The sequence below is a fragment of the Ranitomeya variabilis genome, chromosome 3 (assembly GCF_051348905.1).
Source record: "Ranitomeya variabilis isolate aRanVar5 chromosome 3, aRanVar5.hap1, whole genome shotgun sequence".
Classification (NCBI taxonomy): Eukaryota; Metazoa; Chordata; class Amphibia; order Anura; family Dendrobatidae; genus Ranitomeya; species Ranitomeya variabilis.
This window is the reverse complement of record NC_135234.1, coordinates 41,481,438-41,769,795: the sequence shown is the minus strand read 5'-3', so window position 1 is coordinate 41,769,795 and position 288,358 is coordinate 41,481,438. Positions and strand designations below refer to the sequence as shown.

The following is a 288,358-nucleotide window of genomic DNA, read 5'->3' as shown; positions in this document are numbered from 1 at the left end:
TTTGTCCCCACAGTCCCCAGACTAGTTGGCCCACTAAGCATTTTAGCACGCCCCATCACTGCATCTGCACAATTAAAAAGACTACAGATAACTGGTCTTACAGAAGAACACATGAATAAGATGGTGGATGACTAAATAAACAATGCTGTACAATTTGAATTAAATTTTTCCTTTGATAATGCAAATACATTTTCAGATATTTTTTGGTCCAAATTAACAAAAGATTAACAAGAAGTTATGTAAGGCTGAGCCATGAAATCCATTGCCTCCAATTATCTCCTATTGCTGTAATGGTAATATGGGAAATGGAATGGTAACATTGATTGTTATCTCTCTCTCGCTCTCTTTCTCTGCCAGCTGGCCTTGGCCAAAACAGGCAAGGTTACTGCTGGCCATTTACTACATTGACATTACAGTGAGGGGAGAGTGATTGGAGATCTCTGCAACGTAAAGGTCATGTCAAATGACTTGAAGTTTACAATTTCATCTGCTGTAGATGCTTTGATGATCTAGTGTCCTTTATAATACTGAGAGTGAAGAAAAAACCCTACAAACCCTTACAGTATACCACAATAGTTTTTGGTAGAAGGCATTATGTAATCAGTGCTCCCAAAATCCATTAAAATACGAACATCCCCAGAGACATTAAAAATTTGACGCATTTCTGGAGAAACAGACCTTAATCATAGTATAGTAATCATAGTATTTCTACTTTTAAATTATCTGGATATTTGATTACTACTATGTCCAGAACATCTCAATTATGAAATATTTCTCTAAATACGGTAAGTTGCAAAATTGGAGATACCTTCAAGAGTAGAGCGGTATGACTGGTGCCCCTGCATGCAAGGACACTGGCTTAATCAGAGCACTGATCCCACATCAAGGTTCCCCAGCGTGCTCCTGCATCCTGTTGTGGTGTGTACCTCAGTTCCTGGAGTGTGCTCCCCTGCTCTTAAAGGGGCATCACGTGCATATTGCTAAATGCCCTCAGTCTGTGGCTGAGAGGCATTTAGCATAATGTGGACAGCTGCTGGATGCCAACCAATTGCTTGGAGTCATCCTGGATAAAAGATTCCCTCTCTCTTAGGGAGTCGCCAAGCAACAAATTTAGTCATTAGGTAGTAAGGTGTTCTACCAGTGAGGTCCCTTGGTCCCGGTGCAGCCACTGTCCTGAACCCAAATCCCTGGTCCTAATGCTGCCAGTGCCTGAACGTTGCCCCCTGGTCCTGATGTGGCAGCCCTGTTTCTAAAGTTCCATGGTCCTGGTGAGACAGTGCCTAAACATTGTCCCCTTGTCTTGGTGCACCAGTCCTGTTCCCGAAGTCCCCTGGTCCTGGTGCAGCTAGCGCCTGAATGTTGTCTCCTGTTCCCGATGCAATCCAATCAGTCCTATTCCTGAAGTCACCTGTTTCAGTGCGGCAAGTGCCTGAATTTTGTTCTGTGGTCCTGGTGTTGCCAATTCTGAGTCTGAAGTCCCCTGATCCCAGTGCAGCCAGTGTCCGGTTCTCGAAGTCTGCCGGTCCATGTGTAGCCAGTCCCTGACCCACTGTCCTAGACCAGTGTGTCTGAACATAGACCTAGTCCATGTCAGTAAACCTGACCCCTGTAGTGAGCAGATGCAGTACCGAGATCTGCCTGGGAGTGGTACCTGATGGTTACCTGCAGCCCAGTCTGTCTACACCATCAGAAGCTCCAGCGAACACCACTTAGCTATGCCCCTTCCTGGGCATGCCCAGCCCAGTTGCACACTCGTTCCTCAAATTCACTTTGTCACCGTTGGTTGTAACAAAGAGCATTTTTTGGACAAATGTCATCTTAACTAGAGCTCTGCTCCATCTTCTTTATATAGGACAACTATATAATTTACAATCAATATGGTAGTAGACCGAGAACAACTGGGACTGCTCAAGTCCACAGCCATGTTGTCATTTCTATAACTGCAGTGCTTACTTCTCAAGGTAAGGGTAATAGTCCTTCTCATACAGTACAGACCAAAAGTTTGGACACACCTTCTCATTTAAAGATTTTTCTGTATTTTCATGACTATGAAAATTGTACATTCACACTGAAGACAATGAATTAACACATGTGGAATTGTATACTTAACAAAAAAGTGTGAAACAACTGAAATTGCTACCACAGTATCTTGCAGCGGCATGCTATTCCATCCGGTTTGCGTTTAGTTGGACCGTCATTTATTTTTCAACAGGAAAATGACCCCAAACACACCTCCAGGCTGTGTAAGGGCTATTTGACCAAGAAGGGGAGTGATGGGGTGCTACGCCAGATGACCTGGCCTCCACAGTCACCAGACCTGAACCCAATCGAGATGGTTTGGGGTGAGCTGGACAGCAGAGTGAAGGCAAAAGGGCCAACAAGTGCTAAGCATCTCTGGGAACTCCTTCAAGATTGTTGGAAGACCATTCCCGGTGACTTCCTCTTGAAGCTCATCAAGAGAATGCCAAGAGTGTGCAAAGCAGTCATCAAAGCAAAAGGTGGCTACTTTGAAGAACCTATAATAGAAGACATATTTTCAGTTGTTTCACACTTTTTTGTTAAGTATATAATTCCACATGTGTTAATTCATAGTTTTGATGCCTTCAGTGTGAATGTACAATTTTCATAGTCATGAAAATACAGAAAAATCTTTAAATGAGAAGGTGTGTCCAAACGTTTGGTCTGTATTGTACATGTACCTTGTAGGAAGGTCAAAGCATTATATTTTGGTGGTTAAGACAAAGTTTTCACAATATTTCCTTGTTCTACTCTGCAGGGGCCTTACTGATTACTCAACCATGGCAGACTGGCCAGAGACAGTACTTTCTCCAGATAGCTGGAGGAGAGCAGGAGTTTATAGACCTTTCTCGACCCTTTGCCCATGGACACTTTAAAATTCTTGGCAAATAAGCAGAAAGGTGGTTAGTAGGTTAATTTTGTACACACCTACCTAACCACCCTTGGGCTGAACATCCAAAAGAAATATTAAGAAAGCAGAATAAGTTGGATGGTGAATAGGGTGATTTTTTTTTTGTGATGGCTGTAGTTGATGTTGGATGACATCTTGGTCAAGGAAATGTGCTAAAGCAATCTCCAAGAATATTTTTGCTATTTTGGCTATTAATAAAATGTAGTTGAGCTCCACCTTGACAGTTTATCTGCCGTTTAAAGAATTCTTAAATTATCTACATTCACACTGCCCGAATCTGGGTGCTTAAAGTGTGACTTGTGCATCGAGCTTCTCAGTGATGCTTAAGATGGCCTATTTTTTCTGCCTTTCATTCTGTTCCTGCTTTATAGCCTTAGAGTTGTGAATAATGGACGGACTGAACATACTTCTATTATTAACCTAATTTTACGCTATATTTGAACACTGCTACTCTAAAATCAGTATAGAAAATGAAAAATTGGCTGAAAAAGTTGAATAGAAATAAGTCCTAATTTTTCATTCTGCCTCGCTACGGTTTCTTGTGTATCTACAGTCAAACAGACATGGCTCTGGAATGCTCTTTTTTATTTAGTCATTGGAAGACTAATTTACTCCTTAATTCACATCACTTTGTGTCTATTGTTCATTAATCACTCTTTTGTTAGGTAATGAATTCTGACTTCCCGCCGTTAAATGAATGTGTTCTTCTTCAATCCGAGCGTGCCGTTCATTCATTATTTGCTGCTCTCCTTCATTACTAGGGCCATTGCAAATTCCTAATCAGTTCACTTAATTTTGTCTCCGTTTCTACTACTATAAATAAATAATTATCTCAATGATCAAGATTTAATACAGTTAAAAAAAAATGAATAAAATTAATGAAGCTTTGCCTTCTGCCTGTTATGTTTTATTACATTAAAATTGGGGAAAATAAATTTAAACTTGTTGATAAAAATGTCTATTTCTCTAAATAATATGAATCACTTATTATTTTTCAACTTAACAAGACATGAAATTAAATTAATTTACCTAAATAACAATATTGGATTATTTTTTTCAATGGCTTCACCATGCTAACAACATGGGCATTTGAATGGAAATGATTAATGGAAGGGGCTAGAAATAAGAATGAAGAAAATGCTTCATTGTTTGAGAGTGCAAAAAACGATAGAACAATAATATTATTACAAAATCTTTTTAGATTGTGGAATTTTTAGCTGCTGTACTAAAAGTCCTTCACTTGGGAGGAAATGAACTTTATTCTTTTTTGGGGCCGCCGGCTATCAGTCATATTAGTGTGCCGGTGGGGCTACAGTCGTCATGCACATCCCTGTGATCAGCATTTGTAAGCACACCCAGGCATTTTGCCTGATAGCTCGCTCTGCACTGATGCACTGAACCATAAGTTGTCAATTAAAGTGACAAAGCATGCTTACATCTATATGACTGAAAGCCGGTGGCTAATGGGAGGAATAAACTTAATTTTCTCCAAGGAGCTGCACTTTTAGCACTTTCTTAATGCTACTAGCCAGCAGATTATTCCCATATCTGCAGATTAACAATGTTATCCAACGTGAGAAGTTTCCTATAGGCATAAAATCTACATTTTGAAATACTTGTTGCTCTCTACAAAACGATCAATTGTTTCTTAATATTCCTCATTTTAGGTCCGCACTTATTCTAGTCTTGTTCATAAGGATTACTGGCCGGAAGCATAGGAAAATATTTGGTCTCATGATGATCACTGCACTGTAGCAAGGGCTTCTTTCACCAAGAGGAAAAAGTTTGCGGCCTTTGCCAATATCCTCACTGGCACCCCTCCCCAGTATTGCCATTGACATAAAAACAGTTTTAAGAAACTTAAAAAAGTAATTAACATACTTATAGTTTTATAGAAAAGGTTTCAGCACATGTCAAATTACATATTTTGTTAAAAAGAAGCTAACAAAACTTTTCCAGGGTGCAAATTCAAGTATTACACATCTTTGAAAACTTTGGTTTGCATACAGTTACCGTAATTAATTTTTTTGTGGTGGATAAAAAGAAACATAACATTTGCCATCTTTAAAGCAAATATTTGTCAAATAGTTAAGGAAAACCGTAAGTTTTCATTCCTCCACCTCTCTGTACAATGACTATGTGCTGTCTTATACAAGTGCTTCTCACTAAATTAGAATATCATCAAAAAGTTAATTTATTTCAGTTATTCAATATAAAAAGTGAAACTCATATATTATATAGAGTCATTGCAAACAAAGAGTTTTATTTCATATGTTTATTTCTGTTAATGTTGATTATTATGGTTTACAGCAAACGAAAACCCAATAGTCATTATCTCAGTAAATTAGAATAATTAACAAAAAACACATGCAAAGGCTTCCTAAGGTCCCTTAGTCTGTTTCAGCAGGCTCCACATTCAAGGGGAAGACTGCTGACTTGACAGATGTCCAGAAGGCAGTCATTGACACACTCCACACGGAGGGTAAGCCACAGAAGGTCATTGCTAAAGAAGCTGGCTGTTCACAGAGTGCTGTATCCAAGAATATTAATGGAAAGTTGAATGGAAGGAAAAATTACTGTAGAATAAGGTGCACAAGCAACCAGATAACCGCATCCTTGAAAGGATTGTTAAGAAAAGGCCACTCAAAAATTTGAGGGAGATTCACAAGGAGTGGACTGCTGCTGGAGTCATTGCTTCAAGAGCGACCACACACAGAGGTATCTAGGACATGGGCTACAAGTGTCGCATTCCTTGTGTGAAGCCTCTCGTGACCAATAAACAATGCCAGAAGCATCTTATCTGGGCCAAGGAGAAAAAGAACTGGACTGTTGCTCAGTGGTCCAAGGTGTTGTTTTCAGATTAAAGTAAATTTAGCATTTCATTTGGAAATCAAGGTCCCAGAGTCTGGAGGAAGAGTGGAGAGGCCACAATCCAAGCTGCTGGAGGTCTAGTGTGAAGTTTCCACAATCAGTGATAGTTTGGGGAGCCATGTCATCTGCTGGTGTAGGTCCACTGTGTTTTATCAAGACCAAAGTCAGCGCAGCCGTCTACAAGGAAATTTTAGAGCACTTCATGCTTCCCTTTGCCAACAAGCTTTTTGGAGATGGAAATTTAATTCTCCAGCAGAACTTGGCACCTGTCCTCACTGCCAAAATTACCAATACCTGGTTTAAAAACAACAGTATCACTGGGCATGATTGGCAGCAAACTTGCCTGACCTTAACCCATAGAGATTCTATGTGGTATTGTCAAGAGGAAGATGAGAGACACAAGACCCAACAATGCAGATGAGCTAAAAGCGGCTATTAAAGCAACCTGGGCTTCCATAACCCCTCAGCAGTGCCACAAGCTGATCCCCTCCATGCCACGCCGCATTGATGCAGTAATTGATGCAAAAGGAGCCCCGACCAAATATTGAGTGCACTTACTGAACATACATTTCAGTAGGCCAACATTTCAGATTTTAAAATAATTTTTCAATCTGGTGTTATAAAGTATTCTAATTTACTGAGATAATGACTTTTGAGTTTTCATTGGCTGTAAGCCATAATCATCAACATTAACAGAAATAAACACTTGAAATAGATCACTCTGTTTGTAATGACTCAATATAATATATGAGTTTCACTTTTTGTATTAAAGAACTGAAATAAATGAACTTTTTGATGATATTCTAATTTAGTGAGAAGCACTTACAGCTGTCATGTTTAAATATTTGACAGGCTTTTCTTTCATTTATTACTTACAGAAAATTAGAATAAAAACTATGTGCCAAGTGGTATGTGTACAGTGGCATCAGGTAGGACATGGTCAAGCATGCACCAAGCAATGCTCTCGCAATATGTACTCTGCTTTTCCCATCAGATACTGAAAAACCATAGCCACATTCAAGTACATCATACTCAATTATTCAATCCAAGCTAATGGCAAAAACTAAGATGGTCAATCTAAATAATTCAATTTAATTTAGCATCTATCCATGTGTGAAAGGTGATTTATTAGCAGGATTAGCAGTTTATAGAGTTTTTAAGACCTGTGGTTGACCATGGCTCCCTTTGGTCCATACCACAGAATACCAGTCAAAAAAATGTTTTATATTTAAAGAATGATTCATTTTTGTTAAATATGTTGCTCACTAGACAATTAATTTCCTCCTCAATAGGCTGTTGCAGTGTGCTGCTGCTATGTCTTAAGGTATTATCTGAAATGTTGGGAAATGGTTGGGCACAATAGGTATCTTCCTAGGTTCCAATATGTATCTTTAGTCCAATATGTATCTTTAGTCCAGCCACTTAAATAGAGCATAATTACTTACGGTAATTAGTAAAAACATGTTACAAATGAACATCATAAAAATGAGGTGCAGATCCTGCACATTTTGAGTGACTTATCTGCACTTAATCATGGTATAAATATTCACCCATCCTCCCAGGTTGACATTGAAGTGGTGAAGCCCAAATAAATGTTCTGATTTTCATTTATTTCTCCAAGAAATTGGATATACCAAGTGAATTCCTTTTAGTGGCCACTTCTCCTTAGTGTTTTATGGAGGGTGCACTTTGCTGAATGATTGTCCATCTCATGGTCTCTCTCTTATCCATTCAGTTGAGTATGACTCTTGGTCATTCTATCGATCATCGCTCACCAGGTAGTTCTATCCCGCTTTGATTCTTTCAGTTTGCCAAGGGTCATCCTATTCTTCTTCTGCCAAGCATGATGTCTTTGTCCAGTGGCTGACTCTGCATAATGTCACCAAAAAAAGCTAATTTTTGTTTGGTTATCTTAGCTTCCAGTGACAGATTTGGCTTGACTTGGTCCAAGTTGGTGATCCTCAATGTCATTACCATTGGTTGGTCAGTCAGTCGTGGTTTTAATGCTTTCAAATGACAGTGTGAACCTGCAGCTGTGATCGGAGGTAAAAAGTTCACTTCCGGTCACTGGTGTCGGCTGATGGGACTACTGCTCCCATCATCCAACGCCTGCTGCCACTAATAACCGCAGTGTAATAATTATAGGGGATAACTCAGGAGACTCTTTGCGTGGAACAAGACAAATACAGGACACAGTCTTATAAGTGGTAAAGTCTATATTATCACACGGTGATTCAAACAGGTGCAGAGAGAAACTCAAGTTCACAACACTTGGTGTAAATATTAAACGCAGCTTAACAGTCTATAGGAAACTTCACAGGAGAATGCAATCAAGCAGAAAGTCTATGAAGCACAGTTATTCTTGAGGAAACTTGACAAGAATAAGTCCTTGTCTTAGTCCAAACACAGATAGATATGCTTATAAGGTAGTTCAAATAATATCTTAGCTCAACCAGGGAGGCCTGGTTAATAGTCTCAGGTTTTTGCAGAGCAGCAACAGCTTACATGTCCAGCAAATGCAGATGGAAGTAAACACGAGCAGCAGATGAAGGAGGATTACTGGAAACTGGTGTATGCAGCAGGAACTCAGAGCAGAGTAGCAGGATCACCACACAGGTTCACAGGAGCAGGTATACACTGTGTTCCAAATTATTATGCAAATAACATTTCCTCATATTTTCTCTAAATTACCTATCTGAATTGCAGTCATTGTTATTTTCCAGTCATCTACTATTCTAGTATAATTGCAATGTTTTGGAAAAAACTGCCAATGAAAACAGTATCTTTAAAAAAAAAAATAAACACTCAAAATGCATGTTCCAAATTATTATACACAGCAGAGTTTTCAACCTTTTTTTTTATTTTGAACAAAAAAATGGTCAATTGTGAAGTTATAAGCATTATCAGCTTATTACAAAATGAAATCAAACAGTTTTCAAGTGAAAACTTTATTCTAGGTGATGTTACATTTGCACATAGGACCCCTTGTTGGAAAGAAGCTTCTGAACTCTCTCGTCCATTGAATTTGTCAGTTTTTGGATGGTTTCTCCTTCAGTTGTTTTGCATGTGGACAGAATACCCTCCCAGAGCTGTTGTTTAGATGTGAACTGCCTCCCGCCATCATAGACACTCCTTTTGATGATGCTCCAGAGGTTCTCAATGGGGTTGAGGCCAGGGGAAGATGGTGGCCACACCATAAGTTTGTCCTCTTTTATGCCCATAGCAGCCAGAGATGCAGATGTGTTTTTGCAGCATGAGACGGTGCATTATCATGCATGAAAATGATCTTGCTGCGGAAAGCACGATTCTTCCTCTTGAACCATGGCAGGAAGTGTTGTTTTAGAAACTCCACATAGATTATGGAGTTCATCTTTACCCTTCAGGGATCATAAAGGGGCTGACAATCTCTCTCCCCATGATTCCAGCCCAAAACATTACTCCACCTCCTCCTTGTTCGCGCCTTAGCCGTGTTTTCATTGGGTGTCCATCCTCCACTCCATCCATCTGGACCATCGAGCGTTGCACGGCACTCATCGGTGAACAAAACAGTTTGGAAGTCAGTCTTCATGTATTGTTTGGCCCACTGGAGCCGTTTCTGCTTGTTGCAGTGGATAGAGGTGGTTGACAGGATGGCTTACGCACAGCTGCAAACCTCTGAAGGGCCCTGCATCTTGTTGTTCTGGGGACGTTGGAGGCACCTGCAGCTTCAAAAACTTGTCTGCTGCTGTGACCAGGCATTTTTGCAGCTGCTCTTTTAACCTTATGCAATTGCCTGTTGGAAAGAGTCCTCAATTTTTCCTTATCAGCACGCACACGTGTGTGCTGGGAATCAGCTACATACTTCTTGATTGTGCGATGATCACGATGAAGTGTCTTGGCAATGTTGATTGTAGTCATACCTTGACCTAAATACTCCACAATTTGTTGCTTCTCAGCAGCCGACACATCCTTTTTCTTTCCCATTTTGGCAAAAAATGTAGGCTGCTTAATAATGTGGAACAGCCTTCTTAAGTAGTCTTGCCTTTATTTGGACACACCTGCCAAACTAATTTGCAATTGCTTTCAGTGATATAAAGAGCCCTGACACACATCACCATCAATGAGTTTAAATGACAAACAAAAAAATTCTATCCTTATCACTCCTAAACTCTATGTGCATAATAATTTGGAACACAGTGTATAGCCAGGGAGTCACCAGAGTCAGGAGCTGGATGCAAAGCAGAATACTCTAGCACAGACTGAAGGCTGGGGTGGAGTTTTATAGCAGGAAGACACAGTGCACATGAGACCAAAGACGCCATCTTGGAAAAGGGCAGTAACGCACAAAAGGTAATAAAAAGTGTTCAGAGTCCTGACACGCAGGAGCAGGCAGTCGCTGATGGAAGTATTCATCAGCCGGTGCCTGCACACTAAATAAATAATTTAAAAGAAAAACGGCATGGTTCCCCTGTATTTTTGATAACCAGCCAAGCAAAACTCACAGCTGGGGGCTGCAACCCTCAGCTATCAGCTTTAGCAAAGCTGGTTATCAAGAATAGACGGGTCCCCTTACCACCTAACCAAGGGTGTTGTTTAGTAAAATGAAAATATGTTATCAGGTCATGTATCTAATGTACGGTATTTGTCTGGAAATTGTATCGGACTGTGTTAATGGCATGTCATATGCTTTAATAAAAAATACATGATTTAAAAAAAGAATAGACAGGTCCCCACACCTTATTTTTTCAGTATTTAAATATTTAAAAAACGACATGTGGTCTTTTATGCCCAGACATGGATTATGGTGTTGGACAGAACGATGGACAGGTGAGGAGTACGTTTTTTTTTTATTTTTGTTTTATTACATGACATATTGGCTTTAATGAAACGGGATTAAGTGATTATAACTGTTTGTTATTTCTAAATAAAAAATGAAAAGTGTGATTTGTTTTTATTTCAAATAAGAGACTTTATACTTGCTGCATATTTATTTTCCATACAACTACTGTATAGTATTGGATAGGTGTGTTATAGACACCTCTTTGATACTAAGTCATGGGCTTGATGTCACCGGACAATACAAAGGTGACATTAACCCCATAAATATTACCTCACTTGCCATTACTAAATGGCAAGAGGGAAGAGCCAGACAAAGTGCCAGAAAGATGTGCTTTTTCTTGGCGGCTGCAGGCTGCTATTTTTAGGCTGGGGGGCAATGTTCATGACCTCTTAGCAAAGCCATTTTTTTTTCTTTTATTTATAGTGCAGGCTGTGACTGATCAATACTCCCATCAACCGCACCTGTTCTCGCTGTTATTAGCAGAAGCAGGCATAGACTGATGGGAGCAGTAGTCCCATCAGCCAACGCCAGTGACTGAAAGTAAATTATTTACCTCAACTCACAGCTGTAGGCTCATGGTCATTTGACAGCCTGGGACCCGTGACTCTCTGACCGGTAGTAATGATTTTACCGCAGATCAGAAGCAGTGTTTGCTGCATTGTTGTGCACATGACCGAGAAAGAAACTCCTGCTGTTTAGAGGACTGAACACAAACAGTGACACGGTGTTGTTGCCCGAACAGTAGGTATTCAGTACGGATGCCGAACGTTACTGTTCGGGTTCACCCATCTCTACCAATGAGCTTTAAATACAATCTGACAAATACTTTGGGTCCTCCAGAGGAAAAAAGTTATTTGTTCCCCTGTTTGATAGATGTGAACAAGTAGACTTCTTTACATTCTCAGAGTTCCCAACTCGGATATGTTCTCACATAAAAAGATATTCATCCCTTCCACTTACAGCACATGATATAAATTAGAAATCAGCCAATCATTATGTTTTTGGAGTGTGGAAAGGATAAAAAGTACCAAGAGTAAAATCACTGCAAACATGTGGAGAACATACAACTTCCATGCCAGTGTTGCCTGTGGCTAGATAAGAACCTAGGACTCAAATGCTGCATAGGAACAGTAATAACCAGTGAGTCTACATGCATTAAATGTAATAGGTACTGTATGGTCTACCTGACATTCCCTTTTAGAAAATTCCTTATGGATAATAATCAGTGTAATATGAGATTTTGACATGAGGCGTAGGTCGAGCGAAGTAATACCTTTCAGTGGCATCTTGCTCAAACTGAAGCGTTCATTGTTTGCTTGTCGGCGAAAGGGATTTGTAAAGTTGACATGTTCTGTAATTGTACCAGAAAGTATTAATAGTTTCTCTAATCCTCTATGAATTGATTCCAGTCATAGTGCATGTATCTTAAGAAGTCAAAGCATCGCTTTGCCTCCCATTTTTATCTCTTAACAGAAAGAATATGTTGCACAGAGCATATTACTAAGAATTGAACGAAAATATTAAGAATTCTGTTCATCTTCCAAGTTTTTCAGTAAATCTGTCATCGTTGCACTCGTAAACTGACAGTAGAAAAATACATTGTACTGGATGATCTCATGCTGCAATCGGACTGTGCTATAAAGTTCACTTTTATTCACATCATAACAACCAGGAGAAATAGGCATAACAAAGCTATTTGTCATACGCCTCAACCGGGAGACATAAATAAGAACGGGAGCAGCTAAAGTGCCAAATTTTACAAATTAAGATTTCGTTGCCGAGATGATGGAAAAATCTGTTCTGCTTTTTTGTTAAACTTAAAGGAAGAGTTTTCCTTTTACTATAAAGTTATACATTTTGTTTTTAAAGTGATATTCAAATGATGTGGAAGAACTGAACTTTAATAACTCATTGTTTGGCTGAGCATGCTGCAATGATCCTTAAAGAGTACAGCCAAAGAATTAAATAATATATAATAATACCACTAGCCTCCTGGCCAAGTCCATTGCTCGCTCTACTCCATATGGTCCTCATGAGTCACCACCTCTTCTTAACACCCCCTGTACTGAAAACATGGACATTTTCATGCTAGGTCAGGACTTCTGGCCGGGAACAAACCTAGGACGTCTCTGCGTATGCTCAAAGTTGTTACATCAGGACATGCAATGCACACTCTCGTCAAGACCTTACGACAGGCACTTTATGCCACGAATTAAAGCCACAAATTGACCCAGAACATCTCTGTGCATGCGCATTGTAAGATCATGGCAGTGTTGTCATGTCAGGATGTGCACTGCAATCTTATAACATCCACTTTAGACTTGAACTTTTGGCCTCGACTAGGCCCGGTATTTCAACGCAAGGAGGTGGTAACAAGAAATGTACAGACAGTGAGCTGCGGAGGAGAGCAGTGAGGAGAGTATTGGACTTTTTTTTATACACCTTACTGTTATTATGTTCTAAGGAACCCAGAACATAAGGGACATTCAATTTATGGAGAATAAATTAGTGGCAAATCAAATTCTCATTGAAATCTGGCTGATTTGGTGAATTTGAATTTTCGTCAGATCCGTTCATTTCTACTAGATACTGAGATATTCATTCATTCAGTCAATGTGTTTTTATTTTCTATTTTGTTACTATTTTCCGCATATAATTATGGTGGCAGCCATCTTGTTTTTCACTGCTGCTTATTCTGTTTACAGATATTCTGAAATTTGCTTTACAGATGTCACGTGGCTATACAAAGATCTCATCTAGAAAAGGATTGACCTCTATAAGCAGAAAGGGGATGAGATCTTCACATAATCTGAATAATGGATCCTTCATTATCTGTATATGAGGGTTACATTTTACGCTAATCCTGTCTGTGATGATAACGAGATGATTGATGAAAAGCGATCTTTAAAGGAAAGGTGTGCCAGTCCGAGACTTAGGGTACCGTCACACAGTGAAATTTCCATCGCTACGACGGTACGATTCGTGACGTTCTAGCGATATCGTTACGATATCGCAGTGTCTGACACGCAGCAGCGATCAGGGATCCTGCTGAGAATCGTACGTCGTAGCACATCGTTTGGAACTTTCTTTCGTCGCTTGATCACCCGCTGACATCGCTGGATCGTTGTGTGTGACAGCGATCCAGCGATGTGTTCGCTTGTAACCAGGGTAAACATCGGGTAACTAAGCGCAGGGCCGCGCTTAGTAACCCGATGTTTACCCTGGTTACAAGCGTAAACGTAAAAAAAACAAACAGTACATACTTACATTCCGGTGTCAGTCCTCCGGCGTCTCAGCTTCTCTGCACTGTGTGAGCGCCTGCCGGCCGGAAAGCGAGCACAGCGGTGACGCGGTGACGTCACCGCTCTGCTTTCCGGCTATGGCGCTTACACAGTGGAGAGAAGCAGAACGCCGGGGACAGACACCGGAATGTGAGTATGTACTGTTTGTTTTTTTTACATTTACGCTGGTAACCAGGGTAAACATCGGGTTACTAAGCGCGGCCCTGTGCTTAGTAACCCGATGTTTACCCTGGTTACCCGGGGACTTCGGCATTGCTCCAGCGCCGTGATTGCAAAGTGTGACCGCAGTCTACGATGCTGGAGCGATATTCATACGACGCTGCGACGTCACAAATCGTGCCGTCGCAGCGATGGAAATTTCACTGTGTGACGGTACCTTTATTGGTCAGTCTCAGTCTACGGTCACAAGAGCCATCAAAGAGAATCGGATTGATTATGCAGATCACATTTTGATCAACCTGTGATAGGAGTGCGATCTAAGTGTGAGCACAGTGTGATCCGATTCTCTTGGATGAGGAGACAATTGGGAAAAAAAATTCTCAAAAATTCTCACTTCACTCAAATGTCATCCAAGTACAGTCCAATGGTTTCCGCAGGCTTATTGACTTGCATGGCCTAGTGCTGTCGTATCAAACTTGGGCACAAAGCGATTTTTTTCTAGGACTGGCTCTGTCCATGGAAAAAAAATCGGACATGTGCACACCCCCAAGCATATCATTGGTCCGAGTGCAAGCCGATGCTTTGACGTATCTCACATGGACTGATAATATGGTCGTCTGCATGAGCCCTAAAAATGGGAGATTTCATATTTCTGTTTTATTTTTTAAGTGTCATGAAAATTAATCCATTTGTGAAATTCCAAACTAATTTGATTAGAATCAATTTACTCATCCTTAGAGCGTTGTATTTTTCTCCCCAATATTAATGTGATTTTTAGGAGTTAAGCTTGTAATAATATACTGTATGCATTTCATTGGATTTTACTTGTCCATTGATGGCTGTTGTTAGCAATATAAATGTCAAGAGACAAAGATGCAGTAAGTGCACTGAATATGGATTATTGCTTGATGAGTGTGCTGGGGGGCTTTGTTGCTCTATCATTTATATCTGGAAGGGGCTCTTTAAGTATTGAGATCCATAGATAGCACAGCCAAAAGGTCAGCCATGCTTGACAGACACCAAGATCTAGGACTTCATTATACATGTACTTTACAAGACGTTTTTAGACAATGTCTCTCTTTGTTGAATGATCTCTTGAAGATAATTATGAGAGATAGAGATTACAGGCTCTTAGGAGACATCAGTCAGCATCAGCATAAGTACACTTCCACATGAATTCATATGAATGCATTGACATTAGCGCTCCTTCACCGCCGCGCCATCAATCTGTGCATTTCTCTACGTTATCACGAGTATCTGATTCTATTTATCACTTTAAAATATATAACACAATGCACGTCCGTAATAACTAACAGGAAAAAAATCTTACAACATATTGATATTTATAAGATATCAATTTATGGAGTTTTCCCATTATTTGATCTTCTTCACATAAAGTGCTTCTCTAGCTAAGGACAACTTGTTTCCATAGAAAAGTCTCTTAAAGGGAATCTGTCACCTCAAATTGATGGGCTATGTAAATTCCCTGTGTCTGGTCCGATGGGCGGGAAGGATGGGGTGGAGGAAAGAAGACGAAAGAAGACGAAACACCGCCCATCGGACCAGACACAGGACATTTACATAGCCTGCCAATTTGAGGTGACAGATTCCCTTTAAAGGGAATCTATAACCAGGCTTTGGCTTCCTCACTGGAAAGCAGCTAACATAGGGGCAAAGACCCAGATTCCAGATATTTGTCACTTACTGGGCTGCTTGCTATAGTTTTGTTAAAATCCTTGTTTTCTCTGCTGCGGATTGACCAGTTCTTTGACTACTAAGCCCTGTAAACCCCCCGCGTGCATCACTGATTGGCTACTTTCTGTGTACATTGTGCATAGGCAGAAAGCTGCCAATCACTGGAGGAGGTGAGGTTATACAGAGCTCATGAATATGGAGGACTACACGGCAGTAGGTTAAATAATCCTCTAGTGATGATATACTACTGATAAAATAGTGATTTAATCAAAACTACAGAAATCAGCCCAGTAATGGGGACAGTGATGATGATGTCTGTAATGCCCTGTGGAACTAATGGCGCTATATAAATGAGTAAAAATAAATAAATATACAAGTTAGGGAGGAGGAGGGGGATGCAGCTGCAGTATCCTTTCTTCACATTCTATAGGTAGGTCCCTGCTGTGAGATGCTGTGAGAGGAGAATGAGAGCAGCAAGAGAAGGCGTTTGATGAGTTAATTACCTTTACAACATGAGTATGCAAAGAACGAGAAAACGAACATTTGCACAAAGCTTCAGAAAGAAGGAATAAAATGAATAAACATGTCACATATTTCTGGCTGTGCTACATGTAATAAACAGCTACAGCTTTATAAAGAATCACCGCTTTTGGCAATGATGGATATAAAATAGCAGGGGCATCTGGCAAATACTTTCTCATGTCAGTGTAAGAATATATTTTACATAAATCCATATGTATGATACCGACAAGTTAACGAGCTCATTCCTGAACATTTATGACATCTCTATTATAGTAATTGAAAGGAAGCAAAATTTCATCTTTCGGACCAGAACATGGTTGTTTTGTGCTCAGCTGCCACCAACTAACAAGATGAATCGTTTTACAGCGACAGATGATTTATTGTTCCTTCTGAAAACTTTAAAATCACAAACAACCGAACAGAATCGAAAGTGTCTCTCCGGATGCAAAGTTTTATTAAAATCGGTTCATGGAAGAGTGAACTAAAATGAAGCATAGAGAGACAATAATTTGTACACGTCTGGGGTAATTATGTGAGATTGCTTCTCCTTCCTGTTAATGAAATTGGCATTTTAGGTTTTGCATGTGCTTTCAGACTGTGATTAGTATGCCGACAGCCAAGTGCAGCTCAAGTGTGTGAGGGTTGTGTGCAGAATTATTTCCCTGGGATTGGAGATATGGTTTCCAAGAAAACTTTAAAAGGATATTCCAGGGAAGCAATTTTATGCCTTGTCCATCTGACAAGGAATTACAGGAATTACATTCATAGCTCTGTTAATAATCTTAAATTAGATGCATGTCAAAGATGCCCAAGCTGTTGCCTAGGTTGGTCTTTGCTTCCTATATTTCAGGTTTTGGAAGTAGCAAAGTTCTATTAAAAATTAGGGTATGTTTCCATGGTCTGGATTCCCTGCGCTTTGGACGCAGGAGATACCCCGCTCCGCCCAAAGCGCCACCCCCTGTTGTACGCATGGTGATTCCAGATGTGTTTCAAGGATGAATGCTGACAGGGGTATTAACGTAATCAAATGGGGGTCTTTACTGTATTCACTACAAAACACATAGTCCATAGCGATGGTATCACAGTCTTTCATACAAGCTTGAAATTGTAGGTAGCAAGAGAGATGGTCGCCGTCCCCTTTAAGATGGAATCTTCCCTGTTAATGGCTAAAAATAAAGTGATCGGCTGACTGCCGGTTATATACCAGGTTACTATCCTAATTCACACAGTCCTTCAGTTATATTACTACTGAGGATGGGCCTACACAGTTTGGTTCACTGTGGAAAATAGTGTTCACTGCTTACGATTAAGTCCTGATACTGTTCCCTGTCGCAGGGCGTACAGTAGAAGATGCAGTAGAACATAGGCACTCACGCTGGCGGAACCATTAAAGATGTGGAGTGTAGCAGTAGAGCCCTTGTACAGCTCTATCTCTTCTGTTTCTATGTAGATTGAAATTTAAGATGCCCTCCTGGTGTAGGCTGTGGCAGTTTCCTGACTGATTGAAGATTAATGGAAGCGGGACCTAGGATGCAGACAGAGTAGCCTAGGAAGTAGACCTCTCCTCACGTCGCTCAGGCTGGTTTCCTTCTTCACTCCTCACAGGAACGAGAGGAACTCTTCCCCAATTCCTTCCTCAGCAGCTTCTAGAGGCTTCTGCAAGAAACTGGGCTGAGAGAGTGTCATGTGACCTGTAATGAATGGAATCAGAGGAACAGGTGGTGAAATTCACATTTGTTTTTTATTGATATTTCTGTGGGACCTCAGGACCATGGTCTAGGGGGCTCCGAAGGGGGCGTGGCTATGTGAGCCCCAGGCACCCATGGTAAGTCCACTCAAACAGGGTCAGAATGGAATGCCTGGGGGACACGGGTGATACCTCCAGTCAGACCCCGGACATGTGGCAGTTGTCCCAGCGGGACAGTAGCAGGGTTAACAGATGTCATGGAGCAGACCGGCAGGTTCCAGGTGTACGGGTAGGAGCTGGCACAGGTGGCACTGGCATTGTCCAGAGGTATGAATGGCAGAATGGTGGAACATGAAGGAACTGGCATAGACAGAACGAACGTCGTCCACTGAGCAGAGCTGACAGAGCCTTACAGGTGCCGTAAAGCCTTGAGAAAGCCATGCTGTAAAGCGGCGAAACATACATCGGGGTGCGTCCAGTTGCGCATTACGGCACCGGTAAGGTTAACCCTTTTTCTTTCTGTCTAATACCTATGTTATAACTTTGTACCTACATTGTGGCATGTGAGACGGACCTATTATGAACTGTGGACATTATCATGCATTAACCATTGGGAGAGAACTTGTGTTGTCCTCCCCCTAGAGGTCTTGTGGGGATATGTTTGGACACACTATTGGATAGTGTTATTTACCTCATATATTTTTGGTCCTTTTTGTATGTTGCTCATTTGTGTCCTTTACCATTATATATATATATATATATATATATATATATATATATATATATATATTTATTTTTTTTAAATTGTCTGTCAATATACATGTGATTGTATTAATAAAGATTTGTCATAAGTTTTTCTACCATAAAACTCCTATGTTTCTCCTTTGTTAGTATATTGTAATGGAGTGGTATACAGGTAGTTAGGTGACATGGCGCTTGGCTTACTGATTAATATGAGTCTGGGTATTTTTGTATTAGTCATTCAACCTGTGTGGAGGTAGTCTCTCTGCTTCCTTTTTCCCGAAGACATCAGCGAAGGCTCATTAAGAGGAAGGTAAACCCGGCAGGGCAGTTGGCTGGACAGGAAGGGGAACAGGTTGAACAGGGATGATAGACCGGTCTGAGCAGGAGTCCCCCCAGTGCAGAACCTCTCCTGTCTTCCAATTTAAGACTTGTTCACGCATCCATAGCCAGGGTAGACCTAAAAGCAAGGGGTGAGATAAGCCAGGCAACACATAAAGATGGATTCTTTACGAATGCGTTAGACCTACCCGAAGTTACACTGGCACAGTCTGGAACCGGACGGGCTCGGTCAGGGTTTGCCATCCACAGATGTCACCTGCAATGGATCTGGAAGACGCTGGTCTGGTATCTGGTAACGGTCCACGACCACCTGCTGAATAAGATTTCTGGTGGCTCCAGAGTCCAGGTGACAGAGTTCTGAAAATTTTACCGTGCCGAAGGACACGGAGACCATTGTTTGCAGAGATGGAGAGAGATGTTTCTTACCTAGGGTAGCCTCTCCTATAGATCCTAGGCACTAGAGTTTTCCAACTTCTTTGGGCAGGAGCTGATCAGATGCTCAGGACTGCCCCAGTAGAAACAGCTCCCCTCCAGGCAACGAGCCTCCTGGAGGCAGTTGGCCAAGCTTACTTGATTCACTTCCATAGCCTCAGGAGAGGAGGACGAAGTCAGAGAGGCCACAGGTTTTGGTGAGCTAGAAACCTGGCGGTAGAGTCTCTTATCACGTTTCCTTGGAACTTTCCTGAAACATTAGGCCTATTCAGGTTGCCAGGGAAATCAGGTCATCCAGAGTTGTAGGCACGTCCCATCACACCAGCTCATCGTTTACTCTTCCCGAAAGACCTTCCCAGAAGGCAGCCACCAAGGCCTCGTTGTTCCAGGATAACTCAGACGAAAGGGTACGGAACCGAACAGCATAAAGAGCCACTGTAAGAGCCTCCTGGCGTAGCCAAAGAAGAGCTGAAGCTGTCGATGTGGAATGACCGGGTTCATCAAAGGTCCCGCGGAATGCTTCTAGAAAAGACTGGAGATTAATAACCAGAGGATCCCCTCTCTCCTGCAGCGGATTCAGCCAGGCGAGGGCCTCTCCAGCAACATGAGACATAATGATGCCCACCCTGGCCTGATCAGAAGCAAACATATGCCCCAGGAGTTCAAAGTGCAGCGTGCACTGATTAAGGAACCACCGACACTGAACGGGGTCACCATGGAAGCGGGCTGGGGCCGCCAGGCGAGGACCTTTACTTGCCATGCAACTGGATACATGGATGCCAATAGCAGAGACGGGTTCAGTTGAGGATATCAGGAAATCCATACGAGTAGACAAGTTGCACAGATAGGTCATGATCTTGTCCTGTTGAGCCCTCAGACAGGTAACCTCTTGACATAGCTTCATGGCCGGAGGTACCTGGGATCCAGCGAGTTCCATGGCCGATGCTATCTGTACCGAATGGAAGTGGAGGCACAGGTGGTGACGTTCACATTTGTTTTTTATTGATATTTCTGGGGAACCTATGGACCACGGTCCGGGGGACTCCAAAGGGGGCGGGACTACATGAGCACCCATGGTAAGTCCACTCGAACAGGGTCAGAATGGAATGTCTGGGGGACACGGGTGCTACCGTCAGTTAGACCACGGAGACGTGCAGCTGTCCCAGCATGACAGACAGAGTAGCAGAGTTAACAGATGTCATGGAGTTGACCGGCGGGTTCCAAGTGTATGGGAAGGAGCTGGCACAGGTGGTACTGGCGTTGTCCAGAGGTATGAATGGCAGAATGGTGGAACGTGATGGAACTGGCATAGACAGAACGAACGTCATCCAAGATAGCTGGGTAACAGATAGCTGACAGTCTGTGGAGACAAACAGTGTAAGTGGAGCACTGGCAGAAAACTTCAGAAGCTTAAGCACATATTAGTGGAAACCAGAAGCTAGCAACAGAGGATACCTGTTGCTCTGGCACCCTCCTTATGGCAGAAGGGCTAGAAATAGTAATCACTAATATGCCATTAGTCAGAAGCACTTTTGAAAAATGCGCACTGTCTCTTTAAGAGACTGGGAGCGCGTGCGTGACCTAAGCACTCTACCCGGGAACCTGCTGGCCATGCGCCAGGAAGCAGGGGAAAGAGAGGAAGCAGAGGCTGCAGCAGGACGGCGTGGGGCTGGCACAGAGCTGGAGTTCCGTCGGGGACCCCGCAAAGGTATGGGACTGGGACCGGGCGTAACATGACCAAACTCTTGCATCTTTACACTTTGTACAGTAGATGGCAGTATTGGACAATTTATTGAATAAACCACATAACAGGACATAGGTTTTTGGTAACCACCTGACAACTATATTTTGCAACAGAGAGGAGGCGTACTGGGACACTACAAAGTTTTTCTAATAGGTTCACTTGAGGGGGGATTCTACTCTTCTAGCAATTGGGGGCTGTGTATATGGAGTCCATAAACTGTTTCTGGAAATTCTGCGCTCCAGGAGGCAAATAGCGCTCCATTCCTCCGAGTGTTTCTGTATGGCTAAGTAAGGCTATACAGCCACATATGGAGCATTACCATGTTCAGTAGATATTGTGGAATAAGTTTTGGTGCCTTTTTTACCCACTTCTTGTGTGAAAATGTAAAATCTGGGGCTAAAACAAAATTTTGTTGGTAAAAATGCAGTTATTTTGTGTTCACTGCCTATATGGCATAAAATTCAGTGACACACCCATGGTGTCATTATGGGGTCACTTATGGGGGTTCTGCTGTTCTTGCACCTCATGGGCTCTCGCAGTGGGTCATGGCACTCAGGAAAAAATGGAACTCAGTTTGTTGTAAAAAAAAATCCTGTTAGCCCTTAGAAAAATTAAAATCTTGGGGCTAAAACAACATTTTAGTCGTGAAAATGTAATTTATTCTTTCTGGTATAAAACTCTGTGAGGCACATGTGGTGTCAATATGTTAACTGCACTACTAGATGAATTCATTGGGGAGTGTAGTTTGTAAAAGAGTTCACATATAGGGGATTACTGTTCTAGCACATCAGGGGCTCTGCCAATGTGACATGGCACCCTCAAACCATTCCAGCAAAATCTGTACTCCAATATAGCGCCTCTTCCATTCTGAGCTTTGCATTGTGCCTCAAAAGTAGTATTCCCCCATATATGGGGTATTGGCATACTCAGGAGTATTTGCACAACAAAATATATATAATGAAATGTCTCCTGTTACCCTAATGAAAATGCAAAATTTGGGGCTAAAATAACATTTTTGTGAGGAAAATGTGATTATTTTCACAGCTCAACGTTATAAAGTTCTGTGAAGCACATGGGGGTTCAAGGTGCTCACCATACATCTATATACATTCCTTGAGGGATCTAGTTTCCAAAATGGGGTCACTTGTGGGGTGTTTCCACTGTTTAGGCACATCAGGGGCTCTCCAAATGGGACATGATGTCCCCTAATGATTCCTGGAAATTTTACATTCAAAAAGTCAAATGGCTCTTCTCTTCCATGCCCTGCCATGCATCCAAACAGTAGTTTTCTCCCTCATATTGGGCATTGGCATACTCAGGAGAAATTGCACAACAAATTCTATGGTGCAATTTCTCCTGTTACCCTTTTAGGAAAATGCAATATTTTGTGCTAAAAACATATTTGTTGGGAAAATTAGATTTTTTAATTTTTATGGCTCAACATTATAAACTTCTCTGAAGTACCTGAGAGTTCAGTGTGCTCACCACACATCGAGATCAGTTCCCTGAGGGGTCTAGTTTTTAAAATGGTGTCACTTGTGGGAGATTTTCATTGTTTAGGCACACCAGAAGCTCTACGAACACGACATGGCATCAACCAATTGTTCCAGCAAATTTTGCATTCAAAAAGTCAAATTGCGCTCCTTCCCTTCTGAGCTGTGCAGTGCACCCAAAGAGTGGTTTTCTCCCTCGTATGGGGTATCGGCATGCTCAGGAGAAATTACTCTTACCCTTATAAAAAATAAAAATAAAAAATTGGATCTGAAGTAATTTTTTAATGTTTTAATGTTAAATGTTCCTTTTTTTACACATTCCAAAATTTCCTGTGAAGCACCTGAGGGGTTAATAAACTTCTTGAAAGTGGTTTTGAGCATCTTGAAGGGTGCAGTTTTTTGAATGGTGTCACTTTTTTGTATCTTCTAGCATATAGACCCCTCAAAGTGACTTCAAATGTGATGAGGTCCTTAAAAAAATGGTGTTGTAAAAATGAGAAATCTCTGGTCAACTTTTAAGTTTAACCCTTATAACTTCCTAACAAAATCTGAATCTGAATATCAATATCTGAGATTTACCGGGATCCATTGAAGCTTTCCAGAGTTACTACCTCAAAAAGGGACAATGGTCAGAATTGTAAAAATTGACCTGGTCATTAAAGTGCAAACCACTCTCTGGGGTAAAGGGATTAAAAACTCAAGCGTTTCAGTGAAAAATTTCCCTGGCTGTAATCATGATGCTAAGATCTGATTCATGCTGCCTGTGGTTTGAGCAGCATGAATCCCTGACTGGTTCCCTTTCATAGTTAGAGCTTGTCAATACATTAAACTAAAACCAAACAAATGAGATGGTGCCTATGTTGCTATAAGTACAAAGGACAGGTGCACTTTCACACCGTGACCATCGAATAGACAAAACCTAAGATAAGGTGTTTGCTATCTACCTATGACTGTGACTGTATACGTAGTGTAGAAAAGCTGCAGAGACACCATCGCGTGTTTCTCAACACAAGCAATGAATAGCCAGGTCTTTCACCGGGAAGGAACAACCACGGGAAGGGCAGCATCCAATAAAGGAAAACCACCTATGCCAAAACATGGTATCCATCCACAGACAGCTGTTTTGGGTTTTTTCCCCTCATCAGTGTGGAGTAGGAAACTGGCTATTAGGAGTAGTGCCTAGTGAAAAGACTATAAACATGAAGATGAATAACCTCGGGGAGATCAAAACATCCAACACCGCGGAGACACCATTGCGTGTTTCTCAACGCAGTGATCCAGAACACTGCCCCCATCCCTTATGGGAAATATGCAAATGCATGTAGAAAAGCCGCGGAGACACCATCACGTGTTTCTCAATGCAGGCAATGAATAGCCAGGTCTTTCACCGGGAAGGAACAACCACGGGAATGGCAGCATCCAATAAAGGAAAACTACCTATGCCAAAACATGGTATCCATCCACAGACAGCTGTTTCGGGGTATTTGCCCCTCATCAGTGTGGAGTAGGAAACTGGCTATTAGGAGCAGTGCATTGAGAAACACGTGATGGTGTCTCCGCGGCTTTTCTACATGCATTTGCATATTTCCCATAAGGGATGGGGGCAGTGTTCTGGATCACTGCATTGAGAAACACGTGATGGTGTCTCCGCGGTGTTGGATGTTTTGATCTCCCCGTGGTCATTCATCTTCATGTTTATTGTATATGTAGTGTGGCGACCCTGTTGTTTCAGTTGCCACAGAGGTACTGCACCTCAGCCAGAGGTGTGGTGCTCCAATTTCAGGTAAGGAGGGGGGCACTACCCAGAACCCAAACACTTGCATCCAACACCAGAACTCTCAGGTGCAGGGAGGGACTAGGTGGAGGGTGTGGGTGGAGAGAGTAGAGTTGTCATAGAAAAAAGAGGGAGGAGTTCGTTAGGGAGTTAGACAGTTGGAGCTGGGGACTTGAGCAGCGAGGAGCTCATCCCAGCACCTGAGGACAGAGAGAGAAGGGGTCCTAGGGGCACGGGTAGTGAGCAATCCACCCATGGGGCCCATATCCACACCGACTGTAGTTGGGTAGAGGGACCAGGTCGCAGTGTCTTAACCTCATCTTCTGGTCCGTGTGTGGACAGTGCCTGAACCAGCTTCCCTGGTCCTTGTATGGCCAGTATCTGAACGTGTACTCATAATATCCAGACTGCTAAATCCAGTCTCCGAATCCAGTCCTGTATGTGAATCCTTGTCAGTATCTGTCATGCCTGAGGAATAGTCTGAACGGAGCTCGAGTCTGTGTCAGTGAACCTGACTCTTGGGGTTAACATCTGCAGTACCATGGACTGCCTAGGAGTGGTACCTGGCAGCTAGCTGCAGCTTAAGGCTGACTCCACCATCAGGAGCTCAGTGAACACCAGGTAGGCGCTTAGCTATGCCCCTCCCAAGGTAAGCCTGGCTCTGTGGCACAGTGGGTTCCACGAACCACATTTGCCACGTGCAGGCTTAACAATATTTTAGTTCGCTATTGATTCTCAGTTGCAAAGAGGAGACTAGCTACTATTGTCTCCCATACACAGCACAGCAAACAGAGAGGAATTCCTGCGCTTCATTCCTTTTTAGCAGGCAGACAGAATCAGCTGCAGTATGGAAGAAATTTCTAATTACTAAACTATCAGGATGAGAATGCATCCTGGGGTAAGGTAAAGGATGAGCACAATTATTTATGTCTCCTTCTGCTTGTTTCCTCTCCCTGCTCCTCACTCCTTCTCCCCCAATCTCCTTAGAGCATAATGACTAGGTAACCATGCCGTCTGTCTTATCTGAGCAAGACAAATGTGAACTTTTTTTTAAGAGTGGATGACAAGTTTAGGATGCAGGGGAAGAATAAGAAGTGTCAGATAAATCCTGGAAAAGGGTGATCTCTCCGAAAAGATGTATTACAAAGTTTCTGTACTATTGATTTACACAAAGTTTATTTTCTGAAAGTACAGTTCCCTTTTAATGAATTTACTGGCCACAAATATCCACTTAAAATTATAGGTGAACATGACTACTAGAAGATTATTTATTTGATTACTGTGCATTATTTTATTATGGGGTAATGTTCATTAAAGGTTTAGTTCTATTTTAACCACTAAGAGCTTACACAACAATAACTCCGTCAAGGAACCAACAACAGGAGGCTGAGCAATCTCCTATTCACATGTATGGGTGTTATATAAGCAGCAGAGGCGTAATTAGGTGCAGGGGTTTCTGTCACACCAAGCCCTGGATATCAAGGGGGTCCCAAAATGCTCTTTGGCTCATATGATAATACAAATAAAATAAAGACCTGTGGTAGTTGGGACTTTTTTGGATACTTTGGTCCCCATCTACTTCTAGTTATGGCACTGATATGCAGCATAGCTTAGCCAGTCTTGATTGTTTCCATAGCCCCTACCTGTGATTGGTGCCATAAAAGACTCAGTTGGTAGTAACCCTATACTAAAAAAGTGATCATTTGTAGAGTTAGTGAAGAATCTTAGGGTACTATTGACATGTAATCCTAGTTAAAGTATAGCTAAACTGTGACTATAGACATAGCTATAACTATTGTGGTACAGAGGTTTCAATCACACTACTACCATTAAGGCCAACAGGGCCCAATTCCCTTAAATCATGGTTCCAAAGCTGACAGTCTCCAAACAAACATATGCTTTAGCAGACACCATGCCTGTCTGTGTTTACAGCTTTCTACATTGCTTTTCTGTGCAGCTGCAATGGTCATTATGAGGTCTATAGTCCCCAGTGTTAAAAAGCAATATAAAAAAGTGGAAACTAAGTTTTTTTCATGGTCAAAGACTACAAATAAAGACTGTGTAGTGTGATGCATTCATATGTTATTCTCTTCCATCTGCCCCCTCTTTTAGTATCAGTAGGTTAGAAAGACGACGGTGCACAAGACAGTAGGATCAGGCTACATAAGGTTTATAAAGGAGATGTAGACACAAAACAACAAGATATTTTTCATCTCCTTTATCAAAGCTTCCTTGACTTTAAAAAAGTGAGGAAATTCCATTCAACACATAAATCCAACACGCACCTTGTTAGTAATCTGGTACCGTAATGTCCATTATTTATGGAGGAAACAACATTTACAAGAACCTGACAACATCCACAAGGGTTTTGGTAAACAGATCTCTTCCATGTAGTCGAATGGAATTAACAACATATTTTTTCAAGGTTTATCACATCCATAACCTCATTTTGGAAGCTTAAAAGCTAAATTTCCTGCAGCAATTAATGTCAGGCTGGGACGGGTGGTATGTAAACATTTTTACAGTCCTGACAAACATGAGCTTTCCTCTGATGGAGCCGTAATCCACACACAGCTGTCATATTGTAAGTTGCCAAATTACCTGACTAAAGTTTTCAAGTTTAGAGTATTAATCCTGGCTAGGTCAATGAGCATATCATGTGTGATACAGCAGCCAGGAGTAGCTTGTGGTCTCATTGGTGTTGGTGGCATTTTTATGGAAATGGGTCACATGTTACCGCTTCGTACATAAGCCAAGGGACTTACAGAAGTTTACTGTCTGTTCTGCTTCAGTTTGTGCTTTTTAGCAGAGACAGGAAAATTATCGCACATGAGTTTGGATCGCTCTGCGCTACTGTTTGATGGAAACTTTTATTATATCAGATGATGCCTTTACACAGAAACTTTGTGCCTGTGGTTGTCATAACTTGGGCAAGCAGGAACACATAACAAGTTGCCATGCAACTTAGATAGCTATCGGCCGAACACTAGTTCAACTGTGAACTATCCCTACCAAGTGTCTCGCCCGCAGGTGGTGCTCATGGTTCGTGGACCCAATGTGCCACAGGGCCGGACCTGCCGAGAAGGGGCGTAGCTAAGCCAAGCTCCTGATGGTGGAGACAGAATGATCTGCAGGTAGCCATCAGGTACCACTCCTAGGCAGGCGCTGGGACTGCAGCAGTTCTAGAGCTGGCTGCATCAGGACCAGGGTTCGGGTATAGCTAACGCAGATGCAAATAGAGGAATAGAATGCCGCCGAAGCGGGAACAGGAACACGGGCAAACTTTACTCGACTAACAGAAACATGGGATAAACTTTATAATACACAGTTTTACACACCAAACCATCTAATTTAAAAATAGGTGTTGCTCAGGCACCTCCTAATTTGGGCAGGTGCCTTATATACAAGATGCCTCTCAGCTATTGGCTGGGAGACACCTTGCAGATGCACACATTAACTATATGCCTCCCAACTGTTAGCTGGGTGCAATTTACCATGTGTGCGCGGGAGCCCGAGCACTAGACACGCCACCGGAGCACTGTGCGGTGTGCATGGGGAAGGAGGAGGGAGCATGCGAGGAAGGTGAGTAAACCAAAGTCCTTGCATGGTGGGAGGAGGGGAACAATGCGGAGGCGCCGGCAGATGTAACACCAAGCTCAGGATATAAAGATATAAGAAACCTCCTAACCTGTGAGAATAAAAGGATAGACCATATTGAAATCCAACATGCCTGACCCTTCATTCCTCCAAAACGAGGGCACCCTTACATACTATATAGTTGACAAGCCTTCCTGGAATCATCCACTTTGGCCAACATTCATTTAATGCCTATGGCTAGTTTAAGGCTATGGTAAAATTAATATTATTTGTGCAAAGTAAAGTCAGTTAGAGATAAAAGATTAGAAGTAAATGAGCTGAATCCCCTTCAAGAGTCATATCTAGACTGATCTTCATCTGGGACACATAATCAGGTTGGTTTATTTTCCCGGTTTGTAAAAACTAAATAGCTTGGTCAAAAGTATCTTGAAAATGTGGTGTCTATACCTGTCTTAGGTCATGTACCATTTCTGTGCGTCTTGTTCTTTCCCTCCAACGTTCCCTGCCAGAAGATTAAACCAAGAGACTGTCGTAGCACACTGACAACAGTAGAGGAGCAACAGGACTTTGGTTGATAAGTATGTGTTATAACCCACAGTGACCCATAACGAATACTGCCATCTCAGTATATGCTATGTCTCCCTTGCCTCCTGCTTGTGATATGTTTATTTCTGTTACCTTTTGCAAGCAGAAGGCAGGGGAGACAGGCAGACTGCATTTATATATAAACACTTAAGAGTGCACACATTGCATGTAAAATCTAATTCATGAGTCAATGTAGTGCTATATGTTTGTAGAAAATCATTGTATAGGCTTGCCTACTAAAACACTGCTCTTTAAGCTTTATTGCTAAATTAATGAGTTGATAAAGGTGATATCTTTTGCTACATTAAGAGAAAAAACAGAGGTAAAGGGAGGATGGAGCTTGGCGGAAAGAGAAAACACTGGAGGTTTCCAGGAAAGACTGCTCTCAAGTCTATATACAAGAGCATTCACTACACTGCTAGTCACACTGGGATTATATGGTGCTGCTGTCTATAATAAGAGAATTTGAATACATGTACACAACTGAATTAGAATGAAGCCAATAACCCTGCTAAACTAATGCAGGAGCTTTACTTTATGCAAAGGCTGGGCTCCCATGGCTTTCACATGCTGCGCTACTGCCGACCTGAAGCCACCAATAAATGCATGACTTTGCAAAACTATTTCACTTTTGTTTCCCGCAAGTGGGGATATACAGTATGTCTGTGCTGCCAAATGAGATTGTGCAGCATGTGAACACAACCTAAACATTTTGTAGTTTGCAGTTTATGTGCTTAATGAGCTTTACAAATTACCTCAATTTCATGGTAGAAGAGTTAAGCCACCTCATTCAATGAATTCCCTACAAATGTCATTATACTAGTTCTGTATGGCTTAGTATAAATATCATCTACATGTGCTTACATGGTTTATTGATTAAGGCTCTTTTATTCCTGATAATACTATTTTATATGCTTCATTGTAAGATTAAAGGACTGGGATACATTATATATGTTCACTCTTTCTTGGTTTGCGGTTTTGTTTTCATTAGGTATCGAAGACCTGTCTCTGTAGGGAGCCTTATGTGCAGCAAAAAGCTTAGCTTTCTTCTTTTCTGTGTACATGGCAGTTACAAAATGACTAACGGAATAAATTCTCAGTTCCTGAAAAATACTGCCAGGACACCAACATATAGTATTTTACTCAAATGACAGTGCCATTCACTGCTAAAATATTACTTAAGGTCCCATACACATTAGTAAAAACATGGCCCAAACACTGATATTGGCAGGTCTGGCTAGCTATTTAAAATTTTTTGGAAACTCACGTCTTTTACCTGACAAATGATGTCAAGTGAGAAACGGAGAGGGTTCAATGAATATTAATGCTTGACCCTTTTGTGCTCGCTAGAGATACACCACTTCCAGAGGGGTCTGACATGTCACTCGTCTAAATGAAAGCACATCTACCCTTGACCAAAACGAGAGTGCATCCATATCGGTTAGCCCGGGGACACACAAATGTACAGTTTCTCATCCGAGAGAATAGGGTCAATTATTCAATTCACACACTGATCAACTCTAATCAGTTTGATAATAGTGTGATCAGATTCTGTTGGATAAGGAGAAGATGGAGAAAAAAATGTCTCCTTCTTCTCCATTGTGTCAGTCGGTGGAAACTGGACTGCTATCAAATGTCATCTGAATATCAGATCAAACTCAGGCATGCTGGCATCTTTTCCCTGGACTTGCTCAGTCTGGTGGAAAAATGCACATCCCAATAGAATAACATGGGGACGGGTTATTATCCGATTATTATGGTCATAACCATGAGTCCTCAGTATTCTGAGGGCAGTATGTGCCAAGATCAGATGATGAATTGGTACCTGATCTAAAATTTGCTTTGTGGCCAATAGGAGTCTAGTTACATCACTGATTGGAGGCATTGTTCAATTCCTAATCCCTACATCTCCACTGCAGGAGAAAATAAACTTAGCATATGGAGAGGGCCTTAACGAGCACAGCTAAAGTGTAGACCCAGACATGACACCGTTTATAGGGGTAGGCAATTGGAAAAGGGGAGGTGGGTTGGAGGAGGACCTGTAGGGTAGTTAGGATCACATGGAAAGTTTTGCAATGCCCTGATGGATACAATGTTCTGGATGTGTGTTGAGGACTGACAACGCCATTTAAGAGCGAGGAGAAGTCAAGAAAGCTTACATTTCTGTGGAACACAGGATCTGATAACAGCCCCACCACTCACCCTTATGTTTGTTAAAACCTGTTCGGTGGAGTGTGAGTTCTTTTTTGTTAATTCCTGTCACTGCAGTTAACAGTCAGGAAATCAGTTATGGCCTTGACTGAGGTGGAGTTCAATCAGAGGTATGGTTACTTATATTATGTGTTGTGGTTTCCTGTTCCTGCTGGGATGGTTCCTGAAGAACTGGTTGAAAGGGAGCACCCTAATAATTTTATCAGCTCCCCCAAATCAGTGCGGTGTGACTACGGTATTTGAAACTGGGTGTTGCCGGTTGGGGTCATTCACAATCTCTTCAATTGACAGTGATACAGTTTTTTCAGTAAATTGTACCATGAATATGTAATAATGGCTGCTGTGGCCACATATTTCCATCATCACCCAGTGTGGTGTCTTAATTTATACAGCCAGAGTCATCGGCACTACCCTAGTCATGCCCAATGAAATCCTGTTTTCTGGGTCCTCCAGAGAAAGAGACCCTATTTGTAGCTGCACATTAGTTTAGTCTATAGATGAGAGTGCAGAATGTGGAACCCAATCATTTAACTCAGAATTTCACAATAGGATGAAAAGAGGCTTTTTTTTAGTGAAAAGACCCCTTCAATCTACTTAAAAGCAGCTCCTCAACTGCTGATTTTGCAGGCTGTTTCTTCCTGGAGGACATTTGAGATGATAACTTGATTTTTTCAATGTTTGGGAGCGTTGGGTGATTTAACTGACGTTTCATTGTTCGACAGGACTTACAGTAAAGTGACACTTAGGCTATTGCTTTATGATAAATAACCCTTGATGAATTATTCATGGTCCTGAAACCGGAGAACTGAAGTATTACCTCTACTGATTGTCATGCCCATTGTGTCTGTGACTGCAGCAAAAGCAGCTTTCAAGTCATATTAAAAAAGCAAATGAAGAGCTGGAGGGAAGATGATGATTCGTACTTTAGTAGGAAAATAATGAGGGCCACATTAAACAGGTGAGATCCAGCAGACCGACAAAACCTGCAAATATGCACATTATTTGCAATAATAGAGGAGCAGTGTTGCCACTGACAGCAAAAGCTGACAAAATTTCACATTTATTTTTGCATCAAAACACCATCATAATGTAAACCTCTCGCACAGTGCCATTATGTGTGAATGTTACCGTCTAAGAAAAACAAACCCATTTTTTCCTCAGCTTTCATCATAGATGCATCTTGTTTTTCTCATCTGTTTTTTTCACTGAAGCAGGTAGACTTTCTCTTAGCAAAGGATCAGTTATGATGAATGGATGAAATTCCAACTGGAACTCTGAAGTACGAAGTCCGTCTTTCATGTTTCATCCATTCTATATGGATCTCCATAGATTTAAGAAGGTGAGTATGAGTCACAAAACAGTAGAGAAAAGGACCTGCTCTGAGTCTCATCTGCTCTGAGTCTCATGGACCGGAGGCATGAGTCCATTTTTACAACTGATGTGCATGTAACTCCTGCAGTGGGAGTTATGTGAACAGAGACTACTGTTGATAGTATTAAACAAATATTCATGCTTCTTTTGCAGCACTGGCATGGACTTCAACTCCCAGCAGACTTTGATTCTCTTTACATCCTGGAAGAGAAAGACTAGCAGAGCTGACACTGGAGAGCAGAGAACAGAGGCACAGAGTGAGGGCTGACAGCCCAGCAGCTCAGTGTGTGAGGGAAGATCTTCCTGCAGGCCAGTCAGGAGATGTCCACCACTGCTTGATCTAGCACAGAGAAAGGAACCGGTCCTTGTGTCCAAGGCATCTGGACTCTGCAGCCCCAAGCTGGATCCCTGTGTGACCCCAGACCTGCTACATCAAAGAGTGAGTAGCTACTGCTGAGAGTTGTCCTTCCTCTGTTGAGGACTTTATAACATAACTACCTGCAAAGAATGTATTGTCCTGTTTTGTGGTTCCATGTGCAAGGATGTTATAAGAGGACCATCTAGAAAGGGGATTTTGATTTTAATTTATTAAGTGCACCAATGGTCCCTGAAAGCGCGCCAACATCAGTGGCAACGGGCCCCAATGTTGGGCTGTATTGCTTGCGCTACTGCAGTCATTTGTGGGTTAAGTGTGATTAGTTAGGAGTGTGTTTTCTGTAACTTAAATGGAAAGCGTCATCCTTAACTATGGCGAGCAGCATATGTAGAATTGGGAAACTTATGGTGCGATAGATGTAGTGTTGTACCCTTCAGGGATTGCTTCACACTAACAAAATATCCAGGCCTGCTTCAAAGCACATCCTTTACCTTTAAGAGTGTCACATATCTGCTGTGTAATATCATTTATTTGTTGTTCCTTGCTATACCCCCCTGCATTTTACACCTTTTAACCCCTGTACAATAAACCTGTTGGGTTGTTTTAATCAAATCTCTTTTGAGTGTGTATTGAGTATAGACAGTTTTCCTTAGTTGACTCCTGGCAGAAGAGGAAGACCCTTCTAGATTCCCCTTCAGCTTCCATCAAGCTTTGGGTGGAGGTCACTGAACAATACTGAGGCGAGAACAACTCGTCACCCTGCCAACGAAGGTGACTTAAAATGGTGTTACATGTATATGGCTCAATTTAACTCTATAGGTAAAAAAGTGGACAGCACTAGGATATGTCACATGAATTTGTGAATGAAGCCTGAGAGAATCAAAGGCCCATAAAAGAGCTTTCCACCAAGTCCACAGTGGACTCCATTTTTGACCAGATCAATTATTGAGCACTGTCTAAAAAAATAACTACTTACAGTGAAACCACACAAAATCACCCTCTTATTCAGGCCTGCTTTCCTGTAAAATATTTTCAATTTTACCAAATACTAAGTATACTGTCCACCTTCTTTGAGAAGACCATCAAATAGAATCCTACTTTTCCATGCAATTTTACTTGGTTGTCTCAAAGAAGTTTCACAGCATAGATTAGGTCCTCTGGGGTCTCAATTGCTGAAAATAACTCCACATCAAATTAAATCGATTAGTGGGGTAATCATCAGAAATTCAGCACCTAATTGTACTAATTTTGGACTTAAGTTTGTGGCTGATTTTTAGCAGAGAGTTCCGAAGGCTTCCTTGGACCACCAGCCTTTTCCTCTGCGTGGAGAGCCCGCCAGGGCCATGGGGTACTTGGACCTGGTCCGACGGTTCTTCAGGGGTTGCCATGGCAGCAGTGACCCGGTCCATGACCCTGGGCATCCAATCAAATTGAAATGAAGGGGAATAAAGTTTATAGGGGATCAGTTCGTGATGCCATCCGTGGTGTTTGGCAATAAGGAAATGGCCGACGCTGCGGTTCAGATCCACTGGGGCAATTGGTGATGCAGCAGAGATGTTACAGCTCTACACGGGTAGAGCTGGGCCCCAGGGCAGTTAAAGTGTTAAAGTCAATGATGGGCTGTTGTAGTCCAGTGCAGGTGATGCAGTAATAATTCTAAGGACACAGCAGGGTGCAGTTTTCACACTTTACTCACAATCGGATGGTTACAGTCTCCAGCCAGGTGCTGTGTCCTCTGGGTCTGTTGTCCAGCCAGCTCTCAGGTAATTTGTGCGCACTTTTCCAAGACTCCCTTTTCTTGTGTACCTTTCCTGGCCGTCTCTTTGCTAGCTTCGCCCTCCTGCCCTGCGCCTCACACACAGTGTCCCAAGCCAGCAGCCTCGGGTCCTGTCAGGCGACTTTCTCCTGGTCCCCTCAACCCTATATGTCTGCCTTTTCAGCAAATGTGTGTGGATTTGGCTGTGGTACATACAGATACCATAGCCTTTGGTTTGCTAGCTGAGTCTTGCAGTTCCTCCACTAGTCTGGGGCCGGTCCCCCACTGTGACCTGGTCCTTCCACCTGACTATGGTCATCATGAATTTGGGTGCCACGGGTGGATTCCTCACTACCCTGGCCCCATGACCCCTTCTCTCTCTCAGGAGCTCCTCTCTTCACCTCTGCTCCAATCAACTCCTCCCCACCAACTGACAATTTTCCCTCCAACTGTCACATCACCCCCCCACCAGAGCTGTGGCCCCTCCCCCCTAGCCTACAGCAATGTAGTGTTCGATTCACATGTGCGAGTCCCGGGTAGTGCCCCCTCCTTACCCGAGAGCGGAGTACCACACCTCTGGCTGAGGTGCAGTACCTCTGTGGCTACTGTACCCTTAGGGGCATCACATGTGTCAGACTGCATCAATGATATTTTTCCTCGCGAAGCTTTGCTACAGGAAGCTGCAGATGTTGTTTTTAAATTCAGACATTTTTCTCCTATCCATGGATTTTGTTTCAGGTAATCTACTGTAAAATTTGCAAAATATGGATTAGGTTGTGGATATTCACTTCTCTACTGAATGTTGTAGAGAAAACTAGAAAGATGGTCTTCAGCAAAAATTCTCACTGGCAATCAATATGTCCAACACTAGGTCTCCCTAAAAGTTGTATCAGCCTCTGAAACTGTTCTGTTTCCCTTCCATTTCTTGTTTCAAAATTCACCAAAAATTAGGAACCTCGGTGTTGCAAAGGCACTAAAGACTTGCATACACGTTAGACTAAAGTCAACTGGATCTGCCAAGTTTGGTAAGATTGTCCGACAACTTAATGTGAATGGGGACTTCCTGACTCTCCTACCACAAATGACAAATGGAGAGATGAAACTAAGGTACAGAACTTCAGCAGCTGATACTTATGGTCTCCCTGTAGATAGGTCGCTGCCAGTGGACATCTCATAGAGAACACAAGAGCACTCAACGGACCATAGTTTGGCCGACAGCAATCTAATGTGTATAGGGGCATTGATAAATCTGTTGAACAAAGTCTAAAGAACGTCTCATTATTTATTCTTAAACTCCTCACAAGAATGGACATTTTCCGTTGCAGTCCCAATACCACTACTCTTGAAATAGTCACCAGTGAAACAGGAATTGCAGACAGCGAGTGATAGCGCACTGCTAGGGAACCGAGAGGTGAGTCAGAACACTTACCGTACATCCATTTACATGAATCTGTCAACAGGATTTCACACCCCAAACTTTTTATTTGAACATGTTGCTCTTTCGAAGACTAGTCCAGCAATATCTTTAGGGTATGTGCACACGTAGTTTGGAGCTCTGCGGATTTGTGAGCAGCGGATTTGAGAAATCCGCAGGTAAAAGGCACTGCATTTTATCTGCGGATTTACAGCGGATTTTACGCAGATTTTGTGCGGATTCCACCTGCTGTTTTACACCTGTGGATTCCTGTAATGGAGCAGGTGTAAACCGCTGCAGAATCCGCACAAAGAATTGACATGCTGCAGAATGTAACCCGCAGCAATTCCACGCATTTTTTTCCGCAGCATGGGCACTGCGGATTGCGTTTTCCATAGGTTTACATTGTACTGTAAACGCATGGAAAGCTGCTGCGGACCCGCAGCTGCAGATCCGCTGCGGATCCGCAGCAAAATCCGTAATGTGTTCACAGCCTAACATTTGTCCATTACTGCACTTGAATTGATATTCAAATGTCTATGGTAAATCTAAAAGTCTCTGTCGCTCCAGCTCAGCACCGCCTCCTACTACTTGACTGATTGCCATTATGCTGTGTGACTTCAGGCTAAGGCAAAGGAGCCATCAGTCAAGTAGTAGGAGGCAGCACTTAGTGAGGGATAGAGCTGGAGTGACAGAGGCTTCAGATTTACCATATCCAATTACATATCAAATCAAATACTGACTTTTCAGTAACAAATGAATGGACTGGCTACATGCACATGTAAATATTTAAGGGGTGGGGAGAAGATCCTGCTGACTGATTTCCTTCAAAGCCTGGAAAAGCAGCAAATGTCAGAGGTTTAATGGCTAATAACACCTAAAACTAAAAAAAAAAAAATAGGGCATTACAAAATCATTCACAGAGTTAACGGGATGCCCTACAGAATTCATTATAGTTTGTAACAAGTTTTGCAATTTCACCACCATACATAGTTTGAAAATAATAAGTACATGTCCATCTTGCAAAACCTTTTCAGACCTAATTACATAATCTAGAAATGAGCTAATTAGATTTTATCTAATTTTGCTTAAAGGGTAAAAGTAATTTCTTTCTCACTCGATAAAGGTGGCAAAATAATTTCCGAAGACCTGTTTTACATAATTCTCCCTATACTTTCTCTAATCCATTGGTCATTTTATAAATGTTTAAACCTTCTTTTTTTATATAAAATCTATTATTGCTTTTTACCAAAACTTCCTTTAGTGATAAGAATTTTCAAGCTTAGCCAACTGTTAGTGTAAAGAACTCTTTCCTATGCTGATGATACATTCTTCTCTCTTCTTCATGTACATTGTAAATGATTTTCCATAGTTTGTCGCACAATGCTTGAAATTAAATCTGTAAGTTATATACAGAATATTAGTTTATTTATTGACTCCCGACTTCAGTTTTACATAATCAATAAAATTTGTGCAATTTTCAATTTTCAATGTTACACTGTGCAGTACTGTGTGGACATATATACAGTATGTGATCAATCATCATTGAAGTTTTCATTTGCAACTATTGTCACGTTATCCCAAGTTTATGCTCCTGGGATTTGATTTATTCATTTTTCTTACTAAATATTTGACTATTCCATTACTAGACGAACGAGATAGAAACATGAATTGCTTATCTATATTTATAAAGCTCACAATTACATTTGCTAATTCATTATTGATATATCTTCCAATGCATACAAGCTGTGGTCAAAGAGCAGTTAATAAACTGTAGTCCTGGAGGCATTGACGCTCTCACCCTGTTTGTTTCTGATAGAGTTTCAAGAGGTTCTTAAATGGCAAAACTATAAATAGTTTTCAGATTATCAAACTGTTCTTCACGTCTCATTCTTCCAGGAATTTTCTCGCTAAGACTTTTTTTTTCCAATATCAGAAGAAAGAATTCTAAAGGTACCAATTACAGTGTCTGTAAAGTAGGATTCAGAGAAAATTTCTGTCCTGAAAGATGAAGCCATAATCAGATCTATTTTGAAATATCTATCGACGTTTCAGTCGTCATTCAATTCCGCGTTCTTCATACCCGCTTTACGAGGCTACTCATCGTCCTTTGCCACTGCAGAGCAATAACGTTCATTTTCAATTGCAGCTGTGATTGAGTTTTTATAGGGCCAATGGTCAGGAATATTGATGCTTAAAGTGGTTGTAAAGGACATTAACATTGATTGCCTTAGAGGGTGCAACACCAGCACCCCCGCTGACCAGCTGTTCAGTGTCAGTGGCGGCCAGAATAGAACTGCACACAGCTCAGTCGACTGTATAGTGACTGCAGCACATGTAACACCCCAGGTAACCGGTTGTTACAGTGGCATTGCTTTCCTCACGGGGAGAGTGATGTCATGATTGGAAGCTAGGAAGAATCCCTTTAACAGATATTGAGCACATACAACACCGTTCTCACTCCAGGCCAGAAGGGGGAGCGCTACACCCTACTTCAGGGGAGCTGCTTTCTCTGGTCGGGAGGAGGAGTCAGTTGCTAGGCAGTTGCTAGGCAGTTGGAGAGAGGCAGTTGGTGAGAGGAGAGCGAGGAGTCAGGCAGGAAAGCTGGGGCCGTGCAGATGAGTGATTCTGCAGCTCCTGGGAAGAAAAGAGAAAGCAGAGCAACTTGTAAAGAGACTGAGGAGGAGATGAAGCAAAGGAGAGTGAAGAGCTGGAGAGAGAAGCTGCAAGTGGGCTTCCTCCATGCTGAGCGCAGATACCGGTAGCCAGAAGACCGTGGTTGTGCAGTACTATACAAAGATCCAAACAAAAAAAGAGTTGAACTGCACCCTATAATCATAAAGTCTCCAAGGACATAAGGGCGCACGTCAGAACCAGAGGGTCCATCCCCGAAAAAATTCCATATCCAAAAAGGTCAAAGAGACAGCACCACAACGAATAGTGAAAAAAATAGCTTACATTTTATTCTGCCTCCTGCGGCGACGTTTAAGTCAGAAGACCTTTATCAAGCATTGATGCTTGATAAAGGTCTTCTGACCGAAACGTCGCTGCAGGAGGCAGAATAAAATGTAAGCTATTTTTTTCACTATCCGTTGTGGCGCTGTCTCTTTGACCTTTTTGTGCAGTACTAGACATCTCACAGCAGAAACCAGTGTACAGCTGGATTGCAAGTAACCTGTCCACCATAAACACCTGAAGACACAGTAACGCATAGAGCCCGGATCGTGATAGAGACCCTTTAAAAAGGCTCGAGTTACCTGTCGTCTGAGTAGTGTCCTACCTAAAGGGGGACAGAGAGAGAAAACGTGAGGACCTTGTGTGAGGCCTAAGGCAGCAAGGGACTACACCACAGCACTAGAGGGAAGGCTTCCAACCCCACCTGGTTAGGGGGATTCCTGAGTCGCTTCCAAGCCGGCCAGACCACACCAGCATCCGTGATCCGGTACCCTGGACTGTGGCTGCCTTAATCCAAGTAAAGAGGTAAAGAGACTGCAACCCTGTGTCGTCCGTTTCTTACTACACCACCTACCACCTGTCCCTACTACACCGGGAGCAATGGGGACCAAGCTTCACCTGTGGGAAGCCATACCATCCCTGCTGTCATAACGTCACCCCTGAAGACCCCTTTAAGCAGCGTCGGTAATCCCTGACCAAATACCACAGGTGGCGTCACAAACATTTATTGTTTCACAAACCCCTTTAAAGACTTTCCCTTTAACATGGGTGCCCAGGGCCCACGGACCAGGTGACCGCCACCATGATACATCCCTTTAACGACCGGACCCGGTGCCGAGTACCATCGACACAGCTGTGCAGCTCCATAACTGAGCCGTTGCTGACACCAGATTGGGGGAGGTGCCAGGTGTCGCACCCCCACCGATCAGACATTGATAACCCATCCTAGAAATAAGCCATTAATGTTAAAGTCACGGACAACCCCAATAATATATACTAATTTATGCTAAATATATTAGTTGGCAATTTTTCGGAACCAATAATGAAGGTAAACCAGATCTATCTAGTAGTAATGGTCAGATGCTTGCTTTACTGAGAGCACCTTAACTAGCGGAAATGTAATCTGTACCTTTGCAGCCCTACAGGGTCTAGTGAGAAGAAGGGTTTCCTAGCTCAGGAAATCAATATCCTTCTTGCCAGCCCTCCTAACTACACAAGTAGCTTTATGCAAGTAAACATAGAAGAAGAATTGAAAGTACCACTCCATATTTCAAGAGAATAGAGCAGGTAAGTGTAAGAAGCTCTGTGTCATTCGGTCCAATAGTCTGGACAGTCTTGTAGCCCAATAGAGGTGGGTTATGTACTAAATACAGGGGGTCAGTTTTGAGATTCGAGACACCTACTTATTATGCACAGTCCAGATTGATAACAGTGGGTCACATATCTGTTACCTACAGTATTTTGTTGACCATTAAAGGGAACCTTTCACAAGGTTTACCAGATATAAAGTATGGCCTCCGCCTCTTTTACAACATTTTAATATGCTGCATGCTGGTCCCCAAACTCCTCTGTAGATCCCATTAAAGACTTTTTATTATACTCACAGATGGCGTGGTCCGGCCCGATTTGCGTTTCTGGTCTTGATCCGGTATCTTCTCTCTTCCTACAATCACCCTCATACTTCCCTGCTTCATGTAGCTGATGTGTCTTACATCATCCACACAGTGTCCCCCAATTGTGCTTTTGCACACATGTACTTCTCTCTGCGCTATTGAGTACAGAGCCAAGTACTGTAGTGCGCTTGCTCTGGGAAAGACCAAAGAGCACCAATGACCAAGGAGTAAAGCCGGCGCATGCGGATTTCAGAAGTTTATTTTGCCCTCAGCATGGTAGAGATAACTGCGCCTGCGCGGGAGACAACTGCGCCTGTGCAGGAGACCGATTGGAGGACACTGCGTGAATGTCATGGGGTGCGTGATCCACATAAAGTAAGCAGCAGCATGGTAATTTTAGCAACAGAGGAGGTGAAGGATCAAGAGCAAAGACCCCCATCAGAATGGACTGTGCCCTCTGTGGGTATAAGAATTTTTTTTTTTTTCAGAGGCAATTGGTAACTTACTACTGCATGCTACTATGCTGTAAAAAAAGGCAATAATGGTGATGGCCGTATTTCATATTGGGAAATACTGATGACAGGTTCCCTTTAAACCAGTGTTTCTCAAACTCCAGTCCTCACGGACCCCACGGGTCATGTTTTCAGGATTTCCTTAGTACTGCGCAAGTAGTGGAAGTATCATCCAGGCATCAGGAATTGTCTCACCTGTGCAACACTACGGAAATCCTGAAAACATGACCTGTGGGGTCCGTGAGGACTGGAGTTTGGGAAACACTGCTTTAAACTAATGTTGGCTGATTTCGGCACAACTGACCGACCATCTAGGTGTTCAGTAAAAATGAGCTAATTACAGTGTGCAATGCCGGTCCGCTGTCCAGATCGGTGCTCTGTGTCTGTGGACAGGATCCGCACAAAGCTCCTGAGTTTCCTGGCACAGTGTTTGATTCGCTAGCCTGTCATGACATCATCGGTGTGTCACGTGGCACTCAGGTGACATCCCGCCAGCCCAGCTAATCATAAGCCAACCTTAAGATCCTGAAGGATGAAGGAATTTGTCCAGCTCCGGTCCATGACCAGAAAGCACCAACCTTGACTGTGGACCACTTTTGCACAAAGCGATCCGCTCATCTTTAGCCAAAAACATGTTCCATTCTTTCTTTTGGGAATACAAGCATTGATAGCAGACTAAGTATGCATGTGTATGAGACAATCAGGAGGAATAGGTCTTGCTCAACAGATTTTAACCAATAACTACTGAAATTACAATGACATTAATACATCCATTGCCTTTATAGTTATAACTGGTATCTATATGCAATAGTTTATACATCCCATTCTACAGTACTCTACCCATCTAGATCTACAAAGCTGGAAGAAACATGGTTCCCAACCAAAGTAGTATATACTATAGCTACTGAAGGACAGGAAAAGGTTAAGGTTTCGTAAGTCTCTTCATTTTCAAGATTTTCCACTGTCTTCTGCAGTGATAAAAGTGAAATGTACATGTCTTCCTCTCATTCGGAATAATGAGGCATAGCAGAAGTAATAGGATTGGATTAGAAATAGTAATAAAAGATAAGCTGCCCAGTGCCTTGGCTGACTGATAAGTATAATGATAGATCTCTGAGTCATTCCCATACAGTTGGATTATTGCTCTAGGTTAGTGATAATTGGATTGATGTTGACTCTGAGGGCTGTGAGAGGTGATTACTTTTGTTTCTCTGAAAGATCAGTATATGCTGTCTTGTCCTTTAACACTGTCCTTTAATATTCCAAAACTTACGGAGGCCACAGTCGGGAAAATGCTAAACTTAGAAACAATTGCTGGGGCTGATATTTTTGACATGTCCTCTGGTTTTGGGCTTGTTGTAACATCGTATTTATAAAAGATTAGTGATGGTATAGAACGTTGTTGGCAAATATACATTTTTTAGGATGTAAGTGACATTCATAGAATATAGTTAGTAAACCAAATGTATACAGTTGTGTATATAGATAAAAACACGTACGTAGTGTTGAGCATTCCAATACCGCAAGTATCGGGTATCGGCCGATACTTGCGGTATCGGAATTCCGATACCGAGATCCGATACTTGCCGCATATCGGATACCGGAATCGGAAGTTCCCAGGATTCAAACTGCAGGAATTCAGCCAATGAGGAATGATTCCAAGTGTGGGCACATCCTGTTCAGCATGGTGGGCATGTAACTACTGGCAAGGCTGTGATTGGCTGCTGAAATGATGTCATGATGCACTATAAAAAACGCTGCCGCCCTTTCAGGCTCACTCTGCTGTGAATTCAGTTAGTGACAGGACGATGTGTTCTGACTGAGGGCCAGTTGAGATAGCGATTTGCTTCTTTGTGCTTTTCCCAGGCTAATTTAGCAACCGCTGTGTGTTCACCTTGCTTTTGCGTTGCAGCGCTGTTTTCACAGCGATCTGCAAGGTCTCTGTGTGTGTGTGAGTGCAGCGCACTCTCTAGTCTGTGTACAGCCATAGCTGGTTGTATTCAGGTCAGGGTGGTTCACTGCCTCATACTGTTCTATCCTTTCCATTGTCCTTTTTTGCAAGTAGTGCAGGCTGCTGCACATTTTTTTCAAATAATTCTTATTAGTGACTTTCCACCCGTATCCAGCTAAATTGTGGGAAAACACTACATAGGATAACGTAGAGGAGGTTTTTGGGGCCTTGCAGCGCCGATTACGGCTGTCTGCACGGTCTCCGTGTGAGTACAGCTCGCTCTGTAGTCTGTGTGCAGCCACAGCCGGTTGTATCCAGCTCAGGGTGGTTCACTGACTCATACAGTTCTATCCATTCCATTGTCCTTTTTTGCAAATAGTGCAGCCCGCTGCACATTTTTTCAAATAATTCCTATTAGTGGCTTTCCACCCGTATCCAGCTAAATTGTGGAAAAACACTACATAGGATAACGTAGAGGAGGTTTTTGGGGCCTTGCAGCGCCGTTTACGGCTGTCTGCACGGTCTCCGTGTGAGTGCAGCTCTCCCTGTTGTCCGTTCAGCCCCCAAAAAATAAATAAATAATAAAGTTCATCAAACACACCACTTTACAGTTGGGTAGGCCACATTAGCTCATATTAAAGTCTAGTCCACACTTTAGAAAATTAGTGTTTCTTATACCTGTTAGGAGCTGTTCAGGAATAAGCACACTAAGCCGTTAGTACTTTTCTGCTTATCTTTATCAGTCAACCAAGATGAAGAAGGCAGGGATTAAGGCACGTGGGCGTGGGCACGGAGCAGGGAGAGGACGTGGGGATTCTGTGCCTGCTGCGGGCACCGGTGACTCATCATCACCCAGTTTAAGCAGGGAACAGTCCTTCATGCGCAGCTTTGTCGGAGAGCGCCGTACACCGCTGCTGCGTGAAGACCAAATTGAAGCCGTTGTCAGATGGATGGCAGCTAACGCATCGACTTCAATTAGTGCCACATCCTCTCAGACACAGAGCACTGGAGAGCACCCATGTGTCTCTTCACCACCTGCCAAATTGCCCAGGCAGACAGAGATCCCAGGACAGGAGCCGTCTCTATTTCTGTTCTCTGAATCTCTTGGCTTGGAAACAGGGGGCCAGCCAAGCAGCATTGGAGAAATGGAAGAAGAGGCAGTGTGCAGTGATGCCCAACAGCTTTTTCTCTCTGAGTCTGAAGAGGCGGGTGGGCCAGTGCCTCCGGTCACCACACCGCAGAACGCATCCGCTGATGACACTCAGGTGCCACTTTCTGGTGCGTGCTGTGCTGCTGAGACTACCCAGGAGGAGCAGTTGGTGGCAGAGGGTAGTGTAGATGATGAGGTCCTTGACCCATCATGGCCTGAGGGACAGAAAGGTGGTGGGAGCAGCTCTGAGGAAGAGATTCCCCAAACGGGCCAAAGGGGGAGAGGGAGGGGGAAGACTGCGGATCCTGTAGCCTCCACTTTGGCACCCGTTAGGAGCATGACTCTTCCAAAAGCCAAAAAGGGCGCTCCCAAGACTTGCAGTGCCTGGTCCTTTTTTGACACAGTTGCAGATGACATTTGCTATGTCAAATGCAAGGTGTGTCATCACAAAGTCAAAAGAGGGAGAAATGTCAGCAACCTCAATACCTCCAACATGTGGAAACATGTGCGGACCAGGCACGTGGTGGAGTTACAGAAACACACTGAAGAGCTAGGCCAACCAACAGCGGCAGCTACCACTGCTTCAGCTCGTGTTGCCTCTTCCTCCAGCTCACACACAGCTGGTTCGGCTTCCTCCCAGGATCGCTATGGAAGAACCTCTGGCACTGTTGTCCAGAGACCCACTGTAATTCCACCCGCAGCACCACGTTCCTAGTCATCCTCACACTCCCAGCCCAGTCTACAGCCATCGGTAGTACAGGCATGGGAGAAAAGGGGGCCTTTCTCGGCAAACCACCCACGAGCACAGGCTCTGACTGCAGGCATTGCCAAACTTCTGTCACTGGAAATGCTGTCATTCAGGCTGGTGGAGACTGACAGCTTCCGAGACTTGATGTCATTGGCAGTCCCACAGTACAATGTGCCCAGCCGCTTTTATTTCAGCAGTAGTGTTGAGCATTCCGATACCGCAAGTATCGGGTATGGGCCGATACTTGTGGTATCGGAATTCCGATACCGAGATCCAATACTTTTGTGGTATCAGGAATCGGAATCGGAAGTTCCCAGTGTATGGTTCCCAGGGTCTGAAGGAGAGGAAACTCTCCTTCAGGCCCTGGGATCCATATCCATGTAAAAAAATAAAGAATTAAAATAAAAAATAGGGATATACTCACCCTCTGACGCGCCCTGGTAGTAACCGGCAGCCTGCTTTGCTTAAAATGAGTGCGTTCAGCACCTTCCATGACGTCACGGCTTCTGATTGGTCGCGTGCCGCTCATGTGACTGCCACGCGACCAATCATAAGCCGCGACGTCATTCTCAGGCCCTAAACTCCTCATTCTAGGAATTTAGGACCTAGAATGACGTCGCGGCTTGTGATTGGTCGCGTGGCGGTCACATGAGCGGCACGCGACCAATCAGAAGCCGTGACGTCATTGAAGGTGCTGAATGCGCTCATTTTAAGCAAAGCAGGCTGCCGGTTAACAGCGGTAAGGTGCAGGGGCCTCCGGACGGGTGAGTATATCAATATTTTTTATTTTAATTCTTTATTTTACACATAAATATGGATCCCAGGGCCTGAAGGAGAGTTTCCTCTCCTTCAGACCCTGGGAACCATCAGGATACCTTCCGATACTTGGTGTCCCATTGACTTGTATTGGTATCGGGTATCTGTATCGGCGATATCCGATACTTTTCGGGTAGCGGCCGATACTATCCGATACCGATACTTTCAAGTATCGGACGGTATCGCTCAACACTATTCAGCAGGCAAGCCGTCCCTGCCCTGCACAAGCATGTGGAGGGACACATAAAACGCGCTACTGAATGCCGTCAGTAGCAAGGTCCACCTCACCACCGATGCGTGGACCAGTCAACATGGACAGGGGCGATACCTTTCCCTCACTGCCCATTGGGTTAATGTTGTTGAGCCGGGTACAGATCGTGTCCTGCCCACTCCAAGGATTGCAGGAATCCAGTCTGTACGCATTGACTCCTCCTCTTTCACAAGTTCCTCAGAATCATCGCTGCAGGAGCCGTCACAGTCCACCTCCACATGGACCCATGAACGTTTACCTGTTACGACCGACATGAGCACAGCCGTGGCCAAACATCAACAGGCCGTCTTGAAATTAATTTCTTTGGGGAATCGAAGCCACACAGCGCAGGAGCTCTGGAATGCCATCAAGCAGGAGAGCGATGTGTGGTTTGTGGCAGCGAATCTCCAGCCAGGCATGGTAGTGTGTGATAATGGCCGAAATCTGGTGGCAGCTCTGGGCCTCGGCAACCTCACTCACATCCCATGTCTGGCACATGTGCTCAACTTGGTCGTGCAGAGTTTTTTGAGGGACTATCCGGATCTTGATGCACTGCTGCACAAGGTCCACCTAGAGTGTGCTCACTTGCGGCGTTCCAGCACGGCAAAATCGCGCATTGCGGCTCTGCAGCGCCGATTCCGCCTTCCGGAACATCGCATCATATGTGACCTACCTACCAGGTGGAATTCCACGTTACATATGTTGGAGCAGTTGTGTGAGCAGCAGCAAGCAGTAATGGAGTACCAGCTGCATCAGGCGCAAAGAAGTCGCACTCTGCGCCGTTCAGACTTCACAACCACAGAGTGGGCCACTATGAAGGACGTCTGCCAGGTTTTGCGTCCCTTCGATTATTCCACGCGGATGGCGAGTGCAGATGATGCACTAGTCAGCATGACTGTCCCCTTTATCTGCCTGCTTGAAAAATCACTGCAAGCGCTAAGGGATGATGTTGTGGAAGAGGTGGAGGATGAGGATTCACCATTTCCATCATCTTCTGGACAGTCAGCGCCACGTGGTTCCTCACAAACGCGTAGGCAGGGGACACTTTGTGAGGAGGATGAGGAGGAGTCAATGGAGGAGGAAGACATCCATCCAGAGGAGGGAGTTACACAATTGTCCAGTACTCAGTGTGTACAGCGAGGGTGGGGTGATGATGAGCGGGCAGAGATCACGCCTCCAGCAGGGGACAGCGTTTCTTGGCCAGTTGGCAGTCTGCAGCACATGGTGGATTACATGCTGCAGTGCCTGAGAAACGACCGCCGCATCGCCCACATTCTCAACATGTCTGATTATTGGGTGTTCACCCTCCTCGATCCTCGCTACCGGGACAATGTAGAAAGCCTCATCACACCGTTGAACCGGGAGCGAAAAATGCGGGAGTACCAAGACACACTGGTGAATTCCATCATCTTCTCCATTCCAACTGAGAGAAGTGCTGCTAGTGCATTACAAAGCAGCTCAGTGCGTCCAGGCAGTGGAGGAGGCGCTGCACAAAGAGGGAGCAGAAGCAGTGCCTCTGCCCAAGGCAAGACCAGTATGGCCCAACTGTGGCACAGTTTTTTGTGACCGCCACAAAAGTCTACACCATCACAAACGGCTCCAGTCAGCAGGAGGCAACGGTTCCGTCAGATGGTGACAGACTACATGTCTTGCCCTCTTGCTGTACTCCCAGACGGCTCTTCCCCTTTCAAGTTTTGGGTCTCTAAGCCGGATACATGGCCAGAGCTAAGCCAGTATGCATTGGAGGTGCTGGCTTGCCCTGCGGCTAGTGTATTATCGGAACGCGTCTTTAGTGCTGCAGGTGGTGTACTAACTGACCGTCGCATGCGACTATCCTCCGATAACGTTGACCGGCTTACTTTCCTGAAAATGAACCAGGCCTGGATCTCGCAGGAATTTGCCACTCCTCTTCCTGATTACATAATTGGGTGACTGTCTACAGTATCCAGGTCTCCTGTTGTGTTCATCTTTCTACCACCTGATCTGTAATTCCTGGGCTCCAACACCGCCAGTTGAGGCTCAGAAGTGCCGTCTGCACAGTCTAAACATACGACCCAGTGTTATTGGGTGTCAGTAACGTCAGCTGATCCCCAGCTGTGTAGCCGGCAATGTGTCCTGCGACCGCCATGCTGACACAACAACTGAAATGTAAGGGAACCTGTCCCCCCCCAGGTGTTTGTTAGTGAAATAGCCACCTTGTGCAGCAGTAATGCTGCACAAGGAAAAGGTAACTCTTTTTGTTTAGCTCCTTGCACACGCAGAACTTAACACGTTTAAAGTGTGTCCACTGATACCGTAAAACCATCGCAGAGGTGGGACTTCCCTTTGTAATGTGACGCAGCACACCCGTCATTCCTACCCCCTTTGGCGACGTGCGCCGCCCCCTCCGTGTTGTTTAATTCTGTCCCGGAGCCAGCGCTGTTATGTTATCCCTTGGCCAGGCACACTTTGCAGTGCCCGTCTTCTGACATCATTTGGTGTCAGGCTGGCTGCACCTGTGCAGCCATGCTGGACGAGATCCCGCCTCGCAGTGTCTTCTGATTTAATCACACTGCGGGCCTGGGATCCATAGGCATGCGCAGTGCATATCTTCACCTCCACCTCTCACTCATCTCCCTCCACCTTCTTCAGACTGTGCACCATCAGCTGATCCCTAATAGCATGCCACGGCCGTGACACCGCACAGTCTGAAGAAGCCGGAGGGAGGGGAGTGAGAGGCGAGGATATGCACTGCACATGGCCACGGATCCCAGGCCCGCGGTGGGATTACATTAGACGACACTGTGAGGCGGGATCTCGGCCAGCGCGGCCGCACAGGCGCAGCCAGCCTGACACAAAATGATGTCAGAAGATGGGCATCGCAAAGTGCGCCTGGCCAAGGGATAACATAACAGCACAGGCTCCGAGACGGAATCAAGCAATGCTGAGGAGGCGGCACATGGCACCAAGGGGGTAGGAATGACGGCTGGGCTGCGTCACATTACAAAGGAAAGTCCCACCTCCGGGATGGTTTAACGGTATCAGTGGACACACTTTAAGTGTTTAGTTCTGTGTTTGCAAGGAGCTTAATGAAAAGAGCCACCTTTTCCTTTGGCATCCTTTGTGATGCAAAAGCTGGCTCTTTCAGCTACAAACGCCTTTTGGGGTGGGGGTTAAAGGTTCCCTTTCGACTTGCTCCAATCAGGCTTCGGCCTAAACAGTGTTCCTCTGCACCTCCTGCTGTCCCTGGGCTCCAACACCGCTAGTTGGTGCCTGGAAGTGCTGTCCGCACAGTCAACATTCGCTCCTCTGTTATTGGGGTTCAGTAACGTCAGCTGCTCCCCTGCTGTGTGTGCTGCAATACCTCCTACCTGCTCCTCCTGCTGTCCCTTGGCTCTAACACCGCTAGTTGGTGCCTGGAAGTGCTGTCCGCACAGTCAACAGTCGCTCCTCTGTTATTGGGGTTCAGTAACGTCAGCTGCTCCCCTGCTGTGTGTGCTGCAATACCTCCTATCTGCTCCTCCTGCTGTCCCTGGGCTCCAACACCACTAGTTGGTGCCTGGAAGTGCTGGATGCACAGTTAACACTTGCTGCCGTGTTATTGGGGTTCAGTAACGTCAGCTGCTCCCCTGCTGTGTGTGCTGCAATACCTCCTATCTGCTCCTCCTGCTGTCCCTGGGCTCCAACACCGCTAGTTGGTGCCTGGAAGTGCTGTCCGCACAGTCAACATTCGCTCCTCTGTTATTGGGGTTCAGTAACGTCAGCTGCTCCCCTGCTGTGTGTGCTGCAATACCTCCTACCTGCTCCTCCTGCTGTCCCTGGGCTCTAACACCGCTAGTTGGTGCCTGGAAGTGCTGTCCGCACAGTCAACAGTCGCTCCTCTGTTATTGGGGTTCAGTAACGTCAGCTGCTCCCCTGCTGTGTGTGCTGCAATACCTCCTATCTGCTCCTCCTGCTGTCCCTGGGCTCCAACACCGCTAGTTGGTGCCTGGAAGTGCTGGATGCACAGTTAACACTTGCTGCCGTGTTATTGGGGTTCAGTAACGTCAGCTGCTCCCCTGCTGTGTGTGCTGCAATACCTCCTATCTGCTCCTCCTGCTGTCCCTGGGCTCCAACACCGCTAGTTGGTGCCTGGAAGTGCTGTCCGCACAGTCAACAGTCGCTCCTCTGTTATTGGGGTTCAGTAACGTCAGCTGCTCCCCTGCTGTGTGTGCTGCAATACCTCCTATCTGCTCCTCCTGCTGTCCCTGGGCTCTAACACCGCTAGTTGGTGCCTGGAAGTGCTGTCCGCACAGTCAACAGTCGCTCCTCTGTTATTGGGGTTCAGTAACGTCAGCTGCTCCCCTGCTGTGTGTGCTGCAATACCTACTATATGCTCCTCCTGCTGACCCTGGGCTCTAACACCGCTAGTTGGCACCCGGAAGTGCTAGCTGCACAGAGGAAAACACCAGCCAATGTGTCAGTGGGGTTCAGCAACGCCAGCTGTTCCCCTGCTGTGTAGCCGGCATCGTGTCCTGCAAACGCCATGCAGACACAAGAACTGAAATTGAAGGGAACCTGCCCCCCCAGGCGTTGGCATGTATAACAGCCACCTTGTACAGCAGTAATGCTGCATTTGTACAAGGTGGCTCATTAAGTTACTCTCCTTGCACACGCCGAACACAACACGTCTAAAATGTGTCTCCTGAGACCATTAAACCGTCCCTGAGGTGTGACTTTCCTTTGTAATGACACGCTGCACCCCCCTTGGTAGCGCTGCCCATCTTCTGAAATCATTGTTTGGCTGGCTGCGCCTCTGCGGCCGCCCTGCCCGAAACAACGCCCCTCGGTGTCTAATTTCTTTAGACTGCGAGGGTGTGATTGATGGGCATGACCAGTGCCTATCTTCGCCTGGCACTTATCTCCTTCCGCCTTCTTCACACTGTGCAGCCTCATGGCCGTGGCATGCCATAAGGGATCAGCTGGCGCCGCACAGTCTGAAGCAGGTGTAAGGACCCGAGTGAGAGGCGAACATATGTACTGCGCAAGGCCATAAATCCCAGCCCTGCAGTGTGAAACAATGTAAAGACACTGCTGGGCTGGGATTCATGGGCATCGCGAACCGCACCAGCCGACATCAAATGATGTCAGAAGACGGACAGCGCATGGCCAAGGGATAACGCAACAGCACAGACTCCTGTACAGCAAAATGTGATGCTCAGGAGGCCGCGCCAAGCACCAAGGTGGTATTTTTGCCAGCTGTGCTGCGTCTCATTAAGAAGGGAACTCCCTCCTCCAAGACAGTTTTGACTGTATAAGGGCCTAATTGTGGTACGTGTTTCATTCAGCGTGTGCAAGGAACAAAATTAAAAGAGCAACCTTTGACTTGGGCAGCATTACTGCTGCCCAAGGTGTGGCTCTTCTAGTTTGTAACACCTGAGGGGGGGTTAAAGGTTACCTTTAAAATTGGTTCAATTAGGCTTCGGCCTACACTCTGCTCCCTCTCCTCCTGCTGTCCCTGGGCTCTAACACTGCCAGTTGGTGCCCGGAAGTGCTGGCTGCACAGAGCAAAACACCCGCCAATGTGTCAGTGGGGTTCAGCACCGCCAGCTGTTCCCCTGCTGTGTAGCCGGCAACGTGTCCTGCAAAAGCCACGCAGACACAAAGCTGCCGCCAGTGCAGGCTTCGGCCTACACTCTGCTCCCTCTCCTCCTGCTGACCCTGGGCTCTAACACTGCCAGTTGGTGCCCGGAAGTGCTGGCTGCACAGAGCAAAACACCCGCCAATGTGTCAGTGGGGTTCAGCACCGCCAGCTGTTCCCCTGCTGTGTAGCCGGCAACGTGTCCTGCAAAAGCCACGCAGACACAAAGCTGCCGCCAGTGCAGGCTTCGGCCTACACTCTGCTCCCTCTCCTCCTGCTGACCCTGGGCTCTAACACTGCCAGTTGGTGCCCGGAAGTGCTGGCTGCACCGAGCAAAACACCCGCCAATGTGTCAGTGGGGTTCAGCACCGCCAGCTGTTCCCCTGCTGTGTAGCTGGCAACGTGTCCTGCAAAAGCCACGCAGACACAAGAACTGAAATTGAAGGGAACCTGTCCCCCCCAGGCATGTGTATGTATTACAGCCACCTTGTACAGCAGTCATGCTGCATTTGTGCAAGGTGGCTCATAAACTTATTCTCCTTGCACACGTGGAACTGAACACGTCTAAAATGTGTCCCCTGAGACCATTAAAACGTCCCTCAGGTGTGACTTTCCTTTGTAATGACACGCAGCAAGTCCGTTGGTAGCGCTGCCCGTCTTCTCACATCATTGTTTGGCTGGCTGCACCTCTGCGGCCGCCCTGCCCGACACAACGCCCCTCGGTGTCTTATTTATTTTGACTGCGAGGGTGTGATTGACGGGCATGAGCAGTGCATATCTTCGCCTGTCACTCATCTCCTTCCACCTTCTTCAGACTGTACGGCTTCATGGCCGTGGCATGCGATAAGGGATCAGCTGACGCCGCACAGTCTGTAGCACATGTAAGGACACGAGTGAGAGGCGATCATATTGACTGCGCAAGGCCATGAATCCCAGCCCCTCAGTGCGAATTAATGAAAAGATACTGCGGGGCTGGGATTCATGGGCATCGCGAACCGCACCAGCCGACATGAAATGATGTCACAAGACGGGCAGCACTAACAGCGCATGGCCAAGGGATAACACAACAGCGCAGACTCCTGTACAGCTAATAACGACGCTCAGGAGACTGCGCCCAGCACCAAGGTGGGATTTTGGACAGCTGTGCTGCGTCTCATTAAGAAGGAAAGTCACGCCTCCAAGACAGTTTGACTATATAAGGGGCTAAATGTTATACGTGTTTCATTAAGCGTCTGCAAGAATCAAAAATTAAAGAGCAACCTTTCACTTGTGCAGCATTACAGCTGCACAAGGTGTGGCTCTTCCAGTTTGTAACACCTGAGGGGGGGTTAAAGGTTACCTTTAAAATTGGTTCAATTAGGCTACGGCCTACACTCTGCTCCCTCTCCTCCTGCTGTCCCTGGGCTCTAACACTGCCAGTTGGTGCCCAGAAGTGCTGGCTGCACAGAGCAAAACACCCGCCACTCTGTCAGTGGGATTCAGCACCGCCAGCTGTTCCCCTGCTGTGTAGCCGGCATCGTGTCCTGCAAACGCCACGCAGACACAACAGACCTCCAAATGCCTCCAGTGCAGGCTTCGGCCTACACTCTGCTCCCCCTGCTGACCCTTTGCTCCAACACCACTAGTTGGGGCTCTAGGAAGACAAGCTTGAATAGGTCCCCATCCTGGTTCCAGTACCGTCAGCTGGTTCCGGGTAGAGCCTTTGGCTTAGGTGCCTCCTTCTGGGTATCCGAGTTCCACCAACGTCAGGTGGTCCTTGGTAGTGCTTTCAGGCACGGGTACCTCCTGCTTAGTAACCGGGTTCCAGTAACGTCAGCTGGTCCTCGGTAGTTCCATTGGCTCTTGGACCTTCGGCTACCCATCCGGGTTCCAGTACCGTCAGCTGGTTCTCGGCAGTGTCTTTTGCTCTTGTACCTTCTGCTCCCCATCCTGGTTCCAGTACCGTCAGCTGGTTCCGGGCAGAGCCTTTGGCTTAGGTGCCTCCCTCTGGGTATCCGAGTTCCACCAACGTCAGGTGGTCCTTGGTAGTGCTTTCAGGCACGGGTACCTCCTGCTTAGTAACCGGGTTCCAGTAACGTCAGCTGGTCCTCGGTAGTTCCATTGGCTCTTTGACCTTCGGCTACCCATCCGGGTTCCAGTACCGTCAGCTGGTTCTCGGCAGTGTCTTTTGCTCTTGTACCTTCTGCTCCCCATCCTGGTTCCAGTACCGTCAGCTGGTTCCGGGCAGAGCCTTTGGCTTAGGAGCCTCCTTCTGGGTATCCGAGTTCCACCAATGTCAGGTGGTCCTTGGTAGTGCTTTCAGGCACGGGTACCTCCTGCTTAGTAACCGGGTTCCAGTAACGTCAGCTGGTCCTCGGTAGTTCCATTGGCTCTTGGACCTTCGGGTAGCCATCCGAGTTCCAGTTCCATCAGCTGTTTCTCGGCATTTTCTCAGCCTTCTTGTACCTTCTGCTACATTTCCAAGTTCAAGACCCTAAAGACGATGACCCGGAAGACCACCCCTAAGATGACGACGACACCAGAGACGATAACCACTGAGATGACGACGACCCTGGAGCCGACGACGACATGGGAGACCGAGAAGCAGAAGAACAAGAGGCTGCAGAACAAAGAGCAGAAGAACATTAAGCATAACACTAAATATCAGACCAAAAGATATTATCTAAATTATAAGCAGAAGAAGACTAAGCAGTGTATGGGGGTGAGTCCGTTCCTCCTCGTGGTGCCCCTGGATAAAGCCTGATGCTGCAGGCCAAACTGAACGCGGACAAATGTAACTCTTTTGTGACAGGCAGAACGGAAGGTGTAATCTTCAAACTTTTATAGATAACAACTACGGGAATGCCTGTCACAAATAAGAATATGATGAAGAACTTGAATATGAAGAAGAATAATAGTTAAATAAAAATAATATGAACAATGTAACAAAAAACAATTATAGGTAGAAGATGAAGAAGAAGATGAATAGGGTGAAGAAGAAGTTGATGTCAAAGATGCTGATGATGATGAAGAAGAAAGTGTGGGAGAAGTAAAAAAGAGGGTGAAGGGCGTGGAAGTAGTGAAACATCAATATCTGACAAAATAAAAAAATCGTAAGGTAGTCAATATCTTTGTATCTCCGAACGTCTTAAAAAAAAAAAAATTCCTGCTATTTTATTTGATTGGGCTAAACCTCTATGCCTTTAATGTCTCCGCCACCTCCCCCAATACATCCTACATTATTCTTAGTTGTTTTCCTTCATGTAGAATGAACCTACAAGGAAAGAAAGGGTTTATTTAAATTCCGATATTTTCGTCCCATTGACTTGCATTGGTATCGGGTATCGGTATCGGCGAGATCCGATATTTTGCCGGTATCGGCCGATACTTTCCGATACCGATACTTTCCGATATCGGAAGGTATCGCTCAACACTACACGTACGTCAAAATTGAAATACATTCATTGATTTTCACCAGAACATGGACCAGGAATGTGCGTGAATGATGAAGGATTGGTCTTAAAACCGGAAGGAAACAGAGAGATTGGTCTTAAAGGGAACCTGTCACCAGGTTTTTCCTATATAAAGTAAGGCCAGCACCTGGAACCTGTTATATACTGCATTATAGAATGCTGTATACAGTATAAGTCCAGAATGTGCCCGACTTAGCACAAAAAAGAGCTGTTATTATTCTCACCGCGGTCTGTTCCGATGGGCGTCTCTGGTCTTGATCAGGCGCCTACTCTCGTCTTATGGTCGCCGTTCTCCTTCTTGCTTCATTTGGATGATGGATCCTACGTCATCCACTCAGTGTTCTCCATCACAGTTGCTCAGTTGCACTTCTCTCTGCCCTGTTGAGAGCAAAGCACTATAGTGTGCTTGCGCCGGGAAAGGATAAAGAGTGCCAATGAACCGGAAGTAAAGTTGGCACAAGCAGTACTTTTTTCTGCCCTCGGCAGGACTGAGATAATTACGCCTGCGCAGAAGAGACATTGGTGACACTGTGTGGATGACGTAGGATGCATCATCCACATGAAGAAAGCAGGAGCACCATGATTATAGGATGAGAGGAGGAACCGGATTAAGACTAAAGCCCCTTATTGAAATAGACAGCGTTGTCTCTGGTCTTGACCCAACACCTTTTTTCTTCTTGCAATCAACGTTCTTCTTCTTCCTTCATGTGGATAATTTGTCCAACGTCATCCACACAGTGTTCTCCATCATGCTCCTGTGAGCGAGCACTTTCTAAGCCCTGCCAAGGGCAGACCAAAGCACTATAGTGCGCTTGCGCCGGGAAAGGATAAAGAGTGCCAATGAACCGGAAGTAAAGTTGGCCCAAGCAGTACTTTGTTCTGCCCTCGGCAGGACTGAGATAATTACGCCTGCGCAGAAGAGACATTGGTGACACTGTGTGGATGACGTAGGATGCATCATCCACACGAAGCAAGAAGGAGGATAGCGATCACAAGAAGAGAGAAAGCGCCGGATCAAGACCGGAGACACCCATCAGCCCGGGCAGGGCAATAGATGAGTATAATAAAATATATAATATAAGCTCTTTTTCATGTTATGCAGTGAGGACTTATAGACAGAATTCTAGAATGCTGTATCAGATGGCTTCCAGGTACGGGCTATACTTTATATGGGGAAAATCTGGTGATAGATTCCTTTTAAAACTTTGTTTTTCCATATTGATCCAGTATTAGGCAGAAAGGTACAAGACAAATCTGCTCTTAGAGGAAAACATTTTTTTGCTGACCACATGATTCTGATCAGACTGGATCAACATTCAACCAACAATTTTGTAATTTCATTTATGTTCCTATATTATTTTTTTTTTATCAACCCATCTCATTATCAATAGGTAAAGGTCGAACATACTCTGGCTAGGTGGATTGTTCAGCCTACAGCTTTCTTTCAAAACTCCTCCATGCATATGATCACTGTGCTTAGCCAAGTTCTCCTATATTCTGTATAAGAGAGACACTGCCAGACTCCTTTGGCAGCGACTCATCTCACCAAGAAGCATTGGCAGTCAGAAATTGGACATGCTGGATCCTTTTCTCCCCAACAACATCTATCAGAAGAGAGATGGGAAGATTAAACCATTAGACGGTCAACCAAGCCCACCAATATCTGCGTGTTCAGCCGGCATTAGCCCCTTTATGGCCTTGCGATTTTCCATTTTTGCGCTTTCGTTCTTTCCTCCCCTTATTCTTAGAGCCATAACTTTTTACTTTTCCGTCTCCATAGCCATGTGAGGGTTTATTTTTTGCAGTATGAGATGCACTTTTGAATGATATCATTCATTTTTATCATGTGATGCCTTGCAAAGCGAGAAAAAATTTCCAAGTGTGTTGAAAGTGCAAAAAAAGTGCAATTCCACAATGTTTTTTTGGGTTTTTATTTACCATGTTCACTATACGGTAAGAATAACCTGGTGATATGATTCTCCAGGTCAATAAGAAAGCAGATACCAAACATGTTCTTTTTCTTTTATTTAAGTGGAGAAATAAAAATTGGAAATTTCTGAGAAAAAAAAATTGCTTATGTCTTCATTTTCCAAGTTTTAATTTTTCAGAAAATGGGGCTGTGTGAGGGCTTATTTTATTGTGCCCTTAGCTGACATTTTTTATTGATACCGTTCTGGAGTAGATACAATGTTTTGTTCACCTCTTACTGCATTTTACAACTTATTACAACCAAAGTAACTGAAATTAACAAAAATTCTGGAGTTTTTTTTTCACGTTACACTATTTATCAGATTTTACTTTGTTTTATTTTAATGGGGCAAAAGGGGGGTGATTTGTACTTTTGTGTTTTTTTACTTTTCATTTTTTTTAACTTTTTTTGCTCTATTTTTACTGTATTGAATAGTCCTCTTGAAGCAGTGATCATCTGACAGCTTGTGCTAGACATAGCATAGTAGTGCATCAGCATTGCTATATATAATAGAAATTACAATCTCTTATGAACGCCGGCCAAGGGCCGGCATTCACAGGAGGATCATAATGACAGGCACCAGGGTCATCAGCTGATCCCCTGCTGACTTTACAACCCATCAACCATCACGTGACAAGGGTACTGAAGGGCGGAATTTACATTTATCACATTTATGGGCAGCAAGGTAGCTCAGTGGTTAGCACTGCAGCCTCGGAGTCCTGGGTTCAAATCCCACCAAGGACAACATCTGAAAGGAGTTTGTATGTTCTCCCTGTGTTTGCGTGGGTTTCCTCCGTGTTCTCCGGTTTCCTCCCACATTCCAAAAACATACTGATAGGCAATTTAGATTGTGAGCCCCATCAGGGACAGCGATGATAATGTATGTAAAGTGCTGTGGAATATGTTAGCGCTATATAAAAATAAAGATTATTATTTCTCAGTGATTAATAGTAGAATTTAACTGGTTAACAACCGTGGGTGGATCTCTGCTCCACCCGCAGTTGTTAGAGGCACATATTGGCTGATTAAATTTGTCATTATGTGCGTGGAAAGATGTGGGCTTGCTGTGAGATTCCACAACAAAGGCAATGACACGGCCCTTGACGTAAATGTACGTCAAAGGTCGTGATGAGGTTAGTCTAATGTGCATGGGAGCCTTAAACCTTTATTGAAGTTATCAGCACAAAATAGATCTTTGGACCATGTGAGCCAGTAGGTAGAAAAATATTTATTTTGAGAGTCCTCAGCAAGCTTTCTAATTTCTGTCACAAAAGCTGCTATATTTGTTACCATATTTGTTACCATATTTCGGTTACCCACTAAAAAGGTATAAAACACTGAGGACTCTCAAATGTAAATATTTTTGAAGCTATCCCCAAATTTCTCTATGGCAAATTTTGGAAAGGACTATTCCATAGATTCACTCTTACTGTAAAGAAGCCTTGGTATTATTTGGAAATTGAACCCTTTATTCTCCATTCGAGTCGTTACTTGTCTTTTGAAGGGATTTTACATGAAACAGTTGTTTTTTCAGATTTTTTTTTGTTCAGGCTATTTGCATACTGCATATTTAGATGAGGCCACACCAATCAATTGGGTTCCATGGATTTTGCCACCAAATTTTATTTGCAGCTAATCGATTTGCCACTAATCTAAATACTGCAGAGCTTCTATTTGCTCCTATTTGGTCTCCTAACACAATAATGAACCCCTTTCAAGCTTTTTAAAGCAAGCACAGCCTTAGAAATATCCCAGAGAGCAGCTAAACGCATCTGTCTATGGGAAAATGGATAACCGATAGTAACTAACAACACACTGCACCAAGTCTTTCTAGGCTTCATAAATTGTAAAAATGGTCCACATATTATTCAGATTTGGGGCAGATGCCTGCCATTCTGGTGTTTATACACAGGTTGTGCAGATGGAAGAAGCTATGGCTTAATTACAAAGAGTGGCTCAAAAATGACCCCTTTTCAGGGAATTTCAAGAGCTTTGCTCTTTGCTAAGTGAAAAAAATTATAGCTTTTTCACAGTGTTCAAAATGTATCTCTTCATTTAGGGAGCAGAATCATGTATGCCGTTTTGAAAGTAAAGAAGCAATGACTTTTCAACTGGGAGAGAAAAAATCAAACCCTTTTTTTAGGATCTGCAACAGGTTTCTATTTAGGCCTGACTATCCCCTTGTGTAATGAAGAGCTGTGAGCCCTGACCTCATATCAGTAGACATAAAGTCTCTAAAATAACCCCTGCTTTCCCTGCCCTCATTTTTATAGTGGCTGTGATAGCCCCTACTGATTTCCTGTGCTACACCATGTGATATGATAGCTGCAAGGCATTATAAGGAAGCCCCTACGGCTGATGTGCTTGAGGTCATGTGAGGTCACTTTCTGGATGATGCAAACTTCAGCAATGTGTGAAATATCACTGGTATTTTTATTTTGAAAATTGGTGCAAATCGAATCGCAAATTGTTGAAGTCAGCCAAAACCTGCACATTTCATGAAATTCGATTCAAAGTCGATTCAAAGTGGATGAATTCAGTAATTATACTGTCCAAGTCCCATGAGTCCATTTGATTCTATGGGACTACTAAAAACATAGAAAACTCAAGAAGACAGGCACATAGCTCGGGGGAGGTATCAGGGCATATGTCATAGGTTCTCAGCAGAGGGAAAGTGCCAACAAAGCTATTTTTTCTTGTCCAGGGTATATAGGTACACGACTACGGGTCGCAAACTAGACCTTTGCTTGATTAGAAAATAAACCTACTAATCGCTCTGTAGAAGTGGTACAATATGGGCAGAAATAACCTGACAGAAGGACATCTTTATTTAGGGGTGCAGTGATTATATTGACACCACAGGTGTGTCAAAGAATTTTATACCATTGGGTAGTGAAGAGAAAATAATTTACATTTTTACCAGCAAAATTATGTTGGCCCCAAATTTTACATTTTCATACTGGGAAAATGGTAAAAATGGCACCAAAATTTGCCTTACAAATGCTGTTGAATGTAGAAATACCCCATATGTGGCTGTACAGTACTACTTAGCCATATGGAGAGACTCAAGGGGAATATAGCGCTATTTGCATCCTGATTTGCGGACTCGATATACAGAGCCCCTAACTGACAAAAAATCAGAATCCCCCCCTAAAGTGACCCCATTTTTGAAATTTTAACCCTTTTGGGAATTTATCTAAAAGGGTAGTGAGGATTATGACTCCATGGGTGTTTTTCAGGAGCAAGCAGCAGTGGATGTTTCTGAGTGAAAATTGCAATCTGCCGTTGTAGTGACCAATGCATTATGCCCAGCTCATGCTTCTGGAGACATGCACCTGTAAATTAGCAGGCTCTCATCACTATAGAAGTGCCAAACGTGAGGGTGCTGTTGTGAAATTGGATTTTGGGCTCCCCCGGTGGCCACTGGTGGAATTGAACTGGTGTGCATCATCCTCTCTGTTCACCTGTTTCCATCAGGATGTGGGAGTCGCTATTTAGCCTTGCTCCTCTGTCACTTCCATGCCGGTCAACATTGTAATCAGAAGCCTTTCTGTGCATGTTCCTGCTGCTAGACAACTCCCAGCTAAGTTGGACTTAGTCCTTGTTTGTTTTTGCATTTTGTTCCAGTTCACAGCTGTAGTTTCGTTTCTGTGTCTGGAAAGCTCTTGTGATCTGAAATTGCCACTCTGATGTTATGAGTTAATACTAGAGTCTTAAAGTAATTTCAGGATGGTATTTTGATAGGGTTTTCAGCTGACCATGAAAGTGCTCTTTCTGTCTTCCTGCTATCTAGTAAGCGGACCTCAATTTTGCTAAACCTATTTTCATACTACGTTTGTCATTTCATCTAAAATCACCGCCAATATTTGTGGGGCCTCTGTCTGCCTTTCGGGGAAATTTCTCTAGAGGTGAGCCAGGACTATATTTTCCTCTGCCAGGATTAGTTAGTCCTCCGGCCGGCGCTGGGCGTCTAGGGATAAAACGCAGGCTACGCTACCCGGCTACTGTTAGTTGTGCGGCAGGTTTAGTTCATGATCAGTTTAGTTTCCATCCTTCCAAGAGCTAGTTCGTATGTTTGCTGGGCTATGTTCTCTTGCCATTGAGAACCATAACAGTTTGACCGGACAAAAAGGGTTAAATTAATTGACAGAGAAAGGAGAGAAAAGAGAAGTCTGCTGAAGATTTTTTTTTTTTTTTTTCTCAGTTCTGAGTGTGCTTGTAATTGAATCTCTTGCAAGTCTGCCTATATTGCAGCCTTTCTCTCTCTCTCTCCTTCTAATCCTGGAATGGCTCTGTGTTCACCTGTTTAAAATGGATATTCAGAGTTTAGCTGCAGGTTTGAATAATCTCACCACGAAAGTTCAAAACTTACAAGATTTTGTTGTTCATGTTCCTATATCTGAACCTAGAATTCCTTGGCCTGAATTTTTCTCGGGGAATAGATCTTGCTTTCAAAATTTCAAAAATAATTGCAAGTTGTTTTTGTCCCTGAAATCTCGCTCTGCTGGAGATCCTGCTCAGCAGGTCAGGATTGTGATTTCTTTGCTCCGGGGCGACCCTCAGGATTGGGCTTTTGCATTGGCTCCAGGGGATCCTGCGTTGCTCAATGTGGATGCGTTTTTTCTGGCCTTGGGGTTGCTTTATGAGGAACCTCAGTTAGAACTTCAGGCGGAAAAGGCCTTGATGTCCCTATCTCAGGGGCAAGACGAAGCTGAAATATACTGCCAGAAATTCCGTAAATGGGCTGTGCTTACTCAGTGGAATGAGTGCGCCCTGGCGGCGAATTTCAGAGAGGGTCTCTCTGATGCCATTAAGGATGTTATGGTGGGGTTCCCTGTGCCTGCGGGTCTGAATGAGTCCATGACAATGGCTATCCAGATCGATAGGCGTCTGCGGGAGCGCAAACCTGTGCACCATTTGGCGGTGTCTACTGAGAAGACGCCAGAGAATATGCAATGTGATAGAATTCTGTCCAGAAGTGAACGGCAGAATTTTAGACGAAAAAATGGGTTGTGCTTCTATTGCGGTGATTCAACTCATGTTATATCAGCATGCTCTAAGCGTACTAAGAAGCTTGATAAGTCTGTTTCAATTGGCACTTTACAGTCTAAGTTTATTCTATCTGTGACCCTGATTTGTTCTTTATCATCTATTACTGCGGATGGCTATGTCGACTCTGGCGCCGCTTTGAGTCTTATGGATTGGTCCTTTGCCAAACGCTGTGGGTATGATTTGGAGCCTCTTGAAACTCCTATACCCCTGAAGGGGATTGACTCCACCCCATTGGCTAGCAATAAACCACAATACTGGACACAAGTAACTATGCGGATTAATCCGGATCACCAGGAGATTATTCGCTTTCTTGTGCTGTATAACCTACATGATGTGTTGGTGCTTGGATTGCCATGGCTGCAATCCCATAACCCAGTCCTTGACTGGAAAGCTATGTCTGTGTTAAGCTGGGGATGTAAGGGGACGCATGGGGACGTACCTGTGGTTTCCATTTTATCATCTATTCCCTCTGAGATTCCTGAATTCTTGACTGAATATCGTGACGTTTTTGAAGAACCTAAGCTTGGTTCATTACCTCCGCACCGGGAGTGCGATTGTGCCATAGATTTGATTCCGGGTAGTAAATACCCTAAGGGTCGTTTATTTAATCTGTCTGTGCCTGAACATGCTGCTATGCGAGAATATATAAAGGAGTCCTTGGAAAAGGGACATATTCGTCCTTCGTCATCTCCCTTAGGAGCCGGTTTTTTCTTTGTGGCTAAGAAAGATGGCTCTTTGAGGCCGTGCATTGATTATCGGCTTTTGAATAAAATCACGGTTAAATATCAATATCCGTTGCCACTGCTGACTGATTTGTTTGCTCGCATAAAGGGGGCCAAGTGGTTCTCTAAGATAGATCTTCGTGGGGCGTATAATTTGGTGCGAATTAAGCAGGGGGATGAGTGGAAAACCGCATTTAATACGCCCGAGGGCCACTTTGAGTATTTGGTGATGCCTTTTGGTCTTTCAAATGCCCCTTCAGTCTTTCAGTCCTTTATGCATGACATTTTCCGTGATTATTTGGATAAATTTATGATTGTGTATCTGGATGATATTTTGATTTTTTCGGATGACTGGGACTCTCATGTCCAGCAGGTCAGGAGGGTTTTTCAGGTTTTGCGGTCTAATTCCTTGTGTGTGAAGGGTTCTAAGTGCGTTTTTGGGGTTCAAAAGATTTCCTTTTTGGGATATATTTTTTCCCCCTCTTCCATCGAGATGGATCCTGTCAAGGTTCAGGCTATTTGTGATTGGACGCAACCCTCTTCTCTTAAGAGTCTTCAGAAATTTTTGGGCTTTGCTAACTTTTATCGTCGATTTATTGCTGGTTTTTCTGATGTTGTTAAACCATTGACTGATTTGACTAAGAAGGGTGCTGATGTTGCTGATTGGTCCTCTGCTGCTGTGGAGGCCTTTCGGGAGCTTAAGCGCCGCTTTTCTTCCGCCCCTGTGTTGCGTCAGCCTGATGTTGCTCTTCCTTTTCAGGTTGAGGTCGACGCTTCTGAAATCGGAGCTGGGGCGGTTTTGTCGCAGAGAAGTTCCGATTGCTCCGTGATGAGACCTTGTGCTTTTTTCTCGCGTAAATTTTCGCCCGCTGAGCGGAATTATGATGTTGGGAATCGGGAGCTTTTGGCCATGAAGTGGGCTTTTGAGGAGTGGCGTCATTGGCTTGAGGGGGCTAGACATCAGGTGGTGGTATTGACTGACCACAAAAATCTAATTTATCTTGAGTCCGCCAGACGCCTGAATCCTAGACAGGCGCGCTGGTCTTTGTTTTTCTCTCGGTTTAATTTTGTGGTGTCCTACCTGCCGGGTTCTAAGAATGTTAAGGCGGATGCCCTTTCTAGGAGTTTTGAGCCTGACTCCCCTGGTAATTCTGAACCTACAGGTATCCTTAAGGATGGAGTGATATTGTCTGCCGTTTCTCCAGACCTGCGGCGGGCCTTGCAGGAGTTTCAGGCGGATAGACCTGATCGTTGCCCACCTGGTAGACTGTTTGTTCCTGATGATTGGACCAGTAAAGTCATTTCTGAGGTTCATTCTTCTGCGTTGGCAGGTCATCCTGGAATCTTTGGTACCAGGGATTTGGTGGCAAGGTCCTTCTGGTGGCCTTCCCTGTCTCGAGATGTGCGAGGCTTCGTGCAGTCTTGTGACGTTTGTGCTCGGGCCAAGCCTTGTTGTTCTCGGGCTAGTGGATTGTTGTTGCCCTTGCCTATCCCGAAGAGGCCCTGGACGCACATCTCGATGGATTTTATTTCGGATCTTCCTGTTTCTCAGAAGATGTCTGTCATCTGGGTGGTGTGTGATCGTTTCTCTAAGATGGTCCATTTGGTTCCCCTGCCTAAGTTGCCTTCTTCTTCCGAGTTGGTTCCTCTGTTTTTTCAAAATGTGGTCCGTTTGCATGGTATTCCGGAGAATATCGTTTCTGACAGAGGTACCCAATTCGTGTCTAGATTTTGGCGAGCATTCTGTGCTAGGATGGGCATAGATTTGTCTTTCTCGTCTGCTTTCCATCCTCAGACTAATGGCCAGACCGAGCGGACGAATCAGACCTTGGAGACATATTTGAGGTGTTTTGTGTCTGAAGATCAGGATGATTGGGTTGCTTTTTTGCCTTTAGCGGAGTTTGCCCTCAATAATCGGGCCAGTTCTGCCACCTTGGTGTCTCCCTTTTTCTGTAATTCGGGGTTTCATCCTCGATTTTCTTCTGGTCAGGTGGAATCTTCGGATTGTCCTGGAGTGGATGCTGTGGTGGAGAGGTTGCATCAGATTTGGGGGCAGGTAGTGGACAATTTGAAGTTGTCCCAGGAGAAGACTCAGCTTTTTGCCAACCGCCGGCGTCGGGTTGGTCCTCGGCTTTGTGTTGGGGACTTGGTGTGGTTGTCTTCTAGTTTTGTCCCTATGAGGGTTTCTTCTCCCAAGTTTAAGCCTCGGTTCATCGGCCCGTACAAGATATTGGAGATTCTTAACCCTGTGTCCTTCCGTTTGGACCTCCCTGCATCTTTTTCTATTCATAATGTTTTTCATCGGTCATTATTGCGCAGGTATGAGGTACCGGTTGTGCCTTCCGTTGAGCCTCCTGCTCCGGTGTTGGTTGAGGGCGAGTTGGAGTACGTTGTGGAAAAAATCTTGGACTCCCGTGTTTCCAGACGGAAACTCCAGTATCTGGTCAAATGGAAGGGATACGGTCAGGAGGATAATTCTTGGGTGACTGCCTCTGATGTTCATGCCTCCGATTTGGTCCATGCCTTTCATAGGGCTCATCCTGATCGCCCTGGTGGTTCTGGTGAGGGTTCGGTGCCCCCTCCTTGAGGGGGGGGTACTGTTGTGAAATTGGATTTTGGGCTCCCCCGGTGGCCACTGGTGGAATTGAACTGGTGTGCATCATCCTCTCTGTTCACCTGTTTCCATCAGGATGTGGGAGTCGCTATTTAGCCTTGCTCCTCTGTCACTTCCATGCCGGTCAACATTGTAATCAGAAGCCTTTCTGTGCATGTTCCTGCTGCTAGACAACTCCCAGCTAAGTTGGACTTAGTCCTTGTTTGTTTTTGCATTTTGTTCCAGTTCACAGCTGTAGTTTCGTTTCTGTGTCTGGAAAGCTCTTGTGATCTGAAATTGCCACTCTGATGTTATGAGTTAATACTAGAGTCTTAAAGTAATTTCAGGATGGTATTTTGATAGGGTTTTCAGCTGACCATGAAAGTGCTCTTTCTGTCTTCCTGCTATCTAGTAAGCGGACCTCAATTTTGCTAAACCTATTTTCATACTACGTTTGTCATTTCATCTAAAATCACCGCCAATATTTGTGGGGGCCTCTGTCTGCCTTTCGGGGAAATTTCTCTAGAGGTGAGCCAGGACTATATTTTCCTCTGCCAGGATTAGTTAGTCCTCCGGCCGGCGCTGGGCGTCTAGGGATAAAACGCAGGCTACGCTACCCGGCTACTGTTAGTTGTGCGGCAGGTTTAGTTCATGGTCAGTTTAGTTTCCATCCTTCCAAGAGCTAGTTCGTATGTTTGCTGGGCTATGTTCTCTTGCCATTGAGGACCATAACAGGGTGCTAAATGTTGTTTAGGCACATTGGGGCTCAGAAGGAAGGGGGGGCATTTGGATTTAGGAGTGGAGAATTTGCTGAATTTCTTTAGGAGGACGAGGAGCCACTTTGCTTTTCAAGAGCCTTTGTGCTACCAGTAACATTGAAGCCCCCTATATTTCCATTAGCAGATGACAGACCTGAGTGGGGACTTGCTTTTATTGGGATTGAGTTGAAGCTTTTATTGGGAACATTTTACATAACATTTATGATCACATTTATCCGGAGCTCTAAGTTGAGCACTTACATCAAGGGTTTCATCTAAATCTCCAAGTGACGTGACAGATGAAACCCCCGATGAATCCATTCACTTTATTGAGGCAGCAGAGTTACTCTGGACGACTCTGTCTGGCCTCTGTTCAGTGGTGTCCTTCTTTTTAGAAGTGCACAAAACTCTGGCCAACTGCAGTTTTATGCAATCCTAAAAAGACAGACACCGCCGGATCACAAGTCCTATGCCATCCACAGTGACTCCATCTGCCTCATTATAGGGAATCTTCCACTAGAGGTTCCGTCTGAATCACACATTTCAGATTTATATAGAATAAATGTGCGCTGAGCCTTACTGCGATCTTTGGGAGGCAGAATGAAAAAATCAACAGCATGTGAAGAATTGGTTTTATTTATTTTTTACGCCATTCCTCGTGCGGTATAAGTGATTACTCTTCGGGTCGGTGCAATTACAGCAATACCAGATTCATATCGGGTTTTTACGTTTGTCTTCTGTCACACAAAAACACGCTTTATATTGCGAAAACTAGTTTTTGCATCACCATATTTTGAGAGCTATAATTTTTCTGCCAACATAGTAATTTGATAGCTTATGTTTTGCGGGACGAGTTGACGTTTCTATTGGTACCATTTATGGGCACATGACATTTTTTGATCGCTTTCTATTCCGATTTTTGGGAGACAGAATGAACAAAAACCAGCAATTCGGGAATTGCTTTTTGTTTTTTTCTAATACCGTTCCGCGTGTGGTACAATTGGTAGGGAAGCTTCATTCTTCGGGTCAGTACAACTACAGCAATACCAAATTTATATATTTTTTCTGTTTTAGTGCTTTTGCACAATAAAAACTATTTTATAGAAAAAAATTATTATTTTTGCATCTATTATTTATTTATTTATTCTGAGAGCTATAACTTTTTTATTTTTTTGCTAATGGAGCTGTATGATGGCTTGATTTTTGCGGAACAAAATTATGTTTTCAGCATTACCATTTTTATTTATATTCGTGTTTTTTATTGCGTTTTATTGCACTTTTTGTTCGGAAGTATGATGATAAAGCATTGTTTTTGCCTCGTTTTTAACTTATTTTTTTACGGTGTTCACTGAAGGGGTTAACTAGTGGGACAGTTTTATAGAGCAGGTTGTTACGGACGCGGCAATAACCAATAATGTGTACTTTTATAGTTGTATTTCTTGGAAAAATATTTGATGTTTTTTTCTTTATTTGGGGATTTAAAAAAATAGATATATTTTTACACTTTTTAATATTTTTCTTTTTACATTGTCCCATGCTGGTCTTATACTCTGCACTGCACTGGGAAGGAGGTATGCCTGGCCTACTATCAGCAGGCGCTAACAAGCCACCTTCCCTGCAGGACCCTGAAGGACCCTGTGGCCATCTCGCAGCCGGAGGTCTCCATGGAGACCATCAGGACAAATCGGTCGCATCGTGTTGTCCTGATGGAGGCACACAGGGAACTCATTCCCTGCGCGATGATCATCTATGCCGCCACTACTGACAGCGGCATCAGATGGGTTAAATGCCCGTGATCGGTGCAAGCACCAATCGTGGGCATTGCTGCAAGGTGTCAACTCTCACAGAGAGTTTACACCTGCACTCGATCGCCGCGGCGCACAGCATGATGCCACATGATCGGTGCGCCATACCTGTACTGCTGTTTGCAGGAACGCAGCTCCCACAGGGCAGTACATATACGGCGCATGTCGGGAAGGGGTTTAAACTGTAATTTCTGCAGATCTTGTCCTAGGTCGGATGTAAACTCGAGATCTGGAGGGCTTAAAGAAAATAGTGCGAATCACAGAGTAACCCCTGAGCCAAGGTGCTGATTTCTGCATATTGAAGAGTAAGCCCAAGTGTTTTCATTATATGATTCTGCACAGTGTGTCTGTTTGTAAGCTCCTATTTCCCACAGAGATGCGGAGTATCACACCTTATAAATAATAGATATTAATATAATGTTAATTTCACACCTCTGGGATGCATAACGCAATCAACGCCCCTGAATCACTGTCAGTATTTACAGCATCTCATGCCCTCTTTTTAATCACACATACCTGACAAGCACGAATTATCACTTAAAAAGTGATGAAATATTAATAGGCTTATATCTGATGTATGAAATGAGCAGCAAATCAATAAAATGTAAAGATAGAAGAAAATGAATGCTGACGAGTGATGCCTTACACTTGCATGTTACAGTCGTGAAAAATCATATAACCTTATACCTCTTTTACCGCATTATTATTGAATATTTAAGGATCAGAATTTCCACCATCTGCCTAAATTTCTATTATTGAAATAAATGACACTCTGGGGCTAATTCAACTGTTTTTGTGCCTTTCATTTGGTAACTCACCCTTTCTTTTAAAATAAGCTCTGGAGGTAGATTATCAGGGCGATCTATGTCTGGCCCATAGATCTTAACAGCTCATTTACATATTAATAAAAATGTGAATTTCTCTGGAATCAGACATTGGATTGCAGGTATCAAGGTATCCTTTATTTCAACCTTCTATGACCTGCATGCCTATTTTGATGGCCTAGGACTAGTGTTGAGCGATACCTTCCCACATCGGGAAATATCGGATCGGATTGGATCGGACCGATACCCCAAAAATATCAGATATCGCCGATTCTGATACTGGAAACCAATGCAAGTCAATGGGACACAAATATCGGAATTAAAATAAACCCTTTCTTTTCTTGCACTTCCAGTTCGGGAGGGGGGAAGAGTGTGGGTGGTGCGTGGGCGGAGACTGTGCGTGTTTGTGTGTGCGGGCGGTTTCTGTGTGGGCCTCTCAGGGGTCTGTATGGGCCTCTCGGGGGTCTGTGCGGGCCTGCCGGGGCCTGTACGGGCCTCTCGGGGGTCTTTGTGTCTGTGTGCAGGCATCGTCCCATGGGACTACAAGTCCCATCGGGCTATGCCTGCTACAATGACAGTGATTGACACATTAGCCAATGATGGGTAGTAGTAGTAGTCCCATCATCCGGCTAATGTGTTGAATGTAAAAAAAACCCATACATATTACATACATACTACATACATACAACATACATGCATACTACATACTACATACATACTACATACACACAACATACTATATACTACATACATGCTACATACTACATACATACATACATACAACATACTACATACATAGTACATACATACAACATACATACATCATACTATATACTACATACATACATACAACATACTACATACATACTACATGCATACATACAACATACTACTTACATACTACATACAACATACTACATACATACTACACACATACATACTACATACATACAACATACTATATACTACATACATACAACATACTACATACATACTACATGCATACATACAACATACTACATACATACTACATACAACATACTACATACATACTACACACATACATACTAAATACATACAACATACAGTACATACTACATACATATAACATATATACTACATACATACATACAACATACTACATGCATACTATATACAACATACATACTACATACATACATACAACATGCATACTACATACATACTACATACATACACACAACATACATACTACATCCATACATACAACATACTACATGCATACTACATACATGCATACAACATACATACTACATACATACTACACACATACAACATACATACTACATACATACATACAGCATATTACATACATACTACATACATACTACATACATACAACATACATACTACATACATGCTACATACATACTACATACAATACATTCATACATTACATACAATACATACATATAGACATACAGTACATATAACATAGAGTACATACTCACCATCACTTGTCACTTTTTTCCCCGAAGCCAGTGTCATCTGTAAAAAATATTAAAATAACAAACAAACACTATACTCCCTGATCCGCAGAAATCCATGAGTGTCCCACGACGATCTCCCATGGAGAAAAGCAGCATCAGCCCCTCTCTAGGCTATGAATATCAGCCCACAGCTGTCTGCGTAGCCTTTCTGGCTATAAAATATAGGGGGACCCCACGTCATTTTTTGGGGGGTCCCACTATTTTAATAGCCAGTGAAGGCTACGCAGACAGCTGCAAGCTGATATTCATAGCCTAGAGAGGGGCCATGGGTATTAACCCCTTCCCAGGCTACAAATATTGGGCCCCGGCCGTCGGCTTTCCCCCTCTGGTGCAGAAAATAGCGCTGGAGCCCATGCCGTTTTTTTCCCGTTTTTTCTTTATGTTCATTTATCAACACCAGCCTATCTATGGATATATCTATCTATAGATATATCTATAGATACATAGATGTTTCTATCCATATATCTATCTGGCTAATGTCACACATCAGGTTTTTGCCGTCAGACACAATCTGGCGAGTTTTGAAAAAAAAGATCCGTTTTTTTCTGCTGGATCCGTTTTTTCTCATAGAGTTGTATTAGCGCCGGATTGGCCACACGTTTCATCCGTGTTTTTTGCCGGATCCGTCGCTGTGCGTTTTTTCGCCAGACAGAAAAACTGTTCATTTGTGTGTGTTTTCCATCCAGCGGAAACAGCTTTTTTGACGGATCCGGCAAAAAACGGATGAAACGTGTGGCCATCAGGCGCAATCCAGGATCAGCATCCAGGATATGGGGTCCCCCTATATTGTATAGCCAGAAAGGCTACGCAGACAGCTGTGGGCTGATATTCATAGCCTAGAGAGGGGCCATGGATATTAGCCCCCCGGCTACAAATACCAGTCCGCAGCCGCCCTAGAAATGGCGCATCTGTAAGATGCGCCAATTCCGGCACTTAGCCCCTCTCTTCCCACTCCCATATAGCGGTGGGATATGGGGCAATAAGGGGTTAATGTCACCTTGCTATTTTAAGGTGACATTAAGCTGGGTTAATAGTGGAGAGGCGTCAATAAGACGCCTATCCATTATTAATCCTAGTGCAGTGAAAAAGTAAAAAAAAAATAAAGACACAGCCAGAAAAAAGTATTTTAATATTCTTCATTTAACCATACTTACCACACTTCAGCACCTGCAAAAAGTAAAATAATAAACTGCATACTACCTGTCCGCCGTAGTCCAATTAATAACGAGAGTTGCATGACGATCTCCCCATAGAACAGTGACATTGGGTGATGTCTCTGCTCTATAGGACCTTTAGTGACACACTGAAAGGAGACAATGGCTCCTTCAGTGTATCACTGAGGTTACCTTAGTTCAGAGTCTCACTTTATGGCAAAAGCTGCGTGGGAAATTTCTCACACAGCAATGCCAAAAGTGAGACTAGGGACTATTTTTTTTACAGTGGCGAAGGAATACAGTGCGGAAGGATACCTTCCTCCCGTCATTGTATTCCTGGAGCCCCTGGAGAGTGGTCGCATCTGCTGATGCTGCTGTTCTCCACGGGAGATCGTCGTGGGACACTCGTGGATTTCTGCGGATCAGGGAGTATATTGTTTGTTTGTTATTTTAATATTTTTTACAGATGACACTGGCTTCGAGGATCAAAGTGACAAGTGATGGTGAGTATGTACTCTATGTTATATGTACTGTATGTCTATATGTATGTATTGTATGTAATGTATGAATGTATTGTATGTAATATGCATGTAGTATGTATGTAGTATGTATGTATGTTGTATGTATGTAGTATGCATGTTGTATGTATGTGGTATGTAGTATGTATGTTGCATATATGCAGTATGTATGTAGTATGTTGTATGTATGTATGTAGCATGTATGTAGTATATAGTATGCTGTATGTATGTATGTAGTATGTATGTAGTATGTTGTATGTAGTATGTATGTTGTATGTATGTTGTATGTATGTAGTATGTTGTATGTATGTTGTATGTATGTGGTATGTTGTATGTATGTTGTATGTATGTAGTATATTGTATGTATGCTGTATGTATGTAAGTAGTATGTATGTATGTAGTGTGTAGTATGTATGTAGTATATAGTATGTTGTATGTATGTAGTATGTATGTATGTAGTATATAGTATGCTGTACGTATGTAGTATGTATGTAATATATAGTATGTTGTATATATGTAGTATGTTTGTAGTATGTTGTATGTATGTAGTATGTAGTATGTATGTACACAAAGACCCTCGGCAGACCACCGAGAGGCCCGTACAGACCCCTGGCAGGCCCGCACAGACCCCCGAGAGGCCCATACAGACCCCCGGCAGGCCCGCACAGACACGCAGTCTCCGCCATGCACCGCCCACCACCGACATCATTTCAGCAGCCAATCACAGCCATGCCATTAATTAACATGGCTAACATGCCTAACAGGATGTGCTCACACTTCTTGGGATCCTTATTGGCTGAATAGAATAAAACTGGCTCATTGCATTATGGGAACTTCCGATTCCGGTATTCAATATTGTAAAATTATCGGAACTCAGTATCGGAACTCTGATACAGCGAATATCGGCCGATACCCGATATTTGCAGTATCAGAATGCTCAATATTACCTAGGACGGATTATCCTACTGACAGATTCCCTTTAAGTTGACTTTACATGGTTTTATCCATTACGGAAGTGGTTTGCATTATCCAGATGTTTTCGACTAATTCATCATTTATGACTTTTTGAAATGTTGCAACATTTTTGCACCCTGGTGGAGTAATAAATTAATTTTTTTTTCTTCAGCTAAAGACTATCGTGCAACATTTTAAAGCCTTTTACTCTAAAAAGGTTCAAAAAAAGCGCAAGAATAAGTTTTTTGAATTTGTGACAATTCATCTGACATTGTGTGCCCATTTTGGTTAATTTGGCACAAAGTCTGCCTGTGCAAAAAGAAAAACTTAACAAAAAAATCACATCATGAATCAGGGCCACTATGTCAAGTTGAAGAGAAGAACAAAAAACATTGAACGTTGGTTCCAGAAGAGCTTGCCACCACCTACTACAATAAAAAATGTAGATCTTCCATGAGGAGGCCTCAATATTCCTCTAATTTTATATATAGAGGTCTATTCTGTCTGACTCCAACATGAAAGAAATAATACAAAATGGTATGTATGCGCAGTTACACCAGGTAGGACTTTCTGGATTATTTGACAGAGCTATCTGGTCTCCTCATTGCGCCTTCTTCAAGGCGGTCAATGTATCCACCCTCCAACAGTATAATAGGGATTTACGTATAATATGGCGCACCCCAGCTGAAATAAGTCAAGGAAATAGAGGAGCAAGTTGAAAGTCATGCTAACTTGCACTTGAGAGTACTGGTAACATCTGGTAACATCTTCTGACATTCAGAGACATCACGTTTGAACACATTAACAGCATTTTATTTCACTGTGAATGCACAGAACTGTATCCTCTATGACCCGTCCAACTCACTCACTTTATAAGGCATCAACTTCTTTTGTCTAATGTTTGTGGCTTTGCTTCCTTCCACTCTATACATTATCACCTTGATGGGCCCCAAATCTGTAGGTCTGTTCTCAATCTCTATATAGGGTATCGCCACAATGGACCTCATGCCTGTGGCTCTGTTCTCATCCACTATATAGGGTATCACCCCAATAGGCTCCATGTCTGTGGCTCTGCTCTCATCAACTACACAGGGTATCACCCCAATGAGCTTCATGTCTGTGCCTCTGCTCTCTTCCACTCTACAGCGTATCACCCTGATGGACTTAATATCTGTGGCTCTACTCCCATCCACTATATAGGATTTCACCATATTGGGCCTCATGTCTGTGGCTCTGCCCTCTTGTTCTATCTTACCACAGTGTTAGATTCACAGCTACACTGCTATATATTGTCCTCCTTGCTGCTACTTCTATACATGCACTACATAAATTCAGGAGAGCAGGAATTCCTTATGTTTTACATACTCATAGCAGCTTGTCTACACCCACTAGCTCAGAGACAACTGTCACATTAGCGATAGAGCCTGAAAGAGGGTAAAAGTGCAAAGTAGATGATAGTAATGTAATGCAATGTTATGTAATGGCCACACATAGTATTTTTTTTCTCACATATTCTTATTATGAAAAATCTGCTGAAACAACAGATATGCTTCTTAGTCTTGCGTGCAAGTAAAATAATTGGACAAGTGTCTATACAGCTGAAAGAGAGGTTTAGTAAGCTCTATCTCATACAGGCGGGATCGGGTTGGGAATCCTGTCTGAGGTTTCCTCTGGGGTCCATAAGACTAATTATATATGTCATATATATACAGTATATATACTGTGTATATATATATATATATATATATATATATATATATATATATATATATATATATGTCATTGTATATACAGTGCCCAATAGAGCTTGAACAGGAGTGCACCCTATACAGGCAGTATGCCCTTGTGCATTTATACTTACTTAATTTTTCTAATTACCCAGATTGTATAGAGTCTTTGGTTATCTATAGAAAAACCATGCTCTCCCTACTTTGTTATCTGCACAATGAGCATATTTTTCAACCCTTTATCAATTTTCCCCACCACCGGTATCAATGTAAGTTTTCCTCTCCTTTATGTGCCATTTGTTATTGTTTTGTGCTTTCTTTGTGGTGGTCGCGGTAGATCATGCCGAGGAGAACAATTTTACCATGTCTGCAGAGCCCCGGCCTGCTGTACACTTCATATTTCCAGGTTTATCTATTTGAGAAGGACTTTTCATTTTATTTGGTTTATGGTATTGGTACACTATTCAGGCTTTACTGCGCTTCCTCTTTATATATGAATATATCATTGTAAATGTAAAAGTCTTTTATAGAAAATAGGAGCTTTATAGACAGATACGAAAAGTATTCAGAGACTTTAGGCAGAAAAGAAATGAACTACACTTGAGCATAAAATAAGAAACATGTCAAAACTCTGGCTCTGCTCACACAGTGAATGCTTTTCCATTTATGGCAGGAGCCACGACACAGTGCCGATTCTGTCGTACAACCAGTGGATCCCATTGACTTATAATGGTGACCATCATTTGTGGCTAGATTAATACATCCTTATGCCCTATTCTTGATGTCACCTAGCATTACCTCCTGAAAGAGGTGCCAAAAGCGAAACCTGAGGATTGCGATAATGAGGACCTATCCTAAGAATAGCGGTGCAGACCTTGGCACTCTACTGGATTCTAGTGCTGAGTTTTTCTCCTTTATTCTATATAACGGTTGGAATTTTACTCGAGCACCCCAAATTCGACTCAGAGTGCCGTACACTATATATTACTATCCTAAGAATTGGCCATTAATACCAGATCAGGTCTGACATGCAGCAACCACATGATTAGCTGTTGCAGGTCCCCTGATTTCTTAAAGTACGCAGTATATGGAGCTAGAACACTACATCTCCATAAATTTTGGTTGTTCTCAGTACTACAGCTCAGCTCCTATTGAAGTAAATGACAGCAGAGCCGCAGTACCTGAGAGTTCTTACAATGCAGTGTACAGAAACAGTGTTCCTCCAGTTTTCTAAACTGTGTACTTCTGGCAGTAAAGGGACCTCTATCAGCTTATCAATGGGAGTGCCGATTGTTAGTGCCAAAGGATAGGTCGTAATATCGCATTCCATGGAAACCCTCCTAAGCCGCCTATACACTTTAGATAGCTAGTGCCTTAGCAGCGATTCTTCTTGACACCCTAGCCATCCTAGCTGTACACCCTTGTTTCTGGTAGATTTACTCAAATGAGCAGTCAATCCCAATTGGTCTGAATAAGACTGGCCAGAGTCAAAAATGGCCCTGATTGCTGAGAAAATATGTTTATTATGCCCTGAGTACTCTTCAACCCCCAAAGTTTGATAAATGGAGAGGAGAGAAGGGGTTAAAAATAATAAAATACATTATATACACCTGTCCGAGGTGCTCAACTGTTCTTAAATTGCTTCCACAGCTGAAGCTCCTTGGTCCTCTGGCCTAGGTCTTCCATATTTCCTGGCACTTGCTTCTGGAGCTGAGGCCAGTGGTTGACATGCGGCCCCGTTGGATGAGGTAATACGGACAGGTGAGGACCTAGTTCTGGTGAGTATAATGTGACTTTTTATATTAACCCCTTGCTATATCTCAAAAGGAGGTATGCAACCTTGCAAAATTTGTGCAAATTTAAATAAAAAAATTGTAATAAATTTGATTATTTAGCTCATCTCTAATCACAACTTAAAATTTGGCTGTTTTGATCCCAAGGAAGGTACAATGATCCTAAAATGGAAGCATTTATGAACATTTTTTCATTTGCCTTTATGGTCATGGTTACTTGCAGCACTGTCCAGCAGTGGCAACAATACAATAGCTTGGATGATACGTTAGCCAATGTATAATGTGACAGCTGCATAAATTGTGGACTTTTTAGCCCACGACTTCTAAGGCTAGGTGCTGAGCTCCACCTGACGAGAGCCAATTCCTCCAGCCAAAGTCACACCTAGTAATCCATCCATTGTGTTTCCTTCTTAATAACTTGACTTTCTACTTGTACGAAAAAACAAAACGTCGGCAGCTGTAATGAAAGTGATGTTTACTCCGCAGCCGGCAAATGAAATAGGCTGAATAATGTCCCTGCCTGTTCAGCTTACCGTGTGCTGGAACCTTACAAATAGCTCATGGGCTATAATAATGCACAGCGCAGATTTCCAGCTAAATTTCTATTCTGTTTAATATACCGTATGATGCTGAATCTCATTCTCTCCCATTCCTAATTCATCATTTTTGCTGCTTATTCCATCATTATGCATTTTGCCTGTGCCGTGCAGACCAAAGTCACCTCTGTCGTTTTCGCATAGGAAAAGACAAAGAAGAATAACTCATGATATGGCTAATGCAAAATAATTATATACTACATTCTTATTCTTATTATTTTTTTTTATTATTTTCACCAAAACATCAAACAAAATCCGAAGTTGAGAGTATACATTGTAAATAAAACAGAGATTTTCCCCTTACATTTAATTTTGACATTTTTTGGAATTTTTATGAAAAAGGTGATATTAACATTTTATTACATTGCTGAGACAGTACAATTTTATCCTACAGTTCTTGGATAATGTGGTGCAAACTACTGCATATAAGAAAAAGAGACCAATTAATAAAAAGGGTGTCACGATAAAGCATCTACCCCTAACTCCATTAGTGCATTTGATTGTAATAGTCTCGACCTCAGGCTGCAGTCTGAGCTGTCCGTAAATATAGTGCGCAAATCCTATCATTGACATTCATCATGGAGAACCTTAGTCGCATGATTATTACACATGGCCATATGACCTGTAGGCTTGACATATATGGCGACTACTTATTTGTACCACAAACGACACAATATATTTCCTTTTTATGGCGTGAAGAACCTTATTGATCCATCCATATGAAAATTTATGTTTACCAGTTCAAAAAAAAAAAACAATGGATTGCACAGGGTATAAACATCCATTTTTTATTTATTTATTTTCTTACATTTTTTAAGGGAATTTAGCATCAGAAAATTAGCTATTGTTTAACTCAGGATTCTGTGTTGAATGTATTTTTAAAAAGTAAAAAATAAAATTAAAATAGAAATCTTGCATTTCCCATATTGGCCACAGGGGGTATTTTACTCTGCTACTTCCTGTTCTTCAAAGAAGACTTTTCAGAAGTGTCATTATCATCACAGGCAGGGTAATAGTGACTGAAAACACGGCTGCTAACACAGGATCCATCAATCACATCTACACCCAACATAAAAACCTGATTTAAACAGTTGATAATAGTCTAATAACACATTCCCTTTAAATGGTCTTTTGACAATATGCTCTTCACAAGGTTATGTTCCACATGTCCATGCCTTATACTGATGGGACATATTTCTCTGCAAAACAAATAGCTTAAAATTTGAAAATCTCTGTTACAAGTTATGAGTTTATGGATGGAAGTCTTGCTTCTACTGGCTTCCTACATGGACCTATGAAGATAGTAAAGTAGGTGTAAAGACAAACACCAATTAGTCTTATGTAATATAATATATTGTACAGTTAAAAGGATTGTTCATTAACTTGGTAACCTCTTTTAAATAAAGTTTTCCCTTTTATAAAATTCACCTCTCGTGCCGATGCCATTTCAGCAATGTCAATGCCAGATCTCTCAGGGCTAGTGTGACATTGCTTAGTCACATGAGCCCTGAAACCAATCAGTGGCCACTATTGAGCTGCTACACTCTCATAACTTCCGCTTGTCCAAGGTCGTAAGGAAGTGAGCACGTAGCAGCCCAATGGCGGCCACTGATTGGCGGCAGGGCTCATGTGATGTTTTGTGAGGCCTGGGAGACCTGGCGATATTTCTCTGTGTCGGCATGGGAGGTGAGTGTATGATATTTTTATTTTACAAGACAGAGTACTTCACTTATACAGGGGTTTCCAGATAGTGGACAACTTCTTTAAAGTTGGAGTAGACCACATAAGGACACAATAGACTAAGTAACATGTGCCATGTGATAGTTGATGGGGACCTGGTACTCCTTTTACATAGGAGTTGAGGAGCTTCGAGCTACTATACGCTGTTGTCTATATGCATCAACTAAGCCATTTTTATGGAAATAAATAGCTCCAACCATAAATGCGTTGTTGTAAAGTCACATTACTGTTTGGACAACGTTTTTTGATTTTGAGTCTAGCCTTTCAGTAACCACTTTTTTTGGATGGCCAATACCAAACATAGAAATTGGTCATACATTGGTATATTGAAGACGGAACATCAGTATTTTGCCGGTGTAAAGTTAAAAGATTCATTTACCTATGGTTTACAATCTAAACAGACCGAGATTTGAAGCAATGATCTTATGGCTATCAGTGTCCTACACAACTAATAGCTATGAAATGGTTACTCTCCTTATATCGGATGTTTTATAGCTTTTCCAGTCTTATGTAGAGTATAAAATAGTGCTACATAATTGCCCTAATATCAATTATAAGAAAGAAAGCCACTGAACTAATGTAAGATTGATATGTGTGGGAGATGTGTTGGCCCACAATGTAACCACCAACAGTGTCATGGAGGATGTGGATAAAATATAGGATCCTTTTGTTGGACCGAGTAGTTACACAAAACTGGAGCCTTGACACAAAGAAGTCTATTCAGTGGAGTGTCTTGAAGCTCCTGGGGTCCATTGAAAATTCAATAACAGGACCTGCCAAAATCATGTAAAAGGAACATTTGGCAACATCTTTGCTCCATATGCAGTTATACTCTTGAGTTTTTGACTACATATTGCTACATGGCTTTGTTCTACAAGGTTTAGGAAAGTGGCCATGGCTGGAGGCTTGGCCTTCAGAACACTTCCCTTTGGTAGGCTACACTTAAACCAGTGCAATGTCATCTGTGGGCAACAAAGACAATTTTTGCACTGAGACTATTATCATTAAAGCAGCCCCATACACATACTGGAGATACATTGTCATGTAAAAATGCCCGTGTTATATTTCGCAACACCTGCGTCATTTTTTGCATTCGGCTCAAATTTGCATGTTCACATTTTACAGACATATGCAAGATTTTTATTTGGCCATCGTCAATATATATATAACCGAAGCTACCCGATCAGTGAAAATACAGCAACCACCCATTGGTTGAGCATCGTTCATCTTCGATATGATGTACAGTAGAATGTATGGCATGAGGCAAAATACCCAACTTATAAAAAATAACAAAGGTAAATATGCGCACAATTACAAAGAAAACGTGTAGGTATGGCAAGTACGAGTGCAAAGAATGATGGATATATGACAGTTTAATGAAATATAGTCATATTTTCTATTATAAATTGATAGTTGACTTACATTATATATTTATACTGTTATTCTAATTTGTCTATTTATTTATAGAAAAGGTATATTTTAATTAATCTATTTCACTTATCTACAAATACACTTTTTATCTTTTGGGAAAAACATGTCTATATTTATAATAAAAATATATATGTCAACCACTTTGGTGTAACATGTATTTCTTGAGTTTTAGGACTGATGGTTGCAAACGGTACACACTTTAAAAAAATATTTTGTGAAAATTTCTTTCTTCTTGATACATAAGTGTTGAATTAGATGTTAATTTCTGGAGCTGATTAATAATCAGCAGAAAAAAAAATTGATCTGATTGTGAATATAGACCCAAAATTTTAAAAGTCTTTTAGGGACTATTAATAAAATGATGGAGTTGAGCACGAGCAGACATGTGGGGGAAGCATTTAATGGAGCATGGCAAAATGCAGTGGGACGCCAAGTGATTATTCATCAATGCTGATCGTAAGGGTAGAGTTATTTTAGGCCTGGTCAACCCATTTGCCAGAACACATCCTATAGAACTAAGAGAAATCTTGATCACTTAAGCACAATGGACTTAAAAATCTTAGATGTGGATCTATGTGTGATCTACAGAATAATGATATATCTATTATATTACTAGATCCCATTTTCCTATAATTCTAAAATAATATTAAGGTGGGCTACACAAAAAAACTAAAATTTTCACTATGCATTACTAATAAATCGAAACTACGGTAAGTAGGGTACCAATGAATTGCAAAAAGAAAAGATGTGATACCCCTCACCCGTAATGAAATTGCCAGCGATCCTTGGCTTGGATAAAACCAATCTTGCTTGGTGGTAGCAATCGAGTGAAAGATAGGAAGAATTCAGTCATTTTTCGGATAAACATATGCAAAAGCTTTGAATAAAACAGGACATTCCCAGTACTGTGAAAATATGAGAGCTTATTCTAGGCGTCTCAAACTCATACATAATCGATGAGTAAGGATAAGCACTCATATTTTTACAGAATTTGGAGTATCCTTTTTTATCCAAATCTATAATAAAGTTTTTGCCTATTTTTTATCCGAAAAATGGCTGGATTCTTTCTATCTTTCACCAATCAATTGCACAAAATAAGAAATGGGAAAAAGGACAGGTTTTCCTTTGATTGGGTCATGGTTTCGTGTCCTATCCAAGCTGAATCTGACAGCGTAGGAGTCAGGGAGTCAGTGCTGCAAGGAGTTGTGTCTAATCTTTACTTAATTGGTGGGAACTTAGTTTGAGTGAGCATGAATTGGCAAATTATTTTGACCGAGGGGTAGAGCTGAATGAAAAGTTTTGCGCTGCCATGTTCTAGTATCATTCATAGCAGCTAGGTTTGGGCAGTCTACACATCTGAGGTTGGAATCCTTGAAATTCCAACCTAAACTAATCTGTCATTCAGTAGACCACCCAGTTCCATGACATTGCGGTACAAAGTACAACATGATGTCACATGAGGTCTAGTGGCTTCTCATTACAACATGGTATCATGACATTGCCAGGCCTAGTAAATGCCAAAGGCAACCCAAGATCTCAGGCCAAAGATGCCGGCCTTTGAAGTAATGACTGTCCTGTTCCAATTGCCATGGATTACTGGACTGGATGCCAGACAGGGCAGTGTTAATCTTTATGCTCAAGTCTTCTAAGTAAGCATTTCCTGTGCATCACAATAAGACCAGAAGGTAGAGAGTAACATGGACTAAGTAAGCAGCAAGGCAAAAAAGTGAAGGGATTGGTGAGGGTTGAATTTTTTAAAACTAGTCAAAGGTCTTTATTTTCTGGTCAACCTTTAAAGGTGTAGAAAAGCTTAGCTGCTTTCCTCTAAAATCAGAACCACAAATTGTGAGTGTTTTTGCTCCTCAACCACACTCCAATAAAGCAGAATTGATATATAAGACACAGCTCACCGTCAGGTTTCTTGAAGAACTCTCATTATTTTATGATTATGTTCATTTAAGCCAATGACGCCCTCCTGGTGAACTGCTCTACAAATCCCACCAATACTAGAAAATATTATTACCAATCGCTTCAAAGACCAAACAATACACCTAAAGTTCTTGCAAGCTTGGTCCTTGAAAGTCAGCGGAACCTCAACCGTATAGTCCTAGCTCAGTGTCAATACTAGATTGGTGGTTGATGGTTGACGATAGTCATCCTTATTTTAGTATCTAACTTTAAAGATTAGATAACCAAAGTATTTTGTGTTATACAGCTGATTTTGCATCCTGTACTTAAAAAATCATCAACACTGTGAAAAAAAAATAATCAAAAAACTGAAAGTTTCTATTAAAGTTTTTTTTAAGTGTAGTTTATACTAAGTAAACTTAGTTTGACCTGAATTTCATAAGACTACATACCGGTAAGTACATTTTGTTCAGCAGTGTGTGTAGACCATTGCCTGTCAACAAAAATAATGAAAAAAGATAAACCAAAAATGATATTTTTTTAAACTTTTCCTTGAAAGGCAAAACAAGCTGGTGTCAGAATATAGCACTATAAAGAGAATATATTTATATATATTATTTACAGTATATGTACATTTATCTTATATTGAATGCTTTTTTGTAAAACATAGAAAACATAAAAAGCAACCAGCGCCGCACATAATGTAAACTCATAAAGTGTACTATTAACACACAGGAAGCATAAATAAAAAAAAAATGACGAGAGTAAAACATGTTAAATACAAAACTTGTACAATAGGTATTTTGCCTTAAATAAAAAAATAAATAAAATCATTACATATGTATTTTCACATACGAGTTGTACAAACAATAAATTATTTTTTCTTTTTTCTTTGTTTTTTTTTCTTCAGTGCCGCATTGCAATCAAAGGAGAGTTACAGCCAAGCTGTAAGTTAGGATTCTTTAGGTAATTTTAGAATTTATATATTATAATTTTTCAACTTATTGAAAAAAATATATATAAGATGGAAGATATCATATAGGGACATTTTTTTTTTACTTGAAAAAATAAAATATGCTCTATATTTTTAGATTGCCAAATTAAAACTGTCAGAATATGTATTATTACATAAAAATAGAATATTTAGATAAAAAATAAAGCCTAATTTGTTATTTGGCCCTTTTTCTCCTGTTTGCCTTTTGTATATATTTTGTTCTTTCCTTTTTTTTTTTATTATTATTTTTACATATATTTTGCACAAAGTAACTGAAGGAAGCCCGATTGAAATTTGGTATTTGAGATGTTAACTTTTTTTTTTTCTGTTACCGACTATGAGGCTGCAGTCTTTTAATAAGCCTTTGGTAACTGAAAACCTCCAAATCTCACAAATCTCAGAACAATGTCCTTGTCATTGAGAAAAATGATACTGTCAAGGACACTTTATATAACGTTCCCTGCCAATCGTATACACTATGCATTGATCTTTTTCTCTCTTAGTACGTAATCAATATAGTTAGGATTAAGAAAGGTCTTTTAGCTTACTTTTTTTGTTATTGTTGTGATTGTTTTTGCTTTCTTTATGAGAACAAGAATCTAATTTTAATATATAAAATATATATATATATTCCCACATAGAAGAAAATGACTTTGGGTCAACCCTTTTTGTCTACATTCATGGCGCCTGTCGACTGTTAGAGCTATGCATTGGTTCACATTTCGCATGGGGAAGTCAACCTGAGTTGTGGCACCCTTTTGATGAGCCCCGTGTGGAACCTATTCCTTGATATCGTATGTGACTTTGCTAGAAGAAATGTCTTTGTAGTTTAGTTTTAATTGGTCAGGCAGCCAACAAATTTAGTTTTAGCATTAGAACAGTTGCGCAAATGAAAATACCATATTACCAAATTGGTAAACATGGAAAATGTATGATAGAAGAAATTCTGAATTTAATAAACAAAAGTAATTTTTTTTTACTTTTATGCTCTCCATCAATATGCCTCTCGAAGTAACTGGTAGCACCTTGTAGTATTTGTAAGAACATTATATGGAGAAATACACTCTCTGTAAGATCATCTTATCTCAGGATTTTGGGTTAATCTTAGTTAGAGTCAACTGGACGCCTTATTCAAAAATCTACTACTTATCTGCTCTCGGGAAACTATAGGGTTTCCCTTTTTTTACTTTTTTTTTTTAACTACCTCTTGCCCTGTTTACACAGAATATTAATCTTTGCATAGAAGAAACACCTCCTCCAGGTGAAGGTAAAGTCAGATAACCAGACACCACTTTGAACTATTTTATCCGAAACCTAAACTTTCAATGCCCTTGAATTTTTTCATTTTGGCCAAAATGCATACCGGTACCTTACATTTCGGTGGGTTGTTCTGATTTGTAAACAAAGGTCATTGAAATATCACACTTTCTAAAATAAAATGTTGATTCGTCAGAAAACAAATGTTGAAAGTTACAATATCAGGCTGATAATCACCAGCAAACAGTTTTTTTTTGTTTGTTTCCAGTAAATATCCACAGCTGTTTTTGAAATATTTGAAGACAAGTAGCTGTAGATCTACTTTGGTCAATCACTGTCCGAGTGATATATAAAGTGACACATCTAAGGACACGTATGTACAATACACCACAAATATAACCTACGACATGCCGTCCACAAGTTTAGTTTTGCAGATTTTTCCTGAAGACTTTCATCTTGAGAGGTAGGTGATGCAAACAAGACGTTAATGAAGCCAGCATCCAACCCATCACCTACAAAAATCTGATTTATTAAGGAACTCCCTTTCCACCTTTTAAGGTTGGTTGCAGAGCCCATGTCACAAAGAGTATCTTCATGGAGGCCCAAATTTGGTACAGCCCTTAAGTTATTTTGGTTGAGCTCAAACCGAAACCTTAACCAACTTTGACGTGCTAGATCTACGTTTACACAGCAAAAACTGTGTCGTTGGAGATGATGTCCATCCTTTGGCTAACATTTTTTCAGTAAGCATTGTTTAAAAGCTGAGGGTCTTTGAGAAAGTAGACATCCTTTAGCTAATTTTCCTAGTCCATCTTGGCACTGAACAGTTCTGGTGTGCCATCCAGTGTCACATGTTCTAGAGCATGATAACCAAGGACCAGTCACCCACTGAGGTTGAGAACTTTGAGGAACTACATTATTGTTTATGCTGTTTGTAGAAGAAGCTTGTTTTGATGGGACAAAGAAACTATAACGAACATCAATTGGTCTACTAATATCTGTAGCAAGAATCTGTATAATTAAAACTTCCTTTATAGCGGAATGCCCCATACTGTGAAATGAATCCTCGGCATGGCTCCAGCCACTGTAGTTCATGGCAAAGCCATTCATTTCAATAATGTTTTCTGAAGTGGATATCATATATTTTCCATTAATGATGTAGTCCCCAGTCTTCTTCTTTAATGCTAGGTAAGCAGTAAATTTAGTCTGGTCTTTGGCCTTGTACTGTTTCACTTTTATATGGGTTGCTCCTTCTGGAATCTTAACAATATCTGTGTAGCCTTTGCTGTAAAACAAATTAGAATAATAACAAATTAGAATAATAAATATACTATATATAATTGAAAAACAATAGAAACAAACCATAAAATATAGAAGTTAGCCAAAACTACTGGATACTGGCTGAGGAACATAACATTTGACTTTTCATTTAGTTCATACTATAGCAAAGAATCAGAACATTAAAGGGACTCTGTCACCTGAATTTGGAGGGAACAATTTTCAGCCATAGGGGCATAAGATTGCCTTGTGCAGGCATGTACTACGGAGGACAGAGAATGAACTTCAATCCAATATTGCAGCCAGCATGCAGCCAGCGGGTAAGGAAAGGGTGAATCAAACACCCGAAAACCCCGCCCATATGGCTGAAAATTGTTCCCTCCAAATTCAGATGAATGAGTCCCTTTAACATCCATTCTGGATTCTGCTTTTGCCGCTAAGAGGCGCCACGTCTTTGTTGTGGGTGATGCTTGACAACATCAATCCTATTTTATTCCTGGGACTTTAGGCTCTGGCCAGTCCAGAAGCTTTGGGGTTAACTCTGTTAGTTTGGATTTCTTCCTGTTGTCAGAACTGGGTGGGGCTTCTCACTAAATAAACCTGAGCATCAGTTCCCACTGCCAGTCAATGTTTGTGTTACCTGGTTTACCTGTGTTCTGTATTCTGTACATCTGTTGTTACATTCTGATTTTTCCTGTTTCCTGACCTCAACTAGTTTATTGGCGTTTCTCCTGCCTAATGATTTTGTAACTACCGTTAGTCCTGGTTCTGACCCAACTACCTGACTATCCTTGATGCCAACTTGAGCCACTTTACAGTAGCTAACTCTGTGGCCCCATCCCAGGGACCCCTGTGTAAATCTACAGTCCATCCCTGTACATAGGTTAAAGGGTGAAGGCTAGAGCAACACCTGATGTCAAGCCTATTTGTGGTCCATTTTTGAGCTGCCAGGTGACCACGAACAGTGGTAGGGAATCAACTATTTGGTATTCACTATACATCACTGGAATCTACATCATGCTGCACTCAGATGAGATAGCAAAAACCTAGTGACAGATTCCATTCAAAAGACTATGAGGTTGCCAGAACCAACACCAACCATACACCCACATACGACTGCATTGTCATGTTTCTCTCTTTATTGATGTTGCATCTTTCTCAACTGTAGATGTGCCGATGCATCGCGTGGTTCTCCACTGAATACATTGCGATCATTCCTTAATAATCTCTATTTTTAATAATCTTTATTTTTATATAGCGCTAACATATTCCGCAGCGCTTTACAGTTTGCACACATTATCATCACTGTCCTCAATGAGGCTCACAATCTAAATTCCCTATCAGTATGTATTTGGAATGTGGGAGGAAACCGGAGTGCCCGGAATAAACCCACGCAAACACGAGAAGAACATACAAACTACTTGCAGATGTTGTCCAAGGTGGGATTAGAACCCAGGACTCCAGTGCTGCAGTGCTATCCACTAAGCCACTGTGATTCCTTACTGATCTTGTTGTTTATATTGTGGTCATACCGTGTCATCATAATCTTTTGTTAACTGAGTCAATTTCGCTGACAATCTAGTAGTATCTGGGCGGATTTGCAGTCTTTTTAGTGCAACCACCGCAAGACATCTATTGTTGTACACCTCAAGCCATCCATAACACCAGATCCTCTTTATGTTTATTTTTTGGATGGTCTGTTTTATATAAAAAATAAAAAAAAATTAAAATTTTGTTTCTACAGTTCCTATGAAGTCCAATGAGCCTCTAAGGTTACCAGTTTTGATGAAAAATCTACCTAGTTCCTGTGAATTGCAGACTACGAGCAAACACTGATCTTCCGGTCATACTCCGTCCTTGAGTACCTTCTTCTTGACTACCTAGATTTTACACCTTATCATCAAGTAGGGTATAAATAGAGGTAAACATGGCGGCACCAAGAAGCTGTGCAAGGCAAACTTGTAGCCATGGAGAAATATAATTCTCATATAAGCTGTATATAACTCCACAGGAGGAATTACAAAAATAATGGTGGTGAATACTTATTAGGTCCTATACAAAAATTGAATTAATTTTCAGGGTCCCCTGTAATGCAATAAAAATCTATATTTTACCATGTATGAAAATAAATATCGAAATAAACAAATACAAGCCAAGTGCCTAAGAGCACAATATATCTACCAAAGAAAACAAATCACAATTTCCTCCCTGGAGACTTTGCTAAAAATGATTCGTTGACTTCATTTTTTTTTTTTTCAAGACGCATTAACTTCCCGTTGAGGATCCCGCTGTTTAACTCAATTCCAGTGTAACAAGAAAATGTTTTGTATTTCCATGCTGGATGAGATAATCTGCTGTCACTTGCAGAATATCACTTGTGTTTCTACACGACTGGTACCAGGATTTGTAGAAGAACGTTCACGATGAATCTACGTTGAAGCTTTTAGCGTATGGGCCACAGTGTCGAATTTGCCATCCTCCGGATTTTATCGAGTGGCTGATTTAACTTATGAAAGCTTTTGGTAGAAAAGGAATGCTTTTAGCAGCAGTCTTTGAATTTTATAGTAAGGGCAACTTCTGAATTATAGATCTGCTTCGTTCCAATTTTAGATGTATGTTTGAGGTTTTTCGCAGTCATAAATCATTTCTTATAGAAAACAATTTAAAATCCTGATTCGGATTTAATATACAGCAGATGGACAAAACCAAACCTCAAAATTAGCTCCATAAGTTGCTTTATTCCAATAGTCAAACAGTATTACCTAATCTGTGCAATATCTAAAGGATTGGATAAGTTTTAATATAATGGTGCTGAGCAGCAGTATCAGGCATAACCCCGTTTGTCGATGGACAGTACTAAAGATGAGGAGGCTATTTATGTGAAAGTTTATCATTCCCCCAACTAGACATCTCTTTTCCAGGCAAAATAAATTAAATTCTTTACAGATTTCCTTATAAATAAGATTTTCCATGTTATTTTCATTCCTTTTTTGTATCTTTTCTAACTCCAGTGCCTCCACAATTGAACTGGCACTGTCCAGGGGAGTCTGAGGCCAATTTTAATATATGATAATATCCTGCTGACTTTAGCAGCAGCTGATTGACATTACATGCTGTTATGTAATCTAATATCTAGAAAGAACACCCAGATCCTTCTTTACAAGTGATTCTCCTAGTTTTGCTCCCCCCCAAACATATTGTGCTATCAGGTTATTAGTGCCTAGATGCATGATTTTACATTTATCCACATTGAACCTCATCTGCCAAATACAGTTAGGTCCATATATATTTGGACAGAGACAACATTTTTCTAATTTTGGTTATAGACATTACCACAATGAATTTTAAACAAAACAATTCAGATGCAGTTGAAGTTCAGACTTTCAGCTTTCATTTGAGGGTATCCACATTAAAATTGGATGAAGGGTTTAGGAGTTTCAGCTCCTTAACATGTGCCACCCTGTTTTTAAAGGGACCAAAAGTAATTGGACAGATTAAATAATTTAAAATAAAATGTTCATTTTTAGTACTTGGTTAAAAACCCTTTGTTGGCAATGACTGCCTGAAGTCTTGAACTCATGGACATCACCAGATGCTGTGTTTCCTCCCTTTTGATGCTCTGCCAGGCCTTCACTGCAGTGGTTTTCAGTTGCTGTTTGTTTGTGGCCTTTCTGTCTGAAGTTTAGTCTTTAACAAGTGAAATGCATGCTCAATTGGGCTGAGATCAGGTGACTGACTTGGCCATTCAAGAATATTCCACTTCTTTGCTTTAATTAACTCCTGGGTTGCTTTGGCTTTATGTTTTGGGTCATTGTCCATCTGTAGTATGAAACGACGACCAATCAGTTTGGCTGCATTTGGCTGGATCTGAGCACACAGTATGGCGGCTCTGAATACCTCAGAATTCATTCGGCTGCTTCTGTCCTGTGTCATATCATCAATAAACACTAGTGACCCAGTGCCACTGGCAGCCATGCATGCCCAAGCCATCACACTGCCTCCGCCGTGTTTTACAGATGATGTGGTATGCTTTGGATCATGAGCTGTACCACGCCTTCGCCATACTTTTCTCTTGCCATCATTCTGGTAGAGGTTGATCTTGGTTTCATCTGTCCAAAGAATGTTCTTCCAGAACTGTGCTGGCTTTTTTAGATATTTTTTTAGCAAAGTCCAGTCTAGCCTTTTGATTCTTGATGCTTATGAGTGGCTGCACCGTGCAGTGAACCCTCTGTATTTACTTTCATGCAGTCTTCTCTTTATGGTAGATTTGGATATTGATACGCCTACCTCCTGGAGAGTGTTGGTCACTTGGTTGGCTGTTGTGAAGGGGTTTCTCTTCACCATGGAGATTATTCTGCGATCATCCACCACCGTTGTCTTCCGTGGGCGTCCAGGTCTTTTTGCATTGATGAGTTCACCAGTGCTTTCTTTCTTTCTCAGGATGTACCAAACTGTAGATTTTGCCACTCCTAATATTGTAGCAATTTCTCGGATGTTTTTTTTTCTGTTTTCGCAGCTTAAGGATGGCTTGTTTCACATGCATGGAGTGCTCCTTTGACCGCATGTTTACTTCACAGCAAAACCTTCCAAATGCTGCACCACACCTCAAATCAACTCCAGGCCTTTTATCTGTTTAATTGACAATGACATAAAGAAGGGATTGCCCAAACCTGTCCATGAAATAGCCTTGGAGTCAATTGTCCAATTACGTTTGGTCCCTTTAAAAACAGGGTGGCACATGTTAAGTAGCTGAAACTCCTTAACCCTTCATCCAATTTTAATGTGGATACCCTCAAATGAAAGCTGAAAGTCTGAACTTCAACTGCATCTGAATTGTTTTGTTTAAAATTCATTGTGGTAATGTCTATAACCAAAATTAGAAAAATGTTGTCTCTGTCCAAATATATATGGACCTAACTGTATATGTCCAAACTCCAAGTCAGCCTGTAGCTTATGGACATTCTCCATAGACTGCACTGAACTACGTAATTTGGTGTCATCTGCAAAAACAGACACAACAATATTACTCCTATCTTCTAATTCATTAATACATAAGTTAAATTATCGTGAACCCAACACTGAACATTGGTATTCACCATTTATAAAGGGAGAACATTTAGAATATTAGTAATTCACCACAACTATCGGGGTACGGTTTTTAAGCGAGTTTTCATTTTATTTTTTAAATAAAGTATGTTAGCGGTTACCTATAGTTACTAAAATTGCATTAAGTTTTGGTCGGCAATCTTCATTCATTCATTTTAAGACCCTCTGATATGCAGTTTGCAACCTGAACCAACTTTCAGTCTTAACTATTGTAGGAGTGCCTCTCTCAGTAATATAGGCTGGATGTGTCCCTCTCAGTAATATAGGCTGGATGTGTCCCTCTCAGTAATAAAGGCTGCATGTGTCTCTCTCATTATTATAGGCTGGATGTGTATCTGTCATTAATATAGGCTGGATGTGTATCTGTCATTAATATAGGCTGGATGTGTCTCCCTCATTAATATAGGCTGGATGTGTCTCTCTCATTATTATAGGCTGGATGTGTCTCTCTCATTATTATAGGCTGGATGTGTCTCTGTCATTAATATAGGCTGGATGTGCATCTCAGTAATATAAGCTGGATGTGTCTCTCCCATTAATATAGGCTGGATGTGCCTCTCTCAGTAATAAAGGCTGGATGTGTGTCTCAGTAATATAGGTTGGATGTGTCTCTCTCATCAATATAGGCTGCATGTGTCTCTCTCAGTAATATAGGCTGGATGTGTCTCTCTCAATAAAATTGGCTGGATGTGTCTCTCTCATTAATATAGGCTGGATGTGTCTCTCTCAGTAATGTAAGCTGGATGTGTCTCTCTCAGTAATATAGGTTGGATGTGCCTCTCTCAGTAAAATAGGCTGAATGTGTCTCTCTAAGTAATATAGGCTGGATGTTTCTCTCTCAGTAATATAGGCTGGATATTTCTCTCTCAGTAATATAGGCTGGATGTGTGTCTCAGTAATATAGGCTGGATGTGTCTCACTCATCAATATAGGCTGGATGTTTCTCTCTCAGTAATATAGGCTCGATGTGTGTCTCTCATCAATATAGGCTGCATGTGTGTCTCTCAGTAATATAGGCTGTATGTGTCTCTCTCAGTAATATAGGCTGGATGTGTCTCTCATTAATATAGGCTGATGTGTCTCTCTCAGTAATGTAAGCTGGATGTGTCTCTCAGTAATATAGGCTGGATGTGCCTCTCAGTAAAACAGGCTGGATGTGTCTCTCTAAGTAATATAGGCTGGATGTTTCTCTCTCAGTAATATAGGCTCGATGTGCCTCTCTCAGTAATATAGGATGGATGTGTCTCTCAGTAATATAGGCAGGATGTGTCTCTCTCAGTAATATAGGCTGGATATGTCTCTCAGTAATATAGGCTGGGTGTGTCTCTCAGTAATATAGGCTGGGTGTGTCTCTCAGTAGTATAGGCTGGATTTGTCTCATTAATATAGGCTGGATGTGTCTCTCTGAGTAATGTAGGCTGGATGTGAGGTATGTCTGTATCTAGTCTTCACTTGCTTTTGTGTACCAGCATTCTGCACTTATTTCCTCTTCTTCTACAACCTGTTTTGTCTGCCTTCCAAGATACTTTCTCCCCTCTCCACTGCAAACCTGTATATAACCCTCTACCTCCTACTATCACTAACACAGAGAAAGGAGGGGAAAACAAAGAGTTATGAGGAACAGAAGCAAGAGCTGTGATGAATCTGTAACATTTTTGCAAAGCACTGAGCTACATAAAGGTCTGTGGAAATTTTTAATGAAGACTATTTAGAAAGTTGCCTAATTTTGCATTTAGGAAGTAAATGAGCAATAAAAGCAATCTGTTCAAAGGTGCAAATGCTAGATACTGTTTAAGTTTTGATCATCTTTGATATTACTAGGTCAGTCATTTATTACAGTGATGAAGCTCATGAATGCTTCCAGTAATGTGTTTTAATGTTTAGACGATAATCCCGCTAGGGTTACACAAGTTGCTGTTTTATCTCCACCAAAATTACTCTAGTCCTGCCGGGAACAACGACTCAGATTCTTTTCTCATTAAAATATTACATATGGCGGTAAGCATTTTGCAGTTTTAATACTGTATTAATGTAATTTTTGAGGCACCCACTTTCTGGGAACTGTTGTGTTAGTCCAAATATAAATACAGAGAGTAAACCTGAATAATCACATCTCAAAACACACAGAGAATCATTCTATTAGGAAATTAGAAAGCTAATATAGAAGATGGTAGAGAGCCAGAATTTAGAGTTGCTAACAAGAGCATCAATTAATGAATGCATCCTCAGCTCTTCGCACAAAAGCACAAGCTTACGTGAGAAGACACGAGAATAAGAGCAGTAGATGCTCTAAGGAGCAAGGTTGGGGGCAGAGTCGTCATATGCCATGGGTGCTAGATACCTTGGGATGTGTCAGCTAATCACTCTGCCTTGGCCAGGGCATTAAAGTACTGGATAACAATGGGGAACTGGAGTGATGCAACAATATTAACTCTGTCCTGGTCCAGCATCTGGTCTAGCCTTAGGCCAGCTGGAATAGGACAGTCTTCTTTTCTCAATCTGGAATCTATGACCTGTCATTCTGGGTGCATCTCATGCTTACCGGGCCCCCAATATCATAATGTTGACTGAGGCGCCATGCACAAGGCTTCATGCAACATCATGAAACACATTGCACCACTACATCAAGGTGTCATAAGTAGAGTTGAGCGAATTTGTTCAAATTCGGTTCCGAATACGATCGGCAGCGAATATTGTTTTTGCAATATTCCTCAAACACAGCCGAACATCATTAGAGTCAATGGGAGCAGAAATTACTGAATATGTTTGGAAACGATCAACAAAAATACATTCGGCACGAACAGGGAACAAACATGGCACGAATATGGCACATTCAGATTCGGCGACCGAATCAGAACAAATTCACTCAACTCTAGTCATAAGGTCAGAGTAAGACAAAGTTCTTCAGCTCACTACTTCAAGGTAACAAAAATAGCTTGTTCGGTGCAGGGCACAGGCAAGGGTATGTGCTGCTTCTCAGGATGTGAAAAAAGTAAAATAGATAAATCCAATATCCGCAATTAAAATAGTATAAAAGAAAAGATTTTTTGGATAACTCTAGAATCTCAAAAATGAAAAAATGAAAAATAACACTTTTCCAACGCATTTCAAACCCATACAGGGCCTTAGTCATAGCTATGATCAAGGGCCCTTGTGGACTTGAAACACATAGACCCCAGTATGCCCTGGTCCAAAAATGCTGGACACAAAAGTGAAAACTACCCTGTTCTGGTTGTCATGGAGGACCAAACTGAATGCAGGACCAGGGCTGCACCAAGATGTTTACAGGGATCTAGAGTGTAGAGATCTACATGGATCCACATAAAGTTTTAAAACCTGAATTAAAGGGTTCTTCTAGGTCTTCTGACTCTAACAAGCAATGATTATTTTGATTGTTTGCTGCATACAGTGTTATACCTCCTGACGAAGCTGCTGTTGCAGTGAAACGCGCGTTGAGGTGCGCCCAGTCGGATACGGTCCCCCCCTCCCTGGTTCAACATGACTACAGGTAACTTCTTATCCCAGCTGCTGTTTATGGTTTAGCTGCTGACAATGGGGTTCATTATAAGATGTTTCAGTATTGTACATAGTAGTGGTCATGGTTGTATTAGGGATCTAGTATTTTAGTGGCAGTACTAGTGAGTTAGCAATTTGCTATGGCCATTTCATGTCACGGTTATCTGCCATCTAATTTGTGATGGTGAATAGGGGTCCGCTTTAGACTGGAGCTTCTGTTTGTTTGATCCGATTACTATTTATGTCTCACCAGTATGTGTTTTATATGTATTTTAGATACTGTGCAATAAAGTTTGTGATTTTTTAACTTTACTCTATGATCCAGAGTCTTTATAGTTCTCTATCGGTATGTAGTATTTATTTGTGAAGGGATCCAATTATTAGATATGAGGTTATTTTGTTTTGCAGTTGGTGGTGACAGTGCCTGGTACTGAAGCGCATTGCAATAAATAGGACTGAACTAGAGTACCAGGCATAGACACTTTGCTGATTGACTGAGATGCTGGGGATTGAACGTCTGCATCTGCAGATCTAATATTCATGGTATATTCTAAAGCCCTAAAAAATCGGAATCCCGCAGAATGGGCTTGATAATTTTTAACAGGATACATGTCATCAATGCAAACCTGGTAAGGGAAATTAAATTAGCAATCAGCATCAATTTATAATTAGACAAAAAAATTAAACTATCATCTTATTGGTCGCTACAACAGATGGACGAGCCCAAACTTACCAGTTCGGCATTCATTCCAGATAGTTACTGTCTAATGCTAAACGCCGAACACGGACTTTCCCCAGAAGTCCATACGAATGTTCGGAGTTCAGGGATAAGAGAGAAACAGAGAGGGAGAGAGAGACTTTTTTTTACTTTACCAGTTTAGGAAACCTTTATTTTCAATAGGGTTCGGATTGTGGTTGAACTTTGGGTACTGTTCGGGAACCTAACTTTGAAACAAAGTTAGGATTGGGAAACAGAACCTGAACTTCCGCTGGTCCGCACATCCCTAGTCGCTACTGATCCAATTTTCCCTTTACAGTAGCCTATTGGATTTAAGAAAATTTGGGGCTTTATGAGGTAAACGAGACTGATTTCTTTTTAATCTGCGTCACTCTTGTCTATGGGTTGTGTTTAGTATTGCAGCTTAGTGACCATACACGCCAACTGAGCTAAACTGCAAAGCCGGGACCTTCCCAAAATTTCACTAATAAACTTTCATCTATAGAGCTAACTTAAAAGAGACGATAATCAGGAGTGAGTGTATGTATGAAAGCTGCTTCCCAATTCAGCCCATCTAATTGAGCTTGTGAGATGAAAAACCATTGTTATCGACAGTACATCAAGCTATATAAAGAGGTAATGTGCTGCCAAATAACATGATATTCTGTGCACACAGAAAACGATCATATTATCGATAGCCTGTGGAAACAAGACCACCAATCGGCCATTGTTGGGTCAGGTACATGGGCCATAAGTCAACGCTCCAAGAATTATAACTAGTACCTGGGGCCATATATTATGAGCTATCCTGCGCAGCCCATGCATTACACATAACACAGCTTTACAAAAAGTGTTACTTTAAGAGATGGGAAAAAGAAACTGAAAAAAAGATCGAGGGTGGCAGTAAGTGTAAATCGCGTTCTGACGTTTGGGATTCTAGTCTGAAAATAACATATTTTTTCTTCCATATCCCAGCAGCCAAGTGTTTGAAGCAAGAATTATTTTTTGGGCATTATGCCTTAAAAACAGCATTTCCCGTGTTCACTAGAAGCCAATATCTTTAATTACATTTCCACCAGCTCAAGATTTCCCAAAATAGTCTACATGCCATCAACTAACGTAGAAATTCTTTTCCGGCTTAGAAAATCCAATGTGCCTATTGATGTACAGTCTTCACATTGCCTGTGCTGCACAGCAGAGCACATAGATGAACGTTACTCTATGCAAATACCAACTATTTGCATAATTTTATATTTGCGCGCAGTAGGGAAGTTTTATCAAGAGCTGTTCAGGGAAAAAGTAATGTAGTTACTTTTAGTCAACAATAATTGCTTCTTTCATTTTCGGAAGGGCCTCTGAAAAATTAATCCTTGGGTGCTATGGGAAAACGCTCCATTTTTCAACTGCACCCATTTTTTTACAGCCCTCTACCTATCATCACTGTGATCTTATTTAATGGGAGTGTCACGATACCCGGGTATTAATTCTGCAGGGGAAACTGCACCCAGCAGCAACTGAGCTAGCCCAGACACCGGGTAACTAACATGATCACCAACGGGACCTTCCACATGTGACAGAGTGATCAGGTAAAGCAACAGGACCTTAGATCATGTGACAGAGTGGGAGGCGGTCAGGGGGTGGAGCCAGATGCCGGGAAACAGAGAAGGAACAAGCATACAAGAATAGTAGAACAAGCAGAGGACATAGCCAGGAGATTACAAGATACCAACAGGGAGAGTCAGGGAATAGTCAGAAGCCAAGCCAGGGGTCAATAATCCAGGAAAATGAATAAAGCACGTGACAGCAAGACACTAAGCAAGCCAGCACACACTTCATAGGTCAAGCATACAGACTGCAGAAAAACCTATAGCTGACAAGGATACCAGGTTAGGAGCGAGTGTAAATAGCCCTCCCATCTTGAAAGAGAGGCTAACAACATTAACCCTGAGAGAACAGGACATTAACCTTGTTCTAATCATGACAGGGAGCCTATCACCAGGATCTGACCACCCAAAAGTCTATACTGATGCAATAAACATGGTGCCCCTCCAAACCTTAGTAGTTTCTAAACAACCTCCTGTCCCTAGCCAATCTTTGTCCAAATTTTTCATACTTAGTACATTAATTAGGTGAAAAAAATCCATTGGGTAATGAACAGTTGAGAAGAGTCCAGCGTATCCATGAGTTAAACCACTTATCCTATGGCTTGATTGACAGTCCATCTGATATCTTATGCATCAATGAAATTCTGCAACTAGGCCAACTAGGCATATGTATGCAGAAGCAAGCCTTTTTTCCACTGTCTAAAATCACAGTTGTTTAATGTAAGTGCACCATAAGTGGTGGAGCATGTGCATCATAAGTGATTGCCTGCTTTCAGTGCATGCGTAACACCACTGTGAAGCCAGACCAGAGGAAAGAGCTTGATTTTATATTTGTGCATTAAAAATGCATTCAAAAAGCCATTGTGGTGCTGGATTTCAAACAAGATTCGATAGATGTTGATTTAGATATGGAGAAAGGAGACAAGCGCCCTGGTGACATAATCCTTCTAATTATCATTCCGGGTGGGAATAGTTTATATATGGATTATGACCCCTGGATGAAGGTATTGCAGCGAAACACACGTCAGGGCTACCATCATTCCAGCAGTAGTGGACAGTTATGGGTATGTGTGTAAGTTGATTTACTACCAATGTTGGTTCTACTTTGTACATTTAGTTCACAGGCCTAATACAGTACGTCATGAGACTGTGTAAGCCTCATTATGTGTCCTCTCCTGTTGTTTGCAATTTGTCTCTTCAGAGAGGATCATATTTCCCAGAGGAGCATTGTAAGGCTTAAGAGTCTCCTCACACTGGCATGTCAGGCTTGACATGCCGCTCTCCTCTCCGCAAGAATAAACGTTACCCCTTGGATCTCCTGTTGTTTGTGATGCCTATTTTTACTGTTGTACTTATGCTTAAACAATGACTGTTAACAATGACATTAATTATTGTTTTTGGCTTATTACCATTTCTCTTTTTTCTGCTTTCTTGTGTTCACTTTTACTGATTTGTTCTATACTTTGTTCCTCATTCTATACCCGTAACTATTTGTCACAAGACCTTATACTATATTCTATGGGACATTTTTTCCCAGTGGATCTATTTGAGTGATACTTTTGGATTATGCAGGTTTTATAAAAATAGAACAATAATTGTTCTAAAACTCAAAGAAACTGAAATCAGATCATTTGATGTGGTTTTATGCTGATGCCTTTATCAAATGTTTGGGAGGTTTTACGTTCTAACATACTATGACAATGGTAAAACTAAATAACTAGCTTTCAAACTCCAAAGAAATGTTGACATTTCTGGGTAAAGAAGGTGACCATAAATAACACTGGTCAATGGCCTTAATAAAAACCTAAACACTAGAGACTAAAGATCTACTGCTACATCCTAATCATTATTTGGTTTATTTTCTCTGTTCTGGATAATGTCAGGCAGGTAGCGGTAAAGCTAGTTGAAGATGTAATTCATAGCAAATTCTTAATGTCAACCAAGGTAAAGCATAGCTAATTTATGTGAACTCTATTTTAAGTTGAAAGAGTATGTCCATTTTTTAGCGGCCTTCGCCTGTATGTAACCCTCAATCAGTCACTTGGATTGGCTAATAATTTTCAGCAAGGCCAGTTACGTAAGGTCAAGAGCTGATTGATTCAAGGCTACTGAGTTCCAGCGCTGTAAACTGAGCTCATGGTATTTAGTGGCAAATGCTAAATACATTGAGGGAAACTAAAAATATAATATAATTATATATGGGGTGACAGACTTTCTTTGTACATTTTTTATACCACAGATTGCAATGAGAGAATATGAGCCTATTGTTTTCTTTAATGGGAATTTGTCACCCACCGGGACGTATGTGACCTATTAATATGGGCATACAGGTAATAGAAATGTTCCACTAGTCCTACCTGTATGCCTCATGTTAACGGTCTTGTTGAGAAATCTTATATTGTTTCCTTATGTTAATGATTTTTTCTAGGCTAGTGCCTAGAAGAAATCCCTGCTTCCTGTCTTCATTGTAATACTACCTCCCTCCCATGCACGTCAGTTGTAGCGCCAGAATCCTGCTACTGCACCCTGCACTCCCTCGAAAATCTATACCTCTTACTCCCTTCTGTGGGCACTGCATTCAGGGTTCTTCAGTGCAGACGCTGGCGACTTCCACTCCAGTGGTGTGCCCTCCGATAAAGTGCTCTCCCCACTTCCTCCCTGCATAATCTTCACTATGTACACTTGGTTCCTAGCAAGGACTATGCAGGGAGGAAGTGGGGAAAGAACCTTATCGGAGCGGACACCGGAGGTCACAGTGACTTGCCGGCGTTTGCGGAGAAGATCCCTGAATACAGTAACCATAGAAGGGAGGAAGAGGTATGGATATTTGAGAGAGTGCAGGACGCATGTGCTGGATTCGGACTCCACAACTGAAGTGCATGGGAGGGGGGTAGCATTATAATGAAGACAGGAGGCAGGGATTTCTTCCACGCACCGCATGCCCCGGAGCCTGGAACAAATCATTAACATATAGAAAGAATATAACATTTCTCAACAACAAGATCATTAATATGAGGCAGTGTAACATTTCTATTACCTGTATGCCCATATTAATAGGTCATATACGTCCAGGGGGGGACAGATTCCCTTTTAAAAGGTTTCTTAGTATTCAAGTTTGTTTTTTTAACCCAGAAGCATTATAAAATTAGTTTTACCCACCTTCCTCCTCCCCGTTGCTGCTGCTCACAGTGATTTCAGCTGTGATGTCATGACTATAGCGCATGTTACCACTGCAGTCAATCACTAAGATCAGCTGCTCATGCTCATCTACTTCAGCAGCGCTGCTGAGTTGAGGACTGTGGACAGCCAGCTCTACAGAAAGATGAATAACACTGATTTTATGGTGCAATCCTAGGTACTGAAGAAGCTTGAAATTGGAAATCCACTTTAAGGTATAGAAAAATATGGCTCCTTTTTTCCATAAACGTTCATGGATTGTATCTCGTGTTACAACTTCTCTGGCACATTATGGATTTTATCTGCATAGCACAGATCCATAATACAGCAGTGTGTATTAAACCTTTTAGACAGATTCCAATCTAGTTCAATCCTATGAATGTGCCTGTCTAAACTTTTTCTCTCAGCTCCACATATCTTGAGATGGGGGAGTGACATAAGCAGCTTTGAAAAATGAAAAAAAAAATAGTTTTCAGATATTCTGCTGGGAGATGTTTATGGTGCATATGTTTATATGTGGTCATCTAGGGACTATGATGCCAATCACAGCCTGATTAGGGCTTTACTAGCCTGGCAAAATAATGTATTGAAGTCCTTGGCCCAAATTGGTGAAAGGTAAGGGTGGACACATCTGTACATCTGGCGGAACTCGAATCAAATGAAATTTTCACTTATCTCCAATTATGGTCACTGAATAGTTCCATGGTTCAGGGGAGCACACACCATTAGTGCAACCTATACAGAGGTTAGAGGCCCACTTCCACGTTAAAATGAGCAGTCGACTTTTGCCACAGACACATTATTCGACAGCAATGAGCCCATATACAGTATTGATCTTGTACAAAGGCCTTCTTCTGTGTCCGCCCCTGCCATTGCTATATATCATTTCTATCATAACTTAGGCCTACAAAGTGTCTTCTTTGAGCACTTTTTGAAAGAAGGGTTATCTCCATTTCAATCATTTTTTTTTTCATAGGAAACTCCTCCTGATAACATAGCACTTCATGGTTAAGGAGGACGCTGCACCAGGTAGGAAGTTTTTGGGACGAAGTAGCAGCGATGGCTATAAGGAAACTAACCAAGGGAATTTATTAAATGCAATTGCTACAGGGCCCTTAAAGACAGAGGGCACAGCCATGGTTGGCCACATCCCTTTTGCTATTGGGTGGTGAGAACCTGTGACAACTTTCCTCTATATTGAGAATTCTATAATGGACCCAAGAGGGGAGAAAATGGAACGGAGGGAAAACAAATACCAAAATCCAGTGGGTGGCAAAATGAAGAATGATAAAGGGGGCTGATACTGATATTTGTCAGGGACCCTTCTCTCAGCATGAGAAGTAAGAAATGGAGAACTCGATCTACTAGTACTGGTTGTAAGATTGATGCTGGAAGCCATGGAAAATGTCATTTCAAAAGTATGGCTGGCCGCATCCCCATCCTTTCTGCTTTTGGGTTTTGAGAACCTGTGAGATCCTTTGCCTATATTGTTTACAAACTTGAGAATTGAGGAATGGACCCAAAGGCAAAGAAAATGGAAAGGAGGAAAAACAAGAACCAAATACCAGTGAGTGGCAAAATATACCATATAAATGAGAGCTCATTTTGATACTTGTCAGGGACACCTCTCTCACCATGAGAAGCAAGTAATGGAGATCAGGATCTACCAGTAGTGGATCCAAGATTGAAGTTGGAAGCAATTTCTATCTATCATTTGCTTAGTTCTTATATTAATGGAAATTTTTTATTGAAAAGTATGTAAATACGGTACCTAGATAATGGACACATTCTGTCTAGAGTTAAAAGAAAGATGTTACACAACTGCTTAAAACCTTTTTTACTTCTTAAATTCTTAGAATCGAGAGTTTTGAAACGGCGACATAAGTCCTACCTAATTATATCGCTTTATTGAGCTCTGTAACATTTAAATGACTCTTTGAAATGGGATAGATTGAGATCCAAAGTCATTTCAGCAAGTGCAAAGTGTTAGCAGTGCATGGAGTAAAGGCCAATTTGCAGGCTAAGAAATTCACTTTTCATTCACTCTAAAACTGTATTTTCTTTACATTAGAAGTACTCAGTCTTCCATCAGTATTTGTAGGAAGTAAAAGCCCCGGCAAATTCCGCGCCATTCATAGTTGAGTGAAGGGAGACGCTTTGCAAGATAAGGCTTCCTTATTGCGGTATCTTTCCAAGTTCCATTTTAATACCTTCAGTTTAGCTCCATTGCGTTGAGGATTTAGAGCGATGTCGATGGGTGGAACACATTAGATTAAAACCAACCTTTGCATTCTCGGGGCAATGTGTTGTGAAGATATCTATTAGCATAGTGCTGAATGTTTAAGAAGAACCATAAATGACTTCTAGTGGAGAAATTGTTAAAGGGGTTTTCAAAGAACAAATTGTTAACTCCATATGTTCCCACAGGTCTAAAATAGCAAACAGAGGTTTACTCATTGACCCCTTCTAGTCTGACGGCTCTCCTTGGAATTTGTTGATAGGCCGCTGCGGTGATATTGTAAATATAAAAGCATGTGACTGCTGCAGGCAATCGAGGAGCTAAGCATTCTAGTGTCGACCACCTCTGCATCGCAGCTGAGCTGTCACGGGTGTGTCAGAGGCTCTGTATCTGACTGCAGAAGGTCTCAGCAGTTTGCTTTGCAGACTTCATCCTGGCCCTTCTGACTCTAGGACCCAGTGGCAACTTTCCCAAGGCTCTAGTTGACATACCAGGACCAGGGTGTTTATAACTCCCAGCATGCTGCTGGGAGTGGCCGGTGATATTTCCATTTCCCACTGTTGAGGCTCGGAGCTAGGGTTGCTGGAGGATATCTGTGCTTCTTCTCTCAGTCTACTCAAGTTAAGTGTTCCCCTTGTTCATCTATCCTCTTCTGCCTTTAGTTGTAGTGGGGATTGACTAGTGTACACTCTGTCCTTTCCTATGCAGGGCTTGCTGCTAGGGTCAGGCAGGGATTAGGTATCCTGATCGGCAAGAGGTGCAGAACCTATATAGGGATGTTAGGGCAGACAGGGTGATGTTATATCTGCCTAGGGGCCTCCACGACCCCCTTCCTTAGTGTTGGGTTCCCTTCCCCTTATCCCTTCGTGTTGCACTTACTCTTTCCTACACTGTGCATGACATGAGCTCAGTGATTGTCTGCAATGGTTAAATGCACTATATTCGTCACATCAATATTACAGCCTAAAACAATGACCTGGAGCAATGGTGGAGAGCAGTGGTCAGTGAGTAAGCCTCTGTATGTATTTATAACCTGTTTGTAAAAACAAAATGTTCTTGGAAAATAAGTTATGAAGTTATTCTGACAGGCTGGAACCCGTTAGTGTCTAGAAATGATGACCTTGTGGTCTGTGACCTGGGCAAAACCAAACATCATACCTGAAATATAAAGGACTGCTGTACAGTAGTATACCCATAACTCTCTTATTATTATACCTAGGTCTTTGATTCAGAGAAGTGACCTTGGTAAAAGATAGTCAGGGATTTTTTTACGTCATTTTAGGGTCACTAAATCTAAAGGAGAAGTTTCCAATAAATGTTTAAAAAATGTATTGCTAAATGTCTCTACATATTTCATGTATATGACATTGTTCTAGACTTCCAGACTGTTGCAAGCCAAAATTACTTGCTTAAATGCCAACTTTCTTCATTCTCATGACATGTCTTACCCATAAACATTGGATAAATGTCAAACCCACCAATTATGGCATAATGGGCCAACTATCTAATTTTCCCTCAATGTTCTAATTTTCCCTCAATGGCAGAAGATTGGGCATGTTGAATTTCAACATGTCTGAGCTTTTGTTCTCAAAGGAAATAAGCCCATGCCTTACTCTCATGTCCCTATTGGAAACACAGGAACTTTGAGGCAATTTTACCACGTTTGGAGAGTATTACACACAGGTCCATTTCTACTTAGAACCTATGTGGAAGAATTCTTAATCTCTTAACAACCACCATATTGTTGTTTTTTTAAAGCCGCCGTTAAGGTTACTTCTTGTGAAACAATGCCTGGTGCTTTGGAAGAAGTTTGAGACACTGTGCTCTACACAATCCTGATGTCCAGACTGCCTTGACATCGGCATTAAGTAATGATCAAGACACCAATCAACCCCTTAGATGCCCTGGACAATAAAGAACATAGCGTATAAGGTGTTGCCTGTGGTTTATCTGTTAAATGGTTATGGATTAAGGCTGTGTTCAACTGAGCATTTTTGCTTAGTTTTTGGGGTAGAAATTCTCCAAAATCCACATAAGAAAACTCAAAACTCCTCAAAAACTTGGAAGTTTCTGCTAAAAAAAAAATTGGCAAAAAGACTCAATGTGAACACACTCTAACAGATTGATTCCCCATCCCTTTGTTAAAACATGCAAGAGTCCAATACTTTCTTATATCTTCTGGGGATCTGGAAAAGAACTCAGTGTCTGCCATAGGTATCAGCAGGATGACCTAAAAGATTGCTGCATTAACAAGTAATAACGCTTTGAAATATAATTTATTTCAAAACACTATAAAATAAATCACATGATTGCAGCTACAATAAAAATGTTTATATAAGTTTAATAAACATTAAAAAAAAAGGTCCCCCTAAAAAAGCTGAATAAAATAATACTAAAAATACAGGGGCACGTTTAAAACAGTATAAACAAACTGCACATGACAGCAAATAATAAAATTAAAATAAAAAATCTACACAGTTGTTACTTGCGCAATCGTATCGATTGACCCGTATTATTTTACCCCATTGTAAAATTACTGGAGGAAATAATATTTTTTATTTCTGTTATTATTTTACATGTCCCTCTTCAAAAAAATAAATAAAAGTTGCCATTTGTATGTTATCTTATAGATAATATAAATTTGTATAATTAGATTTGAACAATCTTTAAACAGACTTCAGACAGGGTGGGGAATATTCTTTTACGGTTGTATATTTTTGATTTAGTATGTTTATTGCCATCCGTACATGAAATGTAATTCTGTCTTCAATGGAAATAATGTAGACTCAACAGCTCATAAGTCAAAGATCACATGAATCAGTGGATTAATTAATCAAAATCATTCCATCCATCATTCCTGATTTTCATAGGCCTGTACCCCATTATGAAACCATAAATACCAGGCCATTTCCAACCAGAGAACATCTGAATTACGTCTCAAAGCACTGATCCATCAAGTAGTTTAGCAGAATATTTCATGACCTTCTCTAAAATTCAATTTAAGGAATGTTTTCCCGAGTTCTATAGAAAATTTATATACATCATACATAACAAATACCTTTTGGTGGTGAAGGTTCCCATGACTTTAGTGCAGCTGGAGTTGTCTCCTCCACAAATTCCACATTTGTCAAACTGAAGCTTAGATCCTATAATTCCATCACACCCAGTACGGACACATTTCCCTTTTACACAAACAGAATTACTGTACGGTCTACATTCAGTGCCATCGGTCACCTACAGAGAACATAAACAGGAGATCTCACAATTATACACATGTTAACTGCAAAACGTACATAGTTATTGATGCTTCAATGAAGTCAACTTCAACTCTGGATCAGCATTTTTCAAGTCAGCATGATATCAACATCAATGGACTAATACTTTTTAGGAGGACTTGAGAACTGTTATGTAACCTCCTGGGGTTACCATATACTGGTTACTGAATTTTCCTCTTAAATCTTTAATGTTAAATTTAAGTTGGAGAGGTCATCCAATATAGATGTACAAAAATTAGTAGTCTGTCTTGGACAACATGTAAAAGCTACAAAGCTACAATATGTACAGTAGCATGAAAGGTATGGTAGAATGAGTGAGCATTGACACTATAGTTTCTCCATAATGGTGGAATTGAGGGCCATGGCCTGCCTTAGCTATGTTCAGATCTTTATGGCTGCAAAGGCAGTCAACTGTCATGATCTCTGCAAGCAGAGATCATAGCAAGCCTATAGAGGGACAAGCTCTCGGAAGATGGAACTATACTGACCATGAACTAAGCCTGCCGCGCAACTAGAAATAGCCAGGTAGCATTTCCTATTTATTGCTAGATGCCCAGCTCTGGCCTAAGACCTAAATAGCTAGCAGAGGGAAATATAAGACCTGGCTCACCTCTAGAGAAATATTTCAAAAGCAGACAGTAGCCCCCCACATATAATGACGGTGAGTTCAGATGAAACAACAAACGCAGCAGGAAAATAGTCTTAGCAAATTTGAGGTCCGCTTACTAGATAGCAGAAGACAGATAGTATACTTTCATGGTCAGCAGAAAAACACTAACAAAACACCATCCAGTGATTACCTTAAACTCTGGCATTAACTCATAACACCAGAGTAGCAATCCCTGATCAACGAGAGCTTTCCAGACACAGTAACAAAACTTCAGCTGTGAACTGGAACAAATAGGCAAACGAAACATGGACAACAGTCCAACTTATCTAGTAGTTGTCAGAAGCAGGAACAAGCACTGAGAGGCATCAGATAACATTGTTGACCGGCAAGAAACCACCAGAGAAATGAGCTTAAATAGCGACACCCACTACTGATGGAACCAGGTGAAACAGGAAAGAGGATGACAAGTCCAATTCCACAAGCGGCCACCGGGGGAGCCCAGAATCCAAATTCACAACAGTACCCCCCCCTCAAGGAGGGGGCACCGAACCCTCACCAGATCCACCAGGGCGACCAGGATGAGCCCTATGGAAGGCACGAACAAGATCAGAAGCATGAACATCAGATGCATTGACCCAAGAATTATCCTCCTGGCCGTAACCCTTCCAGTTGACCAGATACTGGAGTCTCCGTCTGGAAACACGAGAGTCCAAAATTTTCTCCACAACGTACTCCAACTCACCCTCAACCAACACCGGAGCAGGAGGCTCAACTGAAGGTACAACAGGCACCTCATACCTGCGCAATAACGACCGATGAAAAACGTTATGAATGGAAAAGGACGCAGGGAGGTCCAAACGGAAAGAAACAGGATTAAGAATCTCCAATATTCTATAAGGGCCGATGAACCGAGGTTTAAACTTAGGAGAAGAGACCCTCATAGGGACAAAACGAGAAGACAACCAGACCAAATCTCCAACACAAAGCCGAGAACCAACACGACGATGACGGTTGGCAAAACGCTGAGTCTTCTCCTGGGACAACTTCAAATTGTCCATAACCTGCCCCCAGATGTGATGCAATCTCTCCACCACCGCATCCACTCCAGGACAATCCGAGGATTCCACCTGACCGGAGGAAAATCGAGGGTGAAACCCCGAATTACAGAAAAACGGGGACACCAAGGTGGAAGAGCTGGCCCGATTATTGAGGGCGAACTCTGCCAATGGCAAAAAAGCAACCCAATCATCCTGGTCAGCAGAGACAAAACACCTCAGATATGTCTCCAGGGTCTGATTAGTCCGCTCGGTCTGGCCATTAGTCTGAGGGTGAAAAGCAGATGAAAAAGACAAATCTATGCCCATCCTAGCACAGAATGCCCGCCAAAATCTAGACACAAATTGGGTACCTCTGTCAGAAACAATATTCTCAGGAATACCGTGCAATCGGACAACATTCTGAAAAAACAGGGGAACCAACTCAGAAGAAGAAGGCAACTTGGGCAGAGGAACCAAATGGACCATTTTAGAGAAACGGTCACAGACCACCCAGATGACAGACATCTTCTGGGAAACAGGCAGATCTGAAATAAAATCCATCGAGATGTGTGTCCAAGGCCTCTTAGGAATAGGCAAGGGCAACAGCAGTCCGCTAGCCCGAGAACTACAAGACTTGGCCCGAGCACAAATGTCACATGACTGCACAAAGACTCGCACATCACGTGACAGGGAAGGCCACCAGAAGGATCTTGCCACCAAATCCCTGGTACCAAAAATTCCGGGATGACCTGCCAATGCAGAAGAATGTACCTCAGAGATGACTCTACTGGTCCAATCATCCGGAACAAACAGTCTATCAGGCGGACAACGATCCGGTCTATCCGCCTGAAACTCTTGCAAGGACCGCCGCAGATCAGGAGAAACGGCCGACAAAATTACTCCCTCCCTAAGGATACCTGTGGGTTCAGTATTACCAGGAGAGTCCGGGTCAAAACTCCTAGAAAGGGCATCTGCCTTAACATTCTTAGAACCCGGTAGGTATGACACCACAAAATTAAAGCGAGAAAAAAATAAAGACCAGCGCGCCTGTCTAGGATTCAGGCGCCTGGCAGTCTCAAGATAAATCAAATTTTTGTGGTCAGTCAATACCACCACCTGATGCTTAGCCCCCTCTAGCCAATGGCGCCACTCCTCAAACGCCCACTTCATGGCCAAAAGCTCCCTATTCCCAACATCATAATTCCGCTCTGCGGGCGAAAATTTGCGAGAAAAGAAGGCACAAGGTCTAATGACGGAGCAGTCGGAACCTTTCTGCGACAACACTGCCCCAGCTCCGATCTCCGAAGCGTCAACCTCAACCTGAAAAGGCAGATTCACATCAGGCTGACGTAACACAGGGGCAGAGGCAAAACGGTGCTTAAGCTCCTGAAAGGCCTCTACAGCATGAGGGGACCAATTAGCAACATCAGCGCCATGTCTGGTCAAATCAGTCAGTGGTTTAACGACATCCGAAAAACCAGCAATAAATCGGCGGTAAAAGTTGGCAAAGCCCAAAAATCTCTGAAGACCCTTAAGAGAGGAGGGCTGAGTCCAGTCACAAATAGCTTGCACCTTGACGGGATCCATCTCAATGGAAGAGGGAGAAAAAATATACCCCAAAAAGGAAATTTTCTGGACCCCAAAAACGCACTTAGACCCCTTCACACATAAAGAATTAGACCGCAGAACCTGAAAAACTCTCCTGACCTGCTGGACATGAGAGTCCCAGTCATCAGAAAAAATCAGAATATCATCCAGATATATTATCATAAATTTATCCAGAAAATCGCGGAAAATATCATGCATAAAAGACTGGAAAACTGAAGGGGCATTAGAAAGACCAAAAGGCATGACCAAATACTCAAAGTGGCCCTCGGGCGTATTAAATGCGGTCTTCCACTCATCCCCCTGCCTGATCCGCACCAAATTATACGCCCCACGAAGATCAATTTTAGAGAACCACTTAGCACCCTCTATACGAGCAAACAAATCAGTAAGCAATGGCAATGGGTATTGGTACTTAACAGTGATTTTATTCAGAAGCCGATAATCAATACATGGTCTCAAAGAGCCATCCTTTTTTGAGACAAAGAAAAACCCAGCTCCCAAGGGAGAAGAAGATGGACGAATATGTCCCTTTTCCAAAGACTCCTTTATATATTCCCGCATAGCAGCATGTTCCGGCACGGACAAATTAAACAAACAACCCTTTGGATATTTGCAACCCGGTATCAAATCTATGGCACAATCGCACTCACGGTGCGGAGGTAACGACCCAAGCTTGGGTTCGTCAAAGACGTCTTGATAATCTGAGAGGAACTCAGGGACTTCAGAGGGAATGGACGACGAAATAGAAACCAAAGGTAAGTCCCCATGAATACCCTTACATCCCCAGCTCAACACAGACATTGCTCTCCAGTCCAAGACTGGATTGTGAGACTGCAACCATGGCAATCCCAGTACCAAATCGTCATGTAAATTATACAGCACCAGGAAACGAATAATCTCCTGGTGATCCGGATTGATACGCATGGTTACTTGTGTCCAGTATTGTGGTTTATTATTAGCCAATGGGGTGGAGTCAATCCCCTTCAGAGGAATAAGAGTCTCCAAAGGCTCTAAATCAAAACCACAACGATTGGCAAAGGACCAATCCATAAGACTCAGAGCGGCGCCAGAGTCAACATAGGCGTCCGTGGCAATGGATGACAAAGAGCAAATCAGGGTTACAGACAAAATAAATTTAGACTGAATGGTGCCAATGGAAACAGACTTATCAAGCTTCTTTGTACGCCTAGAGCATGCTGATATAACATGAGTAGAATCCCCACAATAGAAGCACAATCCATTCTTCCGTCTAAAATTCTGTCGCTCGCTCCTGGACAGAATTCTATCACACTGCATACTTTCTGGCGTCTTTTCCATAGACACCGCCAGATGGTGCACCGGTTTGCGCTCCCGCAGACGCCTATCAATCTGAATAGCCATTGTCATGGACTCATTCAGACCTGCAGGCACAGGGAACCCCACCATAACATCCTTAACGGCATCAGAGAGACCTTCTCTGAAAGTTGCCGCCAAGGCGCACTCATTCCACTGAGTAAGCACAGACCATTTACGGAATTTTTGGCAGTAAACCTCAGCTTCGTCTTGCCCCTGAGATAGTGCCATCAAAGTTTTTTCTGCCTGAAGTTCCAAATGAGGTTCCTCATAAAGCAAGCCCAAGGCCAGAAAAAACGCATCCACATCGCGCAACGCAGGATCCCCTGCTGGCAATGAGAAGGCCCAATCTTGAGGGTCACCCCTGAGCAAGGAAATCACAATCCTAACCTGCTGAGCAGGGTCTCCAGCTGAACGAGACTTCAGGGACAAATAAAGCTTACAATTATTTCGGAAATTCTGGAAGCTAGCTCTATTCCCTGTGAAGAACTCCGGCAAAGGAATTCTCGGCTCAGATACTGGAGCATGTACCACAAAATCTTGTAAATTTTGTACTTTCGTGATGAGATTATTCAAACCCGCAGTTACACTCTGAAGATCCATTATTGTCAGGTGCACACAGAGCCATACAGAGATGAGGAGGAGAGAGAGAAAAAAGACTGCAGCAAGGCAAACTGGAGGGAAAAAAAAAAAAAAAAAAAATACCAGCAGACTTCTTATAACTCTCCTTTCTCAACCTGGGTCTTTAACACTTTATTGGCCGGTCAAACTGTCATGATCTCTGCAAGCAGAGATCATAGCAAGCCTATAGAGGGACAAGCTCTCGGAAGATGGAACTATACTGACCATGAACTAAGCCTGCCGCGCAACTAGAAATAGCCAGGTAGCATTTCCTATTTATTGCTAGATGCCCAGCTCTGGCCTAAGACCTAAATAGCTAGCAGAGGGAAATATAAGACCTGGCTCACCTCTAGAGAAATATTTCAAAAGCAGACAGTAGCCCCCCACATATAATGACGGTGAGTTCAGATGAAACAACAAACGCAGCAGGAAAATAGTCTTAGCAAATTTGAGGTCCGCTTACTAGATAGCAGAAGACAGATAGTATACTTTCATGGTCAGCAGAAAAACACTAACAAAACACCATCCAGAGATTACCTTAAACTCTGGCATTAACTCATAACACCAGAGTAGCAATCCCTGATCAACGAGAGCTTTCCAGACACAGTAACAAAACTTCAGCTGTGAACTGGAACAAATAGGCAAACGAAACATGGACAACAGTCCAACTTATCTAGTAGTTGTCAGAAGCAGGAACAAGCACTGAGAGGCATCAGATAACATTGTTGACCGGCAAGAAACCACCAGAGAAATGAGCTTAAATAGCGACACCCACTACTGATGGAACCAGGTGAAACAGGAAAGAGGATGACAAGTCCAATTCCACAAGCGGCCACCGGGGGAGCCCAGAATCCAAATTCACAACAGTCAACATTCAGAAACAAGACAATGTTCTCCTTTCAGGCAGGACTTATTCAAACTCGGGATCTGTGACATGGAAGGCAGAGACTTTAACAGTGAGCCATAATAATACTGACAAAGCCATGAGCATAGAGGTAATACTTGTGGGTCTCATTGCCTGGTGCTACTTTGACTCCACCACAGCAACCCATTTCTACCATCTTGAGTATAGCTATATCATATATTGTAGGGGTAACCTCAGCAAAAAAAATGAAGATTTGATGCTTTTTCAAAGGTGAGTACATTTATTAGGATCCGGCAACAGATGATTTCCACCGTTTTGACCAGTGCAATGGTCTTTTTCAAGGACATCTCTATGATAAAGAAGCCAATTATATGATGATGTGTGGTGTTATGGCAGATGCATGTCATAACACCTCACATCATCATAAGCCCGGTTCCTTACTCATAGACATGTCCTTGAAAAAGACCATTATACTTTTCGAAACGTTGGAATTCATCTGCTGTCGGATCTGAGCCATATTCTCACCTTTGAAAAATTAATTTTATTCTATTGCTGTAACATATTTATTACTTGTTTTGGAATTGTAATATCTTGGTGGAATACCTCAATTTAGGAATTGAATGTGTCAATTTCCAGCTTTCACAAGTCATATGTAGCTGTTGGTAGTTATAGTGTGGCTTCAAAGGTTTGTAAATATTTGTGGAGTTCATTGCCAAAAATAAAATGACCAAGATAATGGTGTGCACCCAATTCTTTCATTACTTTGCTGTTGTATATCTCATTTGATCCATAGGTCATGATATCACTAACCAACATCATAAAAATTAAATATTCATCTCTGCACAATAGATTCACTCATCTGTAATCTACAGCAGCCATTATATCTACTTTTAACATTTTGAATACCAATGCAACATAAAGGCAAACTGTCAGTGTCTTCATACTGACCATACACAGTAGAAGGCTGTCAGTCGAATGACCAATTGTTTGTCAACTGCCCTCTTGGCCAACTCTCCCATACACAGGATAGCTCATGTGGCTGAGCACTTCTGTGTTCTCAACTGACACGTCAACCGGGGGGTTACCTCTGGGAGAACAATGTGATCAGCAGTCTGACCATCAGTTAGCCGACACCTCCATACATGTCAGACCATTGGCCAAACCCGTCAATATCAGCGGCTTTGAGCAACATTGGTCTAATGTGTATGGGCCTTTAGAGTCACCAAACTAATCACAAAGATTTTTAGGGCAGTAAAAGAAAAGTTCAATGATACATTCCAAGCCACAAATGGATGTTCCATTCTTGAGAAAATCAACTTTGAACGTTTGTATAAATGAGGCCGAGAATACAATGAGGCAGGTCGATTCCCAGAAAGTGCATTCGTCGTCCTCCTCCTTCTTCTCTGCTCCATGTGATTGACATCTGTTCAGCATTGTTCAGTCAGCAGAATCATGAAATTATCTGTGTTCAACAGGCATCAATCAAGCCCATGGGAGCAGCACTATGGGGGGAATAATGAAGGAGAATGGCACACTTGCCAATAATTGTCCCACACTTGTTGCACTTCTAGTGTTGAGCATTCCGATACCGCAAGTATCGGGTATCGGCCGATACTTGCGGGTATCGGAATTCCGATACCGAGATCCGATACTTTTGTGGTATCGGGTATCGGTATCGAAACAACATTAATGTGTAAAATAAAGAATTAAAATAAAAAATATTGCTATACTCACCTCTCCGACGCAGCCTGGACCTCACCGAGGGAACCGGCAGCGTTCTTTGCTTAAAATGCGCGCGTTTCCTGCCTCCCGTGACGTCACGGCTTGTGATTGGTCGCGTGCCGCCCATATGGCCGCGACGCGACCAATCACAGCAAGCCGTGACGTAATTTTCAGGTCCTGAATGCCTAATTCTAGGCATTCAGGATTTTAAAATTACGTTACGGCTTGTGATTGGTCGCGTCGCGGTCACATGGGCGACGCGACCAATCACAAGCCGTGACGTCACGGGAGGCAGGAAACGCGCGCATTTTAAAATTACGTCACGGCTTGTGATTGGTCGCGTGCCGCCCATGTGACCGCGACGCGACCAATCACAGCAAGCCGTGACGTAATTCAGGTCCTGAATGCCTAATTCTGCATTCAGGACCTGAAAATTACGTCACGGCTTGCTGTGATTGGTCGCGTCGTGGCCACATGGGCGGCACGCGACCAATCACAAGCCGTGACGTCACGGGAGGCAGGAAACGCGCGCATTTTAAGCAAAGAACGCTGCCGGTTCCCTCGGTGAGGTCCAGGCTGTGTCGGAGAGGTGAGTATAGCAATATTTTTTATTTTAATTCTTTATTTTACACATTAATATGGTTCCCAGGGCCTGAAGGAGAGTTTCCTCTCCTTCAGACCCTGGGAACCATCAGGGATACCGTCCGATACTTGAGTCCCATTGACTTGTATTGGTATCGGGTATCGGTATCGGATTAGATCCGATACTTTGCCGGTATCGGCCGATACTTTCCGATACCGATACTTTCAAGTATCGGACGGTATCGCTCAACACTACTTATGACCTCAATTGCCTTAAATTTCAAAGTAGATTTTTTTTTAAGTGATAGAATATCCATTTTTGGTTAGGAAGTTATGTGTGAACTAGTCTTTTACTATCTTACCCAGCTTTTGACAGCACGTGAAATCAAAGAATGGCTGATAAGTTGGAGTGAGTTTACAGATTTCTGCATATTTCACATTTTAGTATAATGATGTGATAATTTTACCTTTTGTGAGAAGACAACATAATATCCAGTTCCTTTAGCCTGACATATGAGCTTGCAGACATCTCCCGGCTGAATCCCTGCATATTTCGGAATCCACTCAACAAATGTCTTGACACCCTTTGCATCAGTTTGATAACCGTTCCTTGCTTCACACTGCTGCTGTCGGAATGATTTAGCTTTAGGGAAAAAGAAAATAAAGTTCTGATATTATATCTCTTTTCATATTATTCTTTTTTGTACATTCTTAGAACAAGAAGAAAAAATGGCAAAGTTTCCTGTCTTCATATTTCTAGACAAAAACAGGGACTCATCACAGCAAGAGACAAGTTAACAAAATTGTCATTTGGGAAAGCCTTTTTTCTGCTTTTATCTGCTTGGCTAAATTTCCATTCTTGGTAAAAAAAATATATATATTTTGAAGACAAAACCCAAAATATGTGTCCTTAAAGTAGCAATTCCTAAACTTATTATTAGGGAGCAACAGAAGTGTTTTTTTTTACTTCTGGGAAACTTTATGCATGAATTTCTACTTTAAAAAGTTACAGTGGGAAAAAATAATTTAGTCAGCCACCAATTGTGCAAGTTTTCTCACTTAAAAAGATGAGAGAGGCCTGTAATTGACATCATAGGTAGACCACAACTATGAGAGTCAAAATGAGAAAACAAATCCAGAAAATCACCTTGTCTGATTTGGCAAGATTTATTTTGTAAATTATAGTGGAAAATAAGCATTTTGTCATCTAAAAACATTCAAGATTTCTGGCTCTCACAGACCTGTAACTTCTTTTTTAAGAGGCTCCTCTGTCCTCCACTCATTACTTGTAATAATGGCCCCTGTTTGAACTTGTTATCAGTATAAAAGACACCTGTCCACAACCTCAAACAGTCACACTCCAAACTCCACTTGGTGAATACCAAAGAGCTGTTGAAGGACATCAGAAACAAAATTGTAGACTTGCACCAGGCTGGGAAGACTGAATCTGCAATAGGCAAGCAGCTTGGTGTGATGAAATCAACTGTGGGAGCAATAATAAGAAAATGGAAGACATACAAGACCACTGATAATCTCCCTCGATCTGGGGCTCCACGCAAGATCTCACCTCCAGAGGTCAAAATTATCACAAGAAAGGTGAGCAAAAATCTCAGAACCATATGGGGGGACCAAGTGAATGACCTGCATAGAGCTGGGACCACCGAAACAAAGGCTACCACCAGTAACACACTACGCCGCCAGGGACTCAGATCCTTCAGTGCCAGATGTGTCCCCCTGCTTAAGCCAGTACATGTCTGGGCCCATCTGAAGTTTGCTAAAAAGCATTTGGATTTTCCAGAAGAGTATTAGGAGAATATCATATGGTGTGATGAAACCAAAGAAGAACTGTTTGGTAGAAACAAAACTTGTCGTGTTTGGAGGAGACAGAATGCTGAGTTGCATCCAAAGAACACCATACCTACTGTGAAGCATGGGGGTGGCAACATCATGCTTTGGGGCTGTTTCTCTGCAAAGGGACGAGTGATCCATGTACATGAAAAAATGAATGGGGCCATGTATCATGAGATTTTGAGTGCAAACCTCCTTTCATCCGCAAGGGCATTGAAGATGAAACGTGGATGGGTCTTCCAGCATGATAATGATCCCAAGCACACCACCAGGGCAACGAAGGAGTGGCTTTGTAAGAAGCATATGAAGGTTCTGGAGTGGCCTAGCCAGTCTCCAGATCTTAACCCCAGTGAAAACCTTTGGAGGGAGTTGAAAATCCATGTTGCCCAGCGACAGGCCCAAAACATCCCTGCTCTAGAGGAGATCTGCACGAAGGAATGGGCCAACATACCACCAACAGTGTGTGGCAACCTTGTGAAGACTTACCGAAAATGTTTTACCTCTGTCATTGCCAGCAAAGTATATATAACAAAATATTGAGATTAACTTTTGTTTATGACCAAATACTTATTTTCCACCATAATTTGCAAAATAAATCTTGACAAATCAGACAAGGTGATTTTCTGGATTTGTTTTCTCATTTTGACTCTCATAGTTGTGGTCGACCTATGATATCAATTACAGGCCTCTCTCAACTTCTTAAGTGGGAGAACTTGCACAATTGGTGGCTGACAATACTTTTTTCCCCACTGTAAGTGGAGTCTGTAACCCCCAAAACTCGATTTAAAGCACTTTAATTTAGTTGTTAAGAAAAAATAACCTTTTTATTCCACATGGAAATGAAGGTTTCTTGGTGCATCTTTGGTGTGGCTAATGGCTGCGTGCATCATAGAATGACAGAATATAAGAGTTGGAAGGGACCTCAAGGGTCATTGTGTTCAACCCGCTTTGTGCCCCCTCACTCAGCATGCCCCGCACCTGCCCTTAGTTTGGCTGCAGCATTTATTTACCCAGAGAGGTCAATATAGGGAGGTCTATTATTGTGTGACCCTGTCTGTGTGCAGCGAGTGAAATCTATACTGCAGATAGGATTATTATAGGGGTTTGTTCATCTTTGGACTGATTTAGGAGTTTAAATTGAGTTTTTTGGGTTACAGGCTCCTTTTAAAGTGATATTTGAAAATTGAAACAGATTCCCTATTATCTCCATTAATTGTCTATGGGTCTTGCCAGAGAAAGAAAAACACAGCACTTGGCTATTTCTGGCAGGTCTATGGACAATAAATGCAGTGGAGGATAATCCTGTGTACCTCCGCACTATCCAAGACTGGACTCTGCAGAGAGCAGTTTTCAGGCAGGATCGTTGGAGGCCCAAATTGACACAACTCCCATGATAAGGAAGTTATGCCCCATACTTAAATATAGGGATAATTTTCAATTCTGAGAATACTTTTTTCAAGCATTCGAACTCTCATGGCTTTATCCTGGCAATCATCCGTGTGCCACTTTGTTTGCCTCCATACCAAAAATCTGTGTGCATCTCAAGTCTGTTTATTGCTCCCAGTGCAAAAGGGACAACTAATGTGTTTCCATTTTCCAACACTGGGAAGGATGACAGTTTCTTGGCCTCATTTTTCAATTCAAAGCAGCTGATAGCAGCCATAAAAAGGGTGCACAAGTGTTCTCGTAGCTGCCATAGATTAATTGGAAGAACAGCATTCATGCTCAGCCACTTTGGATTGCTGAATCGTGGTCCCAGGGCTCTCGTTTGTCTTAGAAAGCTGGACCTCTGTTTTCTGAAAACTGATCCTAGGATGAAGAACTGGTACATTTCCAGTGGTTGAATACTTCTTTAAGGTACAAGTCTAAAGAAAAAAGCAGAACGCAAAATGCTCCATAGTGTAGACGGAGACTAGAGTAGATGTAGACGTAGTAGATGTAGTAGATATAGATTAGAGTGGTGGTAACCATAAAACAACTGGGAATATGCTTAAGTGATTGATTGTGGTAGAAGAAAAGATCCAACTCACATGCTATCCCATAATATAATACCTAAAAGTACTGTATTGTCATTTATGACTAGGACACCTAAGCTTCAATTTTTAATTTTGGGGCAATTGGCCATAGGGACATATTAAACACAATACCACCGAGTAGTCTCTGTTAAAAAAACATAACACTTTGATTTATTGTGTTTTTACGACTCTGACATCTGTGATATATCACTCTAACACCTGTAATCCAGCGCAACTGACCTCAATGTGAGAAACTCAACGGGACCTGTAATTATTCAGTCTTTAGATTAAGTAACCATAGAGGGCTATGGGGTCGGTGAAGCGAGACGAGTGAATAATGCTGCCTTATTTACTCCCGGACCATTTACATTTTATTTGTTTTGTTTTTTTAGCCTTTTATTTGCTTTCTATGGTTTACCCGTCACATTCTGTGAAGTGAATCATGGAGGTATACGATCCGTCTGTCTTCTGACAGTACATTTGGTGTGCTTGTAAAACAGACGCCGGGCACTAATGAGACTTTATAAGATTTTCTATTAAGAGTGATATATTCACAGCAGGGACCGGCTCACAACACTGGGATAATATTAGATCATGTATTTGTAATATCTCCACCTAACTGCTCACATCCCTGGATAAAGTAGAATTTAATCTGCTGTAGTTAACAGACCACACGGCTTCCTCTAATGCTCACACACGCTGGGAAAAAAATGAGAATACTTTCTACATTTCTGTCTAGTCATTCGTTTTATAATCCTATGTGTAGCGGAATTGCTTCTGATTCTTACTTAAAGACAATCGGTCACGTGCACTAAATATATCATATTTTCAACTGGTGTAAATGCCGCTGATCTCCCAAGTTTGGCGCTGTTTTTCTTTTGTTCCTGCGCCTCTCCGTTCCTGAGATATGGCTCTCTCTTCTCTGTGTTCAAATGTAGCCTTTTTAGCCATGAGGGCGCCGTCCTTACTCTTCTGCCTGGGCGTATTCATGAGGAACACGCCCAGTTGGCAAAAAAGACTAGTGTTATATACAGAAGGGGCCATATCTCAGGAATGGAGAGGCGCAGAAACAAAGGAAAAGCATGCCTGGATTCAGGAGAACAGCGACATTTACAGCAGATGTGAAAAATAAATATTTATGGCAAGCAAAAGTTCCCATTTAATATTGGGAATCCAAATGTCAGGGATTTAAATGGTTTGTTTTTTTTAAACAATATTTTTTTGTTAGAAGGTTCCCTGACAATAAGTTGATCACAGGCTATTCTATAATTTAAATCCCTAGCAGTCAGGAATAATCTGTGAAGAGACAGTGAATTCTAACACCACTGAACAGTGCCGACACTGGAGGTGAGTATAAGCTTTTTTATTGTAATGGGGCAAAACACAGTGAATGAGAAGGGTTTGTCCAAGTAGTGGACAACTCCTTTAGAGAGTAGAATGTCTTGTTTCTCATGAGAAACTCTAGGATATGCCTATACTTTATGTTCAGAGGATTTTTTTTTCCATGATCATGAAAATGAAGGACCACATAACTATTGTATATTGTTTCCCGTTCCATTAGTTAATTGCATAGTGGCGCTCCCAACTGTATAACTTGGCAAAGAAATGCAGCCTGCCTTGTTCACTTGAACACCACGTGTGTTCCCCACTTCTAGGACAGTGCTCTTACCACTAGATGGACATGAGTTGACATTGCAGGATCGGTTGATTGCACGCTTTCCAGTACAGTATCTACCGCTGTTTCTTGGAGCAGGGTCATTACAGTGACGATAAGCAAACTGGACCCCTCCTCCGCATGTTCGGGAACATTGCCCCCAAGGTCCCCAGGAGCCCCAGTTTCCATGACTAGAGATCTGAAATATACAATAAATTAGTACAGGACACATTTTAAATCAAGGTGGATCCAAACAGAAGATACAAAGAGGAAAAAAACAATTGTATGGTTGCTGTTCATCCCCTTATTCCTCAATTACCTTCTTAACAGGGTTGCCAGGATTAGAAAAATCTAGATGTCTTCTCCAAAAACATAACCACACCTGTCCTCCGCCCAATTCAAATGAATGGAGCACACATGCGACCATCATGTTTTTCTAATGCCTCAAAACCATGGGGATGATGGAAACGGTAAGGCTCTATTTAGACATTGAATGGAGTGGCAGGTTGCGTGTTTGACCACCACTCCATTTAAACTCCCACTACTGGCAATTGTGCAGTGAGGAGGAACAGGGTTCTTGGGATTACAGTTCTAGTGATCGGTGGGGGTACCATTAGTGGTAATTAGACATTTCACATCTTTCCGGTAGGTATATGATATATTCCATCATAGAAAATTTTTTTTTAACTGTGTACACCTACCGAATAATACTTCTTCTTGGTTTTGTCAACACATTTTCCATGAAGACAGATCCTTCCTTTTCCACAGGGTGTTCCCTCCACTGCAGGCAACTTCTTTGTTAAACAAACCATCTGACCTTGTCGGACGACTGCACACCATAATCGTGAGCAGACATCCATACCAGGGCACACTGTGTAAGCTGGTCCAAAGGCCAGCTTACATTGGCGGACGGCATCATAACTCTGTCCAGGAAGCTCTTCGGGACCCAGAATTTGATTTCTTGGCTGGTCCAGCAAACAGTTTCCTGAAAAATAGATAAATTGGAAACATTGATTTTAACAGCATTTGCCATAGGGCGTTAGACAGGTTGCAAATTGAAATGTACAGAGGTTTTCTCCGAATCTTCAAAAGTGGGAAACAAACTGGAAATGCTACAATATAAAGAAAAGAAAGAAGCATTACTTGGCCATTGAATTATCCACCAGTAGGGTTGAGCGAAACGGATCGGTCATTTTCATAAGTCGCCGACTTTTGGCAAAGTCGGCGTCTCATGAAACCCGACCCGATCTCAGCGTGGGGTTGGCCATGTGGAACACAATCTTGGCGCCAAAGTCGCGTTTGGAATTACGCCTTCCCTGCCATTTTTTCAGCCAATTAATTGTGGGCAGCGTGATGACATAGGTTCCGGCCCGGTTTCTGCGGCGTCATAGAGCCATATTACCGTTTGGGCTGCAGTGATTTCCGGAGTCAGACACAACAATGCACGGAGGAGAGAGAGAGAGAGAGAGAGAGAGAATAATCCACATTGACTTGCATTGGGTTTCGTGTTCCGGTCCGGAACCCGACTTTACAGTAGAATCGGCCGATTTCACACGATCCGACTTTCGAGAAGGTCGGGTTTCACAAAACCCAACTCGATCCTAAAAAAGCAAAAGTCGCTCAACCCTATCCACCAGTAATGTATGTGACGACATCCCACATGTCATTTACATGACCCAAAAAGTGAAGTAATTTTCTCAGGGGTGATGATTACATACATGGCATGTAGTCACTTAGGCCAGTGATTGGCTACTGTGGTCACATGAATTCTGGATGGGACATCAACATTTTCATTACCAGGTATGTCCAGCAGAACAGTGGAACTGGAGTGACAGATGCATGCAAGGGGTAAGTAATGCTTATTTCTCTTTTTTATAGCATGCCATACTCATAGCCCATTTTTGAAAAATCTTTTTATAAGCTCAAAGATTTCCCAATGTGTTTTTAGCAATTTATTCCGCCCTCCCTAAGTTATAATATTCTTCGATGCTTACAATAGTGGCAGCTACTAATAGGAAGCGGTACAACAACATGAAAGTGAAGTATGTAATTCATCTTGCCAACAAGTAAGATTTGCCGATGTGGCAGCTCTTCTGGGAGTCCCCCATTTTCACAAGCAGGAAAGTATGCTGGTTAAGCTCATGTATGAACAGGAGCTTCATTGAACATGATACAGTCAAGAGAGTAGATGTAGGTGGTCTAGATCCAAGTGTCCAATGTGGTGCCTAATTGAGTTAAAATGGCCCCTCATAGGGAGAACATGGAAGGCAATAGATTTGAGTCCTTAGTATATAGTATCGTTACTAATAAGGAGTTCAATTTTGGGCTCCATAATAAGAAGGAATAAGCTGACCTAGATCCGGTGCAAAGAAGGGCAACCAAAGTTATTGAGGGTAAGAGTGGACTGCAATACCAAGACAGGTTATTAAACTTGGGGTTTTCAGTTTGAAAAAATTATGGTTTAAGGGGGACCTTATTACAATGTTCAATTATATGAGGGGACAGGACAGAGATCTTTCTAATTATCTTATTACACATAAGCCTGTGACAGTAACAAGGGGCATCCTCGACATCTATTGGAAAGAACATTTAACTATCATCATGGATGGTGATTCTTTCGTGTACAAGCAGTGAGAGTGTGGATTCTTTACTGTATGAGCTGTAAGACAATGGATTCTTTACACTGTGAGCAGTGAGAATATGGAACTCTCAAGGAGTACCTGGATGTCTTTATTGAAAAATATAATATTACAGGGTATATGTACTAGATTCTGTGACAGGACTATGATCCAGGGCACCAGTCTGAATGTCATATGTGGAGTTGGGTAGGAATTGTTCCCCTAAAATGAAGTAATGAGCATCTGACCGCTTTTCCTCTGGCTCAACGCATTAGGTTATAGGTTGAACTCGATGGACTTGTGTCTTCTTTCACTCTTAAAACTATAAAACTATTGCACTATCCTTCATTATTTCTTTTTCAATACTTTAGGTTCTTATAAAATGAAAATTATAAATATCAGTTTTCCAATGGAACAATCTAAAAACTCTGTGTGGTTCCAATTCCTAGAAAATTCAGGTCTGAGAAACTAGAAACCCCCTTTCTGATAATGAAAAAGCTTTTTTTTTTGGCAGAAGGGACATCATTGTAAGGGGAAATGTAAGCAATTGATGGATTTTATTGAGAACAAGATTGCGAAGCCAAAGATTGAAATCAATAAACAGACTCGGTACACTCCTATACAATGTGCCGTATTGACGCCATGCCAGGGAATAAGCCTAATGCTTTCCATATCTTTGGCTAAAACAACCTCTCTTTTAAAAGGGTTTTCATGACTCTCAGCAATTTTAAGCAAAGGCAAAAGGTATAAATACAAGCGCCCCCGTGGAATTCAGCAAGGCTCTGTTGACTCTCAAAGAATGCTCGTTGGCACAAGTCCAGCAGGACTCAAACACTCGTGCCCTTGTGCCCGCTGCTAGCATTGTAAATCAGCCCCAATCGAGTAGTTGGGTATTATGGAAAGAAACACTAACATGTAAACCGGAACATTAAAACAGACTGCTGGTGGAGCATAAAAGGCCAATGTCTGCTGTAATTTCCAAAACAGAATCATTGTGACCTCATCTACCCTCTGCCTGTGTTTAAGAATTCAGCTCGGCTTCCAGGAGCTTTTATCAATTGGTATGTGTGTTGTTCGCTGTTCCACTGACAGGCAGAACACTGTTTAATAGGAGCCATGATCATGGAAAGTAATTACTGAAACAATCTATTTAGCGGCCCTCGCATTACAGTTCAATCATTTGATCACTTTATACCAGGTTCAGTTGAATTTCTCTGTATCGGTAGCAGAGCTGAGGTTGAATTTTCTCTAATACCTTGTATAATCGGCTGAAAAAAAGTGATTATCAGACTAAGAGTATAAAAAGGATTTGTTACCGGAGAACCTACGCTGTAAGAACTCATCGCGGCTTCTTGGTTTTCATGTGGTCCTACTGGAGCAGGAGTTTGGAAATACAGGAGACAGAGGTAGATGCATTGGCACACTTGGGGGAACACTAAGCTGTATTATTATTACTATACTTTATACCATATTACTATACTTATTACTATACTTTATAAGCTTTATATTCAACTCCCTACTATGCAGTACTTATATTATTACTATTATATTATTAGTATTAGCTTTCCGAAACTAATCCTTTGTGATAAAATCGCACATTTCTTCTTAAGTGACCTTCTGCGTAATACTTATCCTACAGCCCGTTAAATAGGTATGAGCAGTGCAAAAGAAAATGGAGGAAAAAATGTTTCTTTCTCTGTCGTTCATGTTGGAGCTCAATGAGCAGACCTGAAGAGAAAAACATGATTTTGGGATACTCTATCTAGAAATATTTATGCTATATGTTATGTGTCCATCTAGTTGTGATGTGGGTTTCAGAATGTTAGAAAGAGTTGTCTCATCATTCGAAATGTTTGTAAGTACAAGCCACTTTGCATTTTATTTCTCAATAAAATTACCGTATTTTCCGGCATATAAGACGACTGGGCGTATAAGACGACCCCCAACTTTTCCAGTTAAAATATAAAATTTTCTTAAAAGTCGGGGGTCTTCTTATACGCCGTATGTCGTCTTATAGGGCCGGTGACTAATGTGCCTTTTGGGGGGGAGTGGTCCTGATGACGAAGAGAGGGGGCATTTCGCAGGAAAGTGTGAGTGGAGTATCCCCCATTGCCTCATTGTAGCTGCAGTGTGGAGTGCTGGGGAGCGGCGTCGGCCACCGCCCCACAGCACAGCACCCATGCGGCACAAAGAGAAGCAGCAGCTGCCGCCTCTCCCCAGCACAGAGACCCCATGCTGCAGCTACAATGAGGTAATGGGGGATACTCCACTCACACTTTCCTGTGAGATGCCCCCTCTTCGTCATCGGGACCACTCCCCCCCACCCACCATATACACATTGGTGTCTGCACTCGGCGTACAAGACGGCACCCGGCGTATAAGACGACCCCCGACTTTTAAGAAGATTTTCAGGGGTTAAAAAGTAGTCTTATACGCCAGAAAATACAGTACTTTCCATTCTCAATAATCAAGAGATTTTCAGTCTTATAGCTCAGTAGTGGCCAGTCTTCTAGGCAAGGAACGCAACACTTAGAAGCTCTTTCGAATAGAAGATGTTCTAAAGTTGGGTGAACCTGGCCAGTTTCAGTGCTCCTGTGCATAGTCGGGAGAAGAAGCTCCATCATACCACTGGTCTAAACTGTCAACCAATCATGAGCGCACCCCTTCCTGTAAGCAGGAAAGATGTAGGTTGGGGAGCAACGTGCCACTGATTGTAAACTTTAGATAATTATTTTAATTGTTTTTTCCAGCATGCTGCCGTATTGATTTGAATTTGTACTGTGAGGAATTATAATTTTTGCTTAAAACATGTGCCATTTGTGTCTAAACGATCATATGGCCTTGTCTATGGGTGTCTATATGGCTACGAACCAAGGTTTTTATGGGAAGCTCACCATTACACCACTGTAGATTAGAGATGGGTGGACACCTAGATGTTCGAGTCTGGCGTGTCCGGCCAAACAGTTACAAAGTGTTAGGGTTTGAGTACCAAAATAGTACCTGGACCCCATTCACTTGAATGGGAGGCCTAAATATCCAGTGTCTGCAAAGCTGTCACTCCCAAAAGTGGTACTATTTTAAAAATGGCACTCCCTGACATACTGAAAACTGCTGTAAGGTAGTTTATTAATCCTTCCTTCCTTTCAGGAATTAATACAAAGTGGCATGTTGGGAATGAAAAAGTGTATTTTTACCACCTAAATGTCACTAACTTTTGAACAGGCCACTGTAGCCAGCAGACTCTAAGGCCGCTATTTGAACTGCCATGGCAAACATCAGGACCACACAATCATCTCAGGGTGCCAATGGGGATAAAGATGAAGCCCCACACTCTTTTAACCAAATATATATGATATAGTCATTATTGCTATCAGCATCTAAGGAGTTAAACAGATATGGACGATGCCAACACCGATAGTGGCTAAGGCTACTTTCACATTAGCGTCGTGCACTGCTCGTTGCAATGCGACATTGCGGCGCACCGACGCATACTGTGGAAGCGCCGCACAATGGGGGCAGCGGATGCTGTTTTTCAACGCATCCGCTGCCCCATTGTGAGGTGCGGGGAGGAGGGGGCAGAGTTCCGGCCGCGCATGCGCGGTCGGAAATGCTGGACACGACGCACCAAAAAACGTTACATGCAACGTTTTTTGGTGGCGACGGTCCAACGCAACACGACACAACCGTCACACGACGGTTGCGACATGTGGCAATGTAAGTCAATGGAGAAAAAACGCATCCTGCAAGCACTTTTGCAGGATGCGTTTTTTCTACAAAACGACGCATGGCGACGTGCAGTGCACAACGCTAGTGTAAAAGTAGCCTTATACAGCTAGTTGTCAGCTATAGTGTGCAGCCGTCAGCTGCTCGATTGTCACCTCTATGGGGAGGCTATTCTCTTATATCTCAGGTCAGTAAAAAGATGTATTGGCGGTCATTAAGGGGTTAAAAAAACACGTGACTTTCCCTGTATTTTCTATAACCAGCAAAGCAAAACTCACAGCTGGGGGCTGCATCCCTCAGCTGTCAGCTTCAGCAAGGCTGGTTATCAAGAATAGAGGGGTCCACGCACTGTATTTTTTAATTATTTATTTACAGCGCAGGTGATGAGTGATCAGTACTCTCATCAACTGCTCCTGCTCTCACTGTTATTAGCGGCAACAGGCGCCGGCTGTTGGGAGTAGTAGTCTCATCAGCTGCCACCAGTGACCAGAGGTAAACTTTATACCTCCGATCACAGCTGTGGGCTCACACTGTCTTTTGAGAGCGTGGGAACTGCGGCTCTGTGACCGGTGGGGATGATTTCACCGCTTGTCAGAAGCAGTGTTTGCCGTGCTGTCAGGCACAAGACAGTGCAACAAACATCCGGTGTTCAGGGGGCCGAACTCGAACAGTAGCACGGACTTACTGGTGAAGTCCGTGTTTGGTGTCCATTCCCCAACAGTATGTGTTCGGTACGCACACCAAATTGTACTGTTCGGGTTCACCCATCTCTATTGCAGAAATTCTTATGAGGTCCAAGATTGCAAGATTGGCTCATTCCTTATCCTTCTTCTCTTTTAAACAGCTTAGGCTACAGTAAAGCTGCTTCTGATGGCTAGCAAGCATCACCAACCTGGCATATAGCTTGAAGGCATAACAGTGCCATGCCTGAAGCAGCTTGCACAGTGGACTTTGCATAATGTACACGCTGATCCTGTCAACAAACATGAGATCTGGGAGCTGTCAACTTGTTGCTAAAACAGTTTGTACTGTTTCTTCCCTCTACAAAGAAGCAAAAAGAGCAGGAACCTAGCAATATACTGTAGAAATCAGATCAATACTTCTATAACCATGGAAGACCCCAAATTCCCTAAATGGGTCAGTCTCATACTCTCATACTCAATGTTGACCATAAGCATTCAAAAGAAAAAAAATAAATATATATCACATCACCCCTTAACCCTTCATATGGAATCACACCTATCAAAGTTTTTCTACCTCTAATAGGACCGTAGAGTGAAGGAGGTCCAGCTTTATCTCACCCACTGGGGGCATGCGTGAAAGTCCATTATACTACTTAAATAACTTTAGAGTATTAAATTTACACCAATGTACAAATAAATGTTGATTTGAGGGTGAAACCATGAGGACATTTCCTTTTAGCAGGGACTAATGAGCAGAGACATACTGTAAGAGTGCAGAGAGAGAAAAAACTCCCTCCTAAAGAATTTCTAGTGCTGATATGAGTTATATGGCTGCATTTTACAAATATTAATTTTTCATGCAATTGTTTAATGTGTAATTAATACCCCTTGATGCACTTGTGTTGAGAAAGTGAAATTTACAGTGTAGATGAAGGACACGGGAGCGTTAACAGTTAGCCAGTCCTGCAGATGAGAGGAGTTTTTGGGAGTAAGACTTTCTGGTTGGAACACAAGGGAGTGTGACAGATTAGGTTGAATAATGGGTGTCTATGCAAAAAAAGACATTTTCTAAGCTAGCAAGCCCTCACACTGTACTGGATAAAGTGGAAGACTGGATCTTAATACAGCCGGAACATTCTGGATCCTGGGAAATAGAACAGACAAGAAGTGTTTAGTTGTAGTGGGTAGACGAGGAGTCAAAAGGAGGTACAGGTGTGGATTGTTGGTAACCCTGAGACAGCACCAACAAAGTGAAGCAGAGGAGTCAACGTGTAGACCTGGAGGTCTTAGTGAAGGTCTTAATAAGCACGGGCACAGGTATCGCAAAGAGGTGGGCTGTGATTAGTGAAGAACAGATAGAAAGTATTAAAGCGAAGCTGTCAGCAGGATTTTGCTCAGACAACTACAGACACTCTCAGGTTGGCGCTGTTATACTGATTACAATGATACCTTGCTAGATGAAATCCATCATGTGGTTGTTGTTGTTTAATCTGTATTTGCAGTTTTCAGTTAATTAGATTCTCGTTCTTGAGAAATCTTATCCAGCCAATAAGAATGGCTACTTGAGTCAGCTGACATGTGGCCCACACCTGCTACGAAGAATAGATCCTCCGTGGGGGTTAAAAGAGATGGCATTACTTAGACAGCAATTTAATGCCCAAAACCCATCAAGGGTCCACAATCCAAGGTGGGCTTGTTTACGTTCTGCTATTATCTGTTGTAATTCAGACTTCTACAGCCCTTGGATCAAGAGTAATGAGGTCACTGTCCTCATGTTATTTCATGGCATTTTAAGAATAATTTGGGATTCTCTAATATAGTGATAGTAAGGGCATCAATGGGAATTATCTTTTATTTTACAATGAAGAAAGAGAAAAAAATCCAGTATAGCAAAACAATCCTAAAAATTGTCACATTTTTTATTTTAAACTTAACTTTATTCCATTGTATAAAATGGTCTACAGACCAAGACCATGAGTACGGCATTTTGAAAAAAGTGTCGATCTTTTTTTATCTGTGATTCCCCCCGTGTCTTCTTTCTTTGTTTTTGGATCTCTATGGAGATTTTATACAATGGAATAAATGTTTAGTTTTATTTAAAGAAAAAAATTATCAATATTTGGGATTGCTTTACTATACGGCCTTTTTTCCCTTCCTTCCTTGTAAGCTACCTGGCGGCTCTTGCAAAGCCCATATCCATGTGAAGTGTCCCAGATTCCACTTGGAGGACCTCCAGTGTGATGAGCTGACTGCATCCTTTTATGATTTTGTTATCTTATATTTGGGCTAGAAGAAGAACCTAAAAGTCTACATGGGGTCAAAATCTTGAAGACCTTCCGCGTATTAGGGTACTGTCTCACAGTGGCACTTTGGTCGCTACAACGGTACGATCCGTGATGTTCCAGTGATATCCATACGATATCGCTGTGTCTGACACGCTACTGCGATCAGGGACCCCGCTGAGAATCGTACGTCGTAGCAGATCGTTTGAAACTTTCTTTTGTCGTCAAGTGTCCCGCTGTGGCGGCATGATCGCATCGTGTAACAAAGGTTGTATACGATGTGCGCACAGTAACCAACGGCTTCTACATCACAAATACGTCATGAAATTATCGCTCCAGCGCCATGCATTGCGAAGTGTGACCGCTGTCTACGACGCTGGAGCGATATTGGAGCGACGCTGGAGCGTCACGGATCGTGCCGTCGTAGCGACCAAAGTGCCACTGTGAGACGGTACCCTTACATTAGTTGACAAGTGGATGCGTTTTTACAAATTTCATCCATATGCAGTGGAATTTTTCGGTGAGAAAGTTGAACATACCAACTCTGTTGTGTAATGAGCACATATTTCTTATGGGAAAGTAGAAAAATCAACAAAGAGATTGCAAGTGATGCGGTGTTGCAGATTTTGTAGTGAATTGCTTGCAGATTTGCAAAAAAGTCCACAAGTGAAGATTTGTAAAAGAAAAAAGGAGTTTTTCCATTTTTTTCAGCTTGCAAAGCAAAATGCAGGGAATAAAAATTTCACACGGTTAGATTTGGATTTGGCTTTCTCTTATTACCTACAAATAACCTACTTTAGACCACTGTTGTCATGTGGTGACGTCGCAGGAATAATGTAAACAATGGGACTTTCCTATGACGTGACTATAAGCCCCCTCTGCTGTTTGGCTCTTGGGCACTACTTGGATGCTTGACTATTCAGTCCACCCTTACGTTCCGAGCGTTTAACCTCAAGCGTTTCAGTAATGGCTAAATCAATTTTCACAGTCATTGAAGCAATCATATACATGTTTATTTGATAAATAGCAATTTTCCTAATTAGACATGGTAAATTCAAATCCAATCCAATTACAGACACCAAAAAAACCATATGGATTGTGTTAGATGAAGAAAACGGGTAGAATAAAATATCTCTGAATGTTATTATTTGTCAAATCTTCATTGTCTTCACCTTAGGCAACTCATTTCCCGAGATTTGCATATAAATCTCTAAAATCCAGAGACGGTTTCAATAGAATTGCGTTGGTTACGTAATAATAATCAGTAGCAGCCACATGTAAAAGTCATTTATCTCAGAGAAGTGGAAAAATGAATGACACGATCTGTATGTCCTAAACAAAAGTATAGAAAGTTCTCGGAGTTTATTTGACAGTGTCCTCAAACAAACTTCCAGCAGTTACTCAGCTCAAAGCAATGCCTGGCTCTGAACTTCAATGGTTCGCTGCCATGGTCCTTGGTTAATGTTATTACGCCTGATAAAGAAATATGCTTTGTATTTCTTTATCAGAATAATTAACTGAGCCAGAAAACTAATAGGACATGACAAAGGAAAGACGTGTCTCATGAAATAATAATGAAATACATTTACTTTGTTCTTTTTCTACGGATTTGTAATAAAAAAACTGTCTTGATTATTCTTTGGCTTGAGGAGCAAAATTACCAGGAGGGTTCTTTAATGTATTTATAGAAACTATGATATCTCCGCTACAAGGCTGAACATACCAGATTATGCAAATTTACCAGCCCTCCTGGATGGTTTCTGGAAGACTCTCGGACTACAAGTAGAGTTGGAAAATCTCTTTGCACCTAGAATCCTCTTGAAACCTCCCAAAAATGTCTACTTCTCTAAAGTTTCTCATTAAGAGGGCATGGAAGAGGAGTGGAAAGAAAATGGACCTAGTGAAAAATTCTAACTTCTTACAATTGCCTCAAAGTTGGCAACTATAAGATTATAGACCATGAGCCACTCAGATAGTGTAAGCCTAACCTTGGTTCTTCTTTCCTTTTGCTTTTAGGTGGTGGGAACTTGCACAGAACCCTAGGAAAATAGCATGTTTAGCAAGAAAGGGTGGTGAAAAGTTTATGGGAATGACTTTCTGAATTGGATAATAAGCCTAGGTACTAAAATGGAGTCCAAAGTAGATCATTGATTAAGACCCTTCACTGTTCTATATACAAGAATTAAGAGAGATTATTCCAATCCGATACAGGAAAAATATATCTTTATATCGTGTTAGACAATAGAGAGAAACATTTTCGAAATTTGAGAGTCCTCAGTGATATCGATACATGTTAATGGCTTACTGAAAAGATGGTAACAAAAAGCATACTATGCCTGATGAAGAGACCTGAGTAGTCTCGGAAGCTTTCTATTTGTTACCATCTTTTCATCTAGTCATTAAAAGGTGTCAACCACCGAGGACTCTCAAATTTTATTATTTTTCACTCTAATCCAACACATAAGTTAAACATTTATTTTCCCTCCACGAAAAAACTATCCCTTTTCCACACGATAGAGGATAACTTGCTGATTCCTGGGGGTCCAACTGCTGGGACTGCCAGCGATCACGAGAATGAGGCTATGGAGCCTTGAGAACGTGGCTGTACATCCCAGTCTGGAGTGCAGTATAGGTGTGCATGGTGGCCGCTGTTCCATTTATTGTCTATGGGACTGCACTCGAAACCATACTCTCCTCTACTCTTCCCCAATGTTCCATCACTGACGCTCTAGCAGTCTTTGTTTAGAAGTGATTGTAGTGTCACCACCACTATAACCATGAGCGGCCACAGTTTTCATGATGGGAGCCATGATGCATGCAGCATGGCACTGGACCACTGATGTCAGTGATCGGCTGCAGTGATCAGCCACTTGTAAACAAAGGCTAGGAACCACAAATATCATCTGGATTTGGGGTGATTTATTTTTTAAATGCCACTACTTCATGATCAGTAGAGATTTGACTTCTGTGACCCCAACCAGTTCCGATTCTAAGAATGAAGGGTCCATAGCACTGTTTCTCCTTCCCCTTCATTCCAAGTACTGTACCAGTTACTTTCTTAATAATAACCACGGCACTCAGGAGTCAGGACCTGTTCTTTACCCCATGAAAGTTCCCATCCAAATATCTGAATGCTGCCGCTGTCGGCTTCGCCTATATCCTTCCATTTCAAAGCAATAACCTGTGGCTTCTTTACAAATTGATGAGTCTTCCATTTTCCTATCACTTTTATTTATTTTATTCAGTGCCACACTTCTGCCTGGCGCACATTAAGCGCCCTATTTCAGAGCAGCTGCACTTTTCTGTATTAATCCAGGGTTTATAATTCCGAAGTTAAAACGTGATTTTCTGAGAACCGTTAATCTTTGTCTGAGTACATAAGTATACGTAAAAGTTTGTACTATTATCTCTAACCCATCATATTAAAGTGTGTGTCTATCAAGTCGCAGAAAAACCATCTGTTTGGGATTAGGGCTGGTTTACATACAGCAGTATCTTAAAATGAAGCTCAGGAACTGGTAAAATATTTGGAAACTGCATAAGAGCAATTCCTTAATAAAACATTATTATTATATGCCTTCCCTCTGTTAAAACATATATGTCATTTCAGGCCACTTTTCAGGATATTCATGAGGAATAACATTATTTCTGGCCATTATATGACTTACATTCTGCATTTTTCATCTGTTATTCCCTTTGCAGGCGTTATTTCCAATTTTCAGATGTCTCTGAGCTAGTGTGGAGACTAACTGCCATCATATCTGCCATACACAGTATACACAGACATAAGGGATTCCTGCTCACCCAGCTCTATATAGTGCATGTTTAGAAGCAGCAACAGCATTGAGGATATTCTACAGTAGTACTGAGCAGTGCAGCTGTGAATCCAGCTCTGCGATAATATAAAACAACAGCACCATCTTTCACTTAGCTTCCCCATTTGTCTATGCATTGGCTTCAATTGGCTATAATCTGATCCCTTAGTGCGCAACTGATAATAACTGCAGATGACGTTCTCTTGCCAGCAGTGACCTTGTACACCAAAATTTGCACAAATTATCAACATGATGTAGCATTAGAATTTTTACTGACTGTCAATTTACACTTGGATATTTTTTCCGAAACTGTAAAATCTACTCTGCCTTCCTATAAATGTGTTCTGCTGCAAAATTTCCATCCTCAAATTAGGATAAAAATTCCACTATGTGAGAACATGCCCTATTTAATTACCAGCGAACATAAGTCACCATTGTGAGACAGGAACATACAGTATTGATAAATCAACAATGTAAAATTTTGGCAGACCTCATGGAAAACGAAATCAAGCCAAAAAAAAAAAATCATATTCTGTAGGGAAAAGACATATGGAATACAGATAGGCAGAAGGGATGGCGGTCATGGTTGTGAAAACACAGCTGTGTTGACAAAATCAGTTTATGCTAAAATGATAAGCAGGGCCATCCAAAAAAACGGAGATCAGCGCAAGACGCCGTTTGGACCAAGTTCAACATATAAATGGAATTATGCTTGAGTAAATACACAGATAAGTATGCATGTTATCTATACTGTGCAAACACTCAGCTACAAAGGAATTATTATTCCCAAGCTAAGAACATTACAAATCGCTTAGATTTATTTTTATAAAACATATTAAACTAAACATAGTGTATAGTAATAGATAAGAGAATTCACTAATTATGTAAACTTTACTGACATATTGAGAAATATTTGAAAAGAATATGCAAACTAGCTCTCCCAAAAAAACTTATTTGTGACACCTACCCTACATTATTCGGCCAACCCTGCTCTGTACAGATAAGGGACAGGCCGGGACTCCGAAACAGCTGCCTACAGATGAGTGATTCACTATCCCTGGCGGGGTTTCAAGGCTTGTTAAAGGGTCAAACAATGCCCTGTAGCTGGTAGTTACTGGTAGGTGGCACTAGGGTCACTAAGGTCACACTTTTTCTGGGGGAGAGAGCTAATTTGCATGTTTTAGTCCCATGGACCAATTCTAATAAGACTCATGGTCACCTTCAGCAGAGTCAGCGCATCTACAAAGCTGAATTATAAAAGATCTAACAGGTACAGACAGAAGTGGACACATCATTGGTGCAACCTGTGCCGCTGCACAGGGGCCCAAGAGGTAGCCGGGCCACTACCACCTCCAAAGCAGGTGGAATTGTGTATTAGGATGATCTTTTGGACTGCAAAGTACACAAATATTGTTCTTGCATATGGTCCCTTGTCTGTCTGTGTCTGCCAGTTGGTACAGTAATGGTGGTAGTGATCAAGTTATCTGTTCCCAAAATACTAATGGTTCAACATGATCCAGTAGGTTTATAGGCCAAAGTCAACAGAATCAATATGTTGCAGGAAAGAATCAGCATGTGTGATGGGTTTTTTCAACATTTACATTCATAACAAATCAATCAGACCTGTCTGAGAAGAATGAGGAGGTCCCAAACCGCTCTTGGTCACCTCCCGACTTAGGGTTCATTCAGACATTAGTTTTTTGTGTATGAGTGTTATCCATGTTTTTCAGGCATAGCACTCATAACTATAACAGTGAATGGAGCTCTTCACTTGTCCTTGATTTTTCGTGGACCACATTGAGACACGTCCGATATTGATACAAGTGTCAGATTAAAAATTGGCAATCTAAGTCTATAGTTCCATGAAAAAAAATCAGTCATTACTCAGATGACATCCATGTGCTGTCCGATTTTCACAGACTGTTTGAAAGAAGAATATGGAGAAAAATTGAGGAAAATCACAAAAAAAAAAAAATCTCTGATGAAACTCGGATGACAATCTCAGGAAAATCTGGTGAAGCTCTGATGAAAATTACTGGTGAAACATAAAAACCCCCTGACATCAGAATGAGCCCTTAATGTGCTTTTGTTTGCTTCTCTACACCAGTGACATGTGGTTGTCCATACAGATGACGATAAGAGACAATTAACACCAATGATGCCAATAAGGTTGACATGTCACCACTCTGAATTGGTCACCACTGTCATGTGCAGAGACAGAGAATGGAAAGTGAACAGTGCATCATCGAAAATGGAGTGAATATAAGTCAAAGAAAATGACTTATTTTTGCTATTTTAAACCTGTGTCTTTGAATAAACAAAGTGTCTTTGAATATATGTCCCCCTACTGAAAATATAAACAGCTCTATATATGAGGGACAATGTGAAGCTCTTTGATATTCTTCACTCAGTATACGGTAGATTTTTTATTTAGGAAAATTTAAACCTAGATAAATTGATAAATAAATAGGAAAAATTCTGACAAATCAAAGCTAAAAAGAGAATTAGCAGTACGTGGCACAAATAAAAAAAAAAGTAAAACAGAAAAGGTAATAATCGTCAAGTAAGTTCTAAGGAACCAAATAGTGAAATAGCTACGAAATCTAAACCAACCGTTGTAAATACTTGTAATAATAAATATAACCGAAACATAGTCCACAATGCTTCCTGCTCATACCGTAATTGGTAACAACTGCCCCAACACTGGGGAGTTGGAATGTGAGAAGTGGAGTAATAGACAATGCTGGGCACCAGACGTATCAAATTCCATCTCTGCAAAATAGGATCTAAAATTGTCTCTGTGGTATGCCAGGCTTCTTTAGACTAATTTAAGTCAATCGCCCACAAACCTCAAAGGGCAGATGATTAAAAAGCTAAAAAAAATATTATTTTATGGCGGATGAAAGTTTCCTGCGTAACTAATTCTGTAAAATAGATCTTGTGGTTTACAAAAATTAAATGCATTTTATAAGCCTAGTCTTTTAGAATGGTACGTGTGCCATCAGCTCAATTCTTACAGCTGGGGGACAAGGAAAAATGACAAAAAATATAAAAATACTGTTTGAGCTCCTTCAATAGCTCATCATAGGCAATGTTCCTTATAGCAGGGGTCCCCAACCTGTGGCTCACATGTCCATGATGGGTGGCTCGTGGTTAGTTGTCAAAATGTGCATCAGCACCAGGTCTAGCAAACAGCTGTGAAGAGCAGGTCTCCAGATGATGACTTTTGTGAGCAGATCTGGATAACCATATACTGGTCTAGTGGTTAAAGAGGTGAATTAAGTATGGTAAGGTGGAGATAGGACGATACTCACAGTCAGGGGAGGTACTTGAAGCTAGACATGATACTGGTGGGAGCACTTGATGTGAAAATACCAAATGGGGGTAGAGTGGGAATGCCTGCATGTAAGCAGACTGTCTTAATGAGATTTATATGGGGAAGCTTTGGCTTTCATTATACTGATAATGGGGGCTATGGGTGTCATTACTCTGGGGGGCAGGAGCTGGATGTCACTACTCTGGATGTGACTCTTGACCTTAGTTCAGAGCTGAATGCGGCTCTCATGGTAAGGAAAGTAGGGGACCACTGCCTTTTAGGGTCATTCCCAAAGCTGAAAGTTAGAGTCTTTTCTTTAGATGACATTCCAAGTGGCAGGAGTTCGACTAATCCAACGTTCGTGGCTCTGTAATACCCTGTCTGAATGGAGAAGTGGCCATTCATGTATGCCACAGTTCCATTCATTGTCTTCTGGAAAAAAACAAGTTCTGTACTGAACTGTCCTAAGCAGTCTTACAGACAATTAATGGAGTACGCATTGACACTACCTGCTCCATTCCGACAGGACAGCCATGCACTTTTGCATCAGTCGGACTCTTGCTGCTTTTAAAGGTAGCATCTCTCCTCCAGTGTTGAGAATAACCCAGTAAGGAATTTTGTTCTTGGAAAGGTCCCATTGGTTAGACCCCAATCAATCAAAAAGTTATGTAGATTGCTTTCAATGTTGGGAATAACACTTTAACTTTTCTAACAATGCATCAGTAGAAAGCTGATGTTAGGGTGGTAGTGGTACACCCTTATCTATTGGGTCATTGTGCAAAAGCAGTATGTGGACTTCTAGATCATTAAAGTTAATGGTGGAGAACCTTCCCTAGTCTCCCTGACAATACCCAGTAGTGGCCTTTAGGGTGATAGTGGTCCCTCTCTCTATATAGCTATACCCTTGCAAGGTCATTACTGGCTTACTAGCCCATCCCCTACAAAAAGCTGGTCCACATGCCCCAATAGCGACCACTAGCTACACCCTTTACCCACTCCTGCTCATGACTTTAAGAGAGTCCAAGCGAAAATGTGATCACTCTTGAAACAGTTTTTTTTAAAGACATGTCAGGTTCTCTTTCACATTTATGAACTGATGTCAATTTTCATGCATTACAGCGTGCTCAATTTTAACACATTTTAGCTCCCATTTCAGAGACGGATAGTGTTCCTGACCCAGCACCATTAGCATTTACCATAGGAAGTACTTTTAATGAAACAGACTTCCAAAGTAATAAATTGCATGCTGACTTCATGACTGTCAGTGATTAAAATTATGGAATATACTTGACAGTTTGTGCACTCCGAGGCACTTACCATGGCCGTCATCCAAAAAATCTGTGATTGTCGCTGAGGTGCACTTTGACCATGGTTTGGAGGCATCAATGCTTGTTAAGACAGATGACATAAGACGTTTATCTTCCAGGGAGCCAAAGTTCTCCTCGCAGAATTTTGAATCGTCATGAGAAAGCCCAAGGAGATGTCCTGTAAATGGAGAAAACATATGGATGGAATGTATGACAGAGCACAGTATAAAGGCTGCGGTTAAGTCTTCATGAGCAGACATCTACAGACATTTTCCATGCAGAAACTGTGGTTATGGGGTCTGTAATACCAATGTATATAAATATGCGTGCATACTTGTGTGCTTATATATCGGAACGCCCAGTAAGAAACATATCACTAGATTTACATTAAAATGCATTTTTTAAAGTGCACCAGTACCATCTTTCCTTTCCAGAGAATACCCACTGTGAGCAAAACAGGACCTAAATTCAATTAATTAATGACCATCAATCTATTAATCAATTAAAGGATTTGCATAATTATTCGCAGGTGTTGAGATAACATTTTCATACAGGTCCTGATGTCTCAGGGGGTCCAAGAGTCTGCAGTATATACCAGATAAGAAGGCACTAGAATTACAGATCATGTACTGAGGGACGGAGCTTCAAGTTAGGCCTCTGCCTGTAACTCATGAGATCTACAAACACACACCAACTGGTGTTTCCATTGAAAATCCACCTGCTACTTTAATAGCTCAGCATACAGCAGCCCCATTGGTCTTTCTAACAAAACAATTAAAATAATAATACTCACCACTTCCCTACCCTAACCTTGTGGGGCATGATGAAGACCGGCGGCCTGTGAATGAATATTTTTTATACCCTACATTTATTATGTTCTGAGCAGTGATGAGTTAGTGTACTCGTTGCTCAGGTTTTCCCGAGTACGCTCGGGGGACCTCTGAGTATTTATGACTGCTCGGAGATTTAGTTTTCTTCGCGGCAGCTGAATGATTTACAGCTACTAGCCAGCTTGATTACATGTGGGAATTCCCTAGCAACCAGGCAACCCCCACATGTACTCAGCCTGGCTAATAGCTGTAAATCATTCAGCTGCCACAATGAAAACTAGATGAAAACTAAAACTCGGAGCAGTCATAAATACTCGGAGGTCAACCGAGCGTGCTCGGGAAAACCCGAGTAACGAGTACACTCGCTCATCACTAGTTCTGAGATCTATAGACCAGAGTGTCATAAAATATATTCAATTCACACCCAAAAACATTGATGCAAATCGAATTTTCAGGACAAATTCAAGCTAACTTCAGAAGTTGAATTTCATCAGACTCATTTATGACTACCTAACATGTATAGGTCCCTGTGCAAAAGCGAATTTCCAACCCTGATAGCTGACGTTGCACGCATGTTCCCATTTGGATAATTTATGGCTTATCAGCATCTTACTTAATTTTCAAACCTTCCTTAGAAATTAAGGCGAGTGTGCATGTATATGTGGCAGTCAGATGAGTTAGCTATCTATGCTGTTTGGTCAACTTAAAAGTCATTCTTCAAAACTTTGAACATGTCGTTATGATATGTCAAAAGTTTTAGGAAGCGCAGTTCCCTATTAAAGAGATTGTCCACCATTTTAACGTTGATGGCCTATCCTTAGGATAGGTCATCAAAGTCTGATTGGTGGGGGTGTGAAATCCGGTCCTCCCGCCTATCAGCTCTCAGTGCCTGTTCTCAGTGCCAACGGTGGCTGCAACTACAGAGTTATGGAGCTGAACAGCGCAGCTCCATTTACTGTATAGTGGCCGTCGTTGGGCACTGCACATCCACCCCTATTGATTTATTGATTTAGGTGGCAGATGTACAGTACCGGGTCACAGACACTATACAGTCAATGGAGCTGTGCAGCTCTGTAGCTGAGCTGTCTGGCCGCTAACTTTTCTGACTGCCATATTTACATGCACACTCACCTTGGCTGAGCATGCATTTGTTTTCACTGGGAAAAGCTGAGTTCATCCTAACCAGACACCACTCCCAGATGAATAAAAGGTTTGGGAAATGTAACTCAATATGCCCTTTTCTCCCTTGACATCAACTCTCATACACATTCGATGGTAGGATGGTGATTAACAGTTGGTTCAACCCAATTTGGACATTGACGACTCTACCTAAATAAGGAGATATACGTCAATTTTTGAAGACAAGCAAATATTATGAAATTGCTTCTGTCACATATCCAAGATGACAACCAATGGGTTCAGTGCATCACACAATTCTGTTAACCCCACGCAACAAAAAGCTTTAAGCACATATCATACTTCAACAGTGTTAGCAATTACTTTAGTACCATAGACATCATTAACAATAATGAAGAAGGCTTCTGGTGGTCTCTTTAACATACAGTATCTTTCCATTTTTGGCCAGTAACTTTCTTCTATATTTTCCCACTTTCTCAAAGTGTTTCTGTAGTTACATAACACCCTGTGCATAAACTCTTATAACGGGCTCAATTTTAACTATTAAACTAACAGCAAAGTAGCATAAAAAGCAAACAGGTCTGAAAGTGTCGACATATTGCAGGTGTGCTACTTAGTATTTAATTAAACAACCGACTCAAAGCACTAATTGCCCAGAGCTTATTCCCCTGGTAAAAGTTACGTAATTGCTTCTTGTCACCTTAGATTTTTTCCACCTTCCCGAATGCCAACATTAACATGGCTTTACTAGAAAATTCACGGTGAGTATCAAGTGGTGTGTAGATTGCGTTTCATAGACTTAAGAATTTAAGAAGCTTAAATTAAGAAACACACATGCTGTTCCCTCCTGTGCTTCTTAAAGTTTTAGATATCTCAAAGCGATCAAGTCCAAAACCATCAGCTTAGGTTTCAAATCTTTAGTCTTCGGTAGCCAAGTCGGGGAAATATTGAAAAATTCCGGTGAGAAAATAATTCTGAAAAGTTCTAGAAAAAAAATCTGTATTTCTAATTTGTTTTCATAGGCAATATGTAATAGCTATAGGAGATTCAGTAGTAGCAGTTTACTCTGGCACTGATATCTGAAAGAGCTCCAATTGGGCTCTTTCAGATAAGAAGACACTGGTATTATAAATGGTTTATAGTAAGATGGGGGTCTGTTACAGACTTTGGATTACGGTTCAGTAACATCAAGTTATACTTTTGTCTTAGGATAAGTTGCCATCACATTTCCACCAAATATTCAAAAACTGTCAGTAATTCTGACTGAGCCCCTGAAAAAATGTGATTCTGACGGATCTTTAGACTTCAGTAGTCAAATGAAGTCAAAAACATGCAACTTTGAACTCTGAGCTTTTTTCAGTAGACTACAAAGACTGAAAAGCACAAAAAAAACCTTAAATTGAATCCAAAGTTGCATGCTTTGAACTACACATGATAATGGAAAGATATTGTTCAATGGAAAACAGGTACGAATCACGTTACTAAAATATGTTGTGAGCCCAGCCTTGTCGGAAGGGTACCTTTTTCAGTCAACTTCAAAGATAAATATGGACAAAACAAAACTTCAAATTTAGAATGTGTCGGACCATTGATTTTGCCCCATGGGTTGAAATCCTTCTTTTAGATGTGTTCTGATGGGAAACCGAACGAGAGTCAAGAATGTTTGGCTGAAATGTAATGTGAGCCCAGCATTGCACTTAAGAAACACATTTCAACAAATCTGTTTCAGGTTTTTTTTAGATGAAATTCTTGAATTCTATGGGGCTTGAGGTTTCTCTATGTTGGGTTCTGATTGAGTTATTTGGCTTTGTGTTATATAAAGGTTCAGTGCATGATTTACATTTTTAATAGACTTGTTTTAAGCTTGGAATAATGCTCTAAGTTTGCTTATTGGTGTTCATACACATTAAATAAAAGTCTCCCAAATCTGAAGACTTCAATAGGGTTGGTTAAATATTTGACGTTTATAGGATCTACTAACTTTTCATCAATGGCATGAACTCCTTGTGTCCTCCTTCTACTAACCTACCTTTACCCGACTTTTCAATTTCCTTTGGTGGTGCAATCATAACTCCCAAGCAGCAAGCTTGTTGCCTTGAGCTCATATTTGACACACAACTTTCCTTTATTCCCTGTATACAATCACTCACTTGCTCGGGTTATCTTCACCATAAAAACATCTCCAGAATCCGATCTCTTCTCACCTTTGAAACTGCAAAAATGTTTACAGTTGCTCTTAATCACTCTTGTCTGGACTACTGCAACTTTCTTCTAATCGGTTTCCCTCTACCCAAATTTTCTCCTCTACAATCCATCTAGAATACAGCAGCCAAGTTCATATGTTTGTCCAGCCGCTTCACTGATGCCTCTACCCGGTACCAGTCTTTGCACTGGTTACCTATTCACCACAGACATCCAATATGAAGTAATCTCTCTCACCCACAAAGCTCTCCACAGTTCTGCACCACCCTAAATCTCCTCCCTCATGTCATTCTACCGCCTTACACGTCACCTCCATTCTGCAACTGATCTAAGACTAGCATTCTCCATAATCTAAACCTCGCACCTCCATCTCCAAGACTCCTCTCATGCCAGTCTATTGGAATGCAATTCCTAAAACGATCCATCTGATACCTAGACCCCATGTTTTTCAGCATGCTTTAAACAAGTCTATCACCTCAACTCACTAACCTAACTCTCTCATGTTTTCTCTTTCTAAATATTAATCGAAGTCTGTTCCTTCCTATTCATCTGTCTCCATATCCTCCATGCAAACAATGCCACTTGGTAACTGTACCTAGACAGATCCTGGCTGGTGACCTGATCGTGCAGCTTAATATGAAAACCCTAATATGTATGGTCCAGCCATCATTATTATAGCAAGCAGGTTCTAACTACTGTATCCCCCTATGTCCTTATAGATTGTAAGCTTGCAAGCAGGGCATTCACTCCTCCTGTAACTGTTGAAATATGTTACTTTGTATTGTTTTTATTGTCTGTACATGTCCCCGCTTAATTGTAAAGTGCTGTGAAATATATTAGCACAATATAAATAAAAAAAAATATTATTATTATTATAAGTAGGAAAGGACATATTGAATCACGAAATCCTCTACTGTTTGTTCATACTGGAGATAACGCTGTGCCAGTAATTTGGCAGTATTTGTTCCTCTTTCCCCATAAACATTTCTAGTAGAGTTGGTAGTAATGATATTCGGATTGGATTCAGCCAATCATGTAAAAAAGTTTGGGTACCAGAAAAGTACACGGACCCCATTCAGATTGGGGCCAGAAGATTTGTTATTTGCAACTGTCATCTGCATGCCAGTACAACAAACAGGGCTCTGATCGGCGGTAAGAACTGTACATTGTGGTGTTTTATTATTTTTTTGTCTATTACAGGGGACATGGGCTTCAGTGGATTATCTTCTCGTCGGACAGGTGAGGAATGAGGTGTTTTTATTATTTTGTGTCTTTTACAGGGGCATGGGCTTCAGTGAATTATCCTCTCATTGGACAGGTGAGGAATACAGTGTTTTATTATTTTACACAGGGGCATGGGCTTCAATGGATTAGGTGTAAAGGTAGTATAAATTAGCTTTTTTAATTTTATTTCAAATAAGGCTCTCAGTGTCTTTATTTCAATTAAAGGACTTTATTCTGGCTGTTTATTTAACAATTTAACTATGAGGTTAGTAATGGGGGTGTCTTATAATTGCCTCTCCGTTACTAACCACTGGGCTTGATGTCAGTGGCCCCAAACCTATTACCCCATTTGCCACTACACTAGGGCAAGTTGTTAGAGCTGGGCAAAGAGCCAGAATTGGTGGAATAGATGAGCCTTTTCCCGGGTAGCTGTGGGATTCTATTTTCAGGCTGGGGAGGGCCATTATCCATTGATCACTTCCTCGTCTGAAAATACCACCCCCCAGCCTTCTGATTTAGCTTGGCTGATTGTCAAGAATGGGTGGTGCTTCACGCCATTGTTTTTTAAAACGATTTATTTAAATAATTAAAAAAAACTGCATGAGACCCATCTATTCTTGATAACAAACCATAATAAAGTTGACAGCTGGGGGTTGTAGCCCCAGCTGTCAGTTTTGCATTCACTGGTTGTCAAAAATAGAAGAGATCCCACTTCATTTTTTAAATTAGTTATTTATTGTACAGGTGCCAGCTGATGAATATTCTCATTAGCCTCATCTGCTCTAGTTGCTATCAGCGACAGCAGACGTACACTGATTAGAGTAGTACTCTAATTAGCTCACGCCTGTGACCGACGGTAACCTTTGTACTGCTGGTCACAGCTGCTGGCTCACATACTGTTATATGACGGTGGGAACCACAGCTCTCTGACTGGTAATAACTAGTTTACCGCCGATCAGAGCCACCTGAGTTTCCCATGCTTTCACCCAGATAACACCGTGGGAAAAAGCCAATGTTCGGGCTGCTGAACTCCAACTGTATCACGGACTTCCTGGAGGGAGAATTCCATGTTCGGAGTCCATACACAGACACTAGGTGTTCGGGATGGACCCCGAACTTTACTGTTTACTAGTTGGGAGAAATAGGTGTCAAATAGTGTTGAGCGATACCTTCCGATATACAAAGGTATCAGTATCGGATTGGATCGGCCGATATCCAAAAAATATCGGATATCGCCGATACTGATACCAATGCATATCAATGGGACACAAAATATCGGAATGGTTCCCAGGGTCTGAAGGAGAGGAAACTCTCCTTCAGGCCCTGGGATCCATATTCATGTATAAAATAAAGAATAAAAATAAAAAATATTGATATACTCACCCCTCCGACGGCCCCGGTTCTCACCGGTCCAAGCGTCTGCCTCCATTCCTAAGAATGCAGAGTGAAGACCTTCGATGACGTCACGGCTTGTAATTGGTCGCGTGACCGCTCATGTGACTGCTCACGAGACCAATCACAAGCCGCGACGTCATCGAAGGTCCTTCACTCCCTGCATTCTTAGGAACGGAGGCACCGCTAAGAGCCAGGGTCCGCCGGAGGGGTGAGTATATCAATATTTTTTATTTTTATTATTTATTTTTTACATGAATATGGATCCCAGGGCCTGAAGGAGAGTCTCCTCTCCTCCAGACCCTGGGAACCATACGCACCGCACACTTCCGATTCCGATTTCCGATATCGCAAAAATATCGGAACTCGGTATCGGAATTCCGATACAGCAAATATCGGCCGATACCCGATATTTGCAGTATCGGAATGCTCAACACTAGTGTCAAACAAACAAGCCTGAAAGATGAGTCCACCGTTATGTAAAATTCTGTTAAAGACTCCTATGTCTCATTATAGAAACTGAATGCATTAGCAAGGCATTGTAGAAAAACCCTCAGCAGACAATTGTAATCACAAACACTGGATGGCTATTGTGAAGAAACGGGGTCAGTGGGTGCTCTCGTCTGCTGGCCCAGCTGTCTTTAGCAAGACTGCATGGACCAGGGCTCATACCACTGAACGCCCGCTCTATCTCCCGATGGGCAATACACTACACAGACAACACAGGGTTAAAGTAAAACAATGTGGCAATACTTTATTGAACCACAACACACAATAGCAAACAGAACAATCTCAGCAATTATCCCAACATAGTGCACATGACAGGGTCCCGTTGTCCCGCCGGGATAATGGTAGATGTTATATCAGAGCTCCCAGGGTCGCTATTCCACCTGTTATATACACACAGAGAAGAGATATCGACAAGCGTAGGAACATGATAGAACAGTCCATAGAGTCCATACAAGGTCAAACGCCAGTTGACATGACATCAGAGATCCCAGGGTTGCTATTCCACCTGTGATACACACACAGAGAAGAGGTAATGACAAGCGTAGGGAGATGACCAAGAACTGTCCATAGTGTCCATACAAGGTCCAAAACCACTTGAGACGAGAGTCACCACTTGGCTTATCTGACCATCTCCATGGAATAAGGCGACCAGCGGGTCCCAAACCTGGCTTTCTCCAAACATATCCAGAGATGGGTTCAGAGATGGTCACTGGATCAGATCTGTGTCCTACAAACCGGAGCCAAAAACCCCTAGGTTGTTTCCTATAGAATCATAGATGAGTGTCCCTCGTGATGGTGCCATGATGAATTGGCTGCAGTCCTTTCTCTTGTCTGTTGGGTGGTTTGCAGAATGTCTGGCTGGTAGCTCTGTTATTTCAGTCTCCCAGGATGTGAACTCTGAGTCTTTTTATACCCAAGGAATGTAAGCTATTTTTAGAATTACCCAGGGTCCTTCAGTCCATCATCAATATAAGGTAAACAATGGTGATGGGATAAAGGTAGCACTATTAGCATATCAGCACACATCAATAAACAAAGCTTAACACACCCTATGTACAGTCACTATTACAGACTTACACAGTATGTTAGATAGTATGTCAGTTGGCAAGTCTGTCTTCTTGACCCACCAGACATAAACACTTAAATTCACAAGCCAATATACAGATAAAAAGCCAGTTCTTTTGGTTTGCAAAAACATGGTTGTCTGGGAAATTAAGATACAATCTGGTTTCTTCACACCCATATATAGACACATATATATAGCATAAGCATCTTCAAACAGAGTTTCATAAAATTATGTTATTGTGTTCTTTCAATCTCATGCCAATCATCACAGGATATGTTGAGCCAAGTGGAAAAATAAGGAATGACAAATCTATGGCATCCTCTTTATCCATAGCTTCTGTCAAATTGAGACATGGTGGACTATAAAGTGAATACAGTTAAATTCCACTTATCTAGTATGTTTTGGATCAACAGTATAATGAACTACTAATATTCTAGGCTTTTGGATGCTTTTTTCTGTCAATATACAGGATTAAACGATTTCTATTGATGATCAGTATCTTCTGATGAGTTTTGAAGGTACTTCGTTGGAACTTCATTTAGTATTTTTTTTTTTTTAAGAGGCTAACTACTTTTGAGTGTAACTAAAGGTTTTTATGAGATTAGGAACCATCAGATACAGTCATAGGATTGCTCTACTATTGCCGAAGTATTTACCCTTTTTGAGTGAATGAGTTGATGCCCATGGACAGTTTCGACACTATTTGTGCAGTAAGTTGGTGATTTTTTAATATTCTCCCAAAAAAAGATAAAAAAAATTGTAAATTAAAAAGCTATAAAAATGCACAGATGCTTTATACATAAAAACTGTCCCAGTCTGTAAAATCATATGAGGCATTAAATACATGCACAGAGGAAATGTAGCACTCAAAATAATGTCATTTCAATGTCACTAGATTTGTCTCCATGGATTAAGATGTTTTTAAAATTAACTTTAATAAGTTTTATTATATTTATGTAACTTTAGTGAACCCCATTCCCTCACAGTGACAACGTTTATGGGCAAATGGATGTGACGTCAATCCTGGCATGTCTAGGAGGTGAGCATGGCTGCGTGTGAGGTTCAGAAAAAGGATAGTGTTGATGATGTCCCAGTGGAGAAAAAGGAAAACCAAGATAATTATCTGGTAATAGACAACTTCCTTGAGTGGCAGTCATAAATGAAGAATGTCTACTGGTGGACGGGAATGAGGTAAGTAAATCCGTTCAGTTTTACGCTGTTTGATAGCTCCTCCACCACCTAATGTCTAAATCCTCGGCTCTTCTCATTTTCAACTATATTCATGGCAGCTCTCAACCTCCTTGTTCAGGCGTGTCAAGCAGAATTATGATTGCCGTTACTTACAGATCTGTCCTCTCTTACATTTTAGCAAATTTCATTAAGAAGTTAAGAACTTAACTTTCGCGCTTTACAAGCCAAGCCCTAAGTAGGCTGCAACTCACATCACAACCTCTGAGTGGCCAGTAATAGATACACATAGCATAACCATCCTATGGTAGAGTGCCAGTCGTGTCAAGATATATCAAGTAAGGAAGGGCAAATTTGTACTGGACATGTCTGGTGGTCTTGCTTTTCATGTGCTACAGTACAGTCCCTTACTCTAGAGATGTGTCACTTACTTATATGCATTGTTGTAGTTTCAATATAATCAGGGTTTTATCTGCAGGAGATTATTAATAGATGTCTAGGTGTCACATGCCAGGCAGTCAAGGCAATATGTGTATCCTCTAACCCAACACTGATTGGTAGATTTCTGTCAATGTGCTGTGTACAAAGTGATGTTGGTGGGGATATACAGGGCTCAGCATTCAGAGCTTTGCTCGATCCATAGCAGAGCAGATTCCATAGCAAAAGCATGCTGAGAGGTTATTCATCATTTACGTTTAATGATAGGTGCTGCCTGACATGTCTTGCAGATTGGATAGAGTTTGGATCCTGAGAGTCCCACAGATTGCTCAAAAAGCTACTTTAAAGTGCGCAACTTATCCGGTAGAAGCACTCAGCTATCGAGTGGCACAAAGACTTTCTATTGAGCCAACTATGTGTGCACACTCAGGCAGCCACCTAGCTGTCTGCTTCAGGGCAGATGTGGAGAATTGGGTTATTCTGGTCTATGTAAGTTAGCACTTATCCATTTTGACCAGTAAGGGTGTCACTCGAACAGGGGATTTCCATCCTATCTTCTCCACTGGCATAAAACTGTGGCCAGGAGTTGAATAGAGAGGGAATTGCCTGTTTTGGTGATCGGTGGAAAATCCCAATCTAATAATTGGCACATATCCAATAAAAGGTGTTAAGGCGATAGTTTGCTTTGACTGGAAAACTCCTTTAAGGGTTTCGAAAAGACCAAGGAGACCAATGGCAGAACTTGACCTCCTCATTTTGATCTTCCACAAACAGTGCTGGATCTGTCCATGTTTGCGTCTAGCATTGCAGCGCGACCCTACAAAAGTGAATGAGGCTTAATTGTCATACCACACGCTACTTATGGACAGGTATGGAGCTCTGTTTGGAAGTTAGCAGCAATGTTTTTCTAAACCCATGCAAGCCCTTGAAAATAATTAGATTCCATAGCTGATCTTACAGTGATTTACAATGATTACCCTTTGGCAAATTTTGCAGGAAAGCACCGGTAACCCCAGATTTCCTTTGTGGATTATATGATATCGTTCTGCCCAGCAGCTTTCAAAATAAAAGGCTTGTTTAATTTAGCCATTTGTTGGGAAGAGCTTTTACATGGATCAGCAGAAGCGAGAGGAAAAAACCCTCAAACCACAGCAAACGCCGTGCGGAGATAGTGTTTTGTCTGAAGCACTTCCTAATATCTTGGCTGAACATTTCGCTTTGATTTCAGATTGTCTAACTTGTGCCTTTGACTCATTTTACCAGCCGCAGTCACAAACTCCGAGTTCGAAAGTAGAACAACATCACTTAAAAGGAAAAAGAAAAAGGCCCGGCCGAGTCTTGGTAGGAAGCGCAGCCTTAAATGCAATAACATATTTTCAAAGGAAAGCGAAAAAGACTCTTGGTCCAAATATGAAACTCAGTGATAAAATTACATCTTCACATATTCGTAGCCAAGTGTTAGGAGTTTCGTAATAAATACACCATTACGGAATAGGAAGAAAAATACCACCTGGCACTGTGAACATGAGATGGCTGAAAATTAGGAACTCGTCATAAAGAATCTAAGTTTGTTATTTGCCAGAAATTTGTGGCGAAATTTGCTGCAAGAAATCTGGTGTCTATGCACCTTGCAGCAGATGTATTAAGTGTTTTGGATAAAATTGGCAACTTGCTAGACAAGGGTGTGTGGCTTAGAACAGAAGGTATATGTTTCTAGATACACCACATTGTGGAAATATGTTACCACAAAAAAAACAGGTCAGTAGTACCAATCACAGACACAGACAGAAGAGGGTCCCCGTGCAAAAACAATAAATGGGCCCTTTGTAGTCCAATAGCTCATCTTAATGCACAATTCCACTTGTTTTGGGGGTGGAAGTGTACCCCCTTACCTCGTGAGTCCCCGTGCCGCTGCACTTATTGCACCAATGATATGTCTACCCCTGTGCAGTACGCTAACCAAGAAGTGACTTCATAATCGACAAAAGTAAGTGTCTACAGGGGGCAGACATATAGTTTTAAAGGAAACTTCTTATGTCCTCAAATTAACCTGTAGATATAGGGTTAATCTGCAAGTTAATAGTGTTACAATGCTGTGCTGCCACCCTTACCGAAAGCGCAGCTACAGGGAGAAAATAAACTTTATTTCTCCCAGCGGCTGTCAGTCATTGAGGCATGCCCCGGATGCCTACTTTCATCGCATACACCATTGTGAGCGACTGCTATATGCATACCCCACCACTTTGATTGGCAACATGCTCCTTGCATGCCTCAATGACTGAAAGCCGTTGGGTCATGGGAGGAATGATGCTCATTTTCTCCCGGTAGCCGCACTTTCAATAAAGTGACCAGACCGCTTTGTAAAACTATTAACCTTACAGTATGACTTAATTTTTGTAGGTTGATAGCTCTTGGGGCCATGACTGGTTCAAATTAAGCTCTAAGTTTTTAGAGAACACTGCACAATTTCAACCTATCACCTATCCCTAAGATAAAGACTCTTTATCTTCTAGGATTAAAAAAAAAGATTGTTTTTTCCTTGCCTAGCTCGTGTACAGGTGATAAGTTGTAATGAGGAGACAACATCAGTACATTTTTCATAATAAGCTCTGATATCTGATTGTGTATTTAGTGGTTTTCCAAAGGACTATAGATAAGTAAAGTATGATGTCATAAAGTGGTTGTGTAAGATTAGGAGAACAGCCTCAATCTCTCAGCAATGAAACTGACAGCAATAAAAGATACAACCCATGGACAGAAGTGACAGTGGCATGATATTAAGCAATGTTCATAAATCCTTTCAAGTAGAAGTCTACAGGTCCCCTGCTCTAGTGAACACTGTGAGCCCCAACAATCAGACACTTGTCACCTATCCTGTGAACTGGTGATCTATTAACATAGTAGGATAATCATTTTACAGCCACGCTTATATTAAAGCAAAACTATTGATTGCCATAAATATGTGACTTTGCACCTAATACCCTTAATTTTTTTTTTTTTTTTTATTTTGTTTCTGTGCCTCTCCATTCCTGATATATGGCCCAATATTCCTAGTTTATAAATGTAGTCTTGTTAGCCATCTGAGGGTGGTCCTCCAGAAGACATCCCGAGAGGAGTTCAGTTCCACGTCTACTTACATCAAGAACACCAAATTTACATAAAGGGATGAGGAAGCCATATCTCAGGAAGGCAGAAGCGTAGGAACATCAGATTTTGGATAACATCAGCATATACAACAGGTTAATACACATACATATATATATATATATATATATATATATATATATATATATATATACACTGCTCAAAAAAGGGAACACTAAAATCCCACATCTTAGATATCACTGAATGAAATATTCCATTTGTAAATCTTTATTCATTACATAGTGGAATGTCTTGAGAACAATAAAATCTAAAAATGATCAATGTAAATCACACCTAATATCCCACAGAGGTGTGGGGTTGGAATGAAGCTCAAAATCAAAGTGGAAAATGAAGTTACAGGCTGATCCAACTTCAGTGGAAATGCCTCAAGACAAGGAAATGATGCTCAGTGGTGTGTGGCATCCACGTGCCTGTATGATCTCCCTACAATGCCTGGGCATGCTCCTGATGAGGCGGCGGATGGTCTCCTGAGGGATCTCCTCCCAGACCTGGACTAAAGCATCTGCCAACTCCTGGACAGTCTGTGGTGCAACGTGACTTTTGTGGATGGTGTGAGACACCATGTCCCAGATGTGTTCAATCGGATTCAGGTCTGGGGAATGGGTGGGCCTGTCCATAGCTTCAATGCCTTCATCTTGCAGGAACTGCTGACACACTCCAGCCACATGAGGTCTGGCATTGTCCTGCATTAGGAGGAACCTAGGGCCATCCACACCAGCATATGGTCTCACAAGGGGTCTGAGGATCTCAACTCGGTACCTAATGGCAGTCAGGCTACCTCTGGTGAGCACATGGAGGGCTGTGTGGCCCTCAAAAGAAATGCCACCTCACACCTTTTCTGACCCACTGCCAAACCCCTCATGCTGAAGGATGTTACAGGCAGCAGATCGCTCTCCACAGCATCTCCAGACTATGTCATGTCTGTCACATGTGCTCAGTGTGAACCTACTTTCATCTGTTAAGAGCACAGGGCGCCAGTGGCAAATTTGCCAATCCTGGTGTTCTGTGGCAAATGCCAAGAATCCTGCACGGTGTTGGGCTCTGAGCACAACCCCCATCTGTGGACGTCGGGCACTCAGACCATCCTCATGGAGTCAGTTTATAACCATTTGTGCAGACACATGCACATTTGTGGCCTGCTGGTGGTCATTTTGCAGGGCTCTGGCAGTGCTCCTCCTGTTCCTCCTTGCACAAACGCTGAGGTAGCAGTCCTGCCGCTGGGTTGTTTCCCTCCTACTGCCCTCTCCATGTCTCCTGGTATACTGGCCTGTCTCCTGGTAGTGCCTCCAGCCTCTGAACACTACGCTGACAGACACAGCAAACCTTCTTGCCACAGCTCGCAGTGATGTCCCATCATGGATGAGCTGCACTACCTGAGGCACTTGTGTGGGTTGTAGAGTCCGTCTCATGCTACCATGAGTGTGAAAGCACAACCAACATTCAAAAGTGACCATCAGCCACAAAGCATTGGTACTGAGATGTGGTCTGTGGTCTCCACCTGCAGAACCACTCCTTTATTGAGGGTGTCTTGATAATTGCCAATAATTTCCATCTGTTGTCTATTCCATTTGCACAACAGCATGTGAAATTGATAGTCAAACAGTGTTGCTTCCTAAGTGGATAGTTTGATTTCACAGAAGTTTGATTTACTTGTAGATATATTATGTTGTTTAAGTGTTCCCTTTATTTTTTGAGCAGTGTATATATTGTGGTAGATTGGCTCACTCGGCTGCACACGGAGACACAGGTACCACTGTCTCTTTAAATCTTCTGTTGGTTTATTGTACAGGTTACATAAATTTGGAAACCTGGTGTCAACCCCTGGCTCTTGGGCAACCACATTTATCACAGACACATTTTCAAATGCCCTTTTACACTGAGATCTCGTATTTGAGTAGTCCTATTTGAGTTGGCCTCACTGGTCACCGTCTCATCCTCATCACCAGCGAGGACACAAAAGGGAACTTATCCACCTATGACTGCTATAGTATTTCATCAGGCTTGCGCTGGCTCCTATCCCAGCCTTCCCCCATAAGTCCCAGAACAGGCTAAAGTTCCGCCCTATTATCACTGGGTGTAGCAAGTCCTTAACCACCCCAACTTCATGAGATTCAGTCCCACAATTAGTTTTTATAGTTACTCTGGCAACAAGGTAGTCCTTGGCGTCCTCATGAATACAACGAACGCTCAATGTTTTTCCAGGGACCAGCTGCTGAGGGAGTGTATCAGGGTCACCAAACTCATCGAGTCCAAGAATCCTGATACCAGTACCTCGTTTATTGTTATGGGACAAGTCTGAGGTCCCTTACCGGGCTGATAGTCCACACTGAGGGCGGGATAGGCATAGTATGAACAGCGCCTCTCAAGGCTGAAGTCCATCTGTTTGGTGGGCATAGAACAACTGGCGGCTTTGTGTCCAGGACTGTGGCATCTCCAGTATAGCAAGTCTTTACCAGCAGCCTTTGGGAACTCCTCACCAACCCCTTGAGACTTCCCTCCAGAGGCAGCTCTACTACCCCTCTTTTGGGCATTGGGCTCCCTCTTGCTACCCGAGTATGGGGATGCAGCACCCCCTAGCTTCCTTAGGGACCTCTCAGCCACCTGGTACTTTTCTACTGGGCTAACCAGGTAATCTGCATTTTGGGGATCCCCTGGCCAACCCGTGTCTGCACCGGCCTAGGAAGGGAGTGGATAAATCTGTCCATTACAGTCCACTCCACCATCTGGGCAGGGGTGGAGGACTCCACCTACAACCATTTTTGTACCAGATATAGCAAACTGAACATTTGGGAGCAAGGAGGCTTATCACCGCAATACGCCCAGTGGTGGGCCCTTTGTGCTCGGACAGACATAGTCACCCCTGAGTGTGCCAGCATCACAACTTAAATTTGGCATATTCCCGGGCATCTTGTAAGGCCAGGTAATAATGATTCCTCTGGGGATCTCCAGTTAGATAAGGGGCCAGTACTTCCACCCATTGGTCTGGCGGCAGTCTCTCTTGTTCTGCTATCCATTAAATAAACAGTCAAAAATGCTACCAATCATCACCCGAGTTCATCTTTTGAATCGCTCGTCTTACCGCCTTCCTGATTTATGTGTCATCACCTTGATGTGGGGGAGGGGCGGTTTCTCTCCTGTGGACAACTCCCACCAGGAGTTACATCTGCCTTTGCTGCAGTTGGATCTGCTGCATTAGCAGTTTATTTGTTTCCTGCTGTACCTGCTGATGCTCCCGGTATTGCTGCACTTGTCACTGCTGCTACTCGTGCTGCTGCTGGTGTTGCTTCTGCTGGCTTATGATCAGGTGCTTGATCAGCTCCTCCATTTTGCCTGAGCATTGTTCCATCCCTGCAGCCACCTTCACCCAGGACATGCAGTTTGTCCACAGTAGTCACACCTGCTTCCTGGGGATCTTGCTTACACTTCTAGCACCAACTGTGGTAGATCGGCTCACTCGGCTGCACACAGAGGTAGACACAGGTTCACTATTTCTTTAAATCTTCTGTTGGTTTATTGTACAGGTGGCATAAACCAACATAAAGTGAAAATAAACACAGCCCTTCTGGCAAAACAAGAATGCAAAACAAAATGGGGTACAGTAGCTGCATCTGTGGGGATCCTCCCGCTCAGGATGACAACCACACACTGGTTCAGTTTCTCCTTCTCAGGACACAAAACACTGGAGATCCTCTCTCCAGCCCTACTGAACAATGACTGCCTCCGGAGGCCAGCTATTTAAGCCCCAGACCACTCCCTGGAGTGGAGATAAGGTGGACAACCTCCCACCTGCTCTATGGTTGTGTTAAAAAAAACAGCTCTTTAAACTAATTGGCTGTTAACCTTTTGCAAAACTTATTGTGCTGGAGGAAATCTTCTGGGACTGCAGAATAACCGCACCAATACAGATCTCCCCTCCAGCACCTTACCAGTGACTTTGTCACAATATATATGTATATATATATATATATATATATATATATATATATATATATATATATATATATATATATATATATTTATGAGAAGTGTGAGATCCCTTTTAATGTGCAAATGACAGATTTGTCAGTATGTATACTTCTAGGGATAGGAAGCTAAAGGACTATTCACCCTTTAGCTTTATCAGCCCACTGGAGTTGTCCTTTATTACCACTATAATATATTGTATACGGCTACATTTCATTTCACGCCTTGATAACTGGCGGTAGTATAAACATGACATAATGAAGGGTTAGTGTAAGCATTCGCTATTTGCACCAGCTTCTCCCATGCGAATGTGGCTGACTCAGCTCCTACATATACAGTTTACAACCCCATCCTCCATCCACGGTTTATGAGAATAACAATTCTGCACAGATCCAGTCATGCTATGTATATATTCTAGGAACTGGTAAACATGCTGATGTCAGCAATCACGGCTGAAACTTTTAACATTCCTTATCTAGTGATCTAGAAGGAGATTCCTGGGTCCTGAGACATAATATGCATAGTCCGGGGTTGCTTCCAGCATCCAAACATCTGTTCTCAATCTGTGCACAGACATCTATAAATAATGGACGACTGTGTAGTAAAATTGTGCAAATCTTCTCTATCTATACATCTGGACCCGTGGACAGTAGTAATTGTCTGTGAGGAGGTGCAGGAGCTAAGTAAAGGGGGAGTCCTAGCTCCAAGTAAAAATCAACAACAGCAGTTCATAAAGCAATAACTGGCATAAAAAGAATTTAAACAATTTTGCACAACATTTATTTACACATTTATTTTCTGAGATTTGAGGTCGGAGTCATTATTGCATTAGCACCTTTTTTCTAGCCCTTAGTGTTTATTTGCCAGCTCCTCCAATTTTGTTTAAAAGTGGGTAAAGATTGGGAGGTGGGACTGTAGTGGATCATGGACTAACATCTCACTACAATTTACACAAAAGTGAATTTGTAAGCCAAAACCAGGAACGGGTCATAAATGCAGAAGTGGTGACGTGCTTCTATTATACTTTTATGCCATACAGAAAAAAAAAAAACAGGAATAGAATGTCAGAACACAGTTTAGACAGACCCATTGACTGAGCAATAACAGTTATATTGTATAATAAAGTAATTTCAGATATTACAAAGGGTCTATGCATAATGTAGTTACAACCACCGAGGATACTGCAGTGGGTGAGGATAGCGGTCACCCACTTGCTACGTGATAACTCGATAGACTATGAAGAGAAAGGACAGGTCAGAATTTAGAGTTCTAGGTCAACTACTTTTTTTCTTTAGAGGGAGATGTTATTATAGGGAGGAAACAGCAGCTGTAATTGTTTGCTTGGTGTCAACATGTGTCCTGGACGTTTTCTAAAATGAGTAGAAAAAGTAAAATAGAGATGAGCAAATTGGTTCTAAGCAAAGGGATTTCGACACCAATTTTGCAAAAAAATTATGATTCACTCTAAGCGCAGATTTTTAGTGATTTCTTTTGTCAAGATTCCAGCAAAATAGTGGCCATATTACTGAATTGTAGCAGACCAGGAAAAGGGGTAATGAAAAGCCAAAAAATAGTACACTCTGCCTCACGACTGGAGCTTCCCACCAAGTCCTCCCTCTGGCTTCAGCCTATTCTGGCCTTCGTGGCAGGTGAAGTTTTCTTCTGCAACTTCTTTCACTCTGTGATGGCTCATTCTTCTCAGAGTGAAGGAAGACACAAAAGAGAAGGCACCTTTCAAGAAAAGCAGGAGAGCCAACAGAAGACTGGGTGGGGATCTGTAGCTGAGATAGGGATGAGCGCCAAGAGACCCCTGAGTATATAATAAGGCACATTTGATTTGCATCAAATTAATTCAATGCATAGATTTTCTTTGGAGGCATGCAATTTGGTATTTTATGAGTATGGTCTAAATTAAAGCATCATCAAAGGAAACATATAATCATAAAATTGGGACAGGGAACAAGGGGGAGTCAGCTCATCGAAATCTGAAGCACCTTGCGGGCATAATACACCGCACAGAGCCTCCCTAGTCTAGGCAGATATAATCATGTGAAGAAAAAGTGGTTCTTCAACGATGATGAAAAAAACAGGTACCAGTAAGTATAAAACTTCACATTTATTTAAGCATATTTAAAAGTCAAGCATGTCAGCATTTCTCACTGCAGCACTGTGACCATGATTAAACCACGCTAGCCGTTGTATTTTTCTGTAGTGCTGCAGTGTGTTATGCGGACATGTTGGACTTTTAAATATGCTCAAACAAATGTAAAGTTTTATACTTACCTGTTTTCCCAACTCCGCTGGAGAACCACTTTTTTCTACAGCAAAGGAAACATGTCCTCTACCTTTTCAAGTATGTACTGGAAGCTTTGCGACTAAGGGACAAAATCGCCAACATTCAGAACTCAATGGAGCATGCAACAATAAAATACATTAGAGACCTTATAGATTTGTGCTGAATTATGGCTAGCTAAAACTTACAAATGTAGTATGAAGCCGTAGTATTGCTTTGGGCACTACGGTCTATGGTCTATAGTAGAGCAGAGTTCCAGTAGAGATGATACCCAAATTTGGCCTGAAAATTCATCTTGATTCATTTGGATACTGGGCAAGTTTTCTGATGACAGAGATGGGAGAATTGATTAGCAAGATGATTGTTCAGCAGCCACATCAGTAGTTCATGGCCCAGGGACAGGAGCCCTGCCAGCCACCCCCTGGAATTTCTTGCGCCTCTTCTGACAAGTAGATTCGGAGCCATGTTATTTGTGCATCATACCACAATGATGATATCATGATGAGCCTACCAATGAAAAAATTGCCAGGACTCCGGCAGGTAGGAGAGATCACAGTCCAGGATCCAGAATAGATTTGCTCATTTCTAGTGATTTCACATGGAAGAAACCTCCCATAAGTGATCCTTTCCAGGAGTTTTGACACATCTTTTGATTCTTCTTGTTAGGCTCATCACGTTAGGTAGATTTTCTAAGCCTCAAGTCTGAGTGGGCACACGGACCTCAGACATTGATGAAGCAGACAGGATGACATGTGGGCAGTGAGGACTTGGCATGTTCAAGAATCTCAGGAGCAGTAAGCCGGATGAAGTGGAGCCCAGCATGGAAGTAAAGCACAATATGCACAGAAGGTGGAGCACATCAAATATAGATATCTACTGCTTCAATGCCAAGAAACAGGTGTGTGTCTTAAGGACCATTAGATAGTTAGATAGGTATAGGGAGATAATGTAATTGATCCCCGATGAGCAACCTGCAAAACCCGACGTGGAGCACAACAGAGGGCAGCAGAACCAGGGCAAGGAAACGGAGCCCAGTATATCTGGGATAGACATGTATAACACTCCTCTTTATTAAGAATGTTTTAGCCCAATCTGTAAACACCCCAAATCCCATAGGGAACAACTTTTTATGCTTGGAGTTTGTGTATAGCACCTCCATTCAGGTTGGAACATCCATGAATTTGCCATGACTGTTTCCAAAAAACTTATTGACTACTGGCAAAAATGTTTTTTTTCAGAGCCTCTGGAATATTCCAGGAGAGATGGCAAGTATGTTTTTTTGTGGAACGCCATAATGAAGCATGTCACAGTTCTTTTCTATGACCTTTTCAAAAGCCTCTGTATAAAATTAGAGACTTACAGAGGTACAGTGGTGGTTCATGTATCTCTATGGCAGCCATGTGTATGACGCCTTACTGAAATCTCTGCAGTTCTCATCCACTGTTCAACGGAATATTCATCCAAGAGAGGGATCCTACTGTATGGATATCAGGAGAGCAGCACGCACCATCCAAAGAGCAGGAAATCTAATCCTCTGGCCTAAAAGCTTTTAGCTTATATAAGCAAATTACAGCAGAGGGAAAGTGGTCTCATTTTTCAGTTATAATTGTAGTCTAACCATTAAAAAAAATCCCGTATGTCACAGATGTGATGGGAAAGCCTGGGAGATACCTCAATGATTAGCAGCCTCACATCTGCTGTGTACATGCATAAGTCAGGTGCACACTGGCCATAGTTTGGGACTTTTTATCAGTATGGTGAGCTGGAGAAAAATAATAGTAAATAAACAAAAGAAAAATATAAATTAGGAAAAAGCAGTATACATACTTATGAACATTCCAATATGCAAAATCATTCAGGTCTTGCCTCCAAACACATAGACAGATCTACTTTTTCAAGGTGTTTTCCTAAATCCAACCTCTTTTGCAATCCAATGCGCGAGACTATTATGATAGTTGTCAAGCATTGAATATGGCAGTATCATCTTCCCAGTAGCATTCACTGGAGGATGGATTTTTTTTTGCCTTACCCTTAACTCTGTATTAGGTCAAGATTTTAGTGGAGCTGTAAAAATAAACACAGCATAGATGACAAATGTAAGATTGCTGGAGGTCTCACTACTGGGCCACCCATTGACCACAAGAACTGGTGTCCCAAAGTCCCCTGTATGAATGGAGCAGTCATGAGCATGTGCAACCTCTGCTCTATTTACTCGTTGAGGTCGCACATGCTCAGTTATTCTCCGTTCACACAGTGGCTTTTGGTATTCCCTGTAGCCGAATCCTTAGCAATGATACATAGCTTAGCCAACTTCCAAGAACATTTGGAGAATATCTGACTCTATTTGCCAGCTGTAAAGAAAATCTAGAAGTATAATCAATGCTTAACACCTTATACGATGTGCAACGCTACCATATTTTAAATGGCCATTTACCCTATTTGTAAATTGGCTTGGAGCAGGTGATCATATGGCTTGATTCTTCATATTTGCAGTGAAGTGAAGTTTTAATTATTCGCTTTATATCTCTAATAGCTATTTCCAGTCCAGAACAATACAAGTCCAGCAGAATTCTCTGTGCCAGGCAGACAAGTGCTGGCTGCTAGGTTGCAAATAGTCTAAGCCATGTCGTGTTATGTCTTTGGTCTTGGCTTGCCAAACTGAGGATCGTGCTCCACATGTCAATGCTTTGGTCCTGTTCTGTACAATAGAAATAAAACAACTTTCTCGACTTTCCTGCTGACTGGATGTAGTCAGTATATTTGTTATCTCTGGCCCGGCCATACAGTGACTTCCACGCTGTAGCTGATTATCTCCTGTTCATGCCCATGACCACTGGACAACTGCCAGAGTCTCACTGATTTAGGTTATGTCACACTGCCTATCAATGGTACTAAACTCAGCAGGAAGGATGGGGAAGGAGAGAAGTCCGGAAGTTCAGGGAAAGTCATAAAGTGTCTGTGTGACTCTGCTTGCTGACTGTGGACATATCTATAATTCCCTGGATATATCCTCTTAGAATATACCGCATATGCATGACATTTCATTGCTTAAGACTTTGTACAAGTTTCTAAAAATGTAATAATTGTAAAAACTTACTATCTTTATACTACTATATAACATTGCCAAAATAAACTTCCCTAAAGATTTAGTGAACGGCTTTTCATATCAACTGCCCATCCCCAAACCTATTGTTAAATAACAGTACACAGTCATTTCCCCCTCTCAACACAAGCCTAGTGCTTAACCATCCTAAAAAATTATACTATCCTAACATGATCTCTCTCTAGCTACATGATAAATGTTAATGGCAATAGTGGTGGTCATAGTTTACTAATACTCATTACATTACAACTGGTGGGGAGCAACATTAGTCTTTGACTGCAGGGGGGATACTTTGGCCTTGACTGGTGGAGAATAACATTACTCTCTGATTGGTGAGGGACACAAGTGATTTTTGACTAGTAGAGAGACAACATTTGTCTAGGGTAAGAGTAGGACAACATTGGTCTGTAATTGGTGTGGTATAATACTTATCTCCTACTAGTCGGGGTGATATTGATCTCCAAAGAGTCATAAAATGAGAGAGGACAACATTGCCTCCAACTTCTACTTGACAAGTGACTGGTGGGGAATGTTATTAAGTTTCAATGGTCGGTTGGCAAAATTAGTTCATGAATGATGAGGGATAGCATTAGTCTGAGTGGTGGGACAATAATAGTTTCTGATTGGTGGAGGACAACATTGGTCTCTGGCTAGTACAGGGCAACATTGATCTCAGACTGAAAGGACACAATTTGCCTCCAAGTGGAAGGACACAATATTAGTTAGGAACTGAACAGCACTGGTTTTTGACTGATGGAAACAACAATGTTCTCACAATAATAGCGGGGATCTCAACGAGGTCACGGCAGTACAGCCCGGCAGGTAATGCAGCCTCAGTGACCGGAGGTAATCTCAATGACATCACCGCCGGTCACTGAAGCTGTGCACGCAGCAGTCCAGTCACCAGTGGTTCTCAGCCTGGACGGTTGCATCTTGGCACTGTCCAGGTTGAAAACTGTTTTTCCTCCAGATATGGATAATGGCGTGGGACAGAACAACAGACAGGTGAGAGATATTGTTGTTTTTTATTTTTGTTTTCTTACAGAAGATGAGGGCTTCGGTGGAATAGGCGTTTGGTGAGTATAACTGTTTATGTTATTTTTAAATAAAAAAGTAAAAGCGTGTTTTGTTTTATTTCTAATAAAGGACTTTATTCTTGCTGTGTCTTTATTTACAATACAACTATAGGATTAGTAATGGATAGGTGTCTCATAGATGCTTGTCCAATACTAAGCTGTGGGCCTGATGTCACCTGACAATGCAAAGGTGACATCAACCCCACAAATATTAACCCCACTTGCCACCGTTACAAGGCAAGTGGGAAGAGCCGGGCAAAGCACCAGAATTGGCGCATCTAATAGAAACACCTTTTCTGAGCAGCTGCAGACTGCTGTTTTTAGGTTGGGGGAAGCCTATATCAATGGCCCTTTACCATCCTGAGAATACCAGCCCCCAGCTGTCTGCTTTAGTAAGGCTGGTTGTCAAAAATGGGGGACCCAACATCGCTTTTTAAAATTATTTATTAAAATAATTAAAAAATTAACGTGGGGACCCCTCTATTCTTGATAACCAGCCTTGTTAAAGCTGACAAATGAGGGTTGTAGGCCCCAGTTGTGAGTTTTGCCTGGCTGGTTATCAAAAATACAGGAGAACCCACCCCATTTTATATTTATTATTTATTTACAGTGCAGGAGCGGCTGATGAATACTCCCATCAGCCGCTCCTGCTCTCGCTGTTATTAGCGGCAGCAGGTGTCTGATGATGGGAGCAGTAGTCCCATTTGCTTGTACCAGTGACCAGAGGTAAACTTTACACCTCCATTCCCAGATGAGCTCTCACGCTGTCTTTTGACAGCATGGGAACCATGGCTCTCTGACCGCCGGGGATGATTTCACCGCCGATCAGAAGCAGTGTTTGCCGCGCACAGTAGGTGTTCGGTACAGATGCCAAACTTTACTGTTCGGGTTCGCCCATCTCTAATCAGGAGATCCTGTATTTGGGGAAGATTTATCAATGAAGTAGGAAGAACGAAGAAGAGTGGAAAAACACCCTAAACATTTCTTAGTCCTATCTATTATTCTCAGATAAATAACGTGAAGCTTTTGGGTTCTGAGTTGAGATAACACACTGCCTCCCCCCTCCCATCTGTCTACCAGTGCTGTTATATACCTTGTACAATGACTCCATTATGAATTGACATACATTGAAAAAATGAAGTATACATTAGATTGATGAAATTTGTCTAGCATAATTGTTTTATGCAATTTGCATTGCAGCTGTCTAATATAGCAAAAAAGCCTTTGGGTGCCCTGGTCCCATTAAAACTTTTTTTTTAAATTCCCAATCAATCTAGCCTATACTTGAAAGGGTTACTCATCTTAAATGCAACGTTACATCAATGAAAGACAAATTTGGCTGTGTAATGTCGAAATAATCGTAAAAAAATCTCTTTGGGGAATAGTTGTGCATGGGGAAAGATAGCTCTCATGCACATGTTCATACAGATGGCTTTACGGAGACAACATGAACAGGATTCCCATATGCATGAGAAGCATAAAGATCAATAAACTAACTCCCAACTGAAGCCGGAGTATACAAGATCTGTCATTAGGGGGTCGAGTTTTGATTCTTTTATATTCCTAAATTGGACTCTTGTGAATATACTATAGACTACTGTAAATTAGTTTTCCCACTTAGGGGCATTTCTTCTAGATAACAAATGTTCTACAATATGGCAACCTATAGGATTCACATATATGAAATCCGAGACATTGGAAGGAAAAGTTGGGCTCCAGTTCATAAATGACATATTACATCTCTATACAACTCTAAGGTTGCATGAGGCTTTAGGTAAAGGACAACCAGGAGCCAAAACACAAAAAGGATTACTCATGAACCAGTCATCGGCCAGTCCATTACGATCCCAATATTAATTAAGCTTTCTACCGTCATCCCATAGTTCGACTCTTCATACACCGCTCTAGTGGTCACTAATAGTAACACTGAGGACACGTAATTTACCTAATGGGATACAGGCCGCTTCAGAGAGAAATGATTCATCAGATTGAGAAAACACGACTTCATAACACATTATTCTCTCGCTATTTAAAGTGGTTTGAACTAGTGAACCGAGACTCAAAGGCAAACTTTATTTTGATTTGGCAATGCCTTATAAGTAGTTTTCAAGTTGGCAGTTTCAAAATCAGTTTCCCTTGTGTTGTTTTTTTCCTGCCAAGAACACAAAATAATATTTTTTTTCTAATTTTTTTTGCATTTTTTTTTGTAAAGGGATGATTGCTCTAAAAAGTCATGCGCTTAATGTACATGATATAATGAAACGGCATAAATAGATGTACAGATGTAGCAATCTTTAAATAACCAGTTGGAGTACCATGAAGGTTCATTTCAACCAATTGGTATTTTGGAGGTGTGCCTGCTGCAGTGGAAAGTCAATGAGTGGCAGTACTTTGCCGTTTGCATAGGTGTGTTACGACTTGCGATGAGAACTTGGAGCTCCATGTTTTTTATTCAACAGGGCAAAAAAAAACCCAGTTTGCTGACATTTGGAGGAAAATTAGAGTGGGGGACATGAATCCTAAGGGCAGCTACCGACAACTATAAAGTTCCTTTCTCCCTCCAGACAACTTAGCATGCCAGTTTTGTTACACATGCTGGTTCCGCTTCCTTCTTTTGGGTCTACTGCTCTGTGTTGTGCTCCTGGGTTTTTGCATGTTGCCCAGTAAGCACCTAGGGCATCAACAACCTAGACCTATTTAAGGCCCACTGTCACACACACCTACAGTATGTCTTTGGATTGTGACTCAAGGTTCTAATTTTGTGTACTCCACCACCTGTGCACACAATGCTTAAGCTGCTTCCAATCCTGCTGACTTCACTTCATCCATCCTGCTGTTCTTAAGACTCCTGTGTGTGCCATGTTCTCGCTTCCCACGTGCCATCCAGCCAGCTGCACCAACACCAGGGGTTCGTGTATCCACCCAGACCAGGGGCTTAGTGGTTCCTTGTAAGGTGAGGCTAGCAAGTACTTGATAATGCATCAAAGAGATCATGGAGCATTATTTGATCCCCCAGACCCTTGATAAACTACCTCTTGCCTTGGTAGTATTAGAGATGAGCGAATCTTTTGAAATTTTCATTTGCCAGCTATGCCAAATTTTTTTAAAAATTGCATTAGCAGTGAATTGACACTATGGGCAAGTACTCCTATTACCCTGAAAAGACGTATGTAACACTGTGAGTCTTCTAGGACTGTATGCTGTCCATTTCAAGCTCTTCAATGCAAACACAGTCTCAAATGCCAAAGTGACCACAACATATCTGACTATAGGTAAATGGATGGTAACTGTTCTTTGCTGCTGTGCTGTCACAAACAATATCTGTAATTTTTTTCAGCATTTTTAGCCTTTCTTTTTATCTGTCATTAATCTGTGAGCTCTGACATCCTCTCGTGATCCTGACTCACCACAAAATGGCTGCTTCATTTCTTACCTTGACTATTATATAAACTAAGATTGATCCTGCTCATTGGCTGTGCTATACTATGTGGTCTTGATGTGATAGCTAAAGGGCATTATAGGGAAACCTGCCCTGCTATGCTGAAAGTCATATGATACTTCTTTGACTGATGAAATCTTTAGGTGATTCGCGCAAATCAAATGTCAAACTGCTCAGTTCAGTGAACTCTTAAAAATTTGACACTAGTTAGATTCGCATCAAATGGATTCGTTAATCTCTACTTGGTATGGAAAATATAAATAGTCTTCCAAAGTTTGTAAAGTACCTAAAGTATGGATGCTCCAATACTCATTACTAGGACATATACAAGTAGTTGGCATAACTTCTACATCTAGTTTTTATCTTGGGTGGTAGCTTAGCTCTCAACCTACAAAATACTTTTCGGATATATTTTTGTTACAAACCACACAGTAAGTCTAATAACCCAACTGTAGTATTTTGATATTCTTTCTGAACTGTATGAAGCCCTTTAAAGGTTACAGCAATATGATGCAAAGTTATGGAATCATCATCAAGACTATAGAGATAGCAATAGAAAGAAATACGAAATACGAAAAATCGCAGAGATTTTCCATGTTCTGCTGGTTGTAGCCAAGGCCAACACCACCAGCAGTTTCTTCCCTCCTAACCTTCCACAACAAATAAAGAAGCACAGTCCGAGATAGGTATACAAAATCTAGAATAATTACATGAAATGGCCAGACTCTATGACGCTGCCGGAGAAAGCTGAATACAGCATTAAAGCATAGACAATGAATGGAGCTGCACTCCAGCATGAGTACTACTGCTCCTTTCTAATGAAGATAAAAGTTTCTCATTCGGCAGATCAATACAAGTTTCTGAAGTTAGATCCCCACCGATCAATAAGTTATCACCTATCCTCTGGAAAAGTGATAATGTGTTCCAAAGTGAATACCCCTGTAATATATATATATATATATATGGCCATATTCAGCAATTCTGCTCCATCTGCATATCATTTTCCATGATTGAGCATATAGCAAAACATAATGGAGATATATATATACACACTCCTCAACATTCAAATGGCAACACCAAGAAGGAAAACTCATGGAGTTATGTAAATCACATGTTAATGATATGCAAATGATGAAAAAATGTAATCCAAATTTTCTAAATATCTTGATTTATTCAATTTCTAGTATAAGCGTCACACGCAGAAATCCTCACACTTACAAACTTGGCTGCTCTCAGTGATGTTATTAATGGTTGTCTGGGGAATGTTCTGAATGTACTTCAGCAAATCCTCATGATCTTCAACAGGCAGCTCCTGTGCAAGTTCTGACCAATGACGTCGCAGATATGCTCAATGGGAGACTAGTCCAAAGAAGCAGTAAGCCATGGTATACTTTGGAGAAATGACCATACAATAAGTTTTACAATTGATTCATTTTCTTTGTATGCGAAATTGACAAACTACAAACCAAAATGTGGGCATTAATTAGTCTCTACTTAAACCCTTAAACCATCAGAAGGCCTTTGCACATTGGGCTACGAGCCAGACGTCCAGCAAGAGATGTTCCTGCGACCTCATGCCACCACCCTCAAAAGTTATCATGGCAAGATGGCAATGGAAGATTATCATCTTTTGCTTTAAGGCTTGAATTTAATGGCAGCTGGAGATTGGTTTCGATGTCACACTGGTTCTGGTGTGGGGTGGCAAAATGTATTGTAGCATGACTCCTCTAGTCTTCACTCCGGGTACATTAACAGCTTCACGACCCAGTGGTACGGACATTTCTCCAAAGTCTTTCAGGAGCCATTTTTCAACACCACAACCCCAGACTGCATGTTACTTGTGCTACTTTGAGCAGCCTGTCTCCAGATTTATCTCCCCTCAAGCACATCTGAGACGTCATTGGTTGGCAATTGCAAATCTTGTTGATTTGCTCAAGTATATTAAGGGCTGTAGAACCTTCCTCTGTCAACCATTAATAACCTCATTGATAGCAGCCAAGGCTGTAAGTTCCAGGATTTCAGGATTTTCTGACTAAATCGAGATGTTTTGAAAATGCAGTTTTTCATGAGATTAACATGTATATTGATCCTGTGATTTCTATAACCCCATGACTTTTCCTTTCCTTCTTGGTGCTGCAATGTTAATACTGATATCTATATATACTGTATACATTCTAATAGAAGATAGCAAATTATACATTTCCGTCATAGAAATTGTGATTTCATTGCGGGAGAAGAGAGATCAAAAGGTGACAAAACTGAGTGGTGAAGTTACGGCATCGCGGCCCATACTTATCTGGCTCAGTGAACCATGTGATTTGCATTAGTTGGGTAAACCCCATGACATCTCTGTGTAACGGTTACAATATACTGTGTATATAATCTCAATAAGGCATTTACACAACCTTCAATGATAATACATTCTTATTACACCATGTCAAGTGAGTGGTGTCCATCCCCATGATGACCCCCTATTGTGTAGTAAAGAACCCACCGTGTGCAGGTTAATCCCTCCGTTAATAGTCGGAGAAGTGCAGGTCTGGAATTCATTGACGGGTATTTGGGTTACTAATGCAGCTGTTTAGAGTGTTTGATTTGGCTACAGAACAGAAACAGCACTACATACCAATTTCATGAGCGACGGTGAAAGCTGCATGGAGGCCGTCATCTTCAATTACTGCACAGCTGCGCTCAGGAGAGCATATGGTCCCCACGTCTGCCATTCCCAGGGTATCACATGAATGATGCCCACATAAATCCTGCCCAAGAAGAAGGAAAAAAATAAGTCAGGCAAATCTTGTTTTCTTACGCTTAACAGTGAGCAACAACGTGTTGTCAGCAACTTACACAGACAAACCCTCCGGCTGGTGGATGGGGTCTTGCCGGAGTGGAATGGATTACAAACATCACCTGTCTATATAACAAGCATTTCCTTGCCAGTTCACATTCACATTTCTGCATTATTCAGACTGAAGTCATATAAAAACATGTGTGATAGACCATCCTGGGGATATTCATCGTATTTACAGGCGTGGTGCTATATTCGATACCTTCTATATCTCTCTACACTTTCTTTACTCATGGGCACCGATTCATCAATAGCATTTTCTTAACGAATTTTCCAGTTTTGTCTTTCTGTTTCCGTTAGTGACATTTGCGCCAAATTCATCAAAGATGATATTTTGCTCTTTTATTTTTTTCTTGCGCCTTTCAAGACTAAACTCCCATGGTACAAAAACACAGGAAATTTTCCTCTACATATTTCCTTGCGGAAAATCCATTGCATTGTACAGTGCGTGAGATTTTTAGAAGCTAAAAAATGTTGCTTTCACCTATGCAACACTAAGGCTTCTTTTACACTTAATGTGTTTTTGCGGGCTGCTTTTTGCGGCCCCAATTGATTTCTATGGGGCCGCGAAAATAGGAAGCAAAAATTTGTCGGAGCTCTGTACGCCGTATGACCATAAGGGCCACATTTACCACCGTGAAAAAAGATCGAGCCTGTTCGATATTTTTCACGGCTTACGGAGACGGCCCTCATTGAAATCAATGGGGCCGCAAAAACAACAGAAGCTTGCCCAGTGTGTTGATTTAGCGGTACACCGTGAAGACCGTAATTGCAGAACGCCATATTTTTACTAGGACACTCCCATGTACTTCCTGTTCATCACTTCGAAGGCCTGCAGAGACACGAGACGGACCTACTCCAAATCAGAAAAACGGGCCACAAAAAACATGGCAAGTGTAAAAGAAGCCTAAATTAAGACACATTTTTCACACAGTTTGCACCAAATTTCTGTCACTTTTGGAATTTTTATTCCAGCTTTGATAACTTTTCGAAAAGTGGTCACAGCTCAGCATGATATAAAGTGGAGTAAATTACGAGAGAAATGTTCACCTGTGCCTGAAACGCGTAAATGAGTGATGCATCTGTCTGTTTGGATTTTCAAAGTTCATGAATAAATCCTTGGCAGTATTTTATCCTCACTACACTTCTACGGTTAAACGAGGGATTGTCCGATTGTCCATGTGGGATTTATGTGCACTTGGATGAGCTGAATATTATTTTATTATGTTTCCCATGTTGGCGCTCAGCAGCAGAAAGAAGCGCCAACTCATTAAGAGGCACATGCCTGTTCATACATTTAGTGCATCTTACACCAGCAGATCGTTCATTTACGCAGGCAGACAAAACATTGGTTTTGATTCATCGGACTCTAAATGTCACAAAAATTTTGCAATGAATTGAAATATAGCACATGATGAATTAGCAGAAAACATCAGAATGATGATACTCGTACCCTTCCCAAAATATGACAAGGGCTGAAAAAAGTAGTGCAAAAAGGTTGCAAAAACCATAAGAAATTTGGCCCAAAAATAAAGATGCTTAAAATTCAAGCATTTATTTTTTTTAAAAAAAAAGAGTGCAAAAAGAGTGATACTTTCTTTTTTTTTTTTGTTTTCTTTCTTGGGTTTTTCTTTCTCTATAGAGAAGCCAGACTGTTAAATCGCACATATTTCCCACTCATCCGTCATTTTACGAACTGTACTCAGACTGCGCTGAATGGACTGGCATTCATTGGCACAAATCTATAGGCACATATGAGGCTGCCAAGTTTGGGTCAGTAGATCTGCTGCCAGACCGTGAATTGTGATCCGAGTATGGACAGCGAAACATGGATATGGGAAACTGGCCTTTAAGGGCTATTACAACCCATTGTATAGGTGATACCCAATTGCCAGAAGAGGACACTTGTGTCCTCTTTTCTTCCATCGTTCATTGATGGCTGTAAGAGCCTAGCAGATCGTCAAACTGAGGGTGCGCCATTCCACTCTATTCAAGTCTACAAAATTGTGGGTATTCCAACCCATTGTATAGGTGATACCCAATTGCCAGAAGAGGACACTTGTGTCCTCTTTTCTTCCATCGTTCATTGATGGCTGTAAGAGCCTAGCAGATCGTCAAACTGAGGGTGCGCCATTCCACTCTATTCAAGTCTACAAAATTGTGGGTATTCCAACCCACTGTATAGGTGATACCCAATTGCCAGAAGAGGAGACTTGTGTCCCATTTTCAGAAAATAGAAGAACAGCGCTCCATCCAGGTGTAATAATAGAAAAAAACTTTATTCTGCCATGGTAAAATACGACGGCTCAACCAACAGTAGGTCTCTGTCAAATACCACCTACTGCTGGTCAAAACGTCGTATTTTACCATGGCGGAAAAACGTTTTTTTCTACTATTACACCTGGATGGAGCGCTGTTCTTCTATTTTCTGATTGTTGCTGTTCTCCAAGAGGGTTCCATGGAGTTGGAACGAGCGCCCTAATACAGCGAGTGCTGTCAGCTTCTTTTTTCATGTGTTTGTGTCCCATTTTCTTCCATCGTTCATTTACGGCTGCAAGAGCCTAACAGATCGGCAAACTGAGTGTGCGCCATGCTGCTCTACTCAAGTCTGCAAAATTAGCCAAGCTAGGCGCTCAGCTATGTTTGGACGTCTTATAGGGGTCGTCTGGCCTGTGGATACATGTCTGCAGTCACTTCATGTGACTGCAGACTTGTGAATACTTACAACACACGCACTGCACCCTGTGAAAGTTTTCAGGTGTTGGCGCCAGGAGCGATTTGCATACCTCCAGCCACTTTCTGACTAGACTGTGTCCAGCTACGTTAAATACACTGGAGTTAGGCCATGTGACCACATGGATGAAAATTGCACACTCTTGGTCACAGGAGTGCACACTCCCACTTCAGACACGAAGAGTTAGCTGCACCTCTTATGACACCAGAGATGAGTTTCTAAGTATCTCTGTAGACATAAAATACCCACTGACATTATGACACAGTAATGTAAGCAAAGTGTACAAATAATGGTTCTACATAGAAATACGCCAACCATCTAAAAAGCAGTAAATGATATGCTGCACATAATACCAGGTTTGATGTAATTTTGCTTTATCGCTCGATTCCATGACAGGTGACGCAGCAAGTTTAGACATTCATGCCATAAAATTGCTATAATTCACCTAGGACAAAAGAATGCAGAACGTCTACAAATTCCTGTTTTTTAATCCACCATGATGTTGAAGCTTGTCTATCAGCAACCTGCCAGCAGGAATCAGTACGGCTGAAGGAGAATGATGAGACGTGTATCGGTGGCACCCTCATCACAGGTGACAGGATTAACATACGTGTATGAACGACGTAGGATCCCACATTTTTGTGTTATGAAGCCTTTCACTCTACCCCATGTGCTCTTTTTTTTTTAAGTTTATCATCTCGAAATATTTCAGGAATACTGCAACCGGCTGATAAGGACACCTTTGATTTAATTACAAAAGACTCCGGTATCGGAGGCATTTGGCTATAATTTGTGAGAGCAGCTTCTTCCCCGCGCCTGTGACTGTGAAAATTTGATTTTACGCTGTTTGGCCAGGGACTAATTGTTTCTATAAAAAATCTCCGTATATCACGTCGGCTCTAAAGGAGCTAAACATTATTATTAAGAGCTTTAATGTTTTTCTGAGATATGTCACTTCCCCAGAATGATTTAGAAAACAGCAAAAAAAGAGCATGAAAAAGGGGAAAAATATGTTGTTTTCTCCCATACTTTAGTGAATGTGGAGGGGAATCCGATAAGTTGTTGCAGCCTTTCCAGCACACGTTGGCCAAAATACTCAATGTTTAACTGTCTAATAGAAGTGAGCAAATTAATTCAATGCAAATCTAGTTTGAGTAACATTTTTAGGAATTAGCTGAATTCAACAAGGCTAATGCATTTTAGCTATCAAATCACATGATAAAGTACAGCCAGTCAGGAAAAACTATCATAGGCTGTATAAAAAAAGAGACGGGGATTAATCAACCATTTGTTTTGAATCTGGATAGTGAGAAGACATCGCAGTTCAGTCATAGAGATAGTGAGAGGAAACCATAAAAGACTGAACAGACTGTATAGAAATAGCGTATGACAGCACAGGAGTGACTATTATAGGCTGTATAAAAGCAGAGGCAGGGAATGAAGCTCCAATTTATGGGGAATCTAGATTAGTGATAGGATGTCACAGCTCAGCCATCGAGATAGGGAGAGAAAGCTATAAAACACTGTATAAACTGTACAGAAATAGTGTATGACAGCACAGAAATGAAGAGCAGTTACTGCCTGCTTACCCTTTGCCATATATGATTAGGTCAATATGACATTACTTAGGTTGTGTTTGCTTTCAAGAGCTTGAAATAAGTCAAATCACTGTCTAGGAAACTTCACAGTGTCATATATATCTAGTCATTGCAGTTTCCTATAAAGCAAATTTTTGGGAAATATTGGTGAATTTTCATTTCAAATTATTCACTCATCTCTACTGTCTAGAAATTTGGCCCAAATTTCCTTTCAAATCCTAAGAATTTAGGCCCGACCAACAAATAAATTGATTATACAGATCTGCCCTCCATCAATTTCTGTAACATTTGCTTAGGACTCTCACCATTTAAATTCTGCCTAGATCCACAGACGTTTTAACACCAAACTTAGAAAGAGTCCAGAAACGCAGCAAAAATTCCATAAGACTTAACATTTACGCCATCATGTTTAAAACAGGATATCAAAAAATACAGGAGCCCTTGAACTTTCCTACATGTTTCGGTAGGTTATGCCTAATTAATGGCCAACAGCCAATTTTAAGGATGTCTTAAAAAAATGGAAGCACCCATATAAATTTAAATTGGTTTGGCAGGTGGCATGTTTCATTTTAACATAACTTTTGTCATGGTTGCAATGTTCGTGGAGTGCGTCTACGATCAGGCTTAGCGTAAACCATTCTGTTTACCCAATCCCTGTCGTCCTTTAGCCCCTGTACAGAGATCTGTACTTACACAGAGACCCCTGGGTGGAGGCCACAGTCAGCTGCTGCCCATTGACGCAAGCTGGTGGCAAGAAGAGTTGTCATGCAGGGTTGATACCAAAAGGTCACATCTGAGACAAAATCAGAAAGAAAATGGGATGTCAAAATAGAAGCCAAAGTCAGAGAATGGGATAAAGCAGGAAATAACAGCTAGAAAAAGGAATAGGGGTATACCAGAAAAGCAGAACTTATTGACTGGCAGTGGAAACTGATACTCAGGGTTTAAATAGCAAGCAGCTCCACCCAATGCTGACAGCAGAAAGAGACCCAAACTAGCAGAATTTAAGCCAAAATCTTCTGGCCTGGCAAGAGCCACAAGTCCCAGGAATAAAACAAGGCAAAACAAGGCAAATAAAAACTCTGTGTCTACAGATGAGCGAAGGAGTAGAGAGAACAGGCACCGACACAGATGACACAGCTGTATTTGTTCAAATTTTAAATGAGTGACTTCTCTTCTTTACAGATGTTTGGATGGCGTAATTCCAAGCAGAATGTGTGGAGATCGTTCTTACTTCTATTCAGCTGAGGCAATGAAAACTTAATCTCCGAACACTAACAAATACTCGGAGGTCACCCAAGCGTGCACTCGCTCATCACTAATAAATAAGTAATAAATAGATTCTGTCACTAGAATAAAAGCTGGATGACCCAACACTGCTGTTCTGGCCTCATTCAGTAAGGGCTTGCAATGTAACACTCATCGTCTGTTCTGGAATTTGGGGTCAGCCGCACCTCAATTTAGTGGTTGGAGGAAAGTGGATTAAAATCTGAGCTGCCGGTAGCCCAATGATGATCAGGAGACAAGATCCATGGAAATGTGGTTTGTCAATGAGTTTGGAAATTTCACACTCCTTCTTCAAGACAAACCACAATGATCTTGTCCTAATGAAGAAGTGTGTCACTTCTTATTTCCTGATCATTATTGGTCCACCAGCAGCACAGATTTTAATCCACTTTCCTCCAGATTCACATTTCTCTAGATAGTGGATCTGCAGCAGCCTCTTCCTAAGCTTTTTTAAGGGTTCTGATTTCACAATCACAGCAGGTGAGCATAACTGACCTTTGTCTCCCCTTTTTTCTTGGATAAGACCCTATTGCGCTTCTTGTCTCACCAGTTTCTTTTGTCTATCAGTTCAGCAGTTGTCTACCCATTCTCTTAAAAAAGTCAGATACTGCGCATGCCTAAATATGACCCTACCATCGAGAAGCTGCAGAATGGGTGACACAACAGCTTCAGATAATAATCTTTTGACTTCCATATTATGTACTGTTTAGAGATGTAAAAAAAGATGACAACAGCACTGCAGGTGGTAGGAGACCTGTTTGGATGGGACTAGGTGAAATCTCTGATAGCACTTCTGCTTTGCTCACATTTTGCTTGGGATAACGCCATCAAACACAACATCTGTGAAAAAGAAAAATCACTTTTTAATATAAAAACAGGTAAAATTAAAAGGGTTATATTTTGCGGACCTTTTTTTTATTAAATACATGAATTTGGGGCCAAAAATAATTTTTTGCAATTGGGTTTCATTGCAGGTTTTGCACTGTTTGACTTTTATAGGCTTTTTGTTTAATGCACATTCAATGTTAATGTGGTGTGCGGCCAAAAATAAGCTGAGAGGAGCTCAGAACAGGACAGATAAAAGAGTTACAGACTCTCCTGTTAGACAGTCAGAACAAGGTCACCCACTGATTCTCAGTTAGATGTCATTTTCTCTTGTTGCTGCAGTTTACCTTACAAACTGACCAGCATTTCTGTCAATACAATGGCGGCGGGTCATGTGATCAGACCTGTCCATGAGCCTCCTCCAATAGAAAAAAAAGCTTTCCCATGTGTGGTCTTTTACAATTGGAGGAGGCCGATAGACAGTTCTGGTCACATGACCCTTGATCAGCCGCCATTCTACGGTTAGATGTGCTGGTCGTTTTGTAAGGAAAGATGCACTAACAGAAAGTGACCTACCTCTTTATCTGAGAATCCATTAGTAAGCTCATTCTGACTGTCTAACAGGAAAGTTTAGGAAAAAACAGACACCAAGGGCAGTAGGGTCTTATTCTAGGGCGGAAAACCAAGGGAGAGAGAGCTGATCACCTTACGGGGTTGTTTGACCCTCAATTGAGGAATCAAGTATATCAGCTAGTGCAGCACCCTCGAGCTGGGAAAGCCCATCAGGCAGAACAAATAGGAGGACAGTAGGAGTGGTAGCCTGCTCTGCCGATGTAGGACTCAAGAAACCAAGGACAATAGTATTCTGTGGTTCTCTTGATAAAGAAGTTGGCCAAACTTTGAAAAACGTAGAGAATAAATTGCTTGGGCAAATTTCCCTATCGTCCTTGGTTTTTGAGCCCTACATCGGCAGTGCAGACTTCCCCCCCATTCTCCTACTATTTGTAACAGGAAAGGCGATGGTGGCGATAAGGTGGCCACCATGTTGGTGACGAGGCCTAACAGATCTCAGCTCTTTACTGGAAACTTGTGTGTAAAATTGGATCACCTTCTGCCAAACCATTTCCATTTCTTATGAGTGTTTCCTTAATTTTCAGATACTCTATTCTAGCGACATGGCAGCAATTCTATTTACAGGGTGCAATTCCCATCACAGCTACTGGGAGACTGCATGTAGACACATATACCAAAAACATCTCCCAAGATATACAGGAAAAGCATGTTGGTTTGTTAGTTCGCTTTAAAGCTGTCATCTTGGACCACTTATGAGTTGAGCGAAGGTAAGAAAAAAGGCATCTTAAGTAAAGAGACAAGAAAGATTATAATTACCGGGTTATGTTACTATAAATTTCCCCCAAAGTGGCAATTGTAGTGTCGGTGTCTGAGATTTTGAAGATTTGGCAATCTTGGAGTTACTGATATAGTGATCTGCAAAGAAAGTGAGGACTTGTAGGCTTCAAGCTTGAATTAGACAATGATGACCTTCAAGGTGAATAGTGAGAAAATAAGCTTTTTAAATACTCAATGGCAAACCTGTTTGCCTAATGTTTGTGATGGGAAAAATTGGTCCAATAGAATCACCCAAAAGTGGTGGCGACACAAGCATACATAATTTTGTCAGAACCATCCAAAACTAAAAGTCTATATACTGTGATGATTAAAACAACCCTCCATGTTGGCACAGAAAAGTGACTTGGATTGGCACATTACCTGCTGTCCATTGCTTGCTTCCCAAATGCTTCTCTGCAAAGACTGGCATTCTGGTCCTCCTGCATCTCAGATAGGTCCGCGTAGTGGCTTTGTGCAGAAAAAGTTATGTAAGAATCATGCCCATATAGCACATCAAAGGCATTTGGGGCAAGCTGTATAGCTTCCCATGTCAAAGCAGTGGCCATCTTGGATGAAAGTGGATCGGAATGCCGTTTTTTGGCAGAGGAGCCAGCGGGAGGCAAAAGGAGGGCACCAAGTTGGGTGACTAATCTATACATGACAAATGTGCAGTCACCATTCAGTGCCAAAGTGGAGGGTCACTTTAAAACTTCACTGGAATCAAAACTATTTTTTCTACTTAAAAAGAAAATTTTTCTCGAAGGAGCAAAAGATTGCCTTACAGGGCTATTCCTGTAGAAACAAGTTATTAACTATGCAGAGGATAAGTGCTAACTGCTAGATTGGTTAAAAAATTGAATAAAAATGTGGCACGTTTGCTGTTGCTCTATATATTCTCAATATGATTCATTTTCTAAAAAGAAATGATAAAATTAATCAGCAAAAATAGTTGTATTCATTGTTTGGTAGCATGCATCATTTTCTGCATGCTTAAACAGTCTTGTAGAAATCCTGCAGGTAACAAAATGGTTAATCTTCTGCTGTCCATCATTGGCTGGATGAAGCACCACCCATCTAGCAGGGGGGGGGGGGTTGTAACAGGGGAGAGGATCCTGCTGCAGCTAGATGTCTAAAGATAGTGAGAAGGAGAGGAAAGGATTTATATATATATAGAAGATTAAGGGAAGAATTTCAGGAGAGAATGTGTGTGCATTTTAGTTTAGTGCTCCCGTAAGTATAATTTTGCTGTTTCTTGTACTTAGGAAATTGCTTTATATTTATCAATGGGGAGTTTTACAATTTTCAAATGAAGACAATATATTAAATTCTCATCATTACAGACATCTTTGTCCAAGGTCAATACAACCACGAATACAAGGGCTCGGAGGAAGCTGGATATTGCTGAATTGTGCATCTCTACAGAACGAAGGACCGGGAGAACATGATGAGGCCAAGAACAACAAGAATGTATTTATTCATTGTAACAGCAACTCAGTTAAGGAGAATGTAGATCTTCCCGGACGACTCTACGGGTTGCGATGACATTAAATGAGCCGATATTGGATTTTTCTGTCATTGTCCTTCTTGTGTAAGGAGATATTAATAAGAGCAGATTGCACAGATTTACTTTTCACGATGGATTTTACAGTCATAGTAACCTCAGAAAATGTCATGGTAACTTGATGATAAAATCATGAAGGAACATGGCAACAGATCTATTACAAGACGTGCTATTTAAATCCTTGCCGGCGAAAGCGGATCTAGTGCCAGCCAAGAAAGTGACAGATTTTTGGAGGTTTTTTTGTATTTTTTTATTATATACTCTGTTATAATAATTTGTTATCAAGAACTCACATGAAATTATATTAAGTAAATATATTCATTGATTATAGAACTTTTTGTAACTGGCACTCCCAGTGTCAGTGTGCATACTTCTTAGCTTTGCCTAGAATTGTACAGGAAGGAGAAGCAGTTACTTCCCCTTGAATATCATAATGTATTTTTTAAGTAGGTCATAAAATTCTTCAGTTTCCCAATATATCTTTTTAATATCAGTTGTAGCTGTTTTTCTCAAAACCGAGCTCTACATATTGTATAGTCAAATAATAGATATAGTTTTGGCTGCCTGCAGTCACTTTTAGAGGGACTTACTGTATGCTCTGTTACATTTAACTTAAAGGGAATCTGTCAGTAGGACCTACCCTCCTAAGCCATCTAAGTGGGCATGTAGGCCATAGGAAGCTGAACAAAATGATACCTTGATATCTGTAATCTGATGTCTTATCCCAGGGAAATCCATGTTTTTCTTAAAGGGAATCTGTCACCCCTTTTTTCGATTTGAGATAAAAATATGGTTCACTTGTGCCTGGGCTCTGCATTACAGCAGTACCTTTCATATCCCCCGATTCCCCACCTTTGCTAAGAAAATACCTTAGTAATCTCTCCATTTTCCTATGTAAATTATCCCGGTCCGGTCCGATGGGCGGGGCCTATTCGCCATTTCTCCCCACCTCCTGCCTTGCTCTATGCTCTTCTTTCCTGCGTCGCCATTTTCTTCCTGCGCCTGCGCATTGAAGTGGCCTCTCGCGTGTGCGCAGTATGTTTTGCCCAGCAGTGGGCAAAACATACAACTCATTATTGCGCATATGCCGGCATTTTCCATGACGTTCTGTGCCCCCGAAGTCCTGCCATGCAAGGGGGCATAGAACGTAAGGAAAAATGCTGGCGCATGCACAATACTGATTTTATGCTTTGACCACAGTTGGGCAAAGCATACTGCGCAGGCGCTAGAGGCCAATTCAATGCGCACAGGCAGAAACTGTACGGGATCTGTGCTATTCACAGATCTCGTTACGTCGAGAACGCCGAGGAGCGAAGGGGGAGACGGCCCCGCCCATTGGACCAGACCGGGGTAATTTACATACGAAAATGGAGAGATTACAAAGGTATTTTCTCTGCAAAGGTGGGGAAAAGGGGGTAATGTAAGGTACTACAGTAAAGCAGAGCTCAGGCATAATTGAACCATATTTTAATTTCAAATCGAAAAAAAGGGGTGACAGATTCCTTTTAATATGTAAATGAGCTATCATGATCTATGGGCCGGATGTAGATCTCCGTGAGAATCTGTCTCAAGAGCTTATTATAAATGAAAGGGGGCGTTACCAGTGTGAGTCATGAAATAACTGACAGTCTCCTCTCCTGATCTACATGTCTCACACTGGTAACTCCCATTTTCATTTAAAATAAGTACAGTGTATAAAAAATAAACTGCGCCTGTCGACAGTTTACTGTTAACACTGTATGCAGTGGGCTCATGAGCTCCCTCTACCAGTGACTGAAGTCAGCCTTAATGTTATCAATTAAGGGGGTTGATCTATTTAAAAAAAATGTATAACAGAACGGAATGTAAACTAAACACAGAAAAGAAAATAATCAGTAAAGAATGAAGGACATAAAAAATAGCCTGGTGGTAATGGTAGAAACTTACTATATTATGTGCGACTATTGGCTGCCACCACTCATACATGCACTCTAACCATAGACTTCGGATCACAGAAAATAACCCTGGACATATGGACAGACAAGAATAGAAGCCAGTAGTATCCTTTTTGCACATCACCAGCTGTGATGATCTTGCCCCATGGTAAAAATAAATGGAGAATACTACTCTTGGCTCCTGTCTTCACATGTTGCATATACTTCTTTAAAATAAACATGTGTGGGAGTGAAGGGATTACAAAGGAGTGAATGTGACAGTGAGAAACTGCTTCCCCCTTTCTGTAATGTATGTGTATAGTCTGCAGACGCTTGGTAAAAATCTATCTCAAGTATTTGTGGCATCAGCCAACATAATGTCATCTCCATCTTTGCTATGGGCACCCCCTATTTTATGGACACCACTGGCACAGACAGTATACAGATACAAAGTAAGTGCCAGGGGAAGCAAAGACAACATTTAGGAGATGCAGGCCACAAATTGTCCACTATATCCTACAAACTTCATAAAGCTCCGGTCACCGGTAAAGACCCTTAGCCCTTTACCTGTGTACACAAGGTCTGTGTGGTCTAGTCCCAGTCTTGTTTCTTGGTCCTAGTCTCCTGCCCAAGCCTTGTATGTTTCCTGTGCTTTTTTGCCCTATTTCTTATTCTGGTCATTTGTTCTCTTCTGATGATTACTTAGAGGGATTGTCCTTTGGGTCTTCATCGGAAGGGGTTTTTGGTACAAATTCTGGCTACTCAATCTCATTATACTGCTGTCCTACAGCCTTGACTTAGAACATGACTCAAGTCTTTCTCTTCATTTACCAAAAGCTGATTGAAGTTCACGTCTAAAGGATATTTTAGTCTATAAAAACGATCATGTATCCACTGGATAATTATTACTTTAATTATCATAGTTCTCCCTTGGGCGCATAACTATGACCAAGAAGACCTGAATACAGGGGCCTGTTCACTCTTTCACTCCATTCATCGCCTATGGCACCGACAGTGACAGCTGAGCTCTGGCCTCGACAATCTTCGTCAGTGCTAAAGTCTGTGAATAATGCAGCAGGGCAAATGCACAACCGGCTGCACCATTGGACTTTTTGTGGACGTGGTCATCCAGCCAGGGGAGATCTTGAGGAGAACATGTTATACACCTTATTCTGGTGGCAGGGAAAAACATCTCATCTGCCGTTTTGTCATCTCCATTGTGGCTTGTCCGGCCACTTAGATGGAACATCAGTGATGTCTAAGTAATGAACGTAATGCCGGTGATTGGTGAGAAATTAAAAACGTCTGTGATGAAGACACAAGCTGCTTATATGTCTATTTATTTAGCTGACCAAACATTTCCTATAGGGACCCAGTTAAAACTTCAATATATTCTTATGACTTACTAGCAACACCTTGACAGACTGCAATCCACATCTTAACCACTATGCATCCGATTGTTCTCTAGATACATTTAGAATTAACATCCCAACAGAATATCACAAAATCATTTTTTTTACCCTGCTCCTTTCATGAAACTAATCTCAGGATATTTCAAGCAAAGAGGAAAGATAAGGAATAAGGCATCTGTACATGGACAACCCTTACTAGTCAACCATAAATCAGGTATTAGGAAGCAGAAATGTTGAAATAGTACTTAGTGCTGCTTGTCATATGTCTTTCAGCTTACTACTTGACATTGCATAATATTATTTTATTTGCATTAATATTACTTTGCTCTTTAGAATATAATGCTGATTTCACAAAAGTCTTAATGTGGTATCATGGGCTCTGGGGTGGATTACCGCGTAACCATAAAAGCCAATGTACAAAGTCACTCCAGGTAATGTTTTATCTCGAATTCCAAGGTTGTATTTGTTCGCCAGCTCTAGATTTTCCTGCGTTCAGCTAATGCATACCTTTAGTGCATTTCACAGTTCCCAACCACTCGTGAGATGTATTTCACTGACAGATGAAATGCAAATATTATTTCTTTAGTACATAGACACCAAGTTCAAAGCCAACATAACCGGTAAACAGGAATGGAAAATGTACCTCACGCATTTGCTTCACGGCGGGTAAACATGCCATGGAGAAGACGACATCTAGACGTTTGGACTTGGCAAAGGCAACACTCACAGCCCATCCAAACACTGACATGGTAAGTTTGGCGTCGAGTCGCCTAGGAACTGACTTTACACATGCAAAACACATTTGCTAAAGTTGGACAGCTATACACACGGCCGTAACTTACTAACCAAAAAAAACTGCTGAGATCATTGTGAAAGAATATGTAATCTCTCAATATCCAGAAAGATTTCTCATTTTGTGCCATACAAGGTTATGGATTTTGTATTCATTGTACATCTGAAATAAAAGGTTAACTCGGGAGAGCCGCCACAAATATCATTTTTCCAAAAGGGCCTACGATATTACAATACTGCAGACTTCGTTACTGCAAAATTCCAAACCCATTGCTTCATTGTTTCAAACATATTTAGGAAGCTGACATCTCCTGGGGTTATGGTACGTTGGACAAACCGTTTAGCATATGTTCCGAGTTAGTTTTGTGAAATTTACGGGGACTACCTATTATAGATCCGGATCTGGAAAACAAATACTACATTGTGTTTCTTTTACAATCTAAATTTAACATCTTGTTTATTTGGACTAATTATATTTTTTTACAGACTTTCATCTTCACGAAAGGACTTGCCAAGGGAAGGTGGCCAAAGGTTAGGCTCAAACGTACTGTATCTTCTTAGAACGTGATCTAGAGTTTCTTAATCAGATTAAGACCATCAGAGGAGGAAGGGGACATCTGCAGCCGCACGGTGACTTATAAATAGAAGAATAGATTTCGCTTAGGTCATAAAGTTTCTCCTTAACAGGATGGATCAGCTTATATATAATGCAGAAAGAATGCACAAGGGCAGAAAAGCAAAAGTACCTGCTAAGAAGCAGTTCCAGCTCTAGAAGTTATGCCATGCCATCTGGACGAGTGGTTTCCACAAGGCATTCCAAGGACATTTTTTCCAAACCTCTGATGTGGAAATGAATTTATAAACTCTGAAGCTGGCATGCAACATCTAACATGAAATGAAAAGACGGGGCAAATGTAAAGCATTGGAAACTGACGATATTGTTACACTTGAAGAATCTAATGATTGATGGATTAGTCTGGGTCACTGGGGACAGTTTAGCTTTAGGATTAGATTTGGGCCACCATAGGAGATGACTTTCCCTTCAGTAGTCACTGGACAAAGACGGTTTGTCGTAGGAAAATAGTTTGTGGGCATTTACGCTTACCGACCGATGATGTGCTCCCAGTTATGTGAGACAATATGTCACTTTCTATTTTCTGCTAAAATCTTTTTTAACAAATTTTGCAAGATACAGATGGAAAAACATGGCAAGATGGACCCATGCGTATGGTAAAAAACGAATGGTTTCCTTTTATTTCCAAGAAGAATCATCTCAAGAGATTCTTCAAAGTATTTTTAGGAAACAGAAATGAAATGTCATTTCAGGATCTTCTTTAATTAACTTATCAATGTTGACCAGAATTGTGATGAAAGTCTGTAGTCATTCTATATGACTACATAGTCATAGCTATATTCTATAGCTTTCAGGATACTCCGATGCCTGCGACAAGAGCGGGCAGTGCGATATGCACACTTCTGGCGGCATTCCGACTAAACATGTGCACCTCACTCACTTGTATTGAGCAAGAACCTGCACGTCTAGTCAGAAAGTGTGCCGGGAATATGTATAAGTCATACTTGCAGTCACACGACTGCCATCTCTTGTCGCCGGTACCAAAGAATGTTGACAAAGTTCAGTGACGTAATGTGAGGATTCAGAAGTCTGTAATCACATAAATTGACTGCAGATTTTCATCACAAACATGGACAACCCCTCTAAGCAAGCCTTTAGCTTTTCGTAGCTGTCGGTCTTAGCACTTTGACCTTACGCTAAAGCGCACAAGCTCGGTTTGGCCAAACATGTTTGTTACTCGTATTTTAAACAGGGAGAGCTGCAAAAGCCATTGCTAGACTCCTTTGGTGGTGACTTACCTACCATGAGAACTAAAATTCAAATTCTACATCCAATCAATCCTATTTTTCTTCTATATGTCCTGTTTGAGTGGGAGCTTGGAGAACCCAAATACACATTAAGTACTTGACTTATCCCATCAAAATTGGCAGCTTTGTCTGATCTAAGTCTAAGATATATATATAGGTTGGTATCTCAAAAGATTTTGCGGTATATCTAGCCTTAGAGAACCACAGTATTCCTGAATAAAATATCATACAACTGGCATGTCCCTTCATTTCCTGCAGATGCCCATGTCAAGCAATTAAATTTACATTTTGGAACTTTGTCACCTCAAACATTGAGTGTTCGCAGAAATGAAACTACTGGTCTTCAATGCAAATTTTGTAAAAGGACTCTACAGTGTCATATGTATCAGGTAAGTCTTCAGGTCTCTTTAGGAATCAAGGCCAGAGTCTAAAAACTACCAATTAGTTTTCAATAAAAATGATCTAAAATGTGGATTAGGTATAAACCATAAAGAAGTTCTATCATGATCTGCTGCAGTTCTGTGCAATCGGTTTCAAAAATGCTGCAATACTACTTACCTTAAGGAAGAAGCTCTGCTTTGTAAATGAAATGTAGTCGCTTGATCACATTCATAGCCCTGTCTTCTATAAGAAAATAAATTTACAGTGCTCTTGTTCACACTAGTCAGTAGGACTAAAGAGTGATGCGGTGCTGATTGGACCTCAATGGGCACCATGTACATGGTGCCTATGGTGCGTATCCTCTTGCATGATCCCTTTCCCCTTAAACAAGTCAGTTAGGCTATAAAAAAAGACTTTCTTAGCTGACTCAGCTGTTCAGTAAAATGCTGACTAAAAGTGAATGAGAACGCAGATCAGTGGCTGTCACACCATGACGTTCACCATCCCAGATACGGAAGTAATCAGATTTTCTAAAAAAAATACATTCTAACTTAAGGAGAATTCCTGTGGTTCTATTTATTGATCTAAGGAGCTAAAAGAGTCCCTTTAAAGCTCACTTCTCTTTCCCATGAAGGAAAAGTAACGGCTCCCATGAATATTAGCTGAAAATTGTAAGAACCTGTTGATTATGGTGAGATTGATTGACTGTCTGATATATATGGGATTCCGACTCCAGACTCTTCCCCGATAGATGATCCATTTTTTTCTGGGGATATAAACCATTGACACATTGATAGAAATGTCTGGTAGCAGCTGTAACCACTCTGCCTATTGGAAATACATGGATGCGCAGCCGGATGTTTGGCTGAAAACAATCTCATGAGTATGGCCAGAGTAAGAAACTTTTTAAAAAAGACCAATCTTCACTATGAGACATTTCAATATGGCACATGATCCATTTTTTTTTAGAATAGCTTGACTAAATCTATGAATACCGGGACAGACCATCTCGCTGGAATAATAAAGTATCCTCAAGGACATCACAATAATAGACCACATGTCCAACAGACAATCCCACGTGGAGGTGAATTTGGAGCCAGTCCCTGGTCTCTAGACTGTATTTCGTATAGGATGATTCACAAACAACCTATTAAGCCACCCTATAAATCAGCCGAACCCACGATATTGGGGAAATAAGTCAACAGTGTAATGTGCATGGGGTCTCCTAACTCTCACCTGACCGATATTGTCTGGGAAAGAAAGATCTGGCATGTTGGATTTTTACAGGCGATTCTTTTATTCACCCTGGAGATAACCCGTTGCCTGAGGATTCTGTCAGTGGCTCTATCAAAGGGAACTCAGGAGCACTTGGCTGAGACAAGCATTTCTGTGTATGGAGGATCTATGGTGAGATAGCTATCACCATAGAACTATCTAACAATACATTCATGTATCCGTGTGAGTTTTACCATCCAAATGAAATGGACTTTCATTCTCAGGTTGCATTAGGTTTTTTTTCAGTCCCTTTTTGACCCTTAACTATTTGACTACTCGAACAACCCCTTCTGAATCCCAATGTCACCCTCCCAGTAAAAAAATAAAACACTTACACACACCTTCAGTGCCGGCGTCATTCCAACAGTGCCATCACTGGTTCTCCCAGGGATTGTGTGACATTGTTATGTCACGAGATCCTTGTGGCCAATCAGCCTGGCTTCACTCTCTTCTTCTCTGGACGTAATTGACATCTGAAGGAAGTAAAAGGGCAACCACAGCACTCACTTCTTGATTTGTCTGAAATAAGGGAGAATGAAGCCAGTGCCGATTAGCTGCAAGGATTGCATGACATAACAATGTCACACGATATCTGGGAGAACCAGTGCCGACACCATTGGAATGACTCCGGCGTTGGAGGTGAGTATAGGTGTTATCATTCTATAAGGGGTAACATAAGGATTCAGAAGGGGTTGTAGTCCAAATAGTGAACATCCCCTTTAACATTCTGTCCGTTAAACATGGATGAAACTAGGAAGGAACTCTAAAGTACAAAGTCTGTCTTCCTAGTTTCCTAAACATCTCATGGATCCCCATAGACTTTAGTAGTTGAGTCTAATCCACCAAATGGATCGGAGTCATGGATCCATCTTTAAAACTGATGTACTGTATCTATGGCTCCACATTCGCATGTTCAGTATTTGGTCAGTATTTGTAAGCCAAAACCAGGAGTGGGTGATAAATGCAGAAGTGGTGATGGGTTTCTATTACACTTTTCCTCTGATTGTTCCACTCCTGATTTTGGCTTATAAATACCGAGATAAAATACTGACCCAATACTGAGCGTGAGAACGTGGCCTTAATGTAATAGATACAAGGTGGTCCTCAGATCTATTACTCTAGTGTGTCCAAGTAACCCCAGCCTGACCCAGCATCACTCCTCATCATATTGTGCATAGTAAAACTGCGGCAGATGTTGGCAGTTTCTATGAAGCCAATTGCATACTCAAGGGTTAAATGATCCATCTTACATACTGAGGTTTTAAGCATTTACATCTGATTGATATTAAAAATAGAAAAAAAAGTGTAAATCTTACTATTTGCTCGGAGTCAAAGAAAGTATGTTTTCATTCCAGCTTACGATAAGACTTTCTCTCTGAACTTTAATACCTCTCTGTGGGTAAAATTGAAACTCACGTCTTACCCACGAACCACAGGAGCTACATAACCCACGCCTTTCCTCAAGGCTTCAGGCTCTCTCTCAAATATAGAGCAGCCGGCCAAGATACAAGTCAGCCAGCTGTAGCAATCCTCCAGGGCCTTGTTTAAACCTTCAGCTGCAGATCTCACATTTCCTCCACCCAACCTGTCGAGAGCTTCGTTATGAAGTGCTCGGTGTGACCCCAGGCAAATATGGGGATGCCAAAAATAAGTGGAAAAAAAACAAACAAACTGTTTTTCCCGAAAGATGAAAACATAACCATAGCTTTGTGCGTTTGGTACTTTTTTTTTTTTTTGGCAACGGTTATTATGTCACGTTTGTTTCTTCAGGTAGAAGTCGGTGATGTCATTCTACAGGCATCCACGTTTCCAGGTCTGGATGAAAACATGTTTGTCACGTTAATGTACGAAATTATGCCGCGTTATGGATCCCCTGTAGCGTATATGACACGTAGACAGGCTTGGACTTGCCCACAGGAACCCAGGAGAATTCTCTGGTGGGCCACCACTCTCTTATATGAGCAGTACTTGGCCCATTATGCTTGAATTACTATGTACAGACAGAGGCGGCATCTCATTCATTTAACAATCTACCCAGCTCACTGTTATATAAATTTCACAGAATCATAGAATGGTAGAGTTCGAAAGGACCTCCAGGGTCATCTGGTCCAACCCCCTGCTCGAAACAGGAATCACTAAATCATCTCAGACGGATGTCTGTCCAGCCTCTGTTTGAAGACTTCCATGGAAGGAGAACTTACCACCTCTCGTGGAAGCCTGGTCCACTCATTGATCACCCTGTCAAAAATTTGTGAATGAGGATAATGTCACATGTAGCTGAGAAGTGGGGCCCTGGAGTCGGTTACTGGTGGGCCCTTGGCACCCCAGTCCGACACTGCACTTAGACGTGACTTTCTTATAGGAAGGAGACATACATGTGTAGGAGCTATGACATCTTGAAGTTTGTCATCTGTCATCTGTCACCACCAGCCGAGACAATTCTCAACCATGGGACTCGGTAGAAAATGATAAGCTGCAAACGTGACACTTATTTCTTGGAGGAATAGATGGATAATGAAGATAATATTGCAGGAATCTTCCCATACTTGGAGCAGAAGGCAGAAGCCTCAGCCCCAGGCTCTCGATGTGGAAGGAATGTGCTTATTCCAATTACTCATAGTGTCAGGGAATATCTCGGCAGTATAAAGCCTGGGTGGACCTCTCCCACTGTGTATACAGAATGTCTGTGCCGGAGAACAACTGTAAGATGTTATTAGGGAACCCACTTCCATAATAATATATCATTGGAAACACCTGCTTGGAACGACTGCAAAAATACTTGCATGGTGACACCAGGTATTCACTTATTACAGATGCACAAAGATTTCTGTTTTTTGAGCTGTAATGTAATAAGACCGGCTGATTTTTTTACAGATTTGAGCAGCTCAGTGGAGGTCATGGTAATTCAGCGTATCACAAATGTAGGTAACCTATAGCTCCTAGCTGTAAAGTCCCAGTGTGCCGCGCATACTTACACTGCGCAGCTTTTGGCAGGCTCGTGTTTCCAGGCTGCGTGCCAGGCAGTGATAAACTGGAAGTCTCAGCCTCTGCTTCATAGTTTACTGGATACAGCTTGTGCTGAGACTTGTAGTTCTTCACTATCACTGCCTGGTGCGTAGCCAACATATCTAATGGAAATAGACTAGAATGCCAGACAAGTATTGGGATGTTCCATGTAAGACGAAGCAAGGAAATGAGTATTGCTACCAAAGGAGAAGGCAGTGGTGGTGGGACTGTGAGTGCCAAGACTGCACTTGCAGTTCTGCTAAACCACCTGAGAGGCAGCATACTACATACTGGCCAATGGCCGGCTCAGCTTACCCCATCTATCCTGTAATGTCGACTGCTCTAATTAACACACTGGCTTTGGACTGATGATAAACACGTGGAATACAGGCTGTAGATGAACTACAAGTGACAGCCTAGGTTTATTTATATTGTAGAAACTTTGATAGTGTCTGGAACCCAATAATTTCTAAATAAGTTTGGAACCCAATAATTAATATGTGGTGGCACTACAAGTCACAGCATTTCAAGCCCTCAACATAAGAAAATAGATAGATAGATAGATAGATAGATAGATAGATAGATAGATAATAGATAAATGATAGATACATAGATAGTTAGATCGATAGATCCATAGATAGATAGATAAATAGATAGATAATAGATAGATAGATAGATAGATAGATAGATACATCGATAGATCCATAGATCCACAGATAGATAGATAGATAGATAGATAGATAGATAGATAGATAGATAATAGATGATGGAAAGATAATAGATAAATACATAATAGATAGATAGATGATATATAGATAATGGCTAGATAAATAAATAAATAGATAGATAAATCCATAGACAGATAGATAGATAATAGACAGATAATAGATAGATAGATAGATAGATAGATAGATAGATAATAGACAGATAGTAGATAGATAGATAGATAATAGATAGATAGATAATAGACAGATAATATATAGATAGATAATAGATAGATAGATAGATAGAAAGATAGATAGATAGATAGATAATAAATAGATAGATAGATAATAGACAGATAATAGACAGATAATATATAGATGGATAATAGATAGATAGATAATATATAGATAGATAATAGATAGATATATAGATAGATAAATAATATATTGATAGATAACAGACAGATAATAGATAGATAGATAGATAGATAGATAGATAGATAGATAGATAGATAGATAGATAGATAGAATATCGATGCATAATAGATAGATAGATAGATAGATAGATAGATAGATAATATATAGATAGATAATAGATAGATAGATAGATAGATAGATAGATAGATAGATAGATAGAATATAGATGCATAATAGATAGATAGATAGATAGATAGATAGATAGATAGATAGATAGATAATATATAGATAGATAATAGATAGATAGATAGATAGATAGATAGATAGATCGATCCACAGACAGACAGTACTCTGAGGTTGGATATACTGGAGTTGGAGTTATTATTGTCAGCATCACACTTCCATCCAATCGATCTAATTGCCTGTTTATAACATGCCAAGTAAAGAAGAACTACAAGTTTCAGCAAATCCAGCTTGGTAAAGTGCATGGAATGGCTGGTTGAACAAAATCCCACAGACAGCACAGACACAGACATTTTGATCAGGAGCCATAAAGCACTGTATGGATGGGACCTACAGCAAACTAAAGTCTTGTTACAGCCAGTAATTCCCACGCACAGTATTGTGGTTTAGCCTAAATACACATCGCCATAGAAAAGCCAAAGCTGTAAAGTGCTGGAAGGTCATGTAAGGAGAGGAGGCAGCGCGCCCCAGTGCACCGGCACTCACCTCCCTGGTGAAGAGGATGGCCGCATCGTAGTGCTGATCGTGCTCATCGTCCAGCTGGTTGTGTTGATGTTGCCATTTGCAGAAGTTCTTCAGAGTTGTGGCCGCGTTCTTGCTCACCTCCGGCCCCTTTTCCTTGTCAGTGACCATCACCACCTTCACTACAGCCAAGCGGATGTGGTTTTCAATACTGGGATGACTGTAAAGCCTGGAAGCTATGGAAGCCAAAGTCAACAAATAATGGTGGAGGTCCTTCCCATACTTCTTGGACATAGATTCATCAGCTACCAGGAGGAGCTCCACATGTCTGGATTTGGAGATGGATCTCCTCTGGCGTCTTTTTAGTGTGGTTCCCTCCTGTAATAAGAAGGTTTCCTTGAAGTTGGGGTCAGTTGCAATGCTTTGGTTGGCTTGGTGTGGACTGCTCCACCTATGGTGGTCTTCTCTGTGATGCCTCCTGGAGTTATTCCCATGTTTATGGTGGTGATTTCCAGACCCTCTGGTCTCACAGCTGGCTCTGCTAGGAACAGTCTCAAAACTGAAGCGATCCTTGATAAAAACATGCAGGACCCTCTCAGAGCCATCTCTGTACACCTGCCCCACTCCAGCCTTGCCCTTGATTAAGGGCTTGATGGTATAATGGGCATGCTTGACTGCAAAGAAGCCATCCAGACCCCCACACAGGTTGAAGACAGCCAAGGACTGCGGGCTGGAGTCTACAGTCCCCCTGTAGAAGCAATGCCTATGAAAACGATGCTGAGGATGCAGACGTCCCAAGTACTTGGTGCTGAAGTGAGGAGAAAGCAGCATATCGTCCCTTTCCAAGTCCAAAATAAACTTCTTGCCATCTGCGTAGAGGATGTAGCCCACTTTACCTCCTCCAGCATAGATCTGGTCAATATTTTGCACTATCCCACTCCTCCTCTGGGGCTCAGAAGATGGGTGATGTTTGGAAGAAGCAGGTGGATCTCCATGCTTGGAGTCCGCAGTCCTAGCAGAAATAGCAGCAGCAAACATTACTAGCAAAATCAGCATCATTGTTCTCCCTTGGAAATTGGAGAGAGAGTAGGAAAAAAAAAAGAAAAAGGAAAAAGAAAAAAAAATAGACCTGGGGGATGAATCAGCCAGCACTGAAATGTCAACAGAAGCAGAGACTGGGCTAAACTTTCTTGGAGGAGCAGCAGCAGCAGAGGTGACTTTATTTCCTCTCCTCCATCAGATCCTGGTAGTCAATGCTGGATACCAGGCACAATCCTCCGAGCCTTGGGCTCACACAGCTGTTAGCATCTGCACCACTTAACTCCTTGAGACCCAGAGAGGATTCGGAGCAGGGGGTCCTGGTGGATGAAGAAGACCTGTCCCTCTCGGAGGAGTCATCCACACTCGCACACACTCAGCATGTGTTTGCACTTACTTGCCTGGTGTGGATGTGAAGAAGAAGGGAAGAGAAGAGAGATTGTGAAGATGAGGAGGAGGAACAATGAATTTATACTGGAATGCTTTATAAATGTGAGTAGTCACTGCCTCTTAAAGGGAGTGCTCCCTCCCTCCCACACTGCCTGCCATCATCGCATGCAGGAAAGTGTTACACTCTGTGAATGGCTTTTTTTTTTCTTCTCCTTCTTCCTTCATTCTCCTTCTGGATCTGCTATTTCACAACTGTCCTGACTAACAGCTGACTTAATCCGAGACCTAACATTTATTACGATTTAATGTCTTGTCCTGGAATTGTTTACAGGAGGCTCCGAGAATAAAATGTCCCAATGCACTGGTGATGTGTTGGGGGTGGTAGTGACCCGGCTGGGAGTAGTGCACCGCCTGGGCTAGGAATTTCCCATTGACTGCAGTGAGGCTGTATACCTTGGCTGGATATACCTGCCCTGAGTCTATTACCATCCGCGCTGTCAGCTGATAGATTGTCTGTCACTTATTTGTTATTATTGATGGGAAACGTTGACTTTTTAGGGTCCTCGGTGACTTGGCATGCTGTGCCGGTGGCATCCTGTAAATGCAGCTGAATAAACACCAGCTCCACCATTTGTCTGGCGAAGCCTTCATCCGTCTTTCATCTTTAAGGGGTTGATTACATAACCTTAAGGTAGGTCACACATAAAGGGATCAGCAGAAATGTGCCATGAGAAATGAAATGGATTCTATGTACCAGCAATGTACTGGGAGGGGGGAGGCTGCACGCCGATGACAAGTGGATTGGGAATCCTGATTACAGTTAGCCTTTCCACCGACGAGATCCTTAATATATTCTACATAGTAATTAAACTGCCGGGAGATATTCATTTCTCTTCACAAAAAAGGGGGGCTTGGGGAAAGGGTCACTATTCTGTTATGTGAGCACAAGATAGGCATGAATAGAAACAGTCTATCCTAAACAGGCTAAAATAGTTTGCTGTGGGACTACAAGTACCAGATAGCATCACACAGAGACTGTTCTCCAACTTGTCACATACTACCAGTACCAGAGAGCATCACACAGAGACTGTTCTCCAACTTGTCACATACTACCAGTACCTGAGAGCATCACACAGAGACTGTTCTCCAACTTGTCACATACTACCAGTACCAGAGAGCATCACACAGAGACTGTTCTCCAACTTGTCACATACTACCAGTACCAGATAGCATCACACAGAGACTGTTCTCCAACTTGTCACATACTACCAGTACCTGAGAGCATCACACAGAGACTGTTCTCCAACTTGTCACATACTACCAGTACCAGAGAGCATCACACAGAGACTGTTCTCCAACTTGTCACATACTACCAGTACCAGAGAGCATCACACAGAGACTGTTCTCCAACTTGTCATATACTACCAGTACCAGAGAGCATCACACAGAGACTGTTCTCCAACTTGTCACATACTACCAGTACCAGAGAGCATCACACAGAGACTGTTCTTCAACTTGTCACATACTACCAGTACCAGATAGCATCACACAGAGACTGTTCTCCAACTTGTCATATACTACCAGTACCAGAGAGCATCACACAGAGACTGTTCTCCAACTTGTCACATACTACCATTACCGGAGAGCATCACACACAGACTGTTCTCCAACTTGTCATATACTACCAGTACCAGAGAGCATCACACAGAGACTGTTCTCCAACTTGTCACATACTACCAGTACCTGAGAGCATCGCACAGAGACTGTTCTCCAACTTGTCATAAACTACCAGTACCAGAGAGCATAACACAGAGACTGTTCTCCAACTTGTCATAAACTACCAGTACCAGAGAGCATCACACAGAGACTATTCTCCAACATGTCACATACTACCAGTGCCAGATAGCATCACACAGAGACTATTCTCCAACATGTCACATACTACCAGTACCAGAGAGCACCACACAGAGACTGTTCTCCAACTTATCATATACTACCAGTACCAGAGAGCATCACACAGAGACTGTTCTCCAACTTGTCATATACTACAGTACCAGAGAGCATCACACAGAGACTGTTCTCCAACTTGTCATATACTACCAGTACCAGAGAGCATCACACAGAGACTGTTCTCCAACTTGTCATATACTACCAGCACCAGAGAGCATCACACAGAGACTGTTCTCCAACTTGTCACATACTACCAGTACCTGAGAGCATCACACAGAGACTGTTCTCCAACATGTCATACACTACCAGTACCTGAGAGCATCACACAGAGACTGTTCTCCAACTTGTCATATACTACCAGTACCAGATAGCATCACACAGAGACTGTTCTCCAACTTGTCACATACTACCAGTACCAGAGAGCATCACACAGAGACTGTTCTCCAACTTGTCATATATTACCAGTACCAGAGAGCATCACACAGAGACTGTTCTCCAACTTGTCATATACTACCATTACCGGAGAGCATCACACAGAGACTGTTCTCCAACTTGTCATATACTACCAGTACCAGAGAGCATCACACAGAGACTGTTCTCCAACATGTCACATACTACCAGTACCAGAGAGCATCACACAGAGACTGTTCTCCAACATGTCATACACTGCCAGTACCTGAGAGCATCACACAGAGACTGTTCTCCAACTTGTCATATACTACCAGTACCAGAGAGCATCACACAGAGACTGTTCTCCAACATGTCACATACTACCAGTACCAGAGAGCATCACACAGAGACTGTTCTCCAACATGTCATACACTGCCAGTACCTGAGAGCATCACACAGAGACTGTTCTCCAACTTGTCATATACTACCAGTACCAGAGAGCATCACACAGAGACTGTTCTCCGACTTGTCATACACTACCAGTACCAGAGAGCATCACACAGAGACTGTTCTCCAACTTGTCATATACTACCAGTACCAGAGAGCTTCACACAGAGACTGTTCTCCAACTTCTCATATACTACCAGTACCAGATAGCATCACACAGAGACTGTTCTCCAACTTGTCATATACTACAGTACCAGAGAGCATCACACAGAGACTGTTCTCCAACTTGTCATATACTACCAGTACCAGAGAGCATCACACAGAGACTGTTCTCCAACTTGTCATATACTACCAGTACCAGAGAGCATCACACAGAGACTGTTCTCCAACTTGTCATATACTACCAGTACCAGAGAGCATCACACAGAGACTGTTCTCCAACTTGTCACATACTACCAGTACCTGAGAGCATCACACAGAGACTGTTCTCCAACATGTCATACACTACCAGTACCTGAGAGCATCACACAGAGACTGTTCTCCAACTTGTCATATACTACCAGTACCAGATAGCATCACACAGAGACTGTTCTCCAACTTGTCACATACTACCAGTACCAGAGAGCATCACACAGAGACTGTTCTCCAACTTGTCATATATTACCAGTACCAGAGAGCATCACACAGAGACTGTTCTCCAACTTGTCATATACTACCAGTACCAGAGAGCATCACACAGAGACTGTTCTCCAACATGTCACATACTACCAGTACCAGAGAGCATCACACAGAGACTGTTCTCCAACATGTCATACACTGCCAGTACCTGAGAGCATCACACAGAGACTGTTCTCCAACTTGTCATATACTACCAGTACCAGAGAGCATCACACAGAGACTGTTCTCCAACATGTCACATACTACCAGTACCAGAGAGCATCACACAGAGACTGTTCTCCAACATGTCATACACTGCCAGTACCTGAGAGCATCACACAGAGACTGTTCTCCAACTTGTCATATACTACCAGTACCAGAGAGCATCACGCAGAGACTGTTCTCCGACTTGTCATACACTACCAGTACCAGAGAGCATCACACAGAGACTGTTCTCCAACTTGTCATATACTACCAGTACCAGAGAGCTTCACACAGAGACTGTTCTCCAACTTCTCATATACTACCAGTACCAGATAGCATCACACAGAGACTGTTCTCCAACTTGTCATATACTACCAGTACCAGAAAGCATCACACAGAGACTGTTCTCCAACTTGTCACATACTACCAGTACCAGGGAGCATCACACAGAGACTGTTCTCCAACTTGTCATACACTACCAGTACCAGATAGCATCACACAGAGACTGTTCTCCAACTTGTCACATACTACCAGTACCTGAGAGCATCACACAGAGACTGTTCTCCAACTTGTCATACACTACCAGTACCAGAGAGCATCACACAGAGACTGTTCTCAAACTTCTCATATACTACCAGTACCAGAGAGCATCACACAGAGACTGTTCTCCAACTTGTCACATACTACCAGTACCAGAGAGCATCACACAGAGACTGTTCTCCAACTTGTCATATACTACCAGTACCAGAGAGCATCACACAGAGACTGTTCTCCAACTTGTCATATACTACCATTACCGGAGAGCATCACACAGAGACTGTTCTCCAACTTGTCATATACTACCAGTACCAGAGAGCATCACACAGAGACTGTTCTCCAACATGTCACATACTACCAGTACCAGAGAGCATCACACAGAGACTGTTCTCCAACATGTCATACACTGCCAGTACCTGAGAGCATCACACAGAGACTGTTCTCCAACTTGTCATATACTACCAGTACCAGAGAGCATCACACAGAGACTGTTCTCCAACATGTCACATACTACCAGTACCAGAGAGCATCACACAGAGACTGTTCTCCAACATGTCATACACTGCCAGTACCTGAGAGCATCACACAGAGACTGTTCTCCAACTTGTCATATACTACCAGTACCAGAGAGCATCACACAGAGACTGTTCTCCGACTTGTCATACACTACCAGTACCAGAGAGCATCACACAGAGACTGTTCTCCAACTTGTCACATACTACCAGTACCAGGGAGCATCACACAGAGACTGTTCTCCAACTTGTCATACACTACCAGTACCAGATAGCATCACACAGAGACTGTTCTCCAACTTGTCACATACTACCAGTACCAGAGAGCATCACACAGAGACTGTTCTCCAACTTGTCACATACTACCAGTACCAGAGAGCATCACACAGAGACTGTTCTCCAACTTGTCATATACTACCAGTACCAGAGAGCATCACACAGAGACTGTTGTCCAACTTGTCACATACTACCAGTAGCAAAGAGCATCACACAGAGACTGTTCTCCAACTTGTCACATACTACCAGTACTAGAGAGCATCACACAGAGACTGTTCTCCAACTTGCCATATCCTACAAGTCCTAACATATGCAATAGACATGGTGTCCACAGGTGCCAGAACGTGATGGGGTGTAAGATAGTGAATTTTATTTTTTTTTTTGAGGGGGGGCATTCACTGTGTTCACCTCACAGTTATTTATTTCCTAACTGACATTGTGATAATACACTTTAAAGAGGACCTGTTAGTGCCAAAAAAATATGTTTTTTGTCCAACTGTGTATATTACTTTGTCCTCCCGTATCCGACGTTGTTTCTCTTTTGTTTCTAAACCTCTCCCTTCCTGAGACGTGTTCTCTTCTTTTTTTGTATATAGTTATAGTATTGCCAAAAGGGTGTGATACTTAAGAAGATGCATATATAGGAGATAAGTACACACCTACTTGGCTAAACAGACTAGAGTTACATTCAGGAATGAGGAGGCCATATCTCAGGAACATCGCCGGATTCAGGAGAACAGCGTCATTTACACAAGTACAAAAAGATTACATATTTATGACAAATGACAAGTCCTCTTTTAACAAATATTGTTTTTTTTACATTAGTGAACTCAACATGTTTAGTCCACCACGTTTATTTGACCCCTTGGAAGAACGCACAGAGTGAGGATGCTGCGCTCTGACATTCTTATGGGTGGAGTACAGGGAGCAAATAATGCAAGTAATTGGCGCCAAGAGACTGTTGGCCATATACTTATGCCAGAAAAATAATCCCCTGTTAGTATGGGGAGATGGAATTGTGATACAGTTAGCAAGAGAGGTGACCCGCGGAAATGGCTACAGAGGGCTCTTAAAGGGGTTTTCTTAAAAGTTTACAGAATCCAAGTTTATAAAAGAAAGAAGCCATACTTGCCACCAAGATCCACTCCCTGCTCTGGAACTTCAGCTCCACTGGTCTCCTCTGGACCAGAAGCGATGACATTCCAACCTCCAATCACCATCAGTGTCCTGAGTGATCAGGTCATTAGTGGTCATGACATCATCACTTCCAGTCTGGTATTCCCCATTTGAAGAGACTTATAGGATAAATGTACCATTCCCTATGCGCCAATTGTTCAGCATAAAAAACTTGCAAATTGTGGCTCAAGGCTTTAACAAAAGATGCACATCTCAATTTGTCACGTCTTACTACAGTGGTCTTCTTAAGGTTCAAGACTGGCATATGAAAATGATAAATTTATCCCCTTATATATAGGCTGGAGAAAAGCAAATTCAGAGGACACAAACTGAGCAGAAGGTGAGGTTTCACTCTCATGTTTAAAAATCGGGAACAGAAGCGAGACCACCACAATGCAAGTGTTGGGTGATAAAGAAGCTGAACTGTTGAAGAAATATTATGGTTTCTGTGCCTTCCAATGAAAAGGAGAGTCAACGTAATCTATTCCATGCAAAGGTACCGTCAAGCCGTGTGAGATGAGCGACCCATTCCAGTATTGGGTGTTTGAGGCCACCATGGTCTTCTATCCTGAGTAGTGATTAGGGTGGTGGTGATTTTTATGTTTGTTGTGATTAGTTGTGGGCATTGGTGTCTAGTTCGCTTTTTACCCCCTATGACCACACTAAACCAGAAGCTTCGTAATTTTACGAACACAATAATTTTTCTTCAATAAAGAGGGGACTTTGTGCACTGATTTCTAGTAATATCGGTAAGCAATGCATAATACTAAATTTCTCGTTTCATGGCTCTTTAAGATGAGTCTGCAGCTCTGTGAATGTATAACGCATTATCCGTGACCTTCACAAAGAGCTAAAGCTTCTCTCATCTTTCTCCATTCACATTCATGCAGGTAACAACAAGGATAAGCACTTATTGCTATTTGTTCTTCTTCACATCAGGCACTCTGCTGATGGTTTCTTCTTACATTTCTCTTCTTAGATTTCCCGGAGGGGAGGAGAATAAGACTTTCTTTTGAAGATAAATTTCCCGCTGCTGCCCTGCTGTATTATCTGGTCGCTCCCACTCGTAAATTGAGCAATTTAGATAATAGAAGAATATTAGAAAATTGTATATGGAGTTCCCTCAGTTCACCAAAGGAAGGTATAATGATTAGTCAAGCTAAACAAAGAGTAAACATGTTCTTCTACTCAACCATGTGGTGAAATGGTCAGGCAACAGCTCTTGAAGCTCAGTAAGAAAACATCTATCATGGTAAGGTGTCTATGCAACCAAGTTCTCCTCAATTGCTTGATGCATATTTGTCTCAATGGGTTTAGAGAACAAAACATGGTGACCAAACTGGCCCAGATTTTTGAAAAAAACAAACAAATGGGACATGAGACCTGGGCACTAACCACTTTAGGACCTGGAAGGCCTCCTTCACCCTCCCTGATGGTCCTACACTATTTAGCTAAGAGGAGATGGATGCAGTACAGGGTCAAATGGTATGCAGATCCCTACATTGACATAGGGCTTTCAATAAAAGTATTTTATTTCCTCCCATACTAGCCTTAAATTATGTGGTTTAAAGAGGACTTGTCACTTGCCATAAATATGTTTTATTCCTGGTCTCCTGAATCCAGAGATGTTTTTTTTTGTTTCTGCACCTATCTATTCCTGAGATATGACTCTCTCTTTCCTGTATATAAATCTACTAATCTATCCAATTGGGCGTGGTCCTCAAGTAGACATTAACTGAGGAGCTGAGTAACATGCCCATTTGGCTAAAAAGACTAGATTTACATGCAAGGAAGAGGCGGCCATATCTCAGAGTAGCAGGAACAAAAGTAAAACAACGCCGGGTTCTGGAGATCAGCGGCATTTACACCAGATAATAAAATTACATATTTGTAACATGTGACAGGTCTTCTTTAGATAGGGGTCTTTAGACCAATTTTAGAATTCTCCTTCTCCATGACTGCCTCAATTTATCAAAAACAATCCAAGCAAATTTGTGTTGCTCCGGAACCAAAATGGTTGAGGTTTACACAAACACCACCCACAAAATAGATCTTGAAAGATTGTGGTGGAATTAGGGCAAGAAATAAAATGATTCTAAATTTAAAAAAATCTTTTTTACAAGCCATTTTTTAGAAGACATCATCTTGTAGCCGATGGAAAAGATTCCAGAATAAAACAACATACCCAAAACAAATCTCATTTCCAATTATTGTCTTGTCTAAATAAACCTTAAGGGGGTTGTTCCCTTTCAGATAGTGTTTGACCCTCGGTTGTAGTTTGTTAAAAAATATTAAACAAACTGCACTTATTCTCCAATGCTGCTTCCGGAGTCAGATATTGGTATTGGATACAGCATTGACATCCCGTTGACGGCGCGGCAGACAATCAGTGAGCTCAGCGGCTCTGCCAATTTAGGTAGAGCGACCCCTTCTGAGCTGATGAGATCAATGATTGGCTGTCGACGTGACGTCAGAGCCACATCCAATGCCTGGCACTGGAAGACTTAGCACTAGACCTGTGGACGATGAGTAGAGCACTGTTTGTTATTACTATAGCCAGGGTTGAACATTATGGAACAACTCCTTTGAGAAACGACAGATCTGGTGAAAAGCTCATTCATTTTTATATCCAAAGAGAAATATTCTGTTGCAATAATTCTGGTTCTTGTTTAGATTCTATGTTGCCCTTCACTCTCTGTGCTGATATCTATACTTCAAAGAATTGATTGACTCCTCTATGACTGATCACTCCTGCCAGTCACAAAGAGCAACGTGCCCTTCTATCAAGGGTTCCTGTTATCCCAGGCAGCCGGTCTACATGGGAAAACCTGGGATGGTCTATATTATCTCACTCCACTCTCACACTTTCTCCCAAGTCACCTGCAAACACTCAACAGATGTCCACATTATGGGTTATTATGAGCGCAAGCCCCAAGAACAACACAGTTCTAAGTAACAGAAGAAACATCGGCCCTTCATCTTCTTAGGATCAATACTTCATTAGGACAAAAATCATCAAGCCACTGATGCGTTTTGGAATACAATTTCTTAAGCATAGACGTAGGAACTGTATTCTGATGTGTTTCCGAAAACAGTTCCTATGTCTTTGACTAAGAAATTGTATTCTGAAACGCGTCTGCAGCTTGATGATTTTTTCTTTTTCGCACATGGATTCCTAATAAAGTATTGATCCTCAGAAGATGAAGTGCTGATGTTTCCTCTGTTTTTTTATATATATACAGGGTGGTCCAAAAGTAGGTGGACAGAAAATAATAACATTTATTTTGATTTATATATAAAATTATATTTACTAACACAAGCATAACATTGACAATTAAATTTTATTCTGAACAATAATACAAAAGCCCTTAAATTTTATCAACGCAGGTGCTCAAACTGTTTTCCATCACAACTTGCACAGCTTTTAAGTCTGCCTCTTACGCTTCGACAAACATTTTTGCACAAGTCTCTTTGGGTATTCATTTCTTGAAATGCATCTCTTATTTTTCAAATCACTGACACTTTTTGGTTTCCGACTTTAAATTTTGTCCTTGAGTACTCCCCAAAAGAAAAAATCCATTGGGGTCAAGTCTAGTGAACGTGTCGGCCAATCAAGTGGGCCTCTTCGGCCAATCCATTTATTAGGAAACGTTTCATCAAGATACTCGCGGACTACTCTTGAATAATGTGGAGGGGCCCCATCTTGTTGGAAATAAAGGTAATTTGAATTAGGCTGTTGCTGTAACTGGGGAACAACTTGATTCATTAGAATTTTGAGATACTTATCTCCTGTGAGTGTTCCATAAAAAAAAAAAATGGTCCAAAAACACCAAAACTTGAATTACCACCCCAAACATTGACACCAGGCTCATTTAGTTGTTGCTCTAATGTTAAATGCATGTTCTCATTATACCAGTAAATACAATTATGTCTGTTAATATGGCCAGATAATTTTGAAAGCTTCAAAATTACTGAATTTTCTTCAATTTCGTTAATAATCTCACTAAATTGCAGCCGCCTGTCGGGATCATCCTCCAATAAACCATGAATTAGACGTGGAAGATAAGCTGTCCACCCAATAGATTTCAGGATTCGCATGATGGAAGCTCGTGAAATTCCCAATTCTAAAGAGACTCTTCTGGTGGACTTTTTTTGGACTCTGAACAAATGTTTCAGCAACAAGTTGTTTATTATTTTCTGTACAGGCTGTTTTGGGTCGACTAGTTTTTAAAGCATTAAGGATTGAGTCAGTGGCATCGAATTTGTCATGAATGCAGTAAATGGTTTGTCTCTTTGGGGCTTGAGTACCAAATGTTTCAACCCAATTCACTCTAACTGTTTCAGCATTTTGAGATTTCCATTACTCTTTTAAAATCCATTTTCTTTGATCTGTATTTAAATTATTTGCCATTATGGGTTATCTGAATTATCTGAAAAGAAAACAGATTTGGGGGAGATTTATCTGCGAGAACTGGATCTGTGAAACTGACTCTGTTGCCCTTAGCAACCAATCAGATTTCACCTTTCATTTTCCAAAGTGTCTGTGAAAAATGGAAAGTGGAATCTGATTGGTTGCTAAGGGCAAATGAGTCAGTTTCACTTCACACCATGTTTGATAAATCACCCCCTTCATAACGCTATTACACATACTGTCCACCTACTTTTGGACCACCCTGTATATTCCCTTGCCTGCTCAGGGCACCGTGCACCCGGGATGTTAAGGACCCAAAGTTTGAGTCCTTAATAGTGTTGAGCGATACCTTCCGATACTCAAAGGTATCGGTATCGGATGGGATCGGCCGATATCCAAAAAATATCGGATATCGCCGATACCAATGCAAGTCAATGGGACACAAGTATCGGAAGCTATCCTGGATGGTTCCCAGGGTCTGAAGGAGAGCAAACTCTCCTTCAGGCCCTGGGATCCATATTCATGTAAAAAATAAAGAATAAAAATAAAAAATATGGATATACTCACCCCTCCGGCGGCCCCTGGACCTTAGCGATGTAACTGGCAGCGTCCGCTCCTAAGAATGAGGAGTGAAGGACCTTCGATGATGTCGCGGCTTGTGAGACCGCTCATGTGACCGCTCACGCGACCAATCACAAGCTGTGACGTCATCGCAGGTCCTAAACTCACTGCATTCTTAGGAACGGAGGCTGCCGGTTACATCGCTAAGGTCCAGGGGCCGCCGGAGGGGTGAGTATATCCATATTTTTTATTTTAATTCTTTATTTTTTACATGAATATGGATCCCAGGGCCTGAAGGAGAGTCTCCTCTCCTCCAGACCCTGGGAACCATACACTGGGAACTTCCGATTCCGATTTCCGATATCACAAAAATATCGGAACTCCGTATTGGAATTCCGATACAGCAAATATCGGCCGATACTTGCGGTATCGGAATGCTCAACACTAGTCCTTAAACATGATGATAGAATATGACTTAATTTCCGATTGCACCAGAAAAAAACTCTGGTGAGTGCTGCCAGGGAGATGACGATTAAAAAGATATGTAAAGAAGTTTATTTAACACACTAAGCTTTTCAGAGGCGATCAGACTCTTTCATCGGGTACATGGTCTTGCACCTGATTGATTCCTTTATTGACATGTTTATGACTTTAGATTTTGACATTTATGTTCTTACTGTTATTTCTTTTTGATTTTTGTGTTCTTTTGAGATCTCCTTATGACAAGTCACGGACAGCGGATGATAGTTACTGTGAAGTGGTGGAGTTGAAGGAAAACTTGGTGACTGGGAGTCCAGCGATCGGCATATCGCTTCACTAAGGTGGTAACTTACATGACGCGTTAACTCGTTTAATGGTTCAATATTAAATAAAAGCAGTGGTTGACCCCCCACTAGCAAAAGTGTTCATGAGTGTTGTGAGTTATTGGGCAGCGGGAGGGTCGTCATTGGTAAGGGGTCAAATGTTGGTCTCTACAGTCAGAATCTAAAAGCAACAAAACAAAGGTTGTACAATATGTCAAAAATAAAAAAAACACCACAGGCTATTACATAAAACTCCATAAAATGCTTAAAAGTATATAACTTTTTTTACTTGCAGTTTTAAATGGAGCTCATAGGGATGATAAGAATTACACCTTCAAGAATCCAAAACCTTGTGTGGTCTCATGTATATTAGGTTAGCTGAGTATTACATTCATCAGTCACACTGGTGATCTGAGGCCATTGGATAAGAGACCTGAAAATCACCTTCTACCTGATGGCATCGATGTCTCTTCTTTTGATTCGTTGGCTTGACGTGACCCCACACTCCGTAACAACGACATGCACAATCAAAATAAGGGACGCTAACGCTACCAGGTAAGAAGTGGTTCTCAGACATCCCATCCCATCAGATGCCCATAAATTACTGACATGGCCAATGGACTGGGTTGTGCAAATCCATTTCAATTATGTTCCCATGCAAATTACTAGGCTATGCCATAATTTCCCAATGTGTTCCATCTGCCAGGTCCTCAAATAATCCTGTGTAATGGCTTGACCTCCTTCATAAATGTTCACTGTGATGTCAGCTACCCACTGTACGCGAAACTACAGCACTGTACCATGTACAAGTACTTAACAGCCGGTGGATAGAATTGGAGTAATGGTATACCAGTGTGGGCGTAAAAAAAAACCCCTGTGTTTTCTTTTTATAGTATATATATATATATATATATATATATATATATATATATATATGTATGTATATATATATATATATATATATATATATATATATATATATATACAGTATATAAATATATTTTCATGTATATAATGGGGAAAATAAGTATTTCATACACTTTCGACTTTGCAAGTTTTTCCACCTATAAAGAATGGAGAGGTCTGTAATATTTATCGCAGGTACGCTTCAACTGTGAGAGATGGAATCTTTTAAAATATCCAGAAAATCACATTGTATGGTTTTTAAATAATTAATTTGCAATTTACTGCATGACATAAGTATTTGATACAATAGAAAAGCAGAACGTAATATTTGGTACAGAAACCTTTGCAATTACAGAGGTCAGACGTTTCCTTTAGTTCTTGACCAAGTTTGCACACACTGCAGCAGGGATTTTGGCCCTCTCCTCCATACAGATCTTCTCCAGATCTTTCAGGTTTTGTGGCTGTCGCTGGACAACATTGAGTTTCAGCTCCCTCCAAAGAGTTTCTATTGGGTTCAGGTCTTTAGGATAGCTAGGCCACTCCAGGACTTTGAAATGCTTCTTATGAATCCACTCCTTAGTTGCCCTGGCTGTGTGTTTCGGGTCATTGTCATGTTGGAAGACCCAGTCACAAAACATCCTCAATGCTCTTACTGATCACATTGTACAATGTGATATTCTGGTTTTTATTTTTAGTGTGTCTGCGATAAAAATTACCGACTTCTGCATTCTTTGTAAGTGGGAAAACTTGCAAAATCTGCAGTGTATCGAATACTTATTTTCCCCACTATATATATATATATATATATATATATATATATATATATATATATATATATATACTGTATATATACAGTATACACACTGCTCAAAAAAATAAAGGGAACACTAACATCCCACATCCAAGATATCACTGAATGAAGTATATTCCGGTTGCAAATCTGTATTCATTACATAGTGGAATGTGCTGAGAACAATAAAACCTAAAGATTATTAATGTAAATCACAACTAATATCCCATGGAGGTCTGGAGTTGGAATGATGCTCAAAATCAAAGTGGAAATTCAAATTGCAGGCTGATCCAACTTCAGTGGAAATGCCTCAAGACAAGGAATTGATGCTCAGTAGTGTTTGTTGGCCTTCACGTGCCTGTATGACCTCCCTACAATGCCTGGGCATTGTCCTGTTGAGGCAGTGGATGTTGTCCTGAGGGATCTCCTCCCAGACCTGGATTAAGGCATCAGTCAACTCCTGGACAGTCTGTGGTGCAATGTGGCATTGGTGGATGGAATGAGACATGATGTCCCAGATGTGCTCGATTGCATCAATGCATCAATGCCTTCATCATGCAGTAACTGCTGACACACTGCAGCCACAGGATGCCTAGCATTGTCATGCATCAGAAGGAACTCAGGGCCCACTGCACCTGCATATGGTCTCACAATGGATCATAGGATCTCATCCTGGTACCTACTGGCAGTCAGGGTACCTCAGACTAGCACATGGAGAGCTGTGCGGCCCTCCAAAGAAAAGCCTCCCCACACCATTCCTGACTCACTGTCAAACCGGTCATGCTGGAGGATGTTGCAGGCAGCAGAACACGCTCCATGGCATCTCCAGACTTTGTCACGTCTGTCACATGTGCTCAGTGTGAACCTGCGTTCATCTGTGAAGACCGCAGGGCACCGGTGTTGAATCTGCCAATCTTGGTGTTCTCTGGCAAATGGCAATCGCCCTGCATTGTGTTGGGCTGTAAGCTCAACACCCACTTGTGGATGTCAGGCCCTCATAACACCCTGATGAAGTCTGTTTCTGACAGTTTGAGCAGACACATGGGTGATAGTGGCCTGCTGGAGGTCATTTTGCAGGGCTCTGACACTGCTCCTCCTGTTCCTCTTTTCACAAAGGAGGAGGTAGCAGTCCTGCTGCTGGATTGTTGCCCTCCTACGCCCCCTCCATGTCTCCTGGTGTACTGGCCTGTCTCCTGGTACCTGCGCCATGCTCTGGACACTGTGGTGACAGACACAGCTACCCTTCTTGCCACAGCTTGCATTGATGTGCCATCCTGGATGAGCTGCACTACCTGAGCAACTTCTGAGCAACAATACTAGATGGTGGCCCGATTCTAACACATCGGGTATTCTAGAATATTCTGACTGACAGAACTTGTTTAGTAGATGTGAGTGAACTATGTCACACTGTGACTGACAGAACTTGTTCAGTAAATGTGAGTGAAATACGCCAAACTGTGACTGACAGAACTTATTCCGTAAATGTGAGTGAACTGTGTCTCAGTGACTAACAGAACTTGTTCAGTAAACGTGACTGAACTACGTGGCACTGTGACTGACAGAACTTGTTCAGTAAACGTGAGTGAACCATGTCACACTGTGACTGACAGAACTTGTTCAGTAAACGTGACAGAACTACGTGGCACTGTGACTGACTGAACTTGTTCAGTAAACGTGAGTGAACTGCTTCACACTGTGACTGACAGAACTTATTCAGTAAACGTGAGTAAACTATGTCGCACTGTGACTGACAGAACTTGTTCATTAAACATGACTGAACTACGTGGTACTGTGACTGACAGAACTTGTTCAGTAAACATGACTATACTACGTGGCACTGTAACTGACAGAACTTGTTCAGTAAACGTGACTGAACTATGTGGCACTGTGACTGACAGAACTTGCTCAGTAAACGTGACTGAACTACATGGCACAGTGACTGACCGAACTTGATCAGTAAACATGACTGAACTACGGCTGGACTGCGCCTATCGCTGATTGGTCCCGGGCGGCTGGCGCGACCAATCAGCGACGCGGGATTTCCATTACAAACACAGAATGAGACGATTATATAGTGTATAAATATATATATATATAAACATACACATATATATATATATATATATATATATATATATATATATATATATATATATATATATATATATACAGTGGGGCAAAAAAGTATTTAGTCAGTCAGCAATAGTCAAGTTCCACCACTTAAAAAGATGAGAGGCGTCTGTAATTTACATCATAGGTAGACCTCAACTATGGGAGACAAACTGAGAAAAAAAAATCCAGAAAATCACATTGTCTGTTTTTTTATCATTTTATTTGCATATTCTGGTGGAAAATAAGTATTTGGTCAGAAACAAACAATCAAGATTTCTGGCTCTCACAGACCTGTAACTTCTTCTTTAAGAGTCTCCTCTTTCCTCCACTCATTACCTGTAGTAATGGCACCTGTTTAAACTTGTTATCAGTATAAAAAGACACCTGTGCACACCCTGAAACAGTCTGACTCCAAACTCCACTATGGTGAAGACCAAAGAGCTGTCAAAGGACACCAGAAACAAAATTGTAGCCCTGCACCAGGCTGGGAAGACTGAATCTGCAATAGCCAACCAGCTTGGAGTGAAGAAATCAACAGTGGGAGCAATAATTAGAAAATGGAAGACATACAAGACCACTGATAATCTCCCTCGATCTGGGGCTCCATGCAAAATCCCACCCCGTGGGGTCAGAATGATCACAAGAACGGTGAGCAAAAATCCCAGAACCACGCAGGGGGACCTAGTGAATGAACTGCAGAGAGCTGGGACCAATGTAACAAGGCCTACCATAAGTAACACACTACGCCACCATGGACTCAGATCCTGCAGTGCCAGACGTGTCCCACTGCTTAAGCCAGTACATGTCCGGGCCCGTCTGAAGTTTGCTAGAGAGCATTTGGATGATCCAGAGGAGTTTTGGGAGAATGTTCTATGGTCTGATGAAACCAAACTGGAACTGTTTGGTAGAAACACAACTTTTCGTGTTTGGAGGAAAAAGAATACTGAGTTGCATCCATCAAACACCATACCTACTGTAAAGCATGGTGGTGGAAACATCATGCTTTGGGGCTGTTTCTCTGCAAAGGGGCCAGGACGACTGATCCGGGTACATGAAAGAATGAATGGGGCCATGTATCGTGAGATTTTGAGTGCAAACCTCCTTCCATCAGCAAGGGCATTGAAGATGAAACGTGGGTGGGTCTTTCAACATGACAATGATCCAAAGCACACCGCCAGGGCAACGAAGGAGTGGCTTCGTAAGAAGCATTTCAAGGTCCTGGAGTGGCCTAGCCAGTCTCCAGATCTCAACCCTATAGAAAACCTTTGGAGGGAGTTGAAAGTCCGTGTTGCCAAGCGAAAAGCCAAAAACATCACTGCTCTAGAGGAGATCTGCATGGAGGAATGGGCCAACATACCAACAACAGTGTGTGGCAACCTTGTGAAGACTTACAGAAAACGTTTGACCTCTGTCATTGCCAACAAAGGATATATTACAAAGTATTGAGATGAAATTTTGTTTCTGACCAAATACTTATTTTCCACCAGAATATGCAAATAAAATGATAAAAAACAGACAATGTGATTTTCTGGATTTTTTTTTCTCAGTTTGTCTCCCATAGTTGAGGTCTACCTATGATGTAAATTACAGACGCCTCTCATCTTTTTAAGTGGTGGAACTTGCACTATTGCTGACTGACTAAATACTTTTTTGCCCCACTGTAAATATACTGACCAAATAATGTGTGAACGAGGTCTAATACAGGAGGAGATGACATACAGGCACTGTACATACTATGTACAGGGGAGATGACACACAGGTATATACTATATACAGGAGCAGATGACACACAGGTATTTACTATATACAGGAGGAGATGACATACAGATATATACTATATACAGGAGGAGATGACATACAGGTATATACTACATACAGGAGGTGATGACACAGGTATATACTATATACAGGAGGAGATGATATACAGCAGGTATATACTATATACAGGAGGAGATGACATACAGGTATATACTATATACAGGAGGAGATGACACACGTATATACTAAGTACAGGAGGAGATGACATACATCAGGTATATACTATATACAGGGGAGATGACATACAGGCATATACTATTTACAGGAGATTACATACAGGTATATACTATATACAGAAGAGATGACATACAGGTATATACTATATGCAGGAGGAGATGACACATAGGTTTATACAATATTCCGGAGGAGATGACATACAGCAGATATATACTATTTACAGGGGAGATGACATACAGGTATATACTATATACAGGGGAGATGACATACAGGTATATATGCAGCGCCCCCACTGCCGCAGGGCCGAGGGGTACCCGGTACCGGGCCTCAGAGTCTCTGTTCTGGGGGGTTGTCACGGTGGCTAGGCCCGGTCCGTGACCCTGCCGAGGGGCGCACAGTCCTTTGATAGATGTGGATAGTGGTGGTGGTGCGGTGCAAGGGTAGTGGTGAATGATGGTGTAGTAGCTGTGAAGTACCAGTTGCAGTAAATAACGAGGACACCAGGTTGCAGTCTCTTTACCTCTTTACTGAAGATCTCCGGGTCCTCAGTCCAGAAAACGGTTTACCAGGCTGCGCAAGTCCGGCCGGTCCGATGGCACCTCCAGAGTTCTCTTTACAGGTGGAAATCTGTGCCTTCCTGCTAGCGCTGTGTGTTGTGGTCCTTCCCTGCTGTGCTTACGGAAAGTACCCCACAACTGTTGTGTCTGTTTCTTAAGTTCCCTCTCAACACGATTAGATGATGTTCTGCTAATCCTCCGTCCCTCCCTGATGTTACGGTTAGGACGGCACCCGTTTGACGGGTAGGCTCGGAGCTCTTCCGGGACCCTAGAGTCGCCCCTCTCCACAAGTTGCCCCCCAAGACTGCATAGGTGATTTAGGTGAGACAGCCCGCCTGAGACTGACTGTCCTGCCGTAGGTTCGAAGTATTGCCTGAAGCTGTATATAGAAGTACTTCCTTCGGCGTTCCGGCCACCGGTTGTTTGCGCCTCAGTAGGGTGTTGCCTCGGTCTTACAGCACGACCCCTACTGGTATTCTCCTTCTTGCTTTGATCTCGTTTCTCACTCAGCACAATCTATCTCGCTTCTTATCCTTTCTTAGGGCACCGCCGCTATACTGTGCAGGCACGGTCCCGTAACCTTCTGTCCAGTTGCCAAGCCGCTGTCAGGATCCCACCCCTGACAGGGGCCCTACCGAATCTTCCCCCACAACACCCTCTGCCACAAGGTGTTGCCTGGTTCCAACCCAGTCAGCTTTCTCTCCTAACTTCCTGCCTGACCCCCAGTTTTACCAGTATGTGAGGAGTGGCCTAGGGAATAGAACCCTTAGCTCCCCCTGGAGGCCCGGCAGTGAAATGTATTGGTGTCTGTGATACCTGGTCAGATAAACTCCTTCAGTGCCATCAGACGTACCATAGCTCCCCATAGCGGCGGAGCCACAATACTGCAACGACCAGGACTCTGGGGCACTGCACTCCCCCCCGGTTAAATCCAGTACTCCTGGACTGGGAAGAAACAACAATACAGGTTAGCAAAAAGACATACAGTTTTGTTGAGTGCAAATAACAATAAGCATACTTGAACAGAGCTTCCCTTTTTGGGAGGTGAGGACACTTGAACGTTACAAACCATGGTTAAATATCATAGCAACATGCTATAAATAACTTTTCTTACCCAACCGGGTATTCTACTAAGTGCAAAATTTCAAACATTAGTTCAACATTGCCTTTAAGGATGCACACTCTAAATCCGCTAAAGACCTTCTTATACACATTACAAGGTTTAAGCAACTGTGCTACATTCTCCTTCTTGATGTCTGCAGGACCGCCTGTCCTAACGGCACCAGACCTTCTGCCTCTCCTTTCTATACAGGACCGCCCCTTTCAGCCCGGGCCTTCTGCCTTTTCAACTACTATACACAGTATAGAACATAACATACTTTCAGTTTAGGGACACTGAGCCATCTCTATATGGCTCCTAGGAGGACTCAGGGTTCACCTTCTATCCTCATTTTCGATCAACGTTATCAAACATTTTCTTAACGCATTAACTTCCATCATTACTTTCTTACTAGCAATTATGCAGGACACTATGTCTACCCCTACGGGTCTGCTGCATCTTTCTTCTGACTTTCTTTCAGAGAACATTATCTGCATTTCTTTACAATTAACTAGTTCGATACATATAACTTTTACATGTAAACATTATCATCGCTTTCTCTCATCAAGACATTATTGCTATCCGTCAGTCTTAAAGCAATACGGTTCATCAGTGTAATACGTGGACATCCCCTTTAAGAGGGGACCAAGTTTTTAGGTGGTAGCATATCTTCTCAGGCTACCAGTCCGTACTCAGCAAAGGCTCCGGTGCGGTATCTTCGCAAAGAGTCTCTCTCTAAGTAAAACCAGTAGGGTGCACCTTTAAGAAGGTGCAAACTATTTACAGGAAGTTTGTATCATGCACTGTTCATGATTACGGCAGTTCTGGAAACTTTTGCAAAACTTGGAAAAAGTAAACAAAACAATAGGAATCCCGGGTCAACAAAGGGATCCCTTTAAGAGTTAACCCTAGTCGGGCTGTAGTAGCAGAAACACATGGAGAGACAAACAGTTAACTATATACATTCTCGTGGTTCCGAGGTTTATTCTTGTAGTAGGTTGCAAGGCATCAGTTGGTAGCGAACACTTCCTGGCCTGGGAAGATCTGGGTTCAACTTCTCATTCGATGCGGTATCAATGTCACTAATCGGTCTTTCAGGTATAATCTGGGTTCGAATGTCAGTTTTGGTAGTAAGTTCAGTGGTAGAGATAATGCACTCTGTAGTAGTAGTGCTGGGACTCATCGGTTCAGAGGTAGTCTTAGTCAGGGCAGCAGGAAGCGTTGCTGCAAGATCAGTCACTGGAACGGAGTCAGGAGCGGTGGCACTAGCAGTCACTGGAGTGGTGTCAATCATCAGGGCAGGGTCGTTCTTCCTACCTGCTTCAGATGCGGTTCCTCCGGTGCCGGTCTGCTCTGCCTCCGCTGGGGTCTGGAACGCTGGTTGCGGGGCCTTGCGCTGCGGCGTTGTCATCTCCGTTTGCAGCATCTCGCTTTCCAGGAGGGCCTTGCTTTCCAGCTTCGGAGCGCTGGAACTTCTTTCCTGCTCCGGACCAAGCGAGGCTGCCGACAGGTGTCTGGTGAGGCTCCCGATGATGGTCTTCTTCCACCCGGCCTCAGTGCTCAGCTGCGTCTGCAGGAGTTGGTGGATCAGCCTGTCCGCTCCGGTCTGCAGGAGGTCAGCGTCAACTGTGGAGGTCTGGCTGCGGTGCCTCTCCGGGTAGCTGGGGGAGTCCTCGGCTCCGACCCCATGCTCCGGCTCCGAGCGGCTGGCCATGGCGTCCTCCATGTCGCTGACTTCTTCTTCCTGGTCCTTTTCCCGCTCTCTCCTTCGTGGGCGGTTCTGTTTTCTCTGTCTCCGCCCTCCATTGAGGATTAGGAGGCGGATCTCTGCTGCTGACGGACACGTCCTCACCGTGCAGAAATACTTAGACTGGGCGGCCATTGTCCTTCGCGCTCTCCAGCTTGTCTACGCCCACTCCACGCCCCTCTTCTTCTCCTGCGCTTCTTCTCAGCGCTACAATGGCGGCGGTTTTGGCGGTAAATGGCACAGCACAGTCTTTGCAATAAAGTACAGTCCAAGCACAATAAATCACAGTTCCAAGGCACACATGACCTGATCCTTCAGGCTTAAGTGGATCCTGTTCGTGACGCCAAGTTTTGCAGCGCCCCCACTGCCGCAGGGCCGAGGGGTACCCGGTACCGGGCCTCAGAGTCTCTGTTCTGGGGGGTTGTCACGGTGGCTAGGCCCGGTCCGTGACCCTGCCGAGGGGCGCACAGTCCTTTGATAGATGTGGATAGTGGTGGTGGTGCGGTGCAAGGGTAGTGGTGAATGATGGTGTAGTAGCTGTTAAGTACCAGTCGCAGTAAATAACGAGGACACCAGGTTGCAGTCTCTTTACCTCTTTACTGAAGATCTCCGGGTCCTCAGTCCAGAATATGGTTTACCAGGCTGCGCAAGTCCGGCCGGTCCGATGGCACCTCCAGAGTTCTCTTTACAGGTGGAAATCTGTGCCTTCCTGCTAGCGCTGTGTGTTGTGGTCCTTCCCTGCTGTGCTTACGGAAAGTACCCCACAACTGTTGTGTCTGTTTCTTAAGTTCCCTCACAACACGATTAGATGATGTTCTGCTAATCCTCCGTCCCTCCCTGATGTTACAGTTAGGACGGCACCCGTTTGACGGGTAGGCTCGGAGCTCTTCCGGGACCCTAGAGTCGCCCCTCTCCACAAGTTGCCCCCCAAGACTGCATAGGTGATTTAGGTGAGACAGCCCGCCTGAGACTGACTGTCCTGCCGTAGGTTCGAAGTATTGCCTGAAGCTGTATATAGAAATACTTCCTTCGGCGTTCCGGCCACCGGTTGTTTGCGCCTCAGTAGGGTGTTGCCTCGGTCTTACAGCACGACCCCTACTGGTATTCTCCTTCTTGCTTTGATCTCGTTTCTCACTCAGCACAATCTATCTCGCTTCTTATCCTTTCTTAGAGCACCGCCGCTATACTGCGCAGGCACGGTCCCGTAACCTTCTGTCCAGTTGCCAAGCCGCTGTCAGGATCCCACCCCTGACAGGGGCCCTACCGAATCTTCCCCCACAACACCCTCTGCCACAAGGTGTTGCCTGGTTCCAACCCAGTCAGCTTTCTCTCCTAACTTCCTGCCTGACCCCCAGTTTTACCAGTATGTGAGGAGTGGCCTAGTGAATAGAACCCTTAGCTCCCCCTGGAGGCCCGGCGGTGAAATGTATTGGTGTCTGTGATACCTGGTCAGATGAACTCCTTCAGTGCCATCAGACGTACCATAGCTCCCCATAGCGGCGGAGCCACAATACTGCAACAACCAGGACTCTGGGGTGCTGCATATACTATATACAGGAGAGGACATACAGGTGTATATATATAAGAGAGATGGCAAACATGTATATACTGAGGGGAAAATGAGAGGTGTGAGGTGAAAATGAGAGGTTAGGTGAAAATGAGAAGTGTGAGGTGAAAATGAAAAGGTGTGAGTGCAAAATGAGAAGAGTGAGGGAAAATAGTGAAGTGAATGGAAAATGACAAGTGTTAGGGGGAATGAGAGGAGTGAGGGGGGAATGAGAGGGGGAGGTGGAAAATTAGAGGAGTGAGGGGGGAAATGAGAGATGTGAAGGAGGAAAATGAAAGATGTGAGGGGGAAAATGAGAAAAGTGAGGTGCTATAACTAACCACAGATATTTACTATGCCCAGGCAACGCCGGGCTCTTCAGCTAGTATATAAATAAAATAAGTTATTGGGCAGACGTAAAACTGTCTTAGTTGCCTATAGCAAGCAATCAGCGTTCAGCTTTCATTTTACCAGAGCAGTGTGAGAAATCCCACTGTACTCTTTCAGCCTGTTAAGTGGTACTCTGTGGAGAACTTTAAAGCGATTGTTAATTTATCCTTTGGATAAGTGTTATATATGACTTTGGATACCCATCCTTTGGATAGGTGATAAGTTGCAGATTAGCAGGCGTAATAATTGACTATTGGCCGATTGGGGAATTTTTATCCATGAAAGGGAATTTAAAACCCCATTCTAAAATGACCCTCGACTAGCGCTCAATCCAACCTCTGTGCGTCTGTCTGAAAGTTCACCCTTTGTCAGTTCTTTAGAGACTAAATGAAGTGGTAGGACTCCTACCAATAGGTAATAACTTGTTTTAATGGGACAACCTTTAAATGTTACATGTGAGTGTTTCCAGAATATCAGATTGCGACAGTGGAGACCTATAGAGACATAGGATCATTCACAGAAACACACATATGATTTCTTGGTTATTGTCTGGATCTTCTAATTCTTGCAAAAATCAGTCTTTATGGTTTGGTGTTGAAGTGGCATAACACACGTTCCGTGGTCAATGCCAAAGAAAATAGACAACCATCTGTCGGACATCTGTCGTTGTTGAAGCTATCCAAGAGAGGATTTTGAGAAGCATGAGGATATTGGTGCAGAAATTATTCTGGCAGGTGCACGTCTACAGATCAACATGTCGCCATGTGCTGGAAGTTATACCAAATGTCAGCAGTACTAAAGATAAAAAGGGACAGGTGGGTGTAAAGAAGTGCTTCATGTATTGCAGTTGGTGACTGGATATGATAGTAGACTATCATAATTCTTAGTGATTTTACTACTATCTTGATCAATCCACACATGTGTGAAAAGGGTTTGCTTTTAATGGCTCCCTCTGTACTTTTGACATGTCACCACTTTTTATGATGGGGATAGGCATTTTACAGTGCCTTGTGAAAGTATTCAGGTGGATTATATTTATCATCATTAGGCATTTAGGACATCATTGGATCATTCCGAGATCCACAATGAACCTCTGGAGTGAGTTTTCTGCACTGAAAGTAAAGGGACAGAATAATATTGCACCCCCCACTTTTCCGTTTTTGAACTTCCACAAAAATTTAAACCAATAAATTTTGTTCAACTTCACAATTGTGTTCCACTTGTTGTTGATTCTTCAAAAATTTACATTTGGTATATTTATGTTTGAAGCATGATATGTGGGAAAAGGTTGAAAAGTTCCAGGGGGCCGAATACTTTTGCAAGGCACTGTAGGTGTTCTACGCATGGCATTGGCATTAACTTGTTGTATTTTCCAGACTCCCTTGAGGTCCGGTAGCTCCCAAACTTAGGTTGCTATAAAACAACACTGTGATCTAAACTTCAGTTCAGTAGAATCCGATGAAGTAGAATCAGCATCAACGGCATGTTCCGAGTATCGCGGGTGCTTCATTGACATGTTCGAGTCCCTGCTGATGCATGTTTCACGGATGTTAGACAACCATAAAGCATGAGGGGATTGCCTGACAAACACGGGCAATTCCCGTATGTTTGGTGGCTGTCTAATAGCTGCGCAACACGTGGCCGCGGGAATAAGAACATGTCACACGAGCACACGCAATACTCGGTGTATACGTTAACACCCTACGCAAATTCGAGCAACCAGCCCTTGCACTCACCATTACTCTTTACATCTATGTATCTATGTGTGGATCACTACAAAATACTATAAAAAAACAAAGAAATGAGCGGGAATATATTTATGTAAGTGCAATGTGTAGGAACATGTTCACACTGTGGCCATCTAACAGACAAAACCTACGATAAAATCAAAATGAGCGGATAAGTAAGTAAATAGTAAAAGAGCATGTACATAACATAGGGTACTTAGTTAACATGATTTTGAGAAAAAAAAAGTATAAAATCCATCCCACCGCAACAAAGTGTACCCAATCAGGAAGGTCCTTGTCACAGGTTCCTTCTCCGGTATCACACAGTCAACAGAGCCAGTGAAGAGTGAACAATTCCAAGACCTTTATTTAGGCAAAAGTACGAAAGGTCCATATACGCATATACGGTCCACCACACAAAGGATAAAAATATTCCAGAACACAAATGCAGTTCTGTTACAGGATAAAAGTCCAACAATCCAGCACAGAGGATAACAGTCCATATTCCCTTCTTTCTCTCTCTGACGTGCTGTGTTCACTTCATAGTTCCAAACCAACTGAACGGTGTCTCACCTCCCTCCTCATTCACAGGTTAGGGGGGTGGGTCGCAGGGGCTCATTGTTTCAACAAGCTAGGACAACATGTCATTAGCATATTAGCAAAGAACATTATTCACTGACCCTGTGGAGAGATAACACTACAGAATTGGGGGGAGAATATCAGATGGCAAATAACAACTCAACACCATGAAAATAAGTAAAATAGAAATATACACACAATGATACCCACATAGCATATCACACCATCACAATCCTGTCTATAGAATTAAACCTCACCGTGTTTCAGGTGACCTCAGTATAAATGAGGACAGATCAGGAACCAAACTGTTCAAATACCTGTCCATAAGAGGCTATATGGATGAAATGTCTACTTCAGAATGAGGGAGCCATTCCCCTGTTTGTACAAAGTACAAGAAACTACAGCAAAACCAAAAAATAAACTGAAACATATGTTGGTATAAGTGGCATGTGAAGGAGCATGTTCACATTGTGGCCATTTAGCGCATTATCTTCCATTATCTTGAACAAATCAGACAAGTGTGAAGGGAGTTTGTACTATTGACATGTCACCACCTCTTATGATGGGAATAACAAATTTGGGGTTGATATGCTTAGCAGTAAAGGCCCCGTCTCACATAGCGAGATCGCTAGCGAGATCGCTGCTGAGTCACAAGTTTTGTGACGCAACAGCGACCTCAGTAGCGATCTCGCTATGTGTGACACGTACCAGCGATCAGGCCCCTGCTGTGAGATCGCTGGTCGTGTCGGAATGGCCTGGACCTTTTTTTGGTCGTTGAGGCCCCGCTGACATCGCTGAATCGGTGTGTGTGACACCGATCCAGCGATGTCTTCACTGGTAACCAGGGTAAACATCGGGTTACTAAGCGCAGGGCCGCGCTTAGTAACCCAATGTTTACCCTGGTTACCAGCGTAATTGTAAAAAAAACAAACAGTACATACTCACCATCTGATGTCCGTCAGGTCCCTTGCCGTCTGCTTCCTGCTCTGACTGAGTGCCGCCGTACAGAGAGAGCAGAGCACAGCAGTGACATCACCGCTGCGCTCTGCTCTCATTGTACGGCGGCACTGTCAGAGCAGGAAGCAGACGGCAAGGGACCTGACGGACATCAGATGGTGAGTATGTACTGTTTTTTTTTTTTTACATTTACGCTGGTAACCAGGGTAAACATTGGGTTACTAAGCGCGGCCCTGCGCTTAGTAACCCGATGTTTACCCTGGTTACCCGGGTGCTGCAGGGGGACTTCGGCATCGTTGAAGACAGTTTCAACGATGCCGAAGTCGTTCCCCTGATCGTTGGTCGCTGGAGAGAGCTGTCTGTGTGACAGCTCCCCAGCGACCACACAACGACTTACCAACGATCACGGCCAGGTCGTATCGCTGGTCGTGATCGTTGGTAAATCTCTATGTGAGACGGGGCCTTTACATTTTGTATTTTTCAGACTCCCTCAAGGTTCGCTAGCTCCCAAACTTTGGTGACTCCCTCGAGGTCCAGTAGCTCCCAAACTTAGGTGACTCCCTTGAGTTCTAGTAGCTCCCAAACTTAGGTGACTCCCTCGAAGTCTGGTAGCTTCCAAACTTAGGTGACTACCTCGAAGTCCGGTAGCTCCCAAACTTAGGTGACTCCCTCGAGGTCCGGTAGCTTACAAACTTAGGTGACTACCTCGAAGTCCGGTAGCTCCCAAAATTAGGTGACTCCCTCGAGGTCCGGTAGCTTACAAACTTAGAAGACTCCATCGAGGTCCAGTAGCTCCCATACTTAGGTGACTTCCTCGAAGTCTGGTAGCTCACAAACTTAGGCGACTTCCTCGAGGTCCAGTAGCTCCCATACTTAGGTGACTTCCTCGAGGTCCGGTAGCTCACAAATTTAGGTGACTTCCTCGAGATCTGGTAACTCACAAACTTAGGTTACTCCATCGAGGTCCGGTAGCTGCCAAACTTATGTCACTATAAAAGAACACTGTGATCTAACTTCAGTTCAGTAGAATCAGGTGGACATTTCTTGATGAAATGTTGGACACCGGTGTCAACTCCAACAAGGTATCAGAGCAAAATATTTTCACAAGTTAGAAAAAAAAGAAAAAAAAAAACTGAGGATGACATTTACACTTGACTGAAAGAGAAATTATTATATAAACTCATCTCCAGATGCCGGTCAGGGACGGATTTTAAAAAAAGGCAAAAGTCTGTTTATCAAATGTAAAGCAAAAATCAATGCAAGTTTGGCATGTCATGACTACTAATGGCTCCCTTCGCTGCCCTGGAATATTAATCCGAGCCGCTTTAACTGAAAGTTGTTTGGCAGAACTTGTATTTTTTCCACCGTTTTTTTTTTACATTAACAGTCCAGATTGGTGTGAATCTCGGGCAACAGATATGTGTCAAACGGAAAGCATCTGATAATAACTTTCTCCACAATGACATTGTCACATGGGAATTATAAAGAAGGGCTGAATGTTTCATATTACAGATGTACAGAAGGGCAGTGCTGGCAAAGCTCAATAAGTTATTAAAGTGTTATCTACTGTACAGCGGTAATTGCACAGATTTCAAGATGTGTGGACATGCTTCCACTTCAGGCTCACAGTGACATGACCTTGAATGAGGCTTGTCGGAAAGATACAGGGAGAGGAAGAAGCAAACAGGACAGATATCAAAGAAAAACATGTTCTGTACTTTCTCATGTGCCTTTACTGCTATATACCAAATTACACGGAAATGCAACCTATACAGATTGCTTTAATAGTAATTCCATAATATCAAACGTTAAAGAATACAGTAACTATGTTTTTTTATTAATTTAAATATATTTCAGGAATGGTAAAGGTAAGAATTTTTTTAATAATACTGCATTACCTTATTTTGCTTTCTTAACTTCCAAACACTTTATTGCAGCTATGTTTCAGTGCCCAGCTCATGCTTCTTTAGAAGCTGCTCTCAACTGCTGCTCAGAGAAAAACCTATATCTTTATTCAAGCAGTCTGTGTACAGGACTTTTACTTTCTGAGCCCCTTTGGTCCCTATTCCCATACTCCGAAAGTGGAATTTCCCTGCACACACTATTTGAATGCACTGTATTGCAAAAAAATGCGACTTCTGGTTTTTTCACACCATTCTCACCCCAGCTCGGATTAAAGTGGGGGTCGCTGGAGTGGGAGCGGAGCGTGACAAAGTGTGGTGAACTCCTCCTGACAAATTCATGATGAGTGGCTGTGTTTACTACAGTACAAATCTTACTCTTGCAGAGGCTGGAGTAAAATTTATGGCGAGGCCCACATGGCGGTGCATGCCACTACATGCCTTGCCTGATTCATCAAGCCTCGTTATGAATCCAGATCATCTGCTCCAAAAAGCCTTAAAGGGAATTGCTGGTTTTCATAAATCGCCCCCCCACGCTTTTCAAGTGTATCACACAGGGACTAAAAATGTTTCATATGTTCGAAATGCGTTAATTTTTGCATTGGTTCCCCTTACTATCTGCAATGGGTTTTAGATTTTAATAAGAATTACTAGTAAAGACTTGGTTTTTACCTGTAAACTGTGAACTGGAAACTGGACCTTTTCTTCCTCCATTATACCTCCATGAGACACCAAGTAGTAGGATGGACAAATATCCAGATTCAAGAGAATGGGGTAAGCTGGTTTCCTTTCTTACTTTACACATGAAGCATATTAGAAAAAATCATAAAATTGTAATTCATTAACAATATAATTAAAGGGATTGTAGGGACATTTAGGCTATGTTCACACTTTGCGGTTTTTGCTGTGGATCCACAGCGGATTTGACGCTGCGGATCCGCAGCAGTTTTCCATGCAGGGTACAGTACAATGTTACCCTATGGAAAACAAAAAACGCTGTGCCCACATTGCGGAAAATCCCTTTAAAAACCGCGCGGAATTGCTGTGGAAAAAAAGAAGGAGCATGTCACTTCTTTCTGCGGTTTCCGCAGCGGTTTTCAACATGAACCAATAGGAAAGTGCTGTTGAAAACCCGCAGAGGAATCCGCAGAAGAAACCGCAGGAAAATCCGCAGTGAAAACCGCAGCGGTTTTGCACTGCGGTTTTTCCAAATCCGCTGCGGAAAAATCCGCAGCAAAATCTGCAAAGTGTGAACATGCCCTAAGACTGATGGCTTATCACTAGGATAGGTCATCAATGTCTGATCGGTGCGACACATGACACCCCGGCCAATCAGCTGTTCCCGGTGGAGGCGGCAGCCAAAACTGCTCAGTTACGGAGCTGCACGGCACAGCTCATGCTGCTGTCTAGTGGCCACAGCCGGGTACTGCACACCCGCCATTTATTCAAATCAATAGAGGTGGATGAGCAGTACCCGGACGCGGCTACTATTCTGTTGATAGAGCTATGCAGCTCCGCAACTGACCAGTTCCGGCCACTGCCAACAAGAGGAACAGCTTATCAGCGGGGTGCCAGGTGTTGCACCCTTAGCACTCAGACACTGATGACTTATGCTAAGGATAGGCCATCAATGTTAAAGACCCAGAGCACCCCTTTAAATAATAATAGAAAAACAGAGTTGCTTTCTAAGCATAAGAACCAAATGTATTTTTAAGCCCGTGTTTAGCGCACAGTACAGAACCATATTTCAGAATTTGTAAATCAAGGAAAGGTTCCATTGCAAGGAAAGTGTTTTCCCCTTAGGACTCGCTTATACGAGCGTAGAACCTGGTGGGCGAGTGCTATCAGCTCCTGCGCAGTCGAAAAACCGTTTTACAAAACTTTTTGTCTCACTAGCTTACAACCATTAAAGGGATCAACTCAAAAAATCGCAAGAGATTGCCATTGGTATAGTACATATTATATATTTTTAAGCGGTCTCAAAATGTGATTTATTTAAATTCTAAATTCTACAACTTTCATTTTTCATTTAGATTTATATCAACAAAGTTCATCTTAAATGTCACCTAGTTATAAATTAGCTCAGTGAATCTGAGAAAAAAACTGAATTATAAAATCCTGTCAGAATGAGCTCACTGGTAGATTCTCAGTTAACTTGTTCTACAGCCAGAAATGTGGAAGGAAACAAAAGTTCCTAAAAGAACCAAATGGTATAACATTTGGAATGAAACACATTAGCAAAATTGATTTTTTTTCACAAAAATTATATGTATTTTTAGGGGTATTTAAAGGGGTATTCCCATCTCTAAAATCCTATCTCATTATGTAGTAGGTGTAATAATAGTACTATTAGGAAATACCTCCAATTAGAAATATAGTATAGTTGTTCTGATTTGCTATGTTGCTTACCCCATGCAGCATATTCATCACTGTAGACAGTGGAGCTAAAGCACATACATCATAAGGTACACTGAAGCTGCAGCATGTACATAACAGAAGACAGTGAGGTTGGAGCATATCCATCACAGGAGACAGTGAAGCTGGATCATTGGCCAATGGGAATGGTAATCATTCAATGGATGTGCTTCAGTGTTCAATAGTGAACGCTGCATGCGCGTTCTCACAGTGCAAAAAGGAATTAAAAAGCCAGTGACCAGCACAACATGACCTCCGGTCGCAGGTTCCCCAACCCTACCATAGATCACAGACTTCACATGAGTCAACAGTGTGATACAGCATTAAAAAAAGCAAACACAGATCTAGAATGTATTAAGAAAAGCATAGCGTCAAGATCACGAGAAGTAATTATCCCCCCCTCTACTCCTCTTTAGTCAGACCTCATCTGGAACACTGTGTCCATTTCTGGGCACCAACTTTTAAAAAAGACATTGAAAAACTGGAGCAAGGTCAGAGATGATCTACCAGGTTGGTGAGAAGACTGCAAATATTTCTTACGAGCAGGGCCTATTTTAGGGAAAGTGGGGCCCTGGGTAAAACTTTAAATTGGGGCCCCAAATGCTAACATATTGCACCATCACACAGAAACATTTCAGTTGTATTGATATGTGCTGAGTTCAGGCCGTTAAACGAGCTTGATCGACAATATTGAAGTCCTTCGATGCTTGTCGCCGAGTTTCTCTACACCGTATGAGGAAGAATGATGGAGACAAATAGTCCTTGATACAGTACATTGCAGGTCCCATATAGTACAATACATTCCCCATGGTCTTTGATAGAGTATAATGCAGCCCCCCTCAGGGTATACTGCAGCCCCTTCAGAGTATAATGCAGCCCCTCTAAAAGAGTATACTGCAGCTCCCCTCATAGCGTATACTGCAGCCCCCATCATAAATTACTGCAGCCCCCCTCAGAGCATACTACAGCCCCCCTCAGAGTATATTGCAGCCCCCTCATAAAGTATAATGCAGCCCCCTAATAGAGTATAATGCAGCCCCCACACACAGTATAAAGTAGTCCCCTCATAGAGTATAATGCAGCCTCCTCAGAGTATAATGCAGCTCCCCCACACACACAGTATAATGCAGCCCCTCAGCAAATTATAATGCAGCCCTCTCAGAGTATAATGGTGCCCCCTCAGAGTATAATGCAGCCTCCCTAATAGAGTATAATGCAGCTCCACACACACAGTATAATCTAATCCTCTTATAGAGTATAATACACCCCCATCAGTGTATAATGCAGCCCACTCAGAGTATAATGCAGCCCCCCCACACAGTATAATGTGGTCCCCTTATAGAGTATAATGCAGCCGAGTCAGAGTATAATGCAACCCCCTCACAGTATAAAACAGCCCCCCACACACAGTATAATGCAGCCCTCTCAGAGTATAATATAACCCCCTCAAAGTATAATGCAGCCCTCCAGACACAAATACAATGTAGTTCCCTCATAGAATATAATGCAGCCCCCCACACACAGTATAATGCAGCACCCACACAGAATGATGCAGCCCTCTCACACAGTATAATGCACCTCCCCCACACACAGTAAAATGCATACACATATATTCACATACATACACACACACAATATAATGCACACACATGCACACACAGTATAATGCATACACATATACAATATTCACTTCTCCTCATTCCCTGCGCTGCTCCAGGTTCTGCTGCAGTCTTATCAGCTCCACTGGTGGCACAGTGTGGCACACGATAAGGTGATGTCATCACGCATCCGCTGAGTCACAAGTATAGGGGAATGATGAGATTGGAAGCGTCATCTGACGCTCTCTCCTCCATTACTGCTTTCAACTATATTGGCATCCATGATGCCAATAAGTTGAATGTGCGATGCGGGGGGGACCCTCTTACTCACGGGCCTCATAGTGGCCATGTGGTATGCCTCTATTAGTGGCACGCCTCTGGCTGGGGCCCCTGTGGGAGCGATGGCCCTAGGCAGCTGCCCAGTCTGCCTGCCCCTAACACCGGCCCTGCCTACAAAGAACGGTTAAAGGATCTGGGAATGTTAAGCTTGAAAAAAGAAAGCAAAGAGGAGACTTAATAGCTGTCTACAAATATCTGAAGGGATGTCACAGTGTAGAGGGATCATCATTATTCTCATTTGCACATGGAAAAATGAGAAGCAATGGTATGAAACTGAAAGGGAGAAGATACAGATTAGATATTAGAAAAAACGTTTTGACAGTGAGGGTGATCAATGAGTGGAACAGGCTGCCACGGGTGGTGGTGAGTTCTCCTTCAATGGGAGTCTTCAAACAGAGGCTGGACAGACATCTGTCTGAGATGGTTTAGTGAATCCTGCATTGAGCAGGGGGTTGGACACGATGACCCCTGAGGTCCCTTCCAACTCTAACATTCTATGCGTCTATGATTCTATGGTTCTATGATAATGGGCTTTGTTACATGATACCACAAGAATCTGGCAGTCTCCCTTGTCTGGGCAAGACTGTTTTGAATTGTTTTTTTTCAGAGTGGATGACAAAGTAGGGTGGAGAGGAAAAAGTTTCGGTTGAGTGGGGAAAGAAGCATATTTCTCTGGTCAGATATATTACAAAGTTTCTTATATTCACCTGTACTATTAATATATGCAAAGTTTGCTGAAAGTACAGTTCAGTTTTAAGCATTTTGTGATCTTTATTCTGTAGTATTACTCAAGAAGTTTGGACTTTGTACAGAAAATTTGCAGGTGGCATCCCTGGACTAGTCTCCAATACTGATTGCCTTCAAATCATGTTTTCAGATAATAGGAAACTGAAAGCATTTTCATGCAAATCTTAGGTTCGACCAGCAAGAGTTTATTCAATATAATAAGTAATGGTGTAACTAAAGTCCGATGGGCCCTGGTGCGAAATATGGACCTGGGCCCAAACTTACATGTTGGCCAGATGTGTTATTCTTGTAGCATTCTAAATCCAATAAAGACACACAGTGAGGAAAATAAGTATTTGATACACTGCCGATTTTGCACGTTTTCACACCTACAAAGAATGGAGAGGTCTGTAATTTTTATCATTGGTACATTTCAGCTGTAAGAGACAGAATTGGGGCTGACGCTGGGCAATATGAATTTCAGCTCCCTCCAAAGATTATCTATTGGGTTTAGGTGTTTCAGGTCATTGTCATGTTAGAAGACCCTGTCATGACCCATCTTCAATGGTCTTAGTTAGGGAAGGAGATCGTTGGCCAAAATCTTGCGATTCATGATCTCATGCATCTTCCCTTCAATACGGTGCAGTCGTCCTGTCCTCTTTGTAGAAAAGCAAACCCAAAGTATGATGTTTCCCCCATCATACTTCACGCTTGGGACGGTTGTCTTGGGGTTGTACTCATCCTTCTTTCGCCTCCTAACAGGGTGAGTAAAGTTGATACCAAAAAGCTCTATTTCAGTTTCATCTTACCATATGACCTTCTCCCATGCCTCTCATGAATTATTCAGATGGTCATTATTGAACTTTAAACTGGCCTCAACATGTGCTGGCATGAGCAGAGGGACCTTGCATGCCCTGCAGGATTTTAAGCCATGATGGCATAGTGTGTTACTAATAGTAATGTTTGATACTGTGGTCCCAGCTCTCTTCAGGTCATCGACCATGTCCTCCCATGTAGTTTTGGGCTGATTCTTGACCTTTCTCAGACCGAGGAAGATTAACAATCATATTGTTTTTCTTCCATTTTCTAATAATTGTGCTAACAGTTTTTGCCTTCTCGCCAAGCTGCTTGCCTGTTGCCCTGCATCCCATACTAGCCTTCTGCAGGTCTACAATTTTGTCCCTGGTGTCCTTAACCAGCTCTCTGGCCCTGGTGGAGAGGTTGGAGTGTGATTTATTGTGTGGAGTAAAGTAAAACTAAAAGGTCTATGAGAGCCAGAATTGTTGCTGGTTGGTAGGTGTTCAAATACTTATTCCATGCAATAAAATTCAATTTAATTATGTAAAAATCATGCAATGTGATTTTCTGGTTTTATTTTTAGATACTGTCTATCACAGTTGAAGTGTATCTACGATAAAACTGACAAACTTCTCCACTCTCTGTAGGTTTCAAAACTTGCAAAATCAACAGTGTATCCAATACTTTTTTCCCAGCTGTACTAATGTAAACCATCCTGGGCCCTTCGTGGTATAATTTCTCCCACCTTGTGCCTTTTCCAGTAATAATTTCCCCTATCCTGGGCCCCTTACATCAATAATGTCCCACTTCCGTGGCCCCTTACAGTAATAATGTGCAACATCCAGTGCTCCTTCCAGTAAGAATGCCAACATCCTGAGTCCCTTCCTGGTGTAATGTCCTGCATCCCGATCCCTTCCAAGTAACAATGTCAACCATCCTGGAATAATGACCCCATCCTTGCAATTTTTAGTAATATATGTCCCCCATCCTGGGATCCTTCCAAAAATAATGTCCCAGCTCGCATGACATGTGGCATGCTCTTCTATTGCTGTTGCAGAGGTCATCAGCTGACCGCTATGGGTGACCCATGACGTCACTGCTATGTGCCGCCTGAGACTGACCCTCCCAAGTCAGCTGCCGGCACTGTGCATTGTGGTGCAGGGAGTCGGCGGGTCTCTGCGCTGCTATACATTAAAGCTGAATATGCATCCTTGGGGCATGGTTGCACCCTCTGTAACTGTCATCGTTACTTCCCTAATAATCAGACAGATCCAGTTGAGGGCAAGCAGCAATCTAATGAGTTAGCAAACTGGCCAGATCAAATCCAATTATATACACCGTAATGTTCCAATTGGCTGAATAAATGTAGTTCAATGCCTCAAAAGGTCAAACCAACAGGTAAACCAGTCAAAGTTTTGCCTTAGCAACTCTTGAACTCCTTTTTTTTAATCTATTTTATTGTTATACGGCTTCAGAAGAAAAATGAAAGATTCATTTAAGCTACTTTTTTTTTATTTTCACATAAACTTCCACCACAGATGAGAACCAGGCATCATCATGTTGCGTTTGGAGAGGTGATAGAAAAGGAAAGTTGAGATGGCAGACAATGACAGCTGAGAACAATGGATGACAAATATTCATATGCACAGAAATCTCTCAGAAAAAAAAAGTAGTTTTGTTTTCTCCAACAAAGAGTCTTATAAAACGTATTGTCGTGTAATCTTACAGTACTCAAGCCCTTTAGTCATCAACTTTATTCTTATTCTTTCTTTGAATCTCCCTACCCCTCTTCTCTCCCACTTCAGGCTTGTTTTTCTTTTCCTCGAAGCGGTATCCTTCCAGTTGCTAGGTAGAGCATAAAACTCATAAAACAAAACACTCCTCGACAAAGAATAGCGGATCAAACATAATAGCAGTCGTATAAGTTACACAACTCTCAAGGACCATTCAAAGTACACAGTGGTTTGAGTTCAGTTACTTCACATTTTTCTGGTTGACCCTCTTCAAAGATGGAAAACATTAAATATGTCACTAGCTTTATTCATGAGGAAGAATAGATGATGGAAATACATGAGATTTTTATACAAATCAGCAGGTGAATTGTTATGCCAAGCAAGATCTTTGCTGGTTGTTGTCATCATACCAATATTGTGAAGAAAAAAAAAATTCTTCTTTGGTACCAAAGGTAGAAGTGCACATTTTAAATCTTTTAACCTCCAATCACAGGCTTCTTAAAATATAATTTCTCTCCACGCTTGCTGAATAGACATGTTCATTCTATGATATAAGAGTTATCTGTGTATTCTGAGCCATTCAGAATTTGGGCCCATTCCTCCTGACAAAACTGGTGTAACTGATCCAGGTTTGTAGGTAGCCTTGCTCGAACTGGCCTTTTCAGCTTTGCTCATAAATTTTCAATAGGATTGAGATCAGGGCTTTGTGATGGCCACTCCAAAAACATTGACATTGTTATCTTTAAGCTATTTTGTTACCATTTTGGCAGTATGCTTCGGGTCATTGTCCATTTAGAAGACACATTTCCACCCAAGCTGTAACTTCCTGGCTGTTGTCTTGAGATGTTGCTTCAGTATTGCCACATAATCTTTTTTCATGATTCCATCTATTTTGTGAAGTGCACCCATCCCTCCTGCCACAAAACAACCCCACAACATGATGCTGCCACCCCCGTGTTTCACAGTTGGGATGATGTTCTTAGGCTTCCAAGCTTCTCCCTTTTTACTCCAAATGTAACGATGGTCATTATGCCCAAAAAGTTCAATTTTAGTTTCTTCAGACCACAAGACATGTCTCCAAAAATTAAGGTCTTTATTTCTGTGTGCATTTGCAAACATTAATCTGGCTTTTTTATGTTTCTTTTGGAGTAATGGCATCTTCCTGGCAGAGTGGCCTTTCAGCCCATGTTGATACAGTACTTATTTCACTGTGAATATTGACACAATCTTACCAGCTTCCACCATCATCTTCACAAGGTCTTTTGCTTTTGTCCTTGGGATGATATGCACATGTCAGACCAAAGCACATTCATGTCTGGGACACAGCACCCGTCTCCTTCCTGAGCAGTATGATGGCTGAACATTCCCATCTTGTTTGTACCCGCATATAATTGTTTGTACAGATGAACAAGGCACCTTCAGACATCTTGAAACTGTACCCAAGGATGCCAGACTTGTGCAAGTCCACAATTCTCTTCCTGATATCTTGGCTGATTTCTTTAGACTTTCCCATGATGCTACACAAAGAATCAGTGTGTTTCAGGTGTGCATTAAAATACATCCACAGATTTGTCTCTAATTAACTCAGATGTTGGTAAAAAATCGATCAGAAGCTTCCAAACACCTGACATCATCATATGGGCAGTCCAGAATTGTTTAAAAGTATAGTAATCTTAGTGTATGTAAACTTTTGACTTTGCAGTAAGTAATAAAACTGCCTTAAAACATTCTCTCGCTCTCTCATTATTCTGGCATTTGACAAATACTAATAATTATGGCAATCCTGATTTACTAATTGACATAAAACAGGAAAGGTTTATTCTGATTTCATGTTAGATATTGAGAAAAACATGCAGATGTGTCTTTTTATATAGTGTATGGAAACTTCTGGTTTCATCTGTATATTAAAAATAAAAAAACAAAACAAAAAGGAAATTAAAAACCCCACAAAGAAGGAGCAGTTCCTGAAGGGATATCCACTAGAAAAACCTAAATTTTTGACCCTCGCAAAAAATTTCTAGCTGCACTTACCTTAAATTAATACCGTATATACTCGAGTATAAGCCGAGATTTTCAGCCCAAAAAATGGGCTGAAAGTGCCCCTCTCGGCTTATACACGAGTCATGGAAGGCGGGGGGGGGGGGGCGGCGTGTGAGGGGGAGCGATGCCTGTCAAATACTCACCTGCTCCCAGCGCTCCTGGTGCGGTCCCCGCATGTCCCACGGTCTTCGGACACGGCAGCTTCTTCCCCTGTTCAGCGGTCACTGGTACCACTCATTAAAGTTATAAATATGGACTCCACTCCCATAGGGGTGAAGCCGCATATTCATTACTGTAATGAGCGGTACCATGTGACCACTCACTACAGCTCCAGTAGACGTGGGACATGCAGGGACCACTCCAGGAGCAGGTGAGTATGTCATATTCACCTTTCCGTGTTCCACCGCCACCTCGTCTTCCGTTTCCTCTGCAGTGACTGTTCAGGTCAGAGTACATGATGATGTATTAGTGTGCGCACCGCCCTCTGCCTGAACAGTCAGTGCGGAGAGACAGGACGCTGAGGAGCAGCGGGCAGCGATGAGAGGTGAGTATGTCATTTTTTTTAGTGCAGCAGCAGCATTACATGTGGCACAATGCTATATGGAGGGTCTATGGGGCCATAAAGAACTGCATGGAGCATTATATGGAGCATCTATGGGACCAAAACTGCATGGAGCATTATATGGGCCATCTATGGGGCCATAACAGCATGGAACATTATATAAGGGAATCTATGGGGTCATAACTGCATGGAACATTATATGGGGCATCTATGGGGCCATAAAGAACTGCATGGAGCATTATATGGAGCATCTATGGGGCCATAAGTGCATGGAGCATTATATGGGGCATCTATGGGGCCATAACTGCATTGAGCATTATATGGGCCATCTATGGGGCCATAACTGCATGGAGCATTATATGGGGCATCTATGGGGCTATAATGAACTGCATGGAGCATTATATGGGGCATCTATGGGGCCATAAAGAACTGCATGGAGCATTATATGGGGCATCTATGGGGCCATAAAGAACTGCATGGAGCATTATATGGGGCATCTATGGGGCCATAAAAAACTGCAAGGAGCATTATATGGAGCATCTATGGGGCCATAAAGAACTGCAAGGAGCATTATATGGAGCATCTATGGGGCCATAAAGAACTGCATGGAGCATTATATGGGGCATTTATGGGGCCATAAAGAACTGCATGGAGCATTATATTGAGCATCTATAGGGCCATAAAGAACTGCATGGAGCATTATATGGGGCATCTATGGGGCCATAAAGAACTGCATGGAGCATTATATGGAGCATCTATGGGGCCATAAAGAACTGATGGAGCATTTTATGGGGCATCTATGGGGCCATAATGAACTGCATGGAGCATTATATGGGGCATCTATGGGGCCATAAAGAACTGCATGGAGCATTATATGGGGCATTTATGGGGCCATAAAGAACTGCATGGAGCATTATATGGGGCATCTATGGGGCCATAAAGAACTGCATGGAGCATTATATGGGGCATCTATGGGGCCATAAAGAACTGAATGGAGCATTATATGGGGCATCTTATGGGGCCATAAAGAATTGCATGGAGCATTATGTGGGGCATCTATGGGGCCATAATGAACTACATGGAGCATTATGTGGGGCATATTTGTATATGGAGCATCTTATGGGGCCATAATGAACTGTATGGAGCATTATATGGGGCTCCTGATTCAATATGGATATTCAAAAACACTTAACCTACTTATGTCTCAATTAATTTTTCTTTTATTGGTATCTATTTTTATTTTTGACATTTACCGGTAGCTGCTGCATTTTCCACCCTAGGCTTATACGCGAGTCAATAAGTTTTTCCAGTTTATTGTTGCAAAATTAAGGGGGGTCGGCTTATACTCGAGTATATACGGTACTTGTTTGTTTTTTTTTAGGCTTCCATATTTTTATATATGAGTTTTATGTTTTGGTCTCATATTACTTTATGAAGTTTTTCAGGAGGTGGTAGTTCCTCTTTAAAAGGGGTTGCCCACTTTTGGGGACAATTGTTTCCTTGTTTAAATGCATGTAGTTAGGGCCAGACTGGGTTTCATTAAAAATTTTGCACCGTTTGCATCCTATAGCCTCTGTATTAAACTGTCTATTAGTGGCTGCAGAATGAGGTAACGGGGTTGGCCACATTATCTTTACTTTATCACGTATTGGGGACATGATTTTGTGGCACTTACTAATATACTGGTAGGACAGGTTCTCCTCCTGCTCTTGTTACTGCTGCTTTCCTCACAGACTGCACAGATCTCCAGTCTGGACATTGGCTGCTTGTGGAGGAGCATGTGACTAAACCTGTCATCAGTCCCCTCCAATAGGAAAGCAGTTTTCCCATGGGAGACTTTCCATTGGACAAGACGAATTGACAGGTCTGGTCACATGCTCCTCAACAAGCAGACATTGTATTGACAGTAGAGCTCCAAAATTTTTAATAAATCCCAGTTGCACAAATTATTTCTAGCTCCAATAGGATTCATTTATGCAAGAAAAAAAAAATAGTCCAAAAAAGTGGACAACCCCTTTAAGGAAGATGCCTGATACAATACATTAGAAAATGTAATGTATGCACAAGAACCTACTATTGCATTATGGAATTGGCTTTTATTCCTGGGTACATTTTATTCCTTTCAAGTAAAGAACACGTCATTCCAGAAGGACTGCAATAGCGTGCCCCCGCCTAAAAACACACTATACCGTAATCACTGTGGAGTTCGGTTCATTTAATCGTAAAAGAAAAGCTGCAATTTACAGAAATAAAAAAACACAAACAAATAAAGGTACGATCCAACGGTTTTAGCTTCACTTGCATTCTTTACATTTCAGCTTCTCAATAGACCTGTGCGTAATTAGCTTTTACAGCGCATTAACATCTTAATACTGTTGTTACTGGAGCAGTGGTAAGTTGACCTTTTCGTAACTGTTTCACAAACTCATTTTTCTCCAGGTCTGTGCCTTTTGTGTGATCCTTGTGGGGGTTTTAATAAAAGCTGAGATATGCTGTTTACGCTGTGAACTCCGAGGTCTGAGCTTACAGTCCTTGCTGTGTGGCCGTATTTGAGTCACCACCACAAATGCAAAGAAAAAAGTACGGTCAGCACACTCGTATATATTTACTTTTCTGCCTAAAGGTTATCCCATTTTTATTGACTTTCCATATGCTTGAGGAACAGTGAGAACTTTATAGCCCAAAATTTTAGATTTTTTTTTATGTCTATTGCTATTATTAAATGTTCATTAACTATTTGAGGACGAACCATAGACTTTATACATCAGGGCAGTCCATATTTTATATTGCACTGAGGTTCTAAAAGAGTTAGTAGCCTGCAGCTGTAAAGATGGGGAGTTGGCTGCCAGACACAGTCAGACTCCTCAAAAAAAAAAGGCAAACATGGTTTATTACCATTACTGCCTTTTTGATCCTTGTAAAAACAACATTTGCGTATACAGATTATGAAGCACTGACCGTGCTTCCTTCTCCAGACCCAGTGATCATGTCATCGATGGGTGTAAGGAGAAAAAAGAATCTGCTGGGCCCTAGGAAGCCCAGTCAGCTATGCTATGCAGCCAGGAGGCTGAATTTCCCTTGTATCTGGGGTGAGTATACCCCAACAGTTACAGAGGAAATCAGAAAAAAATGTATTAATATGTTAAAATGTCCTTAATTTTTTTTTAGACTTTCTGTGGTGCACGATGTGTGAAATAAATGAAAAAAATAAATGTAATGTGGAAGAAAAATAGAAGATAACTAAAAGTAAAAGGAAACATTGTCAGTCTGAAATTCTGTTTCTAGTACTGCACCTGTGAAAAAAAGTATATATATATATATATATATATATATATATATATATATATATATATATATACACAGTATGTTCTGTATATGAGCCTGGGCTACAAGCATTCCATGTTTAAGTCCTGCCCCAGATTTGCCCTGGGAATGGCCAAAACCGGAGGGGAGATCCTCCTTTCTTCCTTTTTGGCTCAGGGCTTACTTGCATTTTCTGGCATTGTTTCCAAAACATTGCAAGAAACATACAATCTGGGCAATTAATTTTGCCAAAGGGCCACATGAGAGTCCGTGACTGTTGTAGAGGGCCAAACCAATAGGCTGAATTTAATTCTGCTCAATATTAACATCAATATATTAATATTATATTATTGATCATTAGATTAATATTAATTGTATCACTGAATATTAAGCAAAATTAAGTATGCTGACATCATCCCCCTATACAGTATATTGTTTGAGCCCCAATACAGCACCTTTTGTACTGCAAGAGCCCCCACACAACCTCCCTTTATACAGCATGCGCCCTACACAGCCTTCCTATATACAGCATGAGCCCCACACAGCCTCCCCATATACTGCATGAGCCTCACACAGCCTCCTTATATACTACATGAGACCTACACAGCCTCCCTATATAGAGCATGAGCCCCACACAGCCTCCTTATATACAGCATGAGCCTCACACATCCTCCCTATATACTACATGAGCCCCACACAGCCTCCCTATATACAGTACAGCATGAACCCCAGACATCCTCCCTATATACAGCATGAGCCCTACACAGACTCCTATATACAGCAAGAGCTTCCCCATTAGCAGAATGACCCCACACAGCCTCCCTATATACTACTTGACCCCTACACAGCCTCCCTATACAGAGCATGAGCCCCAAACAGCTTTCTTTTATACAGCATGAGCCCCAGACATCCTCCCTATATACAGCATGAGCCCCACACAGCCTCCCTATATACTGCATGAGCCCCACACAGCCTCCCTATATACTGCATGTTCCTCATAGCCTCCCCATGTCCAGCAGGACACCCCCATATCCTCGATATAATGAAGTAAAGGGGATCTGCAATCCCACGATGATGTGCATTTGGCACAAAATGTAATCTTAAAGTCAACAATACATTTTATTGCTGGCACATTGGTCGTATAGAACAAATCCATTTCTGTTTTTATACCTAATGTGCCTGCAATAAAACACATTGTTGATGTCAAGATTACATTTTGTGCCGAAGGTTGTTCTTCTACTATACCTCCATAGCCCCCTCATGTCCAACATGAGACCCCCATAGCCTCCTGATGTCCAACATGAGACCCCCATAGTCTACTCATGTCCAACATGAGACCCCCATAGCCTCCTCATGTCCAACATGAGACCCCCATAGCCTCCTCATGGGCAGCATGAGACCCCCATAGCCTCCCCATGTCCAACATGAGACCCCCATAGCCTCCTCATGTCCAGCATGAGACCCCCACAGACTCCTCATGTCCAGCATGAGACCCCCATAGACTCCTCATGTCCAGCATGAGACCCCCATAGACTCCTCATGTCCAGCATGAGACCCCCATAGCCTCCTCATGTCCAGCATGAGACCCCCATAGCCTCCCCATGTCCAACATGAGACCCCCATAGCCTCCTCATGTCCAGCATGAGACCCCCATAGCCTCCTCATGTCCAGCATGAGACCCCCATAGCCTCCTCATGTCCAGCATGAGACCCCCATAGCCTCCTCATGTCCAACATGAGACCCCCATAGCCTCCTCATGTCCAGCATGAGACCCCCATAGACTCCCCATGTGCAGCCAAACATCCCATACACATGAACATATGAATACCACATACTCACTTCCCCAGGCGCTCTGCTTCTGTTCCTGTCTCCGTGTCTCCGGTGCACTGACCCTCCACAGTACACAGCTGAGGCGATGAAATGACATCATCGTGCCAGCTGATTGGTGGAGGAAGTGGTCGGAGGCCCCTCCTACAATAATGAAGTCAGTGCAGATGAAGACAGCGAGCGGGCAGGTATGGGAGGGCACGGTGTAGATCAATGTTCCCCAGCTCCAGTCCTGAATAGCTACAAACAGATCATGTCTTCAGGATTCCCTTGTTTTCATGAACTAGGCAATATACTAGGGAGCTCCTGAAAACATGATTTGTTGGTGGCTCTTAATGATTGGAGATGAGGAACGCTGCTAACTAAGTCCCACTGACTGGTAATGCCTGTCTTCTCCTCATTTAAGGAGCTCTGGAGCTTTGGGTTACTAATAAGTTCACCTTACCACTTCAGCAACCAGGCCCTATTACATGTTAGTAGCTATCCTACTTCAAGAAATATGCATCTATTTCCTTTAAAAGGGATTTTTAACCAATTCCAACTGCATTTATATTAAACAGATCTCGTAGATCTGATGACGCTGATGTTCTAACTTTGAAGACCAAAAACACAATGGCTGTATTATCCATCCTCCAATCACCTATACTAATAGGCTGGTCCTCACTGTCCCTCCTCCCTGCTGCTGCTAAGGTCCCACCTGTCCAAGTACAAGCTGCAGCTGTCAGTGAGGCTGCCTTGGCGGAGACTGAATATAATAGGGCTCATGCGCGCTCTGGCACGTTTGCTGGATTTATAAAATGCTTATTTTAAATTGAAAATTTTATAAACATTCTGGCTCATATTTATGATTTAAGTACACCAGCCTCATCAGGTCTAAGAGGTCTATGTACTAACGCATGCAGTTTGTATTCTCAGATCTGATTTAACTAAAAGCAACGTATTTCTCCAATATACTGTAAATAATGAAGGAAATATTCACAATACTGACCTAAAATTGCCTGAATGCTACAATTCAGCTTTTATGTAAAATTATATATTATTACTAAACAGTGCGTGAAAAAAAACAATATATGGTGTTCACATAATAATGGTATTAAATGCTCAAGCAAAATTGCTGTATACTCCTATAAAGCTGCCAATAGTTCTGTTCAGAAAAACCCATATACAGTTCTTGTGAGGGAGTGCCAGGGCCGTAGTCGTGGCTGAGTATATCTGGTTAAGTGATCCCTGGCCTCCCGCCACATAAAAACAATGTCCCTTTTCTTGCATACCTTCTGCTGCACCCTTTGCACCCTCAGGATCCCATCGAGATGCTGAAATTCAACTGCTGGTGTTGTTGAGCCCAAAGAGACCAATTCAAACTTTAGATGAAGAACTTTACTGGGTTCCAATCGCAGCACATCCACATCAGTTACAGCATCAACCCAGAGTACAACATCGTTCACATCATTTACTTTCCCTGTGTCTTTACTTATTCCCCAGGGTGTCCCTGGGATGTACCAACCCATTCGGTACTGCAGCATCCTCCCTGTCCACAGTCACTGCGCTTGGAGTTCTCTCAGCCATTTCACCCCGGATCTGAGGGCATCAGCCCATACGATAAGTTAACACATCTTGGAGCGACCTGTGTCCTAATCCTGCTACAATTCTTTGGCTGTAAACTTCTGACCCACTGGCACTGGACGGCTGGGCCCTTTCCATAAAACATTGCCGGAGCTGCTGCGCTGTCCCGGGCTCTACAGCCCTACAGGATGCCTAGGGCTCCCAGGCCCCTCTGGGCTGCTTCTGCTCCCTCTCTTCACTGGCTCTAATCAGGAAATACTCCTTGCATACCCACAGCAGACTCCTCCTATTAGTTAACTATATACACTACTGTGCCCCATCTAGTTTTCCACTTGAGTTACTGCACTTTGCCTTTAATAAAGTAATGTATTGTACAGCAGCACATAAAATGCCATATCAAATCTGGTAACATAGCAGCAATTTCTACCATATAGACATTCACATTTTACAATCGGAACCGGGTTGGTTCTTAAAGGGGTAGGGGCAAGTACCAGTCCTTGGAGCCCCTTACATTCTTTTAAGAATGGTCATCCCCGACCACACCGCACTTAAGACTTTAATATATTTACATTGGAATACTCCACACAGGGAGGTGAACGAGGTACAACAGATTTTAAGAGTAGCCTTTTGGTTCAGCGGGTACACTGGATACCACCCACCACAGAAAGTCTTACGGCTTATGTGGGAGCCAAAGGAAAAAAAATGTCTTTAATAAAACTTCGCATAGTCCTCCAGGTGCATCTTCAGTCCATAAGGCCCTGGTCCCGACTGTTCACAGGACCAAAGCTTATAAGATGTCCGCTAATACCTTTTTGTCTTACAGTACCTTATTAACCTGACTTGTCCGTCAGGTTATCAGTCCAAAGGGCTTCATGTTCCCCTTCCTTTGTGCAAAGTACTGTTCTGGGAACTGTGTGTGGGCTGTCCTGTCCTGAAACACAGTCTGTTGCTACAGCCGCACACGGTCTATTAATCCAAGGACCCGTTTCTCTTTAAGGGCAAAGTTCCACCATCCAGCAGAAGAGGTGCAACAGGTGCAACAAAAACGTAAAGATGGGGGATCACCCAGAAACATCAAACTTTGACCCGTATCTGCCTGACTGCACCACTGTTCTGATGCTTCAGGGCTCCTTTGCCTACCGGGATGCGGAACATTCCTGCTTTATTTGGTGCAACAAGCTCTATACATCCAGATGGAGTTTACTTATGTCCACTTATCAGCGACATCCGTCCTGCGTCGCCTGGTCTCCTCCTGAATTCTGTGCACATGTCCGGATTGATGATGACAATGCCGCCGCAGTCGTCATAGGCTGCCAAAACATGGCAGAGGCATTAGTTGGCCGTGAAATGGCCTGGGAACTGGGTACTGCTTGGGCCGATTCTGAGCCCACATAAAGCCCCAATCAACCTTCTTCCTGTAGGGTAAAGGCAACGGCATAGTACTCCCGAGGGCCATCCTCCCAGTAAAAATTTACCCAGTCTCTTTCTTTTAAGGATTTGCCAAATTTCACCAAGGTGGCATTAACATACACCTTACCATTGGTGTCATTTTCCCAGATGAATCCGTAGCCATGTTCCACATTGGTGTATACCAGTTGCCCGCTAGTGCGCCATCCGGCCATAGCACCCCCTCCCGGTTGTCACAGTTCTACCCACACCTCCTTCTCCCACTGTTTCTTTCGCAGGATGACCTCCTCTATCCAGGCGGCCTGACTAGGGGAGCAGAAAGGGCCCTCTGATGGTGGATGAGTACGAGACGAGACTCGGGTCGCGATGTTGCCTAGCGCATGCCTGTCCTCTATGGTCTGGGGCCGAGGATCACTCACCATCGCTTCCCGTAACCAGACCGCGTCGGTCCCGTGGCTGTTGGTTCTCTCCATTATGGTAGCTGCACTCACCGACTCCTTCATTTCTGGTTTGAGCTCCTCTGAGGCCATCGCAGCTTCCGGTCTCCCGGCCTCCAACTCCCGACGCTGATGTTCCAGCCCCTGATGATGGTGTTCTGGCTCCGGCAGCCGCCGGCATCGCTCCTCTGCTGGACTAGGGAAATGGGGAGTGCAGAACTCATCAGCGACTCCTCTCTGCTGCAAGGGTCGGGTCCTCTTCTTCCTGTCTCCACTTCCACTCGATGCAGCCTATGCCGCCTCATCACCACGTGCACGAGTGATCCATCGCTGCCGATCCTGTAGCTTGTGATGGGGCCAGGCAGCTGCACGTGTGGTTTTCTTTTGGTGCCCCACCTGTTCCAAGGTGGGGTCACTTCCGGACGCTCCACCTATTTCTTTGCAATCTGTGGTAAGGGGCCAGGTCTTCTTTTTTTCAGACACACCCAGCAGGGGCAGACACCATACTTAGTCCGCCGACTCTGCCAGGCAATCTTTAGCACCACTTCCAAGACAGGACGCCCACGAAGGGCGGGATCAAAGCTGTTGTTTTCCATTTTGACGCCATTTTCCACCATCCTTAGAGTCACCATCTTAGTCATCACAGAGTCAATCACGTTCAGTACATTAGTCACATCAACAGTTTCTGCATCTCTTATAACATCCAGAATAAATATTTCTTCTTTTTTCAAGGCATCCCCGCTTTGCAAGGCTGCGACATCCTGCTGTACTATGCCAAGTGTAGGGGTGTGCACCAGGGCTGAGTATATCTGGTTAAGCGCGCACTGGCCTCCCGCCACATAAAAACAATGTCCCTTTTCTTGCATATCTTCTGCTGCACCCTCTGCACCATCAGGGTCCCATCAGGGCTGCTGAATTTTGACTTTTCATTCACATCCTTTACTTTTTATGTCTTAACTGATTCCTCCCAGGGTGTCCACAGGACGTACCAACCCGTTCAGTACCACAGTGTACTCCCTGTCCAAACTCACTACGCTTGGGGATTTCCTCAGCCATTTCACCCCGGATCTGAGGGCATCAGCCCAAGCGATAAGTTGCCACATCTTGGAGTGACCTGCATCCTAATCCTGCTGTAACCTTCTGACCCACTGGCACTGGACGGCTGGGCCCTTTCCATAAAAGGTTGCAGAGCTGCTGCGCTGTCCCGGGCTCCACAACCCTATGGGTCTAATCAGGAAATACTCCTTGCTTACACTCAGCAGACTCCTCCTAGTAATTCACTATATACACTACTGTGTCCCATCTAGTGTTCCACTTGAGTTACTGCAGTTTCCCTATAATAAAGTAATATACATTGTAGAGCAGCACATAAAATGACATATCCAATACGGTAACATAGCAGTATTTTCAACCATATAGAACATTCACATTTTACAGTGAGAACTGGGTCGGTTCTTAAAGGGGTAAGGGTGAGTACCAGTCCTTAGAGCCCCTTACATTCTCACAATATCAACAGCCTTAATATTGCTGCCAGATGTTAATCTAGCAAAGACACATCCATATAACAGCAGTCTGGATGTATAGTCTGGAGCCCCCCTATAGCTGCAGTCTGGATGTGTAGTCTGGAGCCCCCTATAATAGCAGTCTAGATGTATAGTCTGGAGCCCCCCTATAGCAGCAGTCTGGATGTGTAGTCTGGAGCCCCCTATAATAGCAGTCTAGATGTATAGTCTGGAGCCCCCCTATAACAGCAGTCTGGATGTATAGTCTGGAGCCCCTTATAACAGCAGTCTGGATGTATAGCCTGGAGCCCCCTATAACAGCAGTCTAGATGTATAGTCTGGAGCCCCCCTATAGCAGCAGTCTGGATGTGTAGTCTGGAGCCCCCTATAACAGCAGTCTAGATGTATAGTCTGGAACCCTCTATAACAGTAGTCTGGATGTGTAGTCTGGAGCCCCCCTATAGCAGCAGTCTGGATGTGTAGTCTGGAGCCCCCTATAACAGCAGTCTGGATGTGTAGTCTGGAGCCCCCTATAACAGCAGTCTAGATGTATAGTCTGGAGCCCCCCTATAGCAGCAGTCTGGATGTGTAGTCTGGAGCCCCCTATAACAGCAGTCTAGATGTATAGTCTGGAACCCTCTATAACAGTAGTCTGGATGTGTAGTCTGGAGCCCCCCTATAGCAGCAGTCTGGATGTGTAGTCTGGAGCCCCCTATAACAGCAGTCTAGATGTATAGTCTGGAACCCTCTATAACAGTAGTCTGGATGTGTATTATGGAGCCCCCTATAACAGCAGTCTGGATGTATAGTCTGTAGCCCCCTATAACAGCAGTCTGGATGTGTAGTCTGGAGCCTCCTATAACAGCAGTCTGGATGTGTATTCTGGAGCCCCCCTATGACAGCAGTCTGGATGTGTAGTCTGGAGCCCCCTATAACAGCAGTCTGGATGTGTAGTCTGGAGCCCCCTATAACAGCAGTCTGGATGTGTAGTCTGGAGCCCCCCTATAACAGCAGTCTGGATGTGTAGTCTGGAGCCCCCTATATCAGCAGTCTGGATGTGTAGTCTGGAGCCCCCTATAACAGCAGTCTGGATGTGTAGTCTGGAGCCCCCCTATAACAGCAGTCTGTATATATAGTCTCGAGCCCCCCTATAACAGCAGTTTATACTGTGTGCTCCTCTAATATCTGATCCACAGTGCCCATCTAGCATCCACAAACAATTAAGTCTTATTCTGACCTTCGTTATTAGCCGGCATTTTGTGCCCCTTCATACGACCTTATTATTCTTATTATATTACTGTTACTTTTCTTCTATTATTAATCATTATATTATTATAGTTTAGTATCTCAGTGTAGAAAAAGATAAAAATAACGATTTTGTCCACTGAAATCCCCCAAATAATAACACATCCACAAAAGAAACATCTGTTTCCTCCCTTGGATGCCGTAGTGAATGCTATTTTGCAATGAAAAGTCCTCATTAAAAGCCTTAGACTTTATCTTCAAACTTTGTTTTTTATTTTTTTCTTTGTTTAAAAGCGCACTTTAAAATAGGTCAGTTTACATTAACTCACTGCATCCTCCAAGGGTTTTTGATGTAGTCTCTCCAAAAGATAAATGTAATGTGCTTTAAAAGTAAAAATTGAGAAAAAAAAACAATACTTTTTAGGATAAGGTACAGAGCAAACACTGAATGTTTTGTCAGGGCTAGTTTTAGACTAAGTGGGACCCTGGGCGAAAGTTTAAAGTGGGTCCCTAAATGCTCACATATTGCGCCATCACACAGAAAGATTTCAGAGTGATTGACAATAGTGAAGTCGTTCGGCGCTTGTTTCCCGGCCTCTTTACACCAGCTAAGGAAGAATGATAGGAACAAAACGATCACGAGTAGATCAATCTGTCCCCCATACAGTATTGTGTAAGCAGCAGCATTCACTGGCGATGTGGTGCTGAGAACAATTATTTAGTTTAATGCACCCCTAGTCTACCACCTAGTATAATGCACTCCATAGTTCTCCATATAGTATAATTCACACCCGATAGTCCTCCATATAGTATAATACACTCCCCGCAATCCTCCATATATTATAATACACCACATAGTTCTCCATAAGACATAATACACTCCCCATAGTCCTCCATATAGAATAATGCACACCCCATAGTCCTCCATACAGTATAATTCACACCCCATAGTGCTCCATACAATATAATGCACACCCCAAAAAACTTCATATAGTTAGTACACTCCTCATAGTCCTCCATATAGCAAATTTTATTCCTCCACGTCCTATATACAGTTAAATTGCACTTCCCAATGTCCTCCACACAGTATGATTCACCCCACAGTCCTCCATACAGTATAATGCACATGCCATAGTCTTCCATATAGTATAATTCGCACCCATAGTCCTCCATACAATATAGTGCACACCCCATGGTCCTCCATATAATTCACTACACTTTCGGTTTTCCTTTAGATAGTAAAATACAATCTCCATAATACTACATACACTATAATGAGCCCCATAATCCTCCATATAGTATAGTATACTCCCATCGTCCTCCATATAGTATAACATATTCCCCTTAGGCCTCCATACAGTGTAATGTAAACCCCATAGTCCTTCATATAGTATAATGCACTCCCCACAGGGCTACATACTAGACCTCGGCAGAGAGGCATCCGAGGGGCTGGAAAACAGTGGCCAACGGGCTGCACTGTGCCCACCCATGCCTGCTCGCTCACTGTCTCCACTGTCTCCATCTGCTTTTTCTTTATTTGTGGACGAGGGGCCTCAGGCCACTTCCTCCACCAATCATTGTGTCAGCTGTGTACTGTGGGGAGTCAGTGCACCAGAAACACAGACACAGGAACAGAAGCAGAGCGCCGGGACCAAGGTGAGTATGTGGATATGTCTTTGCTTTTCTTGGGGAATTAAAAAATAACATGTGAAAAGTCGCAATCATTGAAATGAGTCCGTGATCTATCTGCAAAAATAACAGTAAGCACATGTTCCAAAAATACTGGCCATAGTGAAGCACACATTGCTACAACCTCTCACAACTACTCATAACTTCCAATTGATGTGGGCCACATGCGCCTTGGTGTGTCACTGCATCTTCATACCAGTTCAGTTTCTCTTAGGAGAACACATGTTCCAGCCTGGCCAGTCTTCAGGTCAGGCTACATTTCCAATTCTTATTGAGTATAGATAATGCTTGCTCTAGGCTCCCACTTGTCTGAGATAAAGGATCCTTCTGCCATTTGATACTTATTCACTCTAGAACTTGCTATCTGAGTATGGTCTCCCTTCTACACACACAACACCCTTTTTGATGCAGGTCTACTGAACCATACATCCTTCTCTTTTCTGTAATTTCCACTAAATACCCTACAAGCAGGAAACTGAATTTTTTTATGCCCATTTAAACCTCCCTTAATGTGCTGGTCCCAATAATTAACCCTATCCACTGGTTAGCTAAGTGCTGCAGGCCACAAAATAGATAAAACAACATTCAAATCAGGACAATGCATTATATCACTATAAGATCTTCAGGAGGAGATTTATGACCTTAATGAATTAGGTGTGCACCTCTATGTGCGCCTCGTTACAAATCTTTCTCCAGCTTCTGCTGTGAATGCTGCTATTCATCATGAATTTGAATGTCATGAAAACACCTGAAGTCACATTTTGCGAAACCTCGCATTGTGAAAAACAAAAGTGTGACTTTTCAAAAGCTTTTTTTCACTAGAAATCTGGTTAAAAAGTTTTGATAAAATGCCCCACAAGCTTTTTGAAAAATCCTAATTGTGTGTCCCTCTCAAGCCGCACTCTGTAAAATGCAGGGAGGCTCTTTTCTCTAGCTGTCACACTGAAATCTCCAATTTGCTCATCTCAAACAGCCTTTCTCCACTGTCTCTCTAGAGACAGCATTGTGCTGACAACTCGTCTTTTTCTTCTTAAGGGCACCTCTCTTTTTCCACAGGGATCTCTAATCTCTGGAAATCATCTGCCTTTCAACATAAGAATAATAGTAGGAACCTATCAAAGTGTTCTCTGTAGTTGTAACGTCACAAATTTTGCCGCACGCCATTCTTACAGAAAAAGTATTAGACATTTTTGCTATTTTAGGATCCTCTTGCCGTTTTTCAAAAGACTTAAAATAATCCCCTTGGAATAACTCTCCCCTCATAAAGAATATATTTTATGTATATGAATTAGGAAAACGTCATTAATTTTTCTATCTGTACGGTCAGGTAGTCTTATGAAAAAGAAAAATTATATTGTTCAATGAAGTTTTCAAAGTGCACAAAGTATCCAGTGACATATGTTCTTATAGTTATCTGTACAATGCACTGGGAATAAATAGAAATGAACAAATGCAGCATTAATCCATCTTAGAAATAACCTTCTGGTGAGTTTTCCTGCTCCGAGCTCATTTTGTCAATTGTTGCAGACTCTAAAAATACTTTGCTGAACGTTGTCCTGATTATTGGAGCTGTTACTGCTACAATAGCTGTGAGCAGAGCCGGGGATATTAAAGTATTTTCCTGGGACTTGTTGCCTCTAGAGAATGTGGACGCTTTCATATTAAGTGAAAATTAAACTGTTTGTCCGAATTGATTGTGCAGCGCCCCAGAGTCCTGGTCATTGCAGTAATGTTATTCTTCCACCAGGAAGAGTGATGTTACGTCTGGAGGCAAAAAAGGAGTTCACCTTGCCAGGTATCACAAACAACACAACGCACTTCACGCTCCAATCCACCAGGGGGAGCTAAGCTTCTATCTATTAGGGCACTCCTCACATTAGGGTAAAACTGGTGGGTTGGATAACAAGTTAGTCAGACACTGCCTGGGCTTCACCCAGTCAGTTCCCTGTCAGGCAGACAGAGGGGAAGGAGGAACATCACAGAGCTGCAGACAGAGAGGTCCCTGACAGGGGTGGTATCCTGTCAGAGGCCTAGCCAGAGAGTCACAGAGCTGCGCCTGCCCCACGCAGCATCCTAAGAAAGGACACGAAAAAGAATTGTATTGTGGAGAGTGAGAACTGAAGTCATAGCACAAGGAGAGGAAACACCAGAGGGAGTTCTGCCCTGTAGAAGGCTGCCTCCTTCTGAGGTGCAGAAGCCGGTGGCCGGAACACCGAGGGAGCAACAGTCTCCAAGCCTTGCTCCAGAGACTGGCAGGACAGTCGATTTCACGTTGGCTGCCCGACCATATACCCAGGAGGCACGGTGGCAACTTGTGGGGGCTGGGGCGTCGTAGGGTCCCTGTAAAAAGCCTCAGGCCATCAGTCATACGGGTTTGTCCTATCCATACCATCTGGGGGACAGAGAGAGAGAAATAACATCTAGAACACCAACATCAGTTGTGAGGACCTTACCGAGAAGCTCAGCAGGGAGGTACAACAACACACAGGCGCTAGAGGAAGGCTACTGATTTCCACCTGGGTAAGGGGACTCTGGATTTGCATTCAGACCGGCTGGACTCTGCCTACCCTGTGATCCGGTGCTCTGGACTGTGGATTCTGAAGCCTTCGGTAAAGGTAAAGAGACCTCAACCTTGTGTCCTCATTATTCACTGCACCTTACATCATCCACTATTCACCATCTACTCTCTGGGAAGCCCTGGGGATACACTTCACCTGTGGGAAGGTATACTATCTTGCTGCCATAACATCACCCCAGCGGACCCCTAAGCAGCGTCGGTCACCCTGACCGAATACCACAGGTGGCGTCATGAACACTATTATTCCTATAAACATTCTTCCTTTAATTGGACACCCCTCAAAGGGCCACGGACCGGGTCAGGCCACTGTGACATCCCTCGAACAGAAGGACCCGGTACCGAGTACCCCATTGCTCTGACGTGGGGGCGCTCCAATTTACTTTAATTTACATCTTAGATTTCATAAGCACAACAGGAATGTAAAACAACAGTCGTATGGGGTCGTAATATGATGCCGATAGACATACTGTATATGGGCAGATTTGCTCAATTCCATTTTGGGCAGATTCACTCAATTCAGCCAAAAATTCAATTTTGGTCCAATTAAATCCACTTAGAATTAAAAGTGCCCCTATTGGTGTGGGCTTATAGGGTCTTGTGGGGGTAACATTCATCATTGATGGAAATTATCAGAAGAACCAAAGACCGCTAGGATAATTAGGTGACCGCCATTATGCTGAATTTATTAAAATTACATTACATTTTAGATTTGCCCCAATGTTTCAATATCGTAGTAAATTTGGTTATCATGTTGAACGATTCATTCATCTCCAGATGCCATAGTATGACCAATAACTTCAAAATATGTGCTGAACAGAGGTGCTCTACTGTGGAAACTACCCTCTCCTAAAACCTTTCCCCCTACCATATATGACTGCTGCTTTCTTGGAATTTCCATCTGGCATTGTATTTACTGAAAACAGGCAGCTTGTTAAGCTGGATTGCTATGAAAGGCAACAACTTTGTTGTGACACTGGAAATAGCGATATCCACCACCGAAAAAGAAGAAGGAATCAAAACTGCTGGACGAATTATCAACAACCTTAAATACGCAGATGATACAACATTGGTAGCACAACATTGATAGCAACAAGAGTTGGAAAGAAGGACTTATTGCGATTGGTCAAGACAGAAAGCTTGAGCATGGGACTCCTACTCAATACAAGGAAGACAAAGATATTGATTACTGGCAGGTACGAGCGGGACAAATTTGAGATGCATGGTGATGAATAGGAAGTTGTAAAAGACTTCAACTTACTCAGATCAATGGTAATAAGGAGAATATATATATGGGCAAAATTAACAATGAAGTCACTGCACAGGGGCTTCAAATCAAGGAATATTTCACTGGCGAAGAAGACACAGCTCGTACATTGTCTGGTCTTTTCTGTATTAACATATGGATGAGAAAACCAGACTATAAAGAAACAAGTACGGTACATCAAAAACGGAAATAGAAGCAAATAGCCATAAAATTGCAAAATTTTATTTAAATATTCTAAAACCAATGACATGTAAATATATTCGACAAGCAATAAAAAATGGGGATCATACTATACAAAACAACCGCCAGATACCACGCAGGCAAAGAGGAAAAACCCTGGAAACTGACGTCCACCGGAAAGAAACCGCTGTAAATACCCTCCTCCACGCCACGTCATCGCACCCTAGGCCCCTAATAGATGGTATTCCTACCGGGCAATTCTTGAGGGCGAGGCGGTTTTGCTCGGACGATGCATCTTTTCAGAGGCAAGCTAATGCATTGACAACCATATTTGAGGAACGTGGCTATTCTAAAAGAAGTATCAGAAAGGGATTCAGAAAAGCCAGGGAATCTAAACGCTCTGATTTGTTGCAGCCACGAAAAAAGATTGCCACTGAATCAACTGTAAGATTCATTTCCGCATACAATGGAAAATTCTTTGAGATGAAGGAAGCATTGAGAAAATTTTGGCCCATTCTCACAGCTGACCGTACGCTTGTCAAGCATCTTCCATACCAACCATCGATCACCTTCCGTCGTTCACCTAATTTGAAGGATCAATTGGTTCGTAGTTATTACAAGGGTACCCAGGTACCCATCCGGGCAAATCCTTTACATCTAAGGGCCCCAAATGGGGTTTTTATCCTTGTGGCGAATGTATTGCCTGTCCTAATATGTCGCGTGCAACTGACTTTCAATCTAGTGACGGTAAAAAAACTTTTACTATCACGCAGCACATCACATGCAGTACTATAGGGGTGGTCTACCTTGCTTCTTGTACATGCCCCAAACTATATGTAGGACTTATATCTAGATCCATCAAGATTAGAATAAGGGAGCATTTTCAAGACATCACAAATGCATCCAATGTGGATGATATGTCCCTGCTAAAGCCTATACCAAGGCATTTTAAAAAGTATCACAGATGCGATGCTACATTACTGTCTGCAGTTGGCATTGATAAAGTGCACATTGACACCCCGGGAGGGGATTGTAGGAAGAGATTGGCACAGCTAGAGGCCCAATGGATCTTTAGAGTGGGTTCAGTTCAGCCATCAGGACTTAATGAAATCCTTAGTTTTGCCCCTTTTCTGTAGATTTATGGTACAATATTCTTTTTAGTATGCTTTTAATTGTTTTTTTTGCTGAGTTTTTAACCCCTGTGTTTTTATGTTTTTTCTAGTATGATATAGTCCCACTTCATTGTATGATGATTTCGTAAAGCGTTGATTAAATGGCGGCATTATTCCATCTAGCTCTGCACTTACCTCGGAGTTTTCGTTGGTTATGGTTGAATCGCATGAAGAAACCATAGTACAGGAATTATGTCTCTAACACATATCGAATTCTACATTGTGCTAGCATAATAAGCATGTTTTATGTTTTTTGATTTTTGTATAAACTGATGAATCTTTAACCAATCTATATTGACATTGTCATTGCACTATGAATATTGTTATTAAAGGGAACCTGTCACCACGTTTTTGGAAGATGGGATAAAAATAGCGTTAAATAGGGGCAGAGGTGGGCGTTACATTAGTGTGTGTGTTATGCGTTTATTACCCACCTAAGTTGCCGAAATAACTTTGCAAAGTCTCCGTTTTCGCCTGTCAATCAGGCTGGTCAGGTCACATGGGCGTGGTGTCTTCACCCAGATTTGGCGTAGTTTTCCGTTGGTGGCGTAGTGGTGTGCGCATGCCCAAAGTCCGGAATCCTCTTCCAGGGGATTTAAAATAGCGCGGTGTTCGTTATTGCATTGGTGATCGGTGGGCGCGGCCATCTTCCTTTGGCCGCGCGTGCGCAGAAGCGGCGCTCTGCTGGCCGCGGCTTCAGGAAAATGGCCGCGGGATGCCGCGCGTGCGCAGATGGATATCGCGGCGGCCATTTTCCTGAAGCCGCGGCCAGCAGAGCGCCGCTTCTGCGCACGCGCGGCCAAAGGAAGATGGCCGCGCCCACCGATCACCAATGCAATAACGAACACCGCGCTATTTTAAATCCCCTGGAAGAGGATTCCGGACTTTGGGCATGCGCACACCACTACGCCACCAACGGAAAACTACGCCAAATCTGGGGGAAGACAACGCCCATGCGACCTGACCAGCCTGATTGACAGGCGAAAACGGAGACTTTGCAAAGTTATTTCGGCAACTTAGGTGGGTAATAAACGCATAACACACACACTAATGTAACGCCCACCTCTGCCCCTATTTAACGCTATTTTTATCCCATCTTCCAAAAACGTGGTGACAGGTTCCCTTTAATACCCAGGTTTATATATCTGATTTAGTTTAAAGGCGTTATTTATATACTAGCTGTACTACCCGGCTTCGCCCGGGTTAATGACTGCTGTTAGCAAAATAGAATGTGTTAACAAAAATTTATTCTGCACACAAAAACCACAAAACAAATAGATAGAAATGTAATTATTAAAAGGCAAAAACTAAGCAAATAGAAGCATTTCACAACATATATTAGCTTTGTTATACTGAGAATGTCTTTGTTGCCTATATTAACCAATCAGAGCTCAGGTTAATTAACTGTAGCAAAATAGAAGCTGAGCTGTGATTGGTTGCTATTGGCAGCCTGATAAATCCCCAGCCAACAGGAAGCCCTCCCCCCTGGCAGTATATATTAGCTCACACATACACATAATAGACAGGTCATGTGACTGACAGCTGCCGTATTTCCTATATGGTACATTTGTTGCTCTTGTAGTTTGCTTATTAATCAGATTTTTGTTTTTGAAGGACAATACCAGACTTGTGTGTGTTTTAGGGCGAGTTTTATGTGTCAAGTTGTGTGTGTTGAGTTGCGTGTGGCGACATGCATGTAGCGACTTTTGTGAGATGAGTTTTGTGTGGCGACATGCGTGTAGCAACATTTTGTGTGTTGAGTTGCATGTGACAGGTTAGTGTAGCAAGTTGTGTGCAGCAAGATTTGTGCATGGCGAGTTTTGCGCGTGGCGAGTTTTATGTGTGGTGCATTTTGAGTATGTGCAAGTTTTGTGTGAGGCAACTTTTGCATGTGGTGCAACTTTTGTACATGTGGCAATTTTTCTGTGTGTGCAAGTTTTGCATGAGGTGAGTTTTCCATGAGGTGAGTTTTGCACGTGTGGCGAGTTTTGCGTGAGCCTAGTTTTGCATATGGCGAGTTTTGCATGTAGCGAGTTTTGAGTGGTGACTTTTGTGTTTCGACTTTTATGTGGCGAGGTTGGTGTGTGTGTGTGGTGAAATGTGTGCTGAGGGTGGTATATGTGTTCAAGCACGTGGTAGTGTGTGGCGCATTTTGTGTTTGTGTTCATATCCCCGTGTGTGGTGAGTATGCCATGTCGGGGCCCCACCTTAGCAACTGTACGGTATATACTCTTTGTCGCCATCGCTCTCATTCTTTAAGTCCTCATTGTTCACATCTGGCAGCTGTCAATTTTCCTCCAACACTTTTCCCTTCACTTTTTCCCCATTATGTAGATAGGAGCAAAATTGTTTGGTGAATTGGAACGCGCGGGGTTAAAATTTCACCTCACAACATAGCCTATGACGCTCTCGGGGTCCAGACGTGTGACTGTGCAAAATTTTGTGGCTGTAGCTGCGACGGTACAGATGCCAATCCCGGACATACACACATACATACATACACACATTCAGCTTTATATATTAGATATACCTGTATGTAATCTCCTGTATATAGTATATACCTGTGTGTCATCTCACCTATATATAGTATATATCTGTGTGTCATCTCCTGTATATAGTATATACCTGTATGTCATCTCCTCCTATACATAGCATATACCTGTGTCATCTCCTCCTGTATATACTATATACCTGTAGGTAATCTGCTCCTGTATATAGTATATACCTGTGTGTCATCTCCTCCTGTATATAGTATATACCTGTATGTCATCTCCTCCTGTATGTAGTATGTACCTGTATGTCATCTCCTCCTCTATATAGTATATACCTGTGTGTCATCTCTCCTGTATATAGTATATATCTGTGTGTCATCTCCTCCTGTATATAGTATATACCTGTGTGTCATCTCCCCTGTAAATAGTATATACCTGTGTGTCATCTCCTGTATATAGTATATAGCTGTATGCCATCTCCTCCTGTATTAGCCCTCGTTCACACGTTATTTGGTCAGTATTTTTACCTCAGTATTTGTAAGCTAAAATGGCAGCCTGATAAATCCCCAGCCAACAGTAAGCCCACCCCCTGGCAGTATATATTAGCTCACACATACACATAATAGACTGGTCATGTGACTGACAGCTGCCGGATTCCTATATGGTACATTTGTTGCTCTTGTAGTTTGTCTGCTTATTAATCAGATTTTTATTTTTGAAGGATACCAGACTTGTGTGTGTTTTAGGGCGAGTTTCGTGTGTCAAGTTGTGTGTGTTGAGTTGCGTGTGGCGACATGCATGTAGGGACTTTTGTGAGATGAGTTTTGTGTGGCGACATGCGTGTAGCAACTTTTTGTGTGTCGAGTTGCATGTGACAGGTTAGTGTAGCAAGTTGTGTGCAGCAAGTTTTGCGCATGGCGAGTTTTGCGCGTGGCGAGTTTTATGTGTGGTGCCTTTTGAGTATGTGCAAGTTTTGTGTGAGGCAACTTTTGCATGTGTTGCAACTTTTGTGCATGTGGCAATTTTTCTGCGTGTGGCAATTTTTCTGCGTGTGCAAGTTTTGCGTGTGGCGAGTTTTGCACGTGTGGCGAGTTTTGCATGTGGAGAGTTTTGCGCGTGGCGAGTTTTGAGCGGCGACTTTTGTGTTTCTACTTTTATGTGGCGAGGTTGGTGTATGTGTGGTGAAATGTGCACTGAGGGTGGTATATGTGTTCGAGCACGTGGTAGTGTGTGGCGCATTTTGTGTGTGTGTTCATATCCCCGTGGTGGTGTGATTATCCCATGTTGGGGCCCCACCTTAGCAACTGTACAGTATATACTCTTTGGTGCCATCGCTGTCATTCTTTAAGTCCCCCTTGTTCACATCTGGCAGCTGTTAATTTGCCTCCAACACTTTTCCTTTCATTTTTTCCCCATTATGTAGATAGGGGCAAAATTGTTTGGTGACTTGGAAAGCGCGGGGTTAAAATTTCACCTCACAATATAGCTTTGACGCTCTCAGGGTCCAGACGTGTGACTGTGCAAAATTTTGTGCCTGTAGCTGCGACGCCTCCAACACTTTTCCTTTCACTTTTTCCCCATTATGTAGATAGGGGCAAAATTGTTTGGTGAATTGGAAAGCGCGGGGTTAAAATTTCACCTCACAACATAGCCTATGACGCTCTCGGGGTCCAGACGTGTGACTGTGCAAAATTTTGTGGCTGTAGCTGCTACGGTTCAGATGCCAATCCCGGACATACATACATACATACATACATACACACACACACACATTCAGCTTTATATATTAGATAGGCATTGTTAGTATAGATATACATTTCTATTTTGTTCAAAGTACATCTAAATTGGGTTATTGTCGCTTTTATATTTTCATCATTATTCATTTTTTATTATTTATAAGCACTATTCTATATGTATAATTTGTCTTGACTATTTATAAATACTGCACAATTTATTCTTCAAAATATTGAATATGTTTTTGTATTTGCGTTATACAAAATATTCACATTATTTAAATACTTATTTTTTGTTCACCGAACTATGCACATTTCCACTAATATATTGGAATAATATTTTTAAAAAAATTCTTTCTACACACACTTATATGGTATAAATATATATATATACACACACGTAGTTATCACCCATCAATCCTTTTCTTTCAATAACCCGTTCACTCCCATATACCATGAGCATGCGAACACCTAATTCACCATCTTCTACTTGTGCAGTGTGCGCTTGCGCTGGCACTCCGCTCTGGTGTTACCGGTGGAGACGCGTCGCAGCTGGCCCCTGGTTCGCTCCCCTCTCTGACGCGTCGGGAGGGGAAGCGACCAGGTGTCACATGACGCCGATCAACGGTGACGTCACGCGGTGCAGCCGGCGGAAGCGCCGTTACCCAGCTGCCGCCGCCCACGTTTAAACCAGCGCTATTTAAGCAACTTACACCTCTATTATTACATACCTTCCCGCAGACGAAGCCACACGCGAAACGCGCGTCCGGGTCGCTGCCACTACCCGCAGGTAATTATAACACATGTTCGCCCTCTTATGCTGCCCCAATTAACCTATGTATACATCAGGTCCGGTATTTAGGCTATCAATTATTTGGGTCCTCTGCTCCTATTCATTGAAACCACTTGGTTTATACATGTAATATAGGAAAATAGGGCCCCTCTTTTTCATTATGGAACTTTAACAAGCCTCCTTTCGCATGTATCCTACTATGGCTGCAATTGGGAATATGTGCATTCTTTGGCGAACATCTGATATACCTTCTATCCATTCATGTTTGTTGGATATCTACTTTTGTTATCTGTTGTCACTTTTTGACAGTTATTATTAAATACAACCTCTTTACCTGCGTGGTATCTGGCGGTTGTTTTGTATAGTATGATCCCCATTTTTTATTGCTTGTCGAATATATTTACATGTCATTGGTTTTAGAATATTTAAATAAAATTTTGCAATTTTATGGCTATTTGCTTCTATTTCCGTTTTTGATGTATTTATTGCTTTTTGAAGCATTGCCATACTTCTAGGCAGTAATTTATGATTTTTTGAAGAAGAATCAACACCTTCAAAGTGTGGTGCTGGAGAATGATATTATCAATACCATGGATGGAAAGAAGGAAAACAAATCAATTTTGGAACTAATCAAGCCGGACATGTGCTAGAACCAAGGATCAAAAGGCTACGACTTGCCTACTTTGGACACATCATACGAAGTGAGCAATGACTGGGAAAGGACATCATGGCTCGGAAGAATGGAGGAAGATCAGCAACCTGATGGCCTGAAATAATCAAGATTATGGCAGAGAAGACCCTAGAGGGCCTATCTAGGCTTGCATAAGATTGATATTCCTACAGAATGTTCATAAATTGAGTCGCCATGACTTGAGATCAAGCTGAAAGCTGTTAATAATGATAACAAAATATCCACCATTGACAAAAAGTCTGAAAAAAGCTCCAATGCTCCTCCTTCCTCTCTCTCCCTTCACTTTGAACTTTGCGCCAGCTACAAAGCATGGACAATAAACTCTCACATAGGAGTTAGATAGTTCAGGTGCCTGGTGGAAAAATATCTGGAATTACTGTTGCAGCAGCTAAAGTAAAATGACCATGATCAAGTAGAAAAATAAACAAAATACAAACATTAATCTAAAAAATATGACATTAAAAATAGATTTTTATTTAGTAAAAATAATTGGTATATTCTCTTTATCCTTAGGGTCTTTTTGTATCAAATCCCAGCACATCCTCTTGTCTCAGCTGCTGCATGACTCCAAATGTCCTGCATACTCACATGGGATTCAAGTTTCGTTATTACCTCGATTTAAGTTAGTAATTGCTATAAAGCTGTCTATGTTGTAACTTATTATAGAATATATTTAATGCCCTATAAGGAAACCATTATAGTCATTTTATTATATTATAAAATTCATTTTAACAGGTGGAAAATTGAATGCTATAATACCTGCTGAAGCGACAGTGGTAAGCCGAAAGGCAATGTCTCTTTGGCTCTGTTTAACCTTTGTCTATGATGTGCAAACTATGCGACAATCCAAGAAACCGATCAAGCCAAAAAAGACATGACAGTCTGCTTATACCACATCTGTTGTGAATTCTGCTTTTGGGTTCCCTCCGGTGGTAGTAGGTGGTAATGCAGTTGTCCCTGGGTTGCAGTCCTGGTCAGGTGTGTCTGCTGATTGCAGTTCTGACTGGGGTATTTAGATTTGCAGGATTCATTAGTCCTTGCCAGTTGTCAATTGTTGTTGGGAGGTTTGGACCTTTGCCTGGTTCCTCCTGCCTTTCTGCCAAATCAGCAAAGATAAGTGTCTGTTTTTTTTTTCTGTGGCACACATGCTGTGTGCTTCATAATTCAGTGCTAATCTTTGTGTTTTCTTGTCCAGCTTAGATTGTGTCAGTATTTTCTCAGTCTTGTTGGATTCTCTGGGGTTGCAGATATTCATCCCACGTCTATAGTTAGATTGTGGAATTTTTTGTATTATCTGCGGTGGATATTTTTGGAAGGGTTTTATTACTGACCGCCTAGTAATCTGTCCTATCCTTTCCTATTTAGCTAGAGTGGCCTCTTTTGCTAAATCCTGTTTTCTACCTGCGTGTGTCTTTTCTTCTCCTACTCACAGTCATTATTTGTGGGGGGCTGCCTATCCTTTGGGGGTCTGCTCTGAGGCAAGGTAGTATTCCTATTTCCATCTATAGGGGTATTTAGTCCTCCGGCTGTGTCGAGGTGTCTAGGGTTTGTTAGGCACACCCCACGGCTACTTCTAGTTGCGGTGTTAGTTCAGGATTTGCGGTCAGTACAGGTTCCACCGACTCCAGAGAAAGTTTCATGCGGCTCCAAGGTCACCGGATCATAACAGTACAACTGGCCAATAATGAGTTAAATGCATCTCAGAAGAAGGGAAGAAAGGTGTTGAGCCATTTTTTTTTCTGCAGTCTGCTTTGTCTTTTCTTCCCTCTTTATCAATGGGTGACTGAGGAGTCTTGTGCCAGCATGGATGTTCAGGAATTAGCTTCTCGTGTAGACCAGCTTGCTGCTAGGGTACAGGGTATTTCTGATTATATTGTTCAGACTCCTGCTTTAGAGCCGAAGATTCCTACTCCTCGTTTGTTTTTTGGTGATAGGTCCAAATTTTTGAGTTTTAAAAACAATTGTAAACTGTTTTTTGCTCTGAGACCGCGATCCTCCGGTGATTCCATTCAGCAGGTTAAAATTGTCATCTCCCTGCTGCGTGGCGATCCACAGGATTGGGCATTTTCCCTGGAATCTGGGAATCCGGCCTTGCTTAATGTAGACTCCTTTTTTCAGGCTTTAGGATTATTATATGATGAGCCAAATTCTGTGGATCAAGCGGAGAAAACCTTGTTGGCCCAGTCTCAGGGTCAAGAGGCGGCAGAATTGTATTGTCAGAAATTTAGAAAATGGTCTGTGTTGACTAAATGGAATGATGATGCTTTGGAGGCAATTTTCAGAAAGGGTCTTTCTGAATCCGTTAAAGATGTTATGGTGGGGTTTCCCACGCCTTCCGGTCTGAGTGATTCTATGTCTCTGGCCATTCAGATTGATCGGCGCTTGCGGGAGCGTCGAACTGTGCGCGCTGTGGCGTCGTCCTTAGAGCAAAGTCCTGAGCCAATGCAGTGTGATAGGATTTTGTCTAGAGCGGAACAACAAGGATTCAGACATCAGAATAGGTTGTGTTATTATTGTGGCGACGCTTCTCATGTCATTTCAGTCTGCCCTAAGCGGACAAAAAGGATCGCTAGTTAATTTACTATCAGTACAGTACAACCTAAATTTCTGTTATAGGTGTCCTTGATCTGCTCATTGTCATCATTTTCTGTCATGGCGTTTGTGGATTCAGGCACCGCCTTGAACTTAATGGATTTTGAGTTTGCCAGGCGTTGTGGTTTTCCCTTGCAGCCTTTGCAGAACCCTATTCCTTTAAGGGGGATTGATGCTACACCTTTGGCTAAAAATAAGCCCCAGTTTTGGACACAGGTGACCATGCACATGGCGCCAGCCCATCAGGAAGATTGTCGATTTCTGGTGTTGCATAATTTGCATGATGTTATTGTGCTGGGTTTTCCATGGTTGCAGGTACATAATCCTGTGTTGGATTGGAAATCTATGTCTGTGACTAGTTGGGGTTGTCAGGGGGTTCATAATGATGTTCCTTTGATGTCAATCTCCTCTTCTTCCTCTTCTGAAATTCCAGAGTTTTTGTCTGATTTTCAGGATGTATTTGATGAGCCCAAGTCCAGTTCCCTTCCACCGCACAGGGACTGTGATTGTGCGATTGACTTGATTCCAGGCAGTAAGTTTCCTAAGGGCCGACTTTTCAACCTGTCTGTGCCTGAACATACCGCCATGCGGAGTTATGTTAAGGAGTCTTTGGAGAAAGGGCATATTCGGCCATCTTCTTCACCGTTGGGAGCAGGTTTTTTTTTTGTTGCTAAGAAGGATGGCTCCTTGAGACCTTGTATTGATTATCGCCTCTTGAATAAGATCAAGGTCAAGTTTCAATACCCCTTACCTTTGCTTTCCGATTTGTTTGCTAGGATTAAGGGGGCTAGTTGGTTTACGAAGATTGACCTTCGGGGGGCATATAATCTTGTTCGTATTAAGCAGGGTGATGAATGGAAAACTGCGTTTAATACGCCCGAAGGCCATTTTGAATACCTTGTTATGCCATTCGGGCTCACTAATGCTCCATCTGTTTTTCAATCCTTCATGCATGATATCTTCTGGGCTTATATTGATAAATTCTTGATTGTGTATTTGGACGATATTTTGATTTTTTCCGATGATTGGGAGTCTCATGTGGAACAGGTCATCCTGGTATTTTTGGCACCAGAGATTTGGTTGGTAGGTCCTTTTGGTGGCCTTCGTTGTCTCGTGATGTGCGTTCTTTTGTGCAGTCCTGTGAGACTTGTGCGCGGGCCAAGCCTTGTTGTTCCCGTGCTAGTGGGTTACTTTTGCCATTGCCGGTCCCTGAGAGGCCCTGGACGCATATTTCTATGGATTTTATTTCTGATCTTCCGGTTTCCCAGAGGATGTCGGTTATCTGGGTTGTTTGTGACCGGTTTTCTAAGATGGTTCATTTGGTGCCTTTGCCTAAATTGCCTTCCTCTTCAGAGTTGGTTCCATTGTTTTTTCAGCATGTGGTTCGTTTGCATGGTATTCCGGAGAATATTGTGTCCGACAGAGGTTCCCAGTTTGTTTCTAGGTTTTGGCGGGCCTTTTGTGCTAGGCTGGGCATTGATTTGTCTTTTTCTTCTGCATTTCATCCTCAGACAAATGGCCAGACCGAAAGAACTAATCAGACTTTGGAGACTTATTTGAGATGCTTTGTGTCTGCTGATCAGGATGATTGGGTGGCCTTTTTGCCACTGGCCGAGTTTGCCCTTAATAATCGGGCTAGTTCGGCTACTTTGGTTTCGCCATTTTTTGTAATTTTGGTTTTCATCCTCGTTTTTCTTCTGGGCAGGTTGAGCCTTCTGACTGTCCTGGTGTGGATTCTGTGGTTGACAGGTTGCAGCAGATTTGGGCTCATGTGGTGGACAATTTGGTGTTGTCTCAGGAGGAGGCTCAACGTTTTGCTAACCATCGTCGGTGTGTTGGTTCCCGGCTTCGGGTTGGGGATTTGGTTTGGTTGTCTTCCCGTCATGTTCCTATTAAGGTCTCTTCCCCTAAGTTTAAGCCTCGGTTTATTGGTCCTTATAGGATTTCTGGGATTATTAATCCGGTGTCTTTTCGATTGGCGCTTCCGGCCTCTTTTGCTATCCAAAATGTCTTCCATAGATCTTTATTGCGGAAATATGTGGTGCCTTTTTTTCCCTCTGTTGATCCTCCGGCCCCTGTTTTGGTTGATGGGGAGTTGGAATATGTGGTTGAGAAGATTTTGGATTCTCGTTTTTCGAGGCGGAGGCTTCAGTACCTTGTCAAATGGTAGGGTTATGGCCAGGAGGATAATTCTTTGGTTTTTGCTTCTGATGTCCATGCTGCTGATTTGGTCCGTGCCTTTCATCTGGCTCGTCCTGATCGGCCTGGGGGCACTGGTGAGGGTTCGGTGACCCCTCCTCAAGGGGAGGGTACTGTTGTGAATTCTGCTTTTGGGTTCCCTCCGGTGGTAGTAGGTGGTAATGCAGTTGTCCCTGGGTGGCAGTCCTGGTCAGGTGTGTCTGCTGATTGCAGTTCTGACTGGGGTATTTAGGTGTGCAGGATTCATTAGTCCTTGCCAGTTGTCAATTGTTGTTGGGAGGTTTGGACCTCTGCCTGGTTCCTCCTGCCTTTCTGCCAAATCAGCAAAGATAAGTGTCTGTTTTTTTTTCTGTGGCACACATGCTGTGTGCTTCATAATTCAGTGCTATTCTTTGTGTTTTCTTGTCCAGCTTAGATTGTGTCAGTATTTTCTCAGTCTTGTTGGATTCTCTGGGGTTGCAGATATTCATTCCACGTCTTTAGTTAGATTGTGGAATTTTTTGTATTATCTGCGGTGGATATTTTTGGAAGGGTTTTATTACTGACCGCCTAGTAATCTGTCCTATCCTTTCCTATTTAGCTAGAGTGGCCTCTTTTGCTAAATCCTGTTTTCTACCTGCGTGTGTCTTTACTTCTCCTACTCACAGTCATTATTTGTGGGGGGCTGCCTATCCTTTGGGGGTCTGCTCTGAGGCAAGGTAGTATTCCTATTTCCATCTATAGGGGTATTTAGTCCTCCGGCTGTGTCGAGGTGTCTAGGGTTTTTTAGGCACACCCCATGGTTACTTCTAGTTGCGGTGTTAGTTCAGGATTTGCGGTCAGTACAGGTTCCACCGACTCCAGAGAAAGTTTCATGCGGCTCCAAGGTCACCGGATCATAACACACATCCAAAGGTGGGCAGCAATCCCATTGATCCTACCAAAAAACCCATTTTTTTGCTCTTCTAAGGGGAACATCCATAAATAGTGTTGATGATGCCTTCAGTGTACCCATCGGGTAAAGTATAGATCAGGCTGTGAGCTTCACACTATTGTCACAGGTTTCTTTTACAAAACTTTCCAAATGAATGTCTGCTCCACAGAACGACCCTCCCCACATTGGTATGCCATTCACGCTTTTCTTCAACTATGTAAATAAGAGATTCTTGCATATTTCTAAACGTAGACTTCCTTCCTTAATATGTATTTGATGATTTCAGCTGTGTGACAACAGCTGCATTGCTACTTATTGGATTAAACAAATGTTAGCTCTTCCCATCTTGGGCTCCACATCGGCTGCCTGCTCTATATAGAGAGGCATGCAGTATATGAATCCTACATGGATCCTGACCCTGGATTTGCTGCTTCATATTCTGATTCTGAACATATGTAATGCAGTGTATTCATTTATTCAGGGTAAGTTACCATCACTCAGGTTGAGTCCCTATGATTTTTTTTCAAAACTGTTGTAGTCATCTCGCGAGGCACATCTCTTTCTCTAGTCATCAGGAAAGGTAAGGAAGGAGCATGAAGATCCCCCAGTATAACCCTGTGAATGAGTGCATCACCAGTAATAAAACAATTCACTGGGCACAAGGAAACGATGCTGGTTAAGTCATGCTCTTCATTCTCACCACCTTATTCGAGTATTCAATTTAATGACTATGCACCATATAGTAATGGGTATGTAGCCAAAATGGACCACCTTTCATTTTATCACTATAAATAGACAAACTACAATTTCAAAGTAACAGCATGCACCGAAAACTTGATGTGTTTTTCTGTATTCGTTAATAAATATTTAAAAAATCTTTTTCACAAAATATAACTTGAGTAGGGATGAGGGATCCGGAACTGCAAAGTTCAGGGCTCATACTGTCTAATGCTGAACTCCGAAAAACAGACTTTTTAACAGGAGTATATTTTACTGATTGGGTTCAGTGCACAATAAAGTTTCTTGAAAGGCTGCAGCATGTTCAATCTACAAGCCTTTAGGCTGTGGGATCTTCCGGAGCCATCACAGCCATGGCTATATTACTGGCATGGCTGGTATTTGTTGGCTGTGCACAGCCTGGTGCATGGTTCCTCCTCTTATAACTCATTCTAAATTTTGTCCTGTACATCATAACTGATAATTCTTTTTTCCCAGGGCCTAGGGTGATATTATATCTTCATTTCTTCACCTCTTTTTTGACTAGTAGTTTTATGTTATAATTAATTCTGTGTAATTAATAAAGCTATGTCTATTGATTATAAATACGAGGTCACCACTCCATTTATATATGTTTAATTATTACTGTACAGTTAAAGCCTGAAGTGAGGCATAAATGTTCTGAACTAGAGCACCACCTGCATGATGAGACATCTGCTTTCAAACCACGAGCTGAAATGGCGTGCACACCTGAAAAACCAAGGAAGATCAGAGGCTCCTCCTGCTTCCTTCTTCCGCTGAAGTCTTGGCCTCTTCCTCCAGTTTCCAATCAACAGGGCCACCTGGCCCACCACCAGCAGTGTCACTGAGCATTTTTACCCCATCCCATGAAAGTGTTCACCTGGCCATCCTCCAAACACTGGAGAAAAAGCTAAAGTACCGCCCTACCCACCAACGGTCCCTGGCCTTTGAAATGCTGCCATTCTGGCTGTTGGAGACTGGCAGTTTATAAAAAACTAATGGCTGTGTATGTGTTCCCAGCTGCCACCACTTTTCCAGTCATGCCAGTCCTGCACTACACACAAATGTTGCGGACAAAGTCAGGTGTGCACTGCGCAACTCCATCTGTGGCAAGGTCCACATAACCACCAATATGTGGAGCAGTGTTCATGATCAGGTTAGGTTATTTGTCCCTAACTGCCCAATGGGTAAATGTAGTGGCGGCTGGGAGTAAGGCAGAAAGTACTCTGGCGCATGTTCTACCACCACAGAGGAGTGCTGGACATTTTTCTGTCCAAGTTGCCTTCTCCTCTTACTCCACTTCCTCCATCGCCTCCTCATCAGGTCAGAGTAAAACCTGCACCACCATCTTCAGCACGACCAGAAGGAAATGACAGCAGGCTGTTCTGAAACTCATCTGTTTGGGGGAAAGATCCCACACCATGGACAAGTTGTGGACGGGGATCAAACAACAGACCAATGAATGGTTCGTGCAGCTGAATCTCAAGCCCGGACTGGCAATGTGAGATAACTGGTGAAATCTCATAGCAGCTGAGCCTAGCTTGTTTGACACACCTATTTTGCCTAGCACATGTGCTGAATTTGGTGGTGCAGAACTTTCTTAAAAACCATCCGGATTAGTCAAAGCTGCTGCTAAAAGTGCAGACCACCTGTGCTTGCTTTTGGCATTCCCACCTTGCTGCTGCTTGCCAGTCTGTGCTGCAGCGCCATTTGTGCCTTCCTGCTCACTGCCTTACATGCAACGTACCCACGTCATCGCAGGTCCTTCACGCGCTCATTCTTAGGAACAGAGGCTCCCGGTTACAGCGGTAAGATCCAGGGGCCACCGGAGAGGTGAGTATATCCATATTTTTTATTTTAATTCTTTATTTTACACATGAATATGGTTCCGATACCGATTCCCGATACCACAAAAGTATCGGAACTCAGTATCGGAATTCCGATACCGCAAATATCGGCCGATACCCGATACTTGCGGTATCGGAATGCTCAACACTACTCATAACTGATGGTAAGATCATCCAAGTGACAGTTGGACAGATCATCCATGTGACTGATGGGAAAATCATCCACGTGGCTGATGGGCAAATCATCCACGTGACTGATAGACAAATCATCCATGTGACTGATGGGCAAATCATCCATGTGACTGAAGGGCAAATCATCCATGTGACTGATGGGCAAATCATCCACATGCCTGATGGGAATATCATCCACGTGGCTGATGGGCAAATCATCCACGTGACTGATAGACAACACGTCCCCATTTTTACCTATGCTTATGTTTAAAAAAGTGGAAAAAATACCTTTTACTGAGATGAACATTGATTAACATGGTGGAAGAGCATGTGTCCACACTTCTCCACATACTGAGTTGTGGGTCTGCTCCATTTACATTCTGTGTCTCCAAATTGGACACATGGCCTTAGCTTGCCCTTTATGCCTTGTAGGTGCTGGCCTGTCCTGCATAAGTGTACTGTCAGAATGTGTGTTTAGCACAGAAGGGAGTGTAATCACAGTCAAGCACATCCTCCTGTTCACAGCCAATGCAAGCTTAAATTCATTAAAATGAACCATGCTTGGATCCCACAGGACCTGTGTGTACCTTTGACTGACTAGAGAAGAAAAAAAACATTGAAAAAATGGTGCAATAAAGTCCAAAATATTGTATTAAATATCTTTATTAAATATAAATATAACAGAACAAGGTATCAAAATAGTAATGAGTTAAAAACTGCAAACACAATGCATGAAAACGCATGGAGTCAGACTCCGTAACCCACACCAGTAACCGAGTACAGCATACTGGGGAATTTAGACCACAATATTGTCACTGCATACTCCATCATAGTGCCAGTACATAGTATCAAAAATAGGAGTATACAGGTAAAGATACCAAATTAATATATATTGCAATATCCGGAGATAGTAACCCAGATAAATACCATGCCAGCAGATGATGTGGGGAACGTGTCCACTCCAAACCCACCCCTGGGTATGCAGTGACAATATTGTGGTCTAAATTCCCCAGTATGCTGTACTCAGTTACTGGTGTGGTTTACGGAGTCTGACTCCATGTGTTTTCATGCATTGTGTTTGCAGTTTTTAACTCATTACTATTTTGATACCTTGTTCTGTTATATTTATATTTAATAAAGATATTTAATATTATATTTTGGACTTTATTGCACCATTTTTTCAGTGTTTTTTTGCTTTTTAGCATTTGGTGTGTCTTGCACAACTCCAATTACAGGCGTTAACTATTTCTCACTCATATTTTTTATGACATCATGATTAGAGGGTGTGTATATTTTTGCCTGTTTTGTTTTCCTTGTTTATACTTATGACTAGAGAAGAAGATCGGCCTCCCCAAATAAAAAAAGAAGAAAAAACAGCAAAAGAAAATTTGAAAAAAAACCCCCAAACAAACAAGAAAAAAATACAAAAAACAGAAGCAGTATTGCTACCTCCTCCTCCGCCTCTTCCACCTACACTGCCACGTCCACATGCACCTCCTCCTCAACCTTCTCCTCTATTTGGACTTCCACCTTTTGGTTCAAGATTGTCATTTTTTATTCTATGTTATTTTAAGTCACTTCCCTAAAAAAAATTAAAACACAAACAAAAAAAAATCAGTGTTGGCTCCCTCATCCTACACCTCTTTCACCTACAACACCATGTCCATCGCCTTACCAACCTCCTTCTTCACTTGGCCTTCCGCCTCCTGTTTCAAGATTATAATTTTTTTTATTCTGTGTTATTTTAAGTCATTTTCCTATCCACATTTGTTTACAGGGCACCTGTCCTGCTCTTACCCTCATTTTGCTCTTTTTTTGCAGCCCCAAAGCCCTTACTATTTACCATTCTACAGCCTTTTTACAGCACCAAAGTTCTGGTCCCAATTGACTTCTATTGGATTTGTGTTTCCGGGCAAGTTTAAGTCAAGTTCTGATTAGAGATGAGTGGTGTTCGAGTTGAACTGTTCGCCAATTTCAAATTTGAGCTGTTTTGGTCGGTGTTCGAGTCGTTCGACGAACCTGAACAATTTGCTTAAAATTCGTCTGTTCGAGTTTCTGTTCGATAACTGTTCGCTCACCAAAAGCCTAGCTTGATTTGCACATTAAAACTGTTTATCATTGTTAGTAGACTGTTTCAGTGTATAGTGGGCAGGGGGCGGGGGATAGATCTGTGCTGAAATAACGCCGATCTCCATTTTTTTTTTCTTTCCCGCACTTACAGAGGGGCGGTGCAGTTTCTCAGCCTATCAGCAGTGCGCACACACACATCAATGTGCATGTGATGCAGACAAGCAAGGGCATGTGTCATTGGCTGTGTATGTCACATGTCCTTGCCCTATAAGAACCAGCTATTTGCCCCATCGCCACCATTTCCTCACTGCTGCAGCTTAGTGTTAGACGGCACCGCTGCTGCTGTGGGCGCTATACAGACTAAGAGTGTTTTTTTTGGAGCGAATTGTCAGAGAGATAGGTTTAGGGAGTCGGGAGGAGTCGGGACTAGTTGTAATATCAGCCCTTTTCAGGGTAGGTTACAGCAGTTCATAGCACTGTTTGCCAGGCAGGTCTGGGCCAGTGCTGTGCAAGTGTTAGTCACAGCATTTGTTGTAATCTAGCTCAGCCAATCCTTTTGGGCTAGTAGCATTGTCTGATAGTCATCTGAGTAGCCCGCCTGTGAAGCTAGCTACACCACCTGTGTATCTCAATTTTTACTGCATCTAACCCAGTAAATCGTTTTGGGGTTTTGGGCTTAGTAGCATTGTCTGCACGTCAGCAGAGTAGCCCACCTGTGAAACTAACTACACCGCCTGTGTATCTCTATTTTCACTGCATCTAATCCAGTTAATAGTTTAGGGCCTAGGAGCAGTGTCTGCACGTCAGCAGAGTAGCCCGCCTGTGAAACTAACTACACCGCCTGTGTATCTCTATTTTCACTGCATCTAATCCAGTTAATAGTTTAGGGCCTAGGAGCAGGGTCTGCACGTGAGCAGAGAAGCCCGCCTGTGAAACTAACTACACCGCCTGTGTATCTCTATTTTCACTGCATCTAATCCAGTTAATAGTTTAGGGCCTAGGAGCAGTGTCTGCACGTCAGCAGAGTAGCCAGCCTGTGAAACTAACTTCTCCGCCTGTGTATCTCTATTTTCACTGCATCTAATCCAGTTAATAGTTTTGGGCCTAGGAGCACTGTCTGCATGTCAGCAGAGTAGCCCGCCTGTGAAACAAACTGTACCGCCTGTGTATCTCTATTTTCACTGCATCCAATCCAGTTAATAGTTTTGGGCCTAGGAGCAGTGTCTGCACGTCAGCAGAGTAGCCAGCATGTGAAACTAACTACACTGCCTGTGTATCTCAATTTTCACTGCATCTAATCCAGTTAATAGTTTTGGGCCTAGAAGCAGTGTCTGCACTGTCCGACGAGCCCTGGTGCAATACGTTATGACGTATAGCTTGGGCTCACTGCATCTAATCCAGTTAATAGTTTTGGGCCTAGAAGCAGTGTCTGCACTGTCCGACGAGCCCTGGCGCAATACGTTATGACGTATAGCTTGGGCCAGCGAGCTCAAGAGGTGGGGCAAATCACGCTGCAGGAGTGGTCTCAGATTGTTGTGTCTTCTGAGCAGTTTTGTCAGCTTTTGGACACCTTTTAAGGTGTTTTCTATGTGTTTTCCATGTGTTTGTATGTGTTTGTGTTTGCCTGCCATTGGTTTCAATGGGGTTCGACGGTGTTCGTCGAACGTTCAACGAACAGTTCGTCGAACAAGTCCCTGTTCGACGAAACAAACCGAACTCGAACACTAGGGAGGTGGCTCATCTCTAGTTCTGATGCCAAAACCAAGTAGTGGCAGCTTGCCGCAGCAAAAACCTCCCATCACTGCTTTGTTTGCAGTTGACTAAGCGCCAACTCTTTGGATGATCTATTCAAACATGAAAGAAATTGGGATGTGAAGGGCAAGATTATTTCAAAGAATTGCAAAAATTATTTTGAGACTGGAAAATGGAGGTTGAACTGTAAAACCCTTTTTTTTTCTTTTTTTAAAATAATTTATAACTCATTTCTAGGTTTAAAGTTCATAAACTTTTTTTTAAATAAAAAATAGGATTGTGGTATAATGTTTCTGACCTTATTTATGACAGCGAAAAAGTTCATATTTGGGATCTGTTCTCCTTATGAAAAAGTATTTTGGTTGACCGCATGAACTTTACACAGTGCTAAAATCTACAACATTTGTCTTATGAAAGGGAGACAAATCAAGAAAGTCTGTAAGAGGTATAAATACTTTTAGTAACATTTTTCATTAGCTAAATTCTGAAATGAATTGTTGTGAAATTTGTGCAAATGTCAAGACATGTTTGGAATGTAGAAATAAGTGCACATGACCTGAATTACATGCAGCTCTATTAAAGTGTCGAGTACACGAGTCTGTGCAGAATCTTTGCCAGTTACATAAAAGGAAAAATTTGGTGCAGAAAATTCTGTATCTATCTCAATCACCTGAATGGGGCTTGCTGAAACTCTGCACATTCTGCAGAAACAACTTCAATACCATGAAGGGTAAAGATTTCTCAGGTCTGTGGCATGATAAGATAACCTTAGTATAGAGGTTCAGTAAACTTTGATTATTCGGAGTGGAGCTGCAGGGACTTTATGTGCCTCCATACAGCCAGCTATAGGAAAAAAAATGGAGACACAAAGCGCAAAATAGGGTCTTATCCTTTAGATAACCAAGAGAGCTTTCTTAGAATTGCTCACCTGATTTTGTTGAATGAAGAGCATGTAGCGATTTCGGCTGCTGTAGATCCACAAGCCGATCAACGGCCGTATGTTGTATGTGGAATTTCCTGAAGAAGAGGTCGCACTGACCTTGAAACGCGTTGAATAATCCACCTTTTAAATTTATTATCCTTGGAACTTCATCATTAAGGCAGCGCGGATTTAATCCATACAGCCAAGCAGAGCAATGTACATAGCAGTTCTAAAAGGGTTTTATACCCTTTTTCTTTATAGAATCTGGCCAAAGGAAAGTCATAATTGTACAATAGAGAAAGAAAGGTATTAATTATCTCTTCGAATGCTTGACACTACAACACTTTAGTGGTCTCCACTGAAACTGGAAGGGCTGATATTTCATGAGTGATGGAAAGATCATCCAAGTGACAGTTGGACAGATCATCCACCTGACTGATGGATAGATCATCCACATGACTGATGAACAGATCATCCATGTGACTGATGGACAGATCATCCACGTGACTGATGGACAGATCATCAATGTGACTGATGAACAGATCATCCATATGACAGTTGGACAGATCATCCACATGACTGATGGACAGATCATCAATGTGACTGATGAACAGATCATCCACGTGACTGATGGACAGATCATCCACGTAACTGATGGACAGATCATCCCCTTGACTGATGGACAGATCATCCATGTGACTAATGGACAGATCATCCATGTGACAGTTGGACAGATCATCCATGTAACAGTTGGACAGATCATCCTTGTGACTGATGGACAGATCATCCACGTGACTGGTGGACAGATCATCCACGTGACTGATGAACAGATCATCCATGTGACTGATGAACAGATCATCCATGTGACTGATGGACAGATCACCCATGTGACTGATGAACAGATCATCCATATGGCAGTTGGACAGATCATCCATGTGACTGATGGACAGATCATCCATGTGACTGATGGACAGATCATCCATGTGACTGATGAACAGATCATCCATATGGCTACGTTCACATTTGCGTTGTGCACCGCAGCGTCGGCGCCGCAGCGCACAACGCAAACAAAAACGCGGCAAAACGCACGCTAAAACGCTGCGTTTTGCGCCGCATGCGTCGTTTTTGGCCGAAAGTTGGACGCAAAAAAAAATGCAACTTGATGCGTTTCTTGCGTCCAACGCTTGCGGCCATGCGGCGCAAAACGCAGCACAACGCATGTCCATGCGCCCCCATGTTAAATATAGGGGCGCATGACGCATGCGGCGCCGCTGCGGCGCCCGACGCTGCGGCGCTGACCGCAAATGTGAACGTAGCCTATGGCAGTTGGACAGATCATCCATGTGACTGATGGACAGATCATCCACTTGACTGATGAACAGATCATCCATGTGACTGATAGATAGATCATCCACGTGACTGATGAACAGGTCATCCATGTTACTGATGGATAGATCATCCATGTGACAGTTGGACAGATCATCCATTTGACTGATGGATAGATCATCCACGTGACTGTTGGACAGATCATCCACTTGACTGATACATCATGCACATGACTGATGGACAGATAATCAACACTTCCCCATTTTTACCTTTAAATATGTTTCAAAAAGTTGGGAAAAATCCTGAGATGACCATTGATAATCATGGAATGTTGGCTGGATAATTCTCCTACTCCTGCACAGGCCACTGAAATATTACATGTCTGTCATTGAGATGAATGAGTCCACCAGAGTGAGTGATGCTCTCACCTTCATGGCCCAAAAGGATTGACTTCCCTCTATGACCTATCGGAGTATGGACAAGGTTGTTTCCAGAAATCAACCCCCTTTGAGACCTTCGTCTTCTTTCTCTCGTATTGTTCCCACAATACATATAAACATTCCTCAGCCTCTCTGTCTCTTTCCTACGATGTTTGGTTTTTCCTTATCTCTCTTCGTCTCAAGTCCCCTTTGGAAATCTGTGTGCTCATCTCAGGCTAATGAAGAAGTTTAAGTGCACAGAAAATTGAAACTGCCACGATACATAACATTGTTTTAAAGCCTCGGTGTCTGCAGTGAACTTGGAAAACATTAAATCGGTCATTAAAGGAAGAGTTATTCAGCATAAAAGCAGCATGATAGAGACACACAAGAGCTTTTCTCCTCTGTGCTGAACGCTTTTAATTATGCACTTGGATTCCGAAACATGATCAACAAGTATGTGGATTAGAAGGGATTAGGGAAGACATGGATCATCAACACAACTCCCACACATCAAGCCTTGACACATATTAAACTTTTAAAACACAGGAACATTAGGATTAGGCTTTTAAAAAGTTCTTTAAAGGATTTTTTAATATAGTTTGATGTGAGTTATTTCCATCTGATAATGTGATAGATTTAATGAAGGGGTGCAGCTAATTGCAGCACAGCTCCATTCAAGTGAATAGGATTTTCTTGCAGCTCTCTAGAAAGCAGGTAGAGAAGAGATCAGCAGTTGGACCCCAACAATTAGGATTCTAGTGATATGTCATCTCTTCTAATGGTATAAAACAAACATTTTAATTCCAAGAAAGGAAGAAAACAAATCAAGTCTAATTACAAAATTCTTGTGTTGTTATCTCCCGTTAAGAGCTTTTTGTATTTTGGTTGTATCTCTCTTCTCAGAAAACCTGATGGATGGAAACCATTAGGTTCCCTGATATAATTGAACTTAGGGTACTGTCACACATTGAAATTTTCATCGCTGCGACGGCACGATTCGTGACGTCGCAGCGTCGTATAATCATCGCTCCAGCGTCGTAGACTGCGGTCACACGTTGCAATCACGGTGCTGGAGCGATGCCGAAGTCCCCGGGTAACCAGGGTAAACATCGGGTAACTAAGCGCAGGGCCGCGCTTAGTAACCCGATGTTTACCCTGGTTACCAGCGTAAACGTAAAAAAACAAACAGTACATACTCACCCGTCGGTGTCCTTCAGGTCCCTTGCCGTCTGCTTCCTGCTCTGAGTGCAGCCGTACAGTGAGAGCAGAGCGCAGCACCGCTGTGATCTGCTCTCACTTTCCGGCCGGCACTCAGAGCAGGAAGCAGACGGCAAGGGACCTGAAGGACACCGACGGGTGAGTATGTACGGTTTGTTTTTTTACGTTTACGCTTGTAACCAGGGTAAACATCGGGTTACTAAGCGCGGCCCTGCGCTTAGTTACCCGATGTTTACCCTGGTTACAAGCGAAGACATCGCTGGATCGCTGTCACACACAACGATCCAGCGATGTCAGCGGGTGATCAAGCGACGAAAGAAAGTTCCAAACGATCTGCTACGACGTACGATTCTCAGCAGGGTGTCTGATCGCAGTAGCGTGTCAGACACAGCGATATCGTAACGATATCGCTAGAACGTCACGAATCGTAACGTCGTAGCGATGGAAATTTCAATGTGTGACGGTACCCTTAATTATTGATCTCTCACAAAAATGGCCTGAGCGCAAAATATAAAAAGGCACTGTCACTGATGGAAATGGTAATACCGCCAGAAGACACAGAAGTGATTCAAGCTAATTAGTACAAAAACAATCTTTATTGAAATAACACATACAATGTAAAAAAAAACATTAAAAAACAGGGTGGGGACAAAAATCCTACTAAGTTGGCGTATCGTTTTAAGGAAAGAGGATAAAGTAACAAACAAATAAAACGCAGATAAAAAAAAGCAAAAATAAACACAGAGAGAGCAATTAATCTATGGCAGAAATAGTAAAAAGAACCCCAACAAGAACCAAGAAGTGTGCTTTATATCAACTTACAATAACCAATGGGATCACATTTCCAACAGTTTAAATAAACATTGGAATATTTTGTTAACTGATCCAATCCTAAATAAAGTCTTGTCTCCAGCTCCCTCTTTAGTTGCAAGACGGTGTAAAAATCTTAAAGACTTACTGGTTCATAGTTTCTATGATCCGGTTAGCAACAAAAATAATCAAACTAACAAGACATCAATCACTGGCTTCTTTCCCTGTGGCCTATGTAAGGCCCGTATCAATCTTGTTAAGGCAAAAACATTTCACAACTCTGATGGCACCAAAACCTATGATACAAGGAACCATCTAAATTGTAGTTCAAAAGGTGTCACTTATTTTGTAGAGTGTCCCTGTTAAAAGATTTATATTGACCTTACTACCAGGGAGCTCAAAATATGGGTTAGGGAGCACGTTCTGGATATTGAAAAAGCCAAGAGTATAGATGATCTTTCCCTCCTAAAGACTATGCCCCATCATGTTAAACAATATCATAAATGTAACCCTTAATGGTACTCTTAATGGTTGGTAGGGCGTAGGGGATCAAATACTTATTTCCCACTGCAAAATGCAAATAAATTTATATAATATATACAATGTGATTTTCTGGATTTTATTTTTGATGTTCTATCTCTCAATGTTAAAATTAATTTAATTAATTACATTTGTGCACAATACAATAGTAACGCTTCTCTTTTATGCCTCCCATAGAGCAGTAAGTTCCCTCTTTCTTACCCCATACAGTAGGTATGCCTCTGTTTGTGCCTTAATATACTGTAGTTAGCAATAGTGGCCTACACATTTGACCTTATCACATCAATGATTAATGATTTTGACCCATTTAGGGTAGGTGCACATGTTCAGGAATTGGCAGCGCTTTGTACACAGCACATGTCCGCTGCATCCAAAGCGCTGCTGTATATTGAACGCAGGTGATTCCGCATGTGTTCATTGAACCGTGCGGAATCACCGCTTCCAATACATTGACAGGTGAAATTGACATGCTGCGGTCTGGAAAGACGCGCCGCATGTCAGTCACCGTGGGTGATCCGCGGGTGTCTCAGGAGGCATAGTGGACATGGGAGTTCTTGAAATCCCATCCACTATGCTGTAACATCTGGACACTGCGGGTTAGACACTGTGGAAGTACACAGCGTCCAACCCGCGGCACTTACTGACAGTGTACACATACCCTTACACTAATAAAAAAACCCTGAATCTTAGTTTTCCCTGCTGCCCTGATGAGATGGTGGCCTTCTTCGTTTTCCCCCAAGTGTGGGTGGTGGTACCTTACAGTTATGTCTGCATTACCTGGGACAGGATTCTGAGGTCCTCTTCTGCTTCAAGCCTCTGCTAGACTTGTGACTTCCATAGTGTCTTGTAATGTAAGCGGTGGGACAGGGGGTAATTGACTTTATGCTCCAGCATAATTTTCAATTATGTAGTTGAAAAAAGCACTAGCCACTACAGGGTCCCACTCCTGACGGGGACCATCACACTTTTCGTTCAGGATGATCTATGGTAATGCCAGGAAGAGGCCACATATCTACCAATGAAATTATTTCTATTGCTCACTTTCTACTCGAGGTCAAGAAGTCATAGTTAATTTTGACCACTCAGAATGTCTGTATTTTTAGACAAGGTATTAACTAGTGAATAATTTCAGAAGTACCAAGTGATGCTTAACAGTTTTAAAGCTAATGCAGATGACTGCGTGTCTCTCGCTTGAGCGTGACATCTCCATGTTATTATGGCTGAACCCTAATGCTCACACAGGGATGAGCAAACTAGGGGAGAGGTTAAACCTGCACATTACAGGTTTGTACAAAGACTAACCAAAATCCCTAACCTGACCTTTATTTGTCTCTGCCTGACCATGGAGGTTGGCATCCTAAAATTACACAATTGGGCTCTCACTCAACATCGGAGGATCAAGTGTTTTAACTGCACCCGCAACTATACTCAGTGGGTAAGACCAAACCACAACAACAGAACATGGTGACACAGACAGAGGGTTAGACACAGGGCTAAAGAGGTGTTCACACAGTCATAAATGAAAGACTGAAGGAAAATAAATGAATCTAAAAAGATCTTTGGTATACTGTATGTGAAAACCCCCAGACCCTCAGCAAGATTACCCTTTTATACTAATACTTCCTGTCCTGTCAAGAATAGTATTTAGAAAAACCAACCACCAGAACTATAGATAAACCATGAAAAACCGGACAACCGTCAGGAAGGAACCTCGTTCCGAAACGCGCGTCGGGGTGTGTGCGTCTCCTGGACAAAGTGGCACCTTAAAGTATTGATCTCCATTATTTTTTCTCCCTTCAATTGCACACTGGACAAAGCACTTTGTAGGCCATATGGAGGTTTGAGCATTTACTATGTGACACATTGCACATTGGCACTTGCCAAGGTTACTACTTACTATTCATTTTTTAATATAGCACAATTATTTTGGCATTCCATCATTGATTCACAGTTTTTTACTTAGTGTTTGTTTGGTTTGTTCCACTTAATGAAATTTTGGAGATCTTTGATATCCTATTTAGGAGACCATTCACTTTTATAGGTCCACTATTCATCATTAATTGTTTTTATATCGCTTCTTATATCAATTTTTATGGTTGTATTTAATGTACTGCTATGCACACACTTTTTATTTATATTTATTTTTATTTATTTTTATTCTTTATTGCTGTTGCTATTAAATAAAGATATACTGTATATCTTGTATTACATCAACTTGCCCGGTTTTTCATGGTTTATCATGGTTCATGGTTTATCTATAGTTCTGGTGGTTGGTTTTTCTTGGTATATGAGTGGTTCCCATTTTGTTTTCGGTATAACACTGGGGATAATTATTTTACTACCCTAGATTTCATTAGAATTTAGTTTATTATCATGTGTATTGATCCCTGAGGTGTTATCAAACTGTTCTAAGAAGAGTATTTAGCAGTTTTTTAACCGTAATAGGCAGGATTACATTGACTGATTAAATCTCTGATTTTGTTCATTAAGGATATGTACATGTGTTGTTTCCTGAAACTGCAAAAAACTAAAAAAGCCACAGGTTTTGAAAAAAGTAAACATGGACAAAATGTATAAACAAATTTAATTTAACACAAGAACCTGATTTAACTAAAAGTTAACTAATTATTTTCTGATGATAAGTTTGCCTTAACCTTTGCTTATTAGAAGTTACCAGGGTGACCTATAAGTATTTTCATTCAGTGATTTTGATTGTGACCTCCCACGATCAGACTCATATTCGTCTTTTTTTATTTCAATTTATTTTTTCGAGATTAGAAAAAATCAGTTATTAATTAGTCTCAAACTGGAGTCAATTAAAAAGAAGCTCACACATGAAATTCCAGGTGGTTAGTAATATATTCCCTTGGCCATCTTCCATCCCTTTTTTTCTTGAAGTCTGAAATGGTAACTCCTATGTTTTGGAACATATCCAACCTCCAATGGTGACACATCTCTGCTCTGACACGCTGGTTGTGAGTCAGTTTTTCATAACTGGGTAGAGCTTACCCGAAAGGGGGCATCACCAGGATGATTGACAAATTCATCATCATTTATGTAAAAAAAAGTACTGTAAATTATGGTAGAAATGTAGTCCATTCTTGGAAGTTGCGGAGCATGGCATCTTAATGATTTTGATGCATTTTACTCCAGTGCTCTCTTCCTTAAGACTCATGGCAAAATGCCAGTCTTGATGAATCGAAGCCTGAGTTTTTTTATGTACATTGATAACCATATTAGGTTCTAAATCCACATTAAAAAAAGCATTGGAAATTGTTTTCGGATGCAGATTTTGAAGCGTATCAAAATTACTTTAGGAAAAATACGTGTGAACATAACTTTAAGGGATGCTTCACACATCAATTTTTTTCATACGTCTGCTATCCATGCTTTTCACAGATAGCACTCGCACCTATGATAGTCTACTGGGTAGTTCACATGTCTGATTCTTTCCTCGAACCAAGCGGTCAGCACAAAAGTGAGAAGACTTGTCCTATATGGATCCAAAAAAATCAGCATTTGAATGTCATTTGTGTACTGTTCAATTTTCACTGACTATTTGATACATGAAGCTTAAGAAGCCTCCATCATTTTGTTCTTTTATTCTGAAACAACTTATGAAACTTTTACAAAATTCTGATGGCAAAAACTGCCACTGACCAATCTCTGATGGCACTGTGATCAAAACCACTCATAAAACTCAGGCAGTATTTTTGTGTCCGAGGAAAATCACAGACGTATAAAGTCTCCTGTCCCCTCTTTAGGCATATTGTGCTCTAAAGATGCTCTATGATTTATAGAGAAGTCATTGGGAAGCCTCCCAGGAAATGCCCTGGTGTCTCTTTGAGTATTTCGGCAATGTTCTGCCTCGAAACCATACGTTTTTTTCAATGTTGAATGAAATCGAATAAAAAAAAAATCTGGAAAATGCCCGAAGAACGACTCTCCAAATTGTCTGTAGTATGATATCTATGAGCTCAAATATTACACACGGTAATTCCATAATAGTCTGAGTCTAAAAATTCTAAAATTGGAAATTCTAAAAATTGAAAATTCCAACAACGACAGAAATGCAATGTGAAGGATACAGCCGCAATGTAATACAGAAGTAAATACACTGATACGGGGCTGGCATTAGCTAGGAACAATCGAGTGTAATGAGCTGTCTTTCTTCATAGGCTCTTGATTTCCTCACCATGGGACTTCCTAGCATGGGGTAATGAGAATGAAGCTCTGTTTAATGAGTAATTTTCTTGTTGTGAGATTTTGCACTTGATGTTCTTCACGCTGAGAAGTTACCCTATACCCTTCGTAACCTTATGATTCATCTTAACGAAAAGCAAAAATCTCATCTAAACTATAGATGACCCATTACCAGAGAAAGTATGCGTATAAAACATCGCTCAGAAAAACACCAGTGCAGTAATAATTATTTTACGTATGTGATGTATACTCAGATATAATTTATTCCTTCCAAAATGAAAAGAGGTAAAGCAACCAATAAATATTTATTTAGTCTCTCAAAGTCAAACTCGTATGAGTACTCAAGGATTTAAAGGGAACCCGTCAGCAACTTTTAACATATAGAACTAAGGATATTGCTGTATAGATTATTGTCCCCCTTCAAAAATTACACCTTTTTTGTAGAGTTCGAATGTTGCTCTTATGAGAAATATAGAGTAGAAGCCATATGCAAATAAGGCTGGAAGTGCACTGGGGCGTGTCAGTGCACTTGAAAGACATCATCCAAAAGCATTGACACGGCCCCATTAGACTTCCAGCTTGATTTGCATACATCTTCTACCGTAAATTTCTCATGACCGGCACATAGGATTTTTTGCAATTTTTCATTGTGGGACAGGCTGCACCATTACGTCGATATTTAAAAATCATTTGTTGTTTGCACTTTAAAAAGGCATTCATGCAATTTTAATGATCACCCATAACATTAAAATAATCAGTTTAATATTACGTAGGTCTCCATCTTGCTGGAAAACCAGCTCTAGTTAATTAAGATAGAAAATAAACATTGTGTTTGTTTTAATGGGTCCAGAAAGGCTAGCGTTAACTCCCAATGCACAACAATAAGCCAAACTGTAATCTGTTATCTACTTATACTTATTTTCAACTGGTTAATGAGATCACCTGGTGCAGGCAAACCTTGTCCCATTTGAGCCACCACAATAAGACAGATATTTCCCCAGTGGAAGGATCATGAAGTAGTGTATATCAAGGAGTCCTTCGGATGAATGGCCATCATTGTAATATATGGGCCACTCCAGTCCACATGGCTTCTCTTTCTTAGGAGCTTTTTCTCCTGAGTGATTGCGGGTGTCCTAATAGCAGATCCTTCTTCTCTAATGTTTTTTGACCTAATGCAAAATATGGTCAGGCTTCTCCTCATTAGACAATTGAATCTAATAAAGGGCACCTTAGTCATGAAATACGTCAACAATATTTTTTTTTGTCTTTTAGCAAGTTTCTTCTAATTGATTATATTTGAGTATAAATAATCTTGTACCCATAGGTTATTCCATTTTGTCCATGGTGTAAAAGAGATTGTCCAGTGAAAGCAACTTATCACTAGTGATGAGCAAGTATACTCGTTACTCTAGATTTCACGAGCACGCTCAGGTGGTCTCCGATTATTTCGGTGTGCTTGGAGATTTAGTTTATGTCGACGCAGCTGCATGATTTGCGGCTGCTAGACAGCTTGGATACATGTTGGGATTGCCTGTTTTTTAGGAAATTCCCATATGTATTCAAGCTGTCTAGCAGCCGCAAATCATAATCATAAACTAAATCTCCGAGTATCCCGAAATACTCGGAGACCACCCGAGCATGCTGGTGAAATCTCGAGTAACGAGTATACTCGCTCATCACTAATTATCACATATTTGACAGATAGGTGATAACTTACTGATCAGTGGGGGTTTGACCACTAGAACGGGGAATTTTTATCCCCAATAGAGAACTTTTAGCCTTCATGCAAAATGGATTGGCAGGTAGAATGACAAACCGCTTCTCCATTTAGTCTGTATGGAGCTGCCGCGAAAGCTCAGCACAGCACTTTGCAGCCCTATAGTGAATAAATGGAGTGGGCATGTGCACTGCTTCTCCATTCTATTCATTAAGCAATCACTATAGATGAGCAGATTTTTTAAAAATTGAAGTACACTGACTTTGACAAATTTTCTCAAAAAATTAGATTTCAATACTGGAAAGCTTGTAATTGCTCAGAAAATACATATGGGGAAAGGAGAGAGAGGAGAGAGAGAAAGAGAGAGGACCCCACTGACCATAAGAGCTTACACTCTACAGGAGAGAGAGAGGACCCCGCTGACCATACGAGCTTACACTGTACAGGAGAGAGAGGACCCCACTGACCATAGGAGCTTACACTCTACAGGAGAGAGAGAGAGAACACCGCTGACCATAACAGCTTGCACTCTACAGAGGAGAGAGAGAGTACCCCGCTGATCATAAGAGCTTACACTATACAGGAGAGAGAGAACACCGCTGACCATAAGAGCTTACACTCTACAGGGGGGAGAGAGAGGACCCCACTGACAATAAGAGCTTACACTCTACAGGGGGGAAAGAGAACCCCACTGACAATAAGAGCTTACACTCTACAGGGGTACAGGGGAGAGAGAGAACCCCGTTCACCATAAGAGCTCACACTCTACAGGGGAGAGAGAACCCCACTGACAATAAGAGCTTACACTCTACAGGGGAGAGAGAGAACCCCACTGACAATAAGAGCTTACACTCTACAGGGGAGAGAGAGGACCTCGCTGACCATAAAAGCTTACACTCTACAGGAAGGAGAGAGGACCTTGCTGACCATGAGAGCTTACACTCTACAGGAAGGAGAGAGGACCTTGCTGACTATGAGAGCTTACATACTACAGGAGAGAGAGAACACTATTGAAAATAAGAGCTTACACTCTGCAAGACAGAGGACCCCATTGACCATAAGAGCTTACACTCTACAGGAGAGAGAGAGGGCCACACTGACCATAAGAGCTTACACTCTACAGGACGGAGCATTTATACTCTACAGGAGACAGAAACTGGCTTAGTGACTTTCCTAGATGGAAAATGACTCCACACAAACTGTGCTCCACTGTGAGCCACTGATGTGTGATGGTTCCAGGACACACCACTGTCATAGCTGAAGGTAATAATGGGGAAGCCCTTGCACCAATGCAAAATTACATTAGCTCTCTGATGCCTCAGCAATGTGGGAAATAAGTTTTATTCTTTTTTTGCAAACCACAAATCGAATCTCAAAATATTGAAATTTTCATGAAACTGCAAATTTCAGGAAATTCGACTTGAGCTCAATACTCTACGGATTGATTAGCTCATCTCTAGTTATCAGAAGACATCTTATTTTTTTCCAGACAACCCCTTTTTAGGGAAGAAAACATAATTTTCTGAATATTGGAAATGTTCTAGGTTGGTTCCACAATTTTCTGGATTTTTCTTTCAGACATTCTTTTTTCAATTCCTTTTTTGCTACTTTTTTCTCCAAACTTGATGTTTTTTTCTTATATGTATTCCGTGTGTGTTCAGCTAAAAACTAGATTACTGTTAAACTTCTCAGCACACTGAAAGTAGCAAATAACATCTGTCTTAATGCAGTCTTAATTTCTTATCAGGGATTCTTGGCTTGTGGGTCACTCAAGGACTCTGAATTCTATCTTACCAGACATTTTATTGTTGCTCTCCAGATTTTCTCGCCTTTTTATCAATGTTTTTTTTTTGTCCTAATCTTTATAAAAGTAAACTATTGCTGAGAGAATGTTGCTGGAAATACTTACTGGATGCATTTTACTTTTTCTGTTATATATGGCACTTGGTCTACAGTATAATCCACTTTACATAAACACTAATACATAAAACTATATATTATCATTTGCAGCCAAGTCCAAGTTTTGGCTTCACCCCTCTTTGGCCAAACTATTCGATAGGTGCAGGGCGTTACACTTGAAGAGCTCTCCGAACATATGAAACTCTTTACAGCTTAAAGATATTGTCCACTTCTTTAACATTGATGGCCTATCCATAGGATAAGTCATTAATGTCTGATAGATGGGGGTTCAACATCGGCATCCCCGGCATCCCCGCCGATACAAATTTAAAGAGAACATAGAAAGCTATTTTCAATTACATTTGTCTATAACCTCCCAGAGCTATTTGTTTTTGTGGTGAGCAGCCATTGCTTTTATTTTACAGACTTTCTTGTACACTTCTTCCTTCTACAGAATATGTTATATCCAAATCAATTTTCAAGCATGCAGTAGCGAAAGCATCAGGTGTAGGAACACGCTGTAATTCCACCGTATCTACTACGATTTCACGATTCCCCTTTACCAATTTCGTTAACATCTTCAATCACACGGAGAATCAAACATGATGGTCAGAGATAATGGACCTTGAACATTTTTAGCAAATTCTTGCTTCACGTTTAATTTAAAACTCTTTGGCAATACAATTAACTTGAACATGACAGTATTATAATATTGTATATTAGGTACCCTTGTGTTACTTTACAAGTTTTATTTTAATATGTATCTCAAAACCTTGATGCTATTGGGAAAAGTAGAAAATCTGAAAGCATCTCTATACCAATAAAAAAAAAAAATCAACGTACTTATGAATTGACCTCAATCTATTTAGGTCTATGAGTCTGACCAAGTATGAATGATATTGTTGGGTAGTCAAGTAATGATTTACATCCTTATGGTAAAGTCTGGCTGAGGTCGTTGGCTCAAAAAAGCAACCTCACATAGAGTTAGCAATAGCCACTCCATATATCAGATCTATTTTTCACCGTTTCACCCCCATTCAGAAAACTAGCCTCACAATGGGCTCCCAAGGTTGTATCCACAGAGTAGCTACTCTTTGGAGGAGAGAGACAAGATTTGTTAAACTAAGCTTGTCAGTAACTTGAAGGGTTAAATCAAGGACAGCATCAGTCTGCTAAACCACAGACGAAAAGGAAGTCAAGCAGTATACTGGGAGTTTAAGTAAGGTGCTGCACCATTGGTCAAAGCAGGGTGCTGATTACTACTGCCGAGCTGATGAACATCACACACACATATGGAAGGGTGAATAGACACATGGACTCCAGGCATTAGTGCAGCTTCCCAGAGGACAAGTTGAATAGAGGACTTAGACTACCTGAAATTTCAGGAGTTATCGGACCGATGGAGTGGAACCTAGCAGGGATAGCTGAAAACACAGCTAGTACATGGAGCAAACCAAACAAGGAACACTGGAGTCTCAATCCTAAGACACAAGTGTGTATCTTAATGGGTCTTAAATAGTATTAGAGAGATGATATAACTGAACCATGCTGGGTAACCTGCAAAATCCTATGTGGAGCACAACAGATGGCAGTAGACCAAGGTGAAGGAAGCAGAGCCCAGAATACCTGGGAGAGGTAGATAACAATAACCTGCAAAGCAAAAGGTGGCTACTTTGAAGAACCTAGAATATAAGACATAATTTCAGTTGTTTCACACTTTTTTGTTAAGCATATAATTTCACATGTGTTAATTCATAGTTTTGATGCCTTCAGTGTGAATGTACAATTTTCATAGTTATGAAAATACAGAAAAATCTTTAAATGAGAAGATGTGTCCAAACTTTTGGTCTGTACTGTATTTGTTTTTTGTTTCACTTATACTTAAAAAAAACTGCTATTTTTTTTCATTTCACAAATGTTTAAAAAACAAAAACAATTAGAAATATTGGTAATTTCATCCAGGACACTGGGTCTATATTAGTCTCTTGCTTTGCTGTCTGTTCGGAAAGAGTTTACAACAGTTTTCCTGTCATCTGAGGCAGGATTGCAATGGCACTATCACAATAGACAATGTGACAAATAATCCCCCTATTTTTGTACTGATCTCTGCACACGCTCATTAGATGCTTCAATGCAAAAGATAGGGTCAGAGTTTGTTCATTGTAGCTAATATATATGTGGATTTCTTTAAACAGCAGGAAGTTGGAGTCTAAAAAAGCCCCAGTGTCCAATGTGAAAACTCTACAATTTCTAATTTTTATTTTGAATTAATATCGGGATATAGGAGAAAGCATTGCTAAAATTGAATTAGAAAACAAAAAAACCTTATCAGTTTCTGATATTCGCTTCCACTTAAAACAGGACAGATCCTTTTTTAATCTTTATTTTTCAACAAGTTTTGAGCCAACTGGAGATCTCTTCATCAATACGGCTTAACTACTTGTCGCAAAAATGGAAATTCCCAAAAATATATACATTTGTACGAAAATACAAAATAAAATACAAAATGTCTTCCAAATGTCTAAATCTACTTTAGAAGGGTTTACAGTTTTCTACCATGCGGTGGACAATCACACAGTTCATTTACATGAACTCAATACTCAGCTGATGACATTCCACCTTAGGGACAGATTCCATATTCAAATATTCATGTGTTTGCTGGTGAAAGTCACAGACATTTAGAAAAAGAACATTTCATTTGACACTATTTAGAATAAAATGAAAGATTTTATTTTTTTCCGGGAGGGCTTGTAAGATTTATAGTCCGGGGCCTCATTAATCATTACATTCGGTGCTCCGTTAGTTACGTATTTATTAGATTCAGTTTTAATTCTGAATTACACATTGAGCGTTGACGAGTTCATTACACCTTGGAACATATTTACCAACATTAATGTAAAAATGTGTTGTAATGTGAACTTGTCAACTCGAATGAGCGATGACGTACATCTTTTAATTGTCCCATTCGTTTCTATGGGGGACCATAACATTTTCCTCATTACTGGTTCCATTAACATTTCTCCCTAGACTAGAAAAAAATACAATTTTTTTTTCCAGACCTCATTAATGTGCATCTCATTATCGATCAGTTGATTGCAGTGAGGGGATGAAAGACTTTGGAGTCATTAATACAGTAGCGTCATATTGATTAAATTAGGCTTTTACGACAGGGAGAAACCTATTAATCCACACTGTAGAGTCAATCATTTATTTCTTCTTATATAGTCATTACTTGATCACAGTTTAATGGAGAGTAGCACATTTAAAGCTCATTTAATAATATTTATGTAAAGCAAATTATTCCTTTTACAAGAAAACAAGCCGATAAAGATTATAAATGGATTTCAGAGTGTCCACCAGCATTAACCCGCCAGTGAATTACACACAGAAGAGTGCTATAAGGTCTAATGTATCAAGCAATTAGCGTTTAAAAGAGAGCTAGTCATAGATTATCATTAGAGATCATTTACTGTGTTTTTAAAAATATATACTAGATTATATTTCATGACTTTTCCCATATCACTGATGGTATCTTCAAAGCATTATAGCTGCCACTTTATGACAAGTCCGTTTGATCACTGCTGATCATAAGATACATAATCAACTGTAATTTTTGTTTAAACCCGGCAGCAAATGCTCAATTTCACCAACCAAGATCAATTAGGGCATACAAAGTTTTCTTGGAATTCAATGAACAGTTTGTATATGCGACGGATATCTTGGGTCTTCCTATCTGGTTAATTCTCTTCTATTAAATGTTTCCTTAAAGGGGCTAAACAGACTTATTCTACTGATGACTAGAGATGAGCGAATTAATTCATAGTAAATGCAATTCATTTAAAATTTTCAAAAAAAATTCAGATTCCACTGTATCTGAATTTGTTTAGAATTTGACTTGGGTGAATGCAGAAAAATGGTAATAATATTCTTTATTTATATAGCGCCAACATATTCCACAGCGCTTTACAGTTTAATAGTTTCAAACACAACAGTCATAAGTAACAGCGTTAACAATGCAATAATTAAAGCACAATAACATGACCCTGCTCAGGAGAGCTTACATTCTATTATGAGGTGGGGAGATACAAAGTACAGGTGTGTATTTACAATGATGTATTTACAATGATGGTCCAGTCATGGGGGGTAGATGGAAGTAGTGAATGGGCTACACACACACAAACACAAAATGACTTTGATTAGTGAACGTGATAGGCCGCTCTAAACAAATGTGTTTTGAGGGTGCACCTAAAACTATGCAAATTGTGGATGGTCCAAATATCTTCGGGTAGAGCATTCCAGAGGATTGGTGCAGCATGGGAGAAGTCTTGGAGTCGGGAGTGGGAGGTATGGATTAGTGCAGAGGTTAGTCGGAAGTCATTTGCAGAGTGCAGCGGTCGACTAGGCCTATACACAGAAATAAGAGAGGAGATGTAAGGGGGTGCCGCACTGTGGAGAGCTTTGTGGGTGAGAACAGGTACTTTGAATTGGATCCTATAATGAATGGGCAGCCAGTGTAACGACTGGCAAAGAAGGGCTGAATCTGAATACCGATTAGCCAGGTAGATGACCCTGGCTGCTGCATTAAGGACAGACTGAAGAGGGGAACGTCGAGTGAGGGGGAGGCCAATTAATAGAGCATTGCAGTAGTCCAGGCGGGAGTGGATCAGGATGACAGTGAGGAGGGTTTTTGTTGTTTCCATGGTGAGAAAAGGGCGGATTTTAGAGATGTTCTTTAGGTGTAAGTGGCACGAGCGGGCAAGAGATTGTATATGGGAAATGAAGGAGAGATTGGTGTCAAACGTAACACCCAGACAGCGCGCCTGCTGCCGGGGCGTTATTATGGTGCCACCCATGGAGAGGGAAATGTCAGATTTAGGGAGGTTAGTAGATGGCGGGAGCAGAAGAAGTTCAGTTTTGGAGAGTTTGAGTTTAAACACTTTTGCTGGCTTCTGAGGGCCAGGAAGACGTTAAAAAATAAATATACTTATCTATCTTTGGTCCTCTCCAGAACTGTCCCATTGCAGCCCTGATCTTTGACTGTCATTTTTCTCCTTTTGACCACTCTTGGTTCTTCTCTCTTTTGGTGCTGCTGTTGCCCATACCACATGTGGTCATGTGTGGTGCATCGCATGTCAATAATGTCAGTTATTTACATTGCAACCTAGTCTAACCAAATGGGGCCTGGTCAACAGCAGCTCCAGAAGAGAGAAGACCTGTAAGTAGTGGGAAGGAGAAGAAGAACAAAAGAGGTGTCAGCTGGAAGATGAGACAATGACGGGAAAAGGATAGGGAGGTTCAATGAGAAGTATTTCTTTAAACTCCTTCCTTGTATATTTAATTTGTACCAAATGTATTTGATCTTCATTCTGAATGTCCATTCAACTTTATTGATGACCTATCCTTGGGATAGTGCATTAATATCAGATTGGTGAGGGGGTCTGTCATCCGGCACCCTCACCGATCAGCATCAGTTACATTACGCTCAATGCGCTGGGCTTTGTTCACTGTTTACATCCGGCTGCCACCGCTGGAAACAGCTTGACAGTAGAGGTACTGTGTTTCAGATCTCCATTAATCTGACATTGATTACCCATCCTAAACAAAAGCCATCAAAATCCTAAGTTTGGACAACTCCTCTGATATGTTATTTTATATGGATTTTTCCCAAACCATCTAAACCATAAGACATATATATGTAGTCATCAACATTCTAACATGTAAAACCTTTCTACATTCTCCCCTTGGACAACACTTTCCTCTCCTGTATTTTAGAGGCTCAATATTTTATTGGGCCCTTGAGGCTTAAGGTGAGGAAGATTAGAGCAATTCAAAAAACGTGCTTCACTGGGGATTCACTAATGGTACATTACTTTTTGCTGAGTTATATTTACAGAAGGATGACATACGGAACTATAATTCAGCATTTCAGCCTCTGCAGAAGAAAGTTTATCAGACCAACAATGCAAATTTTTCAAGTTTTCATCTTCTCTATTCATAGCAATAAGTCAGAATCCAGCTTTAATATTCATGTGAAATAAAAAATATGACTGTGTGCCACGAAGTTGAATACCCGTTTGATAACAGTGCCATTGTTAAAGCTCGTGAACAGTGAAATGTTAATGTAGGGACACACACACACATCTTCAGATAGAAATCCAAGATTTTATTTTCTAAAGCACTAAAGTCTACATTCACATAAAACATCTAAGAATGCTATCAAATGTGAAAACTACAAGCAAGAATGACCTCTTCAATTTCATATTTACAACATAGGAAATCCATGTTTCATAGCCCCCCAGAGGGGGGGGGCTATGTCCCCCTATAAGTCTTCTGATAACTTAATAATTTTGGAAGCCCAATAGCTTTGCCATCAAATTGCCATTCCAGTAATATCATTACGAAAGTACTTATATGTATTTATGTGAATGGGTTCAGCCGCCGCATAAGACAGAGCACGTGAATATGGCTGTTATTAAACAAAAAAGGACTGTATTTCTAATTCTGGAAACAGTGGGAATGGCTGGAGGGAGCCACTGAGACTTTGGGTGCTGGGTATTTCGGGAGGGTGCAACAAGCCACTTTTCCTTGATGCAGGCAGTGGACTGAAGGAAAGCCTAGCTACAATTCAGGAAAACCCTTTATTGTGTTTCCAATCCCAAGTCTTCATTGTCCTATCATAGCCAAAAAATGCCTCAACAAACACATTATACACCGACATAGCTTCAATGCATTTTCATAAAAATGCTCCATTATCACTGAGCGGCAATCGCCGGCTTTCCAGCTGGTGGAACATTCTTGTTCATGGGTCTCTAGACAGGAAATATAATATTTGTTCATGCCAAAACTGAATAAAAAGCATGAGGAGACATTTGCGAGTTTTCTCTTAATTCTTCAACTTGGAGAAAAATACACAAATTGTAAACAGCAGTGAACGGTGGATTTATCAGGGCAGGACCTGAGTAGATGAGAAATGGAGAATAGGTTATGTGACCGGCTAAAATCTGTTCTCACGCCACCATCTTTCACCCGTAAAGTTCTGCTGTTTTCAATCTGCTCAGTAAGTCAGAGCCAATTCTGTTAGACACACTTCTAATCGGCTTTTAGTGTGAATAATATTACAACTGGTTAAAAGCTATGGATCCAAGGTATTCATTTCATGAAATTTTCATATGTCAAAAAACAATTTTTACTTAAAGTATGAAATACAATACTCCAGGTCCAGAGTTCCTAGTTTTTAGTTAGATTTTAAGAAAAGTAATTTACCCCAAATGTGGGGTAACTCTGTATCAATTACAGCTTAGTTTGGAAAAAAATTCGAAATGTAAATATTTGTTTTGAAAAAAAATGTTAAGTCGATTTTGATTCCTTTTGAAATCCCTTTAAACTTTTGTCTTCTCACCTCGATCTCATGTACAACATAAACATTTTACTATAGGCCACATTATCTGCTTATATACAGTATTGTGCCTCATTCTCCTCCAGAAGAAATGCTTCTAACTGAGAATACAGTTGGTAAATGGCACTCCATGAAAAATATAGAATAGATTATGGCCGCACTTATCTGTGCTAAAATGAGGAAATATGAAATATATAGGAAATAGGAATAGCATACTGGCTTATGAACTTTATGAAAAAACATGAGATTTTTAGCACAAGATTTGGCCAAATATTGTGAGCCCATTCACCAAAACGTCAAGGTAATCTCAGATCGAATGGGTAACTAACCTGACTGCCTGGTGTGAACACTTACCTATGGTATCTGAGCTACTGCCCAATGTGAACACATGCTTGTGGCTACTAACATGATAAAGCCTACTTATAAGCCAGTATGCTATTCCTATTTCCTATATATTTCATATTTCCTCATTTTAGCACAGATAAGTGCGGCCATAATCTATTCTATATGTCTTTTTTGGCTATGCACTAGCATTAATTATTATTATATATTGTTCAGTCAGTTTATTTATTTCTACTCCATGAAAAATGCCATTTTATTTTCTTGTGGACTTTGTATGAAGGAAGGAACCCATGGCGGGTTATGAGCATAACATACCTAGCATTTTTTTTACACCATTTTGGGACTCAGTGTCAATTTTTCCAACGACAAACTCTATAAAAATGAATTTTTTTCTGCACAAAAAAATATGCAAAATGATAAAAAAGTCACAAACTTTTATAATAAATGGCATTCAAATGCAAAAAGTCTGAGTGAAAGTAATATTTAAACCTGGTGAGATCGATTTCCTAAATTCACAAAATAAACAACAGGTGACAAAAATTTTAACTTCCTCTTCCTCCTCTTCCTGCACTTTGATCTCTGCGCAAATCACAGAGCACAATATTCTCATAAAGAAGTGAATAGATCACTTTTTTTTACTGTGTTCTTATGTTCAGTTGTATGCTGTCAAGCAAAGATTTCAAGTATGCTTTCGACTAAGACTAGGGTCACATGACAGTATTTTCTCTCATCTGAGAGAATTGAGCCAACTATGCTAAGCACACTCTGATCAGTTTGATTCAAGTTTGCTCCGATTCTCTCGGATGAGGAGCAGATGGAAAAAAAACATTTCTCCATTTTGTCGATTCTGTCAGTGAGTGTAAAAGGGACTATCCTCTGATATCACCCAATTGCAGTCTGATATATTCCTCACAATCATTGACTTGCATGGCCGAGTGCGATCCCAATATCAGCTCAAACTCAGGCATACAGCAATTTTTACCTCATACCGTCTCTGTTGGACGGCCCTGTCATAGCATTCGCTTGAGTGTGATCCGATGTTTTGTCGGATCGTACTTGGAGTGAAAATATGGTCGTATGCATGAGCCTTTCGGATGAGCAAATCTGCCAAAATTCAAAGTTGGCAGTCTTTTGAATTAGGCAAGGAAATTAGATTTGCCCAAATATACTGGATGAAAGTTAAATGTGCATTATAAACATAGATAAAGCAAAACATAAAAATATTATTCTCACCAGACCTGCCATGCTATGCTACTGTCTGGTGGGTTTCTTGGGTCCGATGGTTTTCTTCGGTCTGATGGTTTTCTTCGGTCCGATGTGGTGTCTCCTTCTGTTTTGTGCAGTGCCACGTAGCAACTTTTTGCGCTGAGTAGGACCGTGTTGTCATGATGTCATGATTCACGTCACAAGTCATGACGTCACACTGAACACCTTAGTAGCCTTCACACAACAACATGATGTTTAAAGCCAGAGAAAGAAACTGCCCCTGACAGGAGAGGAAGCTGTGCAAGATCCAAGAAGATCGAGTCCGTACAACAGGACAGGTGAAGGCCACATGAGTATAATTTTTTTATTTTGAACGCCTTCTTGACTCTGTAATTTGGCAACATCTAGAAACTATTTTGCTGAATTTGTACAGAGCAAATTTGGATTCAGACAAATTCTATTTTTTTTTTAAATTCAAGGGAAATTTGATTAACCTCGAATTGATTCGCTCATCTTCGTTTCCCCCTAATACTTCTCTGAAAATTACATTATTTTTACATTTTCCTATTGTCAAAAGCTGAAATATTATATCTTATATGTTCAATATAGACACCACTGAGTTACAGAACAATTTCCTGAGTGTTTAGCTGGAAATTCAAAACAAGTAATATAAAATGAATCACCCATGTGAGATGTAGGGGCGGAAAAGGCCAAAAATGCCTCTTGGCATCACCCATTCATGTTAAGTCGTTTATTGGAAACATATCACATAACTGACAGTTTCTGTAAATCTCACACACTGTATAACACCCTAACACCGTATACCTCATCTGACCTTAACTTTTCCTTTGAGAACAGAGACAGGGGAATCTACTGGGGTCAGATTTGTGTTTGGGCCATTCAGTGTCTAAATAAATTCATTTCTGCATCTGAATTATTAAATATTCAATTATTTGAAGAGATAAATATCTAATATTTTATTAAAAAAACATTTTAGAAATGCAAAAAGCAAATCTCTTCACATGATCTATACAGATCTGTGTTTTCTTTATAGTTACTGCTTCTGCTTACCTTCATGGCTTTCTTCTAAAGAGTTTCTCTGGTGAAAACAAGAGATGTTTGCATGTGTTTTTTTTACAGGACAGCAGTTATTATTCGTAACTGTAATGTCCTATAAGATGCTATAGGATCTGTCAAGACCCCAGAGCAAAATAAAAGTGTTATGTTAAAATTATATAAAAAACCCCTCATACTCACCTTCCGCTCCTCTCTCCAATCCCTTCACTACTCACTGCTACCTGTCTTGTCCTTGCTGTATCTTTTGATCTTCCACCACTCGTGTTGGAATCTTCAGGTCTATCACACTGTGCTGGATTTCTAGGTGTAATGGCACCCTGGAGGGTTCACGTGGGAGGTCCATAGCAATGGCCCAAGAATTTCATAGTGAGTGGTGAAGTGAGTATAAATACCATACTTTTTCTTTTTTAACCTTTTGATGGCCCATTATGGCTCAGAGAACCTAAAGGCCGCCATTTTGCTGAATTTGTAATGAAACAAATTGCAATAAAATCTTCATTTTTGTGAATGCTTTATTAGCTCATCTCCAGTTGTCACCTATGCACAGGGTTCAGTAGATGATATCTCATTGATTGGTGGGGATGAACCACTGAAAAGCAGATTGAGGCACTTTAATCATTGTTAGAACGGAACTGCAGTGCACAGGCTCGACCGATGCTCCATTCATTCCCAATGGGATTGCCATAAAGGATAAATGGAGTGGCAATCATTCCATTTTGTAACAGGTAACTTCATGGATAAAAATTCCTTATTCTGCT

The 288,358-nt window shown here is 42.0% G+C and overlaps 1 protein-coding gene and 1 long non-coding RNA gene across 2 annotated transcripts; one reads left to right on the top strand and one right to left on the bottom strand.

Annotated features, from left to right (window-relative positions):
* Positions 1-77,629: 77,629 nt before the first annotated feature.
* Positions 77,630-190,007, bottom strand: ADAMTS5 (ADAM metallopeptidase with thrombospondin type 1 motif 5). The gene is made up of 8 exons (XM_077293998.1): positions 188,520-190,007; positions 166,394-166,526; positions 136,752-136,919; positions 119,699-119,982; positions 119,013-119,196; positions 113,948-114,123; positions 104,887-105,062; positions 77,630-85,475 (listed from the first exon to the last, which is right to left on the bottom strand). The coding sequence occupies exons 1-8, from the start codon at positions 189,552-189,554 to the stop codon at positions 84,920-84,922; spliced, it is 2,712 nt and encodes a 903-aa protein (XP_077150113.1). The 5' UTR covers positions 189,555-190,007; the 3' UTR covers positions 77,630-84,919.
* LOC143815113 (uncharacterized) lies at positions 189,903-199,012 on the top strand. Its single transcript, XR_013223677.1, has 3 exons — positions 189,903-190,025; positions 190,482-190,614; positions 197,052-199,012. It is a non-coding gene; the product is annotated as an uncharacterized LOC143815113 (long non-coding RNA).
* The last annotated feature ends 89,346 nt before the right edge of the window (positions 199,013-288,358 follow it).

What these genes read in the sequence shown, in the direction of transcription:
- ADAMTS5 (XM_077293998.1), bottom strand. Translation starts at nt 189,554, where the DNA reads ATGATGCTGATTTTGCTAGTAATGTTTGCTGCTGCTATTTCTGCTAGG. An exon ending in CCATCCTCTTCACCAGGGAG is followed by an intron (nt 166,527 to 188,519) that starts GTGAGTGCCGGT and finishes CTTCTTGGGCAG; the next exon opens with GATTTATGTGGGCATCATTC. An exon ending in TTTTTTGGATGACGGCCATG is followed by an intron (nt 119,983 to 136,751) that starts GTAAGTGCCTCG and finishes TCTATTTTTCAG; the next exon opens with GAAACTGTTTGCTGGACCAG.